Here is a 288,358-nt window from a genome sequence, read left to right on the forward strand (position 1 = left end):
ATGGTGGTGGCTTGTAATAACCTTCTTGTAATAGCCTTCCATAAAAATCAAGACTTGAGTGAAGGGGAGTCTTTGCAGACTAAGCTAATATAATTCAGTATTTGAGGGTTCACTTTAAACACTAAATAACATATCCACTGGGCAGCCTTCCCCATATATCACTTCTCTCAGCTGAGCCAAATAACCTTAAAATTAAGATTCTTCTCTCTGGCAGGAGCCCAGAGTGTTGGTATTACTTTTGGATCAAAGAGTACGGATTCATAGGGTTTGGAAAACAACTGAACAAATGCTAAGTTTGTCATCATCCTTCTACTAAAGTTGCAGAAGCAAATCAGTGTGTTCACACCGCTGAACAAAAATGTAAAAAGAGTCACTGATGGCTGTGAAGCCACCATACAAGCCTTGGACTGCCTCTGCAAGAGAAAAAAAAAATTCTGTCATGTTTCGGCAAATGTTATTTCTGGTCTCTGTCATTAGCAGCTGAAGGTAACTCCTAAATGCTACACTTTCTAAATTCTCTAAGTAGCCAATTAAGTTATGAGTCTAGAGAGACTTAGGAGCAGCTAAGCTGAAGATTAGGCTGGTAAAGAAACTAATTTTTAATGTGATATTCATCCATCTCAAGTATAGTTAATCAAAACTGGACTCTTAAGTATCTAAAATATTCAATAGTCATTGATTGAATACTCACTGTGTGGATGAAAAAAAGTAAATAAATAATCACAACATTGAGCGATAATGCAAAAACAGAAACAGTGTAAAGTATTTTGGTTGGACAGCTAACAGAGCGATTCATTCAGGTTGATGGATCAGTGAAGGTTCAAAGGTAGTGACATTTGGGTTGGGTCTTGAAAGATGAGTAGGAGCTTACAAGGTGAATAAGGAAGAAGTGGAAGGACATTGCTGGCAGATGGAACAGCATATGTCAAAGCACAGAAGTGTGAAACAGCCCATTGTGATGGAAGCCCAAAAAGTCCCCATGTTTCTGGAAAAAAGAAGAAGAAAAATACAGTTTTGAAGAGTTTGGATGCTTGAAGTCAGTTTTTTTTTTTTTTTTTTTTTTTTTTTTTGCGTTACGCGGGCCTCTCACTGTTGTGGCCTCTCCTGTTGCGGAGCACAGGCTCCGGACGCGCAGGCTCAGCGGCCATGGCTCACGGGCCCAGCTGCTCCGCGACATGTGGGATCTTCCCAGACCGGGGCACGAACCCGTGTCCCCTGCATCGGCAAGCGGACTCTCAACGACTGCGCCACCAGTGAAGCCCCCAGATGATATTTTTTAAAGCGTCTTCTTTTATCTATTTTGTTATCTCCCTCCCTCCCATGTTCCATCTTTTGGTTTCGCTGCTCAAATTTTTTCAGTGTAATATTTCCCCCATTTCAAAGCTTTTCTTAACCACTAAATCTTAGGAATTCCCAACTACCTTGCAACCCAAAGTTCTACCTTGCACGCGGAGACTATTCAAACATAAAGACTGGGGGAGAAGGGGGATTTGAACTGGTAGTTATTTAAGACCCCTTCACATCCTCTCATTGTGTGCATTTTAGCAGGTGGGTGGGGTGCATCCTCCAATTTTGCACACACACACGCCCTCTCAGATGTAACTCTCACTCTAGGTCAACAAATATTTTAATAGGTCCCTTTGAACAGATGTGACCTGTGGATTTATCCGATGACCCCCATCGGAAATAATCTGGGGTCGGGGGAGAAGACAGCCTTCCTCTCCAGGAGAGCCTTTATTGTGTCTCCTTAATGAGCCTCTCTCCGAGCCTCAAACTGGGCGCGTTACTATCCGTGTCGGCAAGGCTGGAGGAAGAGGTAAGCAGCAGACCTCCCGAGCCCCCGGAGCCATCAGCGCTAGTTCTCCCGGCCCGAGGGCAGACCGACAGGTATCCACCCGGGTTCTTCTCGGGTTCCCAGCCGGACCACGGAGGGGAGAAAAGTAATCGATTTTGTCTAGTGCTGAGGCGAGCGTAACACTTCCTGCGGTGATTTGCAGCCAGGGCTGGAGGTTGGGAGCTTCCCATTGGCTCGCTGGCCGACGCCGCGCAGTCTGAGTGGGCGGGGTCGGGCGGATGGGCGGGGCCGGGCGAGCCTTGGAAACAACCCCTGAGAGCAGAGGGGGCGACGGCCACGCCCCCAGCGCTCCCTCCTGGGGGTCCCTTGGCTCGCGGGGTTTTTTCTTTTAAGAATGAGCAGATGCCAGTGACAAGTTAATAGCTCTTCCTGCGCTCCTAGGTTAAACGGAACCTCATTTCTGCCGAGTCTCCTTCCACCGACGTGCCCCAGGCCGCCCGGGAAGGGGCAGGGATTCCGCCTGCCACCCTGCGAGAGGGGCGTAGTGTTCGCGGCTCCTCGGCCGCCTCCCCGCCAGCCTTCGGTCCCGCCCACACTCCTGGTAGCTGACCCTGAGCCCCTGGCCAGAGTCCACCAGGCCTCATCTCTCACGTGCGCTCGGCCGGCTCCTCTCCCCGCGCAGCTCCTTCCCGCACACGTGTGCACACCCACTCCACGTCCTACACTAGGACCAGCCCGCACCCTGCGTTGGCCCCTCGAGCTGGCCGATCGATCGTGGGAACCGGGCAGGGCCCCTCCGCCCCGGCCCTGTCCCCCGTGTCATCCATCTCCCTTCCCGTCGGCCGCCGAGACTTCAAAGGAGGCCTGGCCGCTGGAGTTCCTCCTCCGGGCGACTCAGATCGCGGGCGGTCGGGGCGCGGGCTGGAGCCGGGCGGGCGCGGGGTCCCAGCCAGGCCGCAGCCCAGCCGCGAGAGCCCCGCCGTAGGGGCCTGTTTCCCCTGCGGGTGGAAGCTTTCCGACGAAGGCGGCGGCTTGGTGCCTGACCCTGTCTCCTGAGAGAGTCTCCCCCGGAGCTTAAGCCCTATTTCCTTCCTTCTATCCTCCCTCCAGTTCGGTCACCCCTCACTGATAGGCTCTAATCCTCGGATCGGAATTGCTTCTGCCTGGAAGATTTGGCCGCCTTTTCCGTTGCTCTCTGCGTTCCTGAAAAGCTAATTCGTTCTGAGCCGCATTGATGGCGGGTGCTGGGGGAGGAGGGCTACTTCCAACTCTGGCACCACCTGGGTGGTCGCCGTGACCGAGATTCCTTTACAGCCATTCTTCTCCTCGACTCTATAAAGGCTATTTTGCATAGAATAAAGACGCTGAAGTAGTCTATTTTGGCATTAATCTTGCAGGGGTACAATGACTAGTTTATATTGATCTTTATTCATCTAGACTATGAGATTTTTGAGGGTAGGGTTGTGTTACTCAGTTCGATGGCTCCAGACCCTAGTACAGGGCTTGGTAAATAAATAGTAGCTGTCCCTTCAATCATGTTGAATTCAACTGAATCAGCTTTTCACCTGAAGCTTTCCTAATGTTGTTATATAAAGCTTTCCAAGAAGAAGAGAAAAGAGGAGAGAAAGAAAAGGAGGGTGGGGGAGGGAATCCCAGAATAATTTCAGATCCATTGAAAGAAACAGGTTAGACTTAAGATCTTCAAGGCTAAACCAGACAGATCCTGCACATCTAAGTGAAAACACAGAAGCCCTCAAACCATCATTAAACACCTCAAGTTCATGTTGTTTTCCAGGCTAACAATGCCAACATTCCTTAATATGTAACATTCTCCAACTTTGCATTGTCTTTATTACTTTTCTGACCCACCTTCAAACTACATAAATGCTGAGGTGAGAACACAAGACTTAACTGGACAGAGATTGTTCAAATGTGGAAAATGACAACGTATATTTTTTTCAGTGAGAGAACTTTTATCCCATTTAAAGAAAGTGCAAGGTTTCACATAACCAGATTAGCTTTTTAGAAAAATTGGTGGCAGTATGGAGGCAGTGTGCAGAATAACCCTATGCCAGGAAATTAATAAACACAGTATACCCCCTGCATATTGTTTACAATATAGACAAAATTTTTCATTCAACAATAAACTTTTTAAAAAATTATTTTTAAAGTTTTTTTTTTTTTTTTTGCGGTACGTGGGCCTCTCACTGTTGTGGCCTCTCCAGTTGCGGAGCACAGGCTCCAGACATGCAGGCTCAGCGGCCATGGCTCACGGGCCTAGCCGCTCTGCGGCATGTGGGACCTTCCCGGACCGGGGCACGAACCCGTGTCCCCTGCATCGGCAGGCGGACTCTCAACCATTGCACCACCAGGGAAGCCCTAAAGTTCTTTTTTTAAATAAATAAATTTATTTATTATTTGTTTGTTTTTGGCTGTGTTGGGTCTTCGTTGCTGCCCGCAGGCTTTCTCTAGTTGTGGCGAGCGGGGTCTACTCTTTGTTGCGGTGCACGGGGCTTCCCATTGCGGTGGCTTCTCTTGTTTCGGAGGACGGGCTCTAGGCACACAGGCTTCAGCAGTTGTGGCACACGGGCTCAGTAGTTGTGGCTCGCCGGCTCTAGAGCGCAGGCTCAGTAGTTGTGGTGCACCCGCTTAGTTGCTCCGCAACATGTGGTATCTTCCCGGACCAGGGCTCGAACCCGTGTCCCCTGCATTGGCAGGAGGATTCTTAACCACTGTGCCACCAGGGAAGTCTAACAATAAACTTTTGAGATATATTCATTTTGAGACATGGAGCTCTTTATTTTAACCGCTGTATAGTTTTCCATTAAATGAAGAGTCCAGAATTTACTTACTCATCCTGAATTTCGGTATTTAGAGGATATATATTTTTTTCCTGTTAGAAAGAATGTTGTAGCGATGTCCTTGTACTGGTTGGGCTCCTTGTTTGCTTATGAGAATGTTTCTCTTACTTTTGTCCCTAAAAGTTAAATTGCTGGGTTGTAGGATTACATAGCTTCATCTTTACTAGATGGGGCCAAATTGTTCTTCAAAGTGCTTATAACCATGTGCTTGATTATTAACAGCGTGTCAGATGCCCCGCTTTCCCACATCCCCAGCAACACTTGGTATTATCAGGCTTTTTCCATTCTTTCCCTAATCTCACAGATATGAAATGGACTGTCATTTAAATTTATATTTCCCTGATTCCTCATTCAAGTCTTTTAAAACATTTAACCAGCATTGTTGAACAGAACTTTCTGTGATGGTGGCACACAGATGGTGGCACTCCCTTTCATGGATTTCTTTTCACTTTAGTCCTCTAAACTCCCACCAATTTTCCTACAAAGGAAATCTGACCATGTCAACCCAACAACTTTAAAATATGACAAAATCTAAAAAAGGTTTAGATTACCTACAGTTTATTGCCCGTAGGCTTCACCAAATTATAAAGTTTGGCAATCAAGGGTTTTACACCTAGCCCTGCTCAGTATGTCAACTTTATTTCCAGTCGCTCAGTCCTGCAAGTTCTACGCTGAACTTCTCACTCATCACTAATATTCCATAGGCCAGTTCATCTCTGAACCTTTGTACATACAGTTCTCTCAGCTTGTTATGTTTTTTCTTCCCTCCCCTACTAATCACGCTGCTTTACTTTTGTGTCTCCCCTACTAGTCTGAGCTCCATGAGGACAGAAGAGGTTTTGTTGTTCATCTCATTTTTGTATCCCCAGTACCTATCCTAGTGAAAGCCAAATAGCTGGGGCTCAGCAAATGTTTGCTGAATGCATGAATGAATGAATGAATGAAGTGTTCCAGAAAAAAAATAGCCTGAAGGGGAAAAATCTAAAATACAGTATAGTAACTTTAAAACAATATTCTCTGTCTTAGTCCTTTGGGGCTGCTATAACAAAACACCATAGACTGGATGGTTTATAAACAACAAACATTTATTTCTCCCTGTTCTGGAACCTGGAAGGTCCAAGATCAAGTCACTGGCAGATTCGGTGTCTGGTGAGAGCTCATTTCTTCATAGATGGTAGCTTTTTGCTGTGTCCTCATGTGGTGGAAAGGGCAAGAGAGCTGCCTAGAGCTTCTTTCATAAGGGCACCAATCCAATTCATTAGGACTCCACCTTCATGACCTAATCATCATTCAAATTTCCCACCTCCCAATATTGTCACACTGGGCATTAGCCTTCAAGATATGAATTTTAAGGGGACACAAACATTCAGATCCTAGCACCCTCTATCAACCACAGGCTTTAGGTGTTTTGAAACAGGCACTTCTTACATTGATCTGTATTTTCTTCCACTGTTCTTTTCATTTCTGCTATGGATTTGTTTTTTTCCTATTAGTATAAGAAAGAAAAGATCCCCCAAACCTATCTATTTGGAGTGCTTCAGCTACAAAAAACAAAGAAACAAAAATAAAACAACAAATAAAACCTGATGACCAGTAACTCAAACAAATATTTTTTTCCAAGTTATAAGAAGCTTGAGGGAGATACCTGCTGGGACAGATTCTATGGCATCTCTGCTCATCCCTGACTTTTCCTCAGTGTCACACAGATGCTCTTTCTCCTGGCACATTCATATTCAATGCAGGGTAGAAGAAGGAAGGGTCAATGGCCACATGACTATTCTTTTATGAGAAAAGCAAACATTTTCCCACAACATCCCACTATAACAGATTTCCTATCATCTCATTGGTCAGAATTGGGAAAATGACCACAACTAGCTGCAAAGGAGGTGAGCATTACCATCACAATTATGAGCCAAAGCCTGGGACTGAACACACTGCCAACACAAGGCAAATAGAGTTCTGTTAGCAAGGAAGAAAGGGGGTAGTGGATACTTAACTAAGCATCTTCCAGAAAACATGATCCCGGCATTTAAATATTAAAACCAAATGTCTGGTCTAATCTCATGTTCTAGCTATTCCCATTTCACCTCCCAGAAGGCATAGAGGCCTGAAGGCTTAGAAGGGTCCAAGATGTATAGGACTTCAGGACTTTTGACTGGCAGGCTCTGTTTGCTCTTAAAAGGAAGGAAAAACAGGAGCAAGGAATGGGGTAGGGTGGTGGGACTGAAAATGGGCTTAGTGGAAAAGAAGAATTTAAAAATTGGACTAAGTTAAGAAGTTGCCGGTAAACTAGGGCTGCCATTTTAGGCTGTTCCCACTGTGACCCACTGCTCACAGAACTAGAAATTCAGAAATTGACCTTTTTAAGATATCAGACAGTCCACTCAAGTCAAGGAGGGTGATAGCAGTGCTGAAGCAGGGCAGGAAGAACACAGGGATTAAGCTGAAGGGTAGCTGTCATAGTAAACCACCTTTCTATCTTGATTTCAAGTGCTGTGCCCCGATTCCTGAAAGCAAAAGAGTTGGGTCAGATCCTGGAATAAAGCCATAGTTGACGGCCGTTTAGAAGACTAAGTAAAGTGGCAAGAAACCCATGAAAGGGAGATCTATGAACATATTATATCTTTTCTGAATGCTGTCAACAGGGTAGTGGAAAAGGATGAAATAAGAACACTATTTCTGGGCTTCCCTGGTGGCGCAGTGGTTGAGAGTCCGCCTGCCGATGCAGAGGACACGGGTTCGTGCCCCAGTCTGGGAAAATCCCACATGCCGCGGAGTGGCTGGGCCTGTGAGCCATGGCCGCTGAGCCTGCGCGTCCGGAGCCTGTGCTCCGCAACGGGAGAGGCCACAGCAGTGAGAGGCCCGCATACCGCAAAAAAAAAAAAAAAAAAAAAAAAAGAACATTATTTCTTGATAGTGTCAAGAAGATATGGAACTTATTGTTGAGTATATGCATTTATGCCCCATGTGCCTAGCATAACCTTTTCCAAATTCTAACCTTTCTTCAAGTCTTTCCCTGGAATTTACAACTACAAGGCATTTGTTCATTTATCTTTTTAACAAGCAACTTGGAGTCAGTTCCATTTGAGTATGTTTCCAGCAACATAAAGAAACCAGCTCTTGAGACTGACTTATGGTAGAATGATGGAAGACACTGTCTGCTAGATGAATAGTTATTTTAAAAATGTTTACATTGGCCTATGAACAAGTTGATAATTTCTTTTCCCCTGTACTTTCAAATGCATTTTTAAATAAGTATATAGGGACTTCCCTGGTGGTGCAGTGAATACAAATCCACCTGCCAATGCAGGGGACATGGGTTTGATCCCTGGTCGGGGGAGATCCCACATGCTGTGGAGCAACTGAGCCCGTGCACCACAACTACTGAGCCTGCTCTCTAGAGCCCGCGAGTCACAACTACTGAGCCCACGTGCCACAACTACTGAAGCCTGCACACCTAGAGCCTGTGCTCCACAACAAGAGAAGCCACCGCAATGAGAAGCCCGTGCACTGCAATGAAGAGTAGCCCCCACTCACTGCAACTAGAGAAAGCCCGTGTGCAGCAACAAAGACCCAATGCAGCCAAAAATAAAATAAATAATAAATAAGTGCTTTTTAAAAAAAAGTATATAGACATCTTTTAAAGGAAGACAACCTATTCTAGTCTCCCTATGACTGATCATCTAAGTTGTCCAGCTTATAATAAAAATCTACTGAGCAAAGTGTGCAAAGAAGTCGGAAACTGTGACTCATAGTCAAAGAAAAGAAGCAGTCAATAGAAATAGATACTGAGATTCCTCAGATGATGAATTAGGTGACAAGGACTTTATAAAGCAGTGATAATAAATATGTCTAAGAACTTAGGAAATGATAGATAGATATAATGACAGAATAGATGGGAATTATCAGGAGAGAGCTGATAACAAAGAAATAAATGGAAATTCTAGAACTGAAAATTATAATATCTATAATGGAAAACTCATTGAATTGGTTTAACAGGACACTGGAGTCTGCAGAACAAAGGCCAGTAAACCTAAGTACAGATCAATAGAAATTATTTAATCCATAGAACAAAGAGAAAAACAGTTTTTAAAAAGTGAGTGGTAGCAAAATTTCAAGCAGCCTAATGTATGTGTTGGAGTCTCAGAAAGAGGAGAGAAAGAATGGAGCAGATTTTTTAAGGAACCTTCATACTGTTCTCCATAGTGGCTGTATCAATTTACATTCCCACCAACAGTGTAAGAGGTTTCCCTTTTCTCCACAGCCTCTCCAGCATTTATTGTTTGTAGATTTTGTAATGATGGCCATTCTGACCAGTGTGAGGTTTTGATTTGCTTTTCTGCAATTTTGCCGTTTTGATTTGCTTTTCTCTAATAATTAGTGATGTTGAGCTTCCTTTCATGCGCTCATTGGCCATCTTTATGTCTTCTTTGGAGAAATGTCTATTTAGGTGTTCCACCCATTTTTTGATTGGGTTGTTTGTTTTTTTTGTATTGAGCTGCATGAGCTGCTTGTATATTTTGGAGATTAACCCCTTGTCAGTTGCTTCATTTGCAAATATTTCCTCCCATTCTGAGGGTTGTCTTTTCATCTTGTTTATGGGTTCCTTTGCTGTGCAAAAGCTTTTAAGTTTCATTAGGTCCCATTTGTTTACTTTTGTTTTTATTTTCATTACTCTAGGAGGTGGGTCAAAAAAGATCTTGCTGCGATTCACGTCAAACAGTGTTCTTCCTATGCTTCCTCTAAGAGTTTGATAGTGTCTGGCCTTACATTTAGGTCTTTAATCCATTTTGAGTTTATTTTTGTATATGGTGTGAGGGAGTGTTCTAATTTCATTCTTTTATATGTAGCTGTCCAGTTTTCCCAACACCACTTATTGAAGAGGATGTCTTTTCTTCATTATATATTTTTGCCTCCTTTACTGTAGATTAGGTAGCCATAGGTGCATGGGTTTATCTCTGGGCTTTCTATCCTGTACCATTGATCTATATGTCTGTTTTTGGGCCAGTACCATACTGTCTTGATTACTGTAGCTTTGTAGTATAGTCTGAAGCCAGGGAGGCTGATTCCTCCGGCTCCTTTTTTCTTTCTCAAAATTGCTTTGGCTATTCGGGGTCAACAATCCTACTCGTGGGCATGTACCCAGAGAAATCCATCATTCAAAAAGAGACATGCACCCCAATGTTCATTACAGCACTATTTACAGTAGCCAGGACATGGAGACAACCTAAGTGTCCATCAGCAGAGGAATGGATAAAGATGATGTGGTACATATATACAGTGGAATATTACTCAGCCATGAAAAGGAACGAAATTGTGCCATATGCAGAGACGTGGATGGACCTAAAGACTGTCATACAGAGTGAAGTAAGTCAGAAAGAGAAAAACAAATATCATATGTTAACACATATATGTGGAATCTAGAAAAATGGTATAGATGAACTTATTTGCAAAGCAAGAATAGAGACACAGATGTAGAGAACAAACATAAGGATACCAAGGGGGGAGGGGGATGGGATGGACTGGGAGATTGCGATTGACATATATACACTACTATGTATAAAATAGATAACTAATGAGAACCGACTGTATAGTACAGGGAACTCTACTCAGTGCTCTGTGGTGACCTAAGTGGGAAAGAAATCCAAGGAAGAGGGGATATATGTATGTGTGTGGCTGATTCACTTTGCTGTACAGCAGAAACTAACACAACATTGTAAAGCAACTATACTCCAATAAAGAAAAATGTAGTAGAAAAAATATTTGAGGAAGTAATAGCCCCCAATTCCCCAAATTGGGTTTTAAAAAGCCATATAAACAAACAAAAAAATTGACCTCCAAATCCAAGAAGCTCTGCAAACCCCAAATAAGTACAAGGAAAACCACATTTCAGCACATCATAGTCAAACTGCTGAAAACCCAAAACAAAGCAAAAAACAGCCAGAGAAATAAAGAAAACAAATCATATTCAGAGGAATGATGAGACAAATGAAGGCTGACCTCTCATCAGAAACAATGAAGAGATACAGTGAGTATATGGATATTACTTTTATAATATTGAGGGGGGAGGAGGAGACAAATGAGGAAGAGGAAGAAAAGAATAACAGTAGAGCAGCCAAAAGGAGAAACTGCTAGGTGCTGGAGGCAGATTTGAAGGTGCCTTGTAGAAGCAGCTTGGCTGCTCTACCTAATCTAGAGAATATAAAGGAAGTAACATGCATGAAACACTACCCTCAAGGAGCTAACAATGTTGCTGGTAGTGTCTGATTAGCTGTAATAAGGTCAAAGAAAGAGGAGACAGAAGTGAGCTAGCATGGCTTCGGAAGGCAGGGAGGGGCGGGTGGGAGGAGAGATAAAACTGTTTGAAGAATGCAGTCAGATTTGGATACAGATGGCACTCAGCATACAGGACCAGTGTTTGAGCACAGATGTAGGAGTGGGTGCACTGCCCTCAGGAATCTGACCTAGATGGTAGTGGGCAGGGAGGAGGGAGTGAAAAGTACAGGAATGATCATGCTTTATTTTCTTTCATACCTCTATTGATTGTCTGTATGGGGCTGCAAGTAGTATAGGGTAGGGATTAAATGTGGAGGCTCTGAAGTCAGACTGCCTGGATTCACATCCTCTCTCTGACACTTATTAACAACCTGCAGAGGCAAGTTACTTAACCTCTTGGGTTTGTTCATGTATTCACTTATAAATGAATAATAAAACTATATCACAGGGATGTCAAAAGGATTGAACGCAAAAAAATATATGTAAAGCTCTTACAGCAGTGCCTGGAATATAGTAAATGCTCAGTAATGTTTGCTGTTCTTATTAAATTGGGTTCCCAATATATATTTGCTAGAGGAATTGGTGGTATTAACTGAAGCAAAAATACATTTAAGTCAGCTGGGATATAAGAACTATAAAAAGTCAACCACAAAAACGGAAGCTGCATCTGAGATGATCTTGTCACCTGTTAAGTCACCAGTTGCCTTCGGGTGTGCAAATAAGGCAACACAGAGCAATGGCATCTCAGTGGTGGAGAGGCTGAAGACATTGATCTCTGGAGAGAAAATCTTTAAAGACAGGAGACCTTAAACTTGACTTGAGTCAAGTCATATAATTTTTAAACATCACTTGAAGAAAACCTATATAAACCGAGATTTATCGCCTGCCAAGTCACCTCCAAGTAAGGAAGTAAAGTCTTAAGGCCTTCACAAATAAAAACTTTAAAGTGAGTCCACCGTCCAAATGAAAATTTGAACCAGGAGAGAGGGCTTACTTCTCAGGTTACCACCACATTATAGAAGGATTAGCTTGTACTTTTGAGCTGCCATACGTCCAGCCAACTGATATCCGTCTAGCTATAAGAGATTTTACCTATTTTTCTAACATATTTCCTTTTTTTAAAAAAAATAAATTTAATTTATTTTTGGCTGCATCGGGTCTTCGTCGCTTCGCGTGGGCTTTTTCTAGTTGCGGCGAGCAACTACTCTTCGTTGCGGTGTGCAGGCTTCTCATTGTGGTGGCTTCTCTTCTTGCAGAGCATGGGCTCTAGGCACGCAGGCTTCAGCAGTTGTGGCACACAGGCTCAGTAGTTGTGGCTTGTGGGCTCTAGAGCGCAGGCTCAGTAGTTGTGGCACATGGGCTTAGTTGCTCTGCAGCACGTGGGATCTTCCCGGACCAGGGCTCAAACCCATGTCCCCTGCATTGGCAGGCGGATTCTTAACCACTGTGCCACCAGGGAAGCCCTAACATATTTCATTCTGTATAGGAATTACCAGTTGGGAGATATCAGAACTTGTGGTAGTTTCTGGAAGTGCCAGAATTGACTTAAGATGAAAGGTAAATTAAAATGTGAGGTTCTGGGACTCCATGGAGTCTGGAGTGAATATAAAATCACGGGTCTAAAGGTTTAGCTCTCATCCTATTAGCTGAATGGGCATTTTAAGTCATTCCAAGGCTTTGAGAACTGATCTCATGTCTAAGACCCAGGTAAGCAAGTGGTCAGTTTCATACTGAATCATAAATTCAGCTCATTTGTGGAAATGTTTGGAGACAAAAGGAGTAAATAGTCAAAACCAAAATCAAATCGTTAATTTCCACAAGACTTTGAAGATAGACAAGGTGCATTGTGCAAATAAAACAACTAGTCCAGTCTAAGGGAAACCTATTACCATTGCCTCTCAGGCCTCTTCCACCAGAACCATGTGGCGATGTGAAATTTTTATCAGAAACAGGAAAGAGAAAGCGACCGACAAGCATGGTCTTGCAGTAGCTGCAATGACCTTGGTGGGGGCTACTTTCATGAGCTTTTGTTAGCCCTGAAGCTGCAGAGACTGAATGATTCTGACCAAAAAGCATCCACATGAACTAGAAGAAAGAAAAAAAAAAACCTAAGAAGATTCTGGTGAAAAGCACTACCAGAAAATTCCACATTATCAAGAGCTGAACAGAGAAAGACAAATATATGATATCACTTACATATGGAAACCAAAAAAAATGATACAAATGAACTTATTTACAAAACAGAAATAGACTCGCAGACATAGAAAATTAACTTATGGTTACCAAAGAGGAAATGAGGGGGAGGGAAAAATAGGAATTGGGGATTAAGAGATACACACTACTATACATAAAATAATAAATAAGGACCTACGGCATAGCACAGGGAGCTATATTCAATATCTTGTAATAACCTATAATGGAAAAGAATCTGAGAAAGAATGTATATATATGTGTATAACTGAATCACTTTGCTGTACACCTGAAACATTGTGAATCAACTATCCTTCAATTTTTTAAAAGAGAGTTGAACATATTCTCCTCTTGGATTGTAGACTGCAATTTTCTGAAACCTTAAGTCATAGGACTTAAGTTTGTTGATGCCTTGGCAAACATGGCTTTGAGAACTGTTCTCCTCTAATCCTAAGGCATCCTCTGGGATTGGCTGGTCCCCAAAGCCTAAATGATGCCTTTGAGATCATATCCTCTGGAGAGCACCACTGAAAAGAGCAAGGTTGGTCTTGGCACTGTACCATTTCCCAAGTCTCTCCCTTCCCCTACTTTCTCTTAGCACTTAGGAAACCTGGCAATCTTACATTCTCTATAGTGTTCATACAGAAGCCTCTCTTAGCAGTGCTGTCCCAGGAATTCTGGTATCACTCTTTCAGTCATCAGTGCCAAAGAACCCAACATGGGTGAGAGAGGGACACATCGGAGCATAGTTACTGGGAAATAGAACAACCTTCAGCAGTCCATCTAACTAACATCTGAGACGTCAATATTATGCTTCCCTTTAAAAGCTGGTAGGCATGGAACTTCTGTTTTGCTGCAAAACATGATGCTCCTTGACATCTAAACTGCCTTTGGGGGGCGGGGGGCAGTGTTGCAGTCCCTGTGATTTAGATATGAAAAGTTTTGTTTACTTCTGAATTCTTCATGCTTTTCGTAACTGCTTGAATCTGCCTAATAGCCAGATTCCCAGAGACAAACTGGAGCAATGGCCCCTCTTCACTCCTGCTCTGCACGTACAGCCTTTTCTTTATTGAAGAGCCTAACCTCCACCTTCTCACCACAGGCATACTTCTCACTTTCACTGCTTGTGGAAAACACAGGGTATTTGTCTTTATGTAAAATGATGTCAGGCATCTGAGCCTTTAGTGGATTTTGAGACTCTGCAATCCTTTGGTGGGGAGAGGCTGGGCTGTGAAATCATGTTTTGAATCCTTAAGGTAAGAATTTTAATGAGAAACAACTGTCGAAGAAGCTCATTTTTTGAATGTGTACCATAATTTTATTTTGAAAAATGAGTTTTTGCTAAAACTGGCCCGTTTTAATCAGGGTGGGGAAGAGAGGGGCTCTCTGTTTTGAGTGGCTGAGCAGAACTGAAAAATAAGCGAATGCTCTTAAAGAGAAAGGACATGCTCTCTCCCGTGAAGAAACAGGAAAACTTTCAGCCATCCCACTAGGCCAGTGTTTTTCTGGCTCTGCAGCACTCTTGTAAATTTGTAAATTTGCCGCAGCTCCCTTGTAAATTTGCCAGGGTGGCAGGGACACGTGACTCTTAGCTGGGAGGCCTGCCAGCTATCAGAAGCCCCCAACTCTCTGGAGGGAGAAGGGGATGGGTGCCCAGAGACCACCCTGGGTTATAATTATTTGGGGGGAATGCTTGCTGGTTCTGATAGCAAATCCCCCTAGACAGATGCGGCCCACATTGGAAGGTCTTATGGAGAATTCCACCAACTCCCAGTATCAGACCTAGCACCTAACAAAATAAATCCTTACATTAGACCCAACGTTAGTACAGACTTCCCTATCTAGCACTATATGTCAGCTGATCTTTCAGGTTCTTCTGTGCCTAAATCCATCTACCAGACACCCCTTGTTTATTCTCAGTAGGCAGAAACCTATAATTCTTGCTCATTCTATCGATTCTCCCTCTGGTCACAAATCCCCCTTGATTCCTCCTCGTTCCTGGTTACCTCATTGTCCCTTGGCCTCCAAAGAATCATCTCACACCCGCAAGCCAGACAGATTAATGTCCCTAGTTCCCAAGGTGTGTGTTTGGTCTGATTCCAGGTGACCACTGGGATTCTGAGCCATGACCCTATCCTGAAGGGAAACTCCTTCCCTTTTCATACTGAATGTATGCATATTCCTGATCCTCAGTCTGAGCCTGGAAAAAAAAAAAGAGTCTATCTAACTCCCTAAACGTTTCTGAGAGGAAACTTAACGCTCTCTTGTCATACACAAACCTCCCTTGGACCTTTGAACCCTGAAAGGGAGGACAGGCCCTCTTAGAAATTTGGAATGATATGCATTATATTATTAAGGAATTTTATTTAATTAATTAATTTATTTATTTTCTGCTGTACGCGGGTCTCTCACCGTTGTGGCCTCTCCTGTTGCGGAGCACAGGCTCCGGACGCGCAGGCTCAGCGGCCATGGCTCACGGGCCCAGCCGCTCCGCGGCGTGTGGGATCTTCCCGGACCGGGGCACGAGCCCGTGTCCCCTGCATCGGCAGGCGGACTCTCAACCACTGCGCCACCAGGGAAGCCCTATTAGGGAATTTTAAATCAGTATCTTTCAACTTGGGTGATTCAACCAGTGAGTGTACTAAACTCAGGTACTGATCTGCTGTAACAGGAACTCAGAAAAGCAAACCACCTGGCAGTGGTGGCTGAAAGACAGGCTGAGGGACACAGGGACATTGAGAAGTGTTATGTCCTCTTAAGGAAAAGAAGGAAGAGAGAGAAACAGTTTGAGAATAGCCTACTAGCATAACTTCCTTCAGCGATACTGTTCCAGCAGTCATAGTTTTATTGGGCTTATTCCTCTTTTTTTTTTTTTTTTTCCCTGCATCCCTCCCTGGGATGTGAAAGTGGTGGTTTTTGGTGATGGGTGGCTGCGGAGGCTGAGGAAAGCTCAAAAAAGAAGGGTTGGAAGTAACACCGTGTCTGGGGTCAAATGGTTGCAGCAAATGTTATCCTCCTGATTTATTGGGCTTATTTCTCCACCGCTTTTGAAGAAGCAGTCAGAGTTACGTGCTTCTTGCTTACAAAAAAAACAGCTACTCTTGGCCACTGTAGTTTTTAAGAATTCAGTACAGCTTTCAGAGAGAAAGTTGAATGAACATATTATGTGTTAGTTTTGTTGCCAATTGTGAGGCTGCAGAATTACATTCATGTCATGATATTCACCACATTCATGACTTTTATTCAGAGAAACACCAGAAATGAACAGTAGCGCTATGTCCACGTAGGGAGAATTCGGTGTCAAAATACCCAGGGCAGTGCCCCCGCTCCCATATCCCCCTGTTCTCCCCTCCTCTCCTTTCTCCCTTCCTTACCCCAGTCAACCAGAGGAAGCCATTCATCTAACAGCCTCTAAATGTAAAAAAAAAAATAGTTAGTCCTTGGCAAATCCTTGCCAAGCTTTGGAACTATTGTCCATTTACACTCATACGTACACATACGTGCACACTGCAGTGAGCTCAGTCATTGTTCAAAACTATGACGCGATTCAAAATATGTTTCGATGCTTTAATTAGACGGTAAGTTCTTGGTTTGGTCTGGCTTTCTTATTTCGTTGCCTGGGTAGTTTAGGGTGAGGCAGTGAAAGCAATGCAATGACTGGAAGGGAGCTTTAGGGGACCAGAAGAAGTGGGAACAAACTAGTCAGAATCTTCTTTTCTTGCGTCCCCCGTGCTAATTGACACAATAGACTGTGGCCTCCTTGCTCCGCTGAGGACGAGTACAAAGCAGCAGCCTTTGCCCAACTATCTCCACACATGAGAGAGAAGAGGTTTTCTACAAGACTAGTGTTGACAGCGATGTTGTCATTTAATATAGTCACAATGAACTGTTCATCAAATTGATGTCTGCACAAAGCTTTACCTCAAATTCAGACACCTGTATTACCTTCCTTGCATCTATTTAATAAAGTAGCCATGTCATCTTAAAAAAAACAAACCCTGGGCTTCCCTGGTGGCGCAGTGGTTGAGAGTCCGCCTGCCAATGCAGGGGACATGGGTTCATGCCCCGGTCTGGGAAGATCCCACATGCCGTGGAGTGGCTGGGCCCGTGAGCCATGGTCGCTGAGCCTGCGTGTCCGGAGCCTGTGCTCCGCAACGGGAGAGGCCACGACAGTGAGAGGCCCGCGTACAGCAAAAAACAAAACAAAACAAAACAAAACAAAACAAACCCTGGGACTTCCCTGGTGGCGCAGTGGTTAAGAATCCACCTGCCAATGCAGGGGACACGGGTTCGGTCCCTAGTCCGGGAAGATCCCACATGCCGTGGAGCAACAGAGCCCGTGCGCCACAACTACTGAGCCCGTGTGCTACAGCTTCTGAAGCCCATGCACCTAGAGCCCGTGCTCCGCAACAAAAGAAGCCACCGCAATGAGAAGCCTGCACACCGCAACGAAGAGTAGCTCCCGCAAGCCGCAACTAGAGAAAGCCCGCACACAGCAAAGACCCAAGGCAGCCAAAATAAATAAATAAAGAAATAAATAAATATTTTTTTAAACCTAGTTTTGTTTTTTGTTTTTTTTAAAGAGGTTTCTGCCTCCTTTGGTAGAGTATACTTTAGTTCTCACATACTATGGAGGCAGAAGTTTTTTTTTTTAAATAGATTTATTTATTTATGGCTGCACATGGGTTTTCTCTAGTTGCGGTGAGTGGGGGCTACTCTTCATTGCAGCGTGCGGGCTTCTCATTGCGGTGGCTTCTCTTGTTGCAGAGCATGGGCTCTAGAGCGCAGGCTCAGTAGTTGTGGTGCACGGGTTTATTTGCTCCGCGGCATGTGGGATCTTCCCAGACCAGGGATTGAATCCATGTCTCCTGCATTGGCAGGTGGATTCTTAACCACTGAGCCACCAGGGAGGCCTAGATTTTTGAAACCATGCATTCAAGGGTAATATATGAGTGAAGATGAAGCATATGCAATTTTTCCTAATATACTACAGGATGCAAAAAATCAAACTGAGCAGGTTTCAGGTCTTCTTGTTTCCAAAAAAATCATCCATTTCCTGGTAGGCTGTACTTCCCAAGATGGTGGCAGTAAGATATCTCACCACACATGGGCTTCTTACAACCCGAGGTGGACACTTCTTGGACAGAGAGGTAGAGTTTGTGTCTACTCCTCTCAAACAGGAGAGGGCCTGTGACTATAGCAGAAGTGACACTGTGTGACTTCTAAGGCTAGGCCATAAAAGGGGATCCAGTTTCTAGCTAATTCTCTTGAGACACTTGCTCTTGGAACCCTGCCACAATGCTGTGAAGAAGCCAGGCAGCCACAGAGAGGCCACACGTACGTGCTTTGGCTGACAACCCAGCTGTGGTCCCACCTGTCAGCTGATATCAGTTACCAGTCGTGTGTGTGAGTGAGCCTTCAGAGGACTCCAGCCCCCAGGAGTGATCCCCAGAATTTGAGCCACCCCAGCTCACACTTCGTGGAGCTGTCCTTGCCGAATCCTGCCCAATTTGCAGGTCTGTGAGCAAATCACAAAGATTATTGTTGTTTTAAGTCACTAAGTTTGGGGTGTTTTCTTATGCACCAATAGATAGCTCCAACCCTGAACTTTCCCCTCCCACTGGGAGTTTGTTGTTGGTCCTATAAATATCACACATATAAATATCCACATTTAGTGAAATCATGTAAGCCAGAATCTTGAGTTTCTAAGATTTAGCCCCAGGAAAATGTGAAAGCTCCATGCAAAATGAGTCACCACCATTTAAGAAATAGAAGTTTAAGAGCAAATGCAGCCATCACTAAAAATGCAGCAATGGTTACCATTCCTGGGCAACTATGATTCACCATCCATTGTACTAGAGCAGAGATGAACTGAGAAATGCTTCTTGACAGAGACAGTTGGTTTCAAAAGATCAGAAAAAGAGGACTCTGAAGAAAGAAGGATGGATAAGTTAGCAGAAGGCAACAAGTTAAGTCATGGAGTTGGGATGAATCTGATCTTTGTATCATAGAGTTTCAGAATCTCAAGATTACATGAGGCCAATTAGACTTGGTCTAATTCACCACGCTTGTCAAATCCCTGAGTCCCATCTGCAACATATTTGAAAAGTTATCATCTAGCTTCCCCTTAAATATCTTTGATGCCCCGGAGAGTCCTCTTAACTTCCTAAAGAAGTAAGTTGTTAGAGATTTCTTCTTTAGGCTAAGCTGAAATCATCTGCATGCAACTTTTATCTTTTGGTTCTGTTGTGAAGTTGCATCTTTTGCAGGAGGTTTGGTTCTAAAGTAAACACAAGGCAACAACTGCACATAGCCAAACTTGGTCTTGAACATTCTTCAGGAAAGCACCCCCATAGTCATCAGTCTGAGTCCTTAGCCAGCATTCTCTCCAGTGTAGGAATTAAGTACTGTGTCTTTAGTTGAGAACCAAGGAAAGTAGTTGGCTTGCATATAGGAGATATATGGATTAAAAAAAAAAACAACCAACATGTACTTTTCAAGGCTAGAGTCACACTCAGACATGGGAGATGCTCATGCTCTGAGAGGCCAACTAGTCCTGAGATGGGGGATTCAACCCTTTTGTCTCCTCCACATTTGAGGGCACACGTACACTCATTAAGTGGATAAATGCAGGAGCCAGCCACACTATTTAGGTTGTGCTATCCCCTTTAAAGTGTGAATATTTTTGCAGAGTGCATGTAAATGTTGTATCCTTTAAACACATATATGACATGACATCATTGTAGCCTTGCCTTCTAAGGCTACATAAGGCAAGTCTAACATGTGTTTAATGAAAGCCTTTGGAGACAGTTATTAGAACCCTCTAGACTGCTCTACATGAAACATCATCTTCCTGCAAATGTTTCTCACAGAACGTGGTTTTGAGTCTCTCACTCTTTTGTATTTCTCCTCTGAACAGATCTGAACATATGTCCTTAAGTATAACTCCCAGTATTGATCAGATTGTCCGTGTGTTATCAGGTCAGCACAGGACAGAGGAGACAGGCACACATACTGTCCTCAGTACTGACTTTTGTTGCTCCAGCCAAAAATTGCATTTGAGTTTTTGGCAGCTATGTCCCATTGTTGAATTATAGTTACCAGAATCCTAAATGTTTTTTGAAAATTATGAAATATTGAAAGATGTAGAAAATAAAACAGCAGATACCCACAAGCTCATCATCAAGATCAACGGATGTTAGCTGGCCTTATTTACCTCTTTACATGTGCTTTATTTATCTAGGTCTCCTACGTACTGCATTTCTGCAGCCATATAACCACACCGTCAAGAGTTACTGATTCACAATTATTTACTGAATCCCTACTATGTCATTTCTGGGGTCTTAATTTTGCTATTCAAATGTATTATGTATTATCTCAGCCTCACATTATTCACAAATTTGATTAGGGAAACTTCGTCCACAACATTTATTACAGCATTGAATGGGATAGGGTTGATGACAGAGCCCTGTGACCCACCACTAGGGAAAATCCTCTCGAATAGCTGAAGCATTATTGTTTCTATGACCCCATGCCTTTGTTTATACTGTTCCTCCTCCCTGGAATGGCTTCTTACCTCCTTCCTCCATCTGACTAACTTATGTTAGCTAACCATTTGAGACTCAGTGTCACCTGCTCCAGAAAGCCTTCCCTCATCATTATCTGCTAAGTTAGGTGCCCCACCTTTGCACATTTCTCTACTGTAGTACCTGTGCTCTATTGTAATTATTGGCAACTTGGCTATCTTCCCCTCTCATCTTTTTTTTTTTTTTTTTTGGCTGTGCTCCATGGCTTGCAGGATCTTAGTTCCCCGACCAGGGATTGTACCCGGGCCATGGCAGTGAAAGAGCTGAGTCCTAACCACTGGACCACTAGGGAATTCCCTCCCCATTCCCCCCATCTTTAAGTTCTTCAATGGAAAAATGCCCTCATATCTATCTTTATATTTTTAACCTTTATCAGTGTGTCAGAACTTAAAAAGTGCTAGTTAGTATTAGGTGCTCAAAAATGCTAGTTAAATTAAAATGTAGGAATAAAACAATTCAGACTACTCTTCCTTCCTTTCATTACAGGAATACTTTCCACGACACCTCTAATAGATCATCACTTCTAACCACAGAGATTTGCTACCACACAGGACAACCCATTCCTTATATGAACGGTTCTGGATTTTGAAAGACTTTTCTCATATTAAGCCCCAAGTCAGTTTCGTGTACCAACACTTTAAGTTCTCATTATAAGTTGAATCTCTTCTCTGAATATCAAGGATTCTTTTATGGCACTCACTTGGGTAAATAAGTGGTTATTAGTGAATATGTTTTACATGGAGCTAGCAGAGCTAAAGAAATTATTTCAGTGCTCAGAACTGAGGCACTTTCTGGGGCATCCCATTAAGGATCTCTACCCTGAATTCTTTCCAGAAGCTAATGGGGTCTGTGAAGACCACAGAGCACAGGTGTTCCATGTTCTATACAGCTCATATTCCTATATAAACATGCCACCACTTTCTCGAGCACTGCAAGCTCCTGGGTGGTCTTAGGGCTGCCTTCAAAGGGAAACAAGTTGGATTGTCTCTCCTGGCTAATCATTTGAGGACCTGGTTAGAAAGGAGCTAGACTGTATTCTGGAATCTCTGTTTCTTGAGTCCCTGCGTTGACACCTGAGGAGAAACCTAAGTGATTAAATCTGGCTCCAAGCTTGACAATAACCAGAGCTATAGGGAAAATAAAACTGGGAGAAACAGGTAACGTCTGTGTGAAGTTCAATGCCTTTCTATAATTTATTGATCATAACTGTCACTTAGTATGGTGGAAGCAATTGACATTTTCCCCTGGAAATACGAAAGCAAAACAGTTCCTTAAAATTTAGACTTTTGTCCCGCAGGTGGCAGATTTTTCTAAATTGTGATCAGTTGGCAAAATTTTACAACAGAGCATTCATTATTCTCTCAGTATAAAATATCGGTGCTTCTTGTGAGTCAGGCACTGTGCTTGGAATGTCACAGACCTTACTGAATGGAACCCTTATAACTATCCTGAAAAATAAATATTATTATCCCCATTTTATAGATGAGGCACTAGATGCGTAAGAAAATTAAGAAACATGTCCAAAGTTTCAGAATTACTAAGTTGCAGAAACAATTCAAATCCAAATGGTTCTGACTCCAAAGCCCGTGTGCTTCACACCGGGCTATGTTGGCTCTCATTTTCAAAATCAGCTTCACTACACGATCCTTCATTTAGAGTTGAGCTGTGCTCACTTCCTGATCCTGTGTTCCTGGATCACCCCTTTTATCTGCATGTGGTTGCACCCCGTGATAACAAGTGATAACATCTTTGCATTATCAACCAGAGTGTATCTAATTTTGTTTTAAAATAATGCCACCCTTAAGAATATCCAAGATATATGAAGGTGATTGCATGAATGTCTGCTAGATTCTCTTGTTTACCTCAACTTTGGGTTGGCCAGAGGGGAGGGGTAGGAGGAGGTAATCCTTACTCAAGAGGACCCAACAAAAGTAGTAAGAAGAAGCCAATTTCTTTTAAAAATCTTGAGTCATATGGACTGAGAAGTCAGGGAGAGCTTTCGTTGGTATTCATCATGAGTATTTTATTCATGTTATTTAGGTTTTGTTTTTTTTTTCATCCATCTCCATGCTCCATGCTTCATAGCAAATAGACCAGGGCCTGACCAAATCTGACCCACTGCCTGCTTTTGTAAGTAGAGTTTTTTTTTTTTGCCGTACGCGGGCCTCTCACTGCTGTGGCCTCTCCCGTTGCGGAGCACAGGCTCCGGACGCGCAGGCTCAGTGGCCATGGCTCACGGGCCCAGCCGCTCCGTGGCACGTGGGATCCTCCCGGACTGGGGCACGAACCCACGTCCCTGCATCGGCAGGCAGACTCTCAACCACTGCGCCACCAGGGAAGCCCTGTAAATAGAGTTTTAACGGAACACAGCCACTTTCACTCGCTTACATATTGTCTGTGGCTGTTTTTGCACTACGAAGGCAGGGGGAAGTGGTTGCAGCAGAGACTGCGTGGCCCACAAACCCGAAAATATATACTTTCTGGCCCTTTACAGAAACAGTTTGCCTACCCCTGCTTTAGGCAGAACAAAACTGTATGGGTGTTGCAGTCCAGCAAGGAATCTCAGCGTCTAGACTAGAATGTGGAGGAATTTGGACTTGGATGGCTGGACTAGAGCATCTTTAAAGGCTCTTCCAACCATGCAGTTTGAAGATTTAAAAATTCAGCCATATATATGTATATACATATATATATATATACACACACACACACACACACATACATATATATACACATATATATGTGTGTGTATATATATATATATATATTTTATATATATATATATATATATATATATAATTTTTTTTCTCGTAAAGTATATGAGGCAGAACCAAGATGTAGACTTGGAGGACAATAAGTATGTTCAAAACAAGCATTTCTGTTTTGCTGATTCCTTCTATGCTGATGATCAAATGTAGCGAGCTATGTATCCAGCACATTAGTTAAATCCTGAATAGTCTCTCAAGCCACTTAAGGCTGGATACATGAAAGTAAGCCATGTCTGATTATATTGACATCAACAAGTATTTGAGAGAAGGCCATCTACATAATTTTATCATTTTGCTTGTTGGTGTTTGTAAAATATTATTTGTAATATTATTTGAAAACTCCCTCCAGTCAAGGAAGCTTGTAACTATGGGGATGTTTTATTAATTTATTTATTGACCAGCAACCTTATGCACACTGCTACATGAAACAATAGAGGAAATGTGGTCTCTGCCCTGGAGGACGGCACTGCTCAATCCTTGGACTCTCTTATGTCTCAGGACCTGTTATAATGTTTTGGTGATTTTTCTTAAGGTATTTCCAAGTAATTAAGATGCATGTCTGAAAAATTATGTATAATGTCAGAGGCCCAAATCCTTGGGACCTAACACTGACTAGATTTCTATATGCATCCCTGGGACCTTTGGCTGCATTTTCATCAGAAAACTCATCTTTTGAAATTACAGTTTTTTTAAGCCTCCTGCATTCTCTATAGATCATCATTTAGCTCGTTGGTTAGTCACCTGGTCTTTTTTTTTTTTTTTTTTTTTTTGCATTACGCGGGCCTCTCACTGTTGTGGCCTCTGCCGTTGCGGCGCACAGGCTCTGGACGCACGGCCATGGCTCACGGGCCCAGCCGCTCTGCGGCATGTGGGATCTTCCCGGACCGGGGCACGAACCCGTGTCCCCTCCATCGGCAGGCGGACTCTCAACCACTGCACCACCAGGGAAGCCCAGTCACCTGGTCTTTTAAGTTGGGCCATACTTTCTCTGCATACAAGAATAATGGCAAAAGTAGATGTTTACAGACATCTGATCTCTGCTGCATTGCTTCAAATCATCATGCACAAATATTTTAAAAAATTTTATCTCGGTATATTTTCAAGTGTCTATGCTAGGAAATATAAAGACTGAAGTCAATTTTTTTCCTATTGAATTTAGAATCAAAACAGACTTATGTGAGTAAAACAACTGAAAGTGTAAAAATACCTGTTGGGTTGAGAATGATTTGCATGGGGAAATAATATCTTATGCTTTGAAAATTAGAAAGATGTCTGATCTGGATGGACAAAAAGACATCCTGCCAGAGGAGAGAAGATTTGCTTTCATGTATGGACACTGGGGCTTGTGGGCATGACCCAAAAGGAGGTCAGAGCTGTCTGCACATTACTCTTGTTTAGTGCCATTGTGAACTTGTTGATAGGATGTTTTTTAATTGTTCTCAAGTCAGCCAGTATATGAATATTTTGTTTCTGAGTCAGTAAGGAACAGAATTTTCATCACATGTTTCTTTAGGATTTCCTCTCTTTTCTTCACCTATAAGTGTCTAATAAAATATTTTGTTTGGTACTTAAAAAGTATTTATTGATGAATGACTTCACTGTTTCAATTAGCTCATTGGTATATCTACTGAGAATCAAAAAAAATGCATGAACTTAGACTTATAAGCAAAAAAATTCTGGAGAGAAAATTTATAGCTTCTAGAATTGTTTAAAAGAGAATTTATATAATGTTCTAGATGAGTCCATTAGCATTTCTTTCACATAATAACAATTTGTCAAGAAATCAATTGGCCCAGTGATCACTTTGTCCACTTAATGATTCATAACTTTTTAACAAGTAATAGAGTAACAGGAATGTGTGTTTCAGTCAGGCTGCTCAATATACAGCTTACTTAGGGAAGAGACAATTTCTCGGGTTTTAAAAAATTCTGGTATCAGGCAAGATGCAGTCAGCAATCTCAATGATATTTTAAAACTGTATGGTGAGTTTTTATCTTCCAATATATTTTCATCCCAGTCTACTGCTTTTCCTATTGCTCTTGATTTACAGATTTTCTTTCTTGACCAGGAGGGGAAGGAGTTGGATTACAAGCAATTCACTGGGAATGTTTTTATACATGGATGGGGAGGGATCTTTGTGTGCATGTGATAGTGGGTGTGTGCACTGATATAAGGAGAGTGTGAAGATGCCCAACAGTGTTTAGCTTGGAATTTTTTCAAGCAATTATGCTAATAACTATAAAGCAACAAGTTCTTGGTGAATCAATAATGTTGAAAAATTGGTCTTTTGGCAAACTAGTTCTTTGATGGATTGGTAGTCAATGACTTCTATTTGGTTGATTTTCTGCACACTGGTCTACTTCTTATAAAATCATCTTCTGTCTCCCAAGAGAGACCCACTTGTGTGGAGTGCCAAAAACAGTCTCATCTAGAAGCAGGTGGAGGAAGCTTCTGCCATATTTTCCAGCCATATAGTTTTAGAATAATAAATTGTTGCACTCCATGTAAAAGAAAAATTCCCTTAAGGTGTCTTTTTGGAGAAGATGAGAAATCTTTTTAGTTACTGAACATTTCATGTGATGGTATTAAAAAAGAAGCCTTCATTTTAATCACAAAAATGGCTTTGCCACAACTTCCAGTACAGGCATGGGCTAGGACGTGAAAGAGAAGAGAACTTGGATATGCATAACTGGAAGGGAGAGAGAAGAAGAATATATGTAGAAAAATGAACAATGCTTAAGGCTGCAAGGAGTAGAGGAAATATGCCTTAGGAAATAAAACAGCACAGGGCCATTAGACTTTGGTGGGTGCTTACGTACACGGTGTGTATCCTAGTGTGAGACAAAGAAGGTTATGTGTATTAAAGAGATAAGGTTCATCGTCCCCAAATATTCAACCTTCCTAAAATACTCAGCAGCAAATAGTCGGTAACAGATGTAAGCAGTTTCCAGGCTTGCTCTCTCAACCTCATCTTGTCCATATATTGATACCTTAGCAACTGAAATGGGACATGGGTCCAACTAAGATAGGACATGGGTTCTGACGTTCCAATGACACTGCACAAACCACTCCACTGATGTTTTCAGTGGTGACAGCTAGAGACTAATGGTGAGAGGGTACCAGAATTGACTATTCAAATAATGAAAGGTACTAGGTGTCACTGTTGAAATATTGATCTACATTCTTTTCTCTGTTAATAGGATACTGGCATCCATGGAAGAGAGGTCTGTAGAAAAACTCAAATATTACGTTACCAAGTTTCCCTTTGCAACATGTGTGAGGTGTCCAGGGTTTTAAATATAACTTTCTGTTCTTTACATATAAAAGTGCTAACACTTATTCCAGGTATCACTGCAGAGCCCAGATTTCTCACCAACCTGTCTTCCCAACGCAAAGGAACTAAACTTGAGATCCCTGGAAATTCTTGGTATGAGTCTTTGTCTTTCCATTTCTGTTTTCTTTCACCTCCTCTTGCTTTCACTGGATGGAATTCATGCCTTTCTTCACTGAAAAAGGAGCTACATCAGGCCTAGGGGATCAGGAAGAGGTTTTTATCACCTCCATGATTTAGGTAGCAAGGCAGACATCGGGCAACAAGGAGTTATAGAAAACTTCTCCACCCTTTCTTTTTTTCTTTTTTTAAGGGAGCCATTACTTCAGGTAGAGGATATTAGCTAACATATTTCTGCAAGCATTGGGCTCTTTCAAGACCTCCACTGGTGATCAAACCAAATGTTTAAAAGGACATTCGCATAAACAAAAGCATGCTCTGCATTCACAAACCATTTTCAATAAGATCTCTTTCCAGTCAAGACTCTGACCATCTGCTTGCCTTATATTTTTAATATTATATTAAAATTATATATTTTAATATATATTTATATTTTTTAATATTATTCTGTCAAATATATGCTCTGTTAACGCAGGTAAAGGAATCTTATATTTTTTAATATTATTCTGTCAAATATATGCTCTGTTAACACTGGTAAAGGAATACTTGAAAAATCTGATCATATACAACTCATTGAGTCCAGATGACATGAATCCTGAAGTTTGGTGGGAACTAGTTAATGCAGGCTTACATACAGTACCCAAAACAGAGCAGCTTCACAGTAATATTTTATCAAACCATCCTCATTTCAGGAAGTACACAGGTAGTAAAATAAATACAATCAACATTCTCTTAGGCTGTCCTGGAATAAATTGTTACCTTGGACAAGTTACTATTTACAAGGCCACACATATGAGCTTACTCTATCATTAAAGGAAAGAAAAAAGCACATCACCAAGAAAGAGCAAAAGATAAAAAAAGATTTGCAGGGTGGTATTTTTCTAAAGATTATAGAGGAAATCTGTAACATTATCTACTAAGGGTGGCTTTTCAAGATATAGAAAAGGATAAACCATATATGTGATGTAACTGAGGGGGCCTACTCAGGACTGGAAGCCAGAATGACCCAGATTCTGATCCTATTTGTCATGTGGCTGTATAATTACAGCTGTGGACTTCACATGGGCCAAAGGTAGGGATCTATCTCTTCACTGAATATTGTGGTATATTAAAAAATGGCTTGAAATTCATTGACATCCCTCTCATTGAACGTTGGGGTCTATTTCCCCTCCCCTTGGATCTGGCTGGCCTATAACTTCCCTGACCAACAGAATCTGGTAGAAGTAATGCTATATACACCAGCTCCAGGCCTAGCCCTTAAGAAGGTTTCCATCCTGGCCTCTTGAAAGTCATGGACAAGTTGGATTGCTCTAAGGCTGCCATGTTGTGTGGAAGCCCAAGCTCCTGACCCACAGAGCCATGAGCTAAATAAAAGGGTTGTTATTTCACATCACAAACTAAGGATGGTTTGTTACATAGCAAGAGTTAGAAATAGCAGCTCCCCTTTCTACTTCAGGAAACTTTACTCCTTTTCCTTTCTGTGTTTTTCACTTCCTTTTTCCTCTTTTCCTTTTTCTCCCTCTATTCCTTGATATTTTCTCATAGCCACCACACGAAGAAAATTAAGCATATTTTTTATGTTTGTTTGTTTGTAAATGAAGTCGATTTTGGTACTGTTTTTCCTCCTTGTTCATTATTTTAGAAGAAGGTGAGCAGTGCTTAAAACTTTCTCTCAAAAAACAAAATTATTGAGGGCAGAGTCAAGATGGCATACTAGGAGCACATGGAATTTTCATCTCCTCACAACTAGGGCACCTACCAGGCACTGGTGGGGAACCATGGACACCTAAGGGGACAGGAGGAACCCCCAGCCACCGGGTAGGACGTGGGGTGTGGGGGGAGTGAAGGGAGAGCAGAAGTGGAGGCGGGAGGGGACTGGAACCCCTGAGGGGCCGCTGGTGGAGGGGAAGGGATCCCACACCGGAAGGGGTAAATTGGGGAACCATTGGGAGGGCAGATGATCAAAAGGGAGCGTGGCCAGGATTCTCCTGCCCACTTGGGCCCCCAGGAGCCTGCTGAGATCCCGGACCTCATCCTCTGCCCACCAAGGCCCCCTCCAGCCATGCGGATCCTGAGGGAGTGGGAGGGAGAGCAAAAGTAAAGGCCGGACCTCCGGGACCAGCACCCCAGAGGGGTGGCTGGAGGAGGGGAGGAGTTCCTACACCCAGTGGGACACACCCACAGTTAGGGGTCGAGCGGGGACAGGGGAGACCCTGGGGGAGACAGTGGGGGAGGGATGGGAAGGAACAGAAAGGAACAGGGCCAGTGCTTTCCCTGTCCACTTAGGCACCAGGTAGGCTGTTGGGCTCCCAGGCCTAATCGTCAGCCCTCGGAGCCTCCCTCGTGCCCCACAGAGCCCAAGCCCCGCCCCTACACCCCCACCCAGGGCCCTACCTCGATACTTGGAGACCCCCTCTGAGACCCCCTCCAACGCTCTGAACCTAAACCCCACCCCCACACCCTCACTCAGGGCCCTACCTCCAAACTCCATAACTCCACACTCCAGATGCCCTCCTTTCAATGTGATGCCTCGCTCCATCTGGCAGGTCCTAGGCAGAGGTCCAACCCCATGCTTGAATGTCGCCCCACCTAGGGCCCGCCCCCAGGGCCTTTTCCAGCTATGTGGGTCCTGAGCTTAGGCCCTGCCCCACACTCAAACGTCCCCCCGCCCACCTGCCTAGGTCCCATCCCACCCTAAACCTCACCTCTGCCTAAGTTCCACCCACGCCTAAACTCCACACCCATAGCCAAAGCTTTTTTTTTTTTTCCTCTTTTAGATTGGGGTTCTGTTTTACCTTGTTGATTCACTGCTGTTGATTCTTCTATATTTTTATTTCTCCTAATAAATCGTTTATTTTTCTAATTTTATTCTATTCTTTATACTTTGTTATTGTTCTCTCCTTTTGGCTTCCCCCCCGCCACCCCTGCCCTTTTTTTTTCTTTTTTCTGTTGTGGTTTTATTTTACCTTGTTGCAGTTGTTTCCATTATAGTTTTATTTTTCCTAATATATTTTTTACCTTTCTAATTTTATTTTGTTTTTTATTCTTTGATATTATACTGCTCCTTTTTTCTTTCTTTCTTTCTTTTTTTTTTTTTTCTTTTACTGCACCATGAAGCTTGCGGGATCTTGGTTCCCAGGCCGGAGGTCGGGCCCGAGCTCCTGTGGTGGGAGCTCCAAGTCCAAACTGCTGGACTAACAGAGAATCTCAGACCCCAGGGAATATCAATTGGAGTGAGGCCTCCCGGAGGTCCTCATCTCAGCACCAAGACCCAGCACTATCCAACTGCCTGCAAACTACAGTGCTGGACGTCTCAGGCCAAACAACCAGTAAGACAGGAATACAGCACCACCAATCAAAAAAAAAAGAAATGACAAAAAAAATATGTTACAGACAAAGGAGCAAGGTAAAAACCTTCAAGACCAAATAAATGAAGACAAAATCGGCAACCCTCCTGAAAAAGAATTCAGAGTAATGATAGTAAAGATGATACAAAATTTCAGAAACAGAACAGAGGAAATACAAGAAACATTTAACAAGGATCTAGAGGAACTAAAGAGCAAACAAACAGTGATGAACAACACAATTACCAAAACTAAAAATATTCTAGAAGGAATCAATAGCAGAATAACTGAGGCAGAAGAACAGATAAGTGAGCTGGAAGATAAAATGGTGGAAATAACTGCCAGAGAGCAGAAAAGAAAAGAGAATGAAAAGAATTGAGGATAGACTCAAAGACCTCTGGGACAACATTAAACACACCAACATTCAAATTGTAGGGGTCCCAGAAGAAGAAGAGAAAAAGAAAGGGTCTGAGAAAATATTTGAAGAGATTAGAGTCTAAAACTTCCCTAACATGGAAAAGGAAATAGTCAATCAAGTCCAGGAAGCAGAGAATACCATACAGGATACACCCAGAAATAAACACGCAGAGACACATATTAATCAAACTATCAAAAATTAAATACAAGGGAAAAATATTACAAGCAGCAAGGGAAAAGCAAGACATAACATACAAAGGATTCTCCATAAGGTTAACAGCTGATCTTTCAGCAGAAACTCTGCAAGGCAGAAGGGAGTAGCAGGACATATTTAAAGTGATGAAAGGGAAAAACCTACAACCAAGATTACTCTACCCAGCAAGGATCTCATTCAGATTTGATGGATAAATTAAAACCTTTACAGATAAGCAAAAGTTAAGAGAATTCAGCACCACCAAACCAGCTTTACAACAAATGCTAAAGGAACTTCTCTAGGCACAAAACACAAGAGAAGAAAAAGAGCTACAAAAACAAACCCAAAACAATTAAGAAAATGGTAATAGGAACATACATATCAATAATTACCTTAAATGTAAATGGATTACATGCTCCAACCAAAAGACACAGACTGGATGAATGGATACAAAAACAAGACCCATACATATGCTATCTACAAGAGACCCACTTCAGAACAAAGGACATGTACAGACTGAAAGTGAGGGGATGGAAAAAGATATTCCATGCAAATGGAAATCAAAGGAAAGCTGGAGTAGCAATTCTCATATCAGACAAAATAGACTTTAAACTAAACACTATTACAAGAAACAAAGAAGGACACTACATAATGATCAAGGGATCAATCCAATAAGAAGACATAACAATTGTAAATATTTATGCACCCAACATAGGAGCACCTCAATACGTAAGGCAAGTGCTAACAGCCATAAAAGGGGAAATCTACGGTAACACAATAATAGTAGGTGACTTTAACACCCCACTTTCACCCATGGATGGATTGTCCAAAATGAAACTAAATAAGGAAACACAGTTTTAAATGACACATTAAACAAGATGGACTTAATTGATATTTATAGGACATTACATCCAAACACAACAGAATACACTTTCTTCTCAAGTGCTCATGGAACATTCTCCAGGATAGATCATATCTTGGGCCACAAATCAAGCCTTGGTAAATTTAAGAAAATCGCAATTGTATCAAGCATCTTTTCTGACCACAACGCTATGAGACTAGATATCAATTACAGGAAAAAATCTGTAAAAAATACAAACACATGGAGGCTAAACAATACACTACTTAATAACCAAGAGATCACTGAAGAAATCAAAGAGGAAATCAAAAAACACCTAGAAACAAAAAACACAACGGCCCAAAACCTATGGGATGCAGCAAAAGCAGTTCTAAGAGGCAAGTTTATAGCAATACAATCCTACCTCAAGAAACAAGAAATATCTCAAATAAACAAACTAATATTACACCTAAAGCAATTAGAGAAAGAAGAACAAAAAAAAACACCCCCAAAGTTAGCAGAAGGAAAGAAATCATAAAGGTCAGATTAGAAGTAAATGAAAAAGAAATGAAGGAAACAATAGCAAAGATCAATAAAACTAAAAGCTGGTTCTTTGAGAAGATAAACAAAATTGATAAGCCAGACTCATCAAGAAAAAAAGGAAGAAGACTCAAATCAACAGAATTAGAAATGAAAAAGGAGAACTAACAACTGTCACTGCAGAAATACAAAGGATCATGGGAGATTACTACAAGCAACTCTATGCCAATAAAATGGACAACCTGGAAGAAATGGACAAATTTGTAGAAAAGCACAACCTCCCAAGACTGAACCAGGAAGAAATAGGAAATATAAACAGACCAATCACAAGCTTTGAAATTGAAACTGTGATTTAAAATGTTCCAACAAACCAAAGCCCAGGACCAGATGATGGCTTCACAGGTGAATTCTATCAAACATTTAGAGAAGAGCTAACACCTATCCTTCTCAAACTCTTCCAAAATCTATCAGAAGAAGGAACACCCCCAAACTCATTCTACGAGGCCACCATCACCCTGATACAAAAACCAGACAAAGATGTCACAAAAAAATAAAACTACAGGCCAATATCTCTGATGAACATAGATGTAAAAATCCTCAACAAAATACCTGCAAAGAGAATCCAACAGCACATTAAAAGGATCATATACCATGATCAAGTGGGGTTTATCCCAGGAATGCAAAGATTCAATATATGCAAATCAATCAATGTCATACACCATACTAACAAATTGAAGGATAAAAACCATATGATAATCTCACAAGATGTAGAAAAAGCTTTTGAAAAAGTTCAAAACCCATTTATGATAAAAACTCTCCAGAAAGTAGACATAGAGGGAAACTACATCAACATAATAAAGGCCATATATGACAAACCCACAGCCAACATCATACTCAATGGTGAAAAACTGAAACCATTTCCTCTAAGATCAGAAACAAGACAAGGTTGCCCACTCTCACCACTATTATTCCACATAGTTTTGGAAGTATTAGCCACAGCAATCAGAGAAGAAAAAAAATAAAAGGAATCCAAATTGGAAAAGAAGAAGTAAAACTGTCACTATTTGCAGGTGAATATTATACAGAGAATCCTAAAGATGTTACCAGAAAACTACTAGAGCTAATCAATGAATTTGGTAGAGTAGCAGGATATAAAATTATTGCACAGAAATCTTTTGCATTCCTATACACTAACGATGAAAAATCAGAGTGAGAAATTAAGGAAACACTCCCATTTACCACTGCAATGAAAAGAATAAAATACCTAGGAATAAACCTACGCAAGGAGACAAAAGACCTGTATGCAGAAAACTATAAGACACTGATGAAAGAAATTAAAGATGATAGAAACAGATGGAGAGATATACCATGTTCTTCGATTGGAAGAATCAACATTGTGAAAATGACTATACTACCCAAAGCAATCTACAAATTCAATGCAATCCCTATTAAACTACCAATGGCATTTTTCACAGAACTAGAACAAAAAAATTCACAATTTGTATGGAAACACAAAAGACCCCAAATAGCCAAAGCAATCTTGAGAAACAAAAAAAGGAGCTGGAGGAATCAGGCTCCCAGACTTCAGACTATACTACAAAGCGACAGCAATCAAGACAGTATGGTACTGGCACAAAAACAGAAATATAGATCAATGTAACAGGATAGAAAGCCCATAGAGAAACCCACACACATATGGTCACCTTTTTTTTTTTTTTTTTTGGCTGCTTTGGGTTTTCATTGCTGTGCACAGGCTTTCTCTAGTTGCAGCGAGTGGGGGCTACTCTTTGTTGTGGTGTGTGGGCTTCTCATTGTGGTGGCTTCTCTTGTTGTGGAGCATGGGCTCTAGGCATCTGGACTTCAGTAGTTGCGGCATGCGGGCTCTAGAACACAGGCTCAGTAGTTATGGCACATGAGCTTATTTGCTCAGTGGCATGTGGGATCTTCCCGAACCAGGGCTTGAACCCGTGTCCCCTGCATTGGCAGGAGGATTCTTAACCACTGCGCCACGAGGGAAGTCCCCATCACCTTATTTTTGATAAAGGAGGCAAGAATATACAGTGGAGAAAAGACAGCCTCTTCAATAAGTGGTGCTGGGAAAACTGGACAGCTACATGTAAAAGAATGAAATTAGAACACTCCCTAACACCATACACAAAAATAAACTCAAAATGGATTAAAGACCTAAATGTAAGGCCAGACATTACAAAACTCTTAGAGGAAAACATAGACAGAACACTCTATGACATAAATCACAGCAAGATCCTTTTCGACCCACCTCCTAGAGAAGTGGAAATAAAAACAAAAAAAAACAAATGGGACCTAATGAAACTTAAAAGCTGTTGCACAGTAAAGGAAACCATAAACAAGAAGAAAAGGCAACCCTCAGAATGGGAGAAAATATTTGCAAATGAAGCAACTGACAAAGGATTAATCTCCAAAATTTACAAGCAGCTCATGCAGCTCAATATCAAGAAAACAAACAACCCAATCCCAAAATGGGCAGAAGACCTAAATAGACATTTCTCCAAAGAAGATATACAGAGTGCCAACAAGCACATGAAAGGATGCTCAACATCACTGATCATTAGAGAAATGCAAATCAAAACTATAATGAGGTATCACCTCATGCCAGTCAGAATGGCCAGCATCAAAAAATCTACAAACAATAAATGCTGGAGAGGGTATGGAGAAAAGGGAACCCTCCTGCACTGTTGGTGGGAATGTAAATTGATATAACCACTATGGAGAACCATATGGAGGTTCCTTAAAAAACTAAAAATAGAACTACCATATGACCCAGCAATCTCACTACTGGGCATATACCCAGCGAAAACCATAATTCAAAAAGAGTCATGTACCACAATGTTCATTGCAGCTCTATTTACAATAGCCAGGACATGGAAGCAACCTAAGTTTCCATGGACAGATGAATGGATAAACAAGATGTGGCACATATATATAATGGAATATTACTCACCCATAAAAAGGAACGAAACTGAGTTATTTGTAGTGAGGTGGATGGACCTAGAGTCTGTCATACAGAGTGAAGTAAGTCAGAGAGAGAAAAACAAATACTGTATGCTAACACATATATATGGAATTTAAAAAAAAAGGTTCTGAAGAACCTAGGGGCATGACAGGAATAAAGACGCAGACGTAGAGAATGGACTTGAGGACACGGGGAGGGGGAAGTGTAAGCTGGGACGAAGTGAGAGAGTGGCATGGACATATATACACTACCAAATGTAAAATAGATAGCTAGTTGGAAGAAGCCGCATAGCACAGGGAGATCAGCTTGGTGCTTTGTGACCACCTAGAGGGGTGAGGTAGGTAGCGTGGGAGGGAGATGCAAGAGGGAGAAGATATGGGGATATATGTATATGTATAGCTGATTCACTTTGTTATAAAGCAGAAACTAACACACCATTGTAAAGCAATTATACTCCAATAAAGATGTTAAGAAAAAAAGTATTGGTTTCTTTGTACACTTGAAACTAATAAAATATTATAAATCAACTATACTTAAATTAAAAAAAAAAAAAGAAATACTAGTTGTCATTTCCTATCTCTAATCTAATGTATGGGAAGTTTCTCTCAGAGAGTTTTATGGTAGTCCTTAGGTCCATCTAGCTTTTGGATAAGTCTATCCTCTCCTCTCTATAGAAATCATGCATCCTAAGTTAAAAAAAAAAAAAAAAAAAAAAGCTACTCCTCATTTTCCCCTTCCAGATCCTTTACTGAAGCCAAGCATAATCCAAAGGCCAAAAGTCTCTCAAAGTCAACATGGCTGCCATAAAATACAATGAAAATCTTTAGGGACTGTGATTGCTTTTCCAAGCTGCATCTGCTGACCTTGATAGAACCGGGTGGGAAGTGGTGGACCATACATCAATTCACTCTGTTCTCAAAGAGCAAGAGGTAGCCTATGCCACAACTTCTCTTTGGAAAACTTATTTCCAGACAGGCAATACCTTTTTACACTCACCATAAACTATTATGACTACTTGTCTGTGCATGGACAACTTGTAGGTACCTCTATGACTTATTCTTTAAGTGCCCAGCAGCTAGCCTAGGGTGGGGGGCAGTGGACTTTAAGTAATGTTTACTAAATTAATGAATAAATGATCCAGGACCAAATATCTGATTCAAATGGCTCCTATCTAAAATGCATCAGGGAAAACACAGTGTCATTACTGTGATTATTTTCTGCAAGTCCATTTTATTTAAAATAATAATTCCCTCCGAGTATAACATAGGGAGAACTCTTTTTGTACAACAGCTCTGTGTGTCATAGACCTTTGTTTTTTACCAGACTCCAAAGATATCTGATCACTTCTATTACAGTGAATGCCCTAATCACAAGGATGTCTCAGTTGAATCCATGTCCTTAAAATAGTATTTTCCCTTTGGTTTGCATCATAACCTCAGGGAGATTTTAGTCTTATTCTAATGAAGTGGCTTTAGTTTTAATATGTTTGTCATTCTCCCAAGAAGATACATTCAGACTCTTTTTGTAACACAAATTCTCAACCCCTAATTTATATGTTGTCAAGTTTGGGTGTTAGTATCCTGTACTTGACTTCCTTAAAGCAGGGCACACCTGAATCAGCTTTGGGGATTAAAAAAATACAAAGAAAACTGTAAGCAAAACATCTGATATAGTTTTACTTGCAAAGTTCAGATTTTCTGAATGGGATCAAGATGGCATGGCTTGAAATGTGGCTGAAGGGAATAAGAGAAATATGGTAAATATCTACATATCTGAAAGTGGTAGTGGTGAAGATCTTATACCGTATTTCCTGGTATATTTCTCCTTAGATATGTCCACATATGTACACACGCATTGGAGAAAGCAAATGGAGAATTTCCCTGTCTCTTCCCTAGAATCATTACTGTCCCATACATTCTTCTGTTATGTGATAATGGCCACTCTTGCCAGCATTCCCTTTTTAAAGTAGACTTTGCTTAGACTTTACCAAACAAAAAAAAAGGATTGAATTTAAAAAGCAATGAAAGTCTGCTTGCTACTGGGGGAGGGACTGCCCTCAAAGCTCACCCCTCTGGTCCTGCAAAGGCCTCTCACTCCACAGGCCAGTTTTGCTTTTTGTCTTTTCACCCACATAGCAGACCTTTATCCAGCAACTGCTAGGGGCTGGGGGCGCTGTGGTCAGTCTGAGTGGGGTTGGGGACGGGCAATGCTGTCCCTGCCCTCACTGAGCTTATAGTCCAAGGAATGTTTGATTAAATTAACCAGTCATATCAGATAATACAGCCGATGATAGGTCCAGATCAGACACTCACCTCAATTAAAAGTGATACTTATAATTTGTCCTATATTTTATCCATATCTGTCTTTCTAGAGTTTTCTTCCTTGGAGCCACACCGAATAAGGCTTATCTCTCTTCTGCAAGAAGGTGAAGGTTTTTTAAAACAGCCACCTTCTCCATCTGAGTGATCTCTCCTCCAGGCTAAGGAGACCCAGCTCCTTCAATGCCCTGACATGATTATGAATTCCCCAAGCCTTTGCGCTAGTTAGGCTTTGCTACAAGTGACTGACAACCTAACCAATAATGGTTTAGACAAGATGTGAGTATGTTTTTATGTCTAAAATTTCAGGGAGGTGATCTATGACTAGTATGACCCTGCACAACACCACAGACCCAGGCTCCTTCCAGCTTGTTCTTCTTTTGTACATAGCTTCCATCTCAAGATCTGAGTGATAGCACCCAAGCTCTAAGCAGCAGGATAGAGAAGGGGGCAGAAAGACCCAAGTGTGCCTGTGTGCTATCCATTAGGAAAGGTGTCCAGAAATCGCCAATACTGCTTATATCTCATTGATCCAAACTTAGTTGCATGCCTGCACATCTAAGGAAGAGAGATTGGGAAATGGAATATTTTCTAGAGAGCCATATGCCCTGCTAAACCTTGGAGGTACTGCTGCTTTAGAAAACGAGTTAATGGATACTGGGGACAACCAACTGTGTTTAGCATACCATCCCGTTTTTCCCTTTTGTCACTCATGAAGTGCTGTGGCCAAAGCTAGCAGAGCCATCCATTTCTGCCTTCATTATCCAAGCATATCCTTTGATTTCCTCACTTCTGGATCAGACCAGCATCATATCCCCTCAGGGGCCTTAAGGAAAATAATTTTTGCCTCTTTTTGGGGGCTTGTGGTAGAAGGAAATTTAGGCACCAATTTTTGTTGCTGTTGTTCTGTTGTTGTCTTGCGTTGTGTAGTCTTACCCAGGCACAAAATATTTATTAATGCAGTCTCAGATCATCTGGACCATTTTCATAATCACATTGTACTGCTTACCAGTATCAGGAATTGAGTTTCTCTGCTAGTAGCAGATATCCAACTAGCAGGATAACTAGTTAAGGGTTTATTCTTTCATATAAAGGGAGTCCAGAGGTAGTACACTTCAGAGCTGGTATAGAGGTCCATAACAGCATCAGGGATCCAGTGTTACCTTGTTGTTTTTCTCTGACAGGCTTACTCGTGTCCATCATTGTGGACTCGTGTCCACAATGTGGCTGCTAGAGCTCCAGCCACTACATCTATTCTAGGCAGAAAGAAAGGGTAGGACAAGAAGCAGAAGAGATATCCCTCCTACATGAGTCAGAACCCTTTAAATAGTTATCTTAAAAATTATTTACAAAGAATCCCATTTATATTTCATTGTCCAAAACTTTTTTGGGGGGAAGCTGGGAAATATAGTCTTAGCTAGGCACTTTGTTGCTGCAAATAAAATTCAGGTTTTATTATTAAGGAAGAAGGGAAAATAGAAATGGGTAGGCAACACACACACAGTCCCTGCCTACTGCACATTATTGCTAAGTCATGTGTCTGTCCTCTGTCTCGTACCTACAGTTAGATATTTGTACCCAAGCACAGGACCCTAAACCTTATCTTATTAGAAAGTGCTCGTTTCAGCCTATGAAAATCTTTTTAGTTCCAAAATACTCATTATTCTTCAGAGCTAAATCATCTATAAATGAAAGTTAAGTGAGCGAGCTGCTGAAATGCTCTTTCTGACTTTATACCAGTTGGTGAAATGATGAAGAGATGGTAATAATCTATCTCCAAATATTTTTCTCTGATGCCTCAGCTTCAAAGATTTTCATCTCTTATTCCATAACTCTGAGATCTTTTTGAACAATTTTGCTTTTTCTTTTTGCAGAGACTTTTTATTGCTAGGAAGATGTAATTTTTACTTCAAAGAAAACTTTTTTAGTTTATCTTCCCCTTTTTTCATTTTACCATGTGTAAATGGCAATGCTATTAAAGTGTTACTGGCATCCACCTCAGTGCTGCTATGTTCTTAACACACACCACCCCCCGCCCCCCACCTTTTCAGAAAACCTTTAAACTAAAGCAAGGATTTTTTTTTGCAGCATAAACTTTGCCTGGTCAATTATCAAGTCTCTGCTCCTTTCTGAGAGCTTTGGAGTAATCTTTCTCAATGAGTATATCTTTTTTTTTTTCAATTAGAAATTTTAGTTCAGTATATGATCCTCTGAGTAGGGAGTTGTTTCATTTTTTCTTTTTAATTGAGAGTTAATAATGTCATTGATCTTGTTCCATATTTTGAGGGGTTTTTTAAGATATAGAAATAATGACATTGCAACAATAACCACAAAAATGAATGGATTATTTTGAACCTTAAAAATAGCGCTAAATAATGAGAGAAACACTGCAATCACTAATTCCAGACCTTCTCTCTGTAGTCCTTATTTACAAAATATTCTTTCAGCTCCTTTTCTCTCACAATAGGAATTGATGGCCCTTTGCAACATTTTAAAATCTGTGTACTCTCTGTTGAGGGTAAAGGGGCCCAGCCTTCTCCCTGAGGGGAGGGGAAATTCTTTGCATTCCTTCCTGATGAATCACTCACTCACACACACACACACACACACACACACACACACACACACACACACAAGGCATGGTTTCTCAGTGGCTCTATGGTGGGATACCCTGTTACAGGCTGAGATCTCCAGTCTTGAACTCTGCCACTTATTCACTGTCTGCATTTGGGCCTTAGTTTCCTTGCCTCTTAAATGGGGATGGTGATACCTACTGTGCAGGGTTTTTAGGGTTAATAAGATAACATAGGAAGCATCTAAAATACAGGAGATACTCATTAAAGATGAGATAAGTAAGATGAGCTAGTCATCTTTTTTTTCTTTCCATGTTCCATTGTCAATGCACCATGTTGAATATCGTAGTTCACAACACACTGCTTTGTAACTATTATAACACAAGAAATATTGAGCTGACCTGGTGTACCTGCATGCAGTGGTGCATGCATTGGCAAGCAGTGGCAGGAGCAGGACAAAGCATTCACTGAATGAGTTTCATGTGTCAAACACTGTCCAGGTGTTAGCACTTTTATTTCTCACAACCATCTATGAATAGTATTGCCCTAATTTTGAGGAACAAGAGGCTCCAAGAAGTTAAGTCACAAAGCTAGTTAGTACAGAGTTGACAGTAAATGTCCTCTTTGTGTGTCAGAGGCTTATGCCCTATGGTAGGCAGAATTCTGAGATGGCCCCCAAGATTCCTACTCCTCTGATGTCCACGTTCTGTATAATCCCCTCCTCTTGAGTGTGGGTGGGACTGTGAATATGAGGGTAGAGTCAGTCCTGTGATTACATTATGGTGTTTAAGACTACTCCATCTTGGCAGAAGTCAGGGAGATTCTCCTGCTGGCTTTGAAGAAATAGGCTGTCATGTTATGGATAAGACCTGAGGGCAATCTCTAGGGCACTCTCAGCTGGCTACCCCTGGCCAACACCTACCAAGAAAAGGGACCTCAGTCCTACAACCTCAAGTTACTGAGTTTGGCCAACAATCTGAAGCTGGGAAGAGGATGCAGATGAGAACCACAGCATGGTCAACATCTTGACTTCAACCTTGTGAGACACTAAGCAGAGAATCCAGACTTGCTGTTTCAGGACTTCTGACCAACAGAAACTGAGTTAACCAATGGGTGTTGTTTTAAGCCTCTAAGTTTGTGGGAATTTATTACACAGCAACAGAAAACCAATACATATTCTTTCTACTAGGCTCTGCTGGACCCACAGTCAGGAAATGGGACTTTCAGATTCTATCTTCACCTTCACTGGCTAGCAGCCCAGAGAGCTAGGTCAATTTACTTATTTTTTTTATTAAATAAATTTATTTATTTTATTTATTTATTTTTGGCTACATTGCGTCTTTGTTGCTGCGCTCAGGCTTTCTCTAGTTGCAGAGAGAGGGTGCATGGCCTTCTCATTGTGGTAGCTTCTCTCGTTGTGGAGCACCGGCTCTAGGCGCGCGGGCTTCAGCAGTTGTGGCTCACGGGCTCTAGAGTGCAGGCTCAGTAGTTGTGGCACACAGGCTTAGTTGCTCCGCAGCATGTGGGATCTTCCCGGACTAGGACTCGAACCCCTATCCCCTGCATTGGATTCTAAAGCACTGTACCACCAGGGAAGCCCATCAATTGATTTTTAAAGAGGAGCCAGTAATACTTGTCTTGCCTCCTTGATGTGTCTTGCCTTCAGTCCTCTGAAATGGTGGACTTTAATGTTCTTGGTGGGATATAAAGGGCTACCCAAAGTGATATGTGAAATGTTTAAGAACCAGTCCAGTGCAGAGGGCAACCAATCAGAGAGGATGCTGGCCAGAAGCAAAAGGCTCACACTGGTGCATGCTGGGAAACATACCTCATAGGGCAGGTGGAAAAGATATTTCCAGGTTCAGATATTGATGTGTGGGAGCCCAAGATGGTGTCAGGAAGGAGGGAGGTTGAACACATAAAGGAGACACCTCCGTTCAGCAACTCTCCTGTTCTGTGTGTCTCATAGTTTTGCTTTCACATTATTTTCTGTAAAGTCTCTCATATTTTCAACAACCATCACGTCACCATATTCCTCCTAGAATAGACTCCACTATTAGAGAATGAGCATCCCTTACCCTCGCCCCACTCCTGAGAAACGATGGGGTCAATAGCTCTTCCCTGAGTCTGCTTGAGCAGACGGAAAGATTATTTAATGCTCAAATGTATACTATTGAACGAGAAATGAGAGGCTGCTTCTTTTACAGTGTCATTCACATTTATTCAATTTGACTGTGTAGATGCAGATTTGACCTCCAAGTTCCACCTTTTCCCTGTAGATACTTTGCTTTTTTCCTGCAGGTATTTTTGTCTTATTTCCTAGGCTCAAGCTTCCCAAGTATCTCAGTTGCTTTAGTGGCTTAATTGTGCAGTGGCATATTTAAAAGTCATTATTTTCATCATCTATTAAATACAGCCCAGAACAGTTTAAAAAATTGGGTGAGGCATTTTTGCAAAAGCATTTATGATGTGGGCTGCCAAGGAATGTGCAGCTGCAGGAGCTTCTTTCTCTCATCTCAGACTTTTACTTGAAAAAGTATTAAGGGTGGATACCTGCGAAGAGGAACCAATTTGATCTCCCAAGAGCTAAAAGCACTGGAGAGAGAGACACACTTTGTTTGAACACGATGAATCTATTGATCCTGGGAAGTGTGAGTACTTACAAAGTAACCGTTTTATATTGAAATGAGCAGCCTTAACTTGGACTGCACCTGCTATCTTACTAGTTCTTAACAGCTTTAAAGAGTGTATCCTGAGCAGTAGGGTATTGGCAAATGTTTAACAACAAGATGGGGGGTGGGGGGAGGCGCACCTGATTTGCTACATTTGCCAATTTCCTTGGTGCAAACATTCCCACCATAGCTGATTTCAACCTGCCAAAGTGAGATTGCTGAATGCAGCACTGGGAATAAATGTGCAGTGGCACATCATCATGTAATAGTTTTATCCAACAGATGCAATAGACAAAAAAAAAAATCTCAAGAGCAGAGATAATAGTAAAATGAAGCAAAGTTATTAGGAAATGATGATCTTTAAGTACTTGTTACTTTTTAAAAATATATAGTTTATTTAATTGTAAGTTTATATCATTTACATTTTAATAATGTCCATGGTTAATAACCAGCTCCAGCGTACCACTGAGCCAGAGTCAAGAGGATTGACTATGTAACTGGATGATAAAATTGGCATCATTCTGCTTCAGTGTTGGTAGAAGCACCAAACTCCAAGAAAAAAGCAATTGGTTCCAAGTACCCCCTGTTAACATATGAGGTTCTAGACCACCCATGTGGGATTTGCAAAGGGGCTGACCCCAAGTTGGCTCTGGCAGCATCCCACCTTCTAGGTGGGTGGAAGAAGTGGGAGAGAATTTCTTTGGAAAAGTTGTTGTATATGTCAGCACAAACAACAGGGACTTCCTGGGTATGTATCAGAGAACTCATAAACACCCTTGGAGTCTGGAAACATAAGGACTGATGTCTGACACCCACTAAGAGCGGTAAGTGTAAAAGCTGTGGTGGTGGACACATCACTGTGTCTGGTTGCAGAGTAAGGAGGGCTGCAATGGGACAAACTTCACTTCAGGTGATGGTGGGAAAAGGTGAGTGTTTCCTGGAGCTCAGACTGGACCATGTGAAAGGGAGTCAGCCTGGAGCTGCCTTAGAAGGGGTCCTCCCCAAATAGCTAAGTGGCTACCTGGAAGGATGATGTGACACTAACAGAGGAGTAGGTGCCCAAATGTCCTCCAAGGGGCAGTGTTAATCAGACTGCTGACTATGGCATGGTGGTGGCAGTCAGGATCAGCCAAGGATCACTGTGGAGCCAGCAACAACTAGGCTTGAGAGGAAAGAATCAGCTTTGAGCACCTGTCTTGCCTGGGCCACCAATGCCATGTCTCGGCTCTTCCTTTCATCTTCTCTAGCCTTTGATCCAACCCTACCAGGGTCAGAAACAGCAGCTAAGGGAGATGAGAGGAGAAAGAAAGCAAGGAAGGGGGATAAAAACAGCGATGTCCATGTCCAAATAAATCTACACAAAAAGCTTTAACTTGGATAAAGATGATTTTTACAGTGCACTGGACTATAGTCATCTAATTATAGTCGGGATTGTTTTAAATGCCAAAATGAAGGCACTATTCATTTATTATCCAAGAGCAATAGAAAAAGCTAGACAATATTTTACCTGGTGGAGGGAGGGAAGAAATCCAGAAATTAAATATCAAGAATGGTGGAAGAACAAAGCTAGAGGTTTAGTGTCTCCTTACAACCTATTAATGTGACATCAGTGTGTCAACCAATTACAACTGCATCTTTTTGAAGATTTTCTTTACTATGTTAAGATCTTAGATACTATAACCAATTGCTGTTTAAAAGGATGATAAGTTAAGTCACAGTTGTCAGTATGGAGCCTTTTTTTGAGAACAAACGACAATAAAAACTTAGAGTAACTTTTGGAATTAAATATTGAAGTACTCCACAAAGATGGGTGCCAAACTTGTCATCCTCAATTCTAATTGGTAAATCTTGGTCCCAAAAGGATAATAGGAAAAGATAAACTGAATTATAAAAGTTAGACTGAATGTAATTTTCCATAGACTGTCTAAACACTACAGAACAAAGAGTTAAAAAGTGAAAATAAAAATACATAATTATTTTCAATTACAGAACACTAAGTAACTAATTCCTTCTGAATTCCCTAAATTACAGTTTGTTTGGAACTGTACATAATTACAGAATACACAGCCATAAAATTCTTGCTAAAAGGAATTCAACGTTTACTTACTCAGTTTCATGAATGTAAATGTCATTTTAGGGTAAAAGAGTTATTTTCGGGGGATGGGCTGGGAGCAAATGTAAAAACTCCCAGCTTCCATGAAACAGTCTTATGTCTGTTCCACTCACTAGTAGAAATTATATTTGCAACAATGACTAAACCCAGAAAATTCTGTGAGGTTACTGGTCACAGAGGCCACACATGATCTTCCCAGGAGAGGTATGTTACCAGGTGAAAGCCTTCACTCAGACCATGTTGTCTAAAGAAGGAAGCAGGTTGGTAGTAACAACTGTGTAGTGACAGAAGCCAAAAGTGGAAGGAGAAAAAGTGATATAGCAACACTGTGGGGTCCCTTTCAATTTGCAAATTGATGGGCATGCAGACTGAAATGCCCACATGGACTAGGAACATTAAAAGAAAGACAAGCAGGCAGTTATGAGAAAAGACAACAGTACAAATGCTGCAAAAAAAAAATAGCAATTGACACTGCTTCAGCGGCAGGGGCAGTAGGAAGTAGGGAGGAGTGTGGGGAACTGAAGACTGTGTGGCAGGGGACACTTGGTGACTGAGCCATAGGAGAAAGTGGATCCAGAAGCCGAGAATCCAAGATTTGTAATGCCCTGATTTTTTCAACGTTACCAACTAATTTTAAGAGTTGAGGGACTTCCCTGGTGTCTCTGTGGTTAAGAATCCGCCTGCCAATGCAGGGGACATGGGTTTGAGCCCTGGTCTGGGAAGATCCCACATGCTGCAGAGCAACTAAGCCCGTGCGCCACAACTACTGAGCCTGTGCTCTGGAGCCCGCAAGCCACAACTACTGAGCCCATGCGCCTAGAGCCCGTGCTCCGCGACAAGAGAAGCCACCACAATGAGAAGCCCATGCACCACAAGGAAGAGTAGCCCCCACTCGCTGCAACTAGAGAAAGCCTGCGCGCAGCAACGAAGACCCAATGCAGCCAAATAAATAAATAAATTAATAATAATAAAAAAAAGTTGAAAATACCATGTTGACCAAAAAAAAAATGGCTGCTCTATGATCTGTGGTATGTGATCAAGATATTTTTTTAGATAACAGTAATGCTAATCATAACAATTTGGTATTATTCAGATTCTTTTATAGTGCTTCCTAGTGCCTAGGACTGTGCTTCACATGTATTAATCTTTTTCATTCAAATTAATACGTAGCACCACACTAACAACAAAAGTGTTGAATGTAACTTTCATGGCTTTGTTTTGTGTGTGTTTCAAGAGCAAAAATAGTTGACACATAAATAATTCTGAACATCTGCCCTCAGTCCCTCTTCATTATATCCTTAACCATTTGAAGAGGCACCTGGAACGGAGAATAGGTCAAACAGGGCCTGTCTACCCTGATAAGATGAATATGGAGAACTGGTGAACATTTATGGAAATACTGTGGAAATCAGACCTATTTATTAGCTGTCAGAACCCCGTTCCTTTCATCACCTTCTGCCAAACACTGCATTAGTTGTAGGAAGTACATAGGGATATAAGAAAGATACAATCTGTAATTTCTGAGAATCTTTTTCAATGCAGTATTGCCATCTTGGTGTTTGAAGCAAAAACTCTAAGGAACCAAGTTCACTCTTGTAGAAAAGATCTATGGAGGCTATTCCACTGAAATATCAAAAATCTTTATCCAGTGGGAATTAAAATGTCCCACTAAGTCATCTTTTCCCTAAATTTTGCCCATTTAAAACTCTTTTTACATAAAAACAAAAAGTGATTGTTCTTTGAGAAAGATATAGCAAATGCTGAATATTATAATATGGCCTCATTTTTCTGGGTTCTCTGAGATACCACTTAAAACATTCACATAAAGTTACTGGAGGCAAGTTAGGTTGAGAAAAGAAAAAGTTGAAGAGGTGAAGAGGAGAAAGAGGAGGACAAAGACTGAATGTATGTATTTTACTATTTTCTGTAAAGTCAGCCTTAGATTTCCTATTTTAGGAACTGAGGTCCTTATGGGTCAAAAAATTAATAAACACACACCCAGAGAGATACAATGAAAATAGGTTTTTTTAAAATAAGAGGCTTTTGTTTCCCAGCAAACAACTTTATAACTCTTTAAGTGAATGTGTTTTCTAAGAGTACCCATAGAGACAGCATACAGAGGCAAAATTCCATTTTAAAAGTTTTTGTGGATTTTTCAAATCAGTTAGTCATAATGGAATTGGGTTTAATGGCTCTAATGAAATCATCACTAGAAATAATTGTTTTCAATTTAGAGGCCTTGGAGATGAATTAGACTTGATGTCCAGTTGCTGAAGTGAGCTAGCTGGGAAGTGTATTGATCTCAGTAGGAAATATACAAAGAATTCAAACATTCTTGCCCTCCCTAATTTCTGTCATTTCCCTGGGATGCAATATTGCTTTTGATTTAATATTTTGGCTGGGGGGAGGGGCAGTTTCAGAGACTTCTACTTGGCCTTTCTCTGGACTCTTTGATAGCTCTGACCACACAGGCCAATGCAGAAATCAGCCAGCTACCAAGTATATATCTATTCCAGTTATATTTGGGGACCAGGAAATGACCACTGGATGGGTTCATGGTCTCAGTGGGCTCACCGGTGGCCAGGACTCCATTTCTTACCTGGCCTCCATGTGACCACATGCTAAAAGGGAGCTAAGGGCAATGCTTTGGTCCCTGGGTATCAGTGTCCCTTCTCCGTAGTAACTGGCCACAGATTTCTTTAGGGAAGGGCGGGGGAGTCATTAGTGTGTTCACTTGCTGTGGTGGTGTAGGGCTTTTCTTCCTGGGGACCGAGCTTCTTCTTTAGCCACTGGGTTCCAGATTCGAAAACTGGCTCAGGTTCAGAACCATTTTATCAGGATGACTGCCCTTAGCTTCCTGATTATCCATCCTGGATTTCTTTTGACTTTATGGATTGAGTTGTACCCTCCTCGGCTGCCCATCTATTTTTCCATCAGAGATACTGTATTCTAACAGTATCCGTAATACACTGAGCACAGACCCCTCTGTCTGCCTTTATGACTTTGCCTCTCATTACGATGATTGTGTCTACTTGGGGGGCCTATCACACCCATCGCTACCAGAGATGGCCTCTCCCACCATCAGGTCTGACCTACAGGGGGCAGCCACCACTGAAGTTCTTAGGGGTGCTGGTGCCCCTCTCACCATCATATCCCTCTTGCTTGGCAAATGATGCTCTTCCCCTGTTCCTGTAGAACAAAGGCCTCTGGTGGTTTCCTGGTGTTACATAGCACACCCACTGCAGCATGCCCATTTCCCCGAGCTTTTAAACCCCTTCTCCCCCATCACAGCAATTCTGGCACACCTATCTCACTTAATGTGCTTCATTGCATTTTCCAGGAGGCATCCAGGAGCCATCTCGTGGGGGCCTTGCCAGGGTGTTAATCCTCTATCCTGGATAAACACTCCCTTATTCAACCTTCCATTCCACTACCCTTCAAAAAGCACTCACAACAACCAGACACATGCACCTCATCGGCCCCCGCCCATTCACCTGCTCTTTGGGGGTCTAGTCCCTTTCCTCCCTCATCAGGTTCAATATACCCTTGGCAGGATTATGTTGTGACTGAATTCTACCTACTGACCTCGTAGCAAGCCAGGGGAAGGGCTACCCTTAAATAAGAAGAGTGGGCCCCTTGTGCAGGCTCAGTGGATTCGGGGGAATCTGGGAATTCATGATTCTCAAGCAAATCAATCCAGATGTCCTGTCCATGTGCCAAGGTCACTCCCCTCCTTCCCCCTCTATCCAGGGCCCTGACCTTGGCATAACAGATCTGCCTTGTTTGGGAGCTTAACCTCCTTTTGAGCTCTGCTACTGTCATGATTAAGTACTCTGGTCCTCAGCTTTCTCTGCTCTCCCTCCAAAAGATGAGAGCCACTTTATGCTGCCAAGGAGGCTGTCTCTGGCTTTCATTCTTAGCTTTTAAATGTCAGTCACTCTTGGTTTTGTGTCCTAATTGTTTTTTCGAGAGTGTCAGTTGAGCTTGGGTATAGCCAACCAATTCCACCATCCTCACAGTTACCCTTTCTCACACATTTCTCAAACTTTTGCTACACCACACCAATTAGTGATTCCTGTTACACTGGTCACCAGTTTACCATCCTAGTTCACCACTGGCAAAGGTGTTAACAATTGCAGTGCTGCCTTGTACCAGAGGTTACCTGGGTACCACCTATCCCAGTGATGGAAATTCGAATTGCCAGCCAAGCACTCCAAAATTCCATCCCAGCATCTGCTCTCCCAACCATTCCTAGTACTAATTGGCAATGGTTGGGTTCTCCAGGAAGCAAACTCTGAGATGGAGATTAGAATTCGAGAGTTTTACTAGGGAGCCTCTTGGGATCACCTCGCAGAAGAGGAGACATGAAAGCAGGATTGAGCAGAGAGAGAAGTCAAGCTGTGTTGCAATTTCAACCAAGTCTGCAGCTGACTCTACAGGGCTCTCTAAAGCTAGGATGACCTTTCTGTGTTGTCCTGAGTCGACAGGAGAGGCCAGCCTTTACATCCCAACACTGATCAGTCATTGCATGCAGGCATCCCGGAAAAGGGCCTTGACCTTGGGGGAGGCAGCTCTCTTCAGCCCATGCAATCCCCAAAGGGGGCTGACCATTGAGGGCTCTCTGCTGGAAGCAGTCCCAGCATCTGGGAGAGTTAAGCCCTTCATCCCTGAAAGGGGTTCTGGGTGGTACGTCAAAGTGTCCACCACACCCCATATTCGAGACTATCTTAGACAGATATCCCTGGCTCAACGGATCATTCTTTGCAAAGGTGGATATTCATATGAAACACTTGCAGATCGGAGCCAAATAACACTGTGGTTCTGAAGTTTACTTCCCAGGTAATTGCCATTCACTTTTTAGCTTCCTTTCCCAGAACCCTCTATCATCTGCGGTGCTCTCAATTCACACCAGCATTCTCTAAACCCACAATTCAGGGGCAAGACTCTGTGCCTTTAGGGACACTAGGTCCTAAGGCTGAAACTGCCTTTCTTCCTTCTCCATCTGGTTACTCTTTAAGACCTAGCTCAAATGTCACCTCCATGGTGACACTTTCCTCTAGTCCCCTAGGCCAGGGCTATTTGCAATCTTCTCTTCTACAGGAAAAGAAGTGGTAGTATAGTACTTAGCAAGCCCTATTCATAATGCAAAGAGCTAAACTTGAGAGCCAGACTCCCCCTCAATTTGAACCCTAGCTCTGACATTTAGTAGCTGTGTAACCTTGATCAAGTTATTTAACCTCTCCCTGTCTCCATTTTCTCATCTGCAAAAGAGGACTCTGCTTGATAGGGTTATTGTAGAGCTTAATGAGGTATAGGCCCAAAGCACTTAGAACTGTACAAGGCACACAATTTAGGCTCTATGTCTCTGTTATTACCGCACTGTAACTATGCTAGATTGTGCTTCATTTGTTGGCTCATCAGGGCCCAGGACCATTTCTTATTTGTCCTTTAGTAGACAACTCTTAGACAGTGCCTGGCACACAGAAGATAGCAATAAACACTCGTTGACCACAGGTGGCTATTTATCTAAGGCCTAGAAATCTGTATCTAGCACCAGGAAGATAATGAATTGCCATCACTAAAAGCTAACCATATCATACATCGCAAACTCGAAGAAATACATTTCCCTTGTGATGGCAGTGTTAAACCAGTGTCTCCCTAAGTGTCTTTAATGAAACACCAGTCCTGCAAGATAATCCACAAAAATGAATTCAGTGGCCAAATAAGCTTGGGAAATGGTACACACACAATTGGATTCACATCAGACTAATAAAGGCTCTGAGAAGTTCTGTAGGGATGTGGAGTGTTAATAGACAGGCACAAGTTCTTTGATATTTCTCCCTTTAAGAATTACAGTTTATTTCCCCTCCTGCATAAAGGTTGAACTTAGTGACCAAATTCTAATGAATAGATGATGGCAGAAGTGACAATGTGTTGCTCCCTGTCATGAGGTGAGATCATAAAAGGTTTTGCAGTCTTCTCCTTGTTTTCTCACTTGGATCACTCACTCTGGGAGAAGCCAGTTGCTGTGTGTCAAAGAAAAGCCCAGGCAGCAAAGAAGGAATGCCTCCCTCCAACAGCTTCATGAATGAGCCTTATTGGAAGCGAACCCTTCAGTCCCAGTCAAGCCTTCAGATGACTGCAGCCCTGGGCTGCATCTTGACTGCAACCTATGAGATACTCTGACCCAGAACCACCCAGTGAAGCTGCTAAATTTGGGGGAAGTTTGTTATGTAGCAATAGATAATTAAAGCATAATGAAGCATGTTTAACTGTATATAATCCAGTGTTTGACCCTGCACCCCGTTCCATGCAGTACTCATCAACACTGCAGCCCACACACTTGTTAGAACGTTAAAAATCACTTTACAATTACATACTATTAAGTTTCTCTGAAGCTTGCTTTAAACCTTTTAGAAATAAACCTTTTTGTCTTTTTAAATTGTTTTACAATTGATACTTTAAAAAAAAACCCTACTGTCATACTATTCTCTCTAGGTTTTGTTTTGTTTTGTTTTTAAATCAAGCTTTATTTTTAATGGGAGGTTCTGCCTTCCTTTTCTTATTTATTCTGTTTTGTGAATAACTTTTTTTTTTTTTTTTTTTTTTGCCGTACGCGGGCCTCTCACTGTTGTGGCCTCTCCCGTTGCGGAGCACAGGCTCCGGACGCGCAGGCTCAGCGGCCACGGCTCATGGGCCCAGCCGCTCCGCGGCATGTGGGATCCTGCCGGACCGGGGCACGAGCCAGTGTCCCCTGCATCGGCAGGCCGACTCTCAACCACTGCGCCACCAGGGAAGCCCTTCTCTCTAGGTTTTTTAAAGATCAGATTTAACATCTTTGCTTTGCTAAAGTGCCACCTTCTCCTTGTAAGAATAGTTTATTTTACTTGCATTAACCATAAATTCATGTGTGGCTTTAAAAATACATTGCAAGTTTTATTGCTGAAGTGCATTTTAATGTGTCTTATTTAAATTATTTTCTATCAGATTCAAATCAAGTATTAAATATTTTATCTAAAATAAAAGAATCTGAGCACTTCCTAGAAGTGATCCTTTCTCAAAAGAAAAAAATCTTTCCAGTTTAATGATATTACTATATCAGCTTTTTAGATGCTCACTTAAAAAGAAATTAATACCTCTAAATAAATAATAAAATCAATGGTGCAGGCTTTGTTTTAGTATGTTCAGATCTACGCCTCATAAATATTCAAAGGACCCTGAGGTTAATCAGTATTGTCCTTGGGTGGTTTATCAGAGTTTTAGGTTGTCCATAATAGGCTTGCTTTCAAGTTCAATGCAGTCAGTGTAGCAACTGCTTAATTATAGCTTTTTAGACATTTCAATTTCCTCTACTTACTTTGCCTGAAGAGAAGCCCTTTGAAGCTCAAAGACTTAGCCACCTCCCTACTTTATAAAGCAGTTTTGAGAGAGCACAGATTTTCACCAGTTAAGGGAAAGCAGACATTTTCTGCCATTACATTACGGGAAGAGCTGGATAGAGAGGCTGAGTGGGGAGACCAGGCATCTTTCTCTGTTCCTGAACTACATCTCCTCAGTTTGTCTTCATCATTGTCTTTGAAGTGAATATCTAGACCACCAGACGTATCATTGTTCAAATGTAAGAACCAAACACATCCCAAAGCCAAATGTAAAGAATTTTTAGTTTTACTACCTAATTTCTGATCTTCTGTTTTACATTAACTTAATCTCTGATCTTCTCAAATAGTTTGAATAATTGAGAGGACCTAAATGACAGTTAAAGGGTACAATTTCTTCATAGTTGGTTAACTTTATTGAGCTACTTTTCTTCAGTTCCACAGTGAAACAAATGACAGTATAATATAATATGTATTTCTATTATTTATGGTTGTGGGCTTTAGAATTGTATGGATTATCAGGGAAGAGGGATAAATTAGGAATTTGGGATTAACAGATACACACTACTGTATATAAAGTAGATGAACAACAAGGACCTACTGTATAGCACAGGGAACATATTCAATATCTTGTAATAACCTATAATGGAAATGAATCTGAAAAATAATATATATATATATATGTATATGTAACTGAATCACTTTGCTGTACACCTGAAACACTGTAAATCAACCATACTTCAATTTTTTAAAAATAGATAAATAAATAAATAAGAATTGTACGGATTCTTAGACAGCAATGAGTTAAGCACTGTGTTAGACCATTTACATATATAATCTGTCTTTATCCCCAACACAGTCCTAGGAGATGAGAGATATTTTTAGCTCTGTTTTACAAGAAGGAAACTGAGGCTCAGAGAAGTAGCTTGTATCAGAGCTTATAGTTGAAAATAGATTTGTCTTGACATCAGAATCACAAATAACTATAGGAACTATTATAACTTTGTTACAGTAATTTTTATCCCTTAAATTATAAAAACATCTGTTATAGGACATCTTTTAATTCAATCGTTACCTATAACCACTGACTCCAATATAAAGACAGAAGGTACAGCTGGCATTAAAGATTGTATCTGCTTTCCCGTTATACCTTTAAGCACGTCAGGTATATCAGTTCTACAATGAACTGTGATAACTAGAGAAACAACAAATGCCCCAGAGGAAGCATTTTCTAGTGATTATATCATAGATACATAATAATATCTTTATAAGCTAAGCAGGAAAACATTCTCAGAAGCATATTGTTCAGGTCAGTGATTTTAAAAGAATTCCATAGGATGAATAGCCCCTCTGTCAGAATAAAAGTTGTGGAGCAAATTCCATTATAATTCTCTTTTCTCAGTCACTTGGAACTTTCTCAAAAAGTCTCTTTCCAAGTGAAGCTGTCCCTGGTGGCTGCCTCCCAAATGTGATTTTTTTCTTTAAGTTAAAGGAAAGTTTGTTTCTCCATCCAAGAAGGAAATAGTTATTCAACCACTTTTTTCAAAGGCTTTTAAGTATAAATACCTCAAAACTCCCACTTTTAAATACTTAAGATTTCATGTAAAATTAGGTAGCACTCGATTATTCTTTTTGTTACGTCACATGAGAAATTAGGAAAACAATTCATCTAGAATTGTACAAAGTTCAATAAATTGTTTCTATATTCAAATCTGGAGTAAAAGCAGGACTGGTTTTATAGAGCTACAGTTGGATTGAACTTCACTAAACATTTGACTGAAGTTTCATTCACAGTGGTTTATCTATATAACCAGTCATGGAGTCAAGATAAAGCATCACAGCTTCCTCTGTTCACATGCCATTAAGGCCTGTGACATAGCTGGCAAATCTATCCCTGTAGTATCAATATTTGCCTCTGTGCCTTTGGTAATATGCCTCTATTGAGAGGTTTTTTTTTTTTAAGGTGATCTCAGCAGCTGCCTAGGAACTCACATGTCAAGGTCTCCTCTGGGCCTTCAGGTTGACCAAGTAAACATCTCTACCCCACCTACCTAACCAGAGAACACAGACGCTAGGTCTCTGCATGCAAATTAATTCCCAAGTATCGTTTCAGAAAACTTTGTAAGGTAAGCGCACACATGCAGCTATTTCAAAAAGCATTTCGCTTGCAAAATCTGTTGAACTGGGCTTCCCTGGTGGCGCAGTGGTTGAGAATCTGCCTGCTAATGCAAAGAACACGGGTTGAAGCCCTGGTCTGGGAGGATCCCACATTCCGCGGAGCAACTAGGCCCGTGAGCCATGGCCGCTGAGCCTGCGCGTCTGGAGCCCGTGCTCCGCAGCAAGAGAGGCCGCGATAGTGAGAGGCCCACGCACCAAGATGAAGAGTGGCCCCCGCTTGCCACAACTAGAGAAAGCCCTCGCACAGAAACGAAGACCCAACACAGCAAAAATAAATAAATAATTTACTAAACTCCTGCCCCAACATCTTAAAAAACAAAAATCTGTTGAACTGGACATTGTCAGATATTATTCCGAACAAAGTTTAAGAACTCACTTTGTAGCATGTAAGATATAAGAAGTGGAAACCAGCCAGCAAATTCATACACAATCCAAACTCAGCCACGTCCTGATCACCTGCGCTGTTTGCTTGTGCCTGCTACCAGAGCTCTACAACGAAACTGTGCTGCCCTTGTTGTAGCACTGTATAAGCAGTACAGGTCAAATGGGATCGTAAAGTGTATATTGCTTCAGATAAACTGGCGTGGCTGCAAAGTACCAAAGAAAAAAAAGTTGATCGAACAAGCTAGAAACATTTCTCTTGTGTTTAAAACGTCTGAAGGCAATTGGTCTTGGTTGGAATGGCATTCCCCAGTGGCAGGAACCACCTGCTTCCAGGTGGTTGCCTGGCTATGTGAAGCTTCCATTCCAAGATCACTTCATGTTCAAAGAGGGCAGCTAATGCTTCAGACATTGTATTTCCATTTCAGTGTGTGGGAAGAAAGCATGAAGAAGGGGCATGCATTGGCTCCTTTCTCCCAGCACTTGGACTAGAACTTACTCACATGGTCTCACCTGGCTACAAGGGAAGTTAAGGAATGTAGCCTTTATTCTGGAAAGACATACGTCTAGCTAAGACTCAGGACTTCTCTTTTTGAGAAGAAGGAAAGAATGGTTATTTGAGGTAAAACTGTGATTAATGGATAAAATAAAATAATAAAGTTATAGTGATTACAAAAAATGAGGAGGAGTGGTAGGCTGAGATATTCTAATTGAATTAAGCAAGAACACAAAAATCTATGATTGTGGGCTATTTTCTTTTATCCGTTACTTTCACAAGGTCTTCTAAAGGTCTTGGAAGTCGAACATCTTGAAAGTTAAGATCTAGCTTAAAGATCTGCACGTTCCAAAGCAAAGTGGATATTTGTCGATTAATGAGAAATTCAGATTGTGTAGTTAGTAATCTCAAGGTTGAGAAAATTCCACATTAAATCAAGAGTTGTCCTGGTTGCTACTCTATGGTATGTTTATGCTTAAATATTTATGATCTCTCAGAAAGATCTTATTCCTAAGAAAATATGTGTCATGTCATCCTAGCTATTTAGCACTTGGCTTTAGTGTACATTGTTCAAATATTTTAACAACCTAAAATTCTCACTTTCCCCTACATTTTTCTATTTAAACAAGAGAAAAGGTATTTTGTTCAATTAAATATAAAAAATAGAGTACATACTATTTAAGAATGCAAGTGATTTCCTTAGAAAATACATAATGAGTAAATTGAATCACCTTTAGATGGCTGTGGTTAAGAGTGCAGATTCTTCCATTTACTAAAGATGTGATGTCGGGTGATCTAACTTCTCTGAGTTTCAGGTTTGTTTGTTTGAAATTTGGAAGAACCTATTTCAAAGGCTTTTCATGAGGATTAATGAGCTTATGTATGTATATTTGGCATACACTAAGAAGTCAATAAAATTTAAGGATGTATTACAGACCAGTATTGTCTGTTTCAATCCAACTACTTATAATTTTATGCTCATGCTCAGCTTTTCCTTTCAAAAATTTCCAAGAAGTTGACAGATTAAGAGTTTTCAAACTAGGCTTATGTTTTAAAATTTGTTTAATATTTATGAAATATTATATAATTATATATAAAAGCACACATTACTATGCTCTAGCAACAAAGTAAACAGGTGGAGGTTAGAGACATATGATTATGTGGAGTGAGCGCTATCATTCCCAGAACAACTAAAATATAAAAAGTCAAAATCAATATGCCTTTTTCTTTTAACATTCATTTAATTTTTTAGAATTACATGTTTATAATTTTCTCATTGCTGAAAAGGATGTTCTCTTCAAAGATATTTTAGTAGTTAGTGCATTGAAATATATCTATGTCTACATCGATATTTACATCCACGTATTTTAAAGATTTTGCCACTTGCATGGAAATTATGTCTTTTAATAACTCATCTGTGGTCCAAGACCTACAAAAGAGCCTTGTTCAAGATATAATGAACACAGGTACCAAGACTGCTTTAGCTTCCAGTTCCTAAGCCCAAGCTGTAACCGCATCGCTATAATGGAGCAATATATTATCTTGGAATGAACTGTGGAAGCACTTTTCTTTGTTGCACTAACATAAAATTTTAGAGAATAAATATATCACAGCGAAAAAATGGAAAATGTGAAACATTGCATCATTTGTTTGCATTTTATATAAACATCAATATTGCTTTTTCCAAAGAAAATATGGAAGAATATTAATTCTGATAAAAAATAAGTATTGTTAAGGAGCCAAGCACATGAGATATTTGTCTTACAGTTTTATTAAATAAAAAACTGCACTAATAAAGAATATTGTGTTACCTTTGGTTTCTATTCTGCAATTTTTTACATAGGCAAAACCTCCTCTGCTTTCCTGGAAACATGTTTCAATTAAGCACGATGAGCGTATTTCAATTAAGGTTTATATTTCATGTGTAATTTCACAGATGTTAATGCCTACATCCATAAATACACTCAAGAGTCACATGGCTGTAAAAGAGAGTCCCATTCTCTGTTTCTGATAGTGCATATATGTAACCCCAAATGTGTACATAGCTAGCACTTACAATTGACAAGTATTTCTTGTTGAAGTCATGTCAACATAATGCCAAACCACTAAATGTTCTTGTCAAATTGCTGCCAGCTTTCCAGTCCAAAATTCTAAGCACTGCCTCATCTTAAAAGTCCCTTTACATAAGAATTAACATTAAAAATCCCACTCCTGGGCATATATCCGGAGAAAACTCTTAATTCGAAAAGATACATGCACCCCAATGTTCACAGCAGCACTATTTACAATAGCCAAGACATGGAAGCAACCTAAATGTCCATCAGCAGATGAATGGATAAAGATGTGGTACATATATACAATGGAATACTACTCAGCCATAAAAAAGAATGAAATAATGCTATCTGCAGCAACATGGATGGACCTAGAGATGATCACACTAAGTGAAGTCAGAGAAAGACAAATATCATAGGATATCACTTATATGTGGAATCTAAAATATGATACAAGTGAACTTATTTACAAAACAGAAACAGACTCACAGACACAGAAAACAAACTATGGTTACCAAAGGGGATAGCATGGGGAGGGATAAACAAGGACCTACTGTATAGCACAGGGAACTATATTCAATATCTTGTAATAACCTATAATGAAAAAGAACATATATATATGTATAACTGAATGACTTTGCTGTATACCAGAAACTAACACAACATTGTAAATCAACTGCATTTCAGTTAAAAAGAAGAATTAGGGCTTCCCTGGTGGTGCAGTGGTTGGGAGTCCGCCTGCCGATGCAGGGGACACGGGTTCGTGCCCCGGTCTGGGAAGATCCCACATGCCGCAGAGTGGCTGGGGCCGTGAGCCATGGCCGCTGAGCCTGTGCGTCCGGAGCCTGTGCTCCGCAACGGGAGAGGCCACGACGGTGAAGGGCCCGCATACAGCAAAAAAAAGAAAAAAAAAGGAAAAAAAGAAGAATTAACATTACAGCATCAATTTTAACCATTTTCTGGCTAATGGTTGTAGGTTGAAATGCTCCTAGAGATAAACGCAGAGAGAGGTAAAGTCAGCTCTTAATGATCCCTCTGTTGGAGGGATGCAGAGGCATAGGTCATCCCAAATGATAGACATTGGGAAAACCACTTCAGTAGCAGGCATTGTTGTGGTCATATTTGAATATGGGCTCTAAGAATCAAGTTCCAAGTTAAGGTCCTATTAATACTACTTGCCCCAGGAACTTGAAGTAGTTGCCCAATGTCTCCAAGTTTCAGGCTGATGCTCACTCAATCATCTTCTTAAGTATTTGCTTTTCAAAGGACCTACTGGGACTTCACTGCATACAAAGTCAACAGCTGAGATGTTGACAAATATATTGGGAGGAAGATGTGGGTTTTCACTTGAAAGTAGCAAATGTGTTCCACTGGGTAATTGAATAGAAATGTCAACAAAACAGGAGCCTGCAAAGACTGAGCCATCCACAGTCATAAGAGTGTGCTGGCTGGCCTGTCCACAGAAAGGCTAATCTATTAGAGCTACTGGCTTATTTTCTTTTCACTCTGAGGCAGGGGTATAGCATGATCATAACATTAGAAGCATGAAAAAGTTATGGTCTAGCAAAAGCTTTCTGGTGACTGAATGAAACCTACCATTTGATTTTAGTTTAGGATTAAAACAATGAAGTTGACAGGTTTCTTTTTTTCCAAACTGACCATTTGACCTTTGTGTATTAAAACTGCTAAACTGATTTAATCACTACTACTCTTGACTTTCCTCTGAATGGTGTTTCTTTAGTGAAGCCACCCACATGGTTTTCCTCGTGCAGTCTTTTTTTTTTTTTTTTTTAGTAAAACTTTTGGAAGCAACACAACAACCTTGTTTTCTTTTATTTGGTTTCCGAATGATTGTAAACATGACATCAGTGTTTAAGGAGAACACCCTTTACAAAATTCAACGGAAATCCTTGTAGACAAAAAGATTGTGGCAAAAGAAGTATGTTTTCTCTTTTGTTCAGTAACAAGCTCAAAATTTCTTTCTCCCTGGCTTAAATGTTGATTTGGTTTGCAGTCACTTTACAGATTTTAATCTTTGATATTTTTTGTTTTAAGGTACTAGTGTGTAGTGGGTTGGATGTCCCCAAAAAGATATGTTCCAGTCCTAACCCCTGGAACCTGTAAATGTGACTTGATCTGGAAATAGTGTCACTGCTCATGTAATTAATTTAAGAATCTCATGATGAGATCATCCTACATTTAGTGTAGGCTCTAAATACAATAACGGCTGTCTTTATAAGAGAAAGGAGAGGGAGATTTGAGACACAGATACACAGAGGGGAAGATGGAGGCAAAGACTGACATGATGAGTCTGCAAGCCAAGGATTGCTAGTAGTCACCGGAGACTAGGAGAGAGGTATAGAACAGGTTCTCCCAGAGTCTCCAGAAGAAACCTTCCCTGCCAATTTCTTGATTTCATACTTCTGTTCTCCAGAACTGTGTGATAACAAATTTCTGTTGTTTAAAGTCCCCCAGTTTGTGATCATTTGTTATGGCAGCCCCAGGAAACTAACACACAGTGTATGCCTGTACAGATCTTGGTACAGGTCTTTCTTTCCAGATGCTGTCAGAATATGTTAACAATTACAGCCACAGAAGGCAGAACAACTGATGCTTCACCACCAGCTGCTTTATCACAGAGATGAGTACCCATACAACCATTTGTTGGCATCAGTTGGTGGAAACACGTAGCCAGATAAAAAGCCAATGGTAATGAGGTGGATGGACCTAGAGTCTGTCATACAGAGTGAAGTAAGTCAGAAAGAGAAAAACAAATACCGAATGCTAACACATATATATGGAACCTAAAAGAAAAAACAAAAGAAAAAAAAATGGTCATGAAGAACCTAGGGGCAAGACAGGAATAAAGACACAGCCCTACTAGAGAATGGACTTGAGGATATGGGGAGGGGTAAGGGTAAGCTGTGACAAAGTGAGAGAGTGGATGGACATATATACACTACCAAACATAAAATAGATAGCTAGTGGGAAGCAGCCACATAGCACAGGGAGATCAGCTCGGTGCTTTGTGACCACCTACAGGGGTGGGATAGGGAGGGTGGGAGGGAGGGAGACGCAAGAGGGAAGGGATATGGGAACATATGTGTATGTATAATTGATTCACTTTGTTATAAAGCAGAAACTAACACACGATTGTAAAGCAATTATACTCCAATAAAGATGTAAAAAAAAAAAAAAGCCAATGGTTTCCCTGGAAATATCATTGTTGAGGACTAACAGCATGATTTCTCCTATGCCTTCGAAGGACAGATTTCCTTGACCAGGTAAGGCCAACACTAACTACTACAGTTACCAACATGACTTATGACAAACCCATGTTCTCTGTGACAATGTAAGTCAGATGACAACATCTACCGTGTCCTGAAGGCAGCACGTTGTTTGCCGAGCATAATATAATTCTTCTTTCAATTGTTCTTAACTTGCATGCTATGAAATGACTTACCGCCCCTGGAAAAGAAGAATAAAGTTGAAAGGAAGGAAAGAGAGAAAGGAAGAAAGACAGAAGGGACAAGAGGGAGGGAGGGGGAGAAGAAGGGAAGAATGCACAGGAAAAAGAAGAAAATCCGAGGGAGAGAAGGAGGGAAAAGGAAGAGTCCTACTGATATGTGGAATGTGGAATATACCTCATTAAGCATTAAAATCACATTGCTTTGGGTTTCCCTGGTGGCGCAGTGGTTGAGAGTCCGCCTGCCGATGCAGGGGACACGGGTTCGTGCCCGGGTCTGGGAAGATCCCACATGCCGCGGAGCGGCTGGGCCCGTGAGCCATGGCCGCTGAGCCTGCGCTCCGCAACGGGAGAGGCCACAACAGTGAGAGACCCGCGTACCGCAAAAAAAAAATAATAATAATAACATTGCTGTTAAACCAAACCTCTGCTGTCTTCTTAGTTGACTGCCAAATGAATTGGCACAGTTGGCCAATGCAAGATACAGGAGCCCCAAAGACAGCATTGGGAGGGAGGCCAGCAGCCCAGCCTCTTAAGAGAAGCAGCAAGTCATCACAGACTTTAACTCAGACTCAGTCCTGGGTAGCAAGGCAGGTGGGCCCCTTCCATCAGCACATTAGGCTGAGATTTAGTGCCATCACAAAGCACTTCAACGTGCTGTTGAAATTCACGCAGTCTATATTTCTCGTTGCATAGAAGAAGTGAACCAGTGCCAGCTACCACACTGAAAGCTTCTGGCTAATCAGAAATTGTCTTTGTAGTGGTATTTACACTAACATATTTTTCTTTTATTTTTGGATGAGGTCTTTAGTAAAACAGAGGAACTTCCTCTGCCTTTTTCCTCTTCTCCCTCTACACCGCCCGCCCCCTTCCCTCTTAATCTCATGAGTGGGGGAGGGGAAACCACAGGACAGGATATCTGGCTTTAGGCCACTATGTCCTGCAATTGAACAGTCAGCAGATGAGTCGAATGATGGTATTTAAGAACAAACAAAAGGAAAATATAAATCCTTTAGGCAGAAGATATGTGTAATTTACTCTAGTTTTCTGTTTCAACTTTTGCAAGAATGCAAGATCTTAGACAATAGCAAGTCAGAAATAGTCCAGCACTAAATCTCCCTCAATTAGGGTCATAACAAAAACACTATTTATAAACATATGGTGCAACTTGATAGGATGAAAAGAATCGTGGATCCAATTTGCCATCTCCATCCACAACGTCCCAGGAGTAGTGAAAACCCTGTTCCTTGTAGAGTGAGCCATCTGAAACGTTTTCAGCAAAATGTTCGGAATCCCTGGGTTCCGCAGAATGACTAGATTTGCGGCTATTAACTTGGGCTTCAGGCTCCCTCTCTTCATTCTCCATCAGCCCCAATATTTTTGCCTGCAAAAATGTCATTTAGTGGCGCACTAACGTTGGTGAAAACTGTAGGTATCTAAGGAAAATTAAATATCTGACATAACACCGTCAATTATAGTGCCTCTGGTTTGTAAGCATTTGCATTCTATTCTGAGCAAATCTGCAAGATTAAAACCCCCCAAACCCAGATTGGATCCTTTGAGTCCCCATAAATAACCTTTGGCTTTTGTCAATCATGAAATGCTTAGGTGAGGCCCAGCCTACTCTATGCCCTCACCTGCCACTGCTCCTTTCCTTACAGCCTTCTAAGATGGAATAATTCAAGTCACACATAGGCACCAGGCTTTCCTATTTTCCTCTTTGACTAACTGTTCCTTGTTTGGCCTGTGCTTCTTCTCTCTCCCTGCCCCATATTTAGGTCTCTTTACATTATATTTTAGAGTTATTTGTACATTGGGTCTGCTCCTAATCAACTGTAAGCTCTTTAGGGGAAGGGGTTTACTCACTTTTGTTCCCTTCTCTCCCCCTTATAGGCACCTAGCACGCTGCTTTGCACATAGCAGACGCGCCACAGTTATTTTTTGACTGCATACACAAGCAAATAAATGATGAGTAGATTAAAAGTCAGAAGATGAACATTAAATAATTGAAATAATGATTTGGGAAAACAAAAGCAGGGAAAAGTAAATTTGAATCATAAGTAGTTAGTACTTCGTGAGAAAAATACTTGTCCTGTGAATCATTCTACATCTTTATCCTGCGTTAAAATTTAAACTGGAGTGTTCCCACTTAAAATGTCTGTGTACATTACATGTTCCAAGGGAAGTCAAATTCATAATCAAGACTGTATTGTATTCATAAAAGGATATTTTATTATATCAGTATTAATGTCATTTTATGCTGTCTCTTGGAGAAATGTACATTTTAAGGCTAAGACTATACCACAAAAGAAATTCTATCCTACGAGACTTCCCTGGTGGTCCAGTGGGTAAGACTCTGCTCTCCCAATGCAGGGGGCCCGGGTTCAATCCCTGGTCGGGGAACTAGATCCCACACGTATGCCACAACTAAGAGTCCACATGCCATAGCTAAAGATCTGGCAGGCTGCCACAAAGATCCCATGTGCCACAACTAAGACCCGGCACAGCCAAAAATAAACACATAAATTTTTTAAAAAATAAAGAAATTCTATCCTAAAGTTCTGATGCCAAGCCACTAAAAATTCAGTTGTCTGTACTGTGAAGTGATCCAAACACCTCAATGAATTTTTTTTCCTTGTACTACATGGTTGCTCATCTGAACAAAGAGGAATAGTTACGCATTATAAACACTTGATGGAAAGATTTATTGGAAAAGGGAAGTACGGAAGAAAGTGTAAAATAGTATAGAGTCCTTGGTAAATGAACTAAAAGGAAGAGCGATCTGCCTTTCTACTAGATGTCTTTTCAGGGAGTATGGGAGCCCTTGCATGCTTTCCCAAATAATGTGGTAAAACACGATGTTAACTTTTGATTTTTATTTGCTTATTAACAACAAAGGCTTTGAGTATCATGACCCTCAGTACCAAGAAGGAAGAGAGAGAAATTGAGTACAAGACAAAAAGAGATCCAGCTTAAAAAGGCACTGAAAGCACTTTCATCACCTTCCCGAGTTTCTCTCCCTGATTCTAAATTCTGCATCCACAAACCACTTCACGTTTCAGGAAGGGAGAGAAGGTGAGAAAGATGAAATGATGGGGGAGGGGACAGGAAAATGGGAAGAAAGTGGGATGAGGAAGAAGTGGGGATACTCAAGAGCGGTTAGAATCACACAGAAACGGGGAATGAAATAAAAGCTGCTGTGAGCACCAGAGGCGAACAAGATAAACGGAAGATTTGTGTACCATATATGATGGACTATGCCTACTACTTCTGCAGCCATAATCTAGTGGATGCCACGTACAGCACAATTCTAAGCATTTTACATATATTAAATCATTTAACCTCATGACAGACCTATAGGGTGAAAAGCACGGAAAGCCTGACCTAAACTATCTCAAACAAAACAGGGAATATATTGGGTCATACAAATGAATGGTCCTTCAGGCAAGGCTTTATCCAGGGCTAAAAAATGTGTCCCTCTCTCCATTTCTTTGCTCTACTGCCACTATATTGACCCCAACCCCTGGCAGGCTGCTCCTTCCTAGTCCCCCCAAAGCTGCCTACAGCTGTAAGTTTAGGCGCATATTTCTTGCTCAGTCCTGAGTGGGGGCAATACAGTTTGAACAAAAGTCCTATAATTTGTTGCCCTGATTTGCCAGATTTGGTCTCGTGATTATCCCATGAACCAAGCCCAGTTCTGAGGGATGTGCTGATTGTTTTAAGCCAAGTATAGATTAACCCTGAAAGCTGGGTGGTCCCAATTCCACCCAAACTAGATTGATGAGAAATTCATGGAACCATTAGAAAGGGAGCAAGAAAGGAATATTCATAAAGGTAGACTCCAAAGATGGTAAAAATGGACATGAAAATAAATAAGTAGCTATTCAAAAAAGCAAAGACTCAGAATCTAAAATATTTTTATGATTCAATTTTTGTTTAAAGTATACATGGGGCTTCCCTGGTGGTGCAGTGGTTGAGTGTCCGCCTGCCGATGCAGGGGACACCGGTTCGTGCCCCGGTCCGGGAAGATCCCACATGCCACGGAGCGGCTGGGCCCGTGAGCCATGGCCGCTGAGCCTGCGCATCCAGAGCCTGTGCTCCGCAACGGGAGAGGCCACAACAGTGAGAGGCCCGCGTAACGCAAAAAAAAAAAAAGTATACATGTATTTTAACATATGTATATATGCATGTGCTTGTATCTATCTATACTGAATTGCAAGCAAGAGAAACCATCCCAGGCTAATTTAGGCAGAAAGGGGGAATCTTTAAAAAGGGTTTTGACTGGTTCAGAATCTCCAGGAAGTTGGTTGTCTTGGGTCAGACTGCTGAGAAGTGGACCCTGGAAGATTCGTATGCTGGTGATTTATTCAGTGATGCCAGGAGACGCCCACTGGGAGTTGGGGAAGCAGGACGGGAAAGCCCAGCAAAGGTGCAGTCTCAAGCAAAGGTCCCCAGAGTAGCTATAGCCTGATCCCACAGAGAAACTCCGTAGTGGAAGTTACACCTCAGTATGGCCCCAACCCAAGGCCTAGGGCTGGGCTTTCCAACTGTGAACCTCTAAGTCACTGGATAAGGGCTGTTCCAGGAAGGCAAATTCCCAGGACTTCTGGCTTTCCATGCATTCTGGCAAAAGCTAATTCCAGGAGCCGCAGGACAGCCCTTGAGAAAAAGATGTAGGTGCTGCCTCAAGATGCTGGGGAGGAGAAGCACACAAAACAGTAAAAAGGGATCCAGTGAGATCTGGGCAAAGCACAAACACAATGCACTCCTTTGGCAGAACCAGCTTTGAGCTATGCAGCCAGTTACAATGCTGCAGACCACACCGTGCAGCTGCCCTGGGAAATCTTGAATGCTGCTGGTGCCCTGCCATTAACCCACTGCTGCTTCCAACTGCTGACTGCAGCCACTGCCCCCGTCCTCACCAGCATGGATTCCTTGTGGTTCCTGCTCTTTGAGTTCCTAATTTCTAAGGCCTAGGGGGCTAAGTGATGGAGGCTAGAATGTGTGTTTATACCTCTGCTGCAAGAGACACCAGAAAAGGGAATAGCTGGCAGTTTTAGCTTCTATATTGAGAGGCAAGATGTGCCCCACTAAGTATTAAGTGGGAATTCCCAAAGCACAGGGAGAGGATGCTCACCTTGCGTGGCCAAAAAGAGTAAGAGGTGTTCTCTACACACAGACTCACAAAAGCATAAAACATTTAGAATTAACAAGACACTATTAACAGACGTTACCTCTAGAGAGTGAAATTAGAACATTTTATATCTTTCTGCAGTATTTGAGAATTTTATAAGGGGCTTGTTTTTTTTTTTTTAATTTTAAAGAAGTGGTTTGCTTCTTAAAAGATCTGTCCCTTTATTAAGAACGGCTTTTAGGAGGCCAGAATGTTTTAATTAAATTATGTACTTTCTCCTTTCAGATTTGGTGGCAACCAATCATTTTTTTTCATTCATTTATTGAAGATTTACTGAATCTTATGCAAGGCCATGGGACATAAAGGTAAAAGACACAGCCTCTGCTCTCAATGAGGGAATGAACGGCTGTGACAAGGAGTGGGAATGACATGTCTTTGAAAATTTGGGTTTTATTCTGTTTTATTTTCTCAAATATCAGCTAGACTTTAGCTTCAGATAATGTGTCTCAACTACGCAGCTTTAACTAGCTTTTTTTTTTAAATTTTTTAAATTTATTTTTGGCTGCGTTGGGTCTTTGTTGCTGCACACGGGCTTACTCTAGTTGCGGTGAGCAGGGGCTACTCTTCGCTGTGGTGCACGGGCTTCTCATTGCGGTGGCTTCTCTTGTTGCAGAGCACGGCTCTGGGCTTCAGTAGTTGCTCATGGGCTTCAGTAGTTGCGGTTCACGGGCTCTAGGCGCACAGGCTTCAGTAGTTGCGGCGCGTGGGCTCAGTTGCTCTGCGGCATGTGGCATCTTCCAGGACCAGGGCTCGAACTCATGTTCCCTGCATTGGCAAGTGGATTCTTAACCACGGTGCCACCAGGGAGGTCCTTAGCTAGCTTTACTTATTTTTTTTCCTATAAAATGGAATTGGGGACTGTAAGTTGTATGTCTTCATGATGATTTCCAATCTAAATGCTGTTGGTATATTTGAAAGGAGTTGCTATGGAAGTATTTTTTTTTTCTCGAACTTCATTTTTTAAAGATTTCATAAGAATTAGATAACATCACCCTACATTTTGTGTTGGATTGCAAAAGACTTATTGCTATCCAGATGTATTCCTTTAGCTGATGGTAATATAAGCATTCTCAAAGCTCCTATTTCTAAGGCTGGGATTTAACACAGAACCATAGGTAATAAAGATGTATAAAATCTAGCATCTGAATTATTCTGTCTTCCTGACATCTCGTTTTGATTTATGAAACGTTTATGATATGGTCAAGCCAAGTGGTAGCTTGACAGGAGGTGCTTTATTCTACCACTCACTCTCAACTCCCCAAAGCCAGCTTAGGCAGGCAGGTTGCCATGTGAATGCAGCAGCAGTACCCAGCCCCTTCCTGTAATCAGCTTACCTCCCCTAAGTCTCTCCTCTCTAGAAACTCCATTGCTTTCAAAAGTCATCCTGGTTGACAATGGTCCAGTTGGTTGACATAAAATAATACACTACTCTTATAGGTTGCTAAAACTATATGATTTGGAATTAATTTGTTATAAAAACCACATTTGAAATCCATCCTTACAGTCTGAAATATTACATGTCAATTCAGTTGACTAAAGCAATGGTTTCCAATCTGTACTCTGTGGAACCCTAGGGTTCCATGAAGGTGCCTTGGGGCAATGAAAGCCAGAGGCTGAGAGTGAGGCCAAGGGGTTAGAGCTTCAGAGCTCTGCTTCCCTGCCAAAGATCAATGCATTTTCTCTCTTAATTTTCTACATATTCGGCTTCCATGTAAAGGTTTATTTGGAAAAAAGGTTTCTACTAATTTTTTTAAGCGACTTTAAATTTAAGATGTGCATTCTCTTCAACTCAGAAATGTAACTTTTAAAAACTATCCTGCAGAAAATATTGCACACAAGCTCAAAGATGTATATATCAAGAACTCTGTTACCATTGCTTTGTAATAGCAGTACATTGGGAACAATCTAACATTTTTCAATAGGGGAATAGATAATCAAGCTATGATATAACCATACTATAGAAAAACACTGTACAGCTGATAAAAATGGAAAGATCTTCAAGACATGTTAAGTTTTTTAAAAGCAAGTTTCAGTACAATGTGCTTAGTATGGTCCAATTTATGTAAAAATAAGGCTGTATACTTGCCTATATATTTAAGCAAATGCTTAGAACAAAGGACTAGAAGGTTATAGTATGTCAATTTTTTTCCAGTGATTACCTCTGGGAGGAGAATATGTACCGTTGGTAGGCTGGTAAAGAAAGATTGTCACACTTTCATATTTTCCTCCAAATTTTTCTGAATTGTTTGAATGTTCTACACTTAGATTTTATTCAAGTATAGCTTGTGAACATTATTAAAGGAAATATTTTTTACAGAGCTTGAAACCAACTGGGTGAGATCATCACGGTGCTAATGAAACCACGAATATCTGCCTTTTTCCTACATAGGCAAGTTAGCGCCACATACAGAATATCTCCATTTGTCTGGCAAAGATTGCACCTACTAACCCCAGACCAGCTTTCACGACCACATATGCCATTGTCACAGATCAGGTGAGAGAGTGTGACTGGTTTACTGCCCTCAGCTTACAGCATGTGTCTTATTGACAGGTTTGTGGCTTTGCCCTTTGTTCTTTGTTTTAAACCATACCATACCATTTATCCATTTACAGTACACAGCTCTAGTATACTCACAGAGTTGTGACATCATCACCACAATCGATTTTAGAATACCTTTATAACCCCCAAAAGACACCCCTTACCCATTAGCAATCATTCCTTATCCCCCTCCCCATCCTCTGTAAACCACAGGTCTATTTTCTGTCTCTATAGATTACCTATTCTGGAAGTTTCATATAAATGAAATCATAAAATATGTGACCTTTTGAATCTGGCTTCTTTCAGTTAACATAATGTTTTCAAGGGTCATCCACGCTGTAGCATGTGTCAGTATGTCATTCCTTTTTATTGCTGAGTAATATTCCCTTATGTGAATATACCACATTTTGTTTATTCATTCACCAATGATGAACTTTTGTGCTGTTTCCACTTTTTGGTTATTGTGAATAATGCTGCTCTCCACCTTCACGCATAAGTTTTTGTATGGACCTATGCTTTCATTTCTCTTGGTAACACATCTAGGGGTGGAATTGCTGCATCATATGATAATTCTACTTTTAACATTTTGAGGAACAGCCAGACTTTTCCAAAGAGGGTGTACCTATTTACATTCCCACTAGCAATGTATGAGGGTCCATATCCTTGCCAAAACTCGTTTTATCTGTCTTTTTGATCAGGGTCTTCCTAGTAAGGGAGAAGTAGTTCCCATATGTTCTTGTGTATTTGAGAATGACCACATGTATTAATTAGGTTTCTGCTACAATAGCATTTCATAATAAAAACAACCTCAAACTTCAGTGGTTTTAACCACAGGCATCTATTTCTCCCTCATGAGTTCGCACATTGCCTGTGGCCCTATTGGGCTTGGCTGGGCATTGGTTCTGATCCATTTCATGAGTCCTTATCGTAGGACCAGGGAGTGCTCTTCTCATAAGGGAGCTGAGAATCTCAAACAGCAAACAGAAATACCTCATGGCCTAAAACTGGCACATGTCACTTCTGCTTTCAAACCACTGTTGAAAAAATTCATGTCACCAAACCCAGCTTCAGTGGAGCTGATAAGTAAACTTGGCTTGCAATGGCAAAGGGTATGAATGTATAATCTTATTAAGTATAGAGGTAAAATGTGGGGAACAATAATCCAATCTACCTTACCACTCAACTCTCTATCTCCAGTTCTCTCCCCTTACTTGTTTTCTAACATGGCTTAGCCATTATGTGTTATACATTGCTGTCACTCAAAATTTAGTATGTCTCAAATCTCAGAAACCCTTTTCATTCCCCCAAATAACTCCTCCTCCCAACCTCTCCATCTAGGCAACAACACCCAAATTTGGAATTACTGGAAGCTCAAATAATTAAGAATTAGAGTGCCCTCGTCTCATCAGGCTTTCTTCTCTTTTATATCAAATGCTGCTAGCTTCTTCCCAATATTTCATTTTCTCTTCTTTCTTAAAAAAAAACAAAACTGATTTTATTCAGAGTAGCAATGTGCCTTTTTCCCAGCCTCCCTCATTTTGTAGCTGAGGTTGATCCTGGGACGAAAATCTGCTGTGGATTTCTAGAAAACTTTGGTTTCATTGTCATTTTCTTCTTATTGCTGTTGTCTAGGACATGGATGTGAGACTAGAGGCGGAGTGGCCAAATTTTAGCCATGAGGGTGACCGTAGATGAAAGCCACATGCTAAGAATCAGGGTGCAGAATGGAAGAAGGAACATGGAACACTGATAACATCACGGAGTTCTGCCTTGCCTGGCCTGCCCACTTCTGGAATGTTTGTTATGTCATTCTCTTGTTGATCAAGCGTCAGTGTCTCTATATGGACTACCAAATAATTTAGAAATGTTTAAAGTGGTAATTAAGATTTCCAAAATTCTCTCTAAACTTCTAATCTTTCATGTCATGCTTATTCCTTGTTCTTTCGACCAACCACCCACCCAGTTTCCATTTTTTGTCCTTCTCAGCCTTGCTTGTGCCCCACGTACCTGGAGGCCCATGCTGGTGGCTTAAGTCATCCAAGTTCCCTTGCTTGTTGGCTTCTTGTTCAGTTTGGCCGGGGGAGGCACTGACATAAGAAAGCAGAGAAGAAGGAGAAAGAGGTCAGGGTATTTCTTCCCGTCTATTCGCTGCTTTGGTGCCTCTTCTCTGGCAGTGGTCACGGGCCTCTGCGACCTCAGCTCCCACCAGATAGCCCTTCCCCCAGGGCTCCAATGCTCAGTAGGGTCTTAATGGTTTTTCCTTTGCTTCCTTTGCTTAACCCTTCAGTCCTAGGGTAGTAATGGCTCCCCAACATTGCTAGTGTCTGGGGGCCTCAACATTCCTTGTTCATTCCTATAACTCTGCCCAATCTCTATATGTGGTCCTTCCAGTCCAGTGCCTTCCCAAGAACCATCTGCAGTGAATTGTTTCCAGCTGGCCTCTGACTAATGCAGTAAAACCTCTCTTGGTATAAGTGCTTCAGTTTGCATTTCAGCAATATTTTCCATAATCTTCCCTTTGCTTGAAATCCCTTTCCTCCCATTTCTGTCTAGCTGTCCTTCCAGGCCCTCTCAAACACCACTGCTCCCATGTAGCCTCCCTTAATTCCCATACCATGGAAATCTCTTCTTTCCTTGAACTCACTCAGCACATACTTGAAAGTGATTATCTTTTTTTCTGCTTTAAATTATAGTGATTTTTGTACATGTAACTCTGGCCAGTTTGTAAATTCTTTGAGGTCTGAACCTACACCTAGGTCTGATTGTTTTTGTTTTTCTCTCTCTCCTTAATGTTCCTCCTTGAACTCAGCCTCCCTCCCTGCAAAGCACCTGAAACAAAGCTTGATACCAAATGGGTGTTCTATCATTCATTTTTATTACTATTTATTACTACCTATTACTATTATAATAGATACTAGTTACTAATTTATTACAATGTACAGTTTACAAAAAATTATGGAGATGATGACACAGACTAAAATTTCCCTTAGGTGGTAATATAGTTGTTACATTTAAAATACACAATAATCATTCACCTATGATACATATATGACAGGGAATTTTATTTTTATTTAAAAGTTTTCTGATGATAAATCAGGTTTTCTCCCAATACTTTTCTTGGGTATCAAAGACAAAAATCATGAATGGGCAAATATTCATTGGTAATTGAGGTTTTTTAACATTATGAGTTGGAATCGGAGTTACAGAGTTATCTTCTAATCCAGTCTTTTAAAGCTGTGTCCTGGGAAGTGCCAGAGAGTCTTTCCAGGAGTGGGGTTATACTGAGAAGGCTTCAGTAGGCTTTCACTTGAAGAAGGATTCTGGTCTTCAAAAGGAGTGAAAACAATTTCTCTAATCTCACCTCCTACTCCAAATATTCCCACAATGTACTTTGTTTAGTCGCTAAGTCTCTGTGTATAAACATCTCCATAACTGGGAGTTCACTGACTATGCAATTAGATAATACAGTGTGGATTCAAACAACCCTAAATTTGGAAAGTTCTCTCTTATATTTGGCTGAAATCTGATGACCCATCCTTCTTCTGCTTGAAGCAATAAAGAATCTAAAGTTACTTCCTCAAAATGGCAGTACTTTACAAGGGTGATCATCTTACCACAAGTCTTTCTTTAGGCTAAAAAACCCATTTCCTTCAAAAGGTCTTTGTATGACTTATATGGAATACCTACCTGGGTCACATGTTATTAGTCAAAATCGCTCTTAAAACACAGTGCCTAGAACTAAATATAATTTTCCTGATGTACATTGACAAGGGCAAAACATAGTGATATTATTATTTTCTCTATTCTGAGTATTTAAAAGCCAGTTTTAGGAACTCTCAGTTTCTGAACTGGCATGTAAGGAGCTTATAAGTTGCTATTCTGTCCTAACAAGTAAGAAGCTGAACAAACTAAGAAAAAATTATTCTTAGATGCATAAGAGCAGTAAGATCACATGGCAACCACTACCTCAAAAACCGAGGGACAGGTGAATACAGAGAATGACAACTTCCCAGAGCAGAAACCTCTGCAGAACCAGTACTGGGGTAAGAAAATCTGAAATGTAGTTGATGAAGTGCTAAAGCAATAAGACAAGAAAAGAAAATTAAAGTATACAGATTGGGAAGGAAAAAATAAAACTGTTTTTGTTCATAGATGACATGATTATGCAGAAAATCCAAAACAATTGACAAAAAAACTCCAGGAACTAATAAGTGACTAGGGCAAGGTTGTAAAAACAAGGTTAATATATAAAAGTCATCTCTTTCTTATATACCAGTGAACAAGTGGGATTTGAAGTTAAAGCCATTTTACCGTTCATATTAGCACCCCCCAAAATGAAATACTTTGGTATAAATCTAATGAAATATGTACAAGATCTACATAAGGAAAACTACAAAACTCTTATGAAAGATATGAAAGAACTAAATAAATGGAGAGATATTCCATGTTCATGATTAGGAAGACTCAGTATAGTCAAGATGTTAGTTCTTTGTAACTTGATCTATAGATTCAGCACAATCCCTATCAAAATCTCAGCAAGTTATTTTGTGGACTTCAACAAGCTGATTCTGAAGTTTATATAGAGAGTCAAAAGATGTAGAGTAGCCAACTCAGTATTGAAGGAGGACTCAAAGTCAGAGGACTGACACTATTCTACTTCAAGATTACTGTGAAGTTACAGTTATCAAGACAGTATGGTATTCACAAAAGAAAAGACAAGTAGATCAATGGAACAGAATAGAGAGCACAGAAATAGATCCACACAAATATAGGCAACTGATCTTTGACAAAGGAGCAAAGAAAATACAATGGATCTAAAAAACAAAACAAATAAACCAAACCAAACAAAAACAGACTTACAGATACAGAGAACAGATGGGTGGTTGCCAGAAGAGAGGAGGTGGGGGATGCAAAATAGCTGAAGGGGATTAAGAAGTACAAACCTTCACTTATAAAATAAATAAGCCGTGGGGATGTAATATACAGCATATGGAATATGGTCAGTAACATTATAATAACTTTGTATGGGGACAGATGTTTACTAGAGTTATCGTGGTGATCATTTCATAATGTATGCAAGTGTCAAATGACTGTGTAGTACACCTGAAACTGATATAATATTGTACGTCAACTATATTTCAATTAAAAAAAAGAAGTACAATGGAGCAAAGACAGTCCTTTCCAATAAATGGTGTTGGAACAACTGGACATCCAAATGGAGAAACCTCTCAGTTGAGTCAGTTCCCCCCCCTTTTTTTTTTTTTTTGGTGCGGTACATGGGCCTCTCACTGTTGTGGTCTCTCCCGTTGTGGAGCACAGGCTCCGGACGCGCAGGCTCAGCGGCCATGGCTCACGGGCCCAGCCGCTCCGCGGCATGTGGGATCCTCCCGGACCGGGTCACAAACCCGCGTCCCCTGCATCGGCAGGTGGACTCTCAACCACTGCGCCACCAGGGAAGCCCCGAGTCAGTCCCCTTTAAAGAGCTTTCCCAGAAATACTTCTGAAGACTTCTGCTTATATTTCATTGAGCACCACAATCTAGAAGGGAGGCTGGGAAATGTAGTTTCATGGTTGGGCATGTTGCCATACCCAACACTGTAGGTGTTCTTTTACAAATTAGAAGGGCAGAATGAACATTAGGTGGGAAACTAGCAATTCTTAGTCTGATATGTAATCCAAGGAATTGTTTTTAAATCACTTTTTCCACCCTATACTGGTATAGCGGATTTTTCCTCCTTTTGAAACCAATTCCCCCCATGAATACTTCATATTCATCATCTCAAATTATAGTATGGGCTGTTGAGATCTTTTTCAATCTTAAATTTGGGCATCAAAAGAGTTAGCTATCCCTTCTACCTTTAGGATATCTGAAAATCTGTAAATTATGCCAGGATGCTGATAGAAAAGGCTACCTTGGAAGTTGATGTCAGCACAAAGGAATGCACAACATCCAAGCCATATTTCTTCATCTTTTCACAAGGATGTCATAAAGATTTTTATCAAGTGCTTACTTAATTCCAAGTATTCTATTTTAATATATATATACAGTAGAATACAGTGAAGCCATTAGAAGTGGTCTTGTAGAACATTCATTGACATGAAAAAAATTCTTGATATATTATTTACATAAAAAATAGGTTATGAAACAGAATGTGTAGCATGAACCTATAGTAGTTCATTTAAAGTCTAGAAGGATTCAGATGTTACAGGGTTATCTATGAGTTGTGGGATAACTGGCAATTTTTTTTCTTTGCTTTTCTGTCACCTCCATTTTCTAATATAATAAATATAACTGATCCAAGAAAGAAATAGATCCTTCTAGATGCATTGTAGAAAATGGATTTTTTAAATATAAGACTGACCGTCAGGAGACCAGAAAAAAAGACATTGGAGTTGTCCAAATGAGAAATGGAGAAAGTTCTAGCTAGGGCAGCGACAGTGGAAGTAGAGAGTAGACAGATTGAAGGAACATTTAGAAGGCAGAACTGGAGGGACTTGGTGATCGTTTAATGTGCAAAGAGGAGGGTTTAAAGTGAGTGCCAGCTAACAGTGATTTCTAGCTAAGAAAATCTAGCTAAAAAAAATAATAAAGTTATTAATTGGTAAATAAAAAAGAAATTAGCTTTAGGGGAAAAATCATGGGCCAGTTTCTATAACAAACCACCTCAAAATTTAGTGGCTTAAGAATAAAAACATTGGGGCTTCCCTGGTGGTGCAGTGGTTGAGAGTCCGCCTGCCGATGCAGGGGACACGGGTTCGAGCCCTGGTCTGGGAAGATCCCACATGCCACGGAGCAGCTGGCCCCGTGAGCCACAGTTACTGACCCTGCGCGTCTGGAGCCTGTGCTCCACAACAAGAGAGGCCGCGATGGTGAGAGGCCCGCGCACTGCGATGAGGAGTGGCCCCCACTAGCCACAACTAGAGAAAGCCCTCGCACAGAAACGAAGACCCAACACAGCCATAAATAAATGAATAAAAAATTAAAAAAAAAGAATAAAAACATTTATTTGATACTAATAAAATGCAATTGGGGCAGTGCTCAGCAGGGGTCTCTCCTTTCTGAGCAGCTTTACATTAGTGTGGGGTGGCTTAGAGGCACGGGTTGGGGGGGCCTAGAATTATCTGAATGTGTGACCTCTCCCCATGTCTCTCCAGTATGGTGGCTTCAGGAATTCCAAGGTACTGAGAAGAGACAGAGAAAGAGGTAGAGACAGAGATGGAGTGGGGGTGGAGAGAGGGAAAGAGGAAAGGATGGAAAGCAACACAGATGATGTGTTTCCATGCTGGACATTACTTCACTGCCAGCCCAAAAAGATACAGCAGGTGGGTGGCTTGGTAGGTGTAGTGCAAACACTTAGGACATACAGAAAAACTGTATGAGTAATTGTGTTTTTGAAGCAATCCATGGAATGGAGGAAGGGAAGTTTACCAGACCTGATCCCTCTTGTATCAGTTTTTTATTGCTGCACAACAAATTACCACAAACTTAATGACTTAACAGACCATTAAAATACCCACATACTTAGCTCACAGTTTTGTAGGTCAGAAGGCAGGTATAGCTGGGTTATCTGCTTGGGGGCATCACAAGGATGGAATCTAGGTGTTGGCCTGGCTGAGTTCTCAATGGAGGCTCTGGGGAAGGTTCACTTCCAAGCTCATTCTTGTTGGCAGAATTCAGCTCCTTGTGGTTTTACAAAGGAGGTCCCTGTTTCCTGGCTGGCTGTTAGCCTGAGGCTGCCTTTAGCTCTTAGAGGCTCCCCGCATCCCTTGCCATGTGTCCTCTCCATCTTTGAACAGACAATGGACAGTCAAATCATTCTTGAGCTCCAAATCTCTAACTTCCTCTCCTAAAATCAGCTAGAGAACATGCTCTGCTTTAAAAGCACACATATGATGAGGTCATGCTCATCAGGATAATTTCCTTATCTTAAGGTCAACTGTACCATCTAACAGAATCTAATCTCGGGAGTAAGATCCATCAAATTATATTCCCAGGGATTATGCACGGCACGTACACCAGGAGGGCAACCATTCCTATATCCGACTTTAAAGCTGCTGGGTTGTATACCTAGACCAAGATTGTTTGGGGCTGACAGTATAATGTCAACAGATGAGACATGGAAATGAAACTATGCCACTTCTGTTCCACTTCCATGACTTTTGTCAAAAAGAATGTTCTGTGAATCCTAGTGCTTTTAGGTATTCAATAAATGTTTGTTGAGGACACTATGTATTAGATGGAAGAGGATCAATGTTTGTAAGGGTAAATGAAAGGCTTAACGTAACAGGTAAATAGATTTTAAATGAGCACCTAGCTGTTTCCAAAGAGATTCTCTCCAGTTCTGAATGAATTACAATCCTGAGTCCTGAGAGAATAATAGTTGCAATTACTGCAAAACCAATTCAACATATGTTTGTAGAGTGAATGAGGGGACAAATTTATTTTGTTTGGTGACCCTCTGTCTATGGGACTAGAAGCCCAGTCCAAAACCACCACCCCGCCCTCCCCCACCAAAATATTAACTTGGCACTGTATATTCTTTCTTGGTGATTCCGTAGGGAAACTCCTAGAGATTATCATTCCTGCATTTCATTAAATACTAAGCATCTTTTAAAAAACAAAATCACTAAAACTGTGAGTTTGAGCAGTACAAATGAGTTCATGTTAAAATACTGGAAATATTTTTCAGAAATATGTGTTTGCCTTGTGCTATACTGAGCTTCTATATGCTGAACATATATATATATGTGTGTGTGTGTGTGTGTGTGTGTGCTAGTTCTGTTCAATAAACATTAGTTATATTTTTTCTGTGACCCTATATAGATTCACTTCCAAAGTATCTGGTTTTAATAAATCTCTGTTTAATTATCCATGATTAATTCAATCAGTTATAATTGAGAAATTCCTTTAATCATTCTTTAACTCATGAATATATTAAAGGTTAAATATGATAAAGTACAATGTGAGAACCCCAATATTTTCATCACAGATGCATTTTCTTTTAATCAAAATAATTTTGAAGTTATTTTAATATATGTAATGCTTTTCTCATCCTGTGGTACATTTGTAAAATAGTAACTTATTAAGAGTAACAGTTGGGCTTCGCTGGTGGCAGAGTGGTTGAGAGTCCGCTTGCTGGTGCAGGGGACACGGGTTCGTGCCCCGGTCCGGGAAGATCCCACATGCCGCGGAGCGGCTGGGCCCATGAGCCATGGCCGCTGAGCCTGCACGTCCGGAGCCTGTGCTCCTCAACGGGAGAGGCCACAACAGTGAGAGGCCCGCGTACAGAAAAAAAAAAAAAAAAAAAAGAGTAACAGTCATAGAAGTAAATTAGTAAGTACCGAAAGTCTATTATGAACTGAACACTACCTGCACACAACTGGTGCAAAAAAGAGGTGTCAGAAATACTACCTGCTTCCATGGAATTTACATACAAACAGGACACAATTAGAGAGCAAGATATACATTTTTAAAAGTCTATTAGAACTGGAAGAACTCAGAGATTATAGTGATCTTTCAGTTGAGAAATGAGGACAGAAAACATATAGAAACTAGAAAAAAAATAAATATAGTTTCCAGGAATGAAAATATATACAACTGATATAGACAAAACGTGCTGCAATATTTGTTTCCTATCCTTCTGGTTATAAATTCAAAAAGGGTCAAAGAGTCTGACAGCAAAGTGACAGTACTCTGAAAACAAGTGGCTCTCACCCCCATTTTCTTCTGTGCTGTTCTTCCAGTCAAGGATTAATGCAAAAATAAAATTCTGAAATCCCTTCCTTGCCGGCCTCTGCATAATTTAGAAAAATCCGAGGATATAAGGTACCCCAATTTCTAATTGGCTGACTGAAATCTTCGGTGATTTTTCCTACATTCGCCCTCAGAATTTTATCTCTAGTCCTTGCAAAAACAAGCAAACAAAAACAAACGAGAAGCCCATTTTGTATGTGTATGTAGAATGTGCACACCACTGTGCGAATGTGATCACATTAAAGCATGTGCAAACTTGGCAGTTAGGAAACATCCCTGCAATCTTCAGTACGTGAAATTTCAATCTCTTTGATGAAGATACCATCTTTCAGCCAAGTCCTGGCAGAAAACCTTTGGTTCCTGTGAGACCCCTCCCTCCCCAGTCAGCGCAGGTCTCCATCCGAGGGGATGGGGGCTCTCCTTCTCCATCACTGTTAGGCTTTCCCAGACCCAGTTGAAACCCTGGGTTTCTGCAGGGCACTCAACGCGCAGCTAAGTGTCCCAGCTCTGCAAAGGGCAACTGGAAATGGATTTAAAATGGCAACGCGGACCAATCAGCGCTGCCGCGCCTGAGGCGGACGTTTACACGCGCCTCCTCCCTCCACAGGCACAGAGGAACCTGGCGGTGCCGAACTCCCTTACTTAGGGCTGTAAAGCAGGCGGTTTTTATTCCACGGTGGTCTGTATTTGGGGGAAAGAAAAAAAATTCTTCCTCGGGTGAAAGTTTTTATTTTGGAATTGGTCCAAAATAATTTTGGGTGTGATGTGTGAAAATCTCAACCTAATTTTTTCAGAGCTTTTTGTTATTCAAGGATGAAAAGAGGTACATTTTAAAATGTACTCCACCTTTTTAAAACGGACTGTGGTCGTTATGGTGTTCACATAACTCAGAAACAGTCCAGGCTATAAAATTAGGACTTGGCAGAAAGGGAGTTCCTAGGGAGAAGGTTAAATCGAGGTAAATTGAAGGGAGAGTTGGACAGTTGGCTCAACTGTGGAGTTAGGAAGCTATGGGGTCCCCGCGTTGGGCAACCCCTCTACCCTGCGAGCGTTGGAACCCGGGTGCATAGCGCCAGCCAAGGGGAGACTTCGCGTCGCCTCCAGTTTTTCCCGGAGAAAAAAAGCTCAGGAAAGAGGCTGGCGCGCTCCGTGTGCCTGTGTGCACATTGTTTGCACGTGTGCCTGTGTCTGTGAAAGTGCATGTGTTTCTGCGTGCATGTGTGCATGTAAGTGCAAGCGTGTTTGTTTACATGTGTGTTTATGCCTGCATGTGCTGTGGGAGTGTGCACGTGTGTCTAAGTGCACGTGTGTGTGGATCTGCGAGCATGTCTGTGTGTGAGTGTGTGTGTGCGCGCGTGTGTGTGTGTGTGCGCGCGCGCGCGCGCGACGGGTCGTGCGATCTGCGAGGAAGGCATTCCGACGCAGAACAGGGCGGCGGGGGCCTGCTCCTACTCCTCTTCAGTCGATCCCCACTCCTAGGAAACGAGAACTCTGCCGCGCGTGCAGCCAGACGCTTCCTGCAGAGTGTTGGCTCCGCATCGTGGAGGTGCAGGTAAAGGCCAAGCCCGTAAACGCGGCTCCGGGGGCAGCCACATTTCCGCGCCTTCCTAGGACAGCCGGCCAGGGGCGACCTCGGGCGGCGGGTGGGGCGAGGCCGGCGGCGAGCCGGCCCGGCATCCCCGGCCTGTCCCTTTAACCCCGCCGCCGGGCGAGAGCACGTGAGCGGGGCTCCGGGTGGCACCCGGGCGCCGCCGCCGCGGAGGCAGTTGTATTTCGAACGCTGCCTCTGGCCCACGGCCAGGCGCCTTGGCTCGGCGGTCCGCCTGGCCTCCCTCCTCCTCATACTTTTCCTAGGGCGCAGCCCCCTCCCCTTTATCCGCCTACGATTAGAGGTGGGCACTCCCCCCCCATCCCGCCGCCCCCTCCCCAAGCGCGCGCGCGCACACACACACATACACACACACATACACACACATACACACATACACACTCTCATCCCGCTTGAATCCTGGGGCAGGAACTCAGAAAACTTCCAGCCCGGGCAGCGCGCGCTTGGTGCAGGACGCAACAGCAATCAGCCCGTCCCCCTCCGACTCCCCGGTGCCGCTGCCGCCCGCTCCCGCCACCCGAGGAGGCGCGGTGCCACCCACCGCTCCGTCCCCTGCCCGCGCTCAGTGCCCGACCCGATCCCGGCAGAATCTTCCCATCCTCCCTCTGCTTTCCGACTGCCCAAGGCGCTATTTGTTTTCTCTCTCTTTCTCTTTCTTGCTCTGCGAGCGCGGAGCGAGGGGGAAGAGGAGGAGGAATTCTTTCCCCGCCTAACGTTTCAAGGGACACAATTCACTCCAAGTCTCTTCCCTTTCCAAGCCGCTTCCGAAGTGCTCCCGGTGACCGCAACTTCTGATCCCAAACTGAGAGGGGAGCCTCCCAACTTGAAACCCTCTTTTCCTTCTCCTTCGCTCTCCGCCTCCTCTCGCTACCTCCACCGTCACCTCCACCTCCGGCACCCACCCACCCTGCCGCCGCCACCAGCAGCGCCTCCTTCTCTCCTCCTCCTCCCCTCTTCTCTCTTGTTGGCAGCCGCTGGACGTCCGGTGTTGATGGTGGCAGCGGCGGCAGCCTAAGCAGCAGCAGCCCTCGCCGCACGCCAGCTCTCGCCCACCCCGCCTCGTTCTCCAGCCCTACCTCGCAGTCTCCCGAAAGGTGCTGGGCAGATTCGGGGCGGCAGAGGCGAAGCGGCTGCAGCGGCGGTAGGAGCGGCGGCGGCAGCGGTAGCGGCGGCGGGAGGCAGGATGAGCGCACGCGGTGAAGGCGCCGGGCAGCCGTCCACTTCAGCCCAGGGACAACCTGCCGCCCCGGCGCCTCAGAAGAGAGGACGCGGCCGACCCAGGAAGCAGCAGCAAGTCAGTACGCGGGCGGGGTGCGGGCAGCAGCCCACCTCCGCTCCTTCCGCGAGGGCCCCGCGACCCGCGGCCACCCGAGCGCGGGTATCCAGCCGCCGCGCCCGCCGCGCCCGCCGCACGCCGCCGCGGGGGCAAGCCACGGAGTCCCGGCGCGAGTGCGCGGCGGAGCCCCGGGCGCCCGCGCCCCTCTGGGCCGGGAGGTGGGAGCCACGGCGGGCGGGCTGCCGGGTGCGGGCTGGAGGCGGGGTCGGGCGAAGCGCGTCTTCGGACTTTCGCTATTGTGCCCGGCCCGAGTGGCGCGGTGTCTCCTGGTGACGGGAAGCGGCCGGGTCCGACAAGCCGGGGCTCGCCAGGCACTTTCCGAGCCGCTTTGCAGTGGCCCGGGGGTTAGGGGTACTCTGGCGGGTCAGGGTTGGAGGGGCTGAAGCCTCGGGGGCCGTAGGCTCTTTCTCCCGCCAACCGGGGCTGCTCGCTGGCCGGGTACTGGCGCGCCGCAGCCGCCCCCTTGGCGCCCTCCCCAAGTTCTCGGTGGCCTGAGACTCGCGCCCTCCCGACAAAGAACTCGTGGGCCCGCCCGGTTCTCTTAGGGCTCTTTAAATGCGGCGCGGCGGCCGCTGCTGAGGTGTCCCAGGAAAGGGGCTGGCTACAGGAGACCCTGGGTCCCCACGGGACAGGATTAAGTAGTTCAGCCAAGGGCGCGGTGGCAAGCAGTGTCCGAGAGGGTGCACGGTAGCTAGGGTCACTTCCTCGCCAGGCGCCCAGTCCCCCTTTTGCCTTGGGTCCCGCGCCTCAGAGCTGCAGACCTGAAACGTCCTTCTCCAGAGCGAGTGGCTGGGGGTTGGGAGGGGGACGATCGAGGGGCGCCCGGGACCCCGCGGAGTGGAGGGTTTTGTCTGCGGATGCAACCAATTAAGCGTGTAGCCTGCGCTTGCGGAGCTGCGCGCAGCGCCCGGGGTGGAGGGGTTTTGTTCGCAGCAATTTCCAAGCCTCCGCGGGCAAGGATGGAGCGGGACTTGTCTATTGAGAACATTTAAACTCCGCTTCCGTGGGGTTTAAAGCTACTTCTTCGTTCTTTAGCCTTAAAGCGCTTCCTTCATGGCAAATAGGCCTATTAGAAAATAATCCTAGAGTCCCAAAGCTGCCCGAGAGCAAGGTGGGGAAGGCGAACAATGTTTGCCTGCCAGTGCGTTTTAGAAAAACTGCTGTACCTTTTTGAAATCATCAAAGGAAACAAGCCAATCTAAAGGCCCCTGAGTTTTCCCGCTCTGCCCGGGCGACACTTTACATCGCGTTAGGATCCTGTTTTACACCTCCCAGGAAGTCACTGCCCTTCCCCCCGCTCTTGTTTCCCACACGCCACCCGGCTCACTCTAACTCTACTAATTGCCCCCCACCTCCAAAAAATAATCCAAAAGAAATTGCAGTGGGGTCTGGAGGTGATTGGAGGTTTTACCTTTGAGTTAAGGCAGAGTTCACAAAGAAAGAAAAACGTGTCTCCTATGTGTTTGCTCCGGATGTGCCCACTGGAGCTAGTGGTCCCACAGAAGCTTGCAGGAAACCTTCCTCAGAATCTCTAAATAGGATGCGAATTTTCATTGAAGACTTTTATGCATTTTAAGCTAATTCTCATTTAATAACCGCATCTGAATGAGATGTAAATTGATGATTCACTGGATAAATATTTAGGATCTGGAATATTAATCATCGCATTCTCTTAACCACTCGAGTATTTACTACTTGGCATAGAAGCCGTTTAAAGTTTTGCTAAACCTATTGATAGTTTCAATTTCTCCTTCCCAGACACTCCCATTCCTCCTCACTACCCACCCCCCATCCCTTTTAGTTTTCTTCGGTACACCCCCATAAGGGTTTTCTCAAAAGAAAGTTTTGGAGAAAATATTTATTTTTATCAGAAGACATTTAAATCTAGACTGGAGACCATTCCTACATCTCCAATTGGCAGTGAAGAATTGAAGCAATTACCTAGATAATTCAAGCAAAGCCTCCCACAACAGATTTACCATAATTATTTGGAAATTTTAGGAGGAATGGAGTTATTTTAAGTTGAAGAACTTGGATAATTGCTCCAGTATTTCACTCAGTGTGTTGATTGAATTATAACTGACCTACAATATAGATATATAGAATGATCAAAAGCCACCTTTTTCAATATGGGAGATTGTTGAAATATTTCTGATGTTAGCTTCATATTTCTGTTGTTTAAAATGCTGGTATAGTGGAGAGTAGTATTTGTGTAAAATGCTTATTATTTCTATGCGTTGCCAAATACACAGCCTTGCATATTTTACACCTTAAAATGTATAACTTTCTTTCTAGAGCAAGCAACCTTTGAACAGTCAGCCTTTGTTACCTTTTTCGGGTTGAAATAGAATCTAGCTTTCATATGCGAAATAGAATTTCCTCTATGAATTCTTGGATTACAAGTATAGTTATTTCCCCTTTCTGTAAACTCTGTACCATCATCATCCGTTTATGCTTGAACTGAATGTGTTCCAACAGTTCTGTTGAGCAGCACAGGCAGAAAATACAACTATAGAGTCAGGGTCAATTTCTTTCAGCCATTCTTGCCACAGCAGCATTTTTTTTCCCCCCGAAACTAGGAGCCAACCGGTGAGCCCTCTCCTAAGAGACCAAGGGGAAGACCCAAAGGCAGCAAAAACAAGAGTCCCTCCAAAGCAGCTCAAAAGGTGAGATTTCTTACGTCCTCCCAACTTTCTCAACGCCCAGAGGCACCTCCCTGTAATTTTCCCGTTCTAGATCCACACCTAAGGATTTCTCCCAAGTGGGTAACCCAAGACTCACTTCCTACCTTTAATATTGGTGAGATTTTCAAGCAGATACTTAGCATAAAAAGTTCATGAGGATGCTTACACTGCTGTTTTTAAACAATCACCAAATAATAAGAAACTTAAAACGGAGATGGGAGGGGGAGGTGGGGGAGTGGAGAATGAACAATTAAGATTTGCACCAGTTGTGGAATAGTTAAAAACAAATCAAAGCTATAGATTTTGTCTGGTGGTGAAGTTTTTGCAATTTCCTTAAAAAATAATAAAGATTAATTTACTTTGTGCCTATTTACATGATTACTGGAAAACCAAATCCCACTATTAAAGTTAAGTACTTTGCCAAATAGATGATAATTAGAAGTAAATCCAATTATGGAATTCTGGAAAAAAATTTTTACTAATTTTACAACTTTAAATGTGCTGATAAAGTACCTTGTTTGTTTACAATAAACCTGCAATATAATATATCATAATCTCTCAAAAGCCTTTCCACCTCAGGTGATAGAGAAATGTTCTGAATAGGACAATGAGAAATTTTTTAAACAAATATTTGACTCACTTATTGTATATTTTTGGGCAGGATAGAACCCAACCAAGTGTAACTTCCAGTGTTTTTCTTTATAAATTTTAAATTGCAGTTTAAAAACTTCATGTTTGGTGGTATTTGAGCTAACAAAGAAGAAATATCTCAGGATTAATGCGTAGACAGAGAAGGGAAGGTGAAGATAAAATTCACATTTTTTAAGCTTTACAAATAAATCAGAAAAAAAGTTTCTATATTTTGTTTGTGGGTTTGTATGCTCGTTAAAAACAAAGGTTCAAAATTCAGAAGTAAATTTTGATATATCTTTACAGTCGATTTGAGTATACCATGTATAGTATTTGTTGAAAATGATTGTATGCTCATCTTTTGAGGATTAATGTTTTGTGTGGTTTTCTCTGTGAGTGTGAGCACTAACCATATTATATTTGAGAGTTTTCAGTGTTGTAAACTTCCATAGCAACCAGTGATACATATAAAGTTATTTAGGGAGCAACTATGAGTTCTTCTCTGTTTTATTTTAACAGTCTTGAACAGAGTTGAAAGAGCAGATTTCTAATATATTTAAGTATAACTGCTTCTGAGAGTGAAGATTTAATTGTACTCATATTTAATGACTAAACATTGAAGTAGCTCTAAATTATCTTGTCAGTTAAAGGTGCCTGTGTAATCTGATATTACTAATATGAATACTTACTATTTGTTTTTTTACCTGCTTTATTCAATTTAAAAAGAGGGACAATTTAACATAGGGTTTTTTTGTTGCATTAAGTTAATTCTATCTTAATTTTACTCTAATGGAATGGCAAAGAAATATCTTGGTAGCTAGCTGACAAACATTTAAACTATGATGTAATTGCTCTGAAAAATGCATCATAACATCTCCAAGGAAGAAATCTGTAAATCTCATCATAAATAAATTATTTAAAATTCAATACAAAAAAAGCGAAAATGAATTACCTCTCATATTTTACTGTATTACTGTTTTTTTTTGAACAAGTAAAAAGGTGCTTCCCTCACCTTCTCTTCAGTTTGAAAGTTTGCCACTGACTAGCAAAATCTTTATTGACAAAAGGAAAGTTGAGACTTGTGCCTAATTTACCACCTAAAGCAAAATAACAAAAGGTTGGTCTCTTCCCAAGTAAGGTTTGACTTATTTTTAGTTACTTTGGTGATAGGCATTTATAAATGACCCTTAGGCTATTCATCTTTCTGATAATTCTTCATGTGTATGCACATAGTATTACAACTTCCAAAACAGAAGTAGGCTTTCTTTTTCTGAAAGAAAGTTTTCTCTGAAATCTTTCATTCTTCCAGACAAAATTATTTCACACAATTCTGTTATAAAAGTCCCCTTTCTAATAAAAATGGATACATATTTTTGCTCAGAACCTGACTGTTATATTTCTTCAGTCTTATAAATTACGCTTCATCTGGAGAAGATAACACTTTGCAAAATAATGAATGACACTGATGAATTGTTCATGGCATGTGTAAACTTAAGGTATTTTCACTTTCGAATCGGTATTTATTGAGTTTGCTACTACCCTATGTAAACATAATTATCAAACATATATTTGTTTATTAAACATATGTTGTATTCTAACAAAACATATTTTTGTTAGGACTTTGAAAAGTAATCTTTTTTAGAAAAAGTTACATTGTTCATAACATGCTAGCCTGACCAAAGTAGAGATGAGAAGTCTTCTATGATTAAATTGGGAATTATCCTGCAAACCGAGACTCACCAAAATGGAAAATATATAACAAAACCTGGTAAGTATATAAGAGAACAGAACTCTAAAATTAGAGGAGATACAGTGTACACTGGGATACTGATGATGTTGTATGTTTAAAATTTCTTGCTGCTTGGAGTTTCTTTACTTCCAAAGTTTGTGTTTGGACCCAGTAACTGGCCTTGGGGCATTTGAAAACAAAACTGCTTGTTGGAAAATTAGCAGTGTGACACTTGACAATGCATGAGGAAAGTTGCAAGACCAAGTGAAGGACTACTAAATTAGCAATCACTTTAATTTCAGGTCATATTCAATACAAAATTGATTTGTGTAATATATAAAACAAACATTTATAAAAACATAATTTGTTATGCCTGGAACTTTTGGAAGAGAAGATAATTATTCTTCACTTTGCTTCTATTCCGTTATGACAAATTCCCATGGATAACCATTATGTAGAAATTCTAGTTATTCCTAAGAACACCAATCTGAGTGCTCAAAATTCATCCCTGAACCAGTTTCATATTGTTATCTTAATAAAAGAAATCAGAAGTTAATGTTTTCCTGAATAAATAATTTATTCGTGTGAGTATGTGTGTATCTGTGTGTGTGTCTTGACCCTTTTATTTATGTCTTAGTTTGAGGTATACCTGTGACCGTTGGCTCTTAATTTCCTTTTTGCTTTATTTTGTTTTCCTCTCCTGTTTGTGCTGGATGGAAATACTTTGTATTTTCACATTTCTCATGTTTGGAGAGAAGAAAGATATAATCTCCTTTATGTTTAGTTTAAGGTTTTTGTTGTGCCTGTTTAATGAGAGAACACTGGAGGGGTTTCTTTCACTAATTCTCCAGTTTTTAAGGTCACAAGTCAAATTCATCTGTAAGTCAGGCCAATTGTCATTCAGGTACTTTTAGGGAAAAAAAAAATTCTGAGATTGAATTAAATTTTAATAGGAAGAATTGCATATAAAAAAGATCTCAGGTGTGAGATAGCCCTACTTCATAATATCACAGATTTGCTTGAACTTCCTTTTGACTTTAGGTTGTAGTGAAGAGAAATAGAGAGCAAAGTACAAAATGAAAATACCATCTAGGTAAAGTATACTTCAAATAATGTGTTCAGGCAGACACCTAATTTATATTTTCTGCTTGCCTAAACAAAGAAGACTTGATACAAATTGGATACTATAGAGGAAGATTTGTGCTCCTTTTCTAATCATGTTCCTAGGAAGGTGGTTGATTTTTCACAAATGATTACTAACACCAAGCACAGATATTTTAGGATGAGAGAATGGGTTTTCCTCCCCATTTCAGTTAAATATTAGCACATAGATGCTGAGCAAGGACATGATTTTTTACGGGATATAGTAGGGCGAGCTGAAGAGAGGAACCAAAGGCATCATTATAGGTAAGTCAGGGAAAGATGGTGTTGGCAGTTGTCATACAATTCGAGCCTATTGCTTCTATGTTACTAATATGAGTTATTTTGAGTTCCTCTGTGTTTTTATGGACAAGTAACTTCCACTGGGACTCAGGGCTCTATCTAAGGATACAGATAAATCCAGTCAGGTGGAATTACGTAAAGCCCAATTGTTGTCTCCATTATCTTGGTATTTTAGGCTGTCTTACCTAAACAGTTGACTCATTTTTTTTTTTTTTCACTTAACTTTGCCAGAGAGGACCGAGCCTTAATGTATCAGTAAATTCTCTCTCACAATGCCTTTGAGTCATTGTAGATTATGATCCAAATATGGAAGATTCAAATACATTTGAGTTATTTTCTGAAATCACTTTACTTCAAGGAACCCAGAGTTCTCATTCTTTGCCAGTTATTCTTCTGAACTTTTTCATCGAAAGCCCCTCATTACTTTGACTCACTTCCAACTCTGGCTCATTTTTATCTCAAGGTCTCAACAGATCATTTTGCTCAAGAGAACATAACAGATTGGTATTCTGTTGCATTTCAGTTCTTTTTTGAGACTAGATGGATGCTGAAGAGCATTTTATGTCAGTTAAATCATTCAGACCTATCTTATCTTGTTAGCTGACTTTCTGCAGTTTCCAGAGCTCGCTCTGGAACCATATAGCTTGGCACAAGGGTGGAACAATGAATTTTATATCCTAGATTCTGAGATTTTTAGCTCTGAATTTTTATAGTGCCAACCAGGAGAAAAAGGTGAATGGAGAACTGATTCCATTTTAGGCTGCTGCTTTATTATTCTATATTGCTTTAATCCACTGAACAATGCTGAATGGCATCTTCTAAGTGATTTAGCAAGGAGTAGTCACAGCCATTTTTTTCTCCAGGATAATGGAGGGAGCAGTTTGCTCGGAAGGTCATCCTTATGAACTCTTATATCATTGCTATTGATTTTTCTGATTACAAAGGAGGGAGAGGAACAGTTAAAGAGGAGAATCCTAAACTTTGAAAATAACTTTTCCTGTTATTTTGGCCTTGGCTTTAATTTCATGTTTGTATAGGTGAAGACAGGCATGTGTAAATAATGACATGGGAGTTGACAACAAGGACTTCCTTGGGGAAAATGAGCATGAACTACAATGGATGATAGAATTCACTTTTATTTCTTTTTTGGAAAATACGTAGTGATGGCAAACTTGTAATGTCTTCTAAAGACTAAAAATAGTTTCATGTACAGTTTGGAAACCCATAGAACTAGATTAGCAAAAAGGTAAAGTGACAATTACTTAACATTTAATGTGATTGATTAGTCCAGTTGATTTTGATGCCAGTGCACATTGATGCCAGTGCACTCTTTATATTTTTGAAAGAGCTACTAAAAGAAATAAAATGTGACTCTACACTGTTTTTAGATGGCTCCATATGCTCTAAAGTCAGCAGGTCTTAGTCATATATACATATATATGTAAAGATACATGAAAACAAAGCAAGGTACTACTAAGCCCAAGTATTTTTCTAGCTCTTTTGTGTGTGTGTGTATACAGATGCACTGATTGATTCGGAGTGGGGCATTCTGGTTTTTATGCATTATCACAGGATGATGTGAGCATTTAGAATAGCAAAAAATTAATAGCTATCTAAATTTGACCCAAAAGTCAGAATTAGCTGATGCACTTGATTCCCAATCTCAGCTCTTGTCTATGCCTTTATAGGAAACTTGGAAATATTTTACTTTTAACTACTCATTTGATTTCCACCCTAGAAGTTTTTTTTTTAAATTTCCCCATGGCTACTTCATTTTGTATGGGACTATCTCCCAGAAGAACAGACCCTTTATTGCCTTGAAATCAGATGGGGTCTCAGTTCCACCACTTAAGAACATGGGCAGATTGCTTAATCGCCCATTTAAACAGGGGAAGTAATAGCTGCCCTACTTAAATAAGATAATGCTCAGAAAATCACTCAGTACTTTGACTGGAAACTTACAAAATTGGGAGGTACTCCTTTTAAGGGTAACATTTTAAAATATGGAGGGAGTTAAGAAATTACATTTGACTACCTACTAAATGCTATAGCTTTTGTCAGGCTTACCTTCCATATACATTAGCTCCTTTAATCCTTTGATGTAGGCATTATGGTCTTCATTTCACAAATGAGAAAACTGTGATTCAGAGATGTAAACTGTGACATGTCTAATGTTCAGCTCCAGTAAATGGGAGTACCTGGGCTTGAGTTCAAATCTAATTCTAAAGCTTATGATCTTTCCGCCATTATGCGGTGTCAAATATCTTGTAAAGTATTTGCTACAAGGTAGATTATGTTTTCTCCAGTAACCAGAAATGTAGGTTGTAAGTTAGATTTTGAGAAATCTTCAGAGGGCAGTTCTCTACAAGCTTATAAAGGGATTGGCAATATGTGCCTACTGCAACACATTCCCACAGACTTCTGGCCCCCAAATAAACCAGAAGGCTATGACTTTGGAGATCATGGCACATCCAGAAGTTTTTTTATTTGTTAAATGAAGGGGCTGGATGAAATGTCTTCTAAAGCCCTACCAAGCTGTAGAATTCTAAAGGCGAGAGGGAAACAACAGGGAAACACACAGGTGCTATAAACACCAGTGTTTCTTTCTTTCTTTCCTTCCTTCATGCAACAAATATGTAGTGAACACATCTTATGCACCAGACACTAATGCTAAGCACTGTTTCCAAGATCAAGAGTTCTATTTGCTAGATGAATTTCCTTTTTTAATTAATTTTTTAGTGCTAATACATTTAAGAGCCTGGAGTACCAAAACTTCTTAGAGAAAGATATAATTACATTTCCCATTTAATAGTCTCCCCAATCCTCATGAACTTGCTTCTGAAGCATCTTATAAAATTAAATACACAGTTCTGAACTTACACTTTTTTTAAAAGGCAAAAATAAGAATGAAGACAAGCCAGGAGGGAATAACACTTTTAACATATGATCGTTGCAAACGTTAGTATAACAGGGCTGATAATAGTCTGAAATCCAGTTCTTACAAATGCAGAATTCCCACCCTCTCTCCCTACTCCCCCGCCCTGAGATAAGCAGTAAGTACTCAGAATAAGTTATTGTCTGAATTATACATGGGTTTGTAGTGTGGAACCAAATTCCACCCTGGCGGAGGAAAACCAAATATACACTCACACAGTATTACATATGTTAACATATTAAAAACAAAACAAGCCCCCGAAATGTTTTGTTTGTTTTCTATTGAAAAATAATATTCTGAAGAGCATTAAACACAGGGAAAAAAGTTAAAGCCAGTGTTTTCCAATATGTAAAATTCCTGGATCTATGCTGGTTTACAAAGGAAAATCCTAACTGGTTTTGCAGCTTTTGTGAAGTTTGATCAGAATGATTAAATAATGTGGGTTTTAAGGAACAATGAAAACCTCCCAGATCGACGACACACAGCACAGCTAATGTGTTTCTTCTAGATGTCGACTCAGAAGAGGGTTTCAGTTTACATGTAATACTGGCCCCAAGACCAAGGAGCAAGTTTGCTTTTAACAAGTCCAAGTGATAATCGTGATATTTTGCCCTTTAGTTAATGGTGCGAATTTTATTTTTGAATAGACTTTTTGTAAATGGGATGCTCGTTTTTAAGTCCTCTTGTTTGCAGGGCTTTCTCTCTCTATGAGAGATTTGCTTTCTCTAACTTTGAAATGCAGTGTAGCCCTCTTAGAAAACAACCCTCTTTTTAACAGACTTTAGATACTCCCGGATCACATCATGGCCCCGGAACATAACCACCATACAGAAAAGCCTGGTGTAGCGCTGTTAGCTTTTAAGATCAGCAGTCTCCTACTCTCAACACCTCCTACCATCCCCATGCCCGTTAGAAAGGATTTCTATCTTCCATGTTTGTATAATTTACTACTGAGTAAACTGTGCAACCTTACAGTTGCTCCTAAAGGGTAAATTAGACACTACTTCTGTATTAGGGAATTTTGTACTCATATAACTCATGATGTACTAGCCAGAGGGCTTCTTAAAAGCTTCATTCTTAAGGTGATCTATGGGTGTAATGGAATATTTGCATTGATTGAACCTTCTATGAGATTGGACTAACTTAAGGGAAAACTTTCCCTTTAAGAGTTCCATCTGGTTAGGAGTGAAAGAACATTTATTGAGCACCTCATTTATGGCAGCCACTTCAGTCCTCACCGGAGGTGTTATCTCCATTTCACACCTGAAACCAAATTAAGGCTTTCAGGGACCTGCCCAAAGTCATAAAGCTAACATGGCAGAGCAGGGATTTGAATCTAAGCTTTCCAAAGTGGAGTCTCTATTCCTTTTGAGATCTCCCTCTCCCCCTGAGACAACACTCAGAAAGAGGGTGTGATTCACTGGGCACTCCTGGCTTTCACTTAATTTAACTCATGCCCTTATGACCGAAGGTAAGACAGGACCACTAACCCTTGACAAGAAATGATTCCTTTGTGGAGCCATTCAAAGTAGTAACCCCTACTACTATGATTCAGAGTGCCCAAATCTGACTCTCAGGTGGAGCTGAGTTAGTGACAATTTTCCTTAACTAAAATATCTCCTCATAGCAGCAAATGCATGTAACCTAAAGGGAGGTAGCGTTGTCAGGACGGCGAGAGCCCTGGCTTTAGAGTCCAACAGAACTGGGTTCAAATCCCAGGCCTGCCATTTACCAGCTTTGTGTGTGACCTGAGTTATTCAGCTTGCCTTTCTAAGACTTAATTGCTCGTTTGCAAACTAAGAGAAATAATAACAGCTACCTTACATGGACGGCTGTTGTAAAGATTAAAATAACACATGCGAATGACTTAGCCCAGTGCCTAGGGTATTTTAAATGCTCAATAAATGTGAACTGACATTATAATCATACAAAGTTTGAGTTAATTCATGGAACCTGTTAGATAGGTCAGGAAGATATTTGGTGAGAAATCTTGTGACATAAAAATCTTATTTTGTCTATGTACCTGTATCTTTGTATCTCTCTGTGTATCTATCAATCTATCACCTATCTCCATCTATTTTTACCAGATTGAAGGGAGAAAGGAGAGTCTTTGGCAGTGTAGACAGTTATAATAGGTAATTTTAGTATATTGTACCAAGTACTTGCCGCTAACCCAGGTAGCAAAAGTAAAATGCAAAACGAGTTATCCTGGCTCAGGTTACCTGTATTTTTGTGTTTATATAGCCTTGAGATGATTCTCATACACAGAAGAGGATGTACTAAGTTTTCTTTACTCTGAAAATGAAAATTATAAACTTTTTTTTTTTTTTTGGCTGTGTTGGGTCTTTGTTGCTGTGCACAGGCTTTCTCTAGTTGCAGTGAGAGGGGGCTACTCTTCGTTGTGGTGTGTGGGCTTCTCATTGCAGTGGCTTCTCTTGTTGCAGAGCACAGGCTCTAGGCACGTGGGCTTCAGTAGCTGTGGCACACGGACTCAGTAGTTGTGGCGCACGGGCTTAGTTGCTCCGCGGCATGTGGGATCTTCCCAGCCCAGGGATCAAACCTGTGTCCCCTGCATTGGCAGGTGGATTCTCAACCACTGCGCCACCAGGGAAGTCCCTATAAACGTGTATTTTTATAGAAAGTGTATGTGATATGTGTGTGTTGGTGTATTTGGGGATTGGAGTAGGGGTGATAAACACAGGGAAATTATAATATTAAAATTTTACTCAAAAGGGAAAAAACCAACTGTGATACCAGAAAAATCATCTGTGAAGTAAAACAATGAGCAAACTGTTAAGGTATTTAGAAATATATTCATGTCAGGTTTGTGTTGAGTGTGGAATTGTTAATAATATACATTGTTTATTAATTATTATTTTTAACATCCCTGGTTTCCATCTCAGAGAAAAACATTGATGATTTCTGCTAGCTTTTTTTTTCTCTCTCTGCTTTGGGTGAACTGATTGACAGGTGTTTGTTTGGGACAAGGAATAGGAAATTAACTATGTAGAAATGTGCTAATATTTGTTTTTTTGAGTTAGAAGCCTATATATTTTCACTCACATTTAGATTTGCTTTTGCCTAACAATGTGGGTAGAAGTGGTTTGTAAATTGTACAGTAATATATCAATGTTAATTTTGGTGATTTTAGTTGTGATATGGAAAGAAAATCATCATTTAAGAAACATTAATTTTCTAAAAGTCTACTTTACATAATTATGGATATGTGGGGATAATTTTTTTTAATTACAGATAGAAATAAGGGCAAAATGGCTTTTAAAAAACATTTTCATGCATTTCAGAGATTACTCCAGGGGAGTCTATTAGGGTGAGGGTTGCATAGATCTCTCTTTGCATCATGCAATGAAAAATGGAGAAGATGAACCTTCAAGGAGAAAGAGATTGTTAAAGCAATCTTAATACCTCATCTGCAAACCAGAACATTCTTACTTGAAATGTGTCCCTTGGTGCAGCACTTATAAGAAATGTCAGGTAGGAAACGATATGACTTCCTTTTTCATTTTGCAGAAAGCAGAAGCCACTGGAGAAAAACGGCCAAGAGGCAGACCTAGGAAATGGGTGAGTAGTAAGATAAAATTTCTGTTCTTTTTTAGTACTGAAAAATTTCTGTTTTTTTTTTTTAATAAATGACTTTTATTTTATCGATTACATGAATTTCTAACTTCTGGTTTGATGCATCTTTGAAAGGGTTAAGGCGAGCAGCATATTATCACCACCTCTTACCCTCAGGCTCCAGGAGTTTCCTCAAAACACTTTTCTTTCCTGGGAGTGTCTCCTTTTTCTATCTCTTATCAACATGAAAAGAGTCTCCACTCTTCCTTCAAATGGGGTAACAATGAGATGACTTGTTCCCTGGGTTGAGTAACTAAGGTTAAAGGGTATTATGAAACATTGGAAGTTGATTACAAATGGTGATAAAATTCAGATGAAATGTGTATGAGATAACTTTTTAACTCTTTCTTTTCATTTCTTTTTGTTGTTGTTCCCGGGATGGTTTGGCCTTGGAAATATCTCATTTTCTAGGTGGTTTGTGTTTTCCTTTTCACGTTGCCTTTGTTAGGAAACCAGGTTTTACGCACTGATTTTTCTTGCTTCCCTTAGTAGTGATTCTTACATACTGCCGGTGGCTTCCATGCAGGTGTACCTGACCCCATAGGCACACAGATCCTGTATCTTTCTGAGGCCAGAAATTCACTGATCACTGAAGAGCTTTGTTAATTTTACCACTTGAACCTGGTTCTTTATGCTGCTACATTACCATGTTCTTCTGGTCTGTCTTTCTCACTGACCGAGGAGAAAAGTCTTAAAAACGAATAAAACCATTTCTCAAGAAAGATGAATGCATCCTCTCTACCCTGGGTCATCTATGATGGGATCTTTGGCCTTGCTTTTCTCTCTTCCATGGTTCCATCTTCATGCTTCATCTTTTTCTGAAGTGCCTTTGCTGCTCTGCTGGATTGTATTTTCCTGTTAGTTTGCCATTCTTCTCTCCTCCAGAGTTCTGCATCCCTTTCTATTTATACTTTGGTATTGCCTTTCATTCAATTTATTCATCTTGTATTTTTTTCCCTCTGCTCAACATGTGTTGGGATTAGATTTCTTAGCACAAGGAAATGGGGATGATCTTTAGATTAAAAACATCTCAGTGTTACAGTGTAACCTTAAAGTAAGAGCATTTTATTCAACCTTCTGGTCAATAAATGAATTCTCTCCAAACTAACCCACCGGGTGGTGATCATCTAGACTCTGCTTGATTACCTTTAATGTTAGGAAATTCACGTCCTCTTAAGGCTGCCTCTTCTTTCCTGGAAAGCTCTGAACATTAGAAAACACTTCCATCTGACTCCCTGTAACTTCTGCTCACTGTTCCTAGGCCTCCCTCCTGGGAATATACAGAGTAGTTGTTATTACTTTTACTTGTGATAGCTCTTCAGATATTTGAAGGCAATTAACATATACCCTTTGTTCTCTTTTCTGGTTTGAATATCTCTAAGCCTTTCAGCTTTTTCCCATGAAGGAACATTCTTCTTATTCTCCTCTGAGTATGCTTGTTTTTTTGTCTTTTGTAATATGTCACCCAGAACTAAGTATCATATTCCAGGTGTGGGCCCCATAACCAATGGGTTTATTACCTCTCTTGTTAGACATATGGTTCTGGTTACCTATTACTGTTTCATCAACCACCCCAAAACTTAATAATGTAAAAAAAAAGCTCATGGATTCTTTGGGTCAGGAATATGGACAGGGCACAACAGAAAGGCTTGTTTCTGCTTCAGGATGTCTAGGGCCTCAGCTGGGAGGACTCAAGCAGCTGGGGGTTACCTCTCATGCTTGGGGTAGAATTTGGAGGCATCTTTACTCACAGGTCTGGTGCTTTTGCAGAATTGCCTTGAAGTCTGCGTGCATCTGGGGGTGTCCTCTGGGGCACCCACACACATGGCCTTTCTAACATGGTGGTCTCAGGGTGGAAAGTCAGCCTTCTGACATACACTCAGGGGCTCCCAGAGAGGGTGTTTTCCCAAATGAGGAGAAAGCTGCAAGCAAGGCCTTTTTTGACCTAGTGTCAGAAGTCAAAAAGTGCTACTCCATTATACTCTAGTGAGCACAGTGTTGACTAAATTGGTATTGACATACATATCAAATATAGGTCTGCCATTTTCTAAGCATCAGAACTAAAAGGACATTGTATCCCACTGAACTCATCAATAAGAAAAACCTATATAAACTTTCTTATAGGCAACAGAATAGGAAATAGGTAAGTTCTTTGAAGTCATGAGATTAATGTTGCTAAAATGAAATGAAACGCACTGTAAGCAAATACAGTGAAATTTAATCAGCACTCAGCTTCCATCAGTTGTCCCCCAACCCAGCTTTATTGAGATGTAATTGACATCTAACCTTATGTAAGTTTAAGGAATACAGCGTGTTGATTTGACTTATGTATTGCAAAATGATTACCACAGTGGCATTAGTTAACACCTCCATCATCTCACAAATTACCATTTCTTTTTTTGTGGTGAGAACATCTAAGATCTATTCTCTTAGCAACTTTCAGGTATATAATACTGTATTGTAAACTGTAATCACCATGCTAGATCCCCAGAACTTACCTTATTACTGGGAGTTTGCACCCTTTGACCAATATTTCGTCATTCCCTCTGCACACCCCCACTCCCCCCAAGCCCCTGGCAACCACCATTCTACTGTCTGTTTCTATAAATTTAGTATTTTTAGATTCCACATATTAAGTGATAGACAGTATTTGTCTTTGTCTGACTTATTTCACTTAGCATAATGTCCACAAATTTCATCCATGCAGATGGCAGGACTTCCTTTTTTCTCTGGCTGAGTAATATTCCATTGTATATGTCCACCACATTTCCTTCAGGCACTTATCCGTAGATGGACTCTTAAGTTCCATATCTTGCCTCTTAACTGGTCTTCCTACCTTTCACCTTTTCTACCTTTGGCTCTCCTATGTTTGCCAGTTAACCTGCATAGGGTATAGTCACATCACTGCTCTTCCTAGAAACTTTCTACGGATCCACAGCTGGCCACTGAATTGATTACAACCTTCCCTAGCTCTTCGAAGTCCCCACAGTTTATACCCACCTCCCTTTATGCCTTTATTTTCCACCACTCATCCTCACACAGCCGATGTTTCAGCCAAGCTGGAATAAAATATGTAGTAGTTAAAGGATCTATATGTTTTTATTTTCTCAATGGATTCTTGCTCATTTGCGGGATATCTGGATTCCAGGCACCTGATCTTCATGTTGAATAAGAAGCCCACGTGAAGCACCCACCACAAAATCCCTTGCCTTCCTGGGAATAATTGGGCCATCTTCATTGACCCTCGTGGTTTCTAGTTTTTACTGGCTGTGAGAATGGAAAATATTGTGTAGCTAATTGTTATAAGACCCCGATTTGTTCCCCAAAGAAGAGTTGTCCTACTTAGAAAAGGAAATAGAAGGAAATTGTGTATTTTTTTTCTAGACAGCGTGTTTCCTTTTTGCTTATATATATTCTGTTGGGTAGAGTGTGCAGCCAGTCACAGCAAGGCATTCAGTTCAAGGGCATTCTTTACTGGAAAGCTTGTACTAAAGAAATAAATTATTGCATTTTCCATAGGAAATGAGTAAGGAAACTTACTTTACAGTAAGTTCAATTCTTTCCAACAGTGTCATTCACTGATTTCTTTATATTAGAGATATATTTTTGAACTGACAGGATTTACTAGGTACAGGGCTTAAAAGCCAAATTGGTCCCCTTTTATTCTTCTGGGTTGTTTTGTTTTAAAGTTCTTTCGCTTTTAAAAAGAAGTCTTGCACATTTTATGGTGTCATGTAACAGGGCTACAAGAAGATATCTATATTGTAACCCTCTCATCTGATGTGACTGGGATCAGTACTTGGTAGGTTACTCCAAAGTTGATTAACCAAAAGTATGTGGACATAAGAAAGAAGTTTGTGCCAGTCTTGCTTCTGCAGGGGATGGAGTGTTGACTAATCCAGTGAGGACATTAACTAGATTTTGGTTAAGAGCACTTCTCTTATTTACTTTATTCCCCTTTGTTTTTTTGGTTTTTTTCTGAGTTTGAATCGGATTTCAGATCTATTATTTTGCTGAGCTGCTTTGCACTTTCACATTTTTTTGGTGTGGAGGAGGTGAGAGGTAAAGGAAGGAGAGAGAAGTGGGACGTAACTTTTCTACTGGTCTTAGAGTCGGGAGCTCAGGATCTGGATTCAGGTGGCTTGGGTTCAAATTCTGGCCCATCACTTGACTAACTAGAATCTTCAGCAAATTAAAAGCACTTTTAAAAGCACTTTTAAAAATTATTTTAACTGAGGTATAGTTGATGTACAATATTATATAAGTTTTAGGTGTATAACATAATGATTCACAATTTTTAAAGGTTATACTCCATTTATAGTTATTATAAGATATTGGCTATATTCCCTATGTTGTACTATCTATCCTTGTAGCTTACTTATTTTATTCATAGTAGTTTGTACCTCTTAATCCCCTACCCCTATCTTGCCCCTCCCCACTTCCCTCTCCCCACTGGTAACCACTATTTTATTCTCTATATCTGTGAGCCTATTTCTTTCTTTGTTATATTCACTAGTTTTATTTTTTAGATTCCACATATAAGTGATATCATACAGTATTTGTCTTTCTTTATTTCACTTAGCACAATACCCTCCAACACTTCATTCATTTTTATGGCTGAGTGATGTTCCATTGTGTATATATAGGGAGGGGTGTGTGTGTGTGTGTGTGTGTGTGTGTGTTTGTATACACCACATCTTCTTAATCCATTCATCTGTTGATGGGCACCTAGGTTCTATATCTTGGCTATAATAAATAATGCTGCTCTGAACATCGGGGTGCATGTATCTTTCTGAATTAGTGTTTTCATTTTTTTCGGATAAATACCCAGGAGTGGAATTGCTGGGTCATACGGTAGTAATGTTTTCAGTTTTAAAGGTCCAATTTCCTCCTCTTTAAGAAGGTGGTAAGAGTGGTACATTTCTAATAGCATCGTGTGAGGATTAAATAAGGCAGTGATGCAAAGGGCTTAATAGAAGGCCTGGCACATAGTAAGCGCTCAGTAAATGTTTAACATTATTATTAATTCCACTGTACACTTTCATGTAGATATCACTGACAGCCTAAAACCTAATAGCTTATAGCTACCTGTAGCTACACATGGAGTGAGGTGACAGTTGTGCATCAAACTCACCGAGTACCCTTGGCGGTATCATTATATCTTCACTATATCTATGGTGAATATCATCAAGTTTAAGACTTGTTTATAAATAATACTAAGGTATATTTTTAATCTATTTGTAGTTAAGGAAGATTATTTATTTATTTATGGCTGCACCGTGCAGCCATAAATAAATCGAACCAGTGCCCCCTACAGTGGAAGCGTGGAGTCTTAACCACTGGAGCTTCAGGGAAGTCCCCAAGGAAGATAATTTAAATTGCAACTTATAAGCTTTCTAACTGTAGAGGTTCGATGCCGTGTGTTGTTCATCAATTTGGAAAGTAGTATTTCTGCTGTGTGCCTCAATAGGCACACGCAAAGACGTTCTGGCCTCTTAGAACCTATAGAGATTTCAGTTAGTCAGTCCTTCTGCCAGTTGAAACTAGGCATTTCATATTTATTTGCATCTCTCGATTTTGGCTTTAGAAAGGAGCCCATCACGTCACTGATTTAGCGATGGAAAATATTTGGAAACAGTTTTAGAGAGTAGAGCTGAGGCTCGAGAAAATACAGCGCAGTAATAACACTGTTAACCTTGTGTATGAAATGCTCCATCCAGATGTTGCTTAGTGAAGCAGCCAGTGCTTCTGGAGGAAAAGAAGGAAGGACAAAATAATAAAGAATAAATCAGTGGGAACCAGAGATGTTTTTAGGTGTTTTGTTTTCAGAATATCTTTATGAGAAAGGAAATTAACAACAGAAGGGAAATACTCCCCAATCTGAATGAATGGTTTGTAAAGAAAAAAAAAAGAAATCATTCTGGAGATACTGAAATTGACCTAGAAATTGATCCAAGGACTAGATGCTGAAGCTTAACTTCAATTGGTCACTAGAAAGTTACTCACAAACCCCAGCTGTTTTCTCGGGTTGCTGATTCTCTTTATTTGGTAATGGGGTGTGTGCGGTCTGTTGATTTAAAAATATGCATTTCTATTCCATATCTTTTGGGGGACAGTTCCTTTATTAAAGAACTTGTGATACACAGGAAAGTGATGTAATTTCATTTGTTAGTCAAACATTCTAGATAGGCAACAAGAGCTTTCTGTTTTTCTAAGTTTGTAGAAATCTAGAAACTTATGTAATGATTTTAAAATCAAGTAGGAGGAACTAAATTGGAATAAAACCTGTTACAACTAGACTGGTTGAAACTCTTTGGATTTCTTCTCAAGATCTCAAGCATTAATGTATTGAGGAACCTGGAAATCTAATGTTGAAGTTAAAACATTAGGTTTTCATTTCCATTACTTTTCCCCTCCAGATGTTTGTTACTTTTTTTTTTAACTTTTAGCCATTTGTAATTTAACACTTGCTTTGTTTAAACTGAAAATATTTCTTTGATGTTTAGAGAGGAATATCCAATAATACATATTGCAGATAATTGTAACTTTTTACTGGAGTCAGAGGGAAAGAAATGACTTTGATAGAATATCAAAAACTGTCTACTAATGGAGTGTGTGAAGACAAAACCATTTTCCCTTAGAAACTTGGAAAAACAACATGCTTTAAAAACCGGGAGATGCTTCCTGTAAAGCACATGAGCTTTTGACATATGCTTAATAATTAAAATATAAATTTTCTGATGCTTATAATGTGTTCAATATTGGTAAGCTATATTTTCTGAAACTATCTCCTTTGCAATATTTTGTGATAAAAATGGAGTTTTTTGCAAACCCTAATAGAACTCTGTGAGGAAAAGTGACTTAAGTTGATTTTCTTTTTTTAATAGCTCACTGCAAAATTCCCTAAAATGCTTATATAAAATTGTAAAATTAAATATGAAAACACTAATAAATATATCATACTTAGAAGGCAAGAATTGGATTTGATCATTAGCATTTTGATTTAGTCTCTTTTTTTTGCTTGTTTCAGTATTGAAGTCCTGTTCTTAATTATTCGGTTAATGATGTCTTTAACAAAGAGACTGATAACCAGCTCTACTTGGTCCTCCAGTTCAGTTTGGTATTACCAGCTTCTACCAGATCCTGACCACTCAGGATTAGTCAGACATCGACCTTGGGGTCCACTGCTCAAGCGATGCTACCACAATACCACAATAGCCAGGTGGTCTTATTAAACTATAATCAAGGAAGAATATGTTTTTCTCCCACTTGTGGATGAGTGGCAGATTATAGACAGGAGGCAGTTCAAATAAATGTCCTGTTTCTCGACCCAAATCATCAAATCAGTAAAATCCTGGCGAAGACAGTTATCTCAGTTTCACTCTAATTAAATGACAAGTACTCTGAAATTCAGTGACCATTTTATATGACAGTAAATGTATTTAAGACTTTATCCATACTACCATACACATATTTACCTATGTTCCCCCAAATCTGAGTATTTATGGATGGCAGTAAATATTTCTAAAACACTGGAAACCCTCATGTCATATATAAATAAAACTAATATGCCGTATATATATATGTTTTTAACTAGGTAAGATAGGTAAAACTATTACTCCATATTTCAAGAGAACATTTTTGTTCTGTTTTTAAGAGTGGAATCTGTTTTTATTTTAAGATTATTTTTTTTAACCAAGGAATTCTTGATTCTAAACTCTTCCATATTTGACACAGATATTTCACTATTTTTTGGCAAAATTTCAATCCAGCGGGATTTAATCAAGCCTACCGTTTCTTCTCTGGACCTAGATAAAGACTGTTTTGACGAGCTGTGTACCTTTGGGCAGGTCGCTCACTGTGCCCACACTTTTTGTCCTGATAGGAACATTCTATCTATAACTAATGGCTGTCAAGCATTTCGAGTTGTAAAATACAAAACCTTTATTGCTACCACCAGCTCTATTGTCCAGAGACTGATTGTTGAGTTTGTAAAGGATCCAGCCTCCTGTCTCCTTTTTTGTGTTGTTTTCCCTGCTCCCCCCTGCTGCCTGCCCTTTGGCCATTTCACTGCTCATTAGCGCCTCTGCCAGATGGGGGGGCAGACCCAGGAACAGGGGTCAACTCTGGTAAAAGGCTTGGTGGGAAGGAGGCTGAGAGTAATGGCATACATAAGGTTTTCAGATTATCTGTCGATTTGATACATCCAAGCCACCCCCAAACCCTGTCCTTAGGGGTAAATTCAGTGCAGCCATGACACTGAAATTTGTTTTTTGGGGTTTTTTTTGAAATTTGTTTTTTAATTCATTATTTATTCATTCTTATAATCAATGTGATTTTAGAAGTAAGACATCTTTTTCAGGATGCTATAGGAAGCAAAGTCTCTTTTTTATATTTCCTTAGTATTAATGAGTGGCTGCAGATCAGGCTTGGTTTAGCAAGGCTTTGCCCTTGTTCAAAGCCAGAAGAATTGCACTGTCTGCTCTTCCATTAGACTCAGGTTGGGGAATGACAGTTCTTTAAATTCTGGCGAATGGAGATTGCCTTATGAAGCGGAAAGTGCCCTGTTGGGGTGTTAAAAGATCATAAAGCTCACCCTAGTTGTACAACCAAGGGAAGCCATGTCATCACTTTGTGCTGTGGTTTCAATGCATTAACCCAGAAAAGGCACTTCGAGTGTCTCTTTGAACATAATATTGTGCAGAAGGCTCAGCATGTACGATGGACACTGTGGATATAGAAGAAACTTAAGCACTTTGGTTCACTTGTTTGTTTGCTTGTCTCTTGCTTGGCTGGACCATTTAAACCCTAGGGCTCCAATTCCGAGACCCTTTGATTTTGTGATTTTCCATTTGTCTAAACATTTTGCTAAAGTCTTCTGGCAATATTATGGATCAAGCTCTGTGCTAGGTCCTGGGAATGTAGAGGCCAACAAAATAGGTGGAGGCTGCCTTTGAGGTGCTCACAACCAAACAGGAAACCTGATGCCAGCCTGTTAGATTAACTACTCTGTGCTTCAGATGTTGTGAGGGTAAATTAAATTCCATTTCAAGCATTTTGAGCTCTTTAGAATTTGAGTCCTTCTATAGAAGTGATTATGTTGCTTTCCCAATTCTAATAACTCTCTATATTATTATTTGAATTTAGCTATATATATAATTTATTAATTAGTTGTACTAGTGGGCCTAGAGTTATATCCTCTCATTATCACCATAGCAAATATCCAGGCTAACAGCAGATATATACATGTTTGATTTATCAAAATAGTTCAATTTTATCCAGTTAAGGTAGACTTAAAAAGATAGGTATTAAATTATTAGATACAGGCTCCAAAAAGCAGAGGAGAAATGGAATCAGAACGACGAGGATAATTCTCTTGAGCCGCCATATCAGCATATGTTGATCTTGTTTTTTCTCTTTGTTCATGCTATGTGTGTCAAATAATTTAAAAATCACTAGGTGTTAAAACAACTTGATTGTATACTTTAATGTTTCTGAATCATGCTACCATTTGTGTTTAAAAATTAGCTCTGTGAGGTTAGAGAGCACGTTGCCTTTATCTTTTTTACCCTCAGCACCTAGGATATAGGAAGGAATTCAGCAAAGTGATTAAGAGTTCAGACTGCCTGGGTTCCCTTTTCAGCTTATCAAGGCAAGTTGCTCGTTGTTACCAGCCCAGTCTCCCTGTGTGTAAAACAAAGGGTAATAATAGTTCTCACCTCACAGGATTATTTTGTAAGAATTAAATGAGAAGCCATCAAAAATTTTTATTCTTCAAGAGGCAAGCACTCAATAGATCATCGTCATTGATGTTAGTATAGTTTCAGACCCGTAGCTGGACGTAATAAATGTTTGGTGAACAGAATGACAGTATTTCATTAGTGTGTGTAAAGCATGGCCTTTCAGTTTTTGTTTCCAGTAGCGAATGTGGATTTGAATTGCATTCTTTGTCTTTTTTTTTTTAATTGGATGATTTGTATTTTCAAAGAGGCCACACAAGGGTTAAAAGTACAACCTGTAGGCATCAAAGCAGTGTTTATAATAATTTTGAATTCCAGCCTATGCCTTTCCACTTAAGAAGTATGCTGTGAGCCACTATCACCCAGGCCCAATGCAGACTTTGAATGCCTTGCCCTATGTTAATGTTTCCATTCCCTCACTCCTGGAAATAGCATTCTGCTTTCCAAAATAGACTCTAGTGCTGTACCTTAGAAGAATTTTTGTCACAGCTTTGGATCATCAGAAACACAGAAGAGAGCTTTGTTGGCAAAACGTCACAGGATAATTTTCAAAGGTAGTTTCTCATTTTTTTGTATAAAAACTCATTTTAACTGCCTGTCTCCCATTTCCTTTGGTCCTAATTTTTAGTACTAACATGCAAATAAAGACAGAGGAAAATCTGTTAATAAATATTTGTTTCTTTGACTTCTTTCAAGGGTATTTTGAAGCACTTAAAGTGACACATAAAGCCATGGGGTTTATAGCTAGGGACTCATTGGGGGAAAATCTAATACCCTAGGTTTACGTCATTATAGGGATAAGGACTTTACGGTCGGAATAACATAGGTAGCAATGTCACATAATTTAGAAGTTTAAGCACTAACATTACCAATAAAGGAAGTGCAGGTCGGCCAAGTTTCCAGACAATTCAAATATTTTCAGTCTTCAGGGAGCACCCTATTACAGGAAGCACCAAAGCCCAGGGAGGTGTGGAGGAACAGGGAATCATAAGATTATAGCTAATAATGTTCTATAAAATACCATTTGTTTTGCAATCTTTTCTCATTCCCTGTTCCAAATGATTCTAATATCAGAGAAGACATCCATCACCCAGTTTGTGTCAGAAGCTGATCCCAGAGTCTAATTTCCTAATTACAGAATCTCAGTTTCAGCATTTTCTTTCCTGTCATTATTCTCTCAGACAACCCCAAAGTTCTTTAAATTCCCTAATGGATTTTGATGAAGGATTTGCAGGCCTGGGCCCCCTCTCAGTTGGTAGATCTGGGGTGGAGCTGGGAAGTATGAACATGACCATCTCGGTGGTCTCCGATCCTCTTGAGAGACTGACATTTGGTGAGTAGTACTGTTCACGCCACTGAACTGTCCATCCTATTACATTTTCATTCTCCTGCGCTCTTACTCAATTTTACATTTCGTTTCTGGGAATAAGTAATGTTTGATTTTTTACAGCCTTGGTTCTCCTTTCTTAACTTTGGAATGTATATTTCCCACATGTATTGGATGAAAATGAACTCATTCCCAATCCTTATTCTCTTCCTTATAATTCTTTTCAGAGCAATGGTATAGAGTTTACTGACGTTCCATTTAGATTTGCCATTTAGAGTGCTCATTTCCAGCCTATCACACCAAAACAATGGCTTGTTAAACCTGTGTTTTTATTTCATCATGCTCCTCCTCCAGTGGTGACCTACTTCTTTTGTGGACATTAAAATCGATCAGTGAATCAGCCAGGCTTAGGGTTTTGTGCATTGCTTTGCATGCTGTTTAGACAACTGATGAGCTACACAAAATTGTTTAAACTCCTTAATTTTATAAACAATAAAATGGTGACTTTCTCTAATACATAATCTTAATCTGCTTTGCTGTTAAATCACTAATCTCAGTGGAGATCAATTGGGACCCTTTTTAGTAGTTATAGGAAGAAATTTTCTCTATTTTCTTACTTGCATTGTAGAAAACTTCTTAGGGTTTCCTTAGTATTCACAGGGAACTAATTCATGTCATACTCATTGGCACCATATGGTTTCCTGCTGTGGTAAAAAGCGAGTGGGCTTACGTACATTATAGGATTAATAGGATACATGCATCCTGTTAATACATAGATTGTATAGTGTGAGAGGGTTTGGCTGTACATGGTCACGGTATGAAGAATTCCCTTGTGACTGACATTTGTTTTTTTGCTAAAAAAAGTTTTCTGCCCAAGATTATTAAAATGTGGTATGTATTCAGCACTACTATTTGCTGTTGGGTTTTTCTTTTTTTTTTTAAGATTTTTTGATGTGGACCTTTTTCTTTCTTTTTTTTTTTTTAGCAATGCAGTTGGAAATTTAATTTTTTTAAATATCATTTCCAATATCACCAAAAATGAAATACTTGTGTATAAATTTAACAAAATATATACAAGATCTGTACATATGTTGAAAACTACAAAACACCAATGAAAGAAATCAAAAAAGACCTAAATAAATACAGATATACATATTTAATGATTGGAAGATTCAATATGCTTAATGTGTCAATTCCTATCAAATAGATTTTTTTTAGCTTTATTTTTATTTATTTATTTTTAAAACTACTTTATTGGAGTATAATTGTTTTACAATAGTGTGTTAGTTTTTGCTTTATAACAAAGTGAATCAGCTATACATATACATATATCCCCATATCTCCTCCCTCTTGTGTCTCCCTCCCACCCTCCCTATCCCACCCCTCTAGGTGGTCACAAAGCACCGAGCTGATCTCCCTGTGCTATGTGGCTGCTTCCCACTAGCTATCTGTTTTACATTTGGTAGTGTACATATGTCCATGCCACTCTCTCACTTCGTCCCAGCTTACCCTTCCCCCTCCCCGCGTCCTGAGGTCCATTCTCTACGTGTCTGCGTCTTTATTCCTGTCCTGCCCCTAGGTTCTTCAGAACCTTTTTTTTTTTAGATTCCATATATATGTGTTAGAATATGGTATTTGTTTTTCTCTTTCTGACTTACTTTACTCTGTATGACAGACTCTAGGTCCATCCACCTCACTGCAAATAACTCAATTTTGTTTCTTTATATGGCTACTATTCCATTGTATATATATGTGCCACATCTTCTTTATCCATTCGTCTGTCGATGGACATTAAGTTGCTTCCATGTCCTGGCTATTGTAAATACTGCTGCAATGAACATTGTGGTACATGACTCTTTTTGAATTATGGTTTTCTCAGGGTATATGCCCAGTAGTGGGATTGCTCGGTCATATGGTAGTTCTATTTTTAGTTTTTTAAGGCCCCTTCATACTGTTCTCCATAGTGACTGTATCAATTTACACTCCCACCAACAGTGCAAGAGTGTTCCCTTTTCCCCACACCCTCTCCAGCATTTATTGTTTGTAGATTTTTTGATGATGGCCATTCTGACTGGTGTGAGGTGATACCTCATTGTAGTTTTGATTTGCATTTCTCTAATGATAAGTGATGTTGAGCATCCTTTCATGTGTTTGTTTGCAGTCTGTATATCTTCTTTAGAGAAATATCTATTGGACCATTTTTTAAAGTCTTTCTTGAATTTGTTACAATATTGCTTCTGTTTTATGGTTTGGTTTTTTGGCCCCGAGGCATGTGGGATCTCAGCTCCCTGACCATGGATCGAACCCACAACCCCTGCATTGGAAGGCGAAGTCTTAACCACTGGACCGGCCAGGGAAGCCCCTGCTGTTGTTTTAAGTAATATGTTATGATAAGATTTTAGACCCCCATGTGAGAAGCTGACATTTTATATCCATAAGGCATACACAGCTTTTTGAATCTGTGTGAAAATTTAGGTGTCTCTATTTTGTGATTTTATCTTTTTAGGAATTTTTTGAGTCCGAGAAGACATTTAGACTGATTTACTTACTGTCTTGAAAGTCTCTTTGGGAGCAAATTTTTATATATGTGAAAAAAACTTCTAGAAAGGAGGTTTCATGAGTACCCTTGGTAATGGTGCAAGTTTAATCACCCTGCCTGTGACAGGAGGGTCTTGAGACATTCAACCTAAATTTCTCCTTATACGGTTTTCAGTTCATTTCCTCTTGTCTTGTTCTTAATGGTGATAGAGAACATCTGTTACGTCCCTTTTCAAAGTAAACCTTCCTACTTGGGGTAGCAGAAAGTATACACATGTTGGGTCCTAGCAGATCTGGGTTTCACTCTGGGCCTTATCACTTACTAACCTTAGGCCATTGTTACCTCTCTGAGCCTAAATTTCTTCTTTTGTAAAATGAGGCTGATAATCTTTCCCTTGCAGTTTTAACTAATGTGTCCCGTTCTCAGTAAAGGCTCAGAGTATGGTATCTTGTACCATTATTGTTCAAACCTGTGAAAATTTATTGTCAGCTTTTCATTTTTACATAATAACATTCCCAGATCTTTCTGACTAGGTTCTTTTTTTCCAACCCACTAATCCTGTTTCTAAACGAGACTTCCGATGGTATGGTAGATGGAACACTATGTTTGCGATGAAAGGCCTCTCTGACTTGTTTCCTGACTTAATGAATTTCTAGCTATATGACCTTGGACAAGTCACATCCTTGAGCCTGTTTACTCATAGGTAAGATGGGGATAATAATTATCATATCTTCTGTGCCTTCCTCTCTGAGTTGGACTGAGGGTAACATAAAGAAGTCATTTATGGGCTTCCCTGGTGGCGCAGTGGTTGAGAGTCCGCCTGCTGATGCAGGGGACACGGGTTCGTGCCCTGGTCTGGGAGAATCCCACATGCCGCAGAGCGGCTGGGCCCGTGAGCCGTGGCCGCTGAGCCTGCGCGTCTGGAGCCTGTGCTCCGCAACGGGAGAGGCCACAACAGTGAGAGGCCCGCGTACCGCAAAAAAAAAAAAAAAAAAAAAAGAAAAAAAAAGAAGTCATTTATAAGTCACAAAACACCACACAATCTTAAAGTGATAATAGTAAGGGTAATCAGCAATTAAAATTTAATACTTTACAATAGGGTGAATGAAATTGGTCTTGTTATTTATGTAACTTAAAAAAGGTAGGTCGCCCTCCTCAGCCTCACCCTTATCCTACATAGCAGTTACAGGGCATTTACTCTTTTTCCATTTCTACTTTCATCAGCTCTTATGGTTGGAAGGCTATAACTGACAACTTTCAGATGTATGACAGACACAGATTAAAACAGTTCCAGCATTACAGGGATTGAGTTTGTGTGCAGAGAGGCTGAATCAATAAGCAGAGTTAGGTGAGTAAAGAGAGGGCCAGGTGGTCTAAGTGGGAATAAAGAGGTGATGTGACCCAGGAGGGGTAAATGAGCAGCAGAGATCTCTCCAGTGATGGACATTAAAGGAGAGGGTTGTTAGACTTAAGGTAGTCACTGCCAAGTTCCAAACAAAAGAATGGCATGGTCAAGCACATCTGAATAGGAAGAGAACTTTGGGATTTTGGGGATTGCTTGGAGTGGAAGTGACCTTGGAGAGTACAGCGATCCCAGACAGTACAGGACATAGCAATGTCGAAATGAAGATTTACATGTTCTGTTAGTTTTTTAAATCTCTTGAATCTACAGTTAGGGTTTGTAGACACAAGAAGCCTTCCCCCATATTTGGATTCATCTTTTTGTTGCCTCAATTTAGTTTGGTTTCAAGTTTAATTATGGGGCTGAAAGTACTTAAGTTTGGGTAGTAGAGAGTGGAATTTGGTTAAATATCCTGTTGATTACTTTACATGTTTCTATATTCTAATAAAACTAGCCATAGTGACCCAGCTGTCCATTTAGGATTTGTGGATGCTGCTCTCCTGGAGCTCCTTCCTCCATGGCTGTCTGTGACCTTAGCCATTGAATCATGTAATCGTTTTTGGCCTCCGAAGTCAGTACTTCTGACTAGGCAGAGTGGTGGTGTGATGTCATGTCTGGGGCATGAGCCTGTACCCTCACCACACATGGGTTCCACCCTTCCTGGTCTCGGCAGCTCAATACACAGTGCTTGGCGCATCTTGAGCGCTCAATAAATTTAGTTACTTTTCCTGTCTCTCTCTGGATCTCAAATAGGAATATCCAAATTTGAGAACACCACCATAGCATTCGACTCTCCATTTAAAATCCATAAGAGAAAGCTGAGGCAGATGTGTGGGAATGTAGTTCCAGACCCTTTTGTTAGTCTAGGAAAGATGATTGCCCTGGTTTACAGCGAGGCTTCCCGTGTTCGTGAATTAATAAAAAGACCTCTTCCAGGTTAACTTAATGCAAAACTGGTAAGCTACGCCTAATATTGTGACATCTGAAAGTATTCGGTATGAAGAATAGCTGATGGGGGTACAGATTTTGAGATACTTGGTGTTCTACCAACATTGTCAGGATTTTATTGACCTCCCTCTGCCCCCCAAAAAAAGGTCAGAAGGAAGGCCCTCCACATTGTTTCCAAATTTCTAAATAGGAAAAACTTCGAACTAGAAAGGGAGCTTTTGATAGCCTGACACATTTATATATATATTTTAAATAAAAAATCTCTTTCTTGTGCTTTCTCTGGTAGAGAGAAAAATTAAACCCCTTTTCTTTTTTTTTTTTCCTTTTTTTTTTTTTTTTTTTTCGGTATGCGAGCCTCTCACTGTTGTGGCCTCTCCCATCGCGGAGCGCAGGCTCCGGACGCGCAGGCTCAGCGGCCATGGCTCACGGGCCCAGCCGCTCCACGGCATGTGGGATATTCCCGGACCGGGGCACGAACCCACGTCCCCTGCATCGGCAGGCGGACTCTCATCCACTGCGCCACCAGGGAAGCCCCTAAACCCCTTTTCGTCTTCTTTCCTCCTTTACCTCAAACTCCAGAAAATATATCCTTATTTTCCTTTTTAATTTTATTTTTAATTTCAGATTCACATGCACTTATAAGAAATTCTACAGAAAATCCCTTTCACGCTTGGCCCAGTTTCTCCTAAGTGGTGGCATTTTGTGAAACTGTAGTACAGTATCTCAACTAGGATACTGTATGAGTACAGTCCACCCATCATATTCAGATTTCCCCACTTCTATGTGTACACATTTGTGTATGTATGTGTGTATTTTAAGCTCTGTACAATTTTACCACCTGTGTAGATTCATGTATCCACCACCAGAGGTATTCTTTCTGAAGACCGTAGGTTGCTTGAGAGTTGTCAGCACATCCCGTGGTGACAGACGTTAAGATGTGTCTTCTCTTCTAAATACACAGGGACTTTATGTGGTTGTGGGGAGGTGGAGAGTGGAAATCTGGCCCGTGGCTCCTGTCTGTGGCTGTGCAGTCACTCTTTCACGTTCCCTCATTAGACAGGGCTGGCTGGCCCAGGCAGCATCATAGGTGGGCTAGGCACACAGCTAACCACTTGCCTGGAGGAGCTTATGCTTTTGTACTGTGTTAAGAGTTCTGCCAGTTTCAGAGGCCAGGAAGCAAAGAGTTGGCCTAGGAGTCTACACACCTGCTTTTCCCGAGGCCGCATGCAACAGGCTGATTTGAGTGCCTGTTTGCCCTCTCTGGGATATATTGAAACATGTCTCCAGAGACCCGAGGTTGTGGATAAATGCTTTTCTCCCTGCCTAGAAATTTGTTTCACACAGATTTTAAATGTCCATGAGGACAGATATTCATTGGGGGAGCTGTCCTGTTAATTGTACTTTGGCTATCTGGCTCAGACTCTAGAATGAACTATAGTAGAATCCTGTTATCTTGAGACCTTTAGGAATATCCACATTTGAGAATGCCACAATGGCATTACATTCCCTAATTTTAAAAAAGATTGCAACCATCTGTCACACACACACACAGACACACACACAGAGCAAAGCTATACTGAGATGCAAACACTAGGCAGATGGCCAGGCTGCCTCACCAGCTAAGTATCCTGTACTCCAGTCTGAGAAAAAACTGGATTTGCAAAGAGCTTCAACTGTGAATATTAAAACTGAGAATGACAAAGGCCTGTCGTGTTCTACTAGTCACTCCCAGAATCTGAGTGTTTGATCAGATGACCAAAATTTATGATTATGATGATGGTGGTGGTGAAGATGATGTTTGGGCATGATAACCAATGAGCAAAAAGCTGTAAATTTGATCACTGTGGCAACCATTTGGAGGATAAGTTTACTATATTTGTTGCCACTGTCCTATTGGATCCTAAACCCCAACTATGTCACAGCATATAAAGTGCTTCTTTTCCTCTTTGGATGAACACTTTTCCTATTGGCAAAATAAAATTTAAAAATCATGATTTGCAAGTGACATCCTTTGTCTTTGGTGGTAACAATGATCTTATCTAAACAAAAGCTTACTTTTGAATCATTTTGAAAATCTTGAAAGGGCAGGAAAAACTATATATCAAAAGAAAGCATTATAAAAGAATATCAGGTCAGGCTGCTGTTACTTCCATAGCAAACTTTGGGCCTGACTTGATCCAAATAAATGTGGTCAAATTACTGGTGTGACCATGGAAGTGGCAAATGGGAGCCTGCGATTCTGCTTCCTGTGTCCTGTTGTCTGTCACTGAGCCCTTTTCGAAGCAATGCCAGAAGAGTGATTTCTGTAAGTATGAAAATGTTCGTTCGTCTGTTTGGTGCTTGATCTGCCCATCAGTAACCCTAGACTTAGTTTAGAGATGAAGTAGTTGAATTTTCTCCTGTTCTGCAGGTGACAAAATGAAAGCTGAGAACAGTTAAATGTCCAGCTCAGGGTCAGACAACCTCATTAGCTGGGACAAGAATCAGGTTTCCTGACTCCTAGTCCATTGCTTTTTCTTTGTAGGGGGGCGCTTCCTGTCATCCCACCAGTCTTCTCTTGGTTTTCCATTTGTAATGTTGACGGTTCTTCTGACGCACTTCTTCCTTCAGGTCCTGTATTCGTTTCCTAGGGCTGCCGTAACAAAGTACCATGAACTTGGGTGCCTTAACACAACACAAATTTATTCTGTAACAGTTCTGGAAAGCAAAAGTTTAAAATCAGGGTGTCAGTAGAGCCATGCTGTCTCTGAATGTTCTAGGGGTGAGTTTGCTCCATGCCTTTTCCTTGGCTTCTGGTGTGGCTGGTAACCCTTGATGTTCCTTGGCTTTTAGCTGCATGGCTGCAATCTCTCCCTCTGTTGTCAGATGATATTCTTACTGTGTGTCCGCATGTCTCTTCTCCTCTTAAAAGAACACCAGTCATGTTTGATTAGGGCCCACCCTAACGACCTCAGCTTCACCTGATCACATCTGCAAGGACCCTATTTCCAAATAAGGTAACATTCATAGGTGCACAAGGGGTTAGGGCTCCAACATCTTCGGGGGGAACACAGTTCATAACAGGTCTCGTTAGCTTCCAGATCATGTTTAGAACCAGGCAGGTGTTTGTAACACCCAATGAGAACTTGCAGTGAGTTTCATTGAGTGTAAAGCATCATATCCAACATTTGTAGTTAGTTACAGTAATACACTGAAAAAATTTATAGACTGTTTTGGGTGTGATTTTTGGATTAATTCCCTGCTTTGAAACCATTTGTTGGGTCCTGTTTATTTAAAAGAGGGAATGAATAGACCTGAAAACACCTAATTTTCATTTGCCTTTTAGCCTGGAAGCCAGTAAAAATTTTTTTAGAGAACTGAAAACTATGTTGCAGAACATTAGCACTATATTTATGTATTATTTCGATCTTATCTTCAGTTATTAGATGCTTATTTGCATGTGCTAAAGCCTCCAGCTAAGATAAAAAAAATCAAAATTTAAAAAAGTTGTTCTGGGGTAGTAAAGTCTAGAACAAAATGTTTGCTGGATAATATTTCATGGTGTGTGTACAATTTTTAAGTAAAAATTAAAAAGAAAGAAATCCTACACACAGTCAGCATCCTCAACTGTATGCATTCCCCTAAACTTTCCTAGTTGAATACGGTCATTTGTGTTCCTAAACATTCTTCCTGACCTCATTCTCTTTAGCATTATTTGATCAATTTGGGAGGAAATGTCCATATAACCATAACTTGTACCTTTTTTAAAAAATATTTTTCAAATCAAGTCATGGGAGTGGATGCCGTGTCTTTTATTAACTTTTATATATGTGATTCTAAATCTCCCTTTAAATTAATATCTTTTAGCTTCAAATCTACTTCTTCCCATAAGGCTAGTCCCCATTTCCTATAATCTTACAGACCTAGGAGAACAACATTTTCCCTTCTGTCGTTTTGATAATTATGTCTTCTGTGCTCAGTGGTGACCTATTAACTAACATGAATACCATGGGCTTGCAAAATAGCCTCAGATTTCCATATATTAGAACTGTGAGAATTTTCTATAATGGTGCTTTAGCAATAATGGTGGAGGTGCAGGCATTTCCTGAGGATTAATGACCAGCTGGGAGGAACCAGTGGCCCTCGGCTCTGCCTCCCAGCCAGCCATTAATTCCAAGGAAATGTCTTTTGCTGAGGTCGTTATTGCTATTACAAACTTAAAATGGAAAAACATGATAGGCGTATGAGTTATTTTTATGGGTTGATGCAGTTTCCGATGGTATGTACTAATTCGAGAAAATGAATGTGTATACATACAATAGTAAGTCAGATTGTTTGAATCATCTCTCAGTATTCCATATGTTTTATAACTGACTTTACATTTCCCTACCTTTCCCACTCAAAAAAAAAAATTGATTCAGTAATTTCTACATTGGTTCAAGGCTTAAAAGTGTTGTATTCACTGACATATTTAGAAACACCAGTTTCTGTTATCAACTTCAAATAATATTCAGGTTTCACATATGGGCTGAAAGGAAAAAAGTTTATTCTCCATTTTTGTGATAATACTTCTTTTACAATAAAACACTGCAAGAAAAGTTTTTAAACCATGTAATAATTTACTGTGCTTCTTTGAGTTTTTTCTGTCATTTGTATAAGAGGCAGCCTTATATTTATACTTTTACATAGTGAATCTACGAGAGAGCAATGCACAACTTAGCTTTTCAGGATTGCAGGGTTTTTTAATTTATATTAAATACTGCAATTATGGGAAAACCTTTAACACAAAACACACACGAAAAACTCTTAAAAATGAAGCCAAAGTGTCAAAATGTTGCTCACCATGCTCCTTTCTGATTCTTTTAAAAAGGCAGCATTTAAAAAAAATTTGCCCTTCTGATCTTAATCACCTGGCTGGTAGTGTTATTTTTATCTCAATTATTAACAAATCTAACCTAGAAACATCCTGAAAAGTCATAAACGGGAAAACTGGGACAATCCTGGAATATTGTCATCCTTGCCCTGATGGAGAAATGTGAACAGCATCACCCAGGCATGATGCCTGTGCACCAGTTTTATCTGTCTCACCAGTTAGTGACTCTCCACGTTTATCAAGCTTCAGATATAGGCCAGGCTCGGTGGGGCATCTGAAAAATTGCAGAACATATAGATCTGCACTAAAAGCAATAGGAAGCAAGCTAAGAAATCTTGTCCTGTTTGGCTCTCAAGTTCCTGTCCCACTTCTTCTTTTCTTTACCAAATTCGCTCACAGCCTTCAAGTAGTTGTTCACGTTGGTGAACTTATTTGCAATCAAACTTTCTTGAACCTTCTTTGTCAAATGTCTTCAAGTGTCCCCATTCTGCTTCTCTCCATCTCCTCGGCTTTTGACATCCACGAAAAGTTTAGCTGCCACTTTGCTTCTCAGACCTACCCCTCTGCTTTCTTTCACTTTTGTTGAAGGTGCTAGGAGTCTCCCAGTTCTTCTGGAGCAGCACTGCCCAACAGAACTCACTGTGGTGATGGAAATGTATTTGTGCCATCCAATATGGTAGCCACTAGCCACATGTGGCTACTTGGACACTTGCAATGTGGCTCGTGCATTTGAAGAACTGAATATTTGGTTTTATTTCATTATAACTAATTAAAGTTTAAATAGCTACACATGGCTGGTAGCTACTGTATTGGGCAGCACAGTCACCTTGGGTCCATTATGTCTTTGCCTTGCCTCCATATCTGTCCTTTTTACCTTCATGGTACCTTGTATCTATTCTATTCTAACTGCCTGTTTCCCCTGGAGGAGACCTTAATTCCCTTCAACTCAAATTTTGCCATATTCTGCCTTTGGTCTCTTGGCTAGTTCGATACGACAAAAACCAAGTAGCTATTCTATGCAAGCCACTGTGCTTGGACCTGAAGTAGAGAGATCAAGAAAACATAGTCCGTTCCATTTCCTCAAAGGGCTTACAGGGTAAAAAGAACCAGGGTTTTCCATGTGACAGTGAACAGACAGTTTATGATTTAGCATTAACCCTGAGTAAGCCATCTGTGGATTTTCCTGAGTTTATGTCTTTGAGCTGGGAGGTATTGCAAAAAAGTGGGATTTTATTTCTAAAAAGGTTAACTTTCAAACCATTTTTAAATGAGGTACTTTGTAAAGTATAACACTATTATCTCTTTTTATTTATTTATTTATTTATATTTATTTTTGGCTGCGTTGGGTCTTCGTTGCTGCACGCAGGCTTTCTCTAGTTGTGGCGAGCAGGGGCTACTCCTCGTTGTGGTGCGTGGGCTTCTCATTGCAGTGGCTTCTCTTGTTGTGGAGCATGGGCTCCAGGTGCATGGGCTTCAGTAGTTGTGGCACGCGGGCTCAGTAGTTGTGGCTCGTGGGCTCTAGAGCGCAGACTCAGTAGTTGTGGCACATGGGCTTAGTTGCTCTGCGGCATGTGGGATCTTCCCAGGCCAGGGCACAAGCCTGTGTCCCCTGCATTGGCAGGCGGATTCTTAACCACTGCGCCACCAATACCACGCTATTGGTGGGAATGCCAGTTGGTAACAGCCACTATGGAGCACAGAATGGAGGTTACCAGGGGTAAGGGGAGGCAGAAGGGATAAATTGGAAATTGGGATTGACATATACACACTACTATATATAAAAGAGATAACAAATAAGGGCCTACTGTATAGCACAGGGAACTCTACTCAATACTCTGTAATGACCTGTATGGGAAAGGAATCTAAAAAGGATTGGATATATGTATAACTGAGTAACTCTGCTGTGCAGCAGAAAGTAACACAACATTGTAAATCAACCATACTCCAAAAAAATTGAAATTGAAATGAAATGAAATAAAATAGAGCTACCAGATGATCCAGCAAGTTCACTCCTGTGCTCATATCTAGAGGAAAGCATAAATCAAAAAGACACATCTTCCCCAGTGTTCACTGCAGCACTCTTTACAATAGTGAAGACATGGAAGCAACCATAATGTCCATCAACATATGAATAGGTAAAGAATATGTGATACATATATATAATGAATATGACTCAGCCATAAAATAGAAGAAAATAATGCCAATTTCAGTAACATGGATGGACCCAGAGATGATCATACCAAGTGAAGCAAGTCAGACAGAGCAAGACAAACACCGCATGACACCACCTATAGGCGGAACCCAAAAACTGTTGCAAATGAACTAACTTACAAAACAGAGGCAGACTCACAGACTTGGAAAACAAACTTATGGTTACCAAAGGGGAAAGGTTGGGGGTAGGGATAAATCAGGAACTTGGGGTAAACATACGAATAGTGCTATATATAACATAAATAAGCAACAAGGACCTACCATATAGCACAGGGAACTCCACTCAATATTCTGGGAATACCTTTATCAGAAAAGAATCTGAAAAAGAATGAATATATGCATATGTGTAACTGAATCACTTGCTGTGCATCTGAAACTAACACAACATTGTAAATCAACTATACTCCAATAAAATTTAAATTAAAAAATAAAGAAAATCACCTATATTTCAAAAGAGAAAAAGAATTCCCGTATATTTTTATGGCTTGGTAGCTTACTTTTTTAGTGCTCAATATTATTCCATTCCCAGAATATATTAGTACTACATTGTTTCATTCACCTGTTGGAGGACACCTTAGTTTCATTCACATTTTGGCAATATTGAATAAGGTGCTATAAATATCCATATGCAGGTTTTTGTCTGAACGTATGTTTTAAACTACTTTCAGTATATATCCATGAGAATACTTGCTGGATTGTACGGTAAGGGAGTGTTCAATATTAGAGCAAGTGTCAATCAGACTACCAAAGTAGCTGTAATTATTTTTCATTTCCACCAATAACAAATGAGGTTTCCTATTGTTCCACATCCCCTACAGAATTTGTTCTTGTCATTGTTCACATTCTGGCCATTCTAAGTGTTATATAGTGGTATGTAATTGTATTTTTAATTTGCTTTTTCGTGGCAGCATGTAATCTGGATTATTCTTCTGTATACTTATATGCAAAATGTCTATTTTCTTTGGTGAGGTGTCCATAAAGTATATTGGTCCACATTTTATTTAGGCTGCTTTCATTTTTTTCTACCCAATCTGTATTTATTTTATTTATTTTTGTGCCTTACTACATTAGCAAGGACTTGGAGTAAAATATGGAGAAGGAGTGATGAAAGGGGACATCCTGCTTTTTACCTAAACTTAGTGGAAAAGCTTCATGTTTTTTACCATTAATCATGATGTAAGATAAAAGTTTCTTGTAGATTTTTGTTATCAACTTGAGAAAGCTCCAGTCTGTTTCTTTAACTGAGAGTTTTTATGAAGAAGGGTTGTTAGATTTTTTCAAAGGTCTTCTGAATCTATTGACATGCTAATGATTGTCTTCTTTAGGGTGTTGATATGATGGATATAATGTTTGATTTTAGAATGTTGAACCAGCCTTGCATACCTAGGATTATTCCCTCTCATTCATGATATAAAATTCTCTCAAAATATTGTTGGATTCGATTTGTTAATATTTTGTTGAGGATTTTTGCATTGATGTTCCTGAGAGATATTGGTCAGTTTTCTTTACTACTCATATGTTCCTCTGAGTTTGGATGTTGTGGTTTTGGTGTCAGACATTCATTTGGGGAAATTCTCAGTCATCTTTTAAAAATATTTTCTGTTTTTTGTTATCTTTATTCTCCTCTTGCTATACCCATTACTTATACATCATAGCATTTTTCATTGTTCCACAATTACTGATTACTCTGTTCTGTTGATTTCTTTCCTGCCCATTTTCTCTTTTCTTTTGAGATTTGAAGGTTTCTCTTGATATGTCTTCAAGCTCACAGATATTTCTCCTCAGCCCAGCTCTTTGACTGCAGCTGACTTAGTGTCTGGTGAGGGACCAATTTCTTGTTCATAATGTGGGTCTTCTGCCTCTTTTTTTTTTTTTTAAGATTCCACATATAAGCAACATCACAGGATATCTGTCCCCCTATGTCTGACCCACCTCACTGAGCACAACAATCTCCAGGTCCATCCATGTTGTCGCAAAACCCCTAATTGTTAAGGATAACTCTCAATTTTTTCCAGTGTCATCAGCGATTCTTTCTGGCAGACATGTGATAACACTTTTTAAGCAGGGATATTGAGACCAAGGCTCCTGACCTATTCTGTTTAATGAAGTCATATCTCTCACGGCATCTCATCATCACCAAAACAACCAGAAAATTCAAATGAAAATGACAGGTATTATCAAGTTTGACAAGAATGTGTATAATCCTTGAATCTCATTCACTGCTGCTGAGGATAAAAATTCATACAAATGTTTTGAAAATATTTAGAAGTATGTGGCTGTAAGTCGGAGGCCTCAGTTCCTTGCTACATGGATCTCTCCGTACGGCTGCTTGAGTGTCTTCATGACACGGCAGCAGGCTTACCCCAGGATGAGTGATCTGGCACAAGGTGGCCATCCCTGGTTTCACATCAACATGATCTCAGGCACAAACCTCCTTGTTTTTCCATTTTGTATTTAAGTTTCTTGTTGAAACAACCAGCTCGCGGTCCCAAGGACTGTCGTGGCCTCGGCTGCTGGGGCCCCTCCAGAGCCGGCAACCTCAGTGAGGCCACTCTCCCCGTGGGCTCCGGGCCAGTTCAGTGACGGCTGAGGGAAGAGACCCCGAGCCAGGATTTCCAGCTCTATGGAAACGCAGGCTCCATGCTGGGCACAGAGGGTAACAATATTATCTCTTAAAATGCCACATTAGTGCCTCATAAGTAAAATGATTATATATCACGTTTATTTCAGTACAGTTGCAGTTTATGCCTGTTGTTCCAGTGTAACTACCAATAGCACCCCTGCCAGTCCCCAGAGTGTCCAGCTTGGGAGGGTAAATCCTATAACCCCCCTTCCTACAGTCTGCCTAAATTTTCCACACACACACACATGCACACACACACACACCCCTTGTACCCGCCCTAATCTTGTTGCATTTGTGTTCTTAGGTTACTTCCAGATTATTCTTTCAGGTCATTTCTGTATCGGGTCATTCCTCTGTTCGGAAACTGCCAATAGCTCCTAATTAGTGACTGAATCAATTATAAATTTTTCAGGTCTCATAAATAGAACTGTTGAGCTCTCTGTTTACCATTTTCCTCACATACATGTAGCCAAGTGAATAACCTTCCTATTCCACGAACAAGACAGACACCTTCTCACCTTCACTTTGACTGGAATCTCTTTCTCCCATACCCAACTGCTGAAAATCTTCTCCAGTCTTCCACGTCCGGTCTAGACACCACTCTTTTATGAAGTAGCTCCTGACTCTCCTGGTCAGAAGAGGGCTGTCTCACCCCTGAATATGAACATACATTGTTAGTGCCTTGCTTAGAGCATGATCCATTTTCTCTTGTACTGAGACTTTTTGAACAAATCCCATCTTTGTTTACCAGTTTTGTAAACTCCTTGAGAAGAGGTACCACATGTTTCGCATTTTCTTCAAAACCTAGGACAGTGGTATACAGTAGTTGCTTAATACACATTTGTGGAATGAAATTTAAAAAGCATATGGCTAGGCTACTTAGGTCATTCCCACAAGATGATTTCTTAAAACTGTGTAATTGGAAGCTTTTTTTTTTTAAGTGTTTCCACAGTATTATGTCATTAATTACAGCATCCTGAGGAATTACTGCTGCTGTTAATCTCTTGGATCCAATAGTAAGAGACATAAATATAAGTGACATTAGCTCTACTACTGCGTTCAGTGAGATTACAAAATAGGAAGTAGGGCCTCCCTGGTGGCGCAGTGGTTGAGAGTCCGCCTGCCGATGCAGGGGATACGGGTTCGTGCCCCGGTCTGGGAGGATCCCATATGCCGCGGAGCGGCTGGGCCCGTGAGCCATGGCCGCTGAGCCTGTGCGTCCGGAGCCTGTGCTCCGCAACGGGAGAGGCCACAACAGTGAGAGGCCCGCGTACAGCAAAAAAAAACAAAAAACAAAAAAAAAAAAAAACAAAATAGGAAGTAGACTTAGAAGCAGATATTGGAAAAATACCTGCAAAGATAACAAAATGTAAACAGTCTTGCTAAGTTTAGTTCAGGGACTCAATCTAAGATGAAACTGCCCAATAGGATTGATAACATGGTGGCATGCTCTTCTGCGCTGTTGGAAAGAGTCGTGTCTATTTGGGAGATTTTTCCTCCAAATAAAACCCCCCCCAAAAAAGTGTCTATGATTGATTTTTTTAGCAAGAATATTTAAAGAAATAACACTTGTTGATTGGGATGGACAAAACAGAGTTCCATGTGGCAAAACTTATATGTGAATGTTTATTATTTTTAATCCTCATTCTATATATATGATACACTGAATTCAGAAAAAAATCATTTTTAAAATCATTTTTTAATTTTTTTAGGCGTAGTTGACATAAAACATTATATTATGTTTATATAATATATATTATATATTATGTTTATATTATGTTTCAGGTGCACAACATAATGATTCAGTGTTTATGTGTATTGCAAAATGATCACCATAATAAATCTAGTTAATATCTATCACCCCCATAGTTACAGATTTTTTTTTTCTCGTCACGAGAACTTTTAAGGCTTACTTTCTTAGTGACTTTCAGGTATGCAATACAGTGTCATTAACTATAGTCGTTGTGCTGTACAGTACCTCCTCATGACTTATTTATCTTATAACTGGAAGTTCGTACCTTTTGACTTCCTTCTAGATATTCTGTATATTTAATTTAAACATCTTATATGTCCATGGTAAACAAAATGATAAAATCTTAAGAGTAAATTCAGTAAAGAAATATTGCAACTATTTTCTGAATAGACAGTTCTTTAAAATTTAATATGTTGACACATTTTTAAAAATTGATTTATGCATGGGCATGTTCCTAACTCCACAGTGAGACTTTAGATTTTAAAGGGTGGCAACAAAAGAATAAACATTGGCTATGTTTACTTTTTCTCAGGCTCTTACAACAAACTTACCAACACACACACACACACACACACACACACACACACACACCCTACACAACTTCAAACAACAGAAAATGGCTTTTTCTCTACCCACTTCTCTCCCTGCTTCCCACAATCAGTACTACCAACAGGCTTAAATATTTTAAGTACTTTCACATTTTTATATTACACGAGAGGTGAGGAAAAACTGTTTCTGAAAGTACATTTTAAAATACTGTTTTAGAACACAATCTGCTGGGTGTACAAAATGGAAGGCAGTGGCTAGAAATCTCTTGTGCTCCAAATATTTAAAAAGTGGTAACTGTCAAGGGCTAGAAGCACGAGTCACTTGGAGGGTGGCCATGCCCCCAGCTAAGAGAAAAAACCCAGGAAGGAGAAGAATGGGTTTAGAGTTCCAAGTAGAGATGAAATAATCGTATCCTTAGTTATGTATGGATGACGTTTGGGAGAGGAAGCTGAGCTGCAGATAAAGATACGAGGGCCATTCATGGTAGTAGTTGAAGCCATGACTGTGGATAAAGATCTCTAGAAAATGTGGAAAAAGAAAAGTGGTGCCAAAAAAAAAAAAGAAAAAGAAAGAAAAGAAAAGTGATGCAGAAAGTGGAGAAGAAAGGGAATATGGGACCATTGCACACAAAGGAGATAAAATATGCTGTCAGCTGCTAGCTATGGTATGTGGACCAGTGGTCCCACCATACACAGGACCTCTGTATGGCTCCCTGGCCCCTTCCTCACCCACGCTCAGCTCATGGTAATTGACTTCTCCACAAGCTCACTAGCATAAGCGCACCACAGACAGCAGTGAGCCCTACATCCCGACGTTGCGATCAGCACTCAAGGACAGCAGGGAGATGAGACCAAGGAGAATCCTTCTGGGGGCCAGATCATTAGCTCCTGTCTGTGACATCCCGTTTTCCATCTGGAAACGTTAAAGTTTTCTTATGCACTTAGCTTTACAGAATGGAGCATTTTTATTGGTTTACTGAAACTGTTTAGCAAAATGGGCACAAGTGCAAGTCCTGGCCCCAGCAGTTGACTGCACCGTCCCTTCTGAGGTATGATGTGAACAACTGTAAAGAAGAGTGAAATGTCTCTGGAGTGTTGATTAAACTGACAGCCTTGGCTTTAAGGATCATTAGATTTCAGAGACAGAAAAAAAAAAAAAAACCCACCAAGATGATACCCTTTTGCATGAATCAGTTGATGAGGAACTGAGTTGTAATTTGGGATTCACTCACAAGAAAAGGTCTGAAAGGTTTTCACATGAATAGGACCGTACAGGTCAGGAATGCTAGGGTCGGTGCCCACTGCAATCCCTCTGACCTGCTAGTGGACTTTCACTTTCATCCAAGATTGGCCGAGCAGTTTCAGTAATGCAACAAAAATGCTGTATTCTGTAAAGCTAATTGCAAAATTACCTCTCCAGATGGAAAACGAGATACACAAATACACTGAAGGAAAGAAACACACTGCTTCCCGCACTGCAGCTCTGCAGTCTTAGTTCCATGAGTCTTATGTATGTGCAGTAAACATTTATGGTCATATTTAGGTCCAGGCAGCATGTGGGATTTTGTGCTAGTAGCTGCTGATGAGTACCTCAAATAGGAATCCTTTATATCTGAGGTATCCACGGTAACTAAGTAGAGCCCATTTCCATTGTGCTTATTAGCTTCCAACCTGCTGGCCATGCTTTGACTCTATGGGCTCCAGGATTCCTAGTTCCTATAACACCCCAGAGAGGTGGGTAAGTGCTTTTCAGAAAAGCAAACTTAAGCAAGGCATCTGAAGACATTTGAAGAATACCAGCCACATAGCAGCCAAGATGATAATTTTTGACTCCTGGGTTAACTTAATTGAGTAGTGCTCTAAAGTCAAAAATTCCATAGCTGGCAACAAAAGTATGATTATTAGGAAAATAATAGCATTTTCTTGCACCTCTTTGAAATCTTCTGTGATGTTACGGACTCCATCGTTGGCTATTTTGTAGGTAGCTTGTGTTCACCTTGCACTTGGCAGAAATCACTAGATTTGCTATATTAATAGCAATGCTCATTTTTTTAGATACAGGGAAGTATTTAACATACTAGAAAAAAATGCTTTAAACTAAAGACATTAACGTTAATATTGTAATGTTCATATACAGTAAGTCCCCTACATACAAACAAGTTCTGTTCTGAGAGCGCGTTCATAAGTCCAATTTGTTCGTTAAGTCCAACAAAGTTAGCCTAGGTACCCAACTAACGCAGTCAGCTATATACCGCTGCTTTTACACTTGCTTCCGGACATCCTGGCTTTGAAATAAAGATACTGTACTACTGTCCTCTATACAATACTGTACAGTAAAGTACACAAAAGCACAACCACTTGTAGAGGATGCACTCACGTGACAATGTTCGCCAGACACATGAACTAACTTACATGGTTGGACATGCAAACGTGTGTTCGCGTCTTTGAAAGTTTACAACTCAAAGGTTCGTATGTAGGGGACTTACCGTATCCTCTTTCTTCCCTAAGACACCCTACAAATGATTCTATGCTGTTTACATTTAACACACGTAGTAGATTTTCCTTTCATTTGCATGTGCAATGGCCACTTGAGCACAGTCTAAAATTTTTGGTGGCCCTTATTTCTTATCTCACTTAACTGCGATTAGAAATAGTGGGATGTATTTTATTCATTTCAGGTCTTTTGCACATTAGTGTATTTTTGTTTGATTTCATGAGGGTGAACTTTTTATACTAAACATTTGCAAATAGAAATGAAAGCACTCTATATTAATGAAATGCATATGTGCTTTTCATACACATACAAAATAGTTATATTAAATTTAAATCTAAGTTAGGCCTCAGATTTTCAAAAGTTTTCCAGTTTGAATGGAAATACAATATGGAATTCACCAGAGTGACATTTTTCCATTTCTTCATTATCAAGTTGGGAAGACACTCATTGTAAGCATCTGTGTCCACATATATTTTTCACTAATATTCAAACTGTCATTATTGGCTAAAATGGTGTTGAGTCAAATGTGCGAACCCTAGGGAATCACATAAAATATGCAATTCCTTTGGGTCTAAGGAGGGTGGGCCTCTATGTCAGAGAGAATAAACATTCACAAACATAGGAGAAAGACTGGAAACTGAGAATCCTCCCTAAGGAGATGTGCTCGCTCACTTAGCTAACCTTTCTCACACCAGTGCTAATCCCAGGCAACGTGCCAGATATTGGAGATACACTAGTGAGCACTTCAAGGCCCCTGCTCTCATAGATCTTACATTCTAAAGAGGGACTATGAACAGTGGTCTCGCTACTCAAAAATAAAGATGATCATTTCCAACACTGATGAGAGTTATGGGGAAAAGTGAACCAAGTTCACGTAATGGAGGGTACTGGAGTGAGGGAGACTCCTTTAGATTGGGCAGTCTGGGCGGACATTGTGGAGGAGATGCTGTGTGAACTTAGAATCCCAAATGACAAGAAGCCAGCCTCACAGCTGGTAGATCTGCTGGCCTGGACGGAGTTAACAGCAGATGGGAGGGGGGAGTTAGACGGGGCTACCTGAGCATTCATCTTTGTTTTTCTTCTCCTCTGGGTACTGAAGGATGCCACAGGTATAACACCCAAGAATATGTCGCAGGTATCATAAGAGGCAGGAAAACAGTGAGAGGATTCATTATATCTATTCCACCTATGTGACTATTTGTAAGCTTCAAAGTGAAATAAATATTACCTCTCCCACCTTAGCCCACCTTTCATTTTTCAGCACAGATCTAAGAAAGCAGTCATTAATTAAAATAGTCGTTCTTTTTAGCAGTGCTAACTCAGAAAAAAAAATCGCTGGCACTTAGCTGAGATGCAGCCGACGTGTATCAACGCTGCTTAGCATTGTGCTCCCTTAACCCATCTGAGTCAGATTGTTCTTTAAGTTGCTGTTTCCCCTGTAGAAGTGAGAGACAGAGGGAGAGAGAGAAAGTGTGTGTGTGGGGATGGGGGCGGAGAAATCTGTTCCGGTTCTCTGGTTTCTAAACACTGCAGAAGAACATAGTAGAGGACGAAACAGAATTTGTGAGGAAAGAGGTAGAATGCGGCGCAGGAGACTCCTTAGTTGGTGGGTTAAGTTACTAGCTTGTATAACAGCAAAAAGTGTGGACTCTGTGAACTGAGGACTGGCCCTTGTTCTTAGCTGGTGCTCCTTATGTAGTTAATGGCACAAACGGTGTAGAAGCAACCACTGGTCCTGTTTTGATGAGGAGGAGAGGTCTAGCCCTGAAGCACTGGATTCTTTTCCAACTTCTTCCTCTGTTGAGAACATCTTTGCTTTTGGATACAAAGGTAACATGAAAACCCGGAGACCTTCTCAGGAAGGGGGACCTCTAGGAACTCAGTCTGTTATGGGGAGAGCCAGGACGCAGCGCACTTGGAATGATATCTGAGCAGGAGGCGTCGGAATTGGCTGGCCAGTCCTCCCTGAGTGAGTGTTTATTATGCTTAAGCTACAGAACTAATTACTGTGAACGGACACAAAGGAAAGAGAAGACCAAAACCCTATCCTCATGATACTGACAAATCAGTTGGACTGAGCACACAGAAATCAACTAAAGAACACTTCTGCCAAGTTCCAATTGTGTAGAAGGGGAGGATATGAGTCTTGTGGGGAACACAGGGTTGAGGCGTGAGTGATTTAGTCAGTAAGGCTGCCTGCTGGAGAAGAATTTTGGGTGGAGCTCTGGAGGGAGTGAGGAAAAGATTTGAGTCAGCATACATAAAGCTTGTCACCTGAGCAAGACTGGAACCACCTGGAGGGCGAGGACGTGGTATCTCTTTCTTACATGTTCCCTGAAGTCCCTTGTTACTCCTCAGCAGTGTTTACCAAGAGCTTGAATGAGGGACTGGAGTGCCATGTTGCTAAATTGATGAAGGATTGGCCTTCTACTCTGCCACTGGTCACAGAAACAGATGTCACAGGCACCGGTAGGCCTGTCCCTTTTGTCTTCCTATGTCCACTCCCTGTTGAGTTCTTTCTCCCTCCAAGATTGCTCACAAAAGAATCTCTGAGTCCGAGAAGGAACAAATATCCAGTAAACCTTCTGCCGCTGGCCTTACTGAAAGGGAAGAATTCTGTTGAATGCCATTGGAAATGTAAGGATCTCTTGTGACACTCAACTCTCAGGAGAAAACTAGTGGTTAAATTGCTAAGTTCTTTGAGTCTGAAGCTTTTTTCACTTGCAGTGCAGATAAGTGCCTGATTTTACAGTATCATGTTTCTGACTTCTTTGTGCTGGCTTCATTTTTTTTCAAAATGCCATTTTCATTTGTTCTTGGAGTTAAGAACATGTCAAAGAGCTTCTCTAGCAGTAGGTGGTTTTACGGAGCCCATGAAGAATGAAAACTAAATTATCATCCTGGAAGCAGCAGTCCACTAGGATCAGGGAGGTGTCCGATTTCCAGTCTTGGCTGTGTCTGAACGTGAAACAGGAAAGGGAGAACTGAGGCACTGTCACATCATTTGGGCCCCAAACACCATTTACCTTGAGTATGGAGAAAAATTGAAGCAAGAGTTTCTTTGCTGTTTTCTCCATGGTTCTTGTCTAATTCAGTCATCCAGCATCCAACCAGCATCTTAAATGATGGTTTATGGAATGGTGATATGGCAGAAAAACCCAGGTAGCACCATTCTTGTTCTCACCTAACTCTTTTACCTGAATCCTCATTAGAATCTATGGGAATGCTAGCATCAATTTTAATGTTATCATCTAGGTGATTGGTGGGTTTTGTTGCTTATTCTTGATAGAATAATAGAATTGTGGCATAGAAAGTAAAAAGTAAATCAAGATTTTGTGCCAAAACTCAGATTATAGTACTATCATTTTTAAAATGCTAATGCTGCCCCAAACCACCAACACATTGTGTACAAGTGAGTCTAATAGATTACCATTGATTGATTTCCCGTACCATATATTTTAAGAGATTGGCATTATAGTAAGCTGCTTACACTTCCTTAATCAAAGAGTCAGAAACCTTTGCAAAACATTCAGCTGATGAAATGGTTCACTAAAATAAGTCTGGGAAACTGTTAGAAAACTGTTAACTTGTTTTCTAACGGTCCTACTCAGTTCAACTCAGTACCAAGTAGACTTTGATTCATTTTTGTGTAGGGTTCCCTGGGCCAGTTTAGTTTGGATATACATCATCAAATAGGGACCACCACTCCTATATTCATGTATCTACATAAATCAAGGCAAGACTGGAGGAGGAACATGGTAGATCACAGAGCAACTCAGAAAGATGACAGCAATGACTAGAAAATGAAACACAATAGTTGTATTTCAGGGAGCTTACCAAGCAGATGGTAGTTATCATAGCTCTTAAACTTCCATCTGATAGGTTGATGGATCCTCAAGTCTAATCTGACATCATGGTCCGCACTCCCCTCTTGCTATCCACTGAGGTCATCAGGGAGAAGTCAAAGAATGTACTGTCAATAGGGTAACTCCTCATGGATCATAGTAAACTACCCTCCATTGCACCACTCCCCTTCCCCAACACAAAATGGGCTAGAGATTGCTGCTGTATTTCTGTATTTAAGAAAGAATGGTCAAACTCTATTTCGAAAAGATACATGCACCCCAGTGTTCATAGCAACGCTATTTTCAATGACTAAGACATGGAAGCAACCTAAATGTCCATCGACAGATGAATGGATAAAGAAGATGTGGCATATATATATGGAATGTTACTCAGCCATAAAAAAGAATGAAATAATGCCATTTGCAGCAGCGTAGATGGACCTAGAGATGATCATATTAAGTGAAGTAAGTCAGATAAGGAAAGACAAATACCATATGATATCACTTATATGTGGAATCTAAAATATGATACAAAGGAACTTATTTACAAAACAGAAACAGACTCACAGACATAGCAAACAAACTTATGGTTACCAAAGGGGAAAGGGGGTTGGGGAGGGATAAATTAGTAGGAGTTTTGGATTAGCAGATACAAACTACTATTTATAAAATAGATAAACAGCAAGGTCCTACTGTACAGCACAGGGAACTGTATTCAATATCCCGTAATAAACCATAATGGAAAAGACTATGAAACAGAATATATATATCATATATATATATATACACACACACACACACACTAAATCATTTTGCTGTACACCAGAAACTACCAACATTGTAAATCAACTATACTTCAATTAAAAAAAAAAAAAAAGCAAGAAAGGTCAAGAAATACAGTTCACATTTCATTCTGGTATATACTATTTTGAGCATCTTTTCTAGCCACCTGGTGTAAGTATTAGCAATCTCAGACCTCTCCCTTTAATTCTGTAAACTTGCATTGAAATTGTTGAAATTGTTGTATCATTATTTCAATGCATGAGTCTATTGTCTCTAATAGATGTAGACTTCGGAGGATTTGGACCCCGTTTTGCCTTCAGTAATATCTCCCACAGCACTGGAGAAACCATTACCACTCAATGAATACTTGTTGGATGAATAAAAAATTGAATGTATAGCCTAGGTTAACTGTAATTTGCATTCTTAGCATCAGGGTGATTAACCCAGGGCCACAGTGAGAAAGACTTTGGGACTTCTGAAGAACCAGATTTCTCTAAATTCTGAAATAGATAAATTCCATGGTCTCTACAGATCAGTGGGTTCCACACCCAGAAATTCTAACTCACTAAGTCTAGGCTGATGGAAGTGGTTGACCTGGATGAGGGTTTTCTAGCACAGGAGTCAACATACAGTGAATTACAGTCCAAATCCAGCCCATCGCCTATTTTTGCATGACCTGCAGTCTAAGAATGGTTTGTATATTTTTAAATGGTTGAAAAAAGGAATGGTAATATGTTGTGATGTATGAAGATCAGGTGAGATGGAAATTTCAGTATCCAGAAACCAAGTTTTACTGGGACATAGCCACTTATGTATTCACGTCCTGTGTCCTGCATGTGGCTGCTTTCCCACTGCAGTGGCAGAGCTGAGTAGTTGCCACAGAGACCACCTGGCCCCCAAAGCCTAAAATATTTACTACCTGGCGCTTCACAGAAAAAGTTTGCTGACCCCGGCTGGATTGTGTCTTTCTGGCCCTCTTAATCCATTTATATGGGTTTCTTACTTGCGGGTACAAATGGAAAATGAGTTGAAGTTCATTAGTAGAAGCAAGAAACCTTTAGCTTTGCCTTCAGATATTTTTTTTCCTCCTTCTCTTGAGAATCTTGAATGTTCTCTGTATATCTAGATTCTCAAAGCTAAAGAATAATGAGGCAGAATATGTTTTATCCATTAGTATATCCCTTTACTATGGGGATCCTTAAAGTATGGTTTTCTCTTTAGCTTAGAGAGCTACATTCCTTTTCTAATCATACGCCATTTGTAGTTCATACTCAGGCTGTCAGCTTCACAGAACAATGCCAAATGAACTTCTTAGCATTTCTTTAAAATCTCTTCCAGTTTGGTTTCTGCCCGTGTCTTACCGGGGTAGTTTTCCTCAGAAAGGCTCAGGAATAGTGGAATAACCTTGGATTATGAACACTATATTTAACCTCCCTCTTTGGTGTGTTAATGTCACAGTACCTACCAATGGCCGTCTGTGCTCTGCAGTTTTGTTTGTGCTTCTCAGCATCATAGCCTTCTGGGGTTTCAGGCCCTTAGGCTGAAACCATTCTGAAATATCAGGGAGACAACAGGATGCAAAGTGAAATATGTGGCACCACCCCCTTCATCCCACAGAAAGCGCTCCACGTCAGGTCACCAACAACCTCTTGATGGCCAAATCCCAGGGATGCATCTCAGTCCTCATCCTGATGTCTCTTCTGAAGGATCTGAACTTTGACCACTCTTCCTTATAGCACACTCTCCCTTCTTGGATCCCAGAACAAAATCTGGGCCTGACGTTTCTTCTCTTATCTGAAAGCTCCAGGCGCTTCTCTTTCTACCTGCCCTTCCCACGTTGCTTGCTTGTCTCCAGGGGGATAAGCGAAGCCCACTGTGTTTCATTCCGTGTGTCCATTCTGAGGAAACTCATGACATCTATGTTTTGGTTATTACCTCCATGTCAAGGACTGTATTCCTAGCTTACGTGAGCGTGCCGTCACTCATCCGGTCACCCTGAACTCCCTTCTTCCTCCATTTCAACACTCACAGAGTCCTGTCATTTATTTACTGTGCCATATGGTTTGAGTTTGCTTTTCCTCCATTCCCACTGCTGCTTCCTTTGTACAGGCCCTTATCATCCCTCCCTTGAACTATTTGCACTCGTCTCCTGCTAGCTTCCTTGCTGTCTCTAGTCTTCTGTCTCCAGCCCACCCTCAATACTCCCACAAGTGCATTCTCCAAGACCAAACGCCTCCAATGGCTTCCATTCGTCCAAGGGAGAAAGTTTAACTTTCTTAGCTTGATTCTCACATTAGGCCTAGTTTCTAATCCTGCCTCTTATCGTCCTCCAATTGTAATCTTCCCCCCATTAGTACAGAAAGGCTAGTCTTTCCGAAACCTCTGTTGGTGATTTCACTCCTCGGCTCTCATTGTTGTATTCTTTACCTTTGTCTCCATCTGGACAAATCTCAACACATCTCCCAAGCCCCAGTTCACATTTGGTTCTCCCCCTCCCAAAATTAGTACCGCCTCCTCTTTTTTAAAAGAAACAATTATATATTTATTTTGGCTGTTCTGGGTCTTAGTTGTGGCACCGGGATCTTTGTTGTGACATGCTAACTCTTAGTTGCGGCATGCATGTGGGATCTAGTTCCCCGACAAGGGATCGAGCCCAGGCCCCCCGCATTGGTAGCACGGAGTCTTACCCACGATACAGTGTACCCAGTACACAGTTCACAGTGTACTGTAATTGTTTGTTTACATTTTTCACACAGTGGACCGTATCTCCTTCCTCATTGTATTTTCGGTCCATAGCACACTGCCTATCTCATAAAAAGCATCCAAGGAAAGAATGTGTCCACGCTATATGTCTGTATCTACACCATGAGCCCTCTGGATGCAGTTACCAGGCATGTTAGAAATGAGTGGTGCTGTGAAAACCCAGTAGGGCAGTTATCAGCAAAAAAGGTTTATTTCCTTCTCTCAATATTTTATTTGTGTTGAATTTAGGCTGAGTGTACGTGGCTATACATAGTCACTCTAGAAGTCAAGTGTGGGAAGATTAGTATTTATTTTAACAGAACAGGGTGGAAGAGAATAGGAGAGATTTCCAGTGTCATTATTAGTGAGTCATATACATTAGAGATAAAGTGTAACTTCCCATAATACAGAGAGAGCTTGGTAGAAAGTTAGGGTCTCATTAGTCATATAAAGTATGTAATACATATTTGTGTAATATGAAATATATATGCACATATATATTTAAATATCACCATTATAACATTACTGAGTTACATTTTAGTATATTCATCCTCAGAAAATTATCATTGTAAGTCCAATAATAAAGACAGAGGACTTTATAGGGTTAACCCATGGGGTTTAACGTGTAGTCCCCGCCTTATGGAACTCAAAAATCACATACATAAAAAGATAAGTAATAACATAAGGTAGTTTGAGGTACGCCAATTAATGGCAAATAATAAGTGAGATTCCATTTTGTATCTCTCTATACCTTACTATAGCTCTTTGCACACAGTGGGTGCTTAATAAGTACTTGCTGAGTGAATGAAGTGACAATGGGACAGAGGCAAATTTGTAATAATTTTACAATTGTTCTTTCTTCACTGTGTGCATTTAACTGGAGTTGGGTCTTGGTCTGTGTTTATTGACACTAGCCAGATGTGGATAAGAGTAAGAATGTATTCTTAATACTCTTCATAGATCTCAGATAAAACTTACTTTTATTTTGCAAACTGAAAATCAAAATTAATAAATATATAATGTGAATAATACATGTATGTAAAACATATAAGTAATAAAGATATAAAAATGTATATAATTTAAAACTATGTAAAGTCTGCTACTTCGTTGAAGGCTTTGTCAGTCTTGCTGAGACACGTTGGGTGAAAGTGTAGATAAGTCTTTAACGACATGAGGCGAATATTCAGGAAAGTTGAACTGTCGTCTTTTCAATGGGAGCAAATTGCTTTCAGACGACAAAGCCATAGGTTTCCAATAGAAGGGAAACCAACTGAAGATGTGGTTCTTTCTAGTAGTTGTTTTAGTCTTTTTCAGAAGGAGGTGTAGGGTGATTCCAGGTGCCTCGCCAGCTTCACTGGAGTGGAGTACAGGTAACCCATGTACCCTTGATCTTTGCCAATTTGTGATATGTACCAGGCTGCCCAGATTTACCCATGTAACCTCCTTGAGGCTTAGCAAGATATCTTTTTTTTTTTTTTTTTTTTTTTTTACAAAGAATGGATGATCATGTTCTAATTCATCTGTTCTTCTGTATCTATATAGGAAGGTTAATATTTTCACAAGTATGCTTACAAATATTAGAGACAATTTCAAATGGTCATCCCCCATGCCCTCTTCTTTGCCTTTTCCAGTTTGGAGCTCCATTTTGGGAAAATAGTCACATTTTGAAGCAGGTGTAGCTCTTTTTACAAGTTTCGCCAATGCCAGAAAATTGGAATCTCACAGATCTGCATGTACTCATTCTATCTTCTCTTTTCCCTTTATTCATCCAGAAAGAGGTTTTTTTCCCCAGTAATAGTCATGTAGAAGTTCCATGGAGCTTGATGCAATTGCCATGGTGAGTTTTATTTTTCAAAAGCACACATGTGTAAAAATAAAAAGAAACATTTATATTTAAAGAGTTAATGCAACAGGTAATTATTCCAAAGTAACCCCAAATTGGATTTTCTCCATTCTCATCTTAGAAGACAACTGACAGTGGCTCAGCCCATACTTTCTTTGGTTGTCTTACTGGCAATAATACCAGATGGACTTCATTTAATTGAGTAGCTGCGTTCTTGAATGAATAATTTATATTATTCCAAGTTGACCTATTTACATGCTCTAGAAGAACATGTCATTTATAACAACCTCAGTTTGTTATTTCAACCATCATACTGGATTGCAGAGAATTCTTTATTTAAATTTTCATATATTTTGGTTTTTTTAAATACCAAGGTTTACATCAATCATAAGTCCTCCCTTTATGAGTTTGAACTACCAACGTGATGGAGGTTACTTTCCTTGTTTAAATTTGCTTTTCTTTTGAATTATTTTTACTATCGTTGAGAGAATGAGCAAAGTTAGTCAGTAGAGAATGAGCTCACCCTGGCCCCTCTAGCTATTTTGAAACGCTTTAATTTTTAAAAAGTGTTTGGATGGAAGCAATAGAATTACATTCAACTAGGCTGCCCCTGGCTTCTGTTAGTGTGAGCATTGGTAAGTTTATTCTCTTTTGTTATTGCTTCTCATTTTTTCATAACACTGTTTCTTTAGAAATTCCTTCTTTTTCCCCTAAACTACTTGTTATATAAGAATGTAGCAGCTGCCAATCAGTCTACATTTTAATACGTTTGTAAATGATTTACCTTAGCTGATCTGAACTGTTAAGTATGTACTTAAGACTCTTTTTTTTCAAAAAAAAATAGAAGTCCTGTATTATGTTTTTCATAGAATGAATTCTAATTTCTGCAAAATTCTTCAAACACTTGTATGTAAATATTTTCAGGAGTTTTTACACTGGGTGTTTACACTGTATACTCACTCCCAAATCATGGTGTCAAGTATAAATCGGTTAGGTATGTTAAAACGGTGACGGAAAATATTTTCTTTGGTAATTCTATATTGGCCAATATGTTACTTTGCATAAGGCAATGTTAAATAGTCCCATTCCCTTCCTAATTTTGGTCTGTACACAACTATATGTCCAGTTTTTCTTTCAAGAAAGCCACATCCTAGGATCCCAGAAAGGGATGCTGGATGGGTAATTCTCAATTTCTCTTTGTGTCATTTACAAAGCAGGCAAAACAATTTCTGGCATCCGATTTTTGAAAACCATAAAATCATTTCACCACTGAAGCCCAAACTTTCTAAATCAAATTTTGACTGAAGAACAAATACTTCTGTCATTTATAAACCTTTAAAATTGGGGTTTCGTGTAGAACTTTCCAGACAGCCTTCAACAAAGCCACATCAACGCATGTCTCTAAAGCACATTAAATTATATAGTGCTCCCCATGTACGAACAGTACTTGCCACAGAAGGAAAAGAACTTAACCCTTGAGCAGGCCAGTTTGTTGGTGCAGGGGTGACAGGTGCACTCCAGTGAGGGCGCTGGGAGAGGCTGGGTGTGGTGTGTGCCTGTTTGAGGGTGCAGGGAGCTGGCCCTCTGTACTCTGCTTGCAAGGCTCATTCTTTGCAGCTCTGGTTTGTGAAGTGATTTATGGGAGCTGCAGCCCAGGGGCCATACATCACCTTCCTGGTCGGCTTTGTTGACACCTTGTCACATTCTTGTGGGCTTGAGGAATTCATTGTTCTTATTTGAACTGATAAGAACCCAAAAAAAAGAAAATGGAAAAAAAAAAGTTTTCTCACTGAGACCTTGGGAAAGGCTGAGGGGGTGGAATGTTGACGTGGAGCACTGGGGCTGTGCTTTCCCAAGCAATGCAGCCTTGCATCGCCACGTTCTCTGGTCCCAGGGCAGCCTCACCCTTAGGTGCGCAGCTCTAGTTGCCCCCTGGAAGTCGGTTTCTGGTTGTGAAGAGTTTCTTTTTGCTGGGATGGGACTGGAGAGGGGCTTTGGGAGGAGTAAAGAAGGGGAGGGAGTTGTCCTTCAAGAAATGGGAGATAGATTGGCTGAGAGGAGCTGCCCGTGGAAGGTAAAATGACCCCCGGGCACTGGGGGAATGTAAAACACGCGGTGACTTTTGATGTGAGCCGGTCTCTTCGAAGTTCATCCTTTGTACAGCGTGCTTTTCGGGCAAGCTGCCATGCCGACCTCTCCCCTTTGATGTGTAGCGCCCCATGCCTCACTTAGTATTTTGGCAGCCTGCACGCACAGGCTGGCATCTGAGCCCAGCACTTGAAGACAGCAGAACGTTTCAGAATAGAAACTCATGGAGCCACTGATGTATACATAGGGCATTACCTCCTGCTTCCAAGGAGCCAGCGAGTGATCTGCCTGCTGTTTTTTTTTTTTTTTAAGATCTTTGCCGAATAATCTCTCTGATAGCTTTGCTTCAAAAAATATATATAATGGATTAAACTTCTTTTCATCTAAGAAAAGCAACAAGTCAGATCATATAGACCACCTCATGGGATCGTTAACGCTCATACTTCCTAAGTGAAAATAGATGTTTTCTTTGAGAGCAGCTTAGCACAGACATGGTCCATTCCCTAATATTCTCTGTCATCAGCTTTTGCTGATTGGAAGGAGAAGAACCCATTCGCACCCCAGCCAAGGACTGGGTGTCCAGGGAGTTGTACATCTTTGTGTTATACTGTTAACAAGTTCACATGTCCTGTTGTAAATCACGTCACCTGGAAGCATCATTCACACATCCCCACTAGGAACCTCATTTTGAACTGGAGCCACAGCTTCTTAAAACGGCTCTCGCGACCACGTTTCCTGTAGAATGCATGTGTACAAACTCCTTCCGGCACTTGATTTACCAAGCAGTTACTGTGCTGCAAACAAGGAATGCTTGAAGAACTGCCAAGGTAGGTGGCCGGAGAATGGGATTCAAGAGTTGACATTGTGATAATACCGAATGCAAATGAAAGTGACCTAATAAATGTACAATAATACAGTGATTGCACGATTAAAATAAGAGACCAGTTTTGGAAGGCATACACTTTTTTTGTGGCTCATCTATTTTGCTCTAAAGTGCTATTTTGACTAAAATTTAAGTGTGTAAATATATGCAGTGCTGTCACCATCGGCATCAAACCTCTGCACACATCCAGCTCTGAAAATCTACAAGCCCAGTTTCCCCAGTTCCTCACAACTCCGATGAGCTTGCCAGTTCTGCCTTTGCCTTCCTCTTAGCTTGGAAGCTACTCTGGTTTCCAGAATTAAGTTTATTGACAGTGTTTCACTGCTCTCTGCTGGAGAAGCCCAAAGCTAGGCCAGGCTTCTAGGGCTCCCATCACTTTCAAGGAATGCAGGTGAGATGGCTCAGCTGATAAACTCCCAGCCTCTGAAATTAAACTCAACACAAGACTTATTCATGCTTGTCATAGATCACAGTTGAAGAGGCGAGGCGTGCAGACTAGGGATGGGATTCTCAGAGAGGAGAATGGGTAAGGTGAAAATAGATCACTGCCCACACTCCAGCTTCTTACCTCCAACTTCTTACCTATATAAAGCTATCGTGTGTAGTGGTACACCGAAACTGTGCACTATTCTCAAATTAACTCCCATCCTTCCGTTTTGACACACAGATATATACCTTATTCTGTCATATATTACATCTGAGATGATTATCCCCCAGCGCCACTGCCCCCCACACAAAAAAATTAAGGTCTTTTGACCAAATTATATATTTCTTCTAAACTCCTTCTTTAGTGTGTACCTGACTGGAGAAAAGCAATCAAGAGTGTTTAACCAAATAAGCCAAGAGTGTGTTAGGACATTTTTTCTAAAACTTTTCTAGGCAGGAATAAATGTTAATTTCCATCTTCATCTGCATGAACACAAAACCGTACCTTAACTTGGATGTTACACTTCTCAAGCATGAAACAAAAGTACAAGTGCAAAAACAAAAACAGCCAGCGCTTTCGATGAATATTGTTTTTCATATACATTTTGACTGTGTATATACACATCAATTTATGCACGTGTGCACGTGTGGTTATTGCGTATATTGTACGCATGTATATTTTGAAGGGATGGGGGAGAAGAGATAAGCATAGTACATCTCCAGAGTGTTTTATGTTCTTTTCAGTCTGGCATCTTTCAACTTAAAAACAACTTGATGAATAGAAATCATAAAAAGCCAGCCTTACAAAAGCATTAAAGTGCTATTCTATTTTACAGCATTCCAAGTGAATTATTGCTGTGCTGTCAAAGAAAACAAAAACATTTGAGAAGGACTGTTTATTTTACAGTGGTTGACCAAAAGTATGCAAGTGGTTATAAAAAAATGTAGACAGCTAATGATGGGAGGTGCCACTTGCACATTCTGAAATCCATTCACAAACCTTTGACACTAACTCCCGATCACAAGAGATAATATTAGCGGCAAACACATTTTTCATGGGGAAAATCCTAGCACTTTCAGAGCATTGCCATTCAGAGCAAATAAATGAAACCACTATCCTCCATCCTGTATCATTGGCCTCTTCTCACAGAGCCTGATGGCATGATATTTTTTTTTCCAAGAAGAGCAAGGAAAATTTTGCAAAAATATTTCTGCAGGAGGTTATGGCAAAGCAATCTTTTTTGTGCTATATGGCCTTTGTAGGTAAAGATTAAAATTAAAACTGCCATTGACAGTGTTAATAGATTCTTTCATTAAACAAATATGTGATTTTAGAACTAGATGGGAAATTAGAAATCCCTGACCCAGCCCCTTCGTATTAAAGATAATAATACGCATACTCAGAGAAGATAAATGACTTGTTTTAAAGTTGCATAGCTAGGCAGTGTGGAGGGATGAGAGTTAGAAATAGAAGGTCACTGTTTGTGTTATAGTAGGTTTTGCCTGAGAGTCAGCCTATATATAGTCAAGACCTCATTGATAAATGCTTATCAAGACCTCCTGGTAAATGCTTATTTTAATGTTTAAGGATTTCTCATTCGCGAGCAGATCCTTATTCCAGGAGTCTAGGTCTTGGGGTTTAAGTTTCTTTTACTATTTAAAAAATTTCACTGATTAGTCAGGATCCATTTAACCTTCTGGTAGATCATCAGATATATTTTTGCAGAATGGCAATGATCATAACTGGCTCTAATTACCTTTATCATGGGGTGAAAGATACGAAAGTTCTTTCACTTCAAGCCGCTCAATAAATATTGATCGAAAGAGTTCCTTTCTGTCCACGCCATTGCAGCTTGTTTTCTGGGTGGTGTGTACATTGTAGGAATACACCACATTGTAAGTGTATCATTGTGGTAAACAGACAGAGAGCTTGCCACCATTCACATGTATTAGATGCTGTGGGCATCCGGCACTCCTCAAGCTTTGCCCCCAGAGTGGAGAGAGTGAAAGAGAGAGAAGGAGACGGAAGCAGAATCACTTGCATCTGGGTCCCTACCTCAGCAGCTCCTTCTTGTTTCTGAGGGTCTCCAGAGTCGGAGAGTTTTGTGTAGTGTTGGCCCAAGAGACGGTTGTCCTTTCGACAGCTCAGCTGTGTGTGTCTCCTCACCGAAACAGCATCAGCTTTTGTTCAGACGTAGCATTTGCCTTCCCTCCGTGACATCCTTGGGTTAATCACGTGCTTGCTGGCCAGGATATGTAAATAAAACTTGGCTGAAAAACACTTAAAGGATTATGAAGCAATCTTGCTTAATAGTAGCGAAACAAAACAAAACAAAACACCACTCCAGCAAATCCTCATGTGTGCTCCTAAGTGGTGGAAAGATCCAGTTATGACTGGAACTGTCCTGGCCTGAGTATTGCCCTAGACCCAGAGAGAGAGAGAGAGAGAGGATGACAGGGAGAGGAGAAACTGTGCCGCAGACAGCCCAGCACACGATCCCTGCAGGCAGATGCTAATGAGGACGCAGTGCTGGCGAAGGAAGCCTGCTAATCCAGGGAACCCACCTTTCCCGCAAGTGCAGGGATGGCTGAGTCACTGCGGTTTACGCGTCCTTGAACTGCACACCTTTTCCCAAGTGCTCAGAGGTGGCCTGGGCCCCGGGGAGATCCCCCAGGAGGTTGCAGGCTACAGAATAAGAAATCCAGATTGGGGGTGTTCCCCGTGTGGTGTTCCCGTGTGGCTTTGCAGTTGAAGGTCTCCATCTCCTGTCCCTGGCTGGTCAGTTGCTAGCACGGGACCGTGGAGCATCACCTCCGAATTGTCTATCAGCAAAGCTGTCTACTCTGACCAGAGGGAAATAAGCGTGGAAACCCCTGGTGCCTGTGCGTGCCAAAAGCAACCTTAGTCAGTGAAAGAGCTCAGCAGATGGCGGGGTCCTGCGTGCCGACCTTTCTCCTGCTCATAGGAGAATCATGCGCTGCTATTTCTGTGGCTTCTGCCAGTTGGCCCCTACCCACCTTTTCTGTTCATACTAAAGCGGCCAGGAACTGAGCGAAAGAGGAAGCCTCCTCGGCTGCGCTCTGGGCTGCGCTGCCAGGAGTGCGTCTGTAGTAGGTCCAGCCGCAAAAACAAAACAGGGCAGAGCCGGGGGAGGCCCGGCCAGAGCAGCTGAGCGTGGAAACAAAGAAGCCCGCCAGAAGCAGCAGCAGCAGCAGGCTGTGGAATGTCAGGCTGGAAAGGAACTTCGAGAGTGGCTGCATTCTCTCCAAGACGGGAAACTGAGGCCAGAGAGAATGTAGCATATCTGGGCAATGGCTGAGCCAGGTCTGCTGAGGACCTGTCCACACCACTGTTGGATTTTTAGTAGCTCTGGAGGTGATGATGTAGCCCTGGACAACTTACTTAGTCTCCCTGGCCTCAGTGATCTCATCTGTAAAATGGGGATGAGAATAGTACCTCCCTCCCTCTAAGGGTTGTGAGAGTTAAATGAGAAAGTGTAAGCAAAAGCGCTTGGCACTGTGCCTGGCCCTTAGGAAGTGCTCAGTACGCGTTGGCTGGTCTCATATGAACGGGGGCTTGACATGCCAGCGAAGCAGCAGAGATGGGGAATTGTTCCTACGTATCTGATCTGTTAGGGAAATGTTTTTTAATTTGAATGCTTTTCCCAAGGAGAGGTAAGCACACTTGATTAAGATCAGGCCGATTATATGATTTTGTTCAGTGTTGATGTTACTGGAATGTTTAATCAAACAGCAGACTCCCCTTTCCAGGAAGAGCCCAACTGGAATAACGAGGAAGCGGGTAATGTGAGCCCTGGAATTGTTGCTGGTCAGACTTCCTGAATCCATGTTTATCCCCTTTGTGAAAGCGAATTCTGAACCTTCCTGACTGAGAGTTTAGAATATTCAACTTCGAAGTTATATTCTGATGGAAAAACACCTCCTAAGAGCTGAAGAACTGTTTTAGGGGGTAAAAGAAGGGAGGAGGTGGTGAATAATACTACGTTTGCGGAAAAGACTAATGATAGATGATTTTGCCTCCTTAGGCCCAGGTATATGGAAGGAATTAGGAACCAGCTCATAACAACACTTACTCCCAAAGTGCTTTACATCAAGTTCTGACACCAGCTGGTTGGAAATCATTTAAAGATAACAATACAAGAACAGTGACCATTTACTGAGCCTTCACAGGGTGTCAGCTATTAGGCAAAGCACACTATATTTGTAATCCCACTTAATTTCCACAACTGCATGAAATATTTCCCTCTTTTGTGATGAGGAAAGTGAGGCTTAGAGAAGTTAAATAACTTGCCCAAGATAATTCAGCTAGTAAATGCTCCTATGGCTAATTCAGCTAGTAAATGCTCCTATGCTCTTAGCCAGCGTGCCTTGCCCTGCTTTCCACTTAATGGTAGCCTTTATTCTAACCTGAATCTCTATGGGTCGCTGTCTTTTCCTCTGTAAATTAAGGGCTGCACTACATTCTTGCCAAATCTACTTCTTTCAAAATTCTAAATGTCTCCAGGAAGAGGCACAGTTTATAATAAGGAATCTTACTTTCCAAATAAATTGTACCCTATTAAAATTAAAGGACCAGTTGCCTTTTTTTGGTATGTATAATATGTATCATTTAAGTTAGAGAATTCAGGAAGGGATTAAAAACTGGGAAAGAAATTTCATGTGGTATTTTGATACATGTGCAAGCCCAGTGGCTCTTGGGAAAAATTAGCATTTTTACCAAATTATACCTGCTCAGTTGATACTGACTAAACAGTATTAATGCACAGGTGTATCTCCTTTTGCTGTCAAAGGCAAATTTTAAACTTTATTTGTGCTGGCCTTTATTTCTAAGAAAGATTGTGTATTTATGCATATAATTTATATCCTCAAGTTAAGCTATCTGGAGAGCTCAGCATTGTTACTTTACTAAGTGAAATTTCTCTAAAAAATTGTTTTATATTCTAATGGAATTATGCTTCTAAGTTCTCAATATTTATTAGTATCTTTGAAATTTTGTTAGTTAGCCTCATCTAGAATAATATGTGCTAATAATCACTACCTGTATGGTCTCGGACAAGTTTCTTAAGCTCTCTGAGCCTTAGTTGCTTCAGCCACAAAATGGGAATTTTTATGGAATCATCATATTATTATAATGGATTGTTGAGAGCATCAAATGAGTTAATGTCATAAAGTGCTTCAGATTGTGCCTGACACACAGTGCTATATGTGTGTTTACTAATATTATTAATCACTGATGATTTCCAAACCGAAATTTGCTAATAATTGTATCCATTAAGGTTTTTATGTATAAATTATTTAGTTATTTATTTAGTTATTTAGTTTTGGCTGCGTTGGGTCTTCATTGCTGCACGCGGGCTTTCTCTAGTTGCGACGAGCTACGGCTACTCTTCGTTGGGGTGCGTGGGCTTCTTACTGCCGTGGCTTCTCTTGGTGCAGAGCACGGGCTCTAGGCGCACGGGCTTCAGTAGTTGTGGCTCACGGGCTCTAGAGCGCGGGCTCAGTAGCTGTGGCTCACGGGCTTAGTTGCTCTGCGGCATGTGGCATCTTCCTGGAGCAGGGCTGGAAACCGTGTCTCCTGCATTGGCAGGTGGATTGTTAACCACTGAGCCACCAGGGAAGTCCCAAGCCTTCCAATTTATTCTATTTTTACTTGGTATTCAGCACTATGAAGTTTGCTTTTTTCATTTCTCACTGGTGTCTATAAATTGCATTTACATAGAAAGTCTCTTAAGAAACTTTCATATTCTTTTACTTCATCCTCTCTTTAGTAAGTGGTGACTTACTGTTTATTTTTTCCTTCGAATTTTATCTAGAGCAGCTTTTGACTTTAAGCTGTGATAAATAATGCATCAAATTACACTCACTGAATTGATTTACTCTGAACTGCAGATGATTTTAGGTAGAATTTGCCCTCAATTTTTTTCTTGGTTTCCGAGTTTCAGAGAAACATGTTTTCAGTCCTAGTCATGGTAAATAGTGGGTTTTTAAATGACATCATGAGATACATATTTCTCAGATACAAAAGTTTGTTGTTATGTTCTTTTGGCCAGAAAAGATTCCTCTTCCTGGGAAACGTAGCCACAGAATGCTGGGTTTGAGTTTTATTAATATCCTTGTAGATTGAAAACAAAATGTTTTCCCTCCCCATTTCTGTTCTTTTCCATTTGGCAAAGCCGGTGATTTGCCACATGAGCCAATGTGTATCTCATTTGCTTATTTTCTTGTGCACCAGCAGCCCTGGTGATGTCATCTGGAATGTGTACGATCCCTAGGAATAAATAACATGCTGGAAACACTTTGCTTTGAGGCAACAAGAGCATTCCTGCACCTTACAGTACACTCTAAATATCTCAACCCAATTTCCTTGTTAAAAAATAATATCAAGGCCGGCCTCCTTTCCCATATTTCTTGATTCAAATAATAATAATCGCAACAATGATATGAAAAGTTTTTATAACTATAAATGATAGTTTGAGAGCCACATTTATTTATTTATTTATTTATTTATTTTGCGGTACGCTGGCCTCTCACTGTTGTGGCCTCTCCCGTTGCGGAGCACAGGTTCCGGACGCGCAGGTTCAGCGGCCATGGCTCACGGGCCCAGCCGCTCCGCGGCATGTGGGATCCTCCCGGACCGGGGCACGAACCGGTGTCCCCTGCATCGGCAGGCGGACTCTCAACCACTGCGCCACCAGGGAAGCCCGAGAGCCACATTTTTTAAATTTTCTTAAAATTTGATCTGATGATATCAAATATCTATGCCATGACAATGTCTTTAAAAAAGCCAAATTGAGGGCTTCCCTGGTGGCGCAGTGGTTGAGAGTCCGCCTGCCGATGCAGGGGACACCGGTTCGTGCCCCGGTCCGGGAGGATCCCACATGCCGCGGAGCGGCTGGGCCCGTGAGCCATGGCCGCTGAACCTGCGCGTCCGGAACCTGTGCTCCGCAACGGGAGAGGCCACAACAGTGAGAGGCCCTCGTACCACACACACAAAAAACCAAATTGCTAGTTAAAAGATCAGACTACTTAAACTTGGCTTACATAAATATCTTTGTTGCTGTATTGTAACCATTCTTAAAAATGATTCATTGACTAAAAGAAGCGCAGTTTTAAGAGTTACAATGCTGAGTGGAATTTAAACCGGACTGTTATCAAACTGTTTTCCAGCTGACAGTTCAATTAAACTTCAAGATTCTCTAGCATCCTTAGTCCCTGTTTCCTCCTCCTGATGGGGAGATTCTTTGGATTCATCATTTTTGCAGGGAATTACTGAGAAGTACATTGGCTAAAAGACAACAGAGAGGTGTTTGGGGAAGGAGGCAGAAATCCAACCAGGGCTCACCATTGAATTCAAGAGAAATGTCCAGACAAAGCTTATCAATTTGCCAACCAAGAGCCAGCTGACAGTGGTCACTTTCACTCTCTGCCTTATCTTGAACACACTCTTGCTCTTTGAAGGCACAGTCCACTGAATTCCTCATTTCCTGGTTTATTCATTGCCTTCCTCCTGTGCTCCTTAATAAGTAAGCCAGACTCTCTTGAACTATAGGTTAGGTTATGAAATTCTTGTGATTTTTAATGACTTTGAGCTCATTTAGAAAGTAATGCATGTTTCTCATGGCCCAGAATTATAGAAGGCCAGTTACCTCACTCTATTTATTTGGCAATTTAAGTGATGCCTTTTCTATAAAGAGCTCATTACACAAATGGCCCCTGTGCAATCAATGTTATTTTATGGGGAGTTTCAAAGACAGAAGTTTGACGACTTCTTCTAAGGCCAGTTCGATGAAGGCAATGAAAATCTTAACTCTTCTTTTTGAAGCTGGCATTCCAGTGAATCACCATATGGAAGAATATTAAGAAAAATATTTGACACTTAGAATCTGTGAAATTCTAAAAATCTTAAAGAACCATAGATCTTAACTTTTATAATTAAAATAAATAAACAGTGAAGATTCCTTGGAGTTTGATCCCTAGGACCTCTATAGTAAGATACCTGTACGCAACAAAACCTGACAAGATAAGCTTTAAAAAAAAAAACTTTTGAATTTATTATTCTAACTGCGCCTTCCTTGCATTTGACCCCAAGGCGTTGTGTGACTTTTGGATCACACATTAGGTTTTAGAGTTTCTTCTTGATCTCTCCCACATACACAGACACAGACACACCCACCTACACACACCCCTTCACAAAGACTACTAGAAATAGCAGCTGTTTTTTCTGAGGCTATTAATGCCTTTTTCCTTAGCGGTTTAGGGGCATAAGATGTTATTTGTGAGTTAGGGAGGCACAGATATTTTGTAAAAAGAAACCTTTGAATAAAACTTTGTTTACATCTTCCACTCATTGATTCCTTCACCAATATATATAGAGAGTGCCTCAGCACGCTACACATTTTGATCAGATTATCTCGAGCAATTCTTGTAGCAAAGATGACTCAGGGACCCAGGGACCATCATCCCCTTTTAGACGCACTCACCCCAGCTTCTCTGATTTCAGAGCCTGTGCTCTTTCTACCAGTAGTGAGCTGCCCTCCACATGCATACTAGCAAGGAGGACTACACACTTGGTATCTTGTTTTATTATACTTCTGAATTCTTCTGGCACTCTCCTCCAATCTACACCAAAATATCCAAAGTATTAAACATTTTTTAAAAGAAATATTAAATGTGCACATTTTAAGCTCCTCAACTTTTATTTTTATTCTTGTTGCATAAACTCCAGTATCCCAACTAGATATCTAAGTCTTCTTTAATTTGGACTTTGGTAAAACTGATTGTTGTAATTAATATAGTATCACCATTGTTTTTCCCCCTCAAGTTCCAAGAAAGAAAAAGGGCTTTTTTCCTATAGATCAAACAATCCTCAGTGCACCACGAGCTGCCAGTGTTATCTGGCATTTGTTCCCTCTCTTTCCCAGCAAAATAATCTTAGATGCACTGGAGATGTCCAGACAACCTGTTCTAGTAAATACAAGGGTAGTAAATAACAATCTATACACACAGATAAAAACAGATGAGTACTCAAGAAAGTTTCCATTCCAAGAATGCTACCTGAAAACCCAGTGCACAAGGCCAAAAAAGTTTAGGACAGAATATTCTAGCTTTGCAGAATGGTGAATGAATCGGAGTATGACTTTAAATAGGTTTGTGGGTAGTTGTTGACAAATCTTAGTTTGGAAGTGGTTTAGGTCATGGGAAAGTCCATATCAGGGTTGTTGTAAGGATTATCTCATTTTTTTCTCACAATTCAATGAGGTAGTACTATTATCATCCCCTTTTTACTAATGAAGAAACCAAGGCACAGATAAGTAAAGTAATCTGCTGGAGAGTTCAACAGCTAAGTAAATAAGTGATAGAGCCAGGCAGAACAGGTTGGCTTCAGAGCCATCCTGTTTGACTACCTATTTCTTTCTACACCCTTGTCCCACTTATATGGCACATCACTCTGAAAAATTCTTCTGTTTTCTTCACTAAAGAAAATCCAGGCTCTCTTCCCACCAGTTCTTACCCACTTTCATTTCCTCCACAATTACTACAAAAGTGGATCCATACAACAACGACATCACCAACTCACAGAGTAGTTAAGCAGTAAAAAATCATACAAATTCCTCTGGTCTAATTTCATCAGCAAAAGCACTAAGCAAGATGAGAGTTGCCCAAATCTTGGAAATTATTATACCACAAAGTTAGTAGTTACAAGGACAGGCCACTGTTTAAGTATAGCACTTAAAAAGCTCTGTATTATCCCACTGTATTCAACTCCAATAGGGCAGAGAACATGTTTTATTTATCTTTGTATGTCCAGGCCTTAGCACAGTGCCTGAGACATAATAGCTGCACAATTAAGTGATGGACTGATTAAAGTAATAGGTCTTGGTTTGGAGTCCTTTCAATTTCCTACTTAATCTTTCATTAATAGATTCTTGGGATTTGATCAATGCAAAGAAGAATGAGACCATCACCTGGTATTATTCTAAATATTATATTGCTTAAGATGAAAATCTTGGACTTCCCTGGTGGTCCAGTGGCTAAGACTCTGTGCTCCCAATACAAGGGGCCCAGGTTCAATCCCTGGTCAGGGAACTAGATCCCACATGCTGCTGCCAAGAGTTCGCATGCCGCAACTAAAGATCCCGCATGCCACAACTAAGACCTGGCGCAGCCAAATAAACAAATATTTTTTAAGAAAAGATGAAACTTTTAAGAAACTTAAGAAAAGATGAAACTCTTTTTTTGACAGACTACCCACTCAAGCTAGCTAGCTAGATGGGCTATGAACATCCACATTCCCTTCCCCCCCCGCCACTGTGATTTCAGGTAGACCAGAACTCCAGGAAAGACTGTCCTTCTTGGATTAGGATGTCCACTTTACTGCTTCTCCTGTAGACCCTTGCATGCAAGTTGGGCCTTTCTCTCCTTCCTCTACCTCCTCTTCTGTATCTTCCTCTTCCCAGCCATTGGGACAAGTTGTCTTTTTAATAATGCAAAGCATAGAAACTTCCTCCAACTCTGTTTTTGATTCCAAACCTTTATATGTAACAGGCCATTTAGAAGCATTGTCACTCCAGGGAGCATCCTGGTTTCACAGTCCATTTCTGCCTCTTAGAGGCCAAACCATGCTAGGTTCACAGGAGACTCAGCCAGAAAACTGGCAAGTCAATTAATCTGTAGTTAACCACAACAATAAATGAACACAAAGGAAATGCAGATGTAAGTAAGGGATAAACTTTGAGTGGTTCCATCAGTAATGATTCATGATGTTGAACCCAGTTCCCTCTGTGACCCTGGAGCAGAATATGGGGATGACTGGTGGGCTTGGGGTGAGTTCTGTGGTCATGGCTGTGAAGATTGGTCCAATGGATGTTAATCTGGCTGATACAGTTTTAATAAACATGTATGGTTGAAAGTGGCATTATGTTCATTTAGACAACAGTGGTAGTTAGGAGAGTGGCTTAAATATTAAAAAGCCCAAGACTGGGAATTCCCTAGCGGTCCAGTGGTTAGGACTCCGCGCTTTCACTGCTGAGGGCACAGGTTCAATCCCAGGTCGGGGAACTAAAATCCCGCAAGCCACATGGCACAGCCAAAAAAAAAAAAACAAACACAAAATTAAAAAGCCCAAGATGGCAAAAAAATTCCTGGCTTCTCCCAGTTTCAGCTGAAGAATCAAAGAAGCCGGGTAAAGAGAGGGAAGAGGGCAGGACCACTAGGTTGGGTTCCAGCCTAAGCTCTGCTTTCCTTGGCTATATAATGCAGGAAGCCACTTCTCTGATACCCGTTGGCCTCTTGTTGCCTCACCCATGGTATGGGCGATCATATCTCAGGAGTATTCCTTGAGAGCGTGAATTTAAAGAGCCCAACCCCACGCCTGACACAGAGGCTACCCTCCAGAAGCATCAGCCCCTCTTCTGTATGGCTCATCCATTCTCTCCAGCTTCTTTGCCTCGTCCCTCAGCTGACTTTTGTCCCCTCCTGCCCACTCGGTCCATTCAGCAATTCCGATTTTTACAAGAATGTGCCTCCTTGTGTCCTGGTTGCTGAGTGTGGAGTGAAGTGCCCCGCCTCTGCACCGCCGCTTGCACTGATGCTCTTGGCTGGACGACAGAGGCTGCTGGCAGGAGCCTGAGAGGGAACGCACCGTGGTAGCAGCATGAAAGAATTTGGCAAGGAGGTACTCGCCACATGATCGTGATTCATACTGTACTCTCAAAGTGTGGCAAGAGGGCTAGGAAAGGCTTTTAATGCCAGCACACAGAGAGCAGAGACACTCATTTTCAAACATCACATTCTTTTTATAGTACAGGCATGCCTCATAGGGAAAATATTGAACTTGGCCTGCCAGCACCACGAGAGTCGTCCCAACTGTGATTTTATTGCTTGAGTCACTCCCTGAATCAGATACTGGCTGCATGGAGGAAGTCTTCTATTAGGGATGCTTTGAAATTGTGTTTTTAATTAATTAACACCAACTCTGGGCTGGTTTTTAATTTACTTCTAGCTGACTCCTTTTTTTTTTTCTTTTCTTGCCTGCAACGTTTTTAGACATTTCCTCACGGTCTCCGCCAGATCATTTCTAAGTATCTTGGTGAAAGAGTCATCTGTGTCAGCCGAACAATGGGAGGGAACTCTTCAAAGTAGAGTTCACCATCTCTGAATGAATCTGATACATGGGAACAGCATAGTTGGGGAAAGGGTCTCTAAAAAATCTGGCATAATGCTTTTTGATCCCTTCAGCCGTCCTCAATTCATTCATCCTGTTGTTAAAACTTAAAACTAGAGCTGGCCAGCTGTTGGGGAAAGTCCTCAGTTTTATTTCAACCAAATGCTGCTGCGTCCTGGGGCTGGAAGGGGGCTGACTCCGAGCACAATTATAAATGTGTAGCTTTTTCAGGCGGCGGAAACCTACAAAACGGCCTTGATTCACAGGGCCCCTTTGCCTCAAAGGCTTTCTGCTTCCCGTGGGCCATAAATCTGTATCTGCATCAAAAAGTGTAAAGGCTGCAGTGTATGGAAGTCCCTCTTCCTCTGTGAGTGTGTCTATGACAGATTTATACTGATGGCTACCCCGCTCCAGTCACAGATTCCTATTATAGTCATGCCCCACTAACTCAGCCCCCATTTCCTGGAGACAGGGAGACAGGGTCCTGCGTGAAGGAAGGAGGGCTGAAATTACAGCTCCACTCTCTAATTTCTGTTAGTACAGGAGGACGTTTAAGGGCCGCATTCTGTTCATAGCCCCAAATACCATCTCCTGCCGCCGGGATGGTTACAGCCTGAGATCCCAGGCGTTTACTGTCACGACAGGATCTGCCAGGACAGGGCACTCCAGAACCCAGCGTTGCCTGAGGACAGGCCAAACATACCTTTGCAAAGAAGAGCTAACCTCTTTCGTTATTGCTTTTTTTTTTTTTTTTGCGGTACGCGGGCCTCTCACTGTTGTGGCCTCTCCCGCTGCGGAGCACAGGCTCCGGACGCGCAGGCTCAGCGGCCATGGCTCACGGGCCCAGCCGCTCCGCGGCACGTGGGATCTTCCCGGACCGGGGCACGAGCCCGTGTCCCCTGCATCGGCAGGCGGACTCTCAACCACTGCGCCACCAGGGAAGCCCCGTTATTGCTTTTTATATCTTCGGCGTGATGTCATTTTCTTCCGGAGAGCACAAGTGTAAAACGTGAAAGAAAAAAAAAAGGGGGTGGGGAGCATTGAGTCCACTTAGAGGTTTTGTATATTAGTATTTGTAAATGGATGCAGAGCAGGAGTTCCTTCTGCAGCCACCTCCTCGTTTGAGCCGTTCGTCCTTAGCGAACACTGTAGATCTCAGAGCGATGGCTGCTTAGGACCAGCTTCCGTGCTGCCTGCACCTTCGTGGTGTACCGCTGGCCTGACAGTCCCTGCTGACAAAGAGCTAAATCAGAGCTGTAATTCCAAGTGTTAAGCAACTAAGCAGCAGAGAGTTTAATTGTTCTAATTTGGGGGGGACTGGGATCAAAAGGGAAGGATATTAGAATAGTTTGAGTCTTCTAAGGAAGAAGTCTAAAAAACAAGACTGATGTCTGACTTTCTGGCTCCATGTAGAGTCTGGTCTGCATAGAATAGCTGTTCCTCAGTATTGTGTTATCGCTGCTTTTGCTCAGAGTACCCAAATATATCACTAGCTGAAGTAGAAAGTTGCTACGGAAATTTTTTAATTCACTTTTTAAAAGAATTGTAGTACTAGAAAGAAATGATATAGAAAAGTATAAAGTTACATAGCTAACAATTGTCATGTTTTTTGAATTTCCATTTCTTATTCATTTTTCTTCTCTTCCTCTGGCCAACTTAACATGAGCATGGTTATGTACCCCTGGTGTTTGTATTGTATCCACCACATTTTTTTTTAACATACTGAAGATTCTGGTTTAAATAGAAAGTCAGATTGTCGTTTGAAAACTGAGTTTTAAAACTCCACCATCTGCTAGATTTGTGAAACAGGATCTGGTAAATGAAAATTGTGTGTGTATGTGTGTGGTTTATTTTATAGGCACTGCATATTTCTTTCATGATCTATTTTCCAAGCTCATTCTTATCTTTTAGAAGATGTTTCCAGGATTTATGCATTTGGCAAGATTTCAGAGAAATCTACAGTGGTGGAGAGGTACACTCCATTTATAGGGAATCCTGAATCAGGGTCGTTGAGAGCATTTATATGGTTCTGTGCTTAAATTTATTCCTGCTTTATATATTTCTTTCAAATGGATCTTATTTTTTTACATTGGCAAAACGAAGCATTTTATTCATAAGAACTCTAACGATAAAGCTTTTTCAGTCCAGACATAGGAGGAAATTTGCAAAATGCATCAGAAAGGTGTGCCAATTGTTTTTCAAGCCATCATGTTTGTTGAGAAAGTATTGTATTCATTAGTGCTTGCCAAACTATATATTTAATGATGCACAAGTAAAATTGACCCTCTCCCCTTTGGTGCACAGAGGTATAAACTTTGAGAGTGCACCCTAAGGTAGAGACTTATTGGAGTACCTCTTAGGAAGGACAAGGTTGGTCATAAACAGTGATGCAATAACCTCACAATTATGTATGCTCAATTATTTGGAAGAGAAGTCAGGGAAAAGTGTTATATATGGCTACATGGGCAAACAGAAGTGAGCATGGAAAAGCACAACCCAAAGGCTTGAATTTGTTGTGTATACCCCAAATAGCATGCTAATACAGGCTTTACAATGCAGACCCACTGGTACCAGTAAAATGGCATTTAAAACAAATAATTAAATGAACAACATTTGCAAAGCAATAAAGGCTTTGCAACCACTTTACTACAGTTTTGAAAAATGTTAGTGAATGGCTCTCTAAAGATGCAAATAAATAATATTTTATATTTCAGCCCGGGAGAAAGGGGAGGAAAACCTTCCACTAGAATTACATGATTATTACTTTGCTCCTCCCTCAACCCTGCCAACTGTTAAAATGGAACATAAAATAAGTCTACAACAAGATTTATGAGGGAAGGTATTACACTTAGGGGCCCATTGTGCAGAAAAGTCATTAAAATTGTTTGGGTCTGAAGAAGCATGGGGGTGGGGAGCTTTTTAAAAAAATGAGAAATTCAGATGTACCAAATGCCTTTCTGACGTCTCCCTCAGGTTGAAGGTTTAAAATACCCCTGTACCAAAGGTTCAGATCCATCTTCTATTAGGCCAGCTTCTTTGCACCAAACGAAACTGAAAGATTCTGTTTTCTCCAGGAAAACATGCTAAAAGAAGTGTAGTTGGCTTCGCATTCCTTCTGCCTGCTCTGGTATAACCAAGCTATTGAATGGTAGCAGCGATATAAGGCTGTGATTTTTTGCCATCCTTTAGTTAGTTAGGGGGCTTCAGTAAAATTTCGCTGCTGTGTACAGCATGAATGAGAATTACTGATGTCCAGGGTGCTTGTGCCTTAACGTGCCTTCTTCATCCTATTTAGTCAGCCTGGCAGATTTTCTTTCTGGTTGGTTGTCTGCATGTTTTCATAACGGTGATAGCTCAGCATATCCTTTATGTTTTGTTCTGGTCTGAGTTTGGTTGATATCCTCAATTCAGTGTTACACGCTATCCTCTTTCCTTGCCTGATGCTTTTATGTTATGCTAAATCTCAGTGGATTCTGTCAGTAAATTTGAAGGGAGTGAGGGAATGTGTGTGTTTTCTTATCTGTAAAGTTTTAACTTTGACTTACTGTTTAACCAGGAAACGCAGTAGGACAAAGGAGATCTAATGAAAACACTATTCCTGTTGAGAATCTCCAAGGTTATGCAATCCTGTAAAATGGCGGTGTGGGTTGAAGTCCTGTAGTTCATCTTTATCAGAGTGATAGTTTGAGGGTTTTTTTTTTTTAAAGGAGTGTTTCAAGGAGGTCTTTGAAAAACATTTTCTTCAAATGTTCATTGCATCTAAGATCCCATTTTTGTCCCTTTATTTGCTCCAGAATACCGCCAGACTGCCAACAAAGGAAGGCCTGTGCTCCCAGGAATTTTCTGCATTCCTCTCTGGAGTAGGCATTTTTCTCAGCTACAAAGGCCCTTTGGCGAATTCCCTCTAATCATTGGATTTACCCTGGGCTCTGATAGGTGCCATTCATGGACTTGGTCTGCTGTTTGATGGAGCTGAGGCATTAATGGGATCTTTTCATGATAAAAAAAAAACTGGGTAACATTTCCAGAGGGGTCACAAAGCCGTTGTTGGAGGTGTACTGCTTTCTTTCTCTTTCTCTTTCTCCTTCTGTGTTTTTCCTCCTTCCTCTTAGTCTTTTCCTCTCCTTTCTTTTTATGAACATACATTTCTGTCTGTGTGCGGCGTGGCCACACCTAGAAGCAGATCTTCTGACCTTCACTGCTGCTCGCAAGTCAGTGGCCAACTGCAGGTCTTTGTTTGACATAAGATGATTCTATAAACTGATCTACAGTAGCCCCGAAGCCTGCGGGGAGGTCTGTATTTTCCTAATTGAATAAACATTGGAGGAACACCGCATGAAGAATCTGGTTTCAAGATCTTTCTTACTCCCTGACATTTACGTCCTGAAAATATATCTGGGACTTGTGCTGAGTGAGTCTGTGGGAACCAACACTTAACGTAAGCATCTGACTCCAGGTGGTTGTTTTACTTGGTACATCTCTAGTTGAGTTGTCCGTGTCACACTTTATAGGGCAGTTTCTTTTCTACACTAAGAGGAGTGTAGAAAAATTAAAGAAAAAACGTCTTATTTTGAATGGGAATTTTTGTGATGTAACTTGGGACTAAGTTGAGTTTTAGGCATCCTAATACAGGTATTCTACTATACTTACTTTCGACACATTGTCTTATGTTACGTCTTCATACTGGGGCCCAGGAAAAAGGACAAAAAAAAAAAAAAAAAAAAAACGATCAGGGAGATCACGGAGTGAGGAAGTGTACCAAACAGTGTTTTAAAATTCAGACGGGGGGACTTCCCTGGTGGTCCAGTGGTTAGGACTCCATGCTTCCACTGCAGGGGCCATGGGTTTGATCCCTGGTCAGGGAACTAAGATCCCACATTCCACGTGGCACGGCCAAAAAATTTTTAAATAAATTTTTAAATAAAAAATAAAGTTCAAAAGGGATGTTAGGACGAGGGATGGTAGGTAAGGAACAATGCTTGCCACTTCTTCTGGAGAAATAAGAAAGTTAAATGATTCATCCATAGAAAAGGACAGCACAGTGGTTTCATGTTTCCACAAGCCATTGATGTTAATTCTTTATTTTAATTCTGATGTGACCTGGTTAAGTGTGGGTGTTGCATTATGAGCCTCAGTCCCTACTAGGTAACAAACATGATACCAGGCTGCTTTCTAACTAAGATATGGTCATGCTCTTTAGTAGGCCCCCAAAATCCCTCCCTCAGTAAGTTTTTAATATACAAGTGCTACAGGTCGGGTGGGGAAAAAGTTTGCCAGCCTGCACAACGGGGTAGAAAATCATTATCTGCGGTAGAGCAGTGTTTTATTCATTTTCTTTCAGGTTTTGTTCTTTGATTAGTGCTATTTGTTACAGTCAGTTCAGTATAATCTATTGAAATGGTAAACCAGTGTTCAGATCTCTTTTCCAAGACTTTCTCAACTCTCCCAAAGTGGAGCTTCCCAGTCTCAACAGAAACCTACAGTGGCTGGTGTTTCCTGCTGAGCCCTGTTACACCAGTGCCCAAAAGGCTAACTAGGTATCTTTTTTTTTTTTCATTAAGAAAGCTTCATGAGTTTTGAAATATCTATGTTATTTAATACTCTGTTGTTTTATACATATGGCTATTGAATATATTCAACATGCTTTAAGGGCATAAATTGCATTTATATCTACCAGGATCCCAGCCATAGCAGCTATATTTTGAGCATCAACTGTATCAAGCACTTGATTAACATTATTCTTAATCCTCCTAGCAAGCCCTGCAAAACTTGTGTCATGATTACTCCCATTTTACAGGTGAGGAAACTGAGGCTTAGTGAGGTGACAGAGTTAGAGGATAACAGAGCCAGATTCCAACTGCATCTGGCAAACTGCATTGGCTGTGTTTTTCCTCATCTGCCCTCTTGTCCATTTATAACTCATGCTTCCAAACAGATGAAAACCTAACGGTTTGGTCAAATATCTAAATGTTTCCAAATATCCTTATATTTCATAGGCAGTAGTTTATGACACGTTGGGGAACAAGTCCTTTTCAATGTTTATTTATTTTCTGTAGTACCTACATTTAACTCCCCCTCCCCCACCATAATGGCTCACATCCTACTTTCCCCTGCTTCAGAATTCACCCCATTACTTCATTGGCTTTCTTCCTTATCATCACAGGACATGCACGCTTGGGAAAATCTGCCTTATGATGTGATAATCACAAGATATTTTCTGAATTGCAAAAGGTTTAAGTAGAGGGGGATGAGGGTTTGAATCAAGTTTATCTCTGGATGACAAGAATTCTGGTCTAGGGAATTAAATGGAAGCGTTCTGGCCAAGTTTCTGAATGCTTATGGAAGAAAAGCCTAATTCACTATCTATAGCAAATTCTCTACATTCTAGACATTTTACCACGGTCTGTATACCCTTTAGGATTCTGTAGTTCTGGGGAAGAAAGTGATCATTTCCCAGATCGTGTTATTTTTATGATGAGAATTGAAGACTTTTTATCTCTGGATAGTTTTCATTGTAATTTACAAACACCCCACTGCATCTTAGGAAAGCTGGCATTTCTAGTTCCATTATGAACGATCACATTTCACCTTCAGCATTTTTGCCATCAAAGTAACTGGTTTCCTGACACTCGAGTTTTCCTACCTCTCACAAAGTCAGACATTGAGGCAGCTATGTGGGGACTTCAATAAAATGATAAATAAATAACACAATCCAAGGAGGGAGGAAACCTTTTGTCTCAGTCATCTGGCTATTTTGTGTTTCCAAAAACCCTGACTTACAGGATAATTATTTAGTCATTGTAGATTATTTTGTATATGCAGTTTAGATTATTTTGCTAATTCTTGGTAGCAAATTAGGTCATATTTGCTCTGCTGACAATGAAAATGATTTGTTTGAATTGAGATCCCTTTGGGTTATTTCAGTCATTGCTACCTCTGAATAAGAGAGAAAGAGCAGTAAATATCAGTCTCTACATTCTCTAGTAGGGCTTTACTGCATTCCAAATTTTATATGGTGAGATTTTGCTGTGAAAATACTAGATCTTCAGTTGTGAAATGGCTGAGCATTTCCCACACTACAATTCCGAGGACTTGTTTTTGTGCCCAGGGTAGGCTCAGGCTCTTCTCATCACGATCCCTTCGCAGGGTGTTATCAAACTAGGTAGAATCTGTTCCTTGTTCAGAGCGTAGCTGAGCGCCAGAGATCAGAGCTTATCAGAGCGGGACCTTGCGCACGACTCAGGTAGGAACCAGACGCGCGTGGCGTTAACATTTACACAGCGAGCTCACATCAGCTGCCAGTCAAGGACCAACTGTGTCAAATGAGACTAACTCTGTGAACTGTAATGAATACACAGAACAGGGCATGGAGACCACAGTCACAGATATATGGCTTCAAAAATTAGCCCCATTTTTGTAGTAGAAGCTCCACTCATTTCTGAGACTAATTTCAAGCTGCTTACAGATAAAGCTGGATAGATTCAAACTAGCCAGGGTTTTTGAGGGAGATATTGTGGTGTGCTGGAGCAGATTATCAAATTTTCAGGAATTTCATGAGCTGGTTGTTACACATAGCGATTATTAAAAAGTTAAGGTATATACACATATAATTAAATAAATTTCGTTAAAAAGAAAGGTAGTACACAAAGCTCATCACTTCCAAATTATTTTTACTAGATTTTGCTATTATTTATGCTCTTGAGGTTATTTATGTTTATTGCATTCATCCAGAGAAAATAGTATGTAATGCATGTATCTCTTCCCAACTCTGTGTTCAGTGATGACACCTTGGTAGCTTGAAACTGACCGTAGTGGGAACAATTATGCTACAGAAATTGAAAAATGCTACAAATAGGGCTTGACATATTGTTTTGATGATTGTCCAGACTTTAAGATGCAGTTATTGAGAATATTTTAACAGTTCGGGTTAAATTTAAGAATGCTATGTCTGTGGCCTTTAGTGAATAGCAAGAAAAAAATTGAGGAAATGTTCTTCAACTCTTCAGAAACTATTACCTAATTCAGCAAAGAAATTACATTATTGATGACTGAGTGAAGTTCTGACTTCATTGTTTCACTTTGTCTTAACTTGTTAATATAAATGATAATATCAACCTATATTTGTGTTGGAACTGCATTCGTTTGTTAACAGCATGGCTCTTTCTTTGCTAAATTGAATAGGAATCAAGCATTTCTTTGTAGCCCGATTTTGTGACACTGTATTTGGTGATAGAATTATAAAAAGTGATTATGAATTTTGCAAGAAATAGCAAGTCAAACTGCAGTTACAAGTGTTTGGAATTAACAAATAGAGTATTGTATGTCTTGTTAATATTCAAGATTGTTTGCAATACATTTTTATATCACAAAATTTATAATCAACTTGTGTAAGTGTAGATGTGCACACAGTTTTTTCTCCTGGAGAGCCTGGTGTTAATCATTTACTAGATAATGGAAGACAATAGAAGCCTTATGACCCAAATCCATTAATCCTCCACAAATTTCTCTTGAGTCCTGTTTTTAGGTCCTTGTTATTTCGAGGACACCAGCAGAACTTTTCAAACAGAATGAAAAGTCACACACACACACACACACACACACACACACACACACACACCTGGGGGAAAAAAGCTATCACCAGTAACCTACTTTGTCTTTGAAAATCTAATCTAAGTACTTACATCTGAAATATACTTAACTATTTCAGAAAACTAAGTGTTTTATGTTAGGCCCATAGAATTGTATTTCAAGGACAGTAAAAATCGATGATGTATATAAACTTAATTTTTATATTAATTGAATAACTGAAACTTAATTTCAGTTTCTTTTTTGAGAACCAGCTAGATGCCAAACTTTGTCTATGGCTCCACAGAGAGATAAGTTAAGACTCGGTCCCTATTCTCTAGGTCAAGCTCAAATGTTTGTTCGCAATATGGATCACTCCGCTTTAAAGATGTTTTTTCCATTCCAAATAAATAGTAAAATTAAAAAGCTAGTCTCAGTGTCTTAAGGAGAATTGGTATGAATTTGTGAGGGCCAATGATAATCTGAATTTGTTTTCCGTAGACTGGTAATACTAAATCAACACTATTGACCATCTGTTAGGTGCTGCATTCTATACCAGGCATATTCCTCAAAACTAACCTTTTAAAGAACTCTGTGACCTAGGTTCTGATATCTCCATTTTATGCCAAAATGAGGCATTTTACACGAAATTTGATGGAGGCTGGATTTGAGTACAGGTCTCTCTGATCCAAAAATTCTCTGTCTTTTCTGAAAAGGTTTTTACCCCGAGGCCCTAAAAAACAACACAAAACAAACAAAAAATATATTCTTTCTTATATCATTACTGAACACCCACTGAGCCTGGGGAAGTGCTTTTCAACAAGTGCGAGGATAAAACTAAGTGACTTCTGGATGACCAGATCCGTTTTCTTCAGTAGATAGCACAGCATGAGAAAACAGCTGTCTGGGAATGAGGGAATGGAACAGGCAACAGAGTCTTGTGGTATCTTTTCTATTGAGAGGAAAGTAGAGAACCATATTCTGATCTTGTTGTTCATCTCTGATAACAACCAAGTCTTTGACCCACTGATACCACAGGATATAATTATTCAGCTCACAGTGTGGCCTAAGTAATCCCCCCTTCCTCACTCTCCTTCCTGTCCCATGTAAAATGTCAATGTGCTACTTATCAGTATTAACCCAATATTTTATATCTCAACTGTTTAGAGTAAAATGATCAGATAAACCAGGTAGTGTGATTAGAAAGAAAATAAAGCAAGCTGAGGTGTGATATAAAAGGGAGAGAGAATATGTTATTTATGAATATAGATCCAAGATATTAGTGTATACATATATTTTTTTAAAGAAACAAACATCAGGACATGAGATGTCACTGGAAATACCATCTCCCTTTAGTTGCTTTATATTTTATTGTATATTGATCTAGGATTTTTTTTATTTATGTCCTTTCCACAAAACACACAGTTTGGAATCAGTGGCTTTGTTGATGAGAAAGGCCGAAACTTGGGACACTTCACTGAAGAAATGCCTGGAAAATCGTGCCATAAAGTTAAATGCATAAATCGTCAACGTACCCTAAGAAATGAAGGGAAATGTAGGATTGTTGGTCTTCTTAAATTATGATTATTAATTGGTTTAAGTCATCAGTTTGAGGCAATATAAATTGCAGTCTATTAGGAAACTTTGGAGAAATGCTGAAACACACAGGAAAGTGATGGGGGGAGGGCTACCTTCTGGGGAAAGCTGGAAAGACTGTGGTCACAAGAGCAGGCTGAGACTTCGGTGGGGGGCGGGGCGGGGCGGAGCAAAGATCCCCGGTTAACGGGAGTCCCTGTAAAAAGGAGCGAGTATAACAGGTTCGAAGTGTCACAGTGAATATTTATGTAGGTCAAATGTTAGCAAAATGTTTCTGACAGCCCTGTCAAACACTGCATCGGTGGGCCTAGAGAGGCTGTTTGTGTTCCGAGGGCAGTGCTCCTTCATCTTGAAAATGAATACGGATTAAATGACAGAATGGCAGAACCCAAAGTTACGCCACGTCCTGTGGCTTCTGGATTGGTGAGGTGCGGCTTCTGTGGATAATGAGCAGAAAACAGATAACGTTCATTTCAGTTGCTGGAATGAAACAAGACTCACGCTGACAAATTTACATTCCTGATAACTGCCTAGAGCACCTTGATTTCCTAGTGGAAATAAAGGGGAAATGTTTCATTTGAGGGAGGTGGTGTTAGACCTGCCAGTAATAGTAAATAAAAAAACCAAGCATATCCCATTGTGATTATCATGAATAGTACTTATAATATCTTGAATGTGTTGGGTAACTTGGCAAAGCACCACTTAATCCAGCAGATAAATCATCAGTTTCATTTTGCAGGGGACCCTGGGAGGTTTGGGAGATTTGTCCAAGGTCATTGTCTAGGACTAGAATCTGGATTTACTGCTTCCGCCCATTACTGTCCTTTGGCTGAGTGATCAAAGCATTGCAATCATTATATCTGCTTCTAGATTATAAACTCATCTAATAAATGCAAGTTGCAGAGCAATTCATTTTAACACTGCTTCTAATATCAAGCACGATAGGTACAATTATCAGGTAATCTCTTTTAAATAATTGTGGTTTATCCTATTTTTCCACAGTAGAAAGCATCCCAAATTAAGATGACAGTGCAAGCCACCCCTGACCCTCAATTTCTTAGCAATTGTTCCTTAACTAAATTTTGTTGCAGCCTTATAGGTAAAGTATTGCTATTTTATAAATGAATAAAGCAAGGTGCACAGAAAATGATTCCTATATGTTCAATTGGTTGGTCTGATGATTCTGAATGATATTGTTTATTAATCGAGTCAAACAATTATTTGGCTATTTGGGGGATTACACTGCCTGCTAATTTGACTACTCTTAAGCATCTTGTATATATGTATAGCTTTATACCAAGTCATCTTCTGATTAGGTGAATTGTGGAGTGAAACAGCATTTTTTTTTTTAATTTAAAACTTGCAGATAAATAGAAAATCATTTACATCAGGTTCTGAAGTGCACGTCCTAATTTTTTTTTTTTTTTAGAGGTTTGGCTTTCTGATTATTTTAGGAGGTGCTAACAAATTGACTTTATCATTTAAATACATATATGTGTATAGATGACTGGGGAATAAGGATAAATACTAAAAATTATACATTTATTATTATGTGTAATTAGTGATGTTGACATATTCAGTTAAACCAGTTAAACCAAATGCAAATTCAGTTTTGTAAACCAAATTCAGTTAAACCAAATGCAAGACAAAAATGATTGTATACTTTCTATTTCTTATGCTTCAGCCTACTGATTTTGTTTAAGTCTTTATCAAGCTTCTTCCATGTCATTTCACCAGCTTTTGAAACTAACTCCTTTTCCAGAGGAAAAAAAAGAAAAAGAAAAAAATTTACCATTATTCTATTACTTTGCTTGTTCATTATTACTGTCTTCTAGGTTGGGGAATAGAAAGAAAAACTAACAAAAAGGTAAATAAAATACTTCATGTCAAAACCTGTCCTGTGCGTGGGCACCGCCTTTATCACATGGGCAGATAAGCCCTCGACTGCACTTGTTCTGAGAAGAGCCACACAAAGCCAATAATATGCATGTAAAGGCTTGTCTCTGTATATGCCCACTATTTTTTGCATGTTTCTTCTTACATAAGGAAAAATTTTCTTTAAAAATGTATTTTGAACACATTTTTTTGATTATTAAAGTAATACATTTTCTTTAGAAATTTTAGACAATTCATAAAAGTACAAGAAATCAAATAAAATTATTCCCTTAATCTTACTATCCAGAGGGAGTCAGCATTTAATATTTTGGTATAATTCTTTCAGAGATGAAGGAAATAATTTTTTTTAACTGAATATAATATGGAGCCTATCTTACTTAGAAAATTTGGATTATACTTTACATATAATTTGTATTTGGCTTTTTACACTTCACAGTATATTGTGAGCATTTCCCACATCGTTAAATATTCTTCTGAGTAACCAGAGTAGATCAGCAATAGTTCACTTAAAACAGTGAACAAGCTGCATTAAAAACCAGCCAGAGCCTTACCAAAGAGCTGATGCTATGAATACCAATCATAGCTTAGTTGCTGTTCCATATGTTAATTTAATTTGACAGAGTAAGAGTCTTTGAAGTCCTAATTCTCTTTTGCACCCAATAAACCAGTTTTTATAGTGCCTGAACTTTTAGACATCAGCCTGCAGCTAAACTCATGTCGGGAAGTTGCCATGAGGTCACGTGTAACAATGGATGGAGGGGGAGTTCCTCTGGAAGTCTTGTGAGAGAGGTGAGGGAGACTGGGAGGGATTACTCTGGGCGGGGAAGGGGGGGTCAGTGCCTCTGGCGAGAGCATCTTATAGGCATACAGATTTGTTACCATCTTACGTGAGCCCTTGAAGGGTGATTCCTACAGAAGTGGGTCCTCAGTAGCCCAGCAACATTCATTAATAAGTATTTATGTACATCTTTGTGTTTATTTGTGGGCTCCGTGGCTTTAGAAGGGAAAAGCTAAGCAGAAGTCTCAATGGTGTGTGGTTTTTGCTTCCCATACTTGAGCGAGAAGAAAATCCTAGAGTCTTCCCCACCATCAACACTTAGAATTCAAATTGTCACAGAATGTTTAGAGAGATATTTTTGTTTGAGTGCTGACTAGAGTTGGTGGAACTGATTAGAGAGGTGGAGGAGAAAAGGGCATTAAAGAAGGGGATGAAAATGAAAGAGCTTAAGAATAAATGATGCTGAACATTAAGTCCTATGGGGAAAGGATTTTGAGTTTTCTTTTCTTATTCTTTTTTAGATTGTAAGTTCTTTGAGGGCAAAAGAGCATGTTTATAAGGTTTCATATGCTTAGGAGTTGACTATTAAAGAGTCTTAATAGTCATTCCAGAGGCTCAACATTAAATATAGTGTTGTAATTGCTACAAACATTAAAGATCGATACCTTTTCAAATCAGGCTTCGCTCACAATGGCTGCTCATCTACAACGTGCCGCACCCATGCTAGCGACTTGTTCCAGTGGTGAATGGGCAGTCCCTGAGGCTTAAGACGATGGAAATCAAGCATGTGAACTGTGCACTTCAATTAAAAGGGGTCAGTCCTCTGCTGGAGTCTTGTGCTGAGTGTTCTGGGCCTCCCAGCATTTGTGTGAAGTTAGATCACTCAACGATTAACGAGCATGAGGGAAAATGATGGAGAGATTCAAATAGGAGTCTGTGCTCCTCTTTGGAAGCACCTGGAAGGCCTATTCTTTGGAGAGTTCATTAATGACAGCAGTTTGGGAATAGGGAGCAGAAAGATAGAGTGGCCCCTGAGGAGACACACAAGCCAACGTTTAGGGAAATCGGTCATTAACAGGAAATTATTGGACAAGTGCTTAATTTTTCCAGTAAGGATGTTTCTAGGTAACATTCCTGTTGTGGCTGAGTGGTTCTGGGATGTGGTAGACATGGGATTAGGCAGCTGCACTGGAGAATCATGATGTCATTGGGTTTCCGACATAATTTCGAGTCCTCCTCCTGCCCCTGGGTGGTATCGACTACCACTGTGACTAAAGTTCCATTTTGGCAGTCCCTTTCGGCTCCTACCACTGCTTCCCAGTCTTTACAAATGTAGCTTGACTGCCTCTTGATACTAACTTACTCAATTTTTACTCCTTTAAATGAGGTTGACACCATACCTGTCTTAAACCCATCTGTGCTGATATAACACAGTACAACAGACTGGGTCGCTTATAAACATCAGACATTTATTTTTCACAGTTCTGGGGGTTGGAAGTCTCAGATCATGGTGCCAGCATGGTCAGGTGAGGGCCCTCTTCCAGGCTGAAGACTTCTTGCTGTGTCTTCACATGGTGGAAGCGGCAAGCCAACTCTGGGGCCTCTTGCATAAAAGCACCAATCCCATTCATGAGGGCGTTGCCTCATGACCTAGGCACCTCACAAAGGCCTCCGTCCTAATACCATTACTCTGGGGGTTAGGGTTTCAATGTATGTATTTGGGGTTGGGGGACACATTCAGACCATAGCAATGTCTATAGAGTCTTCCAATTAAGCATTTAGAAGAAACTGCACTCTCTCCCTGTGGAGGAAGAAGGTCACATTAGACAATCAAGTGGACCAAGAATTTGCCTAAGACTTGGTGTAAATACATATGTGGGAGCTTACCTGACTGTAATGGTGAGTTATGGTACAGTATAAAGGGCACTCTGGATTGCCCATGCCTGACTTTGCAACAGCCATTACATACAAATGGCAACCTGTATATGACATGGACTTCCTCTTCCCCCTCAAGAACAGGTCCAGGAAACTGTTGGCCTGAGCCGTGAGCTGTTCCCCCCAACCTGGATTATCTCACACACCACTGTAGTTCTATTCTTAAGTCTGTTTGTTCTCTTCTGTGCAACTCTTGCTCATACATTCCTGTACTTTTCCTCATGTCATTAAAGTCTTGTTCTCTTGGCTTCTCCATGTTTCCTTTCTCCACATCTCTTCTTCTTTTATGTCCATTGTCTTTCTCTTTATTCTTTCCCTCTTTGCGTTCTCACTGTGAGGTGACTGATCCCCGTTGTTGCTGGGAAGTGGAGTTAGACGTTCCTCTCTCGGCTCATCCACAGCACCTCCTACAGGTCAGGGTCACTGCATTGCAGCTATTTGTTTATACACCCGTCTCTGCCTTGAAGGGACTTTCATCTTTAGCAACTTACCTGGCATCTAATGGGAACTTAATAAATGCTTCTGTTTTTAAGCATCATAATTTCAGTAAGAAAGTTTATTCTGCTTTCCAGATAGTCAGTTTACGAACAGACTTTTGGAACCCAACTCCGGTGTAGGTTGAGGACTTCCTGCAACGTAGTCAAACTACAGCAAAAGGTTTTTGTTACAGAACTATAATCTTGATGTACTTTGGCCCCACCTGAATTCCACTATAATTGCCTTTACAACATATATCCTGCTATCACTTTTCTAACACCTTTATTGGAGTATAATTGCTTTACAATGGTGTGTCAGTTTCTGCTTTATAACAAAGTGAATCAGCTATACGTATACTTATATCCCCCATCCCCTCCCTCTTGCGTCTCCCTCCCACCCTCCCTATCCCACCCCTCTAGGTGGTCACAGAGCACCGAGGTGATCTCCCGGTGCTATATAGCTGCTTCCCACTAGCTATCTATTTTACATTTGGTAGTGTATATATGTCCATGCCACTCTCACTTCGTCCCAGCTTACCCTTCCCCCTCCCCACGTCCTCAAGTCCATTCTCTATGTCTGTGTCTTTACTCCTGTCCTGCCCTTAGGTTCTTCAGAACCATTTTCTTTTTTTTTTTTAGATTCCATATATATGTGTTAGCATACAGTATTTGTTTTTCTCTTCTGACTTACTTCACTCTGTATGACAGACTCTAGGTCCATCCACCTCACTACAAATAACTCAATTTCGTTTCTTTCTATGGCTGAGTAATATTCCATTGTATATATGTGCCACATTTTCTTTATCCATTCATCTGTCGATGGACACTTAGGTTGCTTCCATGTCCTGGTTATTGTAAATAGTGTTTCAATGAACATTGTGGTACATGACTCTTTTTGAATTATGGTTTTCCCTGGGTATATGCCCAGTAGTCGGATTGCTGGGTCGTATGGTAGTTCTATTTTTAGTTTTTTAAGGACCCTCCATACTGTTCTCCATAGTGGCTGTATCAATTTACATTCCCACCAACAATGCAAGAGGGTCCCCTTTTCTCCACACCCTCTCTAGCATTTATTGTTTGTTGATTTTTTGATGATGGCCATTCTGACCAGTGTGAGGTGATACCTCATTGTAGTTTTGATTTGCATTTCTCTAATGATTAGTGATGTTGAGCATCCTTTCATGTGTTTGCTGGCAATCTGTATATCTTCTTTGGATAAATGTCTATTTAGGTCTTCTGCCCATTTTTGGATTGGGTTGTTTGTTTTTTTGATATTGAGCTGAGTGAGCTGCTTGTATATTTTGGAGATTAATCCTTTGTCAGTTGCTTCATTTGCAAATACTTTCTCCCATTCTGAGGGTTGTCTTTTCGTCTTGTTTATGGTTTCCTTTGCTGTGCAAAAGCTTTGAAGTTTCATTAGGTCCCATTTGTTTGTTTTTGTTTTTATTTCCATTTCTCTAGGCGGTGGGTCAAAAAGAATCCTGCTGTGATTTATGTCACAGAGTGTTCTGCCTATGTTTTCCTCTAAGAGTTTTATAGTGTCTGGCCTTATATTTGGTTCTTTAATCCATTTTGAGTTTATTTTTGTATACAGTGTTAGGGAGTGTTCTAATTTCATTCTTTTACATGTAGCTGTCCAGTTTTCCCAGCACCACTTATTGAAGAGGCCCTTTTCTCCACTGTATATTCTTGTCTCCTTTATCAAAGATAAGGTGACCATATGTGCATGGTTTTATCTCTGGGCTTTCTATCCTGTTCCATTGATCTATATTTCTATTTTTGTGCCAATACCATACTGTCTTGATTACTGTAGCTCTGTAGTATAGTCTGAAGTCAGGGAGCCTGGTTCCTCCAGCTCTCTTTTTCTTTCTCAAGATTGCTTTGGCTATTTGGGGTCTTTTGTGTTTCCATACAAATCCTGCTATCATTTTAAAAAGGTTTAGTTCTGAACACATCCGCTGGCAGAGGATTTGTTTTGCTTTCTTTTCTAGGAAACTGTAGCTTAGCAAACTCTTAGACTGTCTGACTTTTTCTTACTTTTAACTGTTGATTAATTTTTTAAGAAAACAAGTAAATAGATTAGTTTTGTTTATATATCATACTCAATAATTACATGTTAGCAATTTAATAATTTTAATAGCAGAGAGTACTTCTAAATCTTCTACTATTTCTTTGCATGTAAACCCTGTACCTAGGTGCTGCAATACTTTCAAAAGAGCACATCAAAGTAATTGTTTTGCCTGGTGCCTGTACAAATTTCTGCTGGGACCTGTCCCATTTAATATAAATTATATTACCTGTGGAATCTAAGAGGATGTAAGGTGTAACATGCCCTGAAGGCAGGAAATTTAAACTATGGATTGTCCTTTTTAGAAAACTTTGGTTTGTTCCTGTAATATGGGATACTTAGCATCCCTAATTTCTGTTTAATCTTTTTACAGGCATATTTTGAATTTTGCATTCGTGTGGAAGACAAGTTCAAAAATCCTGTTATTCTCTCAGGTTAATATGAAAATGAAAACAATCTAAAGCTAGTGGTACTAAGGCTGTACCTGGCTTGGTGACATGGGGAAGAGATGCCATTATCTGAATAAACAGACCCCCCCCCAAAAAAAGAATGAAAATAGACCTTAGACCTAATTTAACCAAATCATCATGCTTCAAGCCTGATGACATGCCTCTGTTTTGCCTACAGAGACATGAATTTAGGGGTAGATCATCTGTAGGCAGGAATTATGGAGTCATAAACCCCATATTCGTAAATCCATTGCACGTAATTTTATACCCTGCTTACAGGACCAAGATGTTAGACTCACACCATGTGGCAGGAACACGTGCCTGCCCAGATATGCACATGGAGAGCTCTGGCCTTCCAAATGCATTCACCTCTTCGGAGACTCCCTGACTGGCCTCCCTAGTGCCCTGTGGTCAGCTCCTTGGGCCCGTGTGGTCCTAGAATGTGAGATTGCTGCATATATATTGTCTTGGGTGTTGAATGTGTAGAAGAAACACTTTCACTAGGACAAAAAAAAAAGAGATCGATAAAAACTAATGGTACAAAAAATAATATATTGAGAAGATGTAGAGAGGCAGAAAGGAGAGAGAGACAGAGAGAAACAGAGAAGGAGGGAGGGAGGGAGGGAAGACTAGAGAAGCTAAGAGCAAAGCTCTAAAAGTACAAGGCTCCTATCCTCCCCCCCTCTTTGTGCCCCAGATGGTTCTTACATTCCGTCACACTCAGCTCACAGTCTGGCCTTGAGCACTTATCCATGGGACACCATAGCTGAAAAAATTCTCCTTTCCTTCTGCCAGTGGGAGGAAGGGGCTCTGTTCAATCTTTTAATTCAGTCATTGTCTTACCATTCTCATAAGACAGGTCTCCATCACCAGGAACAGAGACTTTCTTCAAATCTTTTTTCTTTTTTTCTCCAATAAGCCAAGTATTCTCTCTAGAAGTCAGATATTACAGTTCTGAACAATAGTTACCACATACTCAAGTACTGTGTTAAATCTTTTATCTCTTACTTAAAAATCTTGACATCTTAGTCTTCACTCCTGTAAAATAGATACTGTTGTCGCAACTTTATTGATTACTGAATAAGATACGATATAGCTTTAGGCACGAATATAAACACGTATAGTTGATAATTCTACATAAAGCCTGCTGTTTTCCCTTTGCTCCTGTCTGCATCTCTCTCTGTCCTGCTTCTGTGGGCTCTGATTTTCCATGGATATCTTCAGGTAGGAACTTTGGGTACTGGATCCTGGGCCACTTTTTACGGTTTCCTCCTTTTTTCCTTTTTACAATAGCTCCTTATGAGTTCTCAGAGCACTTTCCAACTTAAACTGAAATGCACGTCTCCATTTCTTTTGGTTTCTTACATGCGTCCCCTTTCCTTAAAAAACAACTAAGTACCCTTTTTTCCCTGGGTTGACTGAATTCAGAGGGCCCAAATCCAACTCTTAAGTTTTTGAACTGTATAGACTAAGAAGTAGCAATTACTAGTCACTGAATGTCAGTGGTTAAGAGACTTGATTTTCAGCCTTTCATAGACCCCCAAACCCCACTTAAGTTTATTTCTTGCAGCATTGGAGTCCCCACCAGACTCTGCAACAATGGTCAAGATCCTCATGAGTAATAGCATCAAGAAATAAGGTTTGGGCTTCCCTGGTGGCGCAGTGGTTGGGAGTCTGCCTGCTGATGCAGGGGACGCGGGTTCGTGCCCCGGTCCGGGAAGATCTCACATGCCGCGGAGCGGCTGGGCCCGTGAGCCATGGCTGCTGAGCCTGCGCGTCCGGAGCCTGTGCTCCACAACGGGAGAGGCCACAACAGTGAGAGGCCCGCGTACCGCAAAAAAAAAAAGAAATAAGGCTTCAGAAGTATGACAGACATTTTCTCATCCTAAAAACTGATGTATATCTAATAGAAATTCCACTCTTCATTTCAACACAAGACTTTGTATATCCAGATCACTTGGAATACTATGATAACTTAGGCACAAGCAAGTTTAGAAGATGCCTCTGTGCTCAAATGTTGGGTCTGGGAAACAGCTAGCTGGGTTTTGTTGTTAGAAAAACAGATATTCAAAGGTCGGGGTAGCAGAAACACTATCTCTATCACTTCACTTTAAAGTTAGTTTTAGATAAAAGGATAACTTAATAATGGGCTGGTTGTTGGGAGGATCAGGCTTCTAAAAACCTTAATATGCTTTCAACTTTCCCCGGAAGCAGGTGACAGGGTAGTTACCATCCACATCCTCTGCTCAACAGAGCAGCTTCTCTGTTGGCACATTGCTTGGCAGAGCTCCAAGGAGAGCTGTGTGATGACAGCGGGATTAGGATGCAGGAAGCAGGGCTGGGTCAGAGGCTCTAAGTTGCCTATTTCTCCTAGTCCCTTAGTATGGTCAATTCCACTAATGCAGCTTATCCCTAAAGCCAAGCCTGCTAATGAGCACTTGGGCATTTGAATTCCCATCATATCAAACAATTTCATTTGAGACCCTTTTCCATCTCTGTCATACTTGTAATGATGGGATCCCTTACACTGTAGCTTCCTTGCCTCCCTTAAAGACTAGAGCATCTGTGTAGAAATAATACCATACATGGTGAAGGCTCCATCTTGTTGAATATCCAAGATGTGGAATTCATCACATTGAGCTCTATGTTGATCAATGATTTCATGCTTGAAATTGTTTTATAAGCATGGCCCAATAGGAATGAGGCTCTTATGGTGGCATCTCTATGCTAAATTCTGCTCTCTGTGGATCTGGGTATATTTACAGTTACAGATGCTATATTATATAGAGTTTCTAGTGTAAATCAGGGCTTCAGACTGTGATTCCTGACTTAGACACCGTAGCTCTCTTCAATTTTATTATCTATAACTATGTTTTCTTCCCATTAGTTTTTCTGTGCATGGTCTCTTTATAATCCCAAAACACCCAATAATTGCAATCCTTAGCACATTTCCCAGAATGATTCTTAAGGTAAATAATAAATGTTTTTAAATCTCTTTAAATTTCTCCATATTATTTTGGAAAACTAAACAATGAAAAGTTTTCTAAATGTTAAAGTAAACTTGATATGTTTTTTATATTTTGTCATTTACTTCTCCAGAGGACACACTACTTTAAGATTTTTCAGTGCTGTGAAAAAAGAGATAAAGAATTATGATCTCCTCTGTTTCAAATGTGGATAAATGAATGAATAAACAAATGGAGGAAAGAGCATTCTCTGGGTTCAGCCTTCATAGTGGGCTTCAACAACACGAAGAACAAAAGCCTTTAGACATTGCTTCCCACTCTCTAGAACCATGAGGAAGCCAGTCTCATCAGCGTGTCTGTAGAGGGACACGGGTGTCCTGGACACGTTGGTCCTTTTTATTGTTCTCTTACTCTGAATGATCAGTTTTCTTTAGCAATTCTTCTGCCCCCCTTGCAAGCAATCTCTGGAGTTTACAGGTGATTCACATCAAAGTTAAGGGAACAACCGGAGGTGGTATGGTTGACAGCCAATGCTGAGAATGTGGTTGAAAACGCAGGTTAAGATTCTGGAAAGAATCCTGGACCAGAGATTCATTCAGAGACTTAGTGTCGAGTCTTAGCTCTGTCAGTTAGGAACTAGATAAGTTCCTTAGACTCTCTGGGCCACAGCTTTCATAACCCTAAAAATACAAATTGCAATAGGATGATAAAGCCTAATACATAGGGGAATTTGAAAACTAAATGAGGCATTAAATTTTCTAAAATGAGATTACTGTTAAATCCATATAAATATAAGGTAAAAAAACTGCTCTGAGGATTACCAAAGCCCCTAAAGTGGTCATTTAGCACTTATGTATTCCTGCTCTGAGGCAGGATCACACTTAAATTCTTCTTTTCAGATAAAAATCTAAATATATTGCTTGAAAATACCTTCAGAGAAGGTGAGGCTGTAGAACTTGGCTCCACAGAAATGGTTACACTAGACATTGAAACAAAAGTGTTTTCAATATTTGTAATCATGATTCTCTTGTTTTTTATTTATTTCCCCATCCAACATTTCTTTCCTTCTCCCATTCCTTCTGCCATTTTTTTTTTTTTTTTTTTTTTTGGCTGCCTTGGGTCTTCGTTGCTGCGCGCGGGCTTTCTCTAGTTGCGGCGAGTGGGGGCTACTCTTCGTTGCAGTGCGCGGGCTGCTCATTGCGGTGGCTTCTCTTGCTGCGGAGCATGGGCTCTAGGCACGTGGGCTTCAGTAGTTGTGGCTCGCGAACTCTAGAGAGTAGTTGTGGTGCACGGGCTTAGCTGCTCTGCGGCATGTGGAATCTTCCTGGACCAGGGCTCGAACCCGTGTCCCCTGCATTGGCAGGCAAATTCTTAACCAGTGCACCACCAGGGAAGGCCTTTTGTGCTGTTTTGTAGCATGCCATTCTGTGGCAGTTCTTCTCTTCCTTCTCTCTGATGAATTCCTCCAGCGGTTTCCTTCATTTTAAGCAAACCCCACTTATCGTCTTCTCCCCAGAGTCAGACGTCTTGACTTCTGCACAGGAAGAAAATTCCACAGTGTTCCTCAGCCACTAATTCCAACACATGTAACATTCTGAGAAGGAAGCTTTCCTTCGTGTTGCAGTTGAAGCCCATTTCCTATTCTTATTTCTTCAGAATAAGTTTCAAAACAGCTGGCTGCCGTCCTTTAAGTCTACCCTTCCCAGACATTACTTCACAAACATCTCACTTTTCAGTCTATTTTGTCAAGCATGAGTTCTAGAAGTTCCTTTATCTTTTTCTCATCAGGTATATATTGTTCAGCCTTTTAATAAGCAGCATGATGTGATTGAAAGAATATGGGCTTTGCAGTTAGACCTGGGTTTGAATCTGCGCCACGGGACTCGGAGTGCCTGACTTCTCTGAACTGCAGTTTCCTCAGCTGTCAGGTGCGGTTAATGGGACCTATGTCATATGGTCCTTGTCGGAATTTATGTAATGTTTCTAGTGTATAATCGATGCTCTGATAAATATTACTTCCCTCTCCCTGTGACCCTCCTCTACATCAGGTCACTATTTTCTACTAGTTTGGAGCCTAGGATTGATCGGAATTTGAAATAATTCTGCCTACTCATCCTCCCAAGACATTCTTTTTATCCCCTCCATTATGCTGTCTCATCACTAGATCTCCTCTGAGATATTCATGCCATTTCCATATGCCCTCTGATGCTATGTCCACACAGACAAGCTACTTCCAAGAATCAGCTCTGAAAAGAGAACACCCCAAGGAAACAATATGCAAAAAAGTCACTTAATTGGCTTTGGAGGAATCCAGGATAGCTCTCTTTTTTTTTTTTTTTTTGCCATGGTTTCCTTTTTTTTTGTTTTTAACATCTTTATTGGAGTATAATTGCTTTACAGTGGTGTGTTAGTTTCTGCTTTATAACAAAGTGAATCAGTTATACATATACATATGTAGCTTTTGACCTCATTTTCACCTCAAAGAGTTACCCAAGTTACCTCTGTGTGGCTTCTTGGTGGCTCTCTCCTACATAGGACCTGTCAGATGTCCTTCATATCATTTTCAGAACTGAGTTACTCATTCTTGGGTTTCCACCTGAGGTCTAGATGAATCCCAGGACGCATTTTCACTGCTGCTCTGTGTGGCACCCTTGTGCAGATTATAAAAGGCACCCATTCTCAGCAGGTGCACCACCATGCCTGGGAGGATAGCCTGAGGGTTAAAGGGTGGACTGAACTTTCAGCACCCTTGTACGGATTTAACCTTTTTGTAGAAACCAGAGTGTTGGCTCTGATGTGGTTTAACGTCAGAAAACAGATGCTGAAGAAGTACTCCCTATCTTTGTCTCTTTGGTGTCATCCAACGTTAACCTTCCTTTCTCATTCCGTTGGCCTTCTCCTTTTCTTGTATCTGTTATTCCCAATACAATGTGTAATAACATTGCATTCCCTGCTTCAGTTTGCCCCAGTTACTTCTACTGATTCTAGCTGTTTCTTTACATGCACTTTTGAATACCTGCCTTGATTTTTTTTTTTTTTTTTTTTTTTTTTTTTTTTGTGGTATGCGGGCCTCTCATTGTTGTGGCCTCTCCCTTTGCAGAGCACAGGCTCCGGACGCACAGCTTCAGCGGCCATGGCTCACGGGCCCAGCCGCTCCGCGGCATGTGGGATCTTCCCAGACCCGGGCACGAACCCGTGTCCCCTGCATCAGCAGGAGGACTCTCAACCACTGTGCCACCAGGGAAACCCCTGCCTTGATTTTTATTTTGTGTAGAGTTAGTCTGTGTTTAAATGCTAGGCAATTTGGGATTAAGCCAAATAGATTTTCCTGAAATTTCCAACATTCTATTCACAGATTCTTTTTCAAAGCAAATTGGCAAAATCGACATAGTTAGTTCCTTTCAGGGTTGTTTCTGCCTCTTTTCCACTCTTCCTCTGGAGATGACTCTAATGAGTATCTAAAATGGCCTAAACTGAGGTAATAGAAGGACAATGGGGAGGGGTTGCCAAGAGAATTCCATAATCCACACGCTGAAAACCTTCACAGGACGTGGGAGCTCAGTGGTCCTGAGAGGAGTTCTCTGCTCTCTTCCTTAGCAGGAAAGAAGATCCCTTTCCACTAAGCTCACAACTTTGCGTAAGTCCCACATAGAACAATAAGGAGGTGCTTTGAACAATTAAGTTGTCCAAAGCTTAGTCAAACCAGTTGTGACGATCAGTGAACTTATAAGTCTCAGCCAGCTTGTTCTCATATCCAGTAACTGATGGTTCTTCTGAAATTCATCTCAAGAAGGTAGAAGAAAACTTTAATGCAAAAAAGGGGATCAAAATTAAGAAATGAGAAACCAGAGACAAACTTTTCTGACAGCTTGATGTACTGCACTGAAGATAAGTCTTGTGGTGGATATGCTTGGGAATGCCATTATTAAATTTACCTTGCTTCTATTTTTCTTCATCTATTTCTAATGTGCCCGTTAGGCCAGTGCCTCCCTGGGAACATAATAATAAAACAACTACTGAGTGAAGTAAATAGAAAAACCTAAGAAGTATTTGTATAACTTCAGCTTGAAGCATTTCTTTCATGCTCTACAAATCACCAGAAGACATGTGATGGGAACCGTTCCTGATCCATTTTAGGATGTGCAGGGCATCCCAAGAAAGTTTTCCTGTTTATTACTTCTCTGAGTGTGTTAATACGTATATATTTTTACTTTGAGATAGTTAATATCTGGAATAGTTCTTCAACAGGGAAAATAGTGGTGAAAGATTGGATCTGAGGAGATGCTGCAGAAAGAGAGTTAATAGGGCTTAGTAGAAGACTTGAGGGAAGAGTGCCGGGCAAAGGGGACCATGAATGCAGAGGGGGCTGGTGGAAGATAGATCTGAGGGACTGGGGACACCAGTGCCTCTGTGGCTGATGGGGAGATAGCCAGCAGCCGGGCCTGGGGTGGGGGTGGAGAGATGATACAGTCTGGTTTTGACATGTTGGTTTTAGATGGCAGTGAAATATCTAATCTGTGTAGTTCGTAGACATTGGGAAATAAGGGACTGAAGAGAAAGTGAAAGGTCAGGGCTGAAGATGGGGCTCTGGGGCTCCTCTGAGTACAGGTTCTGATTGAAGCCACGTGGGTGCCTCAAGGGAGTGAGCAGAGAAGGAGGAGAACAGCAGGGAGCCTGGGGCTGAGCCCTCGGGGCGCTAAGTGATGGTGCGTGGAGGGAGGAGGGGGGAGTTGAAGAAGAAAGAAAAAGTAAGTGGAGGTATTTGAGAGTCTGTGGCCTCAGTCCCACGCCGCTGAGTCCATGAAGAGGTTGGGAAGCCCATCGAGGTGTGGAAGGCAGCTGGATCCCTAGAACTGGGACGCTGCTAAGAAGTTCAGTAAAGTGCCGTGGTGGTGTTTGATGACTCATAAAAGGGACGAACAAAAGCTAGGACTTCGAGACAGAGGCACACTCGGGGCAGAATCTGGGTCTGATCATCTTGAATGAATGAGTGAGTGAATGAATGAATGAATCAGTCACATAAGCAGATATAGGTGATCATGGGTTTTTGTCCATAAAAAAAGAGGATAATAGCATAGTACTCAACTGTGCCTATAAAGTCGCTGACAGGCCTAACATGTATGACAGGCAGAAGGGAGAAGAGTTGAGAAAAGAAAGGAGAAGCGTCACTGAGGAGGAGAGGAGAAGACAGGGGTCATGAGCAAAGCTGACCTGTTCCTGGAGTGTGAAGTCGGAGAGATAAACAACCTCAGTGTTCGGGTTTGGCCTTGAATTTGTTTGACTGTCTAGCTGTTTCCCGAACATTCATCTTTTCCCTCGGATGGAACTTTAAGCTTCTTAGCAGAGACCAAAAAAAACTCTTTTGTATATCTCTTTGGTACCTAATGCAGTTCTACAGCATTTATTCTACACTTAATGACAGATTGAGAGAAAGAGAGGCACGTTTTCAGTCATTTCTACAAGTGTATAATTATCCAGAAATTTAGTCGGGGGAAACCTCCTTTTTTTTTTTAATTGAAGTATAGTTGATTTACAATGTTGTGTTAGTTTCAGGTGTACTGTAAAGTGATTTAGTTGTATATATATATATGTGTGTGTGTGTGTGTGTGTGTGTATTCTTTTGCAGATTCTTTTCCATTACAGTTATTACAAAATATTGCGTATACAGTACTATGTAGTACTATGCAGTGCTATACAGTACATTGTTGTTGGTTATCTATTTTATATATGAAACCTCCAGTTTTGATAAATCAAACTAAAACATCCCTAATCATCCCTTCTCCACTCAGAGGAGACTTTTAACTTGGATTTTCTAAATCATTTACCCCAACCTCTTCCTCTAAAAGAATGTCTAGATGCATTGCTTGTGACATGTCCTTCAGAGCCAGCTATACAAACATCCTTCCTAATCTTAGCAAAATTCAGACACACGGCATATTTATATTTCAAGGATTTGAAATATGCTTCTCTCACTTCCCTCACTCTGATTTTTGTTCCATTTTCATAAGAATACCTGTAAGTATTTGCAGATGAATTAAAGACAGCGTTGTTCTAGAGGGAAATCTGATGTCCATGTAATTTTGCAATAGGAGGACTTAAAAAGAGAGCTCAGGCTTGTTGATGTTGAGTGTACACATGGGAAACAAAAGCAAGGCTGGTGAGAAAATTTGGTGGAGGTGGTTAATTAATTTTGAACCTGGGAAATGCCTCTATAGTTAGTCTACAAGATCTCCTTTAAAGAATCCCAGACACCTGGAAAAATCAACGTTTTTATTTTCTACCAATTTATGTGCAGCAATGATCTGAATAAGAAAATGGTTCTGAAAGCATCAAAATGTAATTTTCTTATCATTTGAAAATGTCTGCACACATTTTTCTCAAACTTTTAAGAAAAGAAGTAAAATTCACCTGTAGGTAGAGATCAAGATGGAAGTGTTGACAAATATCCAGAGGCTGGAGACTCGGGAAATAGTCTTAGGAATGGCATCTGTATGTACCCTTAGTATGTTCTACCACCAGTGTTCCTAGAAGGGCAATGAATAGACTGTTGAAAAGGCAGCAATGTTACTTGTTTTATTAAATCTATAAAGGTTGCTGGCATCCATTTCCTGGCAGTCATTCCTGTTTTTAGGGGTGATGTCTGTGATATTGCAGAGCAAGAGATACCAGTGGGTCAACCATAACAAAGTGCCTCTAGATGTAAAAAAAATGTAGAACTACCATATGACCCAGCAGTCCCACTCCTGGGTGTATACCTGAAAGAAACAAAAACACTGATATGAAAAGATACATGCACCTCAACAATCATAGCAGCATTATTTACAATTGCCAAAATACGAAAGCAACCCAAGTGTCCATCAACAGATGAATGGATAAAGAAGATGTGGTATATATATACAATGGAATACTATTCAGCCATAAAAAAGAGTGGAATTTTGTCATTTGCAGCAACATAGATGGATAATGGAGGGTATTATGCTAAGTGAAATAAGTCAGACAGAGAAAGACAAATACTGTATGATATCACTTACATGTGGAATCTAAAAAATACAACAAACTAGTGAATAAAACAAAAAAGAAGCAGACTCACAGATACAGAGAAGAAACTAGTGGTTACTGGTGGAAATGGGAGGGGAGAGGAGCAAGATAGTGGTAGGAGATTAAAAAAAGCATTATTATGGGATTATATGAAATCATGTGTGTGAAACTTTTGAAAATTGTAAAGCACCTTAGAATTTAAAGAATCTTTCTTGCGATTAAAAAAAAAAAAGTTTCTGCAGGAAGGAAAGGGTACCACTCTGGTAAATCTCTCAGGAGGATAAGAAAGAAAAGGGAGGGCCAGACAGTCTTCGTTCATGTGATAGAACTTTCCCACAGAAAATGGATGAATATCAGATAAGAACTTTTATCAGACCTCATGGATTTTACAGCCACATCTCTGTGGGAATAGTATGCAGCATAGATTCGCTAAATCCCAAACATGGATGACGGAAAGCACTATAAAAATATAGACTGGCACCCTGAGAAGAACAATAGCCAGTCTTCGTTAATCACACTGATATAAACACTAGACATTGTGGTGTGCTTGTTAAATGACACATAAGATAGTATGACTAATGAAAGTATAGCAGTAGCCCACGAGCTCCTGGCCCAAAAGGAAGCTCAAGTGAATTAGACAAGATATCGAATAAAGACATGGTAATGGTCCTAATGGAAAGCCAAATATATGCTGATCCACTTTTCTATGTCTGCTTTTGTCAGGCTTTCTTAAGACTGTGGAGGAGCCTTGAGCATGACTGCAGAAGACAGGTACCTATAGTCAGTTAATTCCCAGCTCTAGAAGCAAGAGGAAGTTGGCAACCGAGGAGATGCTTTCACTGACAAGGGAAGGTGTTTCCAGCACAGATCTTTGCAGATGAAATAAAATGTATGAAACAGAAACTAAACATTATTCAAAAGCTAATGCAATAATCCTTCAACATGTATGTAAATCAGCTGTTTTCCTTACTCTGGAAGACAGAGAACAATGTGGAAGGGTGTGGCATGTTCTATTACTTGCCATTAAATTGATGAGAATTAGAACATCTGAGAATCCATCAACACCACTGAAAGACATGTCATAGAATCAAGTAAGGGGTAGAGTATGTATATAAATGACAAAATAGGACCAAAAACTGTCACTGGGTGGTGTTCAGATCTGCTCTGTTTATTTGTGGCCTTATTTAACCTGTTTTACCTCAATCTGTAAAGGATTCAGGCTATAAAAAAGAACACAAGGGCTTCCCTGGTGGCGCAGTGGTTGAGAGTCCGCCTGCCGATGCAGGGGACACGGGTTCGTGCCCTGGTCCGGGAAGATCCCACATGCCGCGGAGCGGCTGGGCCCGTGATCCATGGCTGCTGAGCCTGCACGTCCGGAGCCTGTGCTCTGCAACGGGGGAGGCCACAACAGTGAGAGGCCCGCGTACCGAAAAAAAAAAAAAAAAAGAACACGAAGGACCTCGGACAACCCAAGTTTTCAGTGACCAGAGGTGGACTCTAAGATCTGTAACACTGAGTGGTTGCTATTTTTCTTAGGCACAAAGTTGAATTCTAGCTCCTGGAAGCTGATGTTTGGGAGGAAACCATTCAGTCTGTGGATGAAGGGAGGCAACACAAAGCCAGCAGTCCCAGCACAATGCGACCTGCTTGTCCCCCAGTGGAGGTTTACGTAGACACTCTCTGTAGGAGACTAAACAATTGTTTTGGCTTCTCTGTGAAAATAGCCATCACAGGAGGGATGACTCCTGGGGAAAAATTGGAAAGGCAGTTAACCTCTCCCACAGGAAAGGCTTGCCTCTCAATAGGAATACAGTTTTAGGAGCAATCTCCAAACCTGAGCAAAATATTTCCTGGATTTAGAGACTGAATTTGGGGGTTGCCAAATCCTCATAAAACATCAAGGGTCTACTAAAATATAATAGGAAATGATGGAGAAAAGAAAAAAAGACAAGGAAAATGTAAAAGATTTTACAGAATGTGTATTTTAGATCCAATTCTCCTACTACTAACCACGTGGCCTTGGGAAAATCTGACCATTTCTTTGGTGTCTCCAATTGGAATCGAGGGGAAATTGCTCCTTCTCAGTAATTGGTGTGCCCTGGAGAAGGGTGGCTGGCTCCTCTGGCTGATTTAATTGTAAATTCGGGTCCAGTAAAAGAGAAGCAAAAATTCCCTACAGCCATATGTATATGTATATATAGGAGCCATAAGAAGGCTCCTCAGGGAATAAGAGGACAAGATTCTAGGTCCTTTCCCACTCCCAAACCACAGCACCTCTGTCTTTATCATTTATACAAATTGATGTTCTAAGACTGTGTGTGGGAAGAAGGGGAAGTGGAAGGGTTCTTTGATGAAGGAACACTGGTCACCCACGATGGGCTTCCCTGTATTATATGCAGGTCACTGTCTGTTCTCTGCTTTCAAGGAATAAGCTGGTACCGTCTTGGGCTCCTCATGCCATCTCTGGCCCTGAATTAGGCAAACAAAATATGTTAGGATGCTGAAGAGCAAACAACTGTCTGACTTGCCTGGTGAGTACCTTAAGCTCCTGTAGGTTCCTGTACCCAGGGGGAACCAAGAATAAGCATGTTAGGACACCAATAGAAGTGCCATTTTATGGCTTCAAATGGGAGCTCTAGAGGTTGTCTGATCAGAGATGCCAAACTTTCACACCCCTCAGAAAGCTTTCCCCAGTGGCAGCCCCAGCCTGCCTGGGAAGGTACTACCTAAGAGTAACTAAAATTTCTCCTGCTGTTACCAAGATTCCTTTTGTCATGGTTTATTCAGGGCCATGGAAGCTTTGCCTAGTACCTACTGTCCTGCATGTTATTGAAATTAGGTTTTAAATTCTTCACTTCCAATTAAGGTGTAAAATTATTTTCCTCTATCTTCATCTGACCTGCTTCTAATCCTGTTGTTCTTTTTGCTGTCTGAAGATACTCTCCAATTTCTCCAACACGTTAATTCCTGGGCTGTAAATTGGATAGAGGGCAGGTACTCAAATTCTGTAAATGCCCTGTGGTTACAAATCCCAGGTGTCCTCTGTCTTGGCTCAGCCTTCACAGGACCTGCGCACGTGCGCGCGTGCGCACACACACACACACACACACACAGTTCAGAGGTCACTCTAAACAACAGTATCTATGACGTCTCTGGCAGAGGGTACTTTGCTGTGCACTGGAATAGAGTACTGTGTGGCTCAGAGGTTCCTCCTGCCTTTACATCTCAAGATAATGTTCTCAAGTATATTTTCATATACACAAGTATCCAATTTACTTTCCCTTTCCTTCTCTCTTCCAACTCTTACAGAGTTTCAAATATTTATTTATGGTTGCCTTGGGTCTTCGTTGCTGCACATGGGCTTTCTCTAGTTGCGGCGAGTGGGGGCTACTCTTTGTTGCGGTGTGTGGGCTCAGTAGTTGTGGCTCGCGGGCTCTAGAGCACAGGCTCAGTAGTTGTGGCACACAGGCTTAGTTGCTCCGCGGCATGTGGGATCTTCCTGGGCCTGGGCTTGAACACCGTGTCCCCTGCATTGGCAGGCGGATTCTTAACCACTGCGCCACCAGGGAAGTCCCTCAGGTTCTTTCAGAACATGTCTTCCCACTTTATTCCATGCCTCTTCTACCATTTTGTCCCATTGCTAGAGTGGCCCAGGCAATACACATATCAGAGAAGAGAGAAACCATATGTTTTGAGGTAAAATTTAAGAGAATGAAGCAAGAATGCCATTAATCTCCAGCCCTTGAAAATGCCTAGAAACTCCCATTCAGACCCTCCTCAAAAGTTTCCATCCACTGTCTTTTATTAAAATCTGGTATTCCTCAAATATCAGGTTCCAAAATGAATTTCAAAATTATTTCTTAGGAACCTTTAACTCCTTTAATTAACTGTGAATAGCTCAAGTGTTTCTTTCTGTCATTTCTGTTATAAGTGTGCTACACTTTATGTTATAGACTTTTGTCCCCAGCCTGAGAATCTAACCACCATTTATACCTTCGTTCACTCAAAGGAAATTATCTAACAAATTTGAAAAAAACTGACACCCAACTCAACTGTTGGACTGGTTCTGTTCTAATAAGGGTTTGGTTAGCCCTGAGCAGGAGGAAATAGTCCTCTAGCCTGTGAAATACAGCTAAGGAAAACATCACAGGTATAGCAAGGAAATTTCATTTCTGAGACCTTGGAAAGTAATTGGACTTGCAATTTAGGGGTGTGTTTAGGATCGATAATCAGCAGTCTGGATGCCAACGTTCTGGTTCTGCTCCTGAGGCCATCTTTACCTTTAGGGAAGTGTACTGCTTGCAGCTCATCATATTTCGTGAACACTTATTTGTCTTTGAGTCTAATACAAGACTTCATAGTAGGGCACTTAGTAATTGCTCCTGGAACTGAATTTCACCCGAAGCTAATTAATGGTTCTTCACCATCAGATTTGGAGTAAAAATGAAATTAAATGAAAATCATTCTAAAGTACTCAGGTTGAATCGCCTCAAATAATGATTTAAATTTGCAGTGAGCGGGAGGATGCAGATCTTGGGGGCATTTTCAGTGGCGTGTGCGGGAGATGGGAATGTGTGTGTCCACACGTGCATTCTTACATAGTAGAAGGAAGGAAGTTGTGAAAGGGAAGAAAATAGAGCCATTGACTGAAGAGCCATAAAGCTGTTTTTAGAATGACTGCTTCTGTTGTATTGGGGAACGCTTCCTTTGAGAAGGGGTATATTATGCATCCTCTTTCCATTAAGTCTATTTTGGGAAGAAATTACAGAGGATAATATATTACCAACTCCCAGGGTTCTCTTATCAACACAGCCTCTATTCTCATTACACACCTGCTTAGAGCAAAATGAATTAAAGCTTCTGCTGTCAGGGACACCATCGCAAGACCATCAAAATCTCCACTAAATCACTGTATTTATTAAAGCTTCTGCTCTCGGGGACACCAAAACGCAAGACCATCAAAATCTCCACTAAATCACTGGAGCTTTTTATTAGGGAAGCCACTGATTTTTTGAAAAGTGTTAACTCCACCCCTAAAAGCCATGTGTGAGAGCAAGCACGGGGTTCCGGTGGTTTGAGCATTCAGTAAGTTTCAACCGTGGCAAAGTCTAGGAATTGTTTTCTAAACAGTGTAGGGCTTCCTACTCCGGGTGAAGATTTATCTGCATTTGGCAACTACTCCCGGTTACTGTGGAACCAGAAGTTTACTTCTCAATAGTTTTACAAATTCTGTGTTTAACTCTGTCTCTATAGAATTAATTCATGGAAGGCGGGAGGAGGGGGCGGGGCAGAGGCTTTCAAGGCGGGTTTACAGAGTTGAGTTTTTAAAGTCATAGAAGCCATTTTCCCCCTGACCACAACAGTGTGGTGAAGTTCTGTTTCAGCCCGAACGCAGTTTGCATCGGCCTGTACATTGATTAAAACATGAAAATAAAACAACTTCAGTGTTGAGCAATTTTTGTTAAAGAAGTCGTTTAATCATTAGACAACCACCGTTTTCTTTTGCCCTTTAAACCTACATTCAATCAGCTCGGATGCTGGTTTACAGCCTCGTTAACTGCTGAGATTACAAAGGAAAGGTTAGCAGGATCACCACCAGCAGCAGGAAGCTCTGAAACGCACCCGTTGTCACATGAAACATTCAGCAAGATGCGCCTTCAGCTGTTTCCCAACACACATGCAGCTCTGAGGGAGGTATGTGGCGAGAAAAATGCAACCTCCAACCCCAGAAACATCCCTGTGTGCATTCAAGGAAAGAAAAAAAAATGTGTTCTTGCATTTAATCTTCTGCATGGCTCTGTTGAACATTGTTAGCGGTGAAACACGCAGGGTTCTTCTTGCTGCTGAAGTGTCATGTTGGGAGAGTGTGCCATTGCAGGCTCCTAGGGAAAGGCCTAGATGTTCCTTTTTTTTTTTTTTTTTTTTTTTGTAAAGGGAGGAGTTGCAGTGTTTTATGGCCTTCTTTCAACACACGGGAGTTTTGTTTTTGAGGTACGCGGGCCTCTCACTGTTGTGGCCTCTCCCGTTGCGGAGCACAGGCTCCGGACGCGCAGGCTCAGCGGCCATGGCTCACGGGCCCAGCCGCTCCGCGGCATGTGGGATCTTCCCAGACCGGGGCACGAACCCGTGTCCCCTGCGTCGGCAGGCGGACTCTCAACCACTGCGCGACCAGGGAAGCCCAACACATGGGAGTTTTATTACTCATTTTAAAAGTACAGCTTAACACCACTTTTAAACCAGCCAGAGTTCCAGCCCTGGATTGTTTGCACAAAATGGCTCCTTTCTTCCTCCGAGCAGGATGGTCACAGGTGCCTATTCACTGCTATACTTGTAGGTACTGAATTTATGCCCTTCATGGTAGGAAAACCAAGAGCGTTTTCTGAAATGTAATTCTCTGAGCTACCATCCGTGGTCACGCCAGGCTCTGGGAAGGAATCACAACTTTCTGAAACGACGAATTGCTCCTTCACTACGGACCATCTGCCTTTTGATTTCTCATACTACCTCTGCCAGGAGTTCATTTTTGCCACCAAATATATTAACCACACTGGAAAAGACATTCCTTCACTTTTAAGTGGCCGGATCATTATTTCAGTTTTGAAGAAGGCAAAGACAAACAGTTCTTTATGCTTTATAGAATTGCGACATTAGACGTTTGAGATGGAAATAATGGAAATCTTGAGAGTTCAAGAGACTGGCCCAAGGTCTCATAGCCAGCTAGAAGCAGAAAACGAGTTAGAAGCCAGAGTTTTGATGTATATAGTTTGTCGTGCTTCCAGCTATCCAAATGCCTTTCCTACATTAATACACATATTTCCTGGTTTGCGCTCACAGAAGAGAGAGGTTTATTCGTCCCTATCCTATATACATATCCCCAAGACAGCTCTTTTTTTAAAAAAAAAAAAGTTATTTATTTATTTTGGCTGCCCCGGGTCTTAGTTGCGGCATGCGTGCCGTATCCAGTTCCCCGACCAGGATTGAACCTGGGCCCCCTGCATTGGGAGCACAGAGTCTTACCCACTGGACCACCACGGAGGTCCCCCCAAGACAGCTCTTAAGTTACCAGCATCCTCATCTTCTTCGAACTAAACAATCCCAGTTCTTTTTCATTTCCTTTGATATTTCCATTTTTTAATCTTTTCACCATTTTAACACGGTCTGTGCACAGCAGACTTTCAGATTCTGAACTAAAATATTCAGGGAATTGGCCAAGGTTTTTTATAGGTATTTGGATATTGTGTCTACGTTCATATATATGAGTTCTGTATATGTATACAAGAGCGGTTTTCTCTGCTCTCAAAACCGCTTCTTAGGTAAAGACTGGGTAACCTTTCGGCCATTTTGTTGAACCATTTCTCTCAATAGCAAAACCCTCTGTTTTCCATTCTTGTATTGCAGCGTTGTATCTTTAACAACGCTGATTTTTTGAGCTATATGCATCGTGACCACAAAATTTAAATAATTTTCATCTCTGAAGATGAAGGGAAGCTCTTGCTAATTTTAAAGACCTATATAAACTCACCTTTGTTTTAAAAGTTAAAAAAAAAATCCTACCAACTTGATCTTTCCTGAGGATATACATATTTAAGTAGTTAATTTGCACAGGTAGATAACCAACTAAACCTTCCATCAGTTCTTCAAGTACCTTACATCAATGACTTCAAAGAATATACCTTTACTCAATTTTAAACTAAATTCAACTGAAAATAACTCTGTACTTTAAAGAGGATAGTCAGTCAACTCAGTGGGGAAAAACAGTTGATCAAACTAGTTGTTTGCCCTTACCCAGATCAAATCACTGATCCACTGAACAAATCTTTGTAATGTGTCAAGATACAGGTTTCTTTAACTACCATACACATTAAGTATGGGGTATATAACAGGGAATAGCAGGTTTTTGTAAATGGTGATAAGAACTGTAGAAGGAGGAAAACCATGAAAAATAGAAAAGGATGAGAGGGAAGAAGAGAGAAATGATACCCTCAAGAAAAGCTGAAAAATTATGGATTACTTTCATAGTAAAATATATTGGACACCTCAATATAATTGAATGCTTATAAGAGGAGATGCTTTCTGCAACTCCTTTGTTCCTTGATGTATATCCTATACCTGAGCAAAATGCTTCTTCCCTGTGAGCTGGACAGTAGGAAGTAATCTATCTTCAACCTTGTTTGGTTTGTAAATAGCTCTGTAGAAAAGATCTGTTGCACTCTGGAAAGACCTTTTCCATGTGCTCTCTCTCACTCTCAGAGGCCAGATAAAGGGCACAGCTGTGACCATCACCTTATTCCTTCAAGGATTGTTTACAAAAGATTGAAAAATGTGCCCAGGGCCCATCCCCTCCCCTCTGTGGAACTAGCCCCACTCAGGTGGGCTGGCAAGCAAGCCTGGCTTTAACAGAAACAGAAGAGAGTGTGTGGGTGGGCCTGACATCTTTCAACACATGCTTTTTGCTTTCTCCTACTGAATTTTTAATTTCCATGAAGTGTCAGTGGAAAAATGGACACTGGTCGTCTTTCTTTTTTTCTGCTCCTTTGCAGGGATTGGGATTCCGTGCTTTGGGATAATGAAGTAGGTTGTCATTTCCTCCCCTAAATAATACACTGCAAAGTGGAAATGCAAATTTCCTATGGAAGCTCTTAGTAGCAGGTGGTATTTCCTTAATATATTGTTTTTGACCTTTGGGGAAATTGGCATTATGAGCTGACTTTGGAAAATTAAAATAGCATCAAAGTCCTACATTTTAAATGAAACAATGTCTTAGTTAATTTGAAAACATTAGACTGGAGTACTACACCAGGAAAAGACGTAACATGTTTCGCTTTTCTGTGTTATTTTAAGGTTTGAATTCATGGAGGGCAAGAAAAGGGATATGGCAGAACTGCCTTTACTAATTCATTAAGAGATTTTTTAAAAGAAGGAAAAATATGTACTTTTAAGTTTTGCTTTAAACCTTTGCTGTTGACTAATGCTGTGATACATTTAGTCAGTCTGTGATACAAAGAGTTAGGCGCGGGACGATTCAGATGGCGACTCTGAGTTGAGCTGAAGGTAAAGACATCTGTATTTTTCATTCATTTGCTCAGCAGCACTAAACTTCAAGCTTGTTTTTTGTTCAGCATCAAAGAAAAAGTTGTTTTATGGTTATTGAATATTTTTTAACTTACATATTTCATGAAAGGGACTCAAGTCACTAGATCTTTGTATTCCTTGTAGTTATTTTTCTGCCCAACAGCCCTTCTGCATGCCATCTTGTCGAATAACGAAAACATAATTTTATTCTTTTTCTTTGCCTTTGAAGAAAAAAATTTAAGAAGTCTAAATACCATTCACATTTTGGAATTTCCTTCTTTACTCCCTCCCAAAACCATCATCTTACAACCATGTAAAGCGATCCAATGTTGAAAGACTTAAGAGATTCTCGATCCTATAAATATCCTTTATATGCTTATAACTTCTTTGTTTATCAAGGGCAACAAGAATGAAATCCAGGAGCTAACAAAGTTTATAGATAGATGTATGTGTGTGCACACGCGTGTGTAGGCAGATTGATATATATCCAAAGCTTTGTGTGTCCAAATATGCATGGTATTTTCAGCATACAAATTGCTGATCAGGCATCCGTATTCTTTTCCCTCTAAAAATTCTGAGCGTGTGGACCTATTAGTAGTTAGAGGCCAGATCACCGCAACCAATGGAGGACTAAAAAATTGGAGTGCTTGCATAGTTTAAACTAATAAATTTGGCTAGTTTAAATAGTTATCTTTGTTCTTCAGTTGTACGGTTTGTAGCACAATTTGACTTCAAGGTCCAGGTTTTTGAATGCAAGAAATCTACGCTTTCATCCTAAGAAGCGTAAGGCAAGATGCTTAGATTTCACTGAAGGTTCACATTCATCGTCATTGCACAACTCTTTCCCAGAAGAAAGGGAAAGTGAGAGCTGGGGTCAAAACCAGACACTGTAAAAGTTCAGCTAATCTTTGGACTCTCAGAAAATATTAATTTTCCAGATAGTTGAATATTAACATCTTTAAATTTTTAACTTGAAATTTTGATAATGTTGTATATGAAAATCTGGCTAATGGATATGGTTCGTGTGTCTCTGGCTACATCTATAAATGTACTGAATGTAATTGTTTGTGTTTCTTGATGACATTTGGTCATTATCGTGAGCATCACTAGACTTGTCAAGTGGCAAAGATCATATTCTTTCATTCTTTCTTCCTTTCTCATTTCTTGAGTACCTACTGTATGAGACGAACCTATGTGCCACCCTGATCCTAGAAGGCGCTCAATGAATGTATGTTGAAGGAATGAAAAAAATGAAAGAACAAACAAGCTCAATGGGAAGTTAGAAGGATAGATTCAGTTCATCAAACCTCGTTTTGGATGTAGGAGCAAGCACAGTGCTAGCTGAGACTATAGATACAGTTATACGGTCATAAATAGTATGGTATATAGGGGTGAATGTATTCCCCACCAGACGTGGTGCCCTGTACCATGTTTGCAAAGTACTCCTAACATGAGAGCAACCACTTTCTCATGAAATGGGAAGAAATCTGTGCATCTGCTGGACTCTCTGGGCATTGTGACGTGGCTACTATCTGCAAAATCCTAAAGCAGCCATCTCCTCCAAGGGTTTCCTCACTTTCTAGAAAACGATTCTTGTAACAACTACAGTCAGTGAACTTTCCTTTGCCACTTGCCCTTCAAAACAGACGTGACTTTAGCATCCTCAGTGCTCATCACAGACAACAGCTTGCCAGTTTATTCCCCGGGCTTCTGTCCCATGTGGGCTAAGTCTGTTCTTGGGCTGTGACAGAGGAACATTCCTCACCACTTTGAGAATTGGGGCGAGGGTGTTTTGGGAGATGAATTGTACTTGTACAAATACTTTGTCATCATTACACTCCTATGCAGCATAAGTGGAGGGAAAGTGTGCCCTTTGGAATAGACTAGCATAGATTTCAGTGTCTGTTTCATCCATTATTAGCTGCTTGGGTGACCTTGGGGACCCGAGGTCCGCTGGTCAGTCCTCATAAACATGGTGATATATATAGGAAAGACCTTTGCAGAGCTCCACAAATGCTTGTTCCTTTATTATTGTCACCTTTATCAGATTATATATACCCGACCAGACACAACTCCGAGCTAGATGTCTTTTTTTTAAATAAATTTATTTATTTGTTTATTTATTTATTTTTGTCTGCTTTGGGTCTTCGTTGCTGCTCGCGGGCTTTCTTTAGGCGAGCCGGGGCTACTCTTCGTTGCGGTGCACGGGCTTCTCATTGTGGTGGCTTCTGTTGTTGCGGAGCATAGGCTCTAGGCGCACAGGCTTCAGTACTTGTGGTTCGTGCGCTCTAGAGCGCAGGCGCAGTGGTTGTGGTGCACGAGCTTAGCTGCTCCGCGGCATGTGGGATCTTCCCAGACCAGGGCTCAAACCCGTGTCCCCTGCATTGGCAGGCAGATTCTTAACCACCGTGCCACCAGGGAAGCCCCTAGACATCGTTTTTCAACTTTCCTTGATGTTTGTTCTTTAAGCATAAGCGGTACTGCAGAGCTCCCCTTTAGTTTACCCCACTGCTGGAAGCAGTGGCGTGACTGCTGGTCAATAGCAGGGGACTTTCAGAGTGTGCACGGCTTAGCATCCTGAAGATGCTCCTGTAGTTGTTGAGTCTGGGGGGAAACATTAGGAAAAGTAGATTGTGCACGTAGCCAAGCTTTCACATCAGTTCTGAATTCTATTGATGTCGAACAATAGGTTGGAAACTTAGCTTGATTTTAAGATTATACAGGGAATATTATCAATTATTAGAACCATTAGAAGAGTTACTAAGCAGTAAACGTGTAGTGGAATGTCCTCTTTTGGATGCTTGCTTAGCAGTTGTTTGAGAATAGTCTGGTAGTCATCTTAGCACAAAGTAGCTACTCAAAATTTTGTCGAATAAATGAAATCTCTTTGACAGAAATATCTGCATAATGGCAGTGCAGTATATATGATCGTTATAGCCTAAGGGCATCTGTTTGATTTGGGGTTTTTTTTTCTGTCTATGTAACACTCATGCAGACATAATGTGAATAATGCTGCTGTAGCCTAGAGAAAAGTGTTATCTCTTGACTCTTTTTAACAGCCTAAGCATTCTAAAGGTAGTTTGCAAGCAACACATAACTTTGAAAAAAGAGAATGAAATTTGAATTTAATTGAAATTCTAATTTTGTAACTTGCTGAAAGTTATTTTTGAAGAGAGGTAATTTTTGAAGAAAATCAAGCGTTGGGTTTTTTTTTTTAATCCTGCAGTCTAATTGGTAGTCACTAATTAAATTTAATAAAATATAGGTTCCTCTCAAAAGAAATGCCTGACAATAGTACATTTTAAAGCCTGGCTGTCTTTCCCAGCAGCCCAGGGTGTTTTGAAGACAGGAGAACAAGGGAAGTACTTTAAGCCGTGAAGTCTTGCAGGGTTGCAGTTAAGTGCTTTAGGCGCTGCATTTTTGATGCAGCGTCATATTACAGTAATATTAGGGAAAAAAGCTACAGGGAATTCTCATACATGCCTAACACATATAGCTTAAATGTTCACATGGCTGGATCCATTCAACAAATGGGATCTGTGGGTCTGATGCAGTTTGCAAGCCACTATTATTAAGCTGTTTTACCATTAAGTAATGGTTCCTGGTTAATATTGTGAACGCGTGTGTTCTTTGCTCCTCTCTGTAAATCTTTTGTTCCATTCCTTTTTTTTGGCCTTATAAGAATTTGGGGGGAGGACATCCCTATCCACAAATCAAGTGCTTTAAATAGCCAGGGGAGAGCCGAATGAAGGAAATCGGGCTAGATAACATCTTTGTAAAATGTATGCCAATGAACTCTGCATCACACAATACAAAGGAAATCGCCATTGTCCTGTGCAAGTTAGGTGAACAAAGCACATAAAAAGTCCTGTTCTGGTTGCCATGCATATTCCTGTGCAGCCCAAATCGGAATCTTGAAGGCCACAGAAGTGACACATTGGCAAATCAGAGAGGGGGGGATTTTAAATTTATATTGCAGAGACTCCAGTAACCGTTCACCAGAGTGAAACCTGGCTCTTTGATGTTGAACAACGCAAATCACCAGCCAGGAGGGATGCTGCCCTTGCTGCTGCTTCTGCTCTTGCTCTTACTATTACTACTATACCACCCCTACCCCCTAGTGCTATTAAATAATGATTATGAAGTTGTTACAGCCCGGTTGTGCCACGTGTGTTAGAGATGGTAATCATCACAACAGCCCCGCGAGGTATCCACGTTATACAGATTAGGAAATTGAAGTTTAATTTGCTACCAAGTCACAGGGCTTGTGCATAACTGCTCTAGACCTGAGTTTAGAAGCCATTCTGGTTCTAAAGCTTGTTCTCCACCACTGCCTTAAACTTCCTTTGTGTGTGTGTGTGTGTGTGTGTGTGTGTGTGTGTGTGTGTGTGTGTGTGTGTGTGAAGGGACCAAAACTCTGCAGGTACCAAGACGTCGCCTCCAAACCTGGACAAGGTAAATGGAGTTTCTTCAGGGAGAATTTCCTCAAGGCCAAAGAGCTGCCTCTGGAGTACTCCAAAGCAGTTTCCACATCCTGGAAAAAGCAGCTACAATCAAAGATAGCACCTTACAAACATCCTTCCTTTATTTAAAAAAAACTACTACCACCAACAGTCCCTTCTAAGATCAGAGGTGCACACACGGATCTGGCAATAAGCCCAGACATACCAAGACATATATTATCTAGAGCTATAGGCAACTCATTCACAGAGGAGGGACAGCCTAAGGCCTAAGCCTGGGCAGCCTAAGGCCCCAAGCACACTCACAAGAACCCTAGCGCAGGTTCTGCTCTTCTAGAGCTTAGCAAAGCAGAACTCCCGGTTGACTCCCGTTAGAAGTCAATCGACATTTAGTCGACTTCCAGACGGTGGGCAGAAGCTCCTGTTAGTTATTTCCTGCCCATCTCTGGAATCCCTTTTGGACATGACCAATGAGTTACAGCTGGTTTTCAGGCAGCGTGGCACACTCATTAACTAACTGTCAGGAACAGCTACACCCTTCAGTCCACGATGAAATGAACTCAAATCTGGATTCACCAAAGGAAAATTCCAAACAGTCCGGGAAAGCAAAACCCCCATACAACCATCTCCATAATAATCATAACACGGCAATGCGTACATTCTACAAAGAGGCCTGTTCTTCTTCTACCTCCTGTGAAACAGCTTGACAAAGACAAAAGCTTTATGCCCTAGTGCAGGACAAACAAGGCAGAGAAAAATCTTGTGCAGGTGATTTCAGAGTCAAGAGGGCACTACCTGCCAGCGCTCAAAGACAGAAGGAATTGCACAGGGAAGAGTATCAAAGCCAATTGATTGCTATTCTAGATCCATTCCCTCTTTTCCTTTGTTCACAGAAAGTGACCCTTTTCCTAGCCCAGGGGTGAGTCTGATTTGTCTGAGCCAGTCATGGTGATCCCATTCCTCTTGCAGGGAGAGGAGAGCAGAGCGGTCTGCCCGGGACCAGAGGAAGTGACAGACAGTCTCCCCTCCTGGAGACACTGACTTTCCTGGAAGCGCCACCAGGAACAGCCATACCCATTTTGTGACTCTGGGGAAGATAGAGTGAGAATAAATGTAAGATGGCAGAGCAGAAGGATAGAAAGAATCTGAAACCCCAAGGATTTGACCAACTGCATTTAACCTGCTGAATTAACCAGTTCTGGAGGGGCATCATCTCCAGGCTTTCTGTTTTTTGTGTTTGTTTTTTTTTTTATTCATAATAATAATATCCTTATTAAGACAGTTTGAGTTGGGGTTCCTTATTGTACCCAAAAGCATACAAGAGGAATTTTCTTTGGTGGGATACTTGAGACTCATCAGAATTCATTACCTACATTTTTATAAACTGGTTAAATTTCTATTACCCTTCCCCACATACACTGATCTACAGGAAATAGAGGGAGATACAGTCGTATTTAATATGTCTTCTCGGGCTTCCCTGGTGGCGCAGTGGTTGAGAGTCCGCCTGCCAATGCAGGGGACACGGGTTCGTGCCCCGCTCCGGGAAGATCCCACATGCCGCGGAGCGGCTGGGCCCGTGAGCCATGGCCGCTGAGCTTGCGCGTCTGGAGCCTGTGCTCCGGGAGAGCATGGGAGAGGCCACAACAGTGAGAGGCCCACGTACCGCAAAAAAAATATATATATATATCTTATCATGTTTTAAAAATATACCCATGTCCCTTTCCCCACTCTTGGATCCCTGGGAAAAAGATCTCCCTCGTGTCAACTACAGTCTTGTTGGAGGGAAGAATTGTAGTGTAAGCGTTGTTTTCCTATGACGATGTTCCTCAGAGTAACATCCAGAGGGCCAGTTGCTAATTTATAAGGCAGGTTACTGGGCCCTCCTGAATCAAGGAGTGGAGTCAGGAATCTGCATTTCTTCAGCGTCCTTTTATGAAGTCTATGAAAGGGTATCACCACCACCTGAGGAAGAGGAGCTGGAAGAGGAGGAGGACTTCCTCCAGGCACCAAGAGGGTGTAGAAATCAGCTGAAAACATTTTTTGAATATTTACTCTATGGAGAAGACAGGAAGTGTGCTAGGAGCTGAGTCAGGTGGGTGGGCAATTTCCCTGGGAATTTTCCATTGGTGGCGCAGTCTGTTTAGGGTTAGCAGATACAGCTTCTCTGAGACTGGAGCATGGAGTGGTCCACGTCCATAGCTTTGACTAGTAATTGTGCCTTAATGTAAATATATATAAATATTACATATATATATATATATATATATGCAGGCTTTAAATGGAGTGTTTTAAACGACTCCCTCTCTATGGCAGTGTATATTTATATATATCGTGGGTAAAAAATAAGTGTCATGGGTGGTCACATTCCAAAGAAATGAACACATGCACAAAAGCACCAGCCAGTGAATGCAGAGGACATACAGGACAAGGGATTAAAGGAAAGAGACGTACAGATTTCTTAAGTAGAAAGACACAGGGAATGAGGAGAGATGTCTGATGATGTAGATGAGGCGTCTATATGGAAGGATCTGTATGGCATCTGATGGGAAGCAGGCATCGTTATTCTTCCTCACGTTGTGCTCACAGACAATAATATATATAATACATGAAATTATAAACACCACAGATACAGGAACTGTGTCTACTATTTCCTATGTCATAAACACCATGGAATTTATAGCTAACATTTTTTAACACCGTCCCATGTTAGAGCAAGTGATAAACAGGGAAAAAAACAAAAATAATTTATTAGCATTTATCACAGACATCTTAGCCTTCACAGACTTGCCTGAATTTTTTTCCATAAATTTTTCAGAGGGAATAAGGGAAATGAAAGAATAAAGGAAAGCATATATATACATAGCAGGACAGGATTTCTACTTCTATAGAAATCTAGTGTGAAAGAAGATGCTATTTATATTTCTTGACAAGAAAACTTTTTCCAGAAGAAAGCTGTTACTATGAAAATAGTTTCCTAATACTGATTTTTCCTTTAAATATATTAGAAGCCTTCGTCTGAACTAAGATCTTTTAATATCATTACATTAAAATGCAGTTTTTCTTATTTGATCATTTTTCTTCTTAGCGAAGTCATAATCCTAGAAAGCTAGACTTTTATTATCTTTTTAAACAGATGCTCTTTTTATGGAGGAGAGAAGATGCTGCATATAGCACTGATTTTTAATAAGAAAATAAGCACAGAATAAGCTGATCACTGCGGCAGTGTGGCATAGTAGAAAGAGCAAAAGATGTGGACCCATGTGACCTGGGCTGCAGTTGTAGCTTCGCTGTATACTGGCCTTGTAATCCCTTGTAAGCCATTTACTGTCTTTAGGGTTCCGCTTGCTTGTGTGTAAATCTGAACAGCAGATGGCTGTTGTGGGGTAAATCAGACAATACACATTAAATCACTCTGTAAACGGTACCTTGCTCTGTTTTTCATATATGATCAACAGAAATATAAAAAGGAGAGTCATGTCACCTTATCCTGAATTGTAGTTAAAGAATGTTTGATTCCATGGATGTGATCACGAGACAGAGTTCAGAGAGACATTTCTGGAATGGTCTAAACAAAGACATGTAGTTTTTAGGATGACAGTATACTGATGCTAGAATCATCAGTTTTAGAGCAGTTGAGCTGAGTTAGAGCTGAGTTAGGAAGTGCAGGGGTTTGGTTGCCTCAATCTCCCCTTGAGTTTGAAATAGAGATTTCGGAGACAAGCCGAATGAAATGTGAGGTTCTTCTGAAGAAGGAAGGGAGATGTTTTAATTTACAGATTCTGAAGAAAGGGACATTAATCCAGAGAAAACCTCCAGGGAGGGTCCAGGAAGAAGGTATTCTCTGGAAAGACAGGCGTGCTGGGTACACTCTGGAAGTGTGAGAGCGTGCAAGGAAGAGAGCCCACTTCTACAACTGTTTAAAACGTTCAAGGACATAAGCTAATGTTCAGGAATAGTTAACATTTCTCGGATTGAATATTAAACCTCCTCCAAGAAAAACAACTCAACTGCTAAAGTCAGTCCCATGCTGAGGCCAAGAAAATACTGCTAAATTAGGGTTCTAGGAGAGATATGACTCAGTTAAGTACCATAGAGCTCTCAACCCATAAACTATCCCTTTGTAGTCCTTAACAGCGTAAGAGATTACAAATAAATTTACTGACTCTTTCCTTAAGGAAAGGAAATGCCTAAAATCATGATTCAGCTTTTTAAATTCGGTTTCCATGTGTAACTAGTATAGCTGCTGGGAAATACTGGCTCCTCAAATCATTCTGTAAAACGATTTTTAAAAAATTTTATTGGAGTATAGCTGATTTACAACATTGTGTTAGTTTCTGCTGTATAGCAAAGTGATTCAGTTATACATATACATATATTCACTCTTTTTTAGATTCTTTTCCCATATAGGTCATTACAGAGTATCGAGGAGAGTTCCGTGTGCTATACAGTAGGTCCTTATTAGTTATCTATTTTATACATAGTAGTGGTAAAACCATTTTTAAGTGTTTTAGTCTATGATCCAGACAGATGTTCTCAGCATCAAAGAAGTTTTCTAAGTATTGATTCTAAATCTCTTTCGTTAAAATAAAAGTAATTAGAACTACTTAAAAATCACACGATTTCTATCCCATGCAAATGGGCAAGCACACGAAAAAGGGTATTACATGTGATACGAACAATTGTGTCTCTAGTTCATCAAGTCCAAATCCAGTTTCATATAACCACTCTGAATAATCCATCAAATGTTAAGAAGATGTTGTGTCTTAAATGGACTTTCAAGTATGTCCCCAACAAATTTGGAGTATTAATTATTGCTCATCTCCTATAATATATAATTTAATTTCCATTATCTTATAGATGTCTACTTTTATCCATTATTGACCATTAGTCTTTCTGTCTGGCTAAAGTTGGCATTAGCTAAAGTTTGAATTTAGTCCATAGCATCTATGCACATGTGTTTGATTTGTCAAAACCCAACAGCATAGTGTTTCACATATTTATTCATTTTACTTTGGTGCTGTTAGCCACGTGTGCATTTGCAAAGTGAACTAGATTTGTGAATGGTTATAAACAGAAAAAAGAAATATGTAAAGAGAATAAATAAATAATTTGCGTCTTTAAAAAATACCGGAAAATGTATAGTGTTTCTGTTTAAAAACCTGTAGGATGAGTACATAGGTCTGAAACAAGATTAATTCTTTTCCTATGAAGTAATGCTAATCTCACAATTTTTACTCAGCTACTTTGCCTAAGGGTGAATTCTTCCCCCCAAATCTTGGAGATGAAATATTTTCATAAAAATTGAGATGAAGTCTACTCGTGAGACAACGTATTCTTTACCCGACCTGTTTGTGACTGTTTACTTTGGAATGCATTATATCCCCAAAGTACAGCCATCTTCCATAAGATAAAAATGCCTATTAAATGCTGCAGCTCAGGAACACACCGATGATACTCAGGAGTATCATTTTAAAATTAACCATGGTTTTAACAACACTACTGCCATAGCTGCATTTTTGTTTTGTTTCGTTTTCTGACTTTTTAAAACTTAATTCTAATCTTTAACTTTCCAAAGTGAAAAAGAAAATTTCTTTCTACCTGTATTTTTCGTGATAGGGATGAATGATACTTTTCCTCTATATCAAGTCTTCAAATTTCTTGTATTTTTTTTCCTTCAGTGAACTTACCTCTACTTTCTCATGTTCCCTATTAGAGGGAAAATAGCTCTTCTTTCTTATGATTATGCTTTTTTTACTTTGATGAGCATGCCTCTCTACATTTAAGATTACATTGAACGTAGGAGAAAATTGATCTAAAATTGCACGTTATACTTTTTTAATATTTTATTTATTTATTTATTTTGTCTGCGTCAGGTCTTAATAGTGGCATGAGGGATCTTCCGTTGCGACGCACGGGCTCTTTGTTGCAGCACTGGGCTTCTCTCCAGTTGTGGCGTGCGGGTTTTCTCTTCTCTAGTTGTGGCGCGCAGGCTCCAGAGTGCGTGAGCTCTGTAGTTTGTGGATGCAGGCTCTCTAATTGAGGCACGCAAGCTCAGTAGTTGTGGCACGCGGGCTTAGTTGCCCTGCAGCATGTGGGATCTTAGTTCCCCAACCAGGGATTGAACCTGCGTCCCCTGCATTGGAAGGCAGATTCTTTACCACTGGACCACCAGGGAAGTCTCACGTTATACTCTTAATATCCTCATTTGTCTCCCCCATTAGACTCTAGGATCCTTGAGACTAGGAAACATTTCATATTCATTTTGTATGTGCAGTGCCCATCTGATGTGTAGTTTATCAAATATCAATTCAAATTTAATGAGCCAATGGATAACTTCATCAGGTCAAATTGTAGAAGGTTGGCTTTGGAAACTAATCAGGACGCTGAGGGGTTTTTTAAGGATTTCTCGTTGATCTTTCTCCTCCATTCTGAAGGTATCTGTAAGGTACCAGAAGGAAGGCAAAAACTCCAAAATATTGGCTCTCAAATCTGTTTTCATGAGAACTACTGTGGCTCGTTGCCATACACATGCAGGCTGATGTTAATAAACACTAACTAGAGTAGATTGTGACTATTCTCATCCTTGAACAGATTAAACAAGGTCAGCTGCAGCGAGGGCACTTTACTATAATAATCCAATAAATACTTTTGAAATGATGCTTACTTTTGTCTTTTGCGATAAGTCCAAGAGTAAAGCCAAGTTGAGTAGAAAATAAAGAACACCTCCCCTTCTCCCCAATACCGAGCAAAAATTCCAGAGATTTTGCCAAAACTCCCCATAGATTTATCACTTGATAGGAGACATTGTACAGAGAACTACAAAATCTCCTTTACTCTCTAAGGGCCAGATGTTACCGTCAAATTGTAACCATTTGAGGCTCCACGTGAACACACGTTGCACAGTCAACTCTAAGTGCACACAGAAGGTGCAAAATATAGAAGTTGTGACCCAACCCAGGCTTTTTCTAAGCTGGAGAAAAATAGGCACTAGCTACTTACTTATGATGGATGGTTTCTCCACTTTACAAAGGCCTCCCACCACTAGGGGGCAGGATCATTCTCAACTGAGGAAGCCATTAAAACAGGAAGACTCTCAATAAGAGTGGTATATGCAATAGGCGTGAGATTTGTATATAGCTACAGCTGAGTCTCATCCTCACATTGTTGAACCAACATTTGATCTGAAATTCTTCAAACTTCAGACACACCTTCCTATCTAATTACCAAAAACATTCCTTAGGGAGATCAAATAATTATTTAACCATTTGGTGTTAGAGAATTCTCTGAACTCAACTTCCGTATAGGTATGTCACTAACAGAGAGTTGACCATTCATTTTAAATTGAGCTAGAAGTCACAGTTTTCATAGAAAGCCACCCTGAATAACCACCAAGAATTGTCATATGCCAGTCACTCCAGCCATTCAGTTTCAATGAAGAGGTCGAGTTCGGAAGGGCTTGGAGCGGGTATGAGAAGTTAGCTAGATAGTCACAAAGACAGACATGGTGCTCTGGAAGAAAGGCTGCAGAAGAAATGAGAACACCAGAACATCACACCTGGTAAAGGCAAATCCGTCCTCTCACCACAGAGTCTGGCAGAAAACTTTGGCAAAATAACTTTAAGGGTCAGGACACGGGGTGGAGAGTCATAAGCAGGGAGATAGAGTGCAGGATCTAGGTTCATAAAAAGTACAGAAATCTGTTGGCTGATATAGCCTAATGACAAATCACAAAAATTATATAGTTGAATTAGTGAGAACGGCCACCTTACCTTGATTCTATTAGGTTAAACCATATGAAATTGTTGCTATTTGACTGGTTTTGACTGACAAAATCTCAAGACCATATGGTTCAACCTAACAGTATACACCACACTGAGTGAATGCTGTGAAGATGCTCTGACTCCAACTATCCTGGTGATACAGGTATGATGGAGGATTTGCATCTAGAGATCAGAGACTGTTATTTTACATTCCCTGGAGCTCTTGGTGTTGCATTGAGGAGCCTCAGGGACATCCTGGGAAGACAGGGAGTGGGTTGGGAGGCCATGTGAATGAGGCATCGGCACTCCAGTCAGAAGTACCATTTTGTCTGCTTCCTGTTGTAGAATTCCACGTGGATAAGATCTGATTTGTAAAAGAGGGAGAAGGTCTTGGGCTTTTTTTTTTTTTCAAGGTTCAAAACCTATAGCACATACAGTTCATTTTTTAAAGGGACCAAATATAAATCTTGACATTCTGAAATACTGAAGTTTTAAGACTAAATCTAGAGCACCGTGAACAAGTGTGTTGATTACCTCATTTCATGAAATGCAAGAAAGAATTTTCATTCTTGATGATGGTAGTCTCCCTCCAGTTGGGTTAATGTCATATTCATATATATATATATATATATATATATATATATATATATATATATATATATTCAGAACTGCACTGTGAAATTTCAGAGACTGAAAATGAAAAACATATTTCTCAGCACATAAATGAAAGTGAATCTTGGTAAATGGTTATATACAGAGAAAAAGGTCATCTTTTGAGACTTTAAACTACTTGGGACAAAGGGTCAAAAAGGATATCGTTCAAATCACAAGTCAAAAAGAATTCCTGTCAGTTTGTACAGTACATGACATGAAGTTGCTGCTGGCCTTCCTGGTTCATGGCTGTATTTGGAGTGTTTATGTAGAGACTGGACAGTTTATATAATCTGAGTTATGTCTACTTATTCAATTTGATACTTTTTAATGAATTTGGTTCAGAAAGCAGTTGAGATAATAGAGCAATAGGTTGATTTGTTTATTGAAATTTTCTCCAAATGGTGGGGGAAATTCATCAGTCAGCTCAGGCAGAAGATGGATCTGGTTGCACTTGTATGGATGCAAGCATAAACATAAGCGCCCCTACCTCCGTGAGCTGACTTAGGCCATAAAGGACTCTTTGGGAAGTTTAAAAACAAATATCTTTTTAGCAGGATACCATATTTAATTTTAAATTTTAAATGACTGAGCTTATCCTGTGAGCTGTTATTTTGTGAGCTGTGAAATGCCCCTAAAATGTTAACTTTCATTTAGAAATGAGAGTTAACATTTTAGGGGCCTTTCATGTCTCACAAAAGAAATGAGGGTTTTAAAATTCTTTTTTAGTAAACAGCTAGGAGATCTGTCTTGCCCTATACTGCTATGAGAATGCAAAAACGATCTACATGAAGTTTGTGCTAGGGAACAGAAGTACCTCTTGACTCAATAGTGGTCTTTTGATTTTAAAATCAAGGGGGCAAAACCACCTATTGCTAGCTGGCAGTAAAACAAAAAATATAATTAGATTAAAAGTCTACTACTTACATAAAACCAAAAGACCCATCTGCACGGAGATTCAATGAAGGACTATTTTCTTTCATAGGTCAACGTAAGACCCTTTGCATAATGATCATCCTTACTTTACTATACATTGTACCTCTTTTTTTCTTTTTTAAATTGAGTGGTTAAGCCCAGTTCAAGCCTCTTTTCATTTAATGTTTAAATTAGTATTAAAATGAACTACTAATGTTCAGGTTCTTTGTTATGAAGGATTTTCTTTCAGTACCTACTGGAAGGGGTAGCTTAGCTGTCTAGGCATCAGCTTTGAAATACCTAGACTCCCTGGAACCATAGGCTGGATTCTCAGGAGGGCTGGGGAGCCCCTTAATTATACTGAAATAAATTTCCTACACCAGTGTCTTTCTACAAAATCTTAAAAACCAAAATACTCTGTGGACATTAAAAATTCAATAACTTTTTCCCTTTCATTGGGAGAAATACTGGTTTGCTGTATGATCTCAGAAATCCCAGAATAGGTTCTTTCCTTTTTCATATCCTTTGCACTTTCTTAGCATGCTGTATCCTAAGCTATTTACAGACTTTAACAATAATATTTATTTGTTCAAAGACTGTACTTTCAATTTGTCTGAGCTAGTCCAATATAAGGGTTAACCTGCAGAAAACTGCACATTGAAGTCCCCGTGGTTAGAGAGGGCCCTTCTTTTTTTTTTTTTTTTTTTTTTTTTTTTGCGGTATGCGGGCCTCTCACTGCTGTGGCCTCTCCCGCTGCGGAGCACAGGCTCCGGACGCGCAGGCCCAGCGGCCATGGCCCACGGGCCCAGCCGCTCCGCGGCACATGGGATCCTCCCAGACCGGGGCACGAACCCGTATCCCCTGCATCGGCAGGCGGACTCTCAACCACTGCGCCACCAGGGAGGCCCATGAGAGGGCCCTTCTTAATCTTTTCATGATTCATTCAGTTGATGGGTTTTTTAATTCTCTTCACAGTTTTATTTTAACATTATATTAATTCAAAGCATTTCTTCAAAGTCCTTTGTTGTTGATGTTCTTTTGTTCTGGGAGGAAGCTCTCTTCCACCCATTGGATTTTAGAAGTTAAAATGCAACCACGGAATGAGAGATTTTCATTACAAGCTTTGTGAAAAGTGTAACAATCTTATAAGGAACTCAAAATCTGAGTGCTTGGAAAGGTTGGAATGCCAGGTCTGCAGAGCGCCTAAACTGTATAAATTCCCCGTTTGCACAGACGTAACTAGAAATGGAACCATCAGAAGTGTCTAAATCAGGGGACTTCCCTGGTGGCACAGTGGTTAAGAATCCACCTGCCAATGCAGGGGACACGGGTTTGATCCCTGGTCCAGGAAGACCCCACATGCCGCAGGGCAACTAAGCCCGTGCGTCACAACTTCTGAGCCTGCGCTCTAGAGCCCGCACACCGCAACTACTGAGCCTGCGAGCCACAGCTACTGAGCCCACAGCCACAACTACTGAGCCCGCACATCACAACTACTGAAGCCCATGTGTCTAGAGCCCGTGCTCTGCAACAAGAGAAGCCACTGCAATGAGAAGCCCCGTGCACCGCAACAAAGAGTAGCCCCAGCTCGCCGCAACTAGAGAAAGCCCGCGCGCAGAAACAAAGACCCAACACAGCCAAAAATAAATTAAAAAAAAAAAAGTGTCTAAATCAGGAGCTTGGAGGGCTTTGCTATCTGTTCAGTAGAACAGTCGTTGTGAAACCCATGCCTTTAAAAGGGATGTCCTCAGACACTCCACAGCAGGTAATAAAGGCAGAATCTCCAAGCGGGGAGGGGGAACAGCTGGACCTTGCAGGCCTGCCGGCCTGCCTCTTGCCCCCCAGGGTTAACTCTCCATCAGCAGCCTAGGAGAATCAGAGCTAGCCCTGCTGATGAAACCATGAGGCTTCCTGGCTGTGGTAGGAGTGAGGTGGGGAGGGGAACCCTGAAAGATCCCAAGGAGAAGACTGAGTCTGGAGGTGGAAACCAAGGCCGTGAAGTATAGCTTATCTTCCTGGGATGAATCGGATTTGACTGTTTTTAAAAGGTTGAGAATGGGTTTCCTCAGAGTATTATATGGGGGATTAAGAGAATTAGGAGACCCCGGTTGTTTCAGCTTTAGAAAATGATCTCATGGAAGTTATTTAAATTCCCTCTGCCTTAGTTTCCCTGTGAGCAAATGAAAATAACAAGACCTGGGTCCTTCCTGTCACAAAGGGGCAGATGTTGAAAATAGAAAGGATTTTAGCTTCTATATGGGAGATGCATGTGTAAAATATTACTCATTTATTAAGGTGCAGGGAAATATACTGCTAACCACACTCAAGATTAATGTGCACAGTTGATATTATCCATTTTTTCTTAGAAAAACGTAGTGGTTGACCGTGCTTCTAATGACAAGAACCCTGGGGGGCAACTGGTTTCTAGGTATCTAAGCTAGCAGATGCCCCAAGGAAGATAAGAGATTTGCAGTTTGTTTGGTGTCCCCCAAAATTTCCAGACAGCAGTTTGTTTCGTTTCCCACTTTATGAATGGCAGTAGTATTGTGCTTCCATCTGCATTTTCTACCAAAGCCATTCATAAGAATAAAAGCAAAACAAAATAACAACAACAGAAAACGTTCTCGGCACAGTCTGGAGCCATTGGGTGCCAGAGGCTGGGAAAACATCCTGGCAGCCAGAACCCCAACCAGCATTGAAAGTCCTCAAGGGTCTGTTTGTTTGGTGGTCTGCAAAGTATGAAGTGCTGTGTGGAAGGGCAGCTGGTAGAAGTTCTGTGACACGAACTAGGCTGGGAGCCAGGGCTGGCAGGGTTTCAGACATTGTCTTTCTCCTCATTGAAGTGTCAGGACCTAATTCATGGAAAATTGGGTGAGCTGGCAGCCCTTTCAGAGGATTTCATTGAGACCCACAGTGTGGAGGAGTCACATGAATGTGGGCTCCTAGGCCAAAAAGGGAGGGGGACTTCTGAGCAGTAGGAACCAGTCAGCCTGCAAGAGTGCGTGAGGATGTGTGAGGATTTGAAATGGTTTGGGAGTAAACATGTGTACAGGTGTAATCAGCAGGAAAAAAGAGAGGGGAGAAAAGTGGTCTGTTCTTACAAATGACTCTTTTGAAATGAATACTCTCTTAGCACACACATTTGAATCCTAAGAGGCAAGAAGTCCTAATCATCCTTCGTTGGATTCCACCTGGAGAAAACATCATCTCAAAACCTGGGCTTTTAGAATGTCATCTCTACTGTGGTTTAAACTCAAACTTTTTTTTTCAGTAAACAAAAGTATTTTGCCATTTCTTTTATTTTTATCTTGTTCATCTAAAAATAAAAAACTCTGATGATTTTTATAAAACACGTTTACTATAGTGGCAATAAGACATCACACCATCACTGAAATTCTGAGAGGAAAGAAAATGAATAGAAGCTCTACCCCGTCACAATAGAGTGAATTTACCTTGACTTCTGTAGCAATTTTATTTCTTTCATTTGTACCCCAGAAGCATGTCACTGCCCACATCAAAGTGGTTCCGTTGTATTTGCAAATCTCAGGGATGTGTAGATAGAATAAAGGAGGCTTATATTCAGACATGAGAGTGAGTACTGGAAGTAATCCATTAAGAAACTTGGGCTTCAGATCCACCTTTTACAACACCAAAGAATAACTTAAATATTTTTCTAATACTCTAAATATTGGACAGTTAATGTAGGCTGAGTAGAAAAAAGTTTCCTCAGGTATTTTACTCAAAAGAGGGGAGTTTTGCACTACATCCAGAATTAAATACATATAGATGATAAAGATCCACAGATATAAGTGTAACAAAATATTCTGCAAATGGTAACATCAAGAAAGTGAACAAACCCACAGAATGGAAAAAAATACTTGCAAATCATATTCTGATAAGGGATTTGTATCCAGAACATATAAAGAACTCTTATAACTCAATAATGAAAAGCCAAATACATTTTGAAAAGATTTGAATAGACATTTCTCTAAAGAAGATATACCAATGGCCAGAAAGTACATGAAAAGATATTCAACATCACTAGCCATTAGGAATATTCAAATCGGAACCACAATGACATTCACCTTCACACCCAGTAGGATGTCTCTCATTAAAAAGACAGACAATAACAAGTGTTGGCACATATGGGGAGAAATTGGAATCCTCATACATTGCTGGTGGGAATGTAAAATGGTGAAGCTGCTTTGAAAAACTGTCTGGCAGCTCCTCAAAAAGTTTAATGTACAGTTACCTCTGTGATCCAGAAATGCCACTCCTAGCTATGTACCTAAGGGAAATGAAAACATGTACACACTAAAACTTATACATGAAGTTTTCTTATACATGAAGCTTCATAACAGCATTATTCATGATAGCCAAAAGTTGGAAACAACCCAGATGTTCATGAACTGATGGATGGGTAAACAAAATGTAGCATATCCATACAATGGAATATTATTTGGCCATAAAAAGGAATGAATTACTGATGCATGCTATAACAGAATGATCCTAGAAAACATTATGCTAAGTGAAAGAAGCCCATATATTGTATGATTACAAAAGATACAAAAGACCATATATTTACATGACATGTCCAGAATAGGCACATTTATAGAGAAAGAAAGTAGATTAGTGATTGGTTAGGGATGGGAGGTTGGCTAGGGAAGCAGGAGGGAGTGGGGAGTGGGTGATAATGGATATGGGGTCTTTCACAAGAGGTGAAATTGTTCTAAAATTAGATTGTGGTGATGCTTGTACTATCCTCTGAATATACTAAAATACTTTGACGTATACACTTCATATGGGTGAATTTTATGGAATATAAATTATATCTCAGTAAAGCTGTTTTTTTAAAAAAACAAAATATTAATAAATTAGGCCCTTTCACTTCCTAAGTTTTGTGATATACAGGCTAAAACAAAGTGAATAGAAGAGCAAGTTTATTTTGATGTAATTGGTATGTATTGCAGACCTTAGTTGGGAATTGTGTTAATGGAGATAACCTGCATTGTATTTCTTTAACATGTGAAGATAATGAATAAACACCCTTTAACCTGAAATAAACCATCTGCACCTAGAAATTTTTGTCTTTGCAGACAAGTGTCTATGTTTAAAACATGTATACTTGATTATTTTCATTATGTGTGTTTCCTTTTAAATTATAACAGTTCTTTTCTTTCTTTCTTTCTTTCTTAGCCTCAACAAGTTGTTCAGAAGAAGCCTGCTCAGGTAAGAGATGGTCATTGTGCTTTTTTTCCCCCAGTTAATATAAATAGTGAAAAAAATATGACCCCAAATTAAACCTTTAATTAGTATTTTTCTAGTCTTATGTCAGCATTGTAGTATTCTTGAAAATTGGTTGTATCCTTCAGACAAAGTCAAGAATACATAGACTGAGATTTTTAGAAATTCTAAAAGATCAAGGCCTGAAGTATACAGAATAAATAAAAATACTTTAAAAAATAAAACCTTTTAGTGCCTCATATAAAACAAATACTTAATCTTATCATGTGTTTTGCCAACTCTTAAACATCAAGTTTTGTCCTTTCCATCTCACTATCCATATTCCGTTGACCTGATACAGGACTTCTTAGCCACAAAATATATCATGATCCATGACAGGAAACATATCTATTCATTGAATTATTCCATAACATTTGGTGATCCCAAAACACTCCCAAAGAAGACTGGGAAATTGGGAAATGGTCATACTAATTTTGCTATTGATGAACTCTCAGGTCTCACTTCAGTTAGGCTGAATCACAGTCTCTGACGTCTTTGGCAACATCAAAATTAGGAACCAGCTTTACTTCTCTTGTTCCGTATGCCTGGAGTTCCTTGTCCCAACTATAATCTGTACATAGAAGCATAAGAATCATGCTTATTGAGGAAGTATATCTTGAAGAATAAATTAACCATGATTGCTAAGTAGTGAGCTTTATTAAAATATGAAAATATCTTGCTGTTCTCCCTTTCTGGGTTGAAAGAGATGCCCAGGAGTTCTAGGTGCATCATGCAGAACCTGCCGAAGTAAGTTATTAAGCAGTGTCATGGGTTACCAAGTTCTTTGTAGATCTTTCATATAATTTAAGTTATCCATGGGATCTTTTCCTTAGAGGTCTCTAAAACTGTACCTTGCACCCTGTTCTCTTGGGACAATGTTGCCTTGCCTGGGAAAGACCATTCAGACAATCTCCTGTGTCTACTATTCTTTACAAATGCAGCTTGAAAGAGAAATGAAGCTTCTAAACAGATATAAAAGCACACAGGGGAAATGCATCTGAATAATTACACATGTGCTTTAAATAGAATAAAAACAGAGTTTCCATGAAAAAAAATCATCCTCATAGCTGTTCCCTTTCCCAAAAGCCAAGAGTGTTGGGGGCACTAAAAATAAGTACACTGTGTTCAAGTGTTTCTATGCAATATTAAACAAAACAAAATATAAACCAAACTTGACATTTTTAAGTAGGAGATCCCAAATATATTTAGCCTCTCATCCTTCATCAGTAAGGAAATCAGTAAGGGATTTTTTTTAAAAAGAGCAAATGAATTTATAAATCTGTGCATTGTGGTCAAAGGAGACTGCAGTGTTCGCTGTTGCATCGTGGGCTGTGAACAGTAGATTAATAACCTTACGTGGTCTGTTAACAACTTTGATTCAGTCTCTGTTCTTGGGGTTTAGGGAAGATAAGGCAAACGAAAACTTAGTCACATGCATCTGAGAAATGTGTAGTCTGGTTCAGAGGTTCTTACCCTTGGCTACATATGAGAATCACCTACAGATAATATAAATGTAATTATATATATATATATATACACATATACATATATATATATATACAGTTGTATATTATATGCCATATACAGTTGACCCTTGAACAGCATGGGTTTGAACTGTGATGGTCAACTTATACGTGGATTTTTTCAATAAATACTACAGTACTACACGATCGATTAATAGTTGGTTGAATTGGTGAATGAAAAATCACGGATATGGAGTAAAGCCCAACTGTGAGACTTGAGTCTGAAGAGTTTGGTATCTGAGGAAGGTCCTGGAACCAATGCCCCTCGGATACTGAAGGACAGACAACTGTGTGTGTGTGTGTGTGTGTGTGTCTGTGCGCGTGCGTGTGTATGGACCCTACCCAGTGATGATTTTGGTATCTGTGGTGGGTCCTGGAACCAATCCCCCACAGATGCTGAATTGACTGACAGCTCTGTGCGTGTGTGCGTGTGTGTGTGCGTGTGCGTGTGTGTGTGTGTGTGTGTGTACATTCTGAACCCTACCCAGTGGTATGTGCTGGAACCAGCCCTTGTGAGGCAGCTGTGAGTATCTCTTCCAAATTCTGTATTTACTGATGTCAAGTAGGTAACTTGAAATCCACTATGGTAGGAGTATTTACACCATGGAAATTGGAAAATACTACAAATCAGGACTTTTTTTTTTACTGGAGAGCAAGTTGTTGAACATTTACCTACACACCACTAGCCCCACCCTTCAGTGATTCTGATTATTTGGTCTGGAAACCCAAGCATTAGTATTTTTTATGAACTCCTCAAGTGAGTCTAATGTAGAGCCAGGGATAAAGATACTCAGTGAACACACATGAGAAGACATTTGCACATTTGTTGAGCAAATGAGCACAGAATATCAATCTATATGACGCACAATGGGATACAGATGAATGAGTGGAATGCCATGTGTTGCTTAAAGGGATGATCCCCAGAAGAGTTTCAATTTTGTTGTTGTTGTTTAGCTACAGAAGAGAAAATAAAGACATAGATTAGGGAAAGAAAGGAAGATGTTACAGATGAGATGAATGGCATATTCAAAAGTAAAGAGGCAGAGACAGATAAATCATTGGTGGAGATTATCAATGTGGCTGAAACTGACTGCAAATTGGGCAGTAATATACCAAGAAATGATGTGACATCATAAATTTTTGTCCTAAGAGAATCAGGCATATCAAAGAAACCACAGCTGGATTGGGTTGGTCCTCACTGATCAATCTGGCTGTGTTACAGACCTACAGACCCTGCTCCAGATTTGCCCTTGAAAGGAGAGTTCAAAACTCAGAAAAAAGAACATGAGCTCATTGGACTTCCTAATCTATATTGTCTAAGGACACAGTGATGAATTATATAAACATGGGGACTACACAGAAGTTCATGGAGGATAATGTAAATTTTACATCACATTCAAAAGAATCTCTTCCTTTTCCATCTGTTTCTTTCAAAATACCCTCCCAGATGGCTTTTCCATGTAGCAGTCTGGATTAACTCAGGCTCATATCCTTTCTTCATCAACACTACTTTGAAGAGTTACATTCAGGTCCTGTTTTGAGGTGGTGAAAATTTTAGCACGATTAAATATTTTACATCCCAAGAAAAGGACTCAGCAGTGTCTAAGGAGACCTAGGTTTTGCTTTCTGGCCCCATCAATGGGTGAATCAATCTCTCTGTTCCCTATGTATCCATCTATGAACTGGGATAATAACAATGCATCTTATCTTACTCCCAAGAACATTTTGAAGAGACTTGTGTACATTCCAGGGAGTATTATTACATTCTGACTTATTTTTGTATGCTAGGTTTTTTATTTCCGGAGATTTGTATTCTCAAAAATGTTAGCATTCTAATTAGTTAAAAACTACTATCTTTTTTACCTCAAGTGTTTTCACTGCATCTTTTTAAAATAAGGATTTTTTTAACTTAGGGGAAATTTTATGGTGATTGCTACATCCTATCATTAGGACTAAAGCAGTTAGAATCACTTGGCTTGTATGTAATTCCATATGTGTGGAAGTACAAAGACTCTCTTCTGAAGTATCCTAATGCCATCAAATTCTGAAACCTCAGAACTTCAAGGATGCCACTTCTTGAAACTGGGTTACAGAAAGTCACAATTCATTCTAAGGAGACAAATTCAGGATTATGATAAATCTTATTCATGTGCATTTGTGTATATAAGTACATGCATCTTGCTAGGAATAAAAATTTAAGGAAAACCCTACTGCAGGGGTTTGTGCCTGGGAAGTCCACCAGGTACCATCAGCTGCAAACCTTAATAATCTTAAAAATCTAAAGAGGAAGATCTCTAATATTTACGTTAACTGTTTTTTTTTAATTCCAAAGCTAGTGAAAACAAAGCTTACTGGAGAAATCTACTATATTTTCATTTAAAGTGATAAAATAAGAAATTAGCTAATTTCCTAGTTTTTTAGCAATTTGAAAGTTGATTTCTCAGCCACATGGATTACATTCTCAACTTGAGTAGGCAACAGTGGTAGGTTTTGTTTCCGCTGCTGTTGTTTTTATAAGAGAAATCCCATAGTGTATCAGGTTATTATTATTGATAGAGGGGGCTTTGTTTCTCAAGTTTTAATTCTGATAAGAAAAAAATCTCACTCCATCTCAGACTTCTGAAAAGATCTTGCTGGTTTATTAGATATCTTATTGTCTCTTGATTTCCCCCTCTTAAGGCTTTAAACTGAGATTAGAAGTGAGTCCTTATATATAATTCAGACATATTTTCTCACCTGAGCCCTACCCAAAGGGTAAAAACAGCTTTTAAAAATCCTAAGTTCTCCTTCCTTTCAACCCAATTTCCTCATTGTTGTACAGCCCTGGCAAGCTACACCTCTAGCAATTAAGACAGGTAGAAACCTGCTCCTTTTCAACTTCCCAGTGAGAGAACTGGAAAGTTTTCAGTTTCTAAAAGACTGGAAACAAAGCTTTCTGTTTCAAAATAGAGCTTTTACCTGGGAGTAACATCTCCTGTGGGTGGTGTGTATGGGGGCAAAGAAATCTCAGTAAGCCTTGGTTATCATGGGATTTTCCCCCCTTAAAAAAAAAAAAGCTGAATGTTTTTACAGAGACTTCAAGGGCAGTTTTAAGGATGTTTATATTTCAGACAACCTAAACATTGTTTAGAGCAAAATGAGAGATTTCATTTTTGGGACAAGCAGGTTGATGAATTGCAGTCAACATCTTGTTCTCAAAGACAGCATTTTTCCTGGGGGCTTTCAGTCTAGACATACAAGGGAGGAAGGAGGAAGAAGGGAGAGTTCTCACTCTCACACTCATCCTGTACATGGTATCTTGGCCAGTACAGTCAATAGTTCATCATAAATCAGACTTGAAGAAAAGAGGCACTCTCTACTCACTCAGGGAGAATAGTGATTTATACCGCTTAAGTCATAAAGAGTACTGATTTAGTTATTTTCCAACTTACGCCCTTTCAATCTGGTAAAACATTTTGTGGGCCAGTAAATGTTTGGTACCAACTGGCAAAACATGAAGAATTATATCAAAGCCTGCCCTGAGTGGGACTGTTTTGTTGTATAGGAAATACTTTTTGATTTAACCTCTGACCTCTGACATTGCAAAGGTCAAGGGAAGGGGAAAGCCGAGTAGAAAGCAACATTTAACCCCTATAATAAAGTAGCTCAAGGATATAGCAGCACAGGCGTAGGGCAGAGGAAGCATATCAAAATGATTATTAACCGTAAACATATGAAGTCATTAGCTTAGTTGTAATAAAGGAATATTGGCAAGATGAAGTCGGCTGTTTCTTGGCAGGGAATGTCTTACAGAGATGACATAAACTTCTAACGGAAGTGAAAGAACATCACTCAATTTGGGGCAAGATATAAAACTCCAAAAGGCAAAATATAGTATTTCTGGACTTGACAGATTTCCTATAGGAGTTGTTTTTTTTTTTTAAGTGTGATTGTTTTTAACTGTGTGGTAAAGCCTGTGGATTAGGCTAAAAACAAAATGGCCATGTCTGCCTGCTTTTCTATGCATATTGCAGAATGCTTTTCCTGTGCATTTTGATGTGAACTGGATAAAAAACAATTATTTATTCAATATGTAAGCTTTCTTCTTATTATCCAAACTTGCTGACCAAAATTAATATGAATAAATAGTAACTGGATTTAAAACATGGCCTTTCTAAGAAATTCCTTAATGTTTGAATAGAAATATGTTGCTTTATCCAAGAAACTTTCTGTACCTTCAGAGCATGTTTGCTGGACACTGAAATGTCTTATTGAAGAATTATTTGTTAGCTTAGTATTATTACTGATATTTTCATAATCTTATTCAAAAGTCCTATCTCAGGATAATGAAAAATGTTTGGTGCAATAATGATTAAAATCCAGAAATGTCCTGTTCCCTGGCAACAAATACAACTTATGAAAAATTTTTTACACATGGAAAACAAAGAGTAAAGGTTCTCCTAATCTGTGCCATTAATAAACATATCCAGAATATAACCATTAAGCAGCCTTTAATCTATCCACTTTTATTTAAAACTACTCTGCATAAAAGGAAGAACATTCCTCAACAATTTTGGAAATGTTGAAATAAATTTCCTTCTTCTGAGTGCTTCCTTCATGCGAAAATCTTTTTGCTGCGTCCTTAGCTATTTTTTAAACATGAGACTCCTCAGTACGAATTAGATCTGGCATGGAAAATTGATCAAGCTTGTGATCCTCAGAAATCGTGACTTCCAGGATCCTGAAACTTGCAGTTAGTTTATACATAAAATGAATTCCCTATCTGAAAAATGTGACTCCCTCCTGAAGATAGTTTTAAATAGCCTTTCATCCCAGGAAAGAAATTCATAGTATCCCAGGGATAAATATTACCTCTGTTTACAATATTTTCAGTGATGGAACTCTGACCAGAGGCATGAATAAGACAAACAGGAGTGTATTTTACAAATCTAAGGTGTCTTATTTTGTTTTATTTAGGAGGCATTGTTTAATAATAGGGTTTCTTTTTCCTTTCTTTCTCAACAATCTATCATTGAATCACAGGTAAAGAAAGAAACACAGAATGAGTAGCTATAATTAATCATCATAGCTCCACACTGTAGTCTTACAGGATTTTTACTCTTTTTTTCAAAGTTTTCCCATTTGGTTGTCACATTTTTTCTCACACCCTGCTGGGCAGCGAGATGAGTATTCTCATTACCGGTCTGACACAGTGAGAATAAGGCACAAGTTATACACAAATGCCAGGGTTGGTGCCTGTGGTCAGTGACATCTAGGATCAACCTTCTTTACTTCAAATATCCCCCGATAAGACCTTATACTGGCTTTATTACATTGATGGTAGCACATGCAAGGTAGATGCTTGTATATTTGTATATATTGGGTTGGCCAAAAAGTTTGTTCGGGTTTTTCCCATAACATCTTATGAAAAACCTGGGTGAACTTTTTGGCCAACCCAATACATAAAACTAAAATTAAAAAAAAAAAAAATCAGGGGCCTCCCTGGTGGCGCAGTGGTTGAGAGTCCGCCTGCCGATGCAGGGGATACGGGTTCGTGCCCCGGTCTGGGAGGATCCCATATGCCGCGGAGCGGCTGGGCCCGTGAGCCATGGCCGCTGAGCCTGCGCATCCGGAGCCTGTGCTCCGCAACGGGAGAGGCCACAACAGTGAGAGGCCCGCGTACCGCAAAAAAAAAAAAAAAAAAAAAAATCAGGTACAAATACCGTAAATATCCCAACTTCTAAAGTCTCCTTTTGAAAAACATATTTACCCCCTACCGTTTCTACCAGAATCCCTTGCACTTGCCTGATCATAGGGTTTATGTAGGTTCCAGTGGATATGTTTTTTTTTTAATGCGATATAAAGTTTTCCTAGTTGGAGGAAATAATCACTTTCCATTCAATTAAACAGCCCCAATCCAATTTAAAATTAAAATATCTGACCCAGACATAGAAAGAGTCCGCTTTGTGGTCTTGAGGGTCACTTAGCTGCAGATGGAACTTGAAAACTTGTTTCTGGTCACTGCTGCTGAGGAGAGCCCATTATTTCTGTTCCGGCGGGATTGGCTTGAGATAGTCACGACGAACATGAAACACTCGTGAGTGTGGCATTCCAAGTGCTTAAGGAACTGGACATACTAAGATGACAAAAAGAATGTCATTAAACCATAACTACACTTTCTAAATTACCAGGTATTGGTAGGTTTACTGGCACGACAGCTTAAATTACAGATGTATTTGTAGCCTGCAGCATTTTATGATAAGAGAGTTACAGAATTCTTTGCAACGAAGGGGAAAAAATCAGGATTTATTAAAGCTGGCGTGGATGTCTATGACTTTGCACTCCTTAATACACACAAAGAGGGGCATCATGGTGACAACACTCCTAAGGTTTGCGGGGAGAGTATTTCCACTTCTCGGTTCCATTTAAAATTCGCTGGCCTCCTTTCCACTGCAGATCTGCTGTTTAGTCTGCATCTGAAAATTAAACCCAGAGCTTCAGCTGTCACATTAAACCCTGAACCTTCCTCTAGCGCACACCCTCACCCGTGCCTATGTGGTAACATCTATGGTTAAATGCCTAAGACATTGAAAAATTCCATCCAACGTTAGGGGATCAGGGTGGATATTGGGATGTCTTCTTCCTCCTTTTGAATAAGTTAGCAGAAGTGTACCCAAGGGTGTACACCACATGCATTGTGCTGAACCACATTAAAAGGATGGAGATAGGTGCAAACTATATATCTAGGTTTCAGTGGGGGTTTTCTTCCACAAGCGTAATGAAAGCAATGAAAGAGTTAGACTTATTAAATTCCTTTTTTGGGGGAACAAAAGAAAGACTAAGGCAAAATGAGTGCAATTTTTCCAGTAGTCGTAATAAAAATACAGTTCTCCAACTCTGCCCATTTTCTTTTCCTTCTCTTCAGTTTTCTGCCAAAAAATCCGCATTTCACCCCAGTGTGGTACAGCCTCAGTGGTCTTTGTAAGGTAACTGAGTGGATGGCTGGGGGCTGTTCTGTATTTAGAGGCCTTAGTGGCTGGTACTCATAAAAATGTCACTGTGCACTTTCACTTTGAAAAGTCCTTTTATCCTACATTCGTGAAGCCCCATTCCAATGGTAAGCCTGTGGCTGCTTGGCCTTCCCATCTCACCAGCCAGCGCCTAATGAGATGTGGAGAATGCTTGGCTACGGTCTCTCCACCCCCTTAGTGCCTCAGAGCTGCTCTTGGGGGGCTACCCAAGCTCAAAGATCCTTTGGGCGTATGTTGCGAACATGAAGCAATTTAAATAAATATCTCAAGTTGCAGGCTATCGCCTGCAGTAATGGCAGTGTCTTCTAAGTTAACTGAGAAGGATTGAATCTCAAGGGTCCCTACCAACTACTCTACTGTGAAAGTAAGATCCCTGGGGGACCTCAGAACCTGCTGCTTATTTCCTTCGTCACCGGGTCCTGTCCACTCTTTGCACCGCAGAAGGGCCCTGTGTGAAGTCTGGTCAGCCGTGACAGGGCAGCTGAACATGGATTTCCCGACTCCATCTTCATGCATCCATGACCCACATGGCTCCTGGGAGGGAAAGCAAGAACTCTTCTCTCCCCGCCTTATCTCGCAATCTGCTGTCAAGTCACCTGCCCCAATTCAGTAAATGAATTGTGGAACCAAAACAAAAAAACGAAGAGGGTTTTTCTTCTCTTAATTACACGCACACTTTGGTCACAGCAACCATACATGTAGCAAAAGGCCAAGTCACTGGGAAGGTGAGAACTGGGTCTTGCAGAGGTGAGAGGTGCCACGTGCCCCGCCAACCTCATCCACTTGGCAGCCATGCCGTCCTCTGGAGGATGGCCAGTCAGGGCTATGCCAGGAAGAGAGAGCTCCCCAAGAGCCAAACATTGAGAAAGAGCCAAACATCGTTCTGAGCGTGTGAGAGCTGCATGACCTCCAAAAGTTTGACGGAGTGAGGCTCCCACCCTTGACATCCTAGTTATGTACCCAGTACTAACTGACAGCTACTAGTAGAAGCATTTCAGTGTCGGTGGAAATAAAACAACCCTCCATGTTGTGTTAAGAACCGTTAAGTAAAGGAAACAATATGAGGATGAGGGACCATCATTTTCAGCTGAGTTGTGTCTAAGGGATTTGAATAAACCACTTACATATCAGGAGCTTCAAGAGCTCAAATCAAGCAAAGTTTCTGGGAAGGTTTTGAAAAGCTGATCACATTCCATCTACTACAAGGTCTTTGTAAGTTCGTGGCCTGAAAATTCGATTTCCTTCCGGATTTGGAAGTACTTTGGTTTCCAGATAGTCTAGGAAAATCGAGCAGTTAGAAATGGAATAATTACAGCTCCATCCAGGGAGGTTTCCAGCTTGACTGCGTTCTATTAATTTGTTAACCAGGAGAAGAAAGGATCACATATATCTGCCGGCGTGTAATCTGTGGTCTGTTTCAGGGTAGTTACCTAAGTCTACACCTCCTGTCATAATGAGAAGTGAGTCATTTGGGGACGGTGAAGAGTGTATCTGCCGAACAGCTTAATGACTTTCTGGAATTTAAATATTAAGTGAAAAAACAAGGTCAGAGGGCAGCTGAACCTTGGCTTGTCTCTCTCACGTCCGTCCGTGGCTTTGATCCTGCTACATCCTCCTTTGTGGCCGGGACTCCATAGAGAATCTCAGGGTCATGGCCTGTTGCCTGTCAAGAGGTATAAACGTGCTGCTTAAATATGTGAAGGCTGCCGTTTGGGGGTTGGGAGCAGATGCGGGGTAGCTTCAAACGTTCCACGTTTCCCACACGACCCAAAGCAGACTAAACAAAACCGGTGTGAAACCTCATGACTTGATGCTGCCGTGGTTATATTTTTTAAGCTGTAATCCATTCATTTGTGTGTGTGTTTATTCCCAGGATTTACAGCTCCTTCAGTCTTGGGGGAAGAGAACGTTTGAAACCTTTTGCAAAGGGTTTGCAGTAAGCAGTGGCCTATGGTTAAAGCCCAGGATATATATATATATATATATGTATATATATATATATAGAGAGAGAGAGAGAGAGAGAGAGTGTGTGTGTGTGTGTGTGTGTGTCCGTCCGTCCGTGTGCGCACATTCATGTGAGCATGTGAGTGCCCGTTCATGTGGGTTTTTTTCCCTCCCGTTTGCTGCTTTTACGCAAAAGCGTCACACATGGTAGCATTTAGGAGTTCCTTCACAGCTGAAGTGTTTCAAACACTAATGAATGGAAGTTTGGTCATATAATGCAGACAAGCTTTAAGGCATGCTTTACTGAATGGTGTACTGTAGTGACCTGGGAAAGGAAGAGAGGTATAAATTGTGTCAGTTAGCCACCCAGACAAAATGAAGCCATGTGGAAAATCAAATCTATTAAAGTATGAAGACTGTTATAAGCTGTTTTAAGCTGGCCATTCTTAAAGTTTGCTGCAGGAGTGAATGTTTACCTCTTCTCCCAGATCTTTTTCACATGCCGTCTTATGAGACAATGTACAGCATTTGATAAAAATCATCCTCTCACTAAAGACGCTTTTATCAGAAATGTTTATTGTCTCCGCTTTACCACCCATGTCCTGAAAGGTACTGCACGTTTGTTAAATAAGCAGAAGGAAAGAGAACTTTGCAGCTCAAGCCGGCTTGCAGAAATTCCAACAAATTCCAGAGCCATACGGAATCAGAAAAAGGAAAAGAGAAGGAGAAATTAGATTTATAGGAAGAGGAGGCCCTGCAAAAACATATATATTAGATTTTCTCTGCTTGGCCAAACCACCATTAAATGTTTGGTCAGTGTGGATTTAGTATTGAGATTGAGCAGTTAATGCCAAACTCTGGTCATTGTCTTAAAATGCGCTTTAATAAATACAAGAAGGAGGAAATCCATTTGGAAAGGAAGTGAGTCGTCAGCTCTTGCAGCCCTTTCTCAGGCTCGATTCTGCCCTCACGCTGCCTCTGGTACGTGGCAGTGGCATCCTGGTTACACACAGCTGCCAACACCCGTCTGACTCTGCCCAAAGCCTGGCTCGACTTGCTCTGCGACTTCGGGTATACGACTTACTGGGCCTTGATTTTCTCACCTGTAAAATGGGATAATAACAGCCAGTCCCTAAGAGCATCAGCTATGATTACCAATATCTGCAGGACGTGTTTTCTTTGTCCCTTAAGAACAGATCCCCTTCACTTGATTTGCTGGTTTATAAAACTGATGACTGGCATGCTGTCGGGAAAAATTTATCCATTTCTTTTTCTCTCTGATTGGTGAGTAAGCTCACACGGGCCTGACATTCTCTGGACGGCAGACAATTGAATTTGCTGAGCAGCCGCCATGATGTCAAGCCTTAAGTCAACAGTGGCTAATGACTGCTCTGGGAAAAAACAACACCTTGATTCCTCAATTACGGTTTAAGAAGCCCTGGGAACGAGGGGGCTTGCCAATCATCCGCATCCTCTTTTGAAGCCAGCATAATGTGCTGTGGAAACAGGTCACCTCTGAACTGTTTGTCTGAACAGCCCACACAGTGTAATGGTTGTGCCCTTTGTGTGTTCCAGGAGGAGACTGAAGAGACATCCTCACAAGAGTCTGCGGAAGAGGATTAGGGGGCGCCAGCATTCAATTTCTACCTCAGCAGCAGTTGGATCTTTTGAAGGGAGAAGACACTGCAGTGACCACTTACTCTCTGTCGCCATGGTCTTTCCACTTTCATCTGGGGTTAGGGGGCGGGGCGGGGCGGGGGAGGGGCGGGGGTGGGGGGAGAAGTCACGTAACCTTAAAAAGGACTATATTAATCACCTTCTTTGTAATCCCTTCACGGTCCCAGGTTTAGTGAAAAACTGCTGTAAACACAGGGGACACAGTTTAACAATGCAACTTTTAATTACTGTTCTCTTTTTCCTTAACCTACTAATAGTTTGTGGATCTGATAAGCAGGAGTGGGTGGGTGAGAAGAACCTCTGAATCGGGTTTAGTCAATCACTGCACTGCATCCAAACCAGAAACATGTCACCCGTGTGACGCTGGGCATTCCGCTAGGAGAGGCGCGGTGGGAAACACTGGCTGCCTCAGACACCACCCAACCCACTCACAGTAGTGAAGCTTCTGTTTAGAACACCAAAGATAGGACTAGATACTACTTCTCTCTTTTTCATATAACCTTATAGACACTTACTTGATGATTTTTTTTTTAATTTTTACTTTTATTTCTAAATGAGACGAAATGCTGATGTATCCTTTCATCCAGCTTAACAAACCAGAAAAGGTGATGTTCACTTTTCAAAAAGGGAAGTAAGCAAACTCAGATTGCCAACTCCTTTATTTATGGATGCCACACATATCAGCAGGAGTAATAAATTTACTCACGGCCCTCATTTTTTTTTTCAGGAACCCTCATCCGGGTAGAATCTACTTCCTACAGAGCCAAGTGCCATTTAGCAATAAATCACACTTGTCAGCCTCAAAGCATTTTAAGGAACCTAGACAAGTAAAATTATCCTCTCTGTAATTTAATGAAAAGGTACAACAGAATAACGCATGATGAACTCACCTGGATTATGAGGTGGGAGGGGCGAAATCCAAATTTCTTTTGCTATAGTTTATACTACAATATAAAGGACAACGACAACAAAAAAGCAGGCTCTCTCTCTCTCTCTCCATTGTGTATCAGTTTCTGTGAAAGACCTAAATACCACTTACCTCAAATGAAGCTTATGTGTTACTTCAAGTAATACGTTTTGACATAGGATGGTTGGCTGAGGTGCTTTACCTTGATTTCAGCTCACCATCTCTTCACTCAAACTGCACTTTTAGCCAGAGATGCAATACATCCCACTGCTCAATACTACCTCTGAATGTTACAGTTAATTTACAGTTTAGTACTTACTACATGCTGCTATACACAAGCAATGCAAGAAAAAGAAAAGTAATGGGTAGGTGATGCTAATCATCTACAGTTCTTTTTGTACACTTAGTTACAGTTAAAGAAGCAGTCTCCTTACTGTGTTTCAGCATGGCTATGTATTTTTCTATGGTTTTTTTTTTTTAATTAAAATTTACAAATACTTGTTTCAGCTTCTCTGCTAGATTTTCCACATTAACTTGAATTTTTTTTAACCAAGTCGCTCCTAGGTTCTTAAGGATATTTTTCCTCCTTACACTACACATCACACAAAATTTGACTGTAATGTTTAAATATCACCCTCCAAGTTTGTACCTCACATGAATTGTTTAAGGAAATGGACTAATTGACTTGCAAAGACCTACCTCCAGACTTCAAAAGGAATGAACTTGTTACTTGCAGCATTCATTTTTGTCAATGTTTGAAATAGTTCAGACTGCAGCTAACCCTAGTCAAAACTATTTTTGTAAAAGGCTTTTGATAGAAAGGAACACGTTTTTACATACTTTTTTGCAAATAAATAAAATAAAGCCAACCTTCAAAGAAACTTGAAGCTTTGTAGGTGAGATGCAACAAGCTCAGCTTTTGCATGATGCAATCAAAAATATGTGTTTTGAAGATTAGTTGAATATGAGAAAATGCTTGACAGATATTTTCATGTATTTTACACAAATGTGATTTTTGTAATATGTCTCAACCAGATTTATTTTAAACGCTTCTTATGTAGAGTTTTTATTCCTTTCTCTCCTAGTGAGTGTGCTGACTTTTTAACATGGTATTATCAACTGGGCCAAGAGGTAGCTTCTCATGACGGCTTGTGTCAGTCTGGCTTTTAGTACTGATGCCAAATGAAACTCAAAACCATCTCTCTTCCAGCCGCTTCAGGGAGGTAGTTTCAAAGGCCACATACCTCTCTGAGACTGGCAGATTGCTCACTGTTGTGAATCACCAAAGGAGCTATGAAGAGAATTAAAACTCAACATTACTGTTAACTGTGCATTAAATAAGCAACTAAACAGTGGCTCATAAGAAGCCCCATTCCGTGTCTTGGGTTGGGCCTTTTGAAACCTCACTGGCCAGCTCATAAAACTAAAGCAGTTGCTCGTGTTGGCCAAACTCGGAGCACCTGGCAGTTTCCATCTCTGATGAAATTACTCTCTTATTTCCTATACGTTGTACAATCAAAACACACTACTACCTCTTAAGCCCCAGTATACCTCATTTTTCATACTGAAAAAAGCTTGTGGCCAATGGAACAGTAAGAACATCATAAAATTTTTATATATATAGTTTATTTTTGTGGGAGATAAATTTTATAGGACTGTTCTTTGCTGTTGTTGGTCTCGGGCTAAGTAAGACTGGACATTTAACTTTTCTACCATTTCTGCAAGTTAGGTATGTGTGCAGGAGAAAAGTATCAAGACGTTGAACTGCAGTTGACTTTCTCCCTGTTTCTTTGAGTGTCTTCTAACTTTGTTCTTCATGTAGAGTTGCTGTCTATGATTGTACTTTGAATCGCTTGCTTGTTGAAAATATTTCTCTAGTGGATTATCACTGTCTGTTCTGCACAATAAACATAACAGCCTCTGTGATCCCCATGTGTTTTGATTCCTGCTCTTTGTCATGACTCCATTAAATGAGTAATAAACTTTGGTCAAAACAGGTCAAGGAGAGAGACATTCACAAGTCGTTTTGTTGTGTGCCCCCACACCTCTACACACACGAACATAAAGTTTTAAAGTACAGAAGGCCCTCTGCGGGTTCCGAATCCGCGGATTCAACCAGCCATGGATTCCCTATAGCCGACTGTACTGAGTCATTTCATATAAGGGACTTGAGCATCCTTGGGTTTTGGTATTGGCAGGGGATCCTGGAGCCAATACCCCGTGGATTCTGAGGCAAGGCTGTATCATACTTCTTAAATCAACTGCCCTAAATTCACCTTTCGTTGTCTGACATTTAATGCTACAAAGATGACCTTAAAGAAATGTAAAGGAAGAATGGTCTACAGTTTAAAACTAGAGAATTTCCATTGAAGGCCTGCATCTACAAAGTTTGTAATGGGAGTAACTGATATGTCAGTTATCTTTGACTTAGTATCTGTAGAGGTCCAACAGTTTGGTGAAAAGAATAAGAAATGAAAGTCACAAAGTGTCTACTGAATAGGAATCTTTTTACTCTATAAAACCTATAAGCAGAGTCAGAATCATTCCACCAAGTTCAAGATCATCTTTATAACTCTGCTGGTGGTTAGGAGTAGATCCAGGATTTTTTAAAGCCAAATCCTCTGGGTTGTGCTGCCACCATTGTCACTAAAACTCTCCGTGTTTAGTTCTTAGGAAGCACTTGTTCATTTTAAGAAATCTCCTGTCAGGAAATTTATTGTCAAATTTACTACTTCGTTCCTTCATTTATTTATTTTCACAGCCTATATTTTGTGAGTGCCTACTTTATGCTTTAAGTCCCAGACCAAGAGGGCTTTCAAAATATTATCTCCTTGGAAAAAAATTATGCAGGTGCAAAAATACAGGCAGCATGCAAAAAGAACCAAGTAAACTGTTGAGGCAACAAGTTGTAAGAATTTAAAGGAGGGAAAGCTGTTTCCTGCTGGGGTGGATCATTAGTTCAGCCTAATAACAGACAGCCCAAATGTATTTAATGTAACCCATATTTAGTCTCTTCATTTTTATTAATATAGAAAAGCACATGAGAAGAAATTACTTCTTGAAAACAAAGAAACCAAGAGATAATCTTTGGCTTGAAAAAGAGAGACTAAGGGCCTCCCTGGTGGCGCAGTGGTTGAGAGTCCGCCTGCCGATGCAGGGGATACGGGTTCGTGCCCCGGTCTGGGAGGATCCCATATGCCGCGGAGCGGCTGGGCCCGTGAGCCATGGCCGCTGGGCCTGCGCATCCGGAGCCTGTGCTCCGCAACGGGGGAGGCCACAACAGTGAGAGGCCCCAAAAAAAAAAAAAAAGAGAGACTAAGAAAGGACATACTATGTCCAGAATAGGATAAGTAGATAAATGGGATAAAAAAAACTTCCCATATTTTAGAATTAATGCTCATTAAATGTTCTCTGAGTAAGCTTTTCTTTTCTTTTTAGAAAAGTTAAAAGTATTGCTTTCAAACAATAAGTAGTACACTTGTGAAAGTTATTAAGAAATCTCTTAAGTTTAAACCTAAGTTCAAGGAGGGTGTCCAAAAAATCAGCCAATGCATTCAAATATCAGAGGAGCCTCTAATATGTACTGGATATCATTTGGGGCAATAAAGGTAAATGAGACTTCATCCCTACCTACAGAGAGTCAAAACTTCTCCTGAGGGAGCTGAACTCAAGAGAGAGCTCTGTAAATAGAACCTTATTGAGTTACCCTGAAAGTGGCTCGACGCATCTTGAACTCTGCCAATATCAGAGACAAATCGCAGGTCCTCTCACACAAGGGCTGTAGCGCCGTCATCAGAGAAGGATCCTGGGGCTGCAAGGACACTGAGTCTCAGCCAGTGTAGTGTTTCATAAGCGGGGGCTGGCGGCGGAGGGGAATGTTCTAATAGGGCTAGGGGTGCTCGACTCTGGTGAATTCAGGGATGGTAAGTGGTTTAGGTGTCCGAGCAGCAATAAAAACAGTACTACAGAATGAATAACAATCTAGTCAGTGGGACGTGATGCAAGCTGAGATTATAGACCAGTGAATGAAACTTCAGAAAAGGGAAACAAGAAGCCCAAGAGAGGGGACCAGGGCAGCATGGATGCACTTCTTATCAAGTTTTATTTACATAAGATTAATTTTTTATTGAACAAGAGTAATTCTTCAAGTTAGGCAAGGTCATCCTTGAGCAATTGCTCTTCAGCTCTAAGAAATCTAGCCTAAAATGGGAAGAGAAGTTGAAAAGAATAAAAATTACTTGTGAAATAGGAAATGCAGATGGATAACGACCAGGGTCAGAAGGCAACAACAGAGGTCTACACCCACAGTCTGAGTTTAGCCATCTGTAAAACTTGGCCATCTGGTCTCTTCCTCAAGGAGGTGTGAAGTGGCTGCACAACGACCCTTTGCCCACCCCTGCCTCCTCCTCTGTGTTCGGGACTCCATCCATGCTGAGGCAGCCATGCCTCTGTCCTACTCTCATACCCAGTCCCGGTAGAGCCTATGGGAAAGGCCTCGTGTCAGTGATCAGCACCCCACTTTGTGTCCGGTTTATAATAGTTGGGTTCTTGTCTCCTGCTTCTCAACCTGATTCACAACCTTAATACCCGCCTCTACTCTCATCCATCCAGGGGGCGTCCCTGCCTCACTTCTACCAGCCTTCCAGGACCCTAATCCTCCCCCTGTACTTGAGCCAACCCCTTGTGATCAGTTAGTCCATCTCTCCTTCTCTCATCTGATTATTTTCTCAATTGCGGATTCCACCTGTTTTGCGGCTGCCCTAATCCTAGATTAAGCAGACATTCTTGGAAACATGGAGTAACAACATGTGAAAATGCTTCACTGCCAGAACCTAGATGTGGAGGGCCGGTGGTGGAGGGAGGGCGGGCTACCTACCTAGGAAGAAACTTGCTGCAGGAGGAAAAATAGAAGATGCAGATCTAGCCCTAGTGGTCTGCTTCCTCTGAGAAGCCAGAGAGGCGGGAGGAAAGAGGAGTCCTGTAACTTCCAGCCGCAACTTCTCCCTGAATATTTGAGATCCCAGGAGCTCTAGTGACCTCCCAAGCCATGTCACTGACTGGCGTTTGCTGGTTCTGCAGGCCATGTCAGCTATGTCACAGAGGAATCTAAGGAAGAGAGTTGCCATTTAAGTGGCATCATTCCAAAAGATGCAAGTCGTTCAACCCCCTTGCAAATGTGGTGATGACCAGGGACACAGGACAAGACATCCCGTTGCCCCACATGGTGCAAAAGGTGTGGACTCTGGAACTAGACTGCCTGGGTTTGAATCCTGGCTCTCCCACTAACTCGCAAGTCACATAACTATTCTGGGATCGTTTTTTTTCATCTTTAAATAGAAATAATAACAGCATCTATCTACACTCATTGTTGTGGGAGTTCCCTGGCAGTCCGGTGGTTAGGACTGCTGTGGCCCTGGGGTTCAGCCCCTGGTCGGGGAACTGAGATCCTGCTACAAGGTGCGCAGCACAGCCAAAAAAAAAAAAAAGGCGTTGTTGTGAAGATTAAAGAAGTCAATATAGGTGAAATGCTGAAAAGCGCTCAGCATATAGAAGGTGCTATACAGGGTTGGTTGTTATTTCTGTTATCTGGACTCTGGCTGCAGGGTGGGCTTAAAGCTAGCATGTTTTCCTCTAGTTTCTACCATTATTTGATCTTTGCACACAGGGATATCCACAGACATGGTCCAAAAGGTATCAAGGTTTTCAAACCTGATTTTGGTTGTACATTCCATGCATGGAAGTCATTAATATAGGTACAGACTCCTTTTTCCCACTGTGGTTTGCATTGTGTTTGATCTCAATGGATTTGGTTACTAAAAGGAATCACCCCTGAAAAATCAGCAAGATGCAAATCACCTCCATTACAGCAATGGTCTTAGGGGTCCCTTATGCCCCGCAGCTTCATTTGCTTGTGGGGTCTCTTCCTTTCTGCCATTCAGTCCAGCCCTCAGCCCTGGCTGCTCCAGGCTCCTGACTTTTGTTCTTGGTTGAATGTATCACAGTGTTGGAGGAGGGGGGCTTCTAGGGGGTCTTCCTCCTCCCAGATCCTAGCACCTAACTCCAGTTCTCCCTCCAAATTCCAGCCTCCAGCTATAGCCCCCCAGCCTAACGAGGCTAAGCTAAATGCACTTCTACAGCCAGTCTTTGCCCCTCACCTTCTCATTAGCATTCTTCAGGCCACCTAATAGTTCTCTTCTGTCCAGTCCTCTTCCACTGAACTCTGTACCCCCTTTAGATTTCCCTTTGGTCACCTAAGGATACTAGTCTCCTTGGACCAGTCAGGAATAAGTGACTGCTTATTCCAGAAGAGAAAAAGAGAGTAAACAATGAGATTCTCCTGTTTGCAATTTCCCCTGGTGACTGAACTGGTGGTGTGGAGAAGAGCCAGCCCCGTGTAAAATATGAAATGCGTGATGGCCCAAAGAAAAATCCAAATGCACTTCCAGAAGGGAAAACAAACCCAGGAGAGGGGGAAAACAGCAGCTGCTTTTTACAGTGGTACAGCCAGTGGGGCCCACTGCATAACCAGAAAGTGAGGTGAGGTCAATGTGAGCAAGGATCCCTAAAGTCACGTATTTATCCTCAACATGAATGGAAGAGTGATACCCTAAGAGTTGCCAAGCGGGCAGTGGACTTTGCCAGAAGGAGCAAGAAAGAGACCTGGTTTTAAGGCAAGATGTTGCTATTTCTGACCATGGTACAATTTGGCCTATCTTTTTTTTTTTTTTTTTTTCGGTACGCGGGCCTCTCACTGTTGTGGCCTCTCCCGTTGTGGAGCACAGGCTCCGGACGCGCAGGCTCAGCGGCCATGGCTCACGGGCCCAGCCGCTCCGCGGCACATGGGATCTTCCCGGACCGGGGCACGAACCCGTGTCCCCTGCATCGGCAGGCGGACTCTCAACCACTGCGCCACCAGGGAAGCCCTGGCCTATCTTGACTGGAACAAATAATGACAATTCTTTTGGCATCTTCATTTTTTGCTTACAAAGCACTTTCACAAATTTCGTTTCTTTTCATCTTCATTTCGTCCTTTTCATCTTCAGCACCATGCTGGGTGACATGGCATGTATTATTATTATTATTATATTTACTTTAAAAATAGGTTAACTGAGGCTCGGAAAGCGTAAGTGACTGGCTTGGGAGCCAGAACTGGTAAATGGCAGAGCCGTGAGTCCCTGACTCTGGTTCCACACACTGTTCTCTAGACGATTGTACAACCGTAGACTATCCTATCAATCACTGCTCAGGATAAACCTTCTTTCGGCTGCAAATCCCTAACATATTTAATTCTAGCTTCCCAGGCTCAAATTCATTTTGGCAAAGCTGGTTTTCCAGGAGACCACCATCATTATGGCACACCCAGTCTTGGAGTCTTTGCCCCACATCAACTGGAATTCTTCCATGGCACTGCAGAGCATCTGAACCTGGCTATTCATCCCATTCATCAATCCAAGAATATAGTTCCAGAGTCTACATATATGAACTCCTACAGATTTAAGGGATTAGCTAAACTGTAGCAAGCAAGACCGTTAAGACCCAGGACATTCTGCGGGGCTGCCAGAGTTTAAGGTCCCATTCCATTATCTTTAGTCAGCAAATCTGTAGGCTCAGGGAAGTTCCCTGTGGCCTTGTACTCTTAAATCAGGCACTTGGCAGGCTGATATATGGTCACTATTACAATGGGATCCATTTGGCTATAAAACAATTACATTCAGCCTAATCCCCAGCCAATTTAATACTGTCATGGAAAATAAAACCTGCTATTCAACCAGCTAACGAAAATGTGAAACTTTCACAAACCCATGGGTATATTGCACTGCCTGTCCAACTGAAGCTGAAGTCACCTTTCCAATACTAAGAAATTCAAAGACCTCATTTTGTTTTGTTTTGTTTCAGATGTTTTTTTATTTTATTATTTTGTTTTAATAGATCTTTATTGGGTATAATTGCTTCACAGTACTGTGTTAGTTTCTGTTGCACAACAAAGCGAATCAGCCACATGCATACACGTGTCCCCATATCCGCTCCCTCTTTTTTTTTTTACAACTTTATTGGAGTATAATTGCTTCACAATGGTGTGTTGGTTTCTGCTTTATAACAAAGTGAATCAGTTATACATATACATCTGTTCCCATATCCCTTCCCTCTTGCGTCTCCCTCCCTCCCACCCTCCCTATCCCACCCCTCTAGGTCATCGCACAGCACCGAGCTGATCTCCCTGTGCTATGTGGCTGCTTCCCACCAGCCAGCTATTTTACATTCAGTAGCGCATATATGGCGATGCTACTCTCACTTCGCCCCAGCTTCGCCCTCACACCCCACGTCCTCAAGTCTCCTCTTGACTGTGATCGCTTTCTCTCCAACTCTGTTGCCACTTCTACACCATCCCCTCTTTAAGCTCTGGCTGTGTAGTCTCACCCGCCCCCCTCAATTCTTTCTCCACCCTCAGCAAGTGTGATCTTTCTAAAAACACAAATCTGATCACAAGCCTAATGCCTGCAGATAAAGTTCAAAGTCTTTCCAGTGGCCCGAAGCGAGTGGCATGGTCTGGCTCTTATTTCTCTTCCAGCCTGAGCAGTCACTGGCCTTCCCCACTGTTCCCCAACAACGTTGAACCCCTTCGCACAGGCTGCAGTACCCTCTGCCTGGAATTCCTTCTCTTCTCCTGGCCTCTCTTCCGCCCTAGCAAGCCTCCTCCTGTTCTTCAGTCTCAGTTCAAGTATTACTCTAGGGGACCTTCTCTGCCTTTCTCCCTGCCCACATCCTGCACACAGTCAGGTCCTCTGTAAATTCTCTTGGAACACTCTGGACTTCTCCCTGGTAGCAATTCCTGCAGTTGTCACGAAGCTTTGTGTAACATGCCCCCGGAGGATGATGAGGGAAGATCCGTCTTGCCACCTTTGCCTCCCTAGCACCTGGCACAGCAGCTGGCCACAGAAGGCCCTCCCAAAATGCATGCACGAATGAATGAATCAACCGCGCCGCATCTCCACGGGGTTATCTGCTCAGGGAGCAGAGCTGAGACCGAGCAGATAGCCCAGTGGAGACCGGTAGCCTCTCATAGGCCTTTTCCCAGATCTCTCCTGTCCTCTGGGCCCCTGCTGACCTTCATTCAGACCTCACTTTTCCTCTCCTGCGCAGGGTTCTGCACCCCAAGCCTCTCCCCTTTGTCTCCCCATCACCCCCTCAACACATCCAATGTAATCTCTCCTTGACTCCATTTCTGTCAGTTCAGCTTTCGGCCAGCATGTTCATTTAAAAAAAAAAAAAAAACAACTGGTAGGCAAATGAACTAACAACAGATGCTACCCAGACAAACACGTAGCACAGTGTCTGAGACACAGTATGCACTTGAAGCTGATAGTGGTTGCTTTAAATGGCTTGGTCTCTATTTTACTTTCCTCTGCCACAACACTCCGATTTTTATTTGCTTTTTAATTTTTTGGAGGAAGTTCCTCTCCCTCACTCTCAGCCTATGAGATTCCCCTGGTGGCAGGGGAGAGCATGTGACTTAAGCTAGGCCAGTTGATCTATTTTGACCCCCTGATTGGTTCAGGCACATGACCCAAGGCAAACCCGTGAGATTTCATGTCACCACTTTTCTGGGACTAACTAGGAAAATGAGCCTTTCTCACTCTGGTGGAATTAAAGCTGGTAGGATGCATGCCTGTAACTTCTGAGGGGAGGGTGGTGAGGAGGAAGGCGTGTTGCCACAGCATGGGATGAGCTTGCCTGAGGATGAAGCCCACACAGACAGGAGGCAAGATTTGGAGACAGTCCAAGTGTGGAAGACATTATTTGAGCCTATCGTGCCCAGAGGCTAATAATGTTTCTTCTTTCCTTGAAGTATGTCAGATTTGGGTTTTTCTCACTTTCACCCAGAAGAATCCTGACTATGCCGTAAATTAAAGAGCGAAGAAATGAATGAACACAGTGAGAGTCAGCAGAAGTGACCTTCAGAAGGCCTTGATTCTAGTGGTTCTACCACCCTCAGAGTGTAAAACCTTGGACAAAATTCTGAATTTCAGTTTCCTTATCTACAGGCTTAGGAAGGTGGTTGGATCAGATCTTTAATATTCCTTCTAGGTTTAAAATTCTAGGATTCTGTGATACTAAGATGTCCACAAAGCCTAAACACAAAGGAATCAGTTCCAAGTGATGAGAATTTAGAATAAGGAAAGAGTAATGGATGGGGGGAATGCTTCCTGGCTCTCCCATAGCTCACTGTACATGGCTTCCTATTATATATCTCCAGGTTAGAGAAACAAGGAACTTCCTGGACTGATAATAGAAGCTACTGGAGTCTGAAACCAACAAATGGCAAAATAGTAACCTCATAGTCAGCAGTGGAGTTTTATGAGAGAGCTTGTCTATTTCACAACCACTGCAGTTATATGTGTATATATATATGTAACACATATACATACATGTATATATGTATAAAATGTATATATATTTATTTATATATTTAACTTAATATAATTTAAGTTAAAAAAATTTAACTTAATATTTATATTTTAATTTATATATTAATATATATTTATATATATATACTTAACTTTAAATATGTGTGGGAGATATGTTCTTCCTTAAATTTAAGATAACATAAAAAGTAATTCATAATTAAGCATAAATAATAACAATATACAATGCCAACTAGGGTCTAGTAAACAAAGTAGAGCTAGTGAAGAAAGTAACTGAAACATCACATATTATCACCCATAGATGAATGAGAGATAATGTGACTATTATTCTGGTAACAGATTTGGGACCAACACTGTTTCAACTTGTAACTAAATATGTCTCTAGAACACCATTCAGGTCAAAGATACACTCTGTTTAACCAAAGTACTTTTCTTACAAAAGAAAAAACTGCCGCATGAAAATAGACAATGGGCCAGAGTCCGATCTCACATAAATCAATGAAAAATTTCCCACAATTATTATTAATAGCATCCTGATGTATCCACTTTCCCTCAGAGTTACATAAACTGAAAATCTAGCATCACAGATAAAACACATAAGCCATCAAAGTAGAATAATTTTGTTCTTCTATTTTTCTCTTTGATTTGCTATTTCTTCGCCTGTCACATACTTGAACTAAAAAATGAAATCTTGCCCAATTTCCCAATAATCACAGAACGACCTCAAACAATCATCTTTCAACTAGCCTTAGATTAAAATTTTAAAATCACCTTTAAAGTTCTCTTTCAACTTTTTCCTATCATTTGGAAGGGCATTCAGTGTGTATTAGCTCTGGTCCAATGAAGAGTAGCAGTAGAAAAGGCATGAAGTAACTACGATGCTTCTCTCATGCCAGCTGAGGGGATGGAGGGATTGGTGGCGGAGGGGACTGTATTGGAAACATTTTTGCTTCACATAACTCAGAACCTGATCTCATGAGTGATAAGGTAAGTTCAATTTTCAGTGTGGTCTTTGTTAACTATTATTCAAAGGCTCTGAAGAAATAGGAATATATAACAACTTTCCCTCACCTACTTTTCAAGCCATAAATAAGAGGCTAAGTTACAGCATGTGGCACAAACCATTTTGAAAGCACTTTACTTTCTTCTTTCATGGGGCTATAAAATTATATGGTGCATTCTCAACTTCGGAAATTGCTGGAGGAAAAGAGCTTAGGAAATATTTATTTCCTACAGAACACAGGAAATATGCACAGCCTTCTCGCTATCTCTTTTTCCCTTAACTTCTGGATTTAGGCCAAGATTATTTAACTCATTAGCCTTTCACTCAGAAATTGTTAAGCACAGCTGTCCAGTTGTTTTGGTTGTTATTTTTCATACATACTCAGTATGTGAAACTAAAGTGGAACTGTACACAGTGACAGTGGCTTTCATTCATTCATTCATTCATTCAAATGGTTACTGAGCACCTACTACATACCAGGGCACCACACCATGTGCTGGAGCTAGCAAAACGAAGAGTTCAGTCTCTGTGCCCAGGGATCATGAGGTCCAGCACAGGAGACTGAAAATAAATGGCAGCAACAATTCAGTCTATGAAGTCAATGTCAGAGGGATACTCCAGGAGCTGCAGGAGGTGCAGGATCCACATTCAGGTGGGGTCATGGTCGAGAAAGCCTTCTCCAGGGGCACATCTCAGCTGAAGCCTGAGAGATGAGGAGGAGTTTAGTCAAGCAAAAAGGAAAGGGAAGAACGGGCTGCTCCCAGCAGATCCAGAGCACAGGCTAAACCCCAGAAGCGTCCAAACGACAGAACTGTGCTAAAAGGATTTTTGTTAACAGCTATCAATGTTTCAGTTTCACCTCTGGAATGATGGAAGAATGATTTGCTGCGGTGATGGCACCACGTGTTCCTGAACCAGTGATGGATGGCGTCACAGCAGAATATCCGGGCACAGACAGGAGGAAGCAGATCAGAGCTGAGGCCCAAAAATGACTCCGTCAGAAGCCATTTCATGTTGTGAAAATCCCATAAATTCCCTGAAACAAAGGTCAATTACACTTCAGATGAACCGACTGAAAGAGAAATGCGGAAAGAAGGGTGGTGGGAAAAGCAAGCAGATGACACAGACAGATGTCTCCAAAAGAGCTTACGCACAATTTTTCCTTCAGTTTCTATAGTTCCTGTTGACAGGTGCTTTTGCAGTTCTATGAGGATTTCCTAATAAATAAAAACTTTAAAAAATATTGCATGATGCTTTGTTTCTTGCATTTTAAGGAGAGAAAGAGGCATATCAAATTCATATCTTTGTTATGAAGATTGAGAAGCAGAATTTATTCGATTGAGTTTAAGCTTACTAAATATTTACATTTGGGGATTGAAGGGTTTTTTTTTCTATTTTTAAGTTAAATCCAGATGTTTTCAATCCATGTAAAATGACAACAGATATGTAATACATTCCTCAAGAATCCATATAAAGCTTAGCACAATGCCTAGCATGTAATAAGTGCTCAATAAATGTTAGCTATTATTATTGTTGATATATATTTACAGAAAATAAATACAAAATGTTTTCTAAGACATATACACTCTCAAAAAAAACAGTACAGTCTCATGGTGAAAAAAGCAAATAGTTTGCAATAACTTACAATGAAAATCAACAGCAACTTGCCCCCTCCCACTCCTACTCTCCCATCTTATTCCTCAGATGCAGTTAAGTGCCTTTAACTCTTTTAGTAATTGCTTCAGGGGGTTGTCTCATATTTCTAAATTATAGGCCTATATATCATTTTATTGAGAAACCAATTTGAGGCGTTATCAACTGAATTCTTTCCACAGCAGATGAGGGTTTAGATCTCTTGAGTCATTCTATTATTCATTCAGTCAACAAATAATTATTGAACACCGACTGTACCAAGCACTGAGTAGGCGCTGAGGATGCCCCGGTGAACAAAACTGACCGAATGCCTTACCTGCAGGGAACTTACGTTCTAATGAGAAGAGAGACATTAAACAAACAAGTAAAATACATTGTATGCTGGGTGGTTATAAGTTCAAAAGAGAACAATTAAGTAAGGAGGGGCTAGGTGGAGGGACTACAGTTTTAATGGGCTAGTCCGGGAATGCTTCACTGAGAAGTTGATTATTTGACTCTAATCTTGGGAAATTTTCTTATATTGTTCCTTTGATAATTTATTCACCTTTGTTTTCTCTATTCTATCTTTTGGATGCCCTGTTGATCAAATAGGGCTGGTTTAATCCTCTATGCTGCTTGGATATTTTAAATATATATTTTTGAATTTCTCTCTGTTTTGTTTTCTGGGGATTTTCTTGATTTTATCTTTTCAACTCTTCATACCACAGGTATGTGGAGGTCTTCTTTTTTTCTTTCTTTCTTTCTTTTTTTTTTTTAAGACACTTGAGGTCTCCTGGGAAGTCACCTCTGACTTCTAGGCTCAGGAGAGAAACCAAATTGATGACATTTTATGTCCAAAGAAATGGATGGCAGTCCACTGACCCATGTAATCACCCTCATTTCAGCCCTAAGCCTAAATACCACCCACTACTCTGCTTGGAATTCCAGAATCCTAAGTCTTTCTGGGATTCCTCTGGGCAAATCTGATTTCTCTTGTCTCTATCTTCCTCTGTGTGCAGTGGAAGAGGCAGCTTCTTCTGCTCTGCAAAATTTGCTGAATCTGTATTCCAGAAATATGTGGAAATCTCTTATTTTTTATTGATTCCAATCACATTCTTTGTGTACTCATGGATTTATTGCTTTTACATGCCTTTACTATGATTCTGATAGAATCTAGGGAAGAAGAGAAAATTAATGTATTGTGTAACCTGCTGTCTACAACTGAATATCCATGTACAATTTTTAAAAGCATCTATTGATTGCTAATTTCCATCATATATGCATACATTTATGTAAATTTTCCATATATTTATCCCAAATATATATTAATATATATGTGTCTATATACACAAATGTATGTGTATATCTGTATGTATTTGTGTGTGTGCATGTGTGTGTGTTAATCTTTTTTCCATCATTCCACTCTTTTGGAGTTAAAATATGTAAACTCAAGAAAGATCATCAATCTCAAAGACATAAAGTCCTATACATTATGTTTCAAGGTGAACAAGCATAGCATATTTTAGGGCCTGTAAGAATGGCTAGAGTGTAGGTTTGTTTTAGGAAGAGGGAAATGATCACAGAAGACTCTGGAGAGAAATTTTTTAAAACAGAGCCAGATCCTGAAGGACCGTGTAAACAAAGTTAAAAAGTTTGAAGTTTATTCTATGATCTATAGGGAACCACTCAATGAGTTGAGCAGAGAATGATGTAATCAGATTTATACTTTAAAAAAATCACTGGCTACAGCAGAAAGAATTAAGTAGGGTGCAAAATGGAGATGAAGATCAGCTCACAGGTGATTGCAATGATGCAAGCAAGCGATAAAGGTGGTCTGAACAGAGGCAGCGGCAGCAGAGGTGGAAAGAATTGGACCAATTTGAGAGATACTTGGGAAGCAGAGTTGATGACTCTTGGTGTTTGTTAGAAATAGGAGTGGAAATGGGAAGAGGAGTCTGGGAAAATTGCCAGTTCTGACCTAGGCAGTGGGTGCTGGTGCCATTCACTAAGATAGGAAGCTTAGACAGACAGAGCAGCAGCTTAAGAAGAAGCTGATGGGGGAGAGAGAAGAGACTAGGATCCAGAAGCCAGCCATATCCCCCGAGGCAGCCCACAGCCATCCACATGGAGGGAGGTGCCATCTCACCTGAATGTAGACTGAAGCGCTGATTGATATATCCTGCCAGACACTCACCAGAGATGGTGATTTGGGGACCAAAGTGAGAACAGGACTGTTTATTACTTCAGAGTCCACAGAAAAGACACCACAATTTCCGGAATTTATCTCCAGGGAGAGAGGAAGTTTACTTCTACTGAAAATTTTTTAAATTGTATTTTTGTGGCAGGCCATGCATCGTGGATTCAACATGCTAATTACAGCTACATGAAAGTGTACTCCCCAAGTCGAAGATACACGTTCTATTCAAGCACACATACAACACTTATCCAAATCGATCCCATACCAGTCACAAAGACAGCACGAAATTTTTCAAAAATTTGATGTCATAGAGATTACATTTTAACCACATTATCACTAAGTTAGACAACAATAGCAATATAGAAAAAGAGGAATATCACATTTTGATTAAAAGCACCTCCAAACAATTCATGAGTTAAAAAGGAAATGATAACAGAAATTATGAAATATCTAGACCTGAACAACCATCAAGGTATTACATATCAGAACGTATGGGGAACAGTTAAAGTGGTTCTCAGGTATAAGTTTGTAGCCTCAAATATTTCTTTAAAAGAGAATTGAAATGAATAAGCATTTACTTCAAGAAAGTGCATTAACTCACTCAAAAAAATTTAGACACCAAAGTCTCATCTTTTTTAATACAAAACATTATTGGGTATATTTTACCATAATAAAAAACGGGGGGAAGGGGAACATTATTGGGTAAATAAACAAACACCCATTTGTCCAAGTAAAATTTATATCAGCCAAGTAATAAAAATGCTGATTTCATTCAATCTGCCTTCTTTGCTTTTTTATATCTATATTGATCAAAAACGTCAATGGGTTAGTAGATATTTGGCTTTTTCATATGTATTAGTATATATCATATCTATATGTACATGCAATATGATTCTCCGTATGTATATATCATAGTCCAACTCGGACTTTTTGCCTCTTAAATAGAAAACAGCTCTGAGAGAAGCAAGATGAAGGAATAAATAAGGACATGGGCCCGGGGTCAGAGAGCACTGAATTCTGTCTCCACCTTAATCTTGTATTATTTGGGTGACTTTGGCATAATGACATCTACATAACCTCCGAAAAATTCAATTTCCTTCTGTGTAGATTAGAGTTTCTGTGACAATGGTACCAGCCGCAAATGATTGTTACAGGTTACTGAATACACAGTGCCGGTATTGTCAGGGCAGGGTGGGTGGGGAGGCACATGTGGGTGTTTTTGTTTGTTTGTTTGTTTACCATTCTAATAAGTATTAAGTGACATTATGTTTTACTAAGAGACTGCTATAAACTGAAGGTTTGTATCCTGCAAAATTCATCTGTTGAAAATACTAACTCACAATGTGATGATATTTGGAGTTGGGGCCCTTGGGGGTGATTACGAAGGTGCAGCCCTCGTGAATGGACTAGTGCCTTTATAAAACAGACCTTAGAGAGATCCTTCACCCCTTCCTGGAAGTTCATAGCGAGATGGCCGTTTATGAACCAGGAAGCGAGTCCTCGTCAGACACTACGAATCTGCCAGCACCTTGATCTTCCAACCTCCATAATTGTAAGAAATACATTTCTATTGTTTACAAGCTACCCAGTCTATGGTATTATGTTATAGCAGCCCAAATGCGCTAAGACAGAGACATTCGTTATGATAGCAGCCCAAATGCGCTAAGACAGAGACATGCATTATGATAACAGCCCAAGGATCCCTATTCTAGTTGACAAGGGAATAAATATAAACAAGTCCCTAATCAATGACTTCACTAGTTGTTTTTCTTTCTTATCCAACTGGGTGAATTGCTGAAATATAGGTATGGGCACACAACTATACACACACACACAAGCAAATCTCACCACCTTTGTCAAGTGCACCCTTTTGGACTATCACGGGAGACTTTCTCCTAGGACTTGAGGAGTAGTGTGTACTCTTTTACACTTTTCCAAAGAGGAATAAGCAAGACTTGTAAGGTTTGGTCGGCAGAATAATGACTCCCAAAGATGCCCATGTCCTAATCTACTGAACCTGTGAATTTGTTACAATACATTTCATGGCAAGGGGGATTTAATGCTGCAGATGGAATTAAAGCAGCTGATCAGCAGGTCCTGAGATGAGGACAGTATCCTTGGTTATCCCAGTGAGCCCAATGGACTCGCAAGGCATCTTTAGAAATAAAAGAGGGAGAGAGGAGACTCAGAGTCAGAGGGATGCAGCAAGAGAAAAACTCCACCTGTCATTTTCTGGCTTTGAAGATGGAAGCAGGTCACACACCAAGGAATGTGGGCAGCCTCTAGAAGCCAGAAAAAAGCCAGGGAACAGATTTTCCCCTAAGCCTTCAGAAGGAACGCAGCCCTTGCCAATGCCTTAATTTTAGTGAGACCAATTTTGGACTTCTGACCTCCAGAAGCTGAAGAGAATAAATCTGTATTGTTTTAAGCCACTGAGTTTGAGATAATTTGTTACAGTGGTAGCAGGAAACTAATACATAAGAGTTCCTTACAAGGAAAGAAAGATGAGGTGGCCCCTCACTGGATACATTTCTGAAAGGACTTTCTTCCCATTAATCCACAAAATCCAGACTATGTTTGTGATCCCTGCCTTGGTTACAGTTTCTCAGGATTCAGTCCTGGGACATCTCATCCCTCTGTGTTCTCCCTGACTCTGTAACTTCATCCACATTCATGGCTTTAGATGCCATTTTTATATAAGGCTGATCCACAAGTTTGAATCTCTCACTCAGCCCTCCTTTCAGAGCTCCAGGCCAGAATATCTTCACTTGGGTATCTCACAGGGATCTCAAGCTACAGGGATCCAACACTGAACTTTTCATTTTCTACTCTCCACTCCCCATCCTCACACCCCCAGCCTGCCTTTCCCTAGACTTCCCCAATTGCTCATGATAGAAAGTAGTCAGAAAACATTTGACACCTTTTCTCAACCTCTGATTACCGAGTCTTGCCAAGTCTGTCCTCAAATATGTTTCTAATTCACTCAGTTCTTGCCACGTTTTGTCACCACCCTAGTCCAAGCTATCATCGTCTTTTCCCTGAACTACTGTAACAGCCTCCTAACACCCCTGCTTCCCTCAATAGCCCTCCAGTTCATTCTCCACACTGCAGCCAGAGTGATTTTTTTTTTGGCCGGCCTCGCGGCTTGTGGGATCTTAGTTCCCTGACCAGGGATCGAACCTGGGCCCTCAGCAGTGAAAGTTCAGAGTCCTAACCACTGGACCATCAGGGAACTCCCCAGACTGATCTTTCAAAATATGAATAAGATGATCCATGCCTCTGCTTAAGACCCTTTCGGGGCTTCCCTTTGCTCGTACAAGAATATCCAAACCTGCTCTTTTCTGGCTGGAATCATGGAGTGTGCAGAAGAGAAGAAAAAGAAGGTTCCCGCTGTACCAGAAACCCTTAAGAAAAAGCAAAGAAATTTCACAGAGCTGAAGATCAAGCTCCTGAGAAGTTATCCAAAAGATGCTTTGAGGGCTCCCCTGATGGCGCAGTGGTTGAGAGTCCGCCTGCTGATGCAGAGAACACGGGTTCGTGCCCCGGTCCGGGAAGATCCCACATGCCGTGAGCCATGGCCGCTGAGCCTGTGCGTCTGGAGCCTGTGCTCCACAATGGGAGAGGCCACAACAGTGAGAGGCCCGTGTACCACACACACACAAAAAAAGATGCTTTGAAAGGCAAGGAGGAAGTTTATCAATGAAAAGGCTAAGCACTGTTACAAGGAGTAGAGGCAGATGTACAGAAGCAATATTCGAATGGCTAGGATGGCAAGAAAAGCTGGCGACTTCTATGTGCCTGAGGAACCCAAATTGGCACTTGTCATCAGGATCAGAGGTAGCAGTGGTGTGAGCTCAAAGGTCCGAAAGGTGCTGCAGCTTCTTCGCCTCCTCCAGATCTTCAGTGGCACCTTTGTGAAGCTGAACCAGGCTTCAGTCAACATGCTGCGGATTGTGGAAGCACATATTGCATTGGGGGTACCCAAACCTGAAGTCAGGAAATGAACTGATCTACAAGTTTGGCTATGGCAAAATCAACAAGAAGTGAATTGCCCTGACAGACAACACATGGATTGCTCAATCACTTAGTAAATGTGGCATCATCTGCATGGAGAAGCTGATTCATGAGACCTGTTCTGTTGGAAAACGTTTCAGAGAAGCAAACAACTTCCCGTGACCCTTCAAATTGTCTTCTCCACTAGGTGTAATGAAGAAAAAGACCACCCATCTTCTAGAAGGTGGAGATGCTGGCACCAGATCAATAGGCTTATTAGAAGGATGAACTAAGGTATCTACCTTGATTATTTCTGTAATCTGGTCAGTTAATAAACGGTGACTGCTTTCAAATGGAAAGAAAAAAAAAAAAGACAATCCAAACCCTTGAGCATGGCTTAAAAGGCCCCACATGATCCTCCTTCATCTCTCCAAACCTATCTCATGCCACTACCCCGGTGCAGCCTCTAACCCTGTGCAGCCGCTACCCCTGTGTGGCCGCTACCCCTGTGCGGCCGCTACCCCTGTGCAGTCGCTACCCCTGTGCAGCCACACTGACCTGCTTTTAATTCCTTGAAGATTCCAACCCCCCTCCAACCCCAGGGCCTTCATACAAGCTATTCCTTCTGCCTGGAACACGTGTCTCCTAACTTTCCACATGACTCTTCAACCACCAGGTTTCATCTTATCAGAGAGATCTCCTCCAACTTAAAGCAGTTCTCATAACATCCTGTTATTTTCTTCCATAGCTCTTATCAAAATCGTTAATTACACACACACTTAATTGTTTAATTCCTGTAACCCTTACTGGTCTGTACACTCCCCAGACCATGTCTGCTGTGTTCATCTCTGCATTGCTCACCCCAGGCACAGAGTCTGACACGTAGTAAGTGCTCAGCAATGTTTGATAAAGGAATAAATTAATAAATGAATGATGAATTTGGATGAAGTAAACAGAATTTTAAAAATCTTCTGTCACCTTTTAGAAATTATTTCTTCCTCTGTCCACCACCAGACTCTCTTTGCCACTTACTCTTCCCTTCCCTAGCCAGTGCCTATGCTCCAAAACCTTTCTGCAGTATCAAAATACATCTATCCTGCCACATTCCCACAGGGACTCTGCCCTCTTCTGGCCAATATGGGAACTGATTCCATTTTACTGGAGCTTGAGGATTTATTTTCCTTCTCGGATATTTTCATCTTAATCAGCAACTTCTGGAGAAGCAAGAGCTTGGCCCAAAATAAAGACTCCAAATCCACTTTTTTAGTAATGTGTATAAATAAAGTCCATTAACAAATTCACGAGTGATGAATCCTAAATATAACCATGGCAGATGTCACTCGTTAATCCAGCACCTGTTTATTAACTATCTACTCTGGCTGTGAAACTTAGAACTTTTCAAGGAGCCCCAGACCCAACAGGGGTGAAAGATATTGTAACTAAGTTAATGAAACTGTCCCCTCTGTAGACAACTTCCCATCTCACTTCCCCCAGACCAGGACACTGGGGAGGAGGAGGATCCCTGGGCTAAAAATTTAATCAGCTCCTATACATTATGGCACATGTAAGACCTTCTCATGCTCCCATCATGACTGAGAGAGTATCATTTCTAATAAAGGTTAGAGGTAGGATCAAGAAAAAGAACTGACACCACTCTGCAAGACTCCAGGGGGATGCTTAGAAAATCGTTGCTTTCTAGACGACATTGCCTTTGAGAATTGTTAGTGCTTGTATGTGTGTGATCCAACAGTTAATTGTGGGACCAGAGGAAATACTTGGACAAAATGTCTGCCACTCCCCCTAGCAGGGAGACCTGAAAAGCAGTCTGGATTTGGGACACCCACGGCCGCCCTGGGCTACTCTGAGGCACTTGAAATTCCAGAGGTCACCTTGGATTGGCCTGCTGGTGCCACCCCTTCCCACCACTCTCCCTCATTCCACTCCCAGCCCTGGGCATTATTATAGGCTGAAAAACTCAGACTTGGGGAAATGCAATGCTAGGGAAGAGGGATGGACCCGGGAATAAAACCAAATTCTGTGTATAAGGGTAGGATTTCCTAAAAGGTGGGTGGAGTTTCTCCCATGGGAGTTTAGAAACAAGAGGCATTTTTTTTAAGAGAGGCACATATCTGAGGACAGAGGTGTAAGGTTGGGTATGGAACACTGATGAGAAAACACCCTATGAATTGTTCAACTTCTTGGGTTGTTTTCTCTTAGACTATGGGAAATGCTCTATTTAGTGAATAACATTTAGGGTATTTATTTTTATATTATAGATTATTTATAATTATATTAGATTATTATTAGATTAGATTATTATATAACTGGTATGTTATATTAACATAATAATATTAATATACTATATCATATTATTATTACAACCCTCCATGTGGTCATTCTTTTTAGATACACCAACCCTTCAATAAAATCTGGTTTACCCAGAAATCATTGTATGAGAATGTTGAGGTAAATATAGGTATAATGCAGTGAAATTATATTCGTCAGAATCTTTTGGTGGCTGCAAATCAAATTGGCTTAAGTGAAAAGATGAATTCATTGGATCATTGAACTGAAGATCCAGGTGCTCAAACTAAATATTCAAGAATCTCTCTTTCCTTCTCTTAAGTGTAATTTCCTCTGTGTTGTCTTTATTTTCCAGCAGTTACTCCCATAGATGGGTGGAATGGCTACTGGTAGCTCCAATTTAGCAACTCCAACAAAATCAGAGCTTCTATTTCCAAAATGTTTCAGAAACAGTATTAGGCAGATACCTATTTTCTCCACTTGTCCAATCTCAAACCAATCACTGTGGACAGGAATGGCCAAACCTGGGTAAAATGTCCATCTCCAGGGCAAGGGGATTAAGTCAGGTCCTTGAACCACATAAAGCAAATCTAAAATGATACATCCAGATGAAAGACACATAACATTTTAAAATAGGTATGTTATATCAGGTACTGATAAGTCTTCTAAATAAAATTTTATATTTTTATTTATTTTCAATACAAAAATATAGCAAAGTAAAAGAATAGAGGAGTGATCCAGCAATCCCACCCCTGGGCATATATCCAGACAAAACTATAATTCAAACAAATACATGCACCTAAATTCATAGCAGCACTATTCACAATAGCCAAGACATGGAAACAACCTAAATATCCATTGACAGATGAATGGATAAAGAAGATATGGTACATATATACAATGGAATACTACTCAGCCATAAAAAAGAATGAAATAATGCCATTTGCAGCAACAGGCATGCAACTAGAGATTATCATACTAAGTGTAAGTCAGAAAGAGAAAGACAAACACCATAAATGAACCTATCTACAAAACAGAAACAGAAACACGGACATGGAGAACAGACTGGTGGTCACTGAGGAGAAGGGGGTTGGGAGAGGAATGGAGTGGGAGGTTGGGTTACCAGATGTAAGCTTTTATATATAGAATGGATAAACAACAAGATCCTACTGTATAGCACAGAGAACTATATTCAGTATGCTATGATAAACCATAATGGAAAAGAATATTAAAAAACGTACACATGTATAACTGAATCATTTTGCTGCACAGAAGTAATTAACACCATATTGTAAATCAACTATACTTTAATTTAAAAAATTGCTAAAGAAATAAAAGCAATAGAGGAGGACAAAGTTTGCTTTTTAGAAAGGGTCAGCAGAGAATGAGGTCAGGACTAGTGGTTGACTCTGGCGTAGAGGGTTTCAGTTATGGGCAATGAGAAGGACAAAAGCTCCAAGGGTGACATGTGCTGGGAGGATCTGACAGACAGTGGAAGGCCCCTGTGGCTGAAGTACAGCAAGCAAAGAGTAAATGGCTGGCAATGAAGAAAGAGAGGAAGAGAGGGGCAAATAAGGGACCGCCTTGTAGACCATGGCAAAGACCGTAACTTTTATTCTAAATGGAGCAGGAAGGCATTGAAGTAATTTGAGCTCAGGATCAACATGTTGCTACTTATGTTTTAAGAGGATGACTGCCTACTGTTATAGACTTTAGGAGGCATCAGGGGAGGGAAGAGTGGAACCAGATGACTGAGGAGGCACAGAGCACCAACAAAAGATGAAAGATAGCAGTGGCTTTGGTTACGATAGTGGTGGTAGAAGCTGGATACATGGTCAAATTCAAGAATTATCTTTGAAGTCAATGCCAATAGGATTAGGAGATGGATTTGATAGAGGATGTGAAAGAAAGGGGTCCAGGATGATTTCAAGGATTCTTGCTGGAGGAAGCAAGGGCTCCATGGAGGTAACACTATGTAAAGAATACTGGCAGCATGTCACACCACCACACACACACATTTTATTGAAGAGCTCATGAACTCTATTACTTACGATCTGGCACTCAATGCCTGCACGTGTCTGGTAATCCCAAACACTGCTCTCAAGACTAACATCCTTCAGGCCTGCAAGGAAACACCTCTTGCCTCGCATCCTTGAACTATACGCATATGACTGTCCTGAATGTATACAGGTTACGCTATTCCCAGTGCTGGAGGTGAAACACTGCTTTGAGCGAGAAGAGGATTGGAGCAGTGGAAGTTCTCAGGTAAGAGAGACAAATGACCTTGTCATACCTTTCCTCTTACATAAATAGCATCATTTCCCAGCAGTACTGAGTATCAATTTTCTTGCTTCTCTTGATGCTCCAATTTGTGGCCTGGAAGATACCCACCAACTATCTCATTATTCAAAACTGTTGCATATGGTTTCTGAAAAAACAACTGGCAATATTTTAAACATTGTCATTACTCTTAAACTTACAGATGTAGACCTAGATCTAACTAATGCATGAACTATGATACTGATTATTTACATTGGTAATTAGATGAACATTGAACTCTAGATTTGCAAATGGTTTTACTTTTATGAAAATACCTAGTAAGATTTAATTAACTTTTCCAAAACATTTAAACTTAAATATATGTAAATTAGGCACAGAGCCCTGCAGAGGTAAGCCTTGAACTTTAGCTCTGTGAAGGGATCAGCTGCATTTCTTTATCCCACGGTCAACCTGCCATGGGTATCCCAGCACCAGTCCACTGGTATGAACATTTTTTGGAGATGGACTAGTTTTAGTTTAATAATTTTGATTTAAAATTTTGATATGCATTAATTATCATATGTATTTTTGCCTTTAAATTTTGTAGACAATTTAAACTATTTAGAAGGAATAACTTTTGTGAAAAGACAGAAATAATTTTAACTTTTTGACTTTACATTTACTCTAATATGCACTCATGAATATATCCAATTTTGTACCCACTGAATACACCCACATTTTATTGTTTAATCCCTTAGAGCCTAACTGCCAATATGACACAAATTAAATGAAAACCTTTATTACAACGTGATAAATGACTTTGCTAAAGTCAAGAAAAATCTGTTTTATGGAATAACTATATAAAAATGTACACAATAATATGTACTGATAATAATGTGACAATATGCATATCTTTTATTTATTTATTTTTATAAGCAGATTCTTATTAGTTATCCATTTTATACATATTAGTGTATATATGTCAATCCCAATCTCCCAATTCATCCCACCACCACCACCACCACCACCCCTGCCACTTTCCCCCCTTGGTGTCCATACGTCTGTTCTCTACATCTGTGTCTCTATTTCTGCCTTGCAAACCGGTTCATCTGTACCATTTTTCTAGATTCCACATATATGTGTTAATATATGATATATGTTTTTCTCTTTCTGACTTACTTCACTCTGTATGACAGTCTCTAGGTCCATCCACATCTCTACAAATGACCCAATTTCGTTCCTTTTTATGGCTGAGTAATATTCCATTGTATATATGTACCACACCTTCTTTATCCATTCATCTGTCGATGGGCATTTCAGTTGCTTCCACGACCTGGCTATTGTAAATAGCATTGCAATGAACATTGGGGTACATGTGTATCTTTGAATTATGGTTTTCTGTGGGTATATGCCCAATAATGGGATTGCTGGGTCATATGGTAATTCTATTTTTAGTATTTTAAGGAACATCCATACTGTTCTCCATAGTGGCTATATCAATTTACATTCCCACCAACAGTGCAAGAGGGTCCCCTTTTCTCCACACCCTCTCCAGCATTTGTTGTTTGTAGATTTTCTGATCATGTCCATTCTAACCGGTGTGAGGTGATACCTCATTGTAGTTTTGATTTGCATTTCTCTACTAATTAGTAACGTTGAGCAGCTTTTCATGTGCATCTTGGCCATCTGTATGCCTTCTTTGGAGAAATGTCTATTTAGGTCTCCTGCCCATTTTTTGATTGGGTTATTTCTCTTTTTAATATTGAGCTGCATGAGCTGTTTATATATTTTGGAGATTAATCCTTTGTCCGTTGATTCGTTTGCAAATATTTTCTCCCATTCTGGGGGTTGTCTTTTCGTCTTGTTTATAGTTTCCTTTGCTGTGCAAAAGCTTTGAAGTTTCATTAGGTCCCATTTGCTTATTTTTGTTTTTATTTCCATTACCTTAGGAGGTGGGTCAAAAAGGATCTTGCTGTGATTTATGTCAAACAGTGTTCTTCCTATATTTTCCTCTAGAGTTTTATAGTGTCTGGTCTTACATTTAGGTCTTTAATCCATTTTGAGTTTATTTTTGAGTATGGTGTGAGGGAGTGTTCTAATTTCATTCTTTTACATGTCGCTGTCCAGTTTTCCCAGCACCAATTATTGAAGAGACTGTCTTTTCTCTATTGTGTACCCTTGCTTCCTTTGTCATAGATTAGTTGACCATAGGTACAAGGGTTTATCTCTGCGTTTTCTATCCTGTTCCATTGATCTATATTTCTGTTTTTGTGCCAGTACCATATTGTCTTGATTACTGTAGCTTTGTAGTATACTCTGAAGTCAGGGAGTCTGATTCCTCCAGCTCCATTTTTTTCCCTCAAGACTGCTTTTGTTATTCGGAGTCTTTTGTGTCTCCATACAAATTTTAAGATTTTTTGTTCTAGCTCTGTAAAAATTGCCATTGGTAATTTGATAGGGATTGCAATGAATCTGTAGATTGCTTTGGGTAGTATAGTCATTTTCACAATATTGATTCTTCCAATCCAAGAACATGGTATATCTCTCCATCTGCTTATGTCATCTTTGATTTCTTTCATCAGTGTCTTATAGTTTTATGAGTACAGGTCTTTTACCTCCTTAGGTAGGTTTACTCCTAGGTATTTTATTCTTTTTGATGCAATGGTGAATGGGATTGTTTCCTTAATTTCTCTTTCTGATCTTTTGTTGTTAGTGTATAGGAATGCAAGAGATTTCTGTGCATTAATTTTGTATCCTGCAACTTTACCAAATTCATTGATTAGTTCTAGTAGTCTTCTGGTGGCATCTTTAGGAATCTCTATGTATAGTATAATGTCAACTGCAAACAGTGACAGTTTTACTTCTTCTTTTCCAACTTGTATTCCTTTTATTTCTTTTTCCTCTCTGATTGCCATGGCTAGGACTTCCAAAACTATGTTGAATAATAGTGGCATGAGTAGACATCCTTGTCTTGATCCTGATCTTAGAGGAGATGCTTTCAGTTTTTAACTACTGAGAATGATGTTTGCTGTGGGTTTGTCATATATGTGCTTTATTATGTTGAGGTAGGTTCCTCAACATAATATGCCCACTTTCTGGAGAGTTTTATCATAAATGGGTGCTGAATTTTGTCAAAAGCTTTTTCTGCATCTACTGAGATGATCATATAGTTTTTGTTCTTCAATTTGTTAATATGGTGTATCACACTGATTGATTTGCAAATATTGAAGAATCCTTGCATCCCTGGGATAAGCCCCACTTGATCATGGTGTATGATCCTTTTAATGTGTTGTTGGATTCTGTTTGCTAGTATTTTGTTGAGGGTTTTTGCAGCTATATTCATCAGTGATATTGGTCTGTGATTTTCTTTTTTTGTAGTATCTTTGTCTGGTTTTGGTGTTAGGGTGATAGTGGCTTCATAGAATGAATTTGGGAGTGTTCCTTCCTCTACAATTTTTTGGAAGAGTTTGAGAGGGATGTGTGTTAGCCCTTCTCTAGATGTTTGATAGAATTCACCTATGAAGCCATATGGTCCTGGATTTTGTTTGTTGGAAGATTTTTAACCACAGTTTCAATTGCATTACTTGTGATTGGTCTGTTCATATTTTCTATTTCTTCCTGGTTCAGTCTTGGAAGGTTATACCTTTCTAAGAATTTGTCCATTTCTTCCAGGTTGTCCATTTTAATGGCATAGAGTTTCTTGTAGTAGTCTCTTATGATGTTTCGTATTTCTGTGATATCCATTGTAACTTCTCCTTTTTCATTTCTAATTTTATTGATTTGAGTCCTCTCCCTCTTTCTTGATGAGTCTGGTTAAAGGTTTATTAATTTTATCTTCTCAGAGAACCAGCTTTTAGTTTTATTGATCATTGCTATTGTTTCCTTTGTTTCTATTTCATTTATTTCTGCTCTGATTTTAAGATATCTTTCCTTCTACTAACTTTGGGTTCTGTTTGCTCTTCTTTCTCTAGTTCCCTTAGGTGTAAGGTTAGATTGTTTATTTGAGATTTTTTCTTGTTTCTTGAGGTAGGATGTATTGCTATAAACCTTTCTCTTAGAAGGGCTTTTGCTGCATCCCATAGGTTTTGGATCATCGTGTTTTTGTTGTCATTTGTCTCTAGGTTTTCTTTTATTTCCTCTTTGATTTCTTCAGTGATCTCTTGGTTGTTAAGTAGTGTATTGTTTAGCCTCCATGTGTTTGTGCTTTTTACGTTTTTTTCCCTGTAATTTATTTCTAATCTCATAGCATTGTGGTCAGAAAAGATGCTTGAAGTGATTTCAATTTTCTTAAATTTACCAAGGCTTGGTTTGTAACCCAAGATATGATCTATCCTGGAGAATGTTCCATGTGTACGTGAGAAGAAAGTGTAATCTGCTGTTTTTGGATGGAATATCCTATAAATTTCAATTAAATCTATCTCATCTATGGTGTCATTTAAAGCTTGTGTTTCCTTATTAATTTTCTGTCTGGATGATCTGTCCATTGGTGTAAGTGAGGTGTTAAAAATCCCCCACTATTATTGTGTTACTGTCAATTTCCTCTTTTATAGCTGTTAGCATTTGCCTTATGTATTGTGGTGCCCCTATGTTGGGTGCATATATATTTATAATTGTTATATCTTCTTCTTGGATTGATCCCTTGATCATTATGTAGTGTCCTTCCTTGTCTCTTGTAACATTCTTTATTTTAAAGTCTATTTTATCTGATATGAGTATTGCTACTCCAGCTTTCTTTTGATTTCCATTTGCGTGGAATATCTTTTTCCATTCCCTCACTCTCAGTCTGTATGTGTCCCTAGGTCTGAAGTGAGTCTCCTGTAAACAGCATATATACAGGTCTTGTTTTTGTATCCATTCAGCGAGCCTGTGTCTTTTGGTTGGATCATTTAATCCATTCACATTTAAGGTAATTATCAATATGTATGTTTCTATTACCATTTTCTTAATTGTTTTGGGTTTGCTTATGTAGGTCCATTTCTTCTCTTGTGTTTCCCACTTAGAGAAGTTCCCTTAGCATTTGTTGTAGAGCTGGTTTGGTGGTGCTGAATTCTCTTAGCTTTTGCTTGTCTGTAAAGCTTTTGATTTCTCCGTTGAATCTGAATGAGATCCTTTCCAGGTAGAGTAATCTTGGTTGTAGGTTCTTCCCTTTCATCACTTTAAATATATTGTGCCACTCTCTTCTGGCTTGTAGAGTTTATGCTGAGAAGTCAGCTGTTAACCATATGGGAGTTCCCTTGTATGTTATTAGTAATTTTTCCCTTGTTGCTTTTAATAATTTTTCTTTGTCTTTAATTTTGTCAGTTTCATTGTTATGTGTCTCAGCATGTTCCTCCTTGGGTTTATCCTGCCTGGGACTCTCTGCACTTCCTGGACTTGGGTGGCTATTTCCTTTCCCATCTTAGGGAAGTTTCTGACTATAATCTCTTCAAATATTTTCTAGGGTCCTTTCTCTCTCTCTTCTCCTTCTGGGACCCCTATAATGTGAATGTTGTCCCAGAAGTCTCTTAGGCTGTCTTCATTTCTTTTCATTCTTTTCTCTTTATTCTGTTCCATGGCAGTGAATTCCACCTTCAGTCTTCCAGGTCACTTATCTGTTCTTCTGCCGCAGTTATTCTGCTATTGATTCCTTCTAGTGTATTTTTCATTTCAGTTATTGTATTATTCATCTCTGTTTGTTTGTTCTTTAATTCTTCTAGTTGCTTGTTCTTTAATTCTTCTAGGTCTTTGTTTTTTGTTTCTTTTGTTTTTTGTTTTTTTTGTTTTTTTTTTTTTTTTTTGCAGCATGCGGGCCTCTCACTGTTGTGGCCTCTCCCGTTGCGGAGCACAGGCTCCGGACGCACAGGCTCAGTGGCCATGGCTCACGGGCCCAGCCGCTCCGCGGCACGTGGGATCCTCCCGGACCGGGGCACGAACCCATGTCCCCTGCATCGGCAGGCGGACTCTCAACCACTGCGCCACCAGGGAAGCCCTCTTCTAGGTCTTTGTTAAACATTTCTTGCATCTTCTTGATCTTTGCCTCCATTCTTTTTTTTTTTTAATCTTTATTGGAGTATAATTGCTTTACAATGGTGTGTTAGTTTCTGCTTTATAACAAAGTGAATCAGTTATACATATACATATGTTCCCATATCTCTTCCCTCTTGCATCTCCCTCCCTCCCACCCTCCCTATCCCACCCCTCTAGGTGGTCACAAAGCACAGAGTTGATCTCCCTGTGCTATGTGGCTGCTTCCCACTAGCTATCTATTTTGCATTTGGTAGTGTATATATGTCCATGCCACTCTCTCACTGCATCCCAGCTTATCCTTCCCACTCCCCCTGTCCTCAAGTACAATCTCTGTCTGTGTCTTTATTCCTGTCCTGCCCCTAGGTTCTTCAGAACCTTCTTTTTTTTTTTTTTTTTTTTTTTTAGATTCCATATATATGTGTTAGCATATGGTATTTGTTTTTCTCTTTCTGATTTACTTCATTGTGTATGACAGATTTTAGGTCCATCCTTTGCCTCCATTCTTTTTCTGAGGTCCTGGATCATCTTCACTATGATTATTCTGAATTCTTTTTCTAGAAGGTTATCTATCTGCAGTTCACTTAGTTGTTTTCCTGGGGTTTTATCTTGTTTCTTCATCTGGTACATTTTCTTCTGACTTTTCATTTTGTCTAACTTTCTGTGAATGTTATTTTTGTTCCACAGGCTGCAGGATTGTAGCTCTTCTTGCTCTGCTGTCTGCCCTCTGGTGGATGAGGCTATCTAAGAGGCTTGTGCAAGCTTCCTGATGGGAGGGACTGGTGGTGGGTAGAGCTGGGTGTTGCTCTGGTGGGCTGAGCTCAGTAAAACTTTAATCTGCTTGTCTGCTGATAGGTGGGGCTGAGTTCCCTCCCTGTTGGTTGTTTGGCCTGAGGTGACCCAGCACTGGAGCCTATAGGCTCTTTGGTGTGGCTAATGGCAGACTCCAGGAGGGCTCATGCCAAGGAGCACTTCCCAGAACTTCTGCTGCCAGTGTCCTTGTCCCCATGGTGAGCCACAGCCACCCCCACCTCTGCAGGAGACCCTCCAACACTAGCAGGTAAGTCTGGTTCAGTCTTCTATGGGGTCACTGTTCCTTCCCCCGGGTCCTGGTGCACACACTACTTTGTGTGTGCCCTCCAAGAGTGGTGTCTCTCTTTCCCCCAGTCCTGTCAAAGTCCTGCAATCAAATCCTGCTAGCCTTCAAAGTCTGATTCTCTGGGAATTCCTCCTCCCATTGCCGGACCCCCATGTTGGGAAGCCTGACGTGGGGCTCAGAACATTCACTCCAGTGGGTGGACTTCTGTGGTATAATTGTTCTCCAATTTGTGAGTCACCCACCCTGCAGTTATGAGATTTGATTTCATTGTGATTTCGCCCCTTGTACCATCTCATTGCAGCTTCTCCTTTGTCTTTGGATGTGGGTATCTTTTTTGGTGAGTTCCAGTGTCCTCCTGTCAATGACTGTTCAGCAGTTAGTTGTGATTCTGGTGCTCTCACAGGAGAAAGTGATCTCATGTCCTTCTACTCCGCCATCTTGAACCAATCTTTCTGCATATCTTTTTTTACTACTCATCTAAATATTTCCAGCCTATAAATTAAATGGTGCTTAGTAATGATGGTTAAATTAAATTCAGCCATCTTCAATATTTTGCCAAATTTCAGTCTTATAAAACTAATGTTGTCTCATATTTTTTATTATGTTACTGTATACCTTTGACAAGGGAAGAAGGTAGAACATATTTTCTTCAACCATCGATTGGTTTGATTTATAACTTAAACATTTGGACATGTGGTATGTGGATGTCCATTTTTGCTCTTGCCTGAGTCCTGCAAATGATAGGGGCAGCCTCATTCAAAATACCAAGAGAGTACCAAGAAGAGTGTGATTAACTCTGGAAGGTCAAGGAAGGATCCACTGAGGAGCTGGTGCTTGACTGGATCAACAAGGACGCTTAGAAGCTCAACAGGCAGAGGAAGGAAGGGCATTCAGAGAGTAGGAACAGCACGTACAAAGCTGAGTGATCATGCACTGTGAAATGCAGTATGTGTGACACATTTGGACATAAAGTTGTGTGGAGATAAGAGAATGGTTGGGCATGGAGCTAGAGATAAGACTTGGAGGAAGACATCTAGAGCAGATATACATCATCTACTGCTTTTATTCATTCAGAAATATCTGTTTTGAGTACTTGCCACTTGCCAGGCACTAGGCTAGACGCTGGAGGTACAACCACAAACCAGGCAGCAATTTTGCTCTCCAGGAGTTTATGTGGAGAGTGTAGTGGAGAAAGATATTGTGTCACAGTCATTGTGCATGTCTTAGGAAGTACCCAAAGGAAGGGATCCTGGGACAAATATCTTTGCAGTTCTAACCAGCCCAGCATCTTAAACCAAGAAAGTACTCCACAAATTCAATTGCTGAATTAAAGTGAAAAAATTACTACTGGCATATTTGAATTTATCCTTAAGGCTATATTGCAGGAAGCACAATTGTGAACTATTCCCGAAGGTCTCAAGTCTGAGGGATGCAGGGAATCCATTAGCTCAGTGTTAGAAATGCTTTGAGGGAGTTGAAGCCTTGCAAACAATAAAATATTAATGAAAATTTAAATAATAACAAATTATTATTACCACAAGGGGGGAAAGCAGGGGGTGGGATGAACCAGGAGATTGGGATGGACATATATACACTAGTATGTATAAAATAGGTAACTAATAAGAACCTGCTGTATAGCACAGGGAACTCCACTTCACTTCACTGTACAGTCAAAACTAACATTGTAAAAAAACTATACCGCAATTTTTTAAAAATTGTGGATATACAACCCAAGGGTGTTTAATTCCTATTTGAAAAAAATATTATTACCAATAATAACAGCTGCCATTTATCAGTCATTTAATATGTGCTGATCACTACGTTAAGTGCTCTTCATGAATGATCTCTACAATCTCTTGCTTCTCACACCAACCCTTTGACATAGATGGAGATACTGAAGGACAGCAACATGAATTAACCAGCCCTGATACAGCTAATAAGCAATAGATCAGAAGTTCAAGTCCAGGCCTGCCTGGATCTAGAGAGACCTGGAAGGTGTCCTTTACACACACACACACACACACACACACACACACACGGAACAGACAGAGCTTTTAAAATAGTCCAAAGAACTGTGATCACCCTCAAAATGCACCGCCTTGTGATTTTTTTTCTCTCCTGGCAATTCTACAAGATTTGGACAGTGGCCACATCTATATAATAAACAGATGGAATCTGGACTCTTTCCATCTGGCCCATCTCTAAAACATGCTCATCTCAATGGATTGGTGCTGGGGTTTCTGTGGTGGTTTAAGGGAATCTCCGGCCAACAAGGAAACACAGTTACTCAACTGACAGAGCTAAGAGATAAGGGTTTCCTTTTGTAGAGTTCTTAAGTACTGTTACTGTGAGTCTACTTGCCTCACCAAGAAATCAGTTGAGAGACACACTTTTTTTTTCAAATTCGAAGCATTTGCTTCTATTAGAAATGTTTAGAAGAATGGAAATATTCAGAGAAGGGAAAGAATTACTTCTCGGGATACAAAAGCTTGATGAAGAAATTTCCCTACAGATGAGTCTTAGTCACTAAGAGCCAGAAGATGACGGGAGAGTTTGCTGAAGAAAGTTGAAGCAGCTAGGCTGCCATGTATGGCTGTACAGGTTGCTCACCGCGGAAGGGTACCCAGCTGAAGCGGCAAATAAGACTAAAATCTAGCAAGCACACTCTGCTTGCCAAATCATGAACACTGGTACAGTACTGTGTCTTCTCAGAAGGGGAACTTTACCTGAATCCATATATATTCACCAACTGTACTGGTGAAAGCCCTGCCCTAGGCTCCCTCCACTTTAAGGGTACTAGTGGTGACACTGGGTGTGCATCTCCACTCTTCCGACCTCTCCCACAATCTGGAGCATTTGAGAGGCAGGTAGGTATCCCAGCATCCCAAAGCACAGGTAAAAGTCGGTGCCAGATTGAGTCATAGCCTCTAGCCAGAGCAAAAGACCTGGCAAAGGATATTGCCTTTGAGCATCATCTTCATTTTTCCGAAATCCTGCCTTTGTTTCCAAGAAGCCTGCTAACACTAAGGAGCCATTCTTGCTGGAGATGTCTGGTGCCACCTCCCTGCATCACACTCCAGCGAGGGTGCCACGACGATAAGGTCCTCAGGCCAAGATGCAGATCAGTTCCCTTCCCCAGGGTCTCCTTTGGTGCTCACTTGTAGGGTGTGTGTTACTATCCACACTGCTTTTCGTACCACCAACATACTGACTGCTCTTTTCCTCTTTTGGGAGGCTAGAAACAAACAAGCAAAACCCAGCTCTTCTGCAACCACAGCACTCACTGCGATGCTTGTATCCAGCGTTTTCTCTGGCAGGTGAAGGTAGGAGGGAACATTCAGACTTTCCATTTTTGAAAAGGCCTCCAAGAGCTTCCTGTCTTGGTCCAGACGTGTTTCCTTGTGTGTACGTTTACCATGATTTTATTCATAAATTAGAAAGCTAGGACAGATGTGTTCTATGAACCTCAGCTTCTGAATGAGACTGAATGTTCGTCCGTCTACTCACTCCATGTTTCTGAGGGGTTGACACCCAATATCCAGGAGCTAACAAATGGAAACTTGAGTCAATCGTCTGGGTTACAAATAGCATTTTTCTCTCAGCCACAACCTTGGGTGCCTCACGGTGGCTGGTTTCGTTCACTTTCCCACTAAGGCTTGTCCCTGGAAGGCCACAACTGCAGAGTTTCCCACTATAAAGAAGTCTGACTAACTGATAAACTCAAAACCAACGATAAAGAGGACAGCAATTAAAAAAAAAAGTCAGTGTCTGCTGATTGGATCTGTACTCAGAGAGCCATGTGGCTTTCTAAGTTGTAAAATTTTCTAACCCAAATCAGAGAGAATTGTGTTAAACTATGTGCTTTGTGGGGAGAGGGGGGAAAAGGTGGATTCAAATAAAAAGCAGGTAGCAAATATAATTTATTTTAAGAAATCTGGACTCAGTTGCCACCCCCTACCCCCAATCTTTGAGAGTTCTGGAATTACCTAACACAGGGCCTAGCACATCGTACTTAGTCAAAAGGTTTTTGCCTTGCTCCTCTTTTCTCTCTCTCCCTTCATTCTCCCAATCTGTTTCCAGTATTCTCTCAGCTAAAAAATACTTTATTTTTTGAGTTCTGATAAAACAGGGTGGCATGGACTTAAGCCATAGGTTGTTTTTTCCTAAGAAAATGTTTAATAAAAGTTTAATAGGTCCAAGATATTGTCCAGAAATCAAAGGAGATACAAAGATAGAGGAACCTTGAATGTGCCCTCAGGGAGTTTCAGCCAAGAGGAAGACCTTGGATGGGTGTTAGTCATTGAACAAACGTTTTTTAAGTGCTTACTATATGCCAAGCATGTTCTCGACATTGGGGAAACCACAGGGAACAAAGTAAAGACGTGGCTATCATGCTCGTGTTCTGGAGAAGAGATTGATGAGAAAGAAATAACTCTTTAATGTGTCTGCTATTATAGTACCAAATAGTGAGTGCTGTTCCCCAAATATTGCTGGTTGGCTGCCTGCTGTGCACATGGTGACAGCAAGCTTCCCTTCCCCTTTTGGATTTAGGTGTAGTCGTATGACTTGTTAGTGCCGGTGACACAGGAGCAGAAATTACTTGTGTCACTTGCCAGCAGAAGCTTCAGGAGCCTGGGCACAGACTACCACATTCCCTTACCACTGTTGTGGTCATTGTGGAAGCAACGTGTTACATGAAGCCTCATCACTCTGAGACTCCTGAGGGATTACCACAAGTGGAGGCCCCTGCTGGTCTGCAGTGGACATGTTGCACGAATCAGACATTTTTGTTGTGTTTAGCCACTAATGTTTGGTGATGATCATTACCACAGAATAATCAGAACTTTTCAGGAAAAAAGGAGTGGCTAAGTATTCTGTGGAAAAATCAAGCACAATTAAGGGTATTTTTTAAATGATATGGGCGGAAGCTGTTTCTATTTCAGATAGAGCATAGTTACAGGGGTCCTCTCTGATCAATTGATATTTGGTCAGACACCTGAAAGAAATCAGAGTGCCAGCCATGAGGATATCTGGGTGAAGAGCATTACAGGCAGATGGAACAGGTAACTGCAAAGGTCCTGAGACAGGAGCGTGCTTGGAGTATCTGATATGACCGGTGTGGCCAAAGCACAATGAGCAAGGGTAGGAAGTGAATTTGGAAAGGTTAGTGGAGGGTGCAGGTAAGGAGGGCTTTGTGGTCCACATGGACGCTATGTAAAGGTCAAGTGCAAAGGAAAGTTAGAGGCATGGGAGATGACAGCAGATGGATGAATGGCACTTGAGCTGGTCATCTTTGACCCTTATCTCTACCTCACCTCTTATATCTGAACTCATGATCGAGTCTTAATTATATCTTGGATCTGTTCCCCATGCCCTGCCCCAATCCCACTGCCACTACTTTGGTTCTAGCCTTCTTAGCCTTGACATGAACCTCTGCAGTAGCTTTCTAAATGGCCAAGTCCTTTCATTCCTATAGCCAAAATGAATATTCTATGCTTCAGACTCCAGAAATTTATCCTTCAAAAACTCAAAAATGATGAAGTCACACAGCCTGGTTATAACACAGCAGAGGCAACTCCTTAGCATGGAATTTGAGGCCCTCCATCATTATGCCAGCCCGTAGGTCCTCCTTTCCAGTCTTTTTTTTTTTTTTTTTGAGGTAATTTTATTTTATTTTATTTTTTTGCTTTATAACAAATTTAATCAGTTATACATATACATATGTTTCCATATCCCCTCCCTTTTGCGTCTCCCTCCCACCCTCCCTATCCCACCCCTCCAGGCGGTCACAAAGTACCGAGCTGATCTCCCTGTGCTATGCGGCTGCTTCCCACTAGCTATCTACCTCACGTTTGGTAGTGTATATATGTCCATGCCACTCTTTCACTTTGTCACAGCTTACCCTTCCCCCTCCCCATATCCTCAAGTCCATTCTCTAGTAGGTCTGTGTCTTTATTCCTGTCTTACCCCTATGCTCTTCATGACATTTTTCTTTTCTTAAATTCCATATATATGTGTTAGCATACAGTATTTGTCTTTCTCTTTCTGACTTACTTCACTCTGTATGACAGACTCTAGGTCTATCCACCTCATTACAAATAGCTCAATTTCATTTCTTTTTATGGCTGAGTAATATTCCATTGTATATATGTGCCACATCTTCTTTATCCATTCATCCGATGATGGACACTTAGGTTGTTTCCATCTCCGGGCTATTGTAAATAGGGCTGCTATGAACATTTTGGTACATGTCTCTTTTTGAATTATGGTTTTCTCAGGGTATATGCCCAGTAGTGGGATTGCTGGGTCATATGGTAGTTCTATTTGTAGTTTTTTAAGGAACCTCCATACCGTTCTCCATAGCGGCTGTACCAATTCACATTCCCACCAGCAGTGCAAGAGTGTTCCCTTTTTTCCACACCCTCTCCAGCATTTATTGTTTCTAGATTTCTTGATGATGGCCATTCTGACTGGTGTGAGATGATATCTCATTGTAGTTTTGATTTGCATTTCTCTAATGAGTAAAGATGTCGAGCATCCTTTCATGTGTTTGTTGGCAGTCTGTATATCTTCTGTGGAGAAATGTCTATTTAGGTCTTCTGCCCATTTTTGGATTGGGTTGTTTGTTTTTTTGTTATTGAGCTGCATGAGCTGCTTATAAATTTTGGAGATTAATCCTTTGTCAGTTGCTTCATTTGCAAATATTTTCTCCCATTCTGAGGGTTGTCTTTTGGTCTTGTTTATGGTTTCCTTTGCTGTGCAAAAGCTTTGAAGTGTCATTAGGTCCCATGTGTTTATTTTTGTCTTTATTTCCATTTCTCTAGGAGGTGTGTCAAAAAGGATCTTGCTGTGATTTATGTCATAGAGTGTTCTGCCTATGTTTTCCTCTAAGAGTTTGATAGTGTCTGGCCTTACGTTTAGGTCTTTAATCCATTTTGAGCTTATTTTTGTGTATGGTGTTAGGGAGTGATCTAATCTCATACTTTTACATGTCCCTATCCAGTTTTCCCAGCACCACTTATTGAAGAGACTGTCCTTTCTCCACTGTACATTCCTGCCTCCTTTATCAAAGATAAGGTGACCATATGTCCGTGGGTTTAACTCTGGGCTTTCTATCCTGTTCCATTGATCCATCTTTCTGTTTTTGTGCCAGTACCATACTGTCTTGATTACTGTAGCTTTGTAGTATAGTCTGAAGTCAGGGAGCCTGATTCCTCCAGCTCCATTTTTCGTTCTCAAGATTGCTTTGGCTATTCGGGGTCTTTTGTGTTTCCATACAAATTGTGAAATTTTTTGTTCTAGTTCTGTGAAAAATGCCAGTGGTAGTTTGATAGGGATTGCATTGAATCTGTAGATTGCTTTGGGTAGTAGAGTCATTTTCACAATGTTGATTCTTCCAATCCAAGAACATGGTACATCTCTCCATCTATTTGTATCATCTTTAATTTCTTTCATCAGTGTCTTATAATTTTCTGCATACAGGTCTTTTGTCTCCTTAGGTAGGTTTATTCCTAGATATTTTATTCTTTTTGTTGCAGTGGTAAATGGGAGTGTTTCCTTGATTTCACTTTCAGATTTTTCATCATCAGTATATAGGAATGCCAGAGATTTCTGTGCATTAATTTTGTATCCTGCAACTTTACCAAATTCATTGATTAACTCTAGTAGTTTTCTGGTAGCATCTTTAGGATTCTCTATGTATAGTATCATGTCATCTGCAGACAGTGACAGCTTTACTTCTTCTTTTCTGATTTGGATTCCTTTTATTTCCTTTTCTTCTCTGATTGCTGTGGCTAAAACTCAAAACTAGGTTGAATAAGAGTGGTGAGAGTGGGCAACCTTGTCTTGTTCCTGATCTTAGTGGAAATGGTTTCAGTTTTTCACCATTGAGGACGATGCTGGCTGTGGGATTGTCATATATGGCCTTTATTATGTTGAGGAAAGTTCCCTCTATGCCTACTTTCTGCAGGGTTTTTATCATAAATGGGTGTTGAATTTTGTCGAAAGCTTTCTCTGCATCTATTGAGATGATCATATGGTTTTTCTCCTTCAATTTGTTAATATGGTGTATCACGTTGATTGATTTGCGTATATTGAAGAATCCTTGCATTCCTGGAATAAACCCCACTTGATCATGGTGTACTCCTTTCCAGTCTTGACTCTCACCCTCGCCCTCTCTTCCTCCCCTCCAGAATGACCTCACTCCTTACGGCTCCCCACACGCCATGTTGTTTCATACCTCTGTGTCTTCACACAGCCATTCTCTTGCCTTTCCCACATCCTTATCTGCCAGCATCACGCTAAGCCCTCTTAATCGTGACCTCCTTTGCAAAACCTTCCACAACACTGCCCCCACAATGGACCCAGTCAGGTTCTTCTCTCTTTTACCTTAGTGTTTGGGAGATTATATCCACGATTGCAGCTGGGATGTAGTGTAGGTTTATCTGTTTACGTGACTGTCTTGTCTTATGGTGTGGTTCCTTCTTTGAGGATGAAACCTTGTGATTCACTTCTCTGATCAGGGCTGGGCTGTGTATAGCTCTCTCTGCACCATGGGGTCTCCTTCCTGGGATTTTTCCAGGCCTCGCATTCTATACCTGTTCTGGGCCCAGTTGCTCACTGTGCTTCCAACTCTTGGGTTATATTCTTTGTGATCAGCTTTGGGCTTAATAGTTTATTGCAATCCCTGTTTCCAGCCCCAGACTTTGCTTTGAATACCAAAACTTACAATCTTAGGCCTGTTTGGATCAGTCCTGGTACCTGGACAACCACTAAAGCCAGGGTCCTGTCCCCTAGTTCAGCTAGCGTGTGGGCATTGCTTACCTCTGTACACAACAGCTGTTCCATGCAGGGTGGCAGAATGAGCTGACCTCCCCTTGCCGAAGGGAATACTCCTTCTTTCTTCTTCACCGTGTACCCCTCACCCCCGCCAACCTCTACCTCAGTAGGAGCAAAGTTTCAAAACGTTTGTAAGGTGAGTGGCAGCAGCTTCCCTCAGTAGTTTGGGTGGCCCCACTGGAGCCCACCAGGCTTATTTAACCCACTCCCCCTCTCCCACTCCCTCCCTACCTCCTTTCTCCCTCGAGGTGCTGGAAATGCTTCTGGAGCCATCACTTAGCAATAGAATTAGTAGAATTTGTCCAAGCCTGTCTGAAATAATGGTACAAAAACCACAAGAATGAAGTTGTGTGCTTTTTTAATTTAATATTTGGCAATTCTTCTCAAACATGCATCCTGATATGGGTGAGGGGTCAGAATGAGCTGTACTCCTTGTCAGATTTTGTTATGTTAGCGTGAATCTCCTCCTGGGGCCATTTTGCCTCAAAGAGTGTGTTTTGAATCTTCTCAGTCTTGGAAAACCCCACAGGAGCTGTGAGTAAGGATGGCGGCGTGCAGGGGCCCGGGTGTGGGCTGGGATGGCTCTTGCCTGCCAGCTCCAGAGTTTCTGGGAAAGCATAATTGTGGTAGGAAGAATTTCTAGGCAATGCTGATTTCAGGGAATAAAGGTGGAAGTGAGGAGAAAATAAAGCTCAGAAATGAGAATGAAGGATCAAGAGACCCTCCTTTTCAATGACCCGATTAAGGCCATTACTTACCATTTGATGCAAAGAAGATCCAGCATAGGGATTTTGAGCTGTGCTCTCCATGGTGGCTTCATACCTAGATGGTAGAAGGAGTTCTCAGGTCCCTCGTTGGAAGGAAGGGCACCTAAACAGATCAGAGATGACACGTTTAGGTCTAGATCTCATAAAAGCAAGGGAAGGCCTGACCGTGTCCTTGCAGGCCTCTTCTATTAGATGCTTTATGGTGCCCTAAAAAAATCAACAAGGAGCCTTCAAATAGTAGATGACCAAGCACTTGACATCTTCTCTACTTTCTTATTTTGGCATGGATTAATGGCTCATGATATTGTTTGACAGTGCTTTATTAAAACCAGAACTAACTTCCATTGAATTTTTGCTATGGGTGAGGTTTATTCAGAGACCAATGGGAAGATTCAGTTGGAAAGGTGTACAAGCTTGTTTTCACATAGAATCGTGTTACTCTCAATGTTCAAAATAAGATCCTAGCCCCACAGTAAGGTGATTTCCAGGTCACCCCAGTGAGCAATGGAGAGACAGGAGACACCAAGGAGACAGTCCCTCTGAGAACTGGTCAGAAGGCTAGGCCTGTGTTTCTCAACACACTGAGATCACGTGGAGGTTTTTAAGTTCCCAGAGAAGGAAGCTCAAAAGGTGCCCAAATGGAAATTAGAGCAATTACCAGAGTAGCTGTAATATAGTTGCTACCTCAACCGTGAGGTAAAGGGAAATACTAAATACCAAACTTTAATTTACATTCATTTAATATAAGAAATATAGTCAATTAATAAGTTATATTTTAATATATCATTATTAATACATTGTCTTAATAGTTACACTAAATCATTATTTTATGTTAATATGTTATATTAATATAATTGTATTAAGTATACATTAATTTAATAATTATTAATATTCAATTTATTAGATATATGTTTAATCTAATATATATTAAAGGTATTGGATCAGATATCACCAAACCTTCAAAGACCATATAACAACAGCTCTAACAACTAAAAAAAGGGAGAGGATCCCCAGTTCTTTTTATGAAACTAGCAAACTTTTGATATTAAAACTCCACATGGACAGTACAGCGTGAGAAAAATTATATGCTAAGCATAGCTATGAACATAGTTGCACAAACAGTTGGTAAAACTTAACATTTGTTCATTAATTTTTGACAAAGGAAAGTAAGGAAGAGGAAGAGAGAGGGAAGGAAGAGAAAAAGAAAAAAGAGAGGGAAGGGAGGGAAGGAAAAAGGGAGAAAGAAAGAAACATTATAAATTTGGAGCAAAAAGAAATGTTCTTAACCTGATATAGCTAGCTACCTGCCAACAATCTAAAGCAAACATCATTCTAAATGTGAAACATCAGAGGCATGACTTTTTAAAAATTGAGATACAGTTGACATGTAATGTTATATTAGTTCCAGGTGTACAACATCACAGGAGCATTACCTTTAAAGTCAGGGACAGAGGAAGGATGCTCACTATTACTGCTTCTATTCGGGACAGAAATCCATAACAGGAAAAAAAGAGAGAGAGAGAGAAAGAACTGGAAAAGTGAAACAGGGTGGTCAATAGTAGCCAATGATATGGTTATTGACATATAAAATTGAAGATAATCCATAACTGGTTTGATAAAATTAATGAGAGTTCATCAAAGTTGCTGGAAAGAGAAACAATATATAAAAATAGTAGCTTCATTATACCTAATAAACAACTATTTAGAAAATGTAACTAAAGAAAAGATCCCATTCACAGTGGCAGCAAAAAGATATAAGGCAGATAATGAATTTAACCAAAGATGTGCAATTCTTAGTGGAAAATATTAAAATGTATTTAAGGACATAAAACCAATAAATGGAGATGTATAGAATTTTTGTTTGTTTTTATAAATTTATTTATTTATTTATTTTTGGCTGCTTTGGGTCTTTGTTGCTGCGCACGAGCTTTCTCTAGTTGCAGCAAGCGGGGGCTACTCTTTGTTGTGGTGCGCGGGCTTCTCATTGCGGTGGCTTCTCTTGTTGAGAAGCATGGGCTCTAAGCGCACGGGCTTCAGTAGTTGTGGCACGCGGGCTCAGTAGTTGTGGCCCACAGGCTCTAGAGGGCAGGCTTCGTGCTCCGTGGCATGTGGGATCTTCCCAGACCAGGGCTCGAAACTGTGTCCCCTGCATTGGGAGGTGGGTTCTTAACCACTGCACCACCAGGGAAGTCCCTGGAATGTTAATAGATGGAAAGACTCCATGCTGTAAGAATGTTAATTTTTTTCCCAAATTAATCCGTAAATTTATCACCCTTCTAATCCCACTCTTAACAGGGCTTTTGACTAAATTTGACAAGCTAATCCTAAAATACATATGGAAGAATAAAGGACCAAGAGTAATCAAGAAAATTTTGAAAAATAAAAATAAGGAGGGGGACATCTTGCCCTCAAGATTTATTAGAAAGCTTTGGTCCTTAAAGCAGTGTGATACTAGCTGGAGGACAAATAGATGGACTAATGCAACAGGATAGAAAACCCCAAAACAGACATTCACATATTTCCCAGTATGTACTTCTGGTATATGTACTTTGGTATATGTACTTCTGGTGTCAGGGGGCCCCTGAAAGTGGCATAATAAATAGTGGGGAAAGAATGGGCTATCTAATAAATGAGGCTGAGAAAATTGACTACCCTTATGTTTAAAAAATGAATTCCACATATAAAAATGAATTCCAGGTTTATTCAAAGTCTAACTATGAAATTCAAAACTTTAAAATTATGAGAAGACAATGTGGAGAGTATCAATATATATAGGAATGTCTCTATAACCTTGTAATGCTAGGGAATTTCTTAAATAAAACACAAAATTTACCTCATGAAAGCAACTGAAATTTTCCATATGGCAAAGCTCATCTAAAAATGCAAAGACACACTATTGGAGGAAGATGTTGATGATATAATCAAGAAGATATTAGTATACAGAATGTACATTTTAAAAAATCTATAAATTAATAAGGAAAAGACCATCAAATAGAAACCTGGAGGACTTCCCTGGTTGCACAGTGGTTACGAATCCACCTACCAGCACAGGGGGCACGGGTTCGATCCCTGGTCCAGGAAGATCCCACGTGCCACAGAGCAATTAAGCCCGTGCGCCACAACTACTGAGCCTGAGCTCTAGAGCCCGCAAGCCACAACTACTGAGACTGCATGCCACAACTACTGAAGCCTGTGCACCTAGGGCCCGCACTCCGAAACAAGAGAAGCCACCACAACGAGAACCCTGCGAACCGCAACGAAGAGTAGCCCCCGCTCGCCACAACTAGAGAAAGCCCATGTGCAGCAAGAAAGACCCAACGCAGCCAAAAATTAATTAATTAATTAATTTAAGAAAAAAAAAGAAAGAAAGAAAGCTGGGTAAATGATCTGAACAAGCAGTTCCCAACAAAAGGAAACCAAATGGCAAATAATCACACAGAAATATTTTCAGCTTCCCTGGTAATTACGAAAATGCAAATTAAACGAAAGTGGAATAGCACATTATGCTAAGTAATTTGGCAAAAATTAAGAAGTCTGACAACACATGTTATATAAGCTCTGATCAGGCATGAGTTATAATGCTGTTGCTGTGAGTTCAGTGTTAGTGAATCAACAATATACATTAAATAAGATGTCTTTAAACAGAAACATATAAGACAGGTTATGCGTTGATCAGCAGAAATTTAACCCTATATTTCTCCTAGTACTAATGGTCTGATATTCACTAACTCAGTGTTCCCTGGAACTTTATAGAGCCTAACTACCGTGAACAATGAAAGTTGACTCTGTGTGTGTGTGTGTATATATATATATATATATATATATATATATATATATATATATATAAAATATATATATTTATTAAATATATATATATTTTTGGCCGTGACGCTGGGCTCACGGGATCTTAGTTCCCCGACCAGGGATTGAAACCCCGGCCCCAGCAGTGAAAGCACCAAGTCCTAACCACTGGACCGCCAGGGAATTCCCAACTGTATATTTTAAATCTGAGTTATGGGTATGTGAACATATTTTTAAAAATAGTTTCTTAAAAGCACATGACTTTTTGTGTTTGTAAGAAATAGTTCACAATTGTAAAGCATTAAAAAAAATAAAAGGCCAGTGGGGTTGATGCTTAGTGAATGACAGGGAGGAGGCAGGCAGGAGCTTGGTCACGAAGGAGCCATAGGCAAAAGTAATATGTCTGAAGTTCATTGAGAACTAGAATAAGTAACTACTACTAGCAAAAGATTTTGCAAGGTTATTTGTTCTTTTCTTCTCCATCCTCTCTTCATCCTGCTTCCTACAGCTTTCCCACCCAGCTCTCAAGAGGTCCAAATAGCTGGAATATCATCTTCAATAGGACTTCACAAGAATATCTTATTTTAATGAGGATTCTGACTCCATCTTTTGCCTTAACTGCTGACAGCTTGTAAGCCTCACCTCTCTCTTTCCCTTTTCCCCACATCTGGGCAAACTGATAAAATCTGGGTGTTCCCTCTTTTGGCACTGGTGGGAGTTCAAGCCACACAAATCTCCACTCATGCACAGGAACCCTCAGCCCGGACCCACCCTTAAACACCATTAAATCCCTAAGTTCATCTCCTTTCCTTGCTCTCTCAAGCCATTTTCAGACCCACTTGGGGTTTCTGCCCTGCCTTCCCCAGAAAATCCTCAGTTAGGTGAATAATGAACCTTTTCATACCCTCTTGGTGTGTCTCTATATTGGAACCAAATTGTGGATGGGGGTCCATCTTATTTTTCAGAATGGCTATAGCACTTTCAATTTAGAAAAATTATTCCAGGATTAAGAAGGAATTAATATGATTGAGGGCCGTGGGGAAATAAATACATTGAAAGACTACTAAGACTAAGCATAAATTTTAGAATAACTAAAGTATAATTGATGTGCAAACAGAAAGACTCATTTGATTTTTGGTCTTATATTAAATGCATTGCACTTTAACCTGAGCAGTGTCTTATTCTTATGTTATGGCTAAAGATAAATAGGCGTTTATTTCTTGTTCAGTGCTATTACTTTTCTTATTCATTGCAGAGTCCCACAGCTGTGGATGGGAAGACAAACACCAGTCCCTGAAGAGCTCCCTTACTTCCCTTTCACCTCTTTGGCCCTCCATCCTCTACAGCTGTGGCTCACCTCAATCAGAGAGGAATATAGGACCCTCCTCTCTAATGGGAGAGACTTAAATTGCCATTTCTGCCATACAACCCTGTCTTTTGCTATCACATAAGAGGTGCTCAGCTAAAGGCCTGTCACTCTACATTTCAGCAAGAAAACACTTCCCTATCTTCCCTCAAGAATGGAAAGTGCAGTTGTAATAAAGGGCCTGTCATTAGAAAAAGCCATTAGCTAAATATATTATAAGAATATATTTGTGGGTTAATAATAGCTACATATTCTGAGCACCTGCCAAGTCCAAAATCATCTCCTCTATCTTCCTCAGGTAGCATTCTCCATGCTCCCTTCCTGGGCTACAGTAACAAAATAATGAATGCCAAGGAATATGATTTAACAAGGGAGGGAGATAAATATCAATATTTACAAAATATTATCCCCTTTGTACTTTCCAAAGTTCAGTGGGCCAGGATAGATATGTCTGACTGCAAAGCTTGTCCTCTTTACACCTTATCACTCTACCAGGCACCATTAGTCAATCACTTAACAGCTATTCCTTACATTTTTATTTGCTAGTAATAGAATCCTGATTTTGCTCAGCTACCAGGTGGCTATCTGCTTCAGAGGAGTTTGTTCCCCCCCCCCAGACAAGAGGTGAATCTTGATGTTATATCAAACATGGTAGTTCCATTCCTATTTAGCAACTGGGCGTGTGATCCAATCCTGCTAAATAAGACATGTAGGAAGTCTTAATGGGAAGCTTCTTGGGATATTTTTCTTTCTCTGAGCAAATAATAATACAAAAAGGCCATTAATTTTATTTATATTTTTATGTGCTTTTTTTTTTCTTCTTTGGTAACTTCAGTAACCATCTTAGGATATTGGAGGAAGTTACCATAAAAGGACACAACAATATCCTGAGAATAACAGAGTAGAAAAGAGAAAGAACCTAGAACCCTAATAAAATTGTTGACGTGATTTAACTAAACCTTTTACCTCTATTCTTCTCTTCAAATGAGATGATAAATAACTTTTGGTTTCAATATTTGAAGTTGGATTTTCTGTTACTTGAGGTTCTAGATGAACTAACTGATATTTGGTCTATAAAATAAGATTTACCTATAGATGGTTTGAACACCTAGAAATGAATTTTCTTATGTCAATAAATAGGTTTCTGGCTTCACTATGGGATGTAGAAAATAGGAAAGACCATCATCCCACACTCACAACCAAAAAAAAAAAAAAGGTAGATAACTTACAAAATTACAACTTTTCTTGAATCTATCACAGAGATGTGGTCACAGGTCAGAAAATTAACTAAAGAAGGACAGATGCCTCCAAGGAGAGCACTTGCTGAGCTGCAGCAAATACCAAATGCTATACAAGCTGGTAAGAAAAATATGGCTAAAATATTTAACTAACCCTTAAAGGGCAAGTGTAAGAGTATAGGGTATAGAGTTTAGAACTACTGAGAGTCACAGATGTAGAGGAATTCACACCCATTTACAGGCTCTTCTCCACAGACTTTACTGAGTGTGCATAAGAAAACTGGAGACGGGATGAGAGTCTGGAGGAGCATCCCTTGTGGTGCAGACCTGGGGAAAGGAAGAGCAGGCACTGAGGTGAAGGCATGAAGATCTGCCCATTCCTTCTCTCCTATATTTCCAGAATAAAAGAATTATCCCACTGGGTAAAAGACATTAAACCCTGCCACCATCAGAGTACAGATGAAGATATATTGCAGCTGGGGAGAGGAACAAAAATGCCCTCTGAGAAAGATCAGGAATACTTCCAAAGCTCAGAACATTAGAGATACCCAACTGCTGGGTGAGCAGAAGGATCACTGGGAGGGCTCCACCTATAAGACCCAGGGATGCAGTATCTATTTAAACTGGGACTGAAGCAGAACAACAGAAAACACCTCCATTCCACTCCTCAACACCAGGCTAGCAAACTCAAAAAACAAGTAATAGCAGTCTTCGAAAGTATGGGGAGAGAACTTTCTGAAGCATAGGCATAAAGGGAAGATCTAAATCTGAAAGTGAAGTAGACACTGAGAAAAACCTTCTAGCAAACCACTCCCCACCCTAAACACAAGGTAATGCTAGAAGTTGAAGCTTGTGGTACAATGAGGGCAACCATAGCAAGAAAATAACCCCAAACCCAGCCGTACCATCTAGGATGACAATCTCACACAGTAGCAAAAATAGGAAGCATGCCCATTTTCAGGCATAAATACAGTTTACCTTAGTCTATACTGCTCTACATAAGATGTCCAGCTTTCAACCAAAAATTGCAAGACACACAAAGCAGCAAATAAAAATACCACACTATTTTAAGAGACAAAGCAATCAACAGAATCACATTCAAATAATAGAAAGACGTTGGAACTATCCGACAGAGAATTTAAGCTCCTTCAAGAAGATATAGTTAAACTGACTAGTCCCATATCTTTTAAAGAAATTGAATTTCTAATTAAAAACCTTCCAAAAAGAAAATTCCAGGTCCAGATGACTTCATGGCAAATTCTACCAAATGCTTAAGAAAGAAATAAGAACAGCTTTGTACAAACTCTTCCAGAACATAGAAGAGATGGGAAAAATTCCCAACTTGTTTAATGAGGCAGGCAGTTTTCTGATATCAAAACCAAAGATGTTGTAAGAAAAGTGCAGACAAATATCCCTCTTGAACAAAGATGAAAAAAATCCTCAACAAAAACAGAAAACTAGGAATCACAAGAAACATCTACAATCTGACACAGGGCATCTATCAAAAACGTACAGCTTCTATCGTAAGTAATGGTAAGAAACTGAATGTTTTCCCTGTAAGACTGGAAACAAGGCAAGGATGTCCTCTTCTACCCCTCCTTTTCAACATCATATTAGAAATTCTAGCCAATGCAATAAGGCAAAAAAAGAAAAAAGATGTGTATGGATTGGAAAGGAGGAAGTAAACTGGTCTAGAGCCCTATAAATTGTCTGAACTTTTACCCTACTTGCAAATTAACAGGTTAGCCTGCCCCGGTTTATGGATGCTGGCAGAGGGCACAAGATTCCGGGGTCAGAGAAAAGGACTTTATTGCGTACGACACTAGCACTCATGAGCCTATCAGTATTGTCTTGGGCTAGGAAGCCTAACCCCAGTTCCCACAGGGCAGCCTGAAGAGGGCCGGAGGATATCTGCAGATGGCTAGGGAACCCAAATAGTTTATACTGGTTGTCACTGGTTTCCAGAAACTGAGGTTAAAGGGATAATTTGACTACAAGGAAGCACAGAAAATTTTCTGGTGTGATGAAACTGTTCTATGATTTTCATGTGGTGGTAGGTATACGATTTATAGGACTTTATACTAAAAATGGTAAATTTTGTTGTATCTAAACTACACTAATTTTTTAATGAAAAAAATTACGGAGAGGGCTTCCCCGGTGGCACAGTGGTTAAGAGTCCGCCTGCCGATGCAGGGGACACGGGTTCGTGCCCCGGTGCGGGAAGATCCCACATGCCGCGGAGCGGCTGGGCCTGTGAGCCATGGCCACTGAGCCTGCGCGTCCGGAGCCTGTGCTCCGCAACGGGAGAGGCCACAACAGTGACAGGCCCGCGTACTGCAACAACAACCACAACAAAATTATGGAGAGGGATACAGACAAAAGTGTTATCTAAAAAAATATGGATCCCAGTTCCAGAAGTTGTTCAATTATTTCACCTTAATGGTCATCTCTTTCTACCTTTGCTTCAGTTTTGATTCTCCATTCTGGGTTTCATAATTATTTGATTTTGTATGTGAAGATTAGTTTTGTGGTTATACCTATGTAATTATATTTAAATATAACAACATAAATTTAATAAAAAATATTACTAGACTACCTGGAATTCATGAGCATTTTTCTATTAATGACTTTATAAGCACCATTACAGCTGTCCACTCAGCTCCATGAAGAAGGAAGGAAAATGTAATCATGAGACACAAAAGTTAAATAACTTTCCTGGCCTCATGCTAAATTGACCAGTTCAGATCAGTTCAACTGTAATTCAAAGGCCTTGAGTTTTGTGTGCTGCACTCCTATGGTTGGATTAACTGGGTCTGGCTACTGTTCAAGGTCAAAAATACACAACCCCAAACTGCCAGGCTGGGGGAGAAATCAGGAGTTGGAGTAAGATTACCAGGCCAGAGCTAGACATACGAAGATGAAAATCTGAGACAAGGCAGACACAGCCAAAAGGAAGCAAGGAAGGCTAAAAGCTTTGGGAGTTTGACCAGGCTTTCAAGACATAGGGGAACAAACCAGAGGTCAAAGGGGATTCTCAGAGAAAATTCAACCCTTTAGACTTTCTAGCTGAAAAATGATGGGGTCAGGGAGGTCAACTTCCAGGTGAGAGGAGAGAGCCTGAGGCTGAAAACCCAGTTTAACTCAGGGTATCTCATATACCCTTTCTGGTCCAGGTTCACAGATTAACTCTTGCATGCTTACTTCACCCACCTTGGCCCCCTGCAAGATCCAGAACTGATCAGTCAATTCAGCCGAACAGCTAATTTTGTGAAATAAGAAAGCCAAGCCAGTTGGTTGAACTGATAATACTAGCAATTGGTCAGGTGTTTTGGTGCTTTTTGGACAACACTGTTGGTATTTCAGAGTAATCTTATGCTACAGGAGTCACAGACCCACATGCCAACTGAGGTCCATCAGTGAGATGAGCAGCCCAGTGACATGGTTAAAGAGTGGGGAAAATTATAAAAATTGAAACTGTCTCTATAAAATGCTCAGCCACTACTATTTCCACTTGATGCTGCTGGAGAAAATGCCAATGTAGTCAGATCTGATTTTTCAAGAGAAGCTGAAATCTGAATTTTTACCTGAAATTAAGTGATTTTCTGAATAAAATTCCTCAACGGTACTGGTTCTGCCCAGGAAACATCATTTTGCAACTCCTGTAGAGATTTAGGAGACTCCATTTTTTTGGGTGGTGGGGGAGACGGAAACAATCTTTAGTTGTCTCTCACTTTCTATACTGAAGATACTTTGAGAAATGCAAAATGCCACATGGCAAAGATTTCGAACTTTGTTCATTTGCTCGTTTTTTCTGAAGCTACAGCTGTTATCCCACATCTAAGAGTGTAGAGCTCAGCTGGTGGATCCCATAATTAATGGAGAAGCTACAATAAGGCTGGAGTAAGGATGGATTACAGGGAATAGGGTTCGTTCACCCTCACGGCTTCTAGCCTATCTCACCGGAGCACTACTGCATGCGGGGACTCGTTGGAAGACGCAGCTTTTGTCTTCTCTCTCGATGCGGCTGCAGTGAGAAAGCACATCTGTGAAGTGTTTGCCACCATGTCAAGAGTAACAGGACTCTTGAAGCCATTTCAAACGTCATGCCAATCCTTGTGCATAACATCTTTAAAAAGATTGTTGCTTTAGAGATCTTAATATTTTTTTAAAAAAATGAAATGCAATACTTTCAGCCACTTAAAAGTGGAGTTCTTTTTCACTAAGCAAAGTTGAACTTTTTTAACTTCTTTTTACCAAACAAGCTCTTTTTTTTTTTTTTGCTAGGGAGCAAATAAGTTAGCATGGGGGTCCTAAGTGCTCTTAAAATCATTTTGCTATAGATCTGTGCACTGTTTATAACTCTTGAATAAAGCTAAAAGTAAAGAAAGCCTTTCTCTGAAGGTTTATGAGCATTTTTCCATGAAGCAGAAGTCAAACAGATCAAAGAGATCTAACAGAATGCTTCAGACTTGGGATAGGGTGGGCTAAAGGCCTGTGAATAGAAACCAACCTCTCCAGATAGTTTGGAAGATATCTCTTGTTATTTCAAAATAAAAACAAAACTAAAACATGATAGTCTGAGTGTATCAAACTGACATTTTCTGAACACTTGTTAAAAGCATCAGTCTTTGATATTTAACCCACAATATCAAAGACATTTTAAAAGTGGTTAGACAACCGTTTTACCAAGTGGCAAAAATGAACAAAATCAGGAGAATTTCCTAACTCTCTTTTCCTCATAGCCGTTCTTCTCTGGGCTTCTCTGAGTCTTTCTACAAAAGGCATACTTTTCCAGGTTCATGAAGAATTAATGTACACTCCCGGGCCTCCCTGGTGGTGCCGTGGTTAAGAATCCGCCTGCCAATGCAGGGGACACGGGTTCAAGCCCTGGTCCGGGAAGATCCCACATGCCGCAGAGCAACTAAGCCCCTGCGCCACAACTACTGAGCCTGCGCTCTAGAGCCCGTGAGCCACAACTACTGAAGCCCGCGCGCCTAGAGCCCATGAGCCACAACAAGAGAAGCCACCACAATGAGAGGTCCGCGCACTGCAATGAAGAGCAGCCCCCGCTCGCTGCAACTAGAGAAAGCCTGTGCACAGCAACAAGACTCAACGCAGCCAAAAATAAAATAAAATATTTTAAAAATTAAAAAAAAAAGCCCCTTTCATTCCACTTAAAAAAAGAAGAAGAATTAAGGTACAGTCTTGAACTGTCTCAAGCAGTAAAATGTATTCTGTATATTTTGAATGCTAATTAATTGAAGCTTTTGCTTTCGATACACTACCAATTTAAATGCATACTAGCCATTTACTTTAAAAGAGAAAAATAAAACAAAAGAAATAAAATGAATATATTTATTTGCTGGAAAGGCATGAATCTGTCCAGCCATGATCAAACCCTCAATAAATCTGCTTCTAATCATCCATTGGTATTTAAATATATAGTAACTACTCTATTAAATTTAATTCTCTCTAGTTAATGACAGTTATTCTAAATTTAATGCCAGTTATTTGAAATATATACCCACAGATTATTAACAACATTTTAACAAGATTTTTAAATCAAGGAACGTGAGTGTGAATCCATCAAATGTCAATAAATCAATTACTGTTTAATGTAGAATGCCTGAATTGTTAAATCGAAGCATACCCACCAAGTGAGGATGCTTTGAAAACATTTCAATGAAAAATAATTTGCCGGGGGGGTGGGGAAATCCATCTGTGAACTGCTAGTACTATTTCAGCATAAAATTAAGAGTATATAACTTTAAAATACATGTATTTTGTATGAAAATATGCATTTGGTGAAGCATATTAAATTTTCTTGATTGGGAGTTAATTTTAACCAGAGTACCATTTTAACGTTATAAGTCAAGTGGTTTTGATTTTTCTGTTGCCAATTAAATATGTGCTAAAAATATTACATACTATTTTATCCTGGGGATTCACAACCAGGTTTTTACAAAACATTCCTTTATATTGAATATAAGAAAACCCTTTTTCAAGTTATGGTGCCCACCAAATCACCATCCCTCAAACAAAACAAAGTCCTTAATCCAAATAATTCTGTTTCTGCCTGCTGGCAGGGTGTGCTCCTCATCAGAAGGACTCAGGCTGCCATACCATTCTGATGAGTATGAATGACCCATGCCATTCTTGCATGGCCCTGCCCTTCCAGCCATCCTCTTCCACATCACTGGGGCATTTATTGGGATCAGAAACATAGACTGGCAAGTTTGTGTGACGTAAGAATTCCAGCCTATAAAGCACATCAGTAGACACTTTGTAGCATGTGCCGTTTGTTAGGGTTTCCATTAAAAGTATTAGGTTTCCATACTTTACAACCACAAAAGAGTAAATAATTTCAAAGGATTGCTTGATAGGAGATTTCTGTTTTAAATGGAACTTGGAAATATCTGGGAAATCACTGGAATAAATGTACTTAATAGACCCAATGCTGTGAAGTTCTTTTTAACTGTTTTCTTAGGCACATAAAAAGATATACCATTTCCTCCAACATTTTTTGAAATAGGTTTTGGTTTGGGGTTTTTCTCTGTAACATTTGACTTATAAATATTTCTTACAATGCTTCCATTGTTTTCTTTCTTTCTTTCTTTCTTTCTTTTTCTTTCTTCCTTTCTTTCTTCTAGTGCTGAGGCTGACTTCTTAACACCAAAAGATTATGCCCCCTTTCACTGCTCTAACCTACAGGATAAGTTAGAACTTTAAACCAGAAAGTAACATTACATGCCACTCAGGAAAACCTGCTGGACCACTTGATAAGTTGGAAAATGTATAACAAATGCCCCTACTGAGATATCTCCGTTTTTAGAGGAAACAAATTCCATCCATGGGACTAAGCAAATATTTCAACAATCTGGGCTGTGTGGGAAGCCAATACACCATTCATTGCATGGAAAAGATTAGATCAGGTCAGTTTCAGAATAAAATCATTTTTTAAAATATTGCTCATATCAAACACTTTAAGAAAAGTTAAGTAGCCTATAAAATATTAATATGTTATAATCCAAGTGGAATCATCCAGTTTGGCTGTCTCTACAATCCTAGTCTCTAGAAATTACATGAACTTCTGCTGGACTTTGTCTGTGTAGACATGGCATTAGATAGAACACTTCCTTTTTTCAGGGTTTTTACTTAAAGGATGAAGTGAAACATTTCTGAGCACCAGCAACACTAGCCATCAGCAGTGAGCTGATGAACAGATAATGCCGAGAGTGAAAATCATTTGATTATCTAACCATACAAATGAGGTCTCAAAAAGGTGGAGATCAACTTTTCTAAACCCAAGATGTAAACCTTGAGAACTAAGAAAAAGAGGGAGCATAACATTTTCAGGTGGGTTCCCTAGACTTGGTAAAGAGGGCACCAGTCATTGAGAATAGTAACTCCTAGACTCGCATGCCAGGCTCTACACTGAATTCTTGGCCCATATTACATCTTTTAATTCTTATCACCCCTCCTCATCTTCATTTGACAGATGAGAAAATTGAGGCTCAGAGAGGTTGAGTAACTTGCCGAAGCTCACAGAGCTGGTTGTGTACCTGGGATTTTAACCCAGGTCTGGCTGAGTCCAAAGCTTATGCCCTTTACTGCTGTGTCCAATAGCTCTCCTGCTTCTGAGCTAGGTAGGGCCAGAGGACAGGAGGCAGAGCCATATCTAGAGGAAAGCTTGATTCTTAGGAGGTAAGAATGCCCCGAAGTGAAGATGGAAATCACTCAATGGCTGTTCACAGGGTCAAGGCCTCCTGCTGCAGAGCAGGTCTGGTTGGCAGGGAAGAATAAATGGGTGATGGATGCGTGGACAGCCTCTTGAATCTGGGCACAAGACAATTTCTGCACTCAGTCACATGGGAGATGAATCAAAGCTACCAGCCTCCCTCTGGTACTAAGCCTGGGTGGTGGAGAGCTGGTGGATTCATCTAGCCAGGGGAGGCCAGTAAAGAGGAATGAAGTCTGGGAATGACAACCCAAGGCAGTTTTAAGGTGACCAAGGCCTTGTTTTTCCCATCAAAGCCACGCAGCCTCACTGGATAAGGACATATTTGGGAGAGGCTGGGAAAGGGAACAGGAGAAGAGGAATCTGGAGCAATTAATCACCTTGCCTGCCGAGGTGGGGCAACTCAGAAACCAAAGGGAAAAACAGGGCTCGCTTCCACAAAGCACTCAATCTCCTGAAAGAAACAGCACAAATAGAGTCATATTTGCCAATGAAGGTTTCTAAATGTTTAAACTAGCCAGTAACGCCACCCAGATGGAGAAACTAATGCTGGCGGAAGTCCATGATTTGTACCGTAGTCACTCAGCAACTTGGAGATAGAGCAGATGTGAGCCCCCAATCTCTTGACTCCCAGATCTGCACATAAACCATCAAAAATACAAACCTAGCCCTGAAATCTGCCCAGCCCTTTGTCTGCTGTGTGGTCCTCTGTCAACCACCAACATTGCACTACACAGAAGGGATTTCTTTCCCCTTACATAGTCTGTAAGTCTTGGTGAGCTGCATAATTGGGTCTTCACGTTTTTCTTTTATCCTTTCATTCATTTGACAAATATTTATTGAGTGCTTACTATGCATCAGGCAATGTTCTAGATGCAGGGATACAGTGGTGAACAAGACAAAGAGCTTGTTTTTCGGAGTGCAGATCTTATGAGGGGCAGGCAGATAGTGAATAACAAACAAATAAGAAAATATCAGAGAATGAAAGTGCCATATAGAAAATAAAGAAGCGTGATGGGATGGAAAGTGACAATAGTAAATACCTTAGATTGAGTAGTCAGGGAAGGCCTCCTAGGTGAGAAGACTTTTGAGCTGAGGCATGAATGATACGAAAAAGCCAGCCATGTGAAGACTGGAGGAACACAGATTTTTCAGCCAAAACTTGCTCCTATAGACTTCCCCAGTTATGCTTTTCTTTAACCTGTTTGTTTCTTCTGCCCAAGATAACTTATTAAATTGCAAGTGAGGGCTTCCCTGGTGGCGCAGTGGTTAAGAACCCACCTGCCAGTGCAGGGGACAAGGGTTCAAGCCCTGGTCCGGGAAGATCCCACATGCCGCAGAGCAACTAAGCCCGTGTGCCACAACTACTGAGCCTGCGCTCTAGAGTCCACGAGCCACAACTACTGAAGCCCACGTGCCTAGAGCCCATGCTCTGCAACAAGAGAAGCCACCACAATGAGAAGCCCGTGCACCACAACGAAGAGTAGCCCCCGCTCGCCACAACTAGAGAAAAGCCCACGCACAGCAACAAAGACCCAATGCAGCCAAAAATAAACAAATAAAAATAAATAAAATTTATTTTAAAAAATTGCGAGTGCAAGTGTCATCCTACTAAGAATAAAGCAAAACATTTTATTCTGAATTTTAAAGTTTCATTAGTAAGATTTGACATTTTAACTATTATTATTAATTTTGATCAAAATGAAATTCCCTACACATTTCACAACAGACTAAGACACAGCAGAGTCTTATATCAGAGAGGTTGATGCACAAAGGAATTGAGAGGCTGACAGAAGAGCTCAATGGAAGGACAAATGTCACATCCAGATTATTCTCAAATTCACCTGTACAGTAGACCCAACACGTGATTCACCAGTGTCACCATCTCTCCACATTTTATGTGGCAGCCTTCTAACTGGACTCCCAGCTTCTCAGCAACCAAGGTGATCCTTTCAAAAGGAAAGTCTGATCACGTCTTTCTACTGCTCACCTCACTCTGACAACTGTCTGTGATTGTTATGGACTGAATTGTGTCCCACCCAAATTCATGTATTGAAGCCCTAACCTCCAATGTGACCGTAGTTGGTGATAGGTCCTTTAAGGAGATAATGAAGGTTAAATGATGTTACTAGTTCATGTACAAAAGACACTATACTTTCATCTTTAGGGCTAAGAAAATTCAGTATCTTATGTGGTAAGATAGGAAGACATTACCACAAAATGTAGTAATAGCAGTTCACAATATGCAGTTGACCAGTTGTACAAGACATACAAAGTACATCTACCAAAACTTTGTTCTAAAACTTAACTTTTTAAGTGAAAATTTTTTGAAATTAAAATTTAGCTTATTTTTTTGTTTTTCTTTTTTTCCTGTTTTATTAAGTGAATCATTTTTTAATGCAATAGAAAAGATTACTGAGTTTAACAACAACAAAGAAAAAAGATTGAGAAGGAGCCTGGGATAAAACAAAAACTCTATCTGCAAATAACCCTCCCTTAATGGTTGGGACTGGGGAACATTTCTTTTGTTGACCTATTTTGTTTTTATTTTTGTTTTATGTAAGTGATTTTTAAATTGAGATATACATATAACATTATATTAGTTTTAGGTGTACAACATAATGATTTGACATATGTAAATACTGCAAAATGATCACCACAATAAGTTTACTTAACAGCCATCACCATACATAGTTATAAATTTGTGTGCATGTAATGAGAACTTTTAAGATCTACTTTCTTAGCGATCAAATATAAAATACAGGGCTTCCCTGGTGGCGCAGTGGTTGAGAGTCCGCCTGCCAATGCAGGAGACACGGGTTCGTGCCCCGGTCCGAGAAGATCTCACATGCCGCGGAGCGGCTGGGCCCGTGAGCCATGGCCGCTGGGCCTGCGCGTCCGGAGCCTGTGCTCCGCAATGGGAGAGGCCACAACAGTGAGAGGCCCACATACCGAAAAAATAAATAAATAAAAAATATATAAATAAATAAATAAAATACAGTTTTGTTACCTTAAACTAACACAATACTATAAATCAAATATGCTTCAATTAAAAAAAAACTACCATGAGCAAAGAGAAAACAATTAAAATTCAGCTTAATGTAAATAATAATAATAATAAAATATAGTATTGTTAACTATAGTAATCAAGCTGTACACCCTGGGACTTATTTATCTTATAACTGGAAGTTTGTACCCTTTGACAACGTTCATCCATTTTGTCCATCCCCAATCCTCCACCTCTGACAACCACCAATCTGTTTTCTGTATCTATGAGTTCGGTTTGGTTTTTTTTTTTAAGATTCCACATATAATTTTTTTAAGACTACACACAGTATCTGTCTTTTTCTGTCTGACTTATTTCACTAAGCATAATGCCCTCAAGGACCATCCATATTGTCACAAATGTCAGGATATCTTTCCTTTTTGTGGCTTAGTAATATTCCGTTCCACATTTTCTTTATCCATTCATCTACTGATGGATAGTTAGGTTGTTTCCCCTGTCTCAGTTTCTGTAAATAATGCTGCAATGAACATGGGAGTGCAGATATCTTTTCAAGTTAGTAATTTCTTTTCCTTCAAATAAATACCCAGAAGTTGAGTTGCTGGATCATATGGTAGTTCTATTTTGAATTTTTTGAGGAAAACCTCCATAGCAGTTGCCATGGTGGCTGCACCAATTTACATTCCCAACAGTGTACAAGTGTTTCCTTTTCTCCACATCCTTACCTACACTTGTTATCTCTTGCCTCTTTAATAATAACAACCATTCTAACAGGTGTGAAATATATCTTAAGTGGTTTTTCTTAGAGCAGAAAGTTTAACATTGGAGTCACCTTTGTTGCATACGTCATAGTCAGTTTTCAGATAACTGCCTGTCTTTTGGTTTACGGGTTTTTGTTCTCTCCACAACTATCTGCCGACCCTACCCACTGCCAACTTCTGAGTATATTCCTAAGCATCGCCACTGGAGAGCAATGCAACAAGTCAACCCAAGTCCAGGTTAGTAAAAACTATAGGGGTTGGCAGTCAAAACTGCTGACCAGAAATGTCATGCTCTGATATTTCTCTGTGGATTCCAATGAGCCTGGGGCTCTAACCCACTGACCTGGATAATTGAGTCATATTGTTATACACATCTTTGCAGAGGGTAGAATGGTTTCTCAGTAAATCTAGTAGTATTACTGAATCCTCAGTACAACGAATATAACAATTTTATACTTTTTTACTTTTTTACTTTACTTTACTTTTACAGGTTTAGATATTAATGTGTTTCCTGTTTTGTTCGTGGTTTAAGCAAAATCAATAAACTGATTTTATCAACTTAATATTTGTTGGACTTTTTATTTGCCCCAGAAACATTTATTCAGTGGTGTGTTAGTATTTAAAAAACCAAAATAAAAATACATAAACACTTATCCTTGAGACATTGGTTTCAAGTGACAGAAAAAGCCAACTTCCACACCTAAATGCAGTGAAATGAAGAAAGGAAGTAACAGAAAAGTGAGTGTGGGCTGAGACCTCTTTAGGGCACCTATACATTTTATGCTAGGGAAGTGGTGGAAGTTAAAGAATGGGCCTGTCTTTTTTTTTTTTTTTAATCTGAGAAAGTCTTTATTTATCCTTCACTTTTTTTTTAATAGATCTCTATTGGCGTATAATTGCTTCACAGTACTGTTAGTTTCTGTTGCACAACAAAGCGAATCAGCCATATGCATACACATATCCATATCCCCTCCCTCTTGAGCCTTCCTCAGATCCTCCCTATCCCACCCCTCTAGGTCATCGCAAAGCACCAAGCCGATCTCCCTGTGCTATGTGGCTGCTTCCCACCAGCCAACTGTTTGACATTCGGTAGTGTATATACGTCGATGCTACATTCACTTTGCCCCAGCTTCCCTCTCCTACCCATGTCCTCAAGTCCATTCTCTATGTCTACCTCTTTATTCCTGCCCTGCAACTAGGTTCATCAGTACCTTCTTTTTTTTTTTTTTTTTTAGATTCCATATATATGTGTTAGCATACGGTGTTTGTTTTTCTCTTTCTGACTTACTTCACTCTGTATGACAGACTCTAGGTCCATCCACCTCACTGCAAATAACTCAATTTCGTTCCTTTCTATGGCTGAGTAATATTCCATTGTATATATGTGCCACATCTTCTTTATCCATTCATCTGTCGATGGACACTTAGGTTGGTTCCATGTCCTGGCTATTGTAAATAGTGCTGCAATGAACATTGTGGTACATGTCTCTTTTTGAATGATGGTTTTCTCTGTGTATATTCCCAGTAGTGGGATTGCTGGGTCATGTGGTATTTCTATTTTTAGTTTTTTAAGGAACCTCCATACTGTTTTCCATAGTGGTTGTATCAATTTACATTCCCATCAACAGTGCAGGAGGGTTCCCTTTTCATCACACCCTTTCCAGCATTTGTTGTTTGCAGATTTTCTGATGATGCCCATTCTAACTAGTGTGAGGTGATACCTCATTGTAGTTTTGATTTGCATTTCTCTAATAATTAGTGATGTTGAGCATTTTTCTTGTGTCTCTTGGCCATCTGTATGTCTTCCTTGGTGAAATGTCTATTTAGATCTTCTGCCCATTTTTTAAACTGGATTGTTTGTTTTTTTGATATTGAGCTCCATGAGCTGTTTGTATATTTTGGAGATTAATCCTTTGTCTGTTGTTTCATTTGCAAATACTTTCTCCCATTCTGAGGGCCATCTTTTTGTCTTCTTTATGGTTTCCTTTGATGTGCAAAAGCTTTTAAGTCTCATTTGTTTATTTTTGTTTTTATTTCCGTTACTCTGGGAGGTGGGTCAAAAAAGATCTTGCTGTGATTTATGTCAAAGGATGTTTTTCCTAGGTTTTCCTCTAAGAGTTTTATAGTGTCTGGTCTTACATTTAAGTCTTTAATCCATTTGGAGTTTATTTTTGTGTCTGGTGTTAGGTAGTATTCTAATTTCATTCTTTTACATGGAGCTGTCCAGTTTTCCCAGCACCACTTATTGAAGAGGCTGTCTTTTCTCCATTGTATGTTCTTGCTTCCTTTGTTGTAAATTAGGTGCCCATATGCGTGTGGGTTTATCTCTGGGCATTCTATCCTGTATCATTGATCTATATTTCTGTTTTTGTGCTAGTACCATACTGTCTTGATTACTGTAGCTTTGTGGTATAGTTTGAAGTCCAGGAGCCTTGTTGCTCCAACTCTGTTTTTCTTTCTCAAGATTGTTCTGACTATTCAGAGTCTTTTGTGTTTCCATATGAATTGTAAAGTTTTTTTGTTCTAATTCTGTGAGAAATGCCATTGGTAGCTTGATAGGGATTGCATTGGATCTGTAGATTGCTTTGGGTAGTATAGTCATTTTCACGATATTGATTCTTTCAATCCAAGAACATGGTATATTTCTCCATCTGTTCATGTCATCTTTTATTTCTTTCATCAGTGTTTTGTGGTTTTCCGAGTACACCTCTTTCACCTCCTTAAGCAGGTTTATTCCTAGGTATTTTATTCTTTTGGTTGCAATGGTAAATGGGAGTGTTTCCTTAATTTCTCTGATTTTTCGTTGCTGGTGTATAGGAATGCCAGAGATTTCTGTGCATTAATTTTGTGTCCTGCAACCTTACCAAATTCATTGATTAGTTCTAGTAGTTTTCTGGTGGAATCTTTAGGATTTTATATGTGTAGTATCATGTCATTGGCAGTGACAGTTTTACGTCTTCTTTTCCACTTTGTATTCCTTTTATTTCTTCTTCTTCTCTGATTGCTGTGGCTAGGACTCCCAAAACTATGTTGAATAATAGTGGTGAGAGTGGGCAACCTTGTCTTGTTCCTGATCTTAGTGGAAATGCTTTCGATTTTTCACCATTGAGTATGATGCTTGCTGTGGGTTTGTCATATATGGCCTTTATTATGTTGAGGTAGGTTCCATCTATGCCCACTTTCTGGAGAGTTTTTATCATAAATGGGGTTGGATTTTGTCAAAAGCTTTTTTCTGCATCTACTGAGATGATCATATGGTTTTTATTCCTTAATTTGTTAATGTGGTGTATCACATTGACTGATTTGAGTATTTTGAAGAATCCTTGCATTCCTGGGATAAAGCCCACTTAATCATGGTGTATGATCCTTTTTTTTTTTTTCAACATCTTTATTGGAGTATAATTATCTTCTGCTGTATAATGAAGTGAATCAGTCAGTGGTGTATGATCCTTTTAATGTGCTATTGGATTCTGTTTCCTAGTATTTTGTTCAGGATTTTTACATCTATGTTAATCAGTGATATTGGTCTATAATTTTCTTTTTTTCTGATATCTTTTTTGGGTTTTGGTATCAGGGTGATGGTGGCTTCGTGCAATGAATTTGGGAGTGTTCCTCTCTCCGCAATTTTTTGTAAGAGTTTGAGAAGGATAGGTGTTAGCTCTTCTATAAATGTTTGGTAGAATTCACCAGTGAAGCCATCTGGTCCTGGACTTTTGTTTTTTGGAAGATTTTAAATTGCAGTTTCAATTTCATTACTTGTGATAGGTCTGTTTATATTTTCTAATTCTTCCTTGTTCAGCCTTGGAAAACTGTACCTTTCCAAGAATTTGTCCATGTCTTTGTGGTTGTCCATTTTATTGGCATATAGTTGCTTGTAGTAATCTCTCATGATCCTTTGTATTTCTGCAGTGTCAGTTGTGAGTTCTCCTATTTCATTTCTAATTTTATTGATTTGCATCCTCTCCCTTTTTTCTTGATGAGTCTGACTAAAGGTTTATCAATTTTGTTTATCTTCTCAAAGAACCAGCTTTTAGTTTTATTGATCTTTGCTACTGTATTCTTCATTTATATTTCACTTATTTCTGCTCTGATCTTTATGATTTCTTTCCTTCTACTGAATTTGGGTTTTCTATGTTCCTCCTTCTCTAGTTGTTTTAAGCGTAGGGTTAGGTTGTTTATTTGAGATTTTTCTTGTTTCTTGAGGTGAGATTGAATTGCTATAAACTTCCCTCTTTGAACTGCTTTTGCTGCATCCCAAAGGTTTTGAGTTGCTGTGTTTTTGTTGTCATTTGTTTCTATGTATTTTTTTATTCCTTCTTTGATTTCTTCAGTGATCTCTTGGTTATTTTGTAGTGCACTGTTTATCCTCCATGTATTTGTGTTTTTTACAGTTTTTTTCCTGTAATTGATTTCCAATCTCATAGCGTTGTGGTCAGAAAAGATGCTTGATATGATTTCAGTTTTCTTAAATTTTCTGAGGCTTGATTTGTGAGCCAAGATGTGATCTATCCTGGAGAATGTTCCATGTGCACTTGAGAAGAAAGTGTATTCTGCCACTTTTGGGTGGAATGTTCTATAAATATCAATTAAATCTATCTGGTCTATTGTGTCATTTAAAGCTTGTGTTCCCTTCTTTATTTTCTGTTTGGATGACCTGTCCATTGGTGTAAATGGGGTGTTAAAGTCCCCTACTATTATTGTGTTACTGTTGATTTCTCCTTTCATGGTTGTTAGCATTTGCCTTATGTATTGAGGTGCTCTTATGTTGGATGCATACACATTTATAATTGTTATATCTTCTTCTTGGATTGATCCTTTGATCATTATGGAATGTCCCTCCTTATCTCCTGTAACAGTCTTTATTTTAAAGTCTATTTTATCTGATACAAGTATTGTTACTCCAGCTTTCTTTTGATTTCCATTTGCATGGAATATCTTTTTCCCTCCCTTCACTTTCAGTCTGTATGTGTCCCTAGGTCTGAAGTGGGTCTCTTGTATACAGCATATATATGGGTCTTATTTTTGTATCCATTCAGCCAGTCTGTGTCTTTTGGTTGGGGCATTTAATCCATTTACATTTAAGGTTATAATTGATATGTATGTTCCTATCACCATTTTCTTAATTGTTTTGGGTTTGTTTTTTGTAGGTCTTTTTCTTCTCTTATGTTTCCCACCTAGAGACGTTTCTTTAGCATTTGTTGTAAAACTGGTTTGGTGGTGCTGAATTCTCTTAGCTTTTGTTGCCTGAAAAGCTTTTGACTTCTCCATCGAATGTGAATGAGATCCTTGCTGGGTAGAGTAATCTTGGTTGTAGGTTTTTCTCTTTCATCACTTTAAGTATATCCTGCCACTCCCTCTGGCCTGCAGATTTCCACTGAAAAATTAGCTGAAGAGGACGGCAAACACCCTCCTCTCCTCTCCTGCCTCTCGCCTGCTTCTCCTGATCTCCCCAGCTTCAGGGGCACTGATCCTGTCTGGCCTCCACTTCTCCTCCCCTCTCAATCCCCCCACATCCTACCGGTTCACTTTGGGGTTCCTCCCATCTCCTTGGGCATCAGAGTCCCCCACCAGCGTACAGCAGGCACCCTAGTTGTGGGGAGACACTAACTCCGCATCTTCCCACATCGCCATCTGACTCCTCCTCCTGGCCTGTCTTTGAAGACCAGAAAACCATATGAATAGAGGAGGCACCTTTTATATCTGTCAGAGTTCATTTTGGAATTTTTTTACATTCTTCTGATAACAGTTTAGAAAGAGATCAAAATTGAAACTATTAAGTAAAAAATTAATTAAGCCAGGAAGTTATTAAATATCACATCCAAATTATTAAAATTTTAAATACAGAATTTAAAAAGAAGGGGCTTCCCTGGTGGCGCAGTGGTTGAGAGTCTGCCTGCTGATGCAGGGGACACGGGTTCGTGCCCCGGTCCGGGAAGATCCCACATGCCACGGAGCGGCTGGGCCCGTGAGCCATGGCCGCTGAGCCTGAGCATCCGGAGCCTGTGCTCCACAACGGGAGAGGCCACAACAGTGAGAGGCCCACGTACTGCAAAATAAATAAAGAAAGAAAGAAAGAAAAAGAAAAAGAAAAAGAAAAGAGATACCATATACAATGGGATTATATGAATCCCCAGACCCCCGTGTCTGCAAATATCTCTCCAAATATTCATGAATCTAAGTAACTTCCTAGCAGGACATCTCCCAAACAAAGTGTGACTGAAAACAGAAAGCTGAACTACATTAAAAAAACAGGCTTGGGTATTTGCTTTGTCTGGAATTTATTAAGAAGCAAAAATGCCACCAAAATGGAAATTGCACACGGGGGAAAAAATCCCACCATGCTTTTATCCAGATAGGTTGGAAGTGATGCAATAAAGGCACCATAATTTGTGTACATAAATGTGTGGGCAACTCGTTCAGGGAGTGACAGATGCAGGATTCTAGTGGAAAAAAAAAAATAGTGGACATCAAAGAAATTTGACGAGCTGCCAACAACCATTAATCTCTTCATGACCCTTTTAATATAGAGATGCCAAATAGAGCTTGTCATTTTATTCCAGCCTCAAAGCAATACATTCTTATTTATGAAGTTATGAGCGAGTATAACGTTATACTTCATCTGATACATCCACAAAGTGTACGGCAACCTTGAGAAGATTTCATTCTTAAAAATGAAGACATTGATTAATAAACAGCCATACAACTCAAGGAAATGGTTTAAGTCTGACCATAGTCTTCAACTTGATGTGACTGTGATCTTCATTCATCTTTCCATGGTCAGCAAATCACATCACAGAAACCACTGTATGTGATACATCACTAACAGTCAGCCCGCTGACCAGGAGAGACTTCAAATAAATATAGCATTGAATTGTTTCAGATGCAGAGGCATGAGAAAAACCTTCAGAATTACAATAGAAGATGTTAAATATCACACTGAGAGAAAACATTTGTGTAGTTGTCCAGAAAACCTAGGAGATGTTGGCTGCAGTTACCACAGAATTACAGCATTCCATGTGCGAACACTGTTAAGTGATAAACATCTCCAATGATGTGGCTTTACCAGAAACCACTTAGCACTCTTCAAATTCAAAGCTTGATGGGTTTCCATGGAGAGCTTCCCTTAAAGACACTTCCTTCTTTGGACTTCTATAATTCTATGTCTTACACACCTCAGCAATAAAACACAACGTGTTATTTATTACTTCTTCTGAAATGAGTAACCACTATTTTCCACCTTGAAACATTGCTTCTAAGGAACCTCCATACCGTTCTCCATAGCGGCTGTACCAATTCAAACACTGTTGGTGGGAATGTAAATTGATACAGTCACTATGGAGAACAGTATGGAGGTTCCTTAAAAAACTACAAATAGAACTACCATATGACCCAGCAATCCCACTACTGGGCATATACCCTGAGAAAACCATAATTCAAAAAGAGACATGTACCAAAATGTTCATAGCAGCCCTATTTACAATAGCCCGGAGATGGAAACAACCTAAGTGTCCATCATCGGATGAATGGATAAAGAAGATGTGGCACATATATACAATGGAATATTACTCAGCCATAAAAAGAAATGAAATTGAGCTATTTGTAATGAGGTGGATAGACCTAGAGTCTGTCATACAGAGTGAAGTAAGTCAGAAAGAGAAAGACAAATACTGTATGCTAACACATATATATGGAATTTAAGAAAAAAAAATGTCATGAAGAACATAGGGGTAAGACAGGAATAAAGACACAGACCTACTAGAGAATGGACTTGAGGATATGGGGAGGGGGAAGGGTAAGCTGTGACAAAGTGAAAGAGCGGCATGGACATATATACACTACCAAACGTGAGGTAGATAGCTAGTGGGAAGCAGCCGCATAGCACAGGGAGGTCAGCTCGGTACTTTGTGACCGCCTGGAGGGGTGGGATAGGGAGGGTGGGAGGGAGACGCAAAAGGGAGGGGATATGGAAACATATGTATATGTATAACTGATTAAATTTGTTATAAAAAAAAAAAAAGTTTAAAAAAAAAAAAAAACTGCCTAAACACTATACCATTTGAAAAAAAAAAAAAAAAGAAACATTGCTTCAACGAAGTCTAGATCAAATTATTTCTGCTTCTCTGGACATGAATGAAAGAGGCCTCACAAATAATCATTTTAAATTCACTCAAGTAATGGTATAGCTATATTACTGTTCCTCCCACTGCAACCTTGATAAATATTTAGAAGGAGAAGTGTGTATGGGTGGGAGTGTGTGAGAGAGAAAACAGAGAGAGACAGAGAGACAGAGGCAGTAAATCATTAGATCAAGATTTTGCCCACTGGGGGAAGTTCTATTGAGTGCTTTGATCAAGTTCCCTAGATGTTGACTTATAAATGCTAATAAAATAAAATAACAAAAGTGACTTTAAAGAGTTCACAAAGCAATGAAAATATACTACTCCCCAGCACCTGGCAAAGGGTCTTTCACAAAGTAAAGGTTCAATAAAAACTGTGTGAAATGATCGGTCACTGTTACTATAACCATCTTCATAATCTAGTGACCCCCTCATCCTTCAACTACTATCCTCTGATTATGGAAAAGTTTTTCATCATCTGGAAGCTTCACAGGTTGAGGAGAGCAGGGTGTGTGTGCAGACATCAGTCTGCTCATAGCAACCAGCCCTGCTGGCCTTGAAAAATGAATTTCCCCATCTTCAGAATGGTCCCCAAACGATGTAACTTAGTACCTTGTAAGAAAGTTAGGAAGACAAATAATGTCCATTCTCCCCTTGTGTTTCCATTTGGAGAACAGACCAGAGTCAGAGTATAGAATCTGATTCAAGCCTTCTAAAACACTCTAATATTGGGTCCATAGGGAACAGACGAGGTGACGGAACTCACAGTCATCCTTCTGGGTTTGATGATGCTGGAATCTCAACCCATTCTCAGTGGTCACTTTGTAGGACTGTATTTCCCAGGAGGCAAGAGGAAAATGAAACCAACAAAACCAGGGTCGCCTACCAATTACTCGGGCCTAGTCCTTGCTCTCTTTCTCGTAGTTAGTGGCTATTTCTGACAGTTCCTAAAACCGAAGCAGCCAATGTCATCACTGTGGAAACATGGATCATAACTGACACTCAAAAAGCAACCAGATGGATGGACCTAGAGATTATCATACTAAGCGAAGTTAAGTCAGAAAGAGAGAGACAAATACCATATGATATCACTTATATGTGGAATCTAAAATACGACACAAATGAACATATCTACAAAACAGAAACAGACTCACAGACATAGAGAATAGACTTGTGGTTGCCAAGGGGTGGGGGGATGGAAGGATTGGGAGTTTGGGGTTAGCAGATGCAAACTAGTATATATAGGTTGGATAAGCAACAAGGTCCTACTGTACAGCACAGGGAACTATATTCAGTAGCCTGTGATAAACCAGAATGGAAAAGAATATGAAAAAGAATATATATGCATACATATATATATAACTGAGTCACTTTGCTGTACAGCAGAAATTAACACAACATTGTAAATCAACTATACTTCAATAAAATTTAAAAATATTCACCACACACACAAAAAGGCAACAAGCTGGGGGCTATATATTAGTAAGCACAAGGGACAGAAGACAGAGACCCAGAGTAGGCCAAATGATGGCAAATCACGCCCTGGGGTCAAACACGGATCTAATCAAGGGACAGAGAGAATGATGGTCTTCTCCTGGATGCATCCTCCCTCAGAACACAGAGCTCCTCAGTTTTATGCATGTGTTTTGACAAAACTGGATGGTTCCTGCTGTCCAGGGCACTGGAAGGGTCCCCTATGGGAGGCAAACAACTTACACTGGGCAAATTGTAAGAGGTTTCAGCAGCCTGAGGTGTCCAAAGTGCAGAGTCAACAGTCACACTCCAAGCCTTAGTGCACCTGGACCCACAGGGACCCCCATGCAAGCTCTGACATTCTGTCCCCACCTCTAATTCAGCCTTGGGAGAGCCAGCTCCTCTCATTGGCCACAACAAAGCCTGTTGGTGTCAATTTGTTGTCTCTGTGGATTTTAGTTCCATGTTTAAATTACATATTTATGTGAACTCTCTTCACGCTCACCACCCAAAATTTACTTACTCAGTAATTTCTTAAGACCCGAGACTTAGAGACCATTGAATTCACATGGTTCAATTACTGAGCAATCCTTAAAATCTCATTACTAGAGTGCAACATTTATCTAAAATTAAATCTACAAAGGAAAAAAAAAAAAGATGTGGTAATAAACTACTATTGAAACAGAATCGTACAGCTGAATGTCAAACAATAGGGTATTGTAAACGACACCCTCCCAAAAAAGGTTCTCTCTGATAGCCACAGTTAAGGAAAACATATGATAACAATAAATATGATTTCCACAATGCCACAGTCCTTTCACCACTTGGTCCATGTGGGGATGATAATCAATAGTTCTGCTCTGCATCTTTTGTTAAAAAAGAAATTCTTCCTCACAAATAATAAATTTATAGTAAGAGAATGTCTTTGAGACTCAAGCTTTCATTTCTTTAACTTACTGCTTTTATAGACATAAATTCTATTAGCCTATGTGTGGAAAGTTCATTAGGGTAACTCAGGATCAGTGGGAATTGGTAAATGTCTTACAGTTTAAGAGGAAAACATACAATTCACTTTACAATCTTTTCAGCTCTCCACAATATTCCCGGCATTTCAACCCAATATGTGAATTAATGCTACTTCAGTCAACACTGGATTAGGCAATGGTCCACATTAATTGATTATATTTGGGTAAAGAAAGATCAATTGAAAAGAAAAACATGGCATACATGAATGTGTATATCATGTCAGCTGTATATGCATTTCAGAATACCATGCCCTTATTTACATTTTAGAAACTGTTTCATTCTTAAAACAATTTCAGTGTTAAAATAGATTCATTCTTCCAGTGTCTGAGTACAAACAGGACCCATATGATACCAGAGATACTCCATGTATATAGTTTATTTTACTTAAGCAAACACTTCAGTGATTTTTATAAATCAACAGTGCTCAGGCAATTAAATATTTTCTTTCAAAAGAAAAGAATACATAAGTATACGAGACCAAATTATTTGAAAAATACCAGAATTGATCTCCCTGTCTGTATTTCAAGAGTATGTTAATGGCTCTGAAGTTTAACAATCTAAACTATAATCCTTTTCCTTTCATACCTCAGCACAGAGACCATCTAAACTGGTGCTACTTGATGGACAGTGCCTGCCCGTGAGCTGACTGTCACCATACAACAAGTTAAGCACAGAAACTGAGAGGAAGCATTTAGATACTTTTAGAGTAATTTCACAGGTAATGTTTTTGCCTGCTAAATCTAACATTAGAGGC

At 40.5% G+C, this 288,358-nt stretch overlaps 1 protein-coding gene and 1 pseudogene across 5 annotated transcripts; both read left to right on the top strand.

Annotated features, from left to right (window-relative positions):
- Window positions 1-81,153: 81,153 nt before the first annotated feature.
- Window positions 81,154-217,706, top strand: HMGA2 (high mobility group AT-hook 2). Of its 4 annotated transcripts, none has more exons than XM_082635803.1 (5): window positions 81,154-81,265; window positions 83,887-83,973; window positions 94,257-94,307; window positions 205,414-205,446; window positions 217,553-217,706. In XM_082635803.1, exons 1-5 carry the CDS (start codon window positions 81,155-81,157, stop codon window positions 217,598-217,600), a joined length of 330 nt encoding a protein of 109 aa, XP_082491929.1. In that variant the 5' UTR covers window position 81,154; the 3' UTR covers window positions 217,601-217,706. The 4 variants fall into 4 exon arrangements, with proteins under 4 accessions (XP_082491929.1, XP_082491927.1, XP_082491930.1 ...); XM_082635801.1 differs by lacking the exons at window positions 205,414-205,446; window positions 217,553-217,706 and adding exons at window positions 167,280-167,340; window positions 168,926-169,195; XM_082635804.1 differs by lacking the exons at window positions 205,414-205,446; window positions 217,553-217,706 and adding an exon at window positions 168,926-169,001.
- Window positions 217,707-236,981: 19,275 nt separating this feature from the next.
- On the top strand, window positions 236,982-238,316 carry LOC309812456 (large ribosomal subunit protein uL30-like; annotated as a pseudogene). Its single transcript has 2 exons — window positions 236,982-237,313; window positions 237,503-238,316. The product of its transcript is annotated as a large ribosomal subunit protein uL30-like (transcript).
- Window positions 238,317-288,358: the final 50,042 nt, after the last annotated feature.

This window comes from Mesoplodon mirus (genome assembly GCF_964341445.2).
Source record: "Mesoplodon mirus genome assembly, chromosome: 11".
NCBI classification, from domain to species: Eukaryota; Metazoa; Chordata; class Mammalia; order Artiodactyla; family Ziphiidae; genus Mesoplodon; species Mesoplodon mirus.

Coding starts and splice junctions, on each gene's coding strand:
- HMGA2 (XM_082635801.1), top strand. CDS start 81,155: ATGAGCGCACGCGGTGAAGGCGCCGGGCAGCCGTCCACTTCAGCCCAG. Junction 81,266..83,886: donor GACCCAGGAAGCAGCAGCAA/GTCAGTACGCGG, acceptor CCCCGAAACTAG/GAGCCAACCGGTGAGCCCTC. Junction 167,341..168,925: donor AAATCCTGTTATTCTCTCAG/GTTAATATGAAA, acceptor TATTTCTTGCAG/CATTGGAGTCCCCACCAGAC.